This window comes from Moschus berezovskii, chromosome X (assembly GCF_049115385.1).
Source record: "Moschus berezovskii isolate FMDL1 chromosome X, NW_MosBer_1.0, whole genome shotgun sequence".
NCBI classification, from domain to species: Eukaryota; Metazoa; Chordata; class Mammalia; order Artiodactyla; family Moschidae; genus Moschus; species Moschus berezovskii.
In genome coordinates this window covers 1,377,997-1,661,135 of record NC_142488.1, presented here as the reverse complement: position 1 = coordinate 1,661,135, position 283,139 = coordinate 1,377,997, and the positions used below count along the sequence as shown (strand labels likewise).

The window sequence follows — 283,139 nt, the reverse complement described above, 5'->3', positions numbered from 1 at the left end:
AGAAGGGGGCAGAAAGAGTACCCCTCACTAGTGTTAGCAATGGAGTCATCAGTTCAGTTCAGTTCAGTCGCTCAGTCGTGTCCGACTCTCCCCGACCCCATGAATCACAGCACGCCAGGCCTCCCTGTCCATCACCAACTCCCGGAGTTCACTCAAACTCATGTCCACAGAGTCAGTGATGCCATCCAGCCATCTCATTCTCTGTCGTCCCCGTCTCCTCCCGCCCCCAATCCTTCCCAGCATCAGAGTCTTTTTCCAGTGAGTCAACTCGTCGCATGAGGTGGCCAAAGTATTGCAGTTTCAGCTTTAGCATCAGTCCTTCCAATGAACACCCAGGACTGATCTCCCTTAGAATGGACTGGTTGGATCTCCTTGCGGTCCAAGGGACTCTCAAGAGTCTTCTCCAGCACCACAGTTCAAAAGCATCAATTCTTCGGTGATCAGCTTTCTTCACAGCCCAACTCTCACATCCATACATGACCACGGGAAAAACCATTGCCTTGACTAGACGGACCTTGGTTGGCAAAGTAATGTCTCTGCTTTTTAATATGCTATCTAGGTTGGTCATAACTTTCCTTCCAAGGAGTAAGCGTCTTTTAATTTCATGGCTGCAATCAGCATCTGCAGTGATTTTGGATCCCCCCAAAAAAATAAAGTCTGACACTGTTTCCACTCTTTTTCCGTCTATTTCCGATGAAGTGATGGGACCAGATGCCATGATCTTTGTTTTCTGAATGTTGAGCTTCAAGCCAACCTTTTCACTCTCCTCTTTCACTTTCATCAAGAGGCCTTTGTGTTCCTCTTCACTTTCTGCCATAAGGGTGGTGTCATCTGCATATCTGAGGTTATTGATATTTCTCCTGGCAATCTTGATTCCAGCTTGTGCTTCTTCCAGACCAGCGTTCCTCATGATGTACTCTGCATATAAGTAAAATGAGCAAGGTGACAATATACAACCTTGATGTACTCCTTTTCCTATTTGGAACCAGTCTGTTGTTCCATGTCCAGTTCTGACTGTTGCTTCCTGACCTGCATACAGGTTTCTCAAGAGGCAGGTCAGGTGGTCTGGTATTCCCCTCTCTTTCAGAATTTTCCACAGTTTATTGTGATCCACACAGTCAAAGGCTTTGGCATAGTCAATGAAGCAGAAATAGATGTTTTTCTGGAACTCTCTTGCTTTCTCCATGATCCAGCGGATGTTGGCAATTTGATCTCTGGTGCCTCTGCCTTTTCTAAAACCTGCTTGAACATCTGGGAGTTCATGGTTCACATATTGCTGAAGCCTGGCTTGGAGAATTTTGAGCATGACTTTACTAGCGTGTGAGGTGAGTGCAATTGTGCGGTAGTTTGAGCATTCTTTGGCATTGCCTTTCTTTGGGATTGGAATGAAGACTGACCTTTTCCAGTCCTGTGGCCACTGCTGAGTTTTCCAAATTTGCTGGCATATTGAGTGCAGCACTTTCACAGCATCATTTTCAGGATTTGAAATAGCTCAATTGGAATTAGATCACCTCCACTAGCTTTGTTCGTCGTGATGCTCTCTAAGGCCCACTTGACTTCACATTCCAAGATGTCTGGTTCCAGGTGAGTGATCACGCCATCGTGATTATCTTGGTCGTGAAGAACTTTTTTGTACAGTTCTTCTGTGTATTCTTGCCACCTCTTCTTAATATCTTCTGCTTCTGTTAGGTCCATACCAATTCTGTCCTTTATCGAGCCCATCTTTGCATGAAATGTTCCCTTGGAATCTCTAATTTTCTTGAAGAGGTCTCTTGTCTTTCCTGTTCTGTAGTTTTCCTCTATTTCTTTGCATTGATCACTGAGGAAGGCTTTCTTATCTCTCCTTGCTATTCTTTGGAACTCTGCATTCAGATGCTTATATCTTTCCTTTTCTCCTTTGCTTTTCGCTTCTTTTCTTTTCACAGCTATTTGTAAGGCCTCCTCAGACAGCCATTTTGCTCTTTTGCATTTCTTTTCCATGGGGATGATCTTGGTCCCTGTCTCCTGTACAAGGTCACGAACCTCCGTCCAGAGTTCATCAGGCACTCTATCAATCAGATCTAGTCCCTTAAATCTATTTCTCACTTCCACTGTATAATCATAAGGGATTTGATTGAGGTCATATCTGAATGGTCTAGTGGTTTTCCCTACTTTGTTCAATTTAAGTCTGAATTTCGCAATAAGGAGTTCATGATCTGAGCCACAGTCAGCTCCTGGTCTTGTTTTCGCTAACTGTATACAGCTTCTCCATCTTTGTTTGCAAAGAATATAATCAATCTGATTTCGGTGTTGATGTCCATGTGTAGAGTCTTCTCTTGTGTTGTTGGAAGAGGGTGTTTGCTATGACCAGTGCGTTCTCTTGACAAAACTCTATTAGCCTTTGCCCTGCTTCATTCCGTGCTCCAAGGCCAAATTTGCCTGTTACTCCAGCTGTTTCTTGACTTCCTACTTTTGCATTCCAGTCCCCTATAATGAAAAGGACATCTTTTTTGGGTGTTAGTTCTAAAAGGTCTTGTTGGTCTTCATAGAACCGTTCAACTTCGGCTTCTTCAGCATTACTGGTTGGGGCATTGGCCTGGATTACTGTAATATTGAATGGTTTGCCTTGGAAACGAACAGAAATCATTCTGTCATTTTTAAGATTGCATCCAAGTACTGCATTTTGGACTCTTTTGTTGACCATGATGGCTACTCCATTTCTTCTAAGGGATTCCTGCCCACAGTAGTAGATATAATGGTCATCTGAGTTAAATTCACACATTCCAGTCCATTTTAGTTCACTGATTCCTAGAATGTCGACGTTCACTCTTGCCATCCCCTGTTTGACCACTTCCAATTTGCGTTGATTCATGGACCTAACATTCCAGGTTCCTATGCAATATTGCTCTTTACAGCATCGGACCTTGCTTCTATCACCGGTCACATCCACAACTGGGTATTTGTTTCTCTTTGGCTCCATCCCTTCATTCTTTCTGGAGTTATTTCTCCACTGATCTCCAGCAGCATACTGGGCACCTACAGACCTGGGGAATTCCTCTTTCAGTATCCTATCATTTTGTCTTTTGATGCTGTTCATGGGGTTCTCAAGGCAAATATACTGAAGTGGTTTGCCATTCCCTTCTCCAGTGGACCACATTCTGTCAGACCTCTCCACCATGACCCGTCCGTCTTGGGTTGCCCCACACAGCGTGGCTTAGTTTCATTGAGTTAGACAGGGCTGTGGTCCCTATGATCAGATCAACTAGTTTTATGGGATTATGATTTCAGTGTGTCTGCCCTCAAATGCCCCCTTGCAATACCTACCGTCTTATTTGGGTTTCTGTTACCTTGGTCGTGGAATATCTCTTCACAGCTTCTCCAGCAAAGCGCAGCCGCTGTACCTTACCTTGGATGGGGGGTAGCTCCTCTCGGCCACACTTCTGCACGTGGTCGGTTGCGCGGGGCCGGCGTCTCTCACATCTGTGCTGCCGGAGTCATATACTTTTAAATTAGCTGTTACAATGAATCCAAAGAATGTCTGAAGTCTGTAAAGACCTTACTAGATCCACTCCCATAATTTACATTTTAAGATAACAGGATTAGCCAGAAGGTTTTTTTTTTTTCCCCAGAAACTGTCCTCAAGCAGGATGTATTATTATTATTGTTATATAAGCCTAAGCAATGTAGAAGAAAAAGTTTGTCCTTTCCTCCTCCTTGAGAGTTCCAGACCCCTCTCCCCTTGGGGACCCCCAGGCTTCTTATGAACCTGCGTAGGAGTTGACTCTCTCAGTGATATGGTAGATGAGATAGATAAACCGGTGTGTGGATAGACAAGGGGAGAGATGTTTGATAGCTACATGTATAGATATGTATGTATTGATAGATATGATTGATTGATAGGTACACAGTATGTAGATTCCTAGATGGATGATACGTAGAGACACAGATGATACGCAAGATAGATGTGTGGATGGATGGAGGGACAGGTGGACAAACGATTGCTAGATACATAAAGCCGTGCCTACGTGCTAAGTCACTTCATTCATGTCCGGCTCTTTGCGACCCCATGCTCTGTAGCCCACTAGTCTCCTCTGCCCGTGGGGCTTCTCCAGGCAACAATCCTGGTGTGGGTTGCCATGCCCTCCTCCAGGGGAATCTTCCCCGCACCCAGGGACCGAACTCACAGTTCCTGCGGCTCCTGCATTGCAGGCGGGTTCTTTACCAGCTGAGCCACCGGGGAAGCTCGGATACATACACAAACAGTAGGTAGTTGCTGGCTAGCTAGATGATGATAAAAGAGATGACAGAAAATAGGTAGATACGAGAAATTAGATAGCTAAATGCTAGATGAGACAAATCGGTGTGTGGATAGATGAATGGGTAGAAAGACAGGTGATAGATACATAAATATATAGTAGATGACACGCATGATTCATAGACAGTATCTGACATGTAGATCCAGACGTGTGGATGGACGCATGGATGAATTATGGAAATAACTGTGTAGACAGTTGATTGACACATACATATGTAGTAGATCGGTAGATACCAGCTAGCTAACTAGCTAGGTGCTGACGAAAACAGATAGATGGGCATCTGTTGTCAAGGATGGAGGAATGCCTTGTTTTAAGCCCCCCAGTTTGGTGTAATTGGTTGTAGCATTCCTGGAAAAAACTCAACTCTTAAACATTTTTCTAGTAAAGACAAGTCACAGTGAGACGTCCTGAGATACTTCGAAACTGGATCGGCAGATAAAGCATTCGCCTGCAAGGCAGGAGATACAGGAGATGCGGGTTCGATCCCCGGGTCGGGATCAATCCCCTGGAGAAGGGCATGGCAACCCACTCCAGTATTCTCGCCTGGAGAATCGCACGGACAGAGGAGCCTGGTGAGAGCTACAGTTCATGGCATTGCAAAGAGTCAGACATGACTGAATCAACTCACACAATGCACACGCATGCAAGTATGCATTGCTACTTCCAGAATTCTTGCTGTTTCTCCCCTCCAGTTTAAAATGGCTATTGTTTGCACAGCACATTCATGCACTGTATACCACTGAGACCTTCACAGTGTCCTTAGAAGGGCTGACGCTCCTGGCTCCCCAAGCAGGGGGCCGCGGGTTCCATCCCTGGTCAGGGAACTGGGTTCCACATGCTGCCACTAGGAGTTCAAATGCTGCAAGTCAAGATCCCGTGTGCCTCAGCTAAGACCCCGTGCAGCCAGATACACAAATATTTTTAAAAGAAGAGAACGAATAAACTGTATTTTGATTTTTAGAAATTCATGAAGAGATTAGGAGCAGAGATGGCACTGTTAGTGAGAAACCTCATTCAATTTTCCATTATTTAAAAAATAAGCACAAACACACAGCTTTTGGAAGGGAAAAAAAAACAAGGCTATTTTCTCCATTTGGAGAAGGAAATGGCAACCCACTCCAGTTTTCTTGCCTGGAGCATCCCATGGACAGAGGAGCCTGCCAGGCTACGTTCCATGGGGTCGCAAAGAGTCGGACACGACTGAGGGACTAACACATTTTCTCCATTAAGATCTGGCAACGTGATTTTTAAAATAATGATCAAACATATCCAAGAGACTTCCTGTGTACCGTGAAGGTTCCTGCAGTCTCTCTCTATTGCTTTATGGTATATAAGAATCTGCGAAATATATCAGGATAATTCAGTGATACTTTTTCTGGGTCTGGATGAAGGCTGGGAGTTTATAGGCTTCCTCAAGATCTTTCTCTCAATGATTATAAAAATAGATTCTGTGTAAAAGCTTTTTTTTTTTTTCTTTCTGTTTTTCTTCCAGGTCTATTTTAAATTACTAGTTAAAAGAGGAGCTTAAAAGCACAATTTTCAGGGGACAGGATTACTATCCACTGCTGTTTCATTTTATTTTTGTTGATTCTGGAAAGTGAGACTCTTTGTCAAAGCCGGGATTTAAAACTAATAATTAAAAAAAAAAAACTACCGAGATTTTTCCTACAGAAAATACCGCACTGAGTCCATTTCAAAATGGGGGGGAAAGTGATCTTTCTTGACGTCTTTCCAGCAAAAACCAGGAAAGTGCTCACATGGCCACCCACCATGAGGCCAGGTTGCTGGAGAGACTAAAAGAATTAGCCAGAAATGAGAAATCCCACAGACAGAGGAGCCTGGTGGGCTACAGTCCACGGGGTCGCCAAGACTTGGAAAGGACTTAGCAACTAAACAATAATAACAACGAAACCCAGATCTGATCGGGGGTAGGGGGCCTTTTGGGAGGAGAAGACCAAGTTTCTAATGTTTTCACACAGCAAGCTCGTACTCTACTGAGTTTTTGTAAATCCTTATTCTGTAGTATACGTTGCATAAATAACTATTAATAACAAATCTAGGAAAAAATGGAAAGTATAAAACACAGAAATTCACACTGTATTGTGTGTTAGTCGCTCCGTCGTGTCTGACTCTGCAACCCCATGGACTGTAGCCCAGCAGGCTCCTCTGTCCATGGGATTCTCCAGGCAAGAATACTGGAGTGGGTTGCCATGCCCTCGTCCAGGGGATCATCCCAACCCAGGGATCGAACCCGGGTCTCCTGCATTGCAGACAGATTCTTTACCATGTGAGCTACCAGGGACCAAGGCGGGGAAAAAAATACTCTGAACATGCTCAGATTTTGGTAAGTGTATGCAAAAATTATACACACACACACACATTGGAAAAGACGCTGATGCTGGGAAAGATTGAAGGCAGAAGGAGAACAGGGTGGCAGAGGATGAGATGGTTGGATGCTATCACTGACTCAATGGAGACGAATTTGAGTAAGCTCCAGGAGATGGTGAAGGACAGGGAAGCCTGGTATGCTGCAGTCCATGGGGTCACAAAGAGTCAGACATGACTGAGCAATTGAGCAGCAATTATATCATGCACACACACACAGACACACGTATACACATATATGTTCTGTTTATAAACCAAACTATATGGTGTTAGGGCTTCCCGGGTGGCCCTAGGGGTAAAGAACCCGCCTGCCAAGGCAAGAGACGTAAGAGGCCTGGGTTCGATCCCTGGAGCAGGAAGAGCCCTTGGAGAAGGGCATGGCAACCCACTCCAGTATTCTTGCCTGGAGAATCCCATGGACAGAGGAGCCTGGCGGGCTGCAGCCCATGGGGTCGCAGAGAGTTGGACACGACTGCAGTGATTCAGCAAGCACACACATAACAATATGACTTGCGTTTCCCCATGTCTCCAGTCAGACTAAGACCCCTTTCAATGCACGCGCCATTAAGAGGTGAATCCTCTCTTGGTGGTCGTTCATGGTCTTTTCCATGTTTGGCTATCTCTGCAGAGGTTCTCCCATAAATCTCTGAATCCCGAGATGGATCACTGCAGCCCTGAAGGGTGTGAACATTTTTAAGGTTCTTGCCAGGCATTCTGGAACTGCCTCACAAAACCCTACAAGGCTTTCCAATTTCTGTTGCCACTGTACTGGCGTAGAAAGACCTGTTTCCACGCGTTCTGCCCAAGAACTGCTCCCATTTTAAGAACCCCTAATTTCATACTCAAAGATACCCGTGTATTTTCTTTCATGCTTCTTCATTAACAGTCAAAATACATAACTTTTCATTTCATGACGGAATTATTTATGAACTTTTGAGCTGTTTACACTTTGCTGTCTGAGTAATCACAATAATTTACATAACAAGGCATGAGCATGTCCTAAATACCGCAAATACACAACAAGGCATGAATACTTGTTCTAAGTATCACAAATACTTTTTTATATAGTCATCATTTTTTTGCAGTTTTGTTTGTAGAACGGACGGCAGTTTTTGAGATGACAGCATTTTTAAATCATTAGTAGGTTGAGAAATAAGAAGATATCTCTCATTTTTCCCTCTTGCATTCATTTTTATCATTTTTTTAAAAAATTCTTTTGCTATGTTTAGAAAGTGTTTCATTCTGAGAGTAAATATTCTCCTCTGAGCTTTTAAGATATTTTTCACTTTCAAATATCAAAAGTGAGACCATTTGTAACTCACTTAGCTCTAAGGTATGAGATGAAAAATCTAACTTTTTTGACCAATTAAACCAATTTTTCTAACAGCAGGTATTGATGTGTTATTTCCCCACCGACCATAAGTTCTTCTCACATTAAATATGCCTGCAGGTGTCTGCTCTCTGGCTTATCGTAGAGTGTTTTATACCATATTTTAATGACAGTGCAAATCTCATATGTTAATACGGCAGTGCAAGTCTCTTAATATTTTCCATACTGCCATCTGCATTCTTGCCCAGTTTTGCTTGGAGATAAATTTCAAGGACAAAGATCTCACAACAAAAATTCATCAGCATTTCAATTGGAATTTTTTGAAAGCAAAGATTAGTTTTGCAATATTTCTGTCTTTTTTTTTTTTTTGAGGTTGAGTCTTTCTACAGAAGGGCGTGAGTGACATCTCCCATATTTTTTAAAAGCATTTTTAAATTTTTTCAATCTTTTAAGTTTCTTCCTTTATTAAAGAATTAAAAATTCTTTATGAGAGAATCACTGAGGGACTTCCCTGGTGGTGCAGTGGCTAAGGATCCACTTTCCAAACCCAAGGATGCCAGTTCCTGGTTGGGGAACTAAGCTCTCACGTGCTGTGGAACAGCTAAGCCCATGTTCCAAACTAGACAGCATGCTGCAAGGAGAAATACCACATGCCCCAACGAAAACCCGATGCAGTCAAATAAAGAAATATTTAAAAAGAAATCACTGAGCTAATTCAACAATTGAGCGGCTACAAATTTAAGTACAGTGATGTGTTGATGTTACATGTCTTCGATGTTTGGCATCCATAGAAGCAGATAATACGCATCTTCATGTCTACCAGATGGCAACCCACTCCAGTACTCTTGCCTGGAGAATCCCCATGGACAGAGGAGCCTGGCGGGCTACAGTCCATGGAGTCACAGAGAGACGGACGCGATTGAAGCAACTTAGCTCGCACACACTAATGGCTATTCATCCCAAAGTCGTGGCTGAAAACAAAGATTCTGATGGTTAATAGGAGGATAGCACGTCTGGAGGGGCATTACCTACGTGAAGCTCAGAACTCTGCTTCTGCTGCTCATTCTGGCTGATGCTCTAAGGAAAGAAACAAGGACTTTCCTACTCGAGAAAATTTGCATCTGGCCCCACAAAGCAAATGTTAAGAAGAATCTTTCTAGAAATATAAATGGCCGATAAACACAGGAAAAGATGCTCAACTTGGCTAATTATTAGAGAAATGCAAATCAAAACTACAGTAAGAGAGAAAGAAAAAAAAAACTACAGTGAAGCATCACCTCACACCAGTCAGAATGGCCATCATTTTTTAAAAATAGGCTACATATAACAAATGCTGAAGAGGGTGTGGATAGAAGGGACCGCTCTTATACTGTTGGTGGGAATGTTAATTGGTGCAGCCACTTCGGAAAACAGTATGAAAAGTGAAAGTGAAGTCGATCAGTCGTGTCCGACTCTTTGCAAGCCCTTGGACTGTAGCCCACCAGCCTCCTCTGTCCGTGGGATTCTCCAGGCAAGCATACTGGAGTGGGCTGCCATTTCCTTCTCCAGGGGATCTTCCCGAGCCAGGGATCGAACCCAGGTCTTCCTCATTGTAGGCAGATGCTTTACTGTCTGAGCCACCAGGGAAGCCCAGTATGAAGGTTCTGCAAAAAAAAAAAAACGTAAAGATAGAACTATCATATGATTCAGCAATCCTACTCCTGGGTATATATCCAGATAAAACTCTTAATGGAAAAAGATCCATGCACCCTAATACTCATAGCAGCACTATTTGCAATAGCCAAGACGTGGAGACAACCTAAGTGTCCAGCAACGGAAGAATGGATGACGCAGCCCTGGTACATATATGCGATGGAATATTAATCAGCCAGGAAAAAGAATAAAAGTATGTTATCTGCAGCAACTTGGGTGGATCTAGAGATGGTCATACCGAGCAACGTAATTCAAACAGAAAAATGCAAATACCGTATGATATCACTTATATGTGGAATTTAAAATATGACACAAATAAAGTTATCTGTGAAACAGAAACAGACTCACAGAACAGATGTGTGGTTGCCGAGGGGTTGGGAGTTGGAGCATGGCGGGCCTGGGAGTTTGGAATTAGATGGGATCTAAGGGAGCTGTCTCTAAAGACCTGATTTTCCAAGATTTCCCCGAGGATGTGAAACCTCAGCCGTGACCGAGTCACCCACCCAGCACTCTCCACGGACCCCGTGAATATATAAACAGCTGCTTCCTAACTGGAATTCCCTACATCAAATGCAGAGAGACCACTTTTTCTTTAAACAGCTAGCTAGCCACGGTAAACAGAAGCCGCTTCCGGAAGAACAGCCAAGCCTCAGAGTTGAGTAATAAAGATTCACTCGTATGAGAGAAGTCTGAGATGAAAAAGCGCAGGATATATGATTTACAGTGGAATCTACACGAGAGCCTCTGAACCCGCCAATCTCATCAGAAACATTCTCTGGGTCAAAGCTTCCCAGGTTCTGTTTTTGTTTTTTTTTTTCCCTCCAATTCCGGGCCTTTTGGTTTCCAGATTATATTATTGTTCCTGTGTAGCAGAGAACTCCAATGGAAAAGAACTCTTAACGAGTTCCACATGGGTTTGAAAAGAAACCAAGTAATAAAAACAAAAGTTGGAATAAATCATAGCCTCTCACTTCCCACCCAAACCCTGCATGTGTGCATGCGTTTAGGAGCTTGGAAACTTTTCTTTTCTCTCTGACTCTTAATGGCTTGGGCTTATAAACGGTACAAGGTAGCAACAGGTTTTGCTCTTATCGAGCGTGTTTATGTTAGCTTCATGTGATCCGAAGTGCCGTTTTCATTGTGCTACCTGTTATAAAATGCCAGCATGTTTATGAACTGAGTTACAAATTCTTAGCTGTAGAGTTCCACCAGTAGTCCGCTTTGCATGGAGTTCTTAGAGAGACATGAGAATTTCATGCCCTGACATATACATCAGCTTCCTTCATTTGTATCTTCTGATGCTTTGTGAAGATTTACTATTGGTGATCAATTCCCAATGTGGTGGCACGAATGGGAGATATACCAGTGAGCCCAGGGATGAAATAGACCACCATTAACTGTTCATTTAGAGGAGTAGTTGAGTTTTCTTTTTCAAGACTTTATACTGGAGTATAGCCAGTCAATAATGTTTTGATAGTTTCAAATGGACAGCAAAGGGACTCAGGCATACATATACACGGATTGTTTCTCTTGCAAACTCCCCTGAAAGAATTTTGAAACTTTATTTGATTGAAGTATAGTTGATCTGCACAGTTGTCTGCATTTCTGCCCTGCAGCAAGGTGACTCCGTTATACACATATAAGGATCCTCTTTCATATTCTTTTCCATGATGGTTTATCAGAATGTCGGACGGAGTTCCTTGTGCTATACAAGAGGACCTTGGTGTTTATACATGCTGTGTATGTTCAGTTCAGTCACTCAGTCATGTCTGACTCTTTACGACCCCCTGGACTGCAGCACACCAGGCTTCCCTGCCCATCACCAACTCCTGGAGTTTGCTCAAACTCACGTCCATTGAGTTGGTGATGCCATCCAACCGTCTCATCCTCTGTCGTCCCCTTCTCCTCCCGTCTTCAATCTTTCCCAGCATCAGGGTCTTTTCCAGTGAGTCAGTTCTTCGCATCAGGTGGCCAAAAGATTGGAGTTTCAGTTGCAACAAGTTTGCCTCTGCTCAGTTCAGTTCAGTTCAGTCGCTCAGTCGTGTCCGACTCTCCGCGACCCCATGAATCACAGCACGCCAGGCCTCCCTGTCCATCACCAACTCCCGGAGTCCACTCAAACTCATGTCCACAGAGTTGGTGATGCCATCCAGCCATCTCATTCTCCGTCGTCCCCTTCTCCCGCCCCCAACCTTTCCCAGCATCAGAGTCTTTTCCAGTGAGTCAACTCGTCACATGAGGTGGCCAAAGTATTGCAGTTTCAGCTTTAGCATCAGTCCCTCCAATGAACATCCAGGATTGATCTCCTTTAGAATGGACTGGTTGGATCTCCTTGCAGTATAAGGGACTCTCAAGAGTCTTCTCCAGCACCACAGTTCAAAAGCATCGATTCTTCGGCGATCAGCCTTCTTCACAGTCCAACTCTCACATCCATACATGACCACGGGAAAAACCATTGCCTTGACTAGACGGACCTTGCCTCTGCTAGTCCCAGACTAAAAGTCGGAATCAAATTGGGTGAGAAAGGATTCTTAGAGGAAGGGTCAGTCCCAGAGGTTTGTGGTTTGGTCAAGCAGAGATGGGGCTTCCCAGGTGGCTCAGTTTTCTGAATGTTGAACTCAACTTTCAGAAAACAAAGATCATGGCATCTGGTCCCATCACTTCATGGGAAATAGATGGGGAAACAGGGGAAATAGATGGGGAAACAGTGGAAACGGTGTCAGACTTTATTTTTGGGGGCTCCAGAATCACTGCAGATGCTGATTGCAGCCATGAAATTAAAAGACGCTTACTCCTTAGAAGGAAAGTTATGACCAACCTAGATAGCATATTAAAAAGCAGAGACATTACTTTGGCAACCAAGGTCCATCTAGTCAAGGCTATGGTTTTTCCCATGGTCATGTATGGATGTGAGAGTTGGACTGTGAAGAAAGCTGATCGCCGAAGAATTGATGCTTTTGAAGTGTGGTTCTGGAGAAGACTCTTGGGAGTCCCTTGGACTGCAAGGAGATCCAATCAGTCCATTCTAAAGGAAATCAATCCTGGGTATTCATTGGAAGGACTTATGCTAAAGCTGAAACTCCAATACTTTGGCCACCTCATGCGTCGAGTTGACTCACTGGAAGAGTCTGATGCTGGGAAGGACTGGGGGCGGGAGGAAAAGGGGACGACAGAGAATGAGATGGCTGGATGGCATCACCGACTCTGTGGACATGAGTTTGAGTGAACTCCGGGAGTTGGTGATAGACAGGGAGGCCTGGCGTGCTGTGATTCATGGGGTCGCGGAGAGTCGGACACGACTGAGCGACTGAACTGAACTGAACTGAACAAGGTGGCTCAGTGGTAAAGAATCCACCTGCCAACTCAGGAGACACAAGAGACGCAGGTTCAATCACCTGGGAGGTAGGAAGATCCGCTGGAGAAGGAAATGGCAACCCACTCCAGTTTTTTGCCTGGAGAATCCCACGGACAGAGGACCTTGCCTGGCTATAGTCCATGGGGTCACAAAGAATCAGAGTCGCCTGGGCGACTAAACACAAGAAATACAGATGGTGGGCAAACATCCCTGCCAGAACATTATCTTGGGGAAGAGACAGGGTGTGGATCCTGGGTCTCTGAGAAGCGTTGAATGATTCAATTTAGCTGAGAGCTGAGCCTCACAGAGTGTGGGGTGGAAAAGGACTCTGATGGAGCCGTTGTGCTGTGTTCTGGACATGGCACCCCACTCCAGTATTCCTGCCTGGAGGATCCCATGGACAGAGGAGCCTGGCGGGCTACAGTCCAGGGGGTCGTCAAGAGCCAGACAGAACTGAAGTGATTGAGCAGGCATGCAAGTGTCAGTGTTTTATAACTAAAAGTGTTTGGTTTCTGTTTATTTTGGCTGAGATGAGATTGTCATAATCCAAAGATTAATGCAGGTTTGATGGAAGGTGATCTGAGCAAAGAATTGCCCCAATAGGAAGAAGTGCATAGTCAGTATGGAATAGCTGTGGGCTTTTCTGTTCGCTTTAGATTTCACGTCATCAATTATTTGCCTACTAAGAAACTTCAAGGAAATTAATTGAGTAGGGAGGGACATCCCTGGTGGTCCAGTGCTTAAGACTTTGCCTTCCAATGCAGGGGGTGTGGGTTCAATCCCTGGTCAGGGGGCTAAGATCCCACATGCGTCCTGGCCAAAAAAACAAAACAGGAAACAGAAACAGTATTGTAAGAAATTCAATAAAGGCCATTGTAACAAAATTTAATAAATAATTTAAAATGGTCCACATCAGAAAAAAAATCTTTAAAAAAAAAAGAAAGAAAATTAATGTGAACATGACTAATTGGATTGATTCTCATTGGGAAAATTTAATGGGGTTCACGGGTTTGATCCCTGGGTGGGGAAGATTCCCTGGAGGAGGGCATGCCATCCCACTCCAGTATTCCTGCCTGGAGAATCCCATGGACAGAGAAGCATGGCGGGCTACAGTCCATGGGGTTGCAAAAAGACACCACTGAATCCACTTAGCCCGTAGGCACAGGCACGTCCTTTAGTAAGAAGGGGGAAGTTGAAAGATGAAGCCATTATTTCTTTTCCAGATGTTGAACTGAAATCATCTGGCTAATTTTGTTAGAAATGAACTAGATTCCATTCACCATCACCAGATTCAGAAATAATTGCATTTTTTTAAATTTATCTTTTCTGTTATTTCAAAGTTTAACTTTTTTGACTGTTAGATACTTTTCGAAATGATCTGAAAGATCCACTGGAGAAGGGATAGGCTACCCACTCCGGTATTCTTGGGCTTCCTTGGTGGCTCAGCTGGTAAAGAATCCACCTGCAATGAGGGAGACCTGGGTTCGATTTCTGGGTTGGGAAGATCCCCTGGAGAAGGGAAAGGCTACCCACTCCAGGATTCTGGCCTGGAGAATTCCACGGATGGCATAGTCCATGGGGTCACAAAGAGTCGGACACGACTGAGCGACTTTCACTTGAGCTGAAGACCCCAAAAGAATAATGGATACACAGCAAGGCCCTGTTACAGAGCACAGGGAACTATATTTAATACCCTATAAAACATCATCGAAAAGAATACATATATATGAACTGAATCACTTTGCCATACAGTAGAAATGAACAGTGTTACATTTCTACTGTAAAGGAAGCCTGGCATGCTGCAGTCCATGGGGTCGCAAAGAGTCGGACACGACTGAGCGCTTGAACTGAACTGGACTGAAATCAACTATGCTTCACCTTAAAAACGTGCCAGTCACATTCATAGAAAGTCAAACCGTGGTCGCCAGGGGCCGAGGGTAGAGAGGAATGGGGATGGATTGTTTAGTGCACACCAAGTTTCAGCTCGAGAAGATGAAAACGTTCTTGAGATGGATGGTGGTGATGATTTGCAATACGAACATCCTAAATGTTACTGAACTGTGTGCTTTAAAAAAAGTGCTTAAAATGGTAAACTGTATGCTGCATTTTACCACAATAAAAATGTTTTCAAGGCCTTTCCTGGCGGTCCAGTTGTTAAGACTCTGCACTTCAAATGCAGGGGGTGGGGCTGAGGGTCTGAGCCCTGCGTGGGGAACAGGATCCTATATACTTTGCAGTGCAGCCAAAAAAAAAATACTTTCAGTTATAAAATGGATACATGTGTGCATGCTCTGTCACTCAGTCGAGTCTGACTCTTTGCGACCTCATGGACTGTAGCCCTCCAGACTCCTCTGTCCGTGGGATTCTCCAGACAAGAATACTGGAGTGGGTTGCCATTTCATTCTCCAGGGGATCTTCTCCACCCAGGGATCAAACCTGCATCTCCTGCCTTGGCAAGTGGATTCTTTTACCACTTAGCTATCAGGGAAGCTAAAACTGACACATGCCCTGATAAAATAAAATTAAATAAAATAAAAAGGCGTACATTGGGGGGAAAATATTCCAAAAGAAAGATTTTATTTTGAGGGCAAAAATCAAACCATAGCTGGCTCAGTGGGAATTTCAAGCGATTACCAATGCATGCTATGCTGTGTTATGCTCAGTCTGTTAGGTCGTGTCCGACTCTCTGCGACCCCATGGACTGTAGCCCTCCAGGCTCCTCTGTCCATGGGATTCTCCAGGCAAGAAGACTGGAGTGGGTTGCCATGCCCTCCTCCAGGCTGGTTGATACAAAGGCATAAACCGGAGATTCTTATTTTGATTTCAAGATGCTTCGTCACAACCCCAAACACGTGCTGTTTGCAGACTGGGGAAACGTTTATTAGCTTTCTATAAAATCTTTCTCACTTGGCCCGAGCAGAGGCCATAAAGACCCCCACCCAGAAAAACCGTCAGTTGCTACCAAAGCCAGGAACGTCCAGAAGCAAAGTCCTGGCTGGCCTGGAAAGCTATGTGTCTGGACGTGGGGGACCCCGAGGGATGGCTCGCAGAGGTGGCTGCCCGGAAAGACCTTGGCTCTCCAAGGACAGCCAGAGACAGAGCCTACCGCACCCCACCCGGGAGTCAGCAAGAAAGAATCGCAGACGCAGAAAAGGACAAGTCTAGAGCACAGAGAACGGGGCAGTGATTCAGACGATGCCGCTGTTGCTCCTGACCGCAGAAGCCGGCGAGGGGAAACAGGCCCATGGGGAAAGGAAAAAAGGCACAGGTTTCCTTTGCAAAACCAGCTGAAAGAGAAAAGACCCATCTGGTTGTTCAGTCACCCGGTCACGCACGGCTCTTTGTGACCCCATGGACCTCAGGACTCCAGGCCTCCGTGTCCATCACCATCCCGCAGAGTTTACTCAGACTCCTGTCCATTAAGTCGGTGATGCCATCCAACCATCTCATCCTCTGTCGTCCCCTTCTCCTCCTGCCTTCAATCTTTCCCAGCATCAGGATCTTTTCCAAATGAGTCAGCTCTTCTCATCAGGTGGCCAAAGTACTGGAGCTTCAACTTCAGCGTCTGTCCTTCCAATGAATATTCAGGACTGATCTTTCAGATGGACTAGTTGGATCTTCCTTGCAGTCCAAGGGACTCTCCCCAGCACCACAGTTCAAAAGCATCAGTTCTTCGGTGCTCAGCCTTCTTTACGGTCCAACTCTCACATCTGTACACGACTCCTGGAAAGACCCTGTGGGTACACAGAGAAGGCTCTCAAAGCAGAATGTTCAAAGCGACGAATGGAAATCTCATTAGTCTAAACGTTTCAGCGATTTGGATGCCGTCTCCGGGCCAACAAAACCATCGCCGACTGCCAGCCAATTTGCCAGGATAAATAAAGCCGACTGGACCCCTCCTGGCTTGGAGAACCACTTTTCTGCTAAGGGTGGTGCCTAGGAAAGCTTGAGCTTTGACCGGGAGCTCACTGAAGCCGCATGCCTATAGAATGACTCACGCGGAGGCCAGAATCTCGGTAAACGCACAGGCAGAGAGGAACGGGTGTGAGTTGTGTGCGTGGGCCCCAGCAGTGAAGTCTGTTAGGTTTGTAGTTTCTTTTTCACTGGCTGTAACCATGGGAGCCCAAAAGGAAGGGTCAGGCATAGCCGCTAATACTGCCGTCTGTTTCGGGAAACCCTCCGTTATAATTCTGTTTGGTTTTGTTTTACTCTGAGAGTAATGTGTTGCAAAAATAGCAGAAGTCATATACACCAGGGATGCAGAAACATTTAAACCAAGGTCCTGGGACACAGCACGGGGAGATTAAATGCAGGATAAAAGGAAGTCTGTGATTAAAGGGCTATCGAGGGGGGGGGGGGCGTTGGTGGGCTTGGCTAGGAGTCCAGTGGTTAAGACTCTGCCTTCCAATGTGAGGAATGTAGGTTTGATCCCTGGTAAGGAAGCTAAGATCTCATATACCTCCAAGGCAAAAAAAAAAAAACACAAGACATAAAACAGGAGCAATGTGTGCATGCAGGTTCAGGCATGTCAGAGTCTCTGTGACTCCTTGGACTATAGCTTGCAAGGCTCCTCGGTGCAAGGGATTTTCTAGACAAGAAGATTGGAGTGGGTTGCCATTTCGTCCTTCAGGGGAGCTTCCTTACCCAGGGATCGAACCTGGGTCTCCTGCATTGCAGGCAGATTCTTTACCATCGAGCCACCTGGGAAGCCCAAAACACAAACAATATTGTAATAAATTCAAGAAAGACTTCAAAAAACAATTCACATCAAAAAAAAAAAAACATTGGGGAAAAAAGGAATACACTGGCATTCTTCAGACAAAAACTTGCATCAAAACCATACCTATCAAGACTGCAAATATCTTGAGGCTTCCCTTGTAGCTCACTTGGTAAAGAATCTGCTTACCAGTGCAGGAGACCCGGGCTGGATCCCTGGGTTGGGGAAGATCCCCTGGAAAAGGAAATGGCAGCCCACTCCAGTATTGTTGCCTGGAGAATCTCCGTGGACAGAGAGAGGAGCCTGGCGGGCTACAGTCCACGGGGTCGCAGAGTCAGACACGACTAAAGTCACTGAAGCTTTCACTTTATGACGGTGGGTTTCAATTAAGGTAACAAGTATGCGGGGTTGGAAGTGCATGGTGACGTGTGCAAACATATGCACGCGTAGACAACAGAACAAGGGTTTCTGTAGGCACTTGGATGGGGAAGATGTAGTTACCAGCAACTGAGAGAGAGAATGGGAACCAGCAGGCAGTAACATGTGACTGACGCATATGTAGGAAGGAAGCAGAGGAAGTCGCATCTGGGGTGGGGGGACTCGGTAAGGGGTCAGGGGCAAAATGACTTTTGGGAGCTCCGGGGGCTTCTCGCGGAAGTAGTCTGTCATCCAGAGAAGGCAGAGAGGGGGTCAGAGGCGAGAGTGTGGTCAGAGAGAGGCAGGGGATGAGGGGAGAAAGCAAACGGGCCCGGAGGACTCGCAGAAGTGAGACTGGGGGGAAGCCAGCAGGAAACCTGCCACAGCAGACGCAGGTCAGTGACCCTTTCATGCCTTGCTGTTCGAGTTCAGTCGCTCAGTCGTGTCCGACTCTTTGGGACCCCGATGGACCGCAGCACAGCCAGGCCTTCCTGTCCATCACCATCTCCAGGAGCCTGCTCAAACTCATGTCCATCAACCATCCAACCATCTCATCCAACCATCTCATGCCATCCAACCATCTCATCCTCTGTTGTCCCCTTCTCCTCCTTTTGTCTTAAATCTTTCCCAGCACCAGGATCTTTTCCAATGAGTCAGCTCTGCATCAAATGGTCAAAGTGTTGGAGCTTCAATTTAAGCATCAGCACTTCCAATGAACACCCAGGACTGATCTCCTTTAGGATGGACTGGTTGGATCTCCTTGCAGTCCAAGGGACTCTCAAGAGTCTTCCCCAACACCACAGTTCAAAGGCATTGGTTCTTCGGCGCTCAGACTTCTTTATGGTCCAACTCTCACATCCGTACGTGACCACTGGAAAAACCACAGCTTGACTAGACGGACCTTTGTTGGCAAAGTAATGTCTCTGCTTTTTAATATATTATCAAGTTTGGCCATAACTTTCCTTCCAAGGAGCAAGCGTCTTTTAATTTCGTGGCTGCAGTCACCATCTGCAGTGATTTTGGAGCCCCTAAAAATAAAGTCAGCCACTGTTTCCCCTGTTTCCCCATCTGCCATAAAGTGATGGGACCGGACACCACGATCTCTGTTTTTTGAATGTTGAGTTTTAAGCCAGCCTCTTCACTCTCCTCTTTCACCTTCATCAAGAGGCTCTTTAGTTCCTCTTCGCCTTCTGCCATAAGGGTGGTGTCCTCTGCGTATCTGAGGTTATTGATATTTCTGTGATGATGTAGGTAGCGAGATGATGAAAAGAGAGATCAGAGTGCTGTGACTCGGATGATAGAGAGTCATGATAGAAAGATAGGTGATGGATGGACAGATGTCTTTGATTGGCAAACACACAGAGAGATGGCAGATCAACAGAGGAATATAGACAATATAGCCAGAGAGACATGGCTGACAGACAGACAGACAGACAGATGTGATCTCTAATGCTGAGTCAGGATTTCTCAGCCTCCGCACTGCTGACATGTGGGGCCCGGACGCCTCTCTGAAGTGGGGCATCCTGTGTGTTGTGGGGTGTGGAGCAGCGTCCCAGGTCTTCCCCCCCGGGAGCCCCTTCCCACAGCGGTGATGACCAAGAGCGTCCACAGATACTGTCAAAGGTCTCAGGGGCTTGGAGACGCCAGGGAATCCCTCCTGCTTGACTGGTGCTCTCTGAGACGCCAGAGAACTCCTCCGCAGCCGTGGACACGCTCCACCTGAGCCTCTCCATGCTGTTTCTCAGAACTGCAGCCTGCTCCGCTCAACCCCGTGGGCTGCATGGAGCGCTTCAGACAGAGTCCTCACGAGGGTTTCACACGCTCGCCGTCCTAAGGCCGGTACGGGGTGAACTCTCGCCCTTCCTTAAAGTTTTCTGGGTCCCCGATTTTGATTCTGTGTGACCGCAAACGGGGCTTCCCAGGTGGCTCAGTGGTCAAGAATCAGCCTGCCAATGCAGGCGATGCTGGTTTGATCCCTGGGTCAGGAAGATTCCCCTCGGAAGGAGACAAACCCACTCCAGTGTTCTTGTCTGGAGAGTCCCCATGGACAGAGGAGCCTGTTGGGCTACAGTCTAAACAGTCTGCACATCTAAACAGGGCTCACCTTTGCGTGTGTGTCTCTGAGGGGATTAAGATCGCTTTGCTTCACCGCATCGGACAAAGCCCTCAAGCACGACACGGCCATGCAGCGTGATCCAAGTTCCTTAAGATTTTCAGACTCATTATATAGCTCTTCTCTGCCTGCCAGGAGAACAGGCTTTCAGGAGAGCTAAACAAACCCAAGTTCAGATGTTGGCTCAGCCCTGAAACTGAACTCCTTTCTGCCAGGATGAAAGAAACGCATGGGATCTGCCTCAATCCTATGGTTAAACCCAGGGGACAATACCTCTGCCAAAACCCTGAGCCTGCGTACGGACCAACGAGGACACTGGCGAGTCGGCAGTTTTCCATGTAACCCACCCTGGGCCACTGAACTGAATGATTCACCAAACTGAACAGTAAGGCCAGAGTGAATTCCCGCTACAGTTTAACGGCTTGGCTTTTCCTTCCCAAACACCCATGTATATGATCTCCATTTTATGGATCCGAATCTGAGTTTTAATAGCGGTCTGATTATTTTTTCGCTTCTCCTGGTGGCTCAGCTGGTAAAGAAGCCTCCTGCAATGCGGGAGACCTGGGTTCGATCCCTGGGTTGGGAAGATCCCCTGGAGAAGGGAAAGGCTGCCCGCTCCAGTATTCTGGCCTGGAGAATTCCATGGACTGCATAGTCCATAGGGTCACAAAGAGTTGGACACAACCGAGTGACTTTCACAAACAAAGTCTACAATATGGATGCATTGATTATTCACGGGCTCTGGGTGGGAAACAACCCTTCCTCATTATATCTTTACAAATTTAGCTTAAGTGAAGAAGCATCCGTTGAGAATCCACCCAACAGGGAAAGAAATCCTTTTTTTCCCATTGGGTTACTCCAATGCTAGGTAAGCTGATAAAAGCGATCGATCCTCAGAAAACTGCTGTGTTGTTTCTTTAAAAGTCTATGATCCCAGAAGGTCATTATTCCATAAAATAAAATCATTATTTCTACCCCGAATCATGTGACCAGTGCTTTTGCTATGCTTTTCTTTTCTTAATGCAAGAAAAAAAATATACTGTCATATATACACTCAGTAGATAGATATTCAGGCTTCCCTGATAGCTCAGTTGGTAAAGAGTCTGCCTGCAATGCAGGAGACCCTGGTTCGATTTCTGGGTTAGGAAGATCCCCTGGAGAAGGGAAAGGCTACCCACTCTGGTATCCTTGGACTTGCCTTGTGACTAAGCTGGTAAAAGAATCACCTGCAATGCGGGAGACCTGGGTTCGATCCCTGGGTTGGGAAGATCCCCTGGAGAAGGGAAAGGCTCCTCACTCCAGTATATTTAGATAGACAGATAGACAGATATAGATGATTGGTGTGTGTGTGTGTGTGTGTGTGTTAGTTGCTTAGTCGTGTCCGACTCTTTGCAACCCCACAGACTGTAACCCACCAGGCTCCTCTGTCCATGGGATTCTCCAGGCAAGAATACTGGAGTGAGTTGCCATTTCCTTCTCCTATAGATGATTGGTAGAAAGATATGAATCACAGAAATGTAGGTTGCTAGATACAGATAGTAAATAGGAAGGTAGATACAAAGGTAGAAAGATCCAGAAGATACAAAGATAGAAATACATGATAGATCCAAAGATAAATGATAGATATATATACAAAGGTGGGGAGATAGACAGATATAGACAATAGACAGAGGTTATGGAAAGATAGAGATGAACACAGATGACCAATTTGATGGCGTGTCTCAAATTGCAAAAAAAAAAAAAAATCACATCTCTGTGTATTCTCTGTTTTGAAAACCACAATTTGATTTCAATATTTTTTTTTTTTAATGCAGCTTGTATGTTACAAGCTCTTTAGTAGTTAAGGTTGCTAGCTTCAAGAGCTGGAAGCAAGTAACGTGAATCTGCTTTTACGGACAGGAAGTCTCAGGAGGGTTACAGATTCAGCTTCGTCTGAGACAACAACCGAAGCGTGAACTCCAGAGGTGAAGGTGCCCACGGGTCATCCAAAATGCAGCGTGCTCTTCTGTTCGGGGGAAACGTCTCTACGTGGCCCTGAAATATGAACGCTGTTCCCTGAGAAAGCATTGCTTCTCATGTTACAGACACACACTTCTAATATCACAGGTCTAATGTTCAGATCCGTAACATCTGAATGTAACAGATTCAGATACACTAAATCAGTGTATCTGATTTAGTGAAACGCAAGCAAAATAGCTCTCAGGGTCCAAAGGAACGGTGTAAAACAAGAAGGGTGTGCAAAGGTTTTAGGTTCTCGGTGCGTGTCCCAAGGAAGTTTGGCTTCCTCTGGATTATATTTAGCCTGCGACAGGTAATTAAAATATCATCTTGCCTGCATAGTTTCCACCTGAATGGGCTCCTCAGGAATCTAATATGCCCAGCATCGGGACTAGACCATGGACCATCCTGTCTGCTGTCGCCAGGCTAATCTCATGAACAGCATCCTTTGGATTGCCTTCAAGCGGTGATAAACCCTTAATCACCACCCATAGTCAGCAGGAACAGCACCTCCACAGAATCCAACCATTAACCCACACCCACCACCGCGGGGTCGAAATCATCTCTGAAACATCTTCCGTTTCCCCCCAAAGAAAGGTGACCCCAGCAAGGGCTGCTGTGGGACTCTTTTGCGACCCCACGGACTGTAGCCCCACCAGGCTCCTCTGTCCATAGGGATTCTCCAGGCAAGAACACCGGAGTGGGTTTCCGTGTCCTCCTCCAGGGCATCTCAACCCAGGAATTGAAGCCACGGCATCTCCTGCAATGGCAGGCAAATTCTCTACCACTGAGCCACTAGGGACGCCCCCAGCAAATGTTGCCCCCGCCCTGAATAAAACAGAAACGGGCTCTGAAGACCACCAGGTTTGAGCTTCTCACTTTTTTTTTCTCTCCCAGACGAGCTTTCACCACTGTCGTTTCATCACAGTACCTGGGTGAAGGGGAGTCGGGCGTGGGGAAGTCTCCTCTCATTCTACCGCCCTTTTTCCTGCCCCAACACCACTCTCTGTAAAATCCAACGTATTACAGCATACGCCTGGTATTTCTTGAGGACTCTTGTGGGGGCAGCGTATGTAACCGGCGTGTTGGACAAGCATGATTCGGGGGGGTGAAAGCAGAAATCAGTTCCGTTTTGTCTCCTAGCATCCATTTCTGAGCTTCTCAGGTGGCTCAGGGGTAAACAACCTGCCTGCCGATACTGACGAACCGCGTTTGATCCCTGGGTTGGGAAGATCCCCCTGGAGGAGGGAATGGAGACCCACTGCAGGGTTCTTGCCTGGAGCATCCCATGGACAGGGTAGGCTGGCAGGGCTACAGTCCATGCGGTCGCAGAGAGTCTGAGAGGACTTAGGCTGTGCAACAACCACCCTCCCTTTCAAATATATTTGGAGGGTGAGAAGGGGTTTTTTTGGAGACGTCTGGAGGGAGTTGCAGGCGATCTCCTGACTTTTTCTTGACTTTTTTTTTTCTCTTTCATTGTCTTCTTCACCCTAACTCTTTGTACAGTCGAATCGTATCTTCACAAGGTCCCGAAACTAAAGACACAGTCATGCCACACCCAGGCTGTAAGCCCGCTCCTGCATACTGACAACCTCACACACACACACACACACACACGCTGCCGTTCTCATCCGCAAACCAACATACCGCCTGCGACAGCCAAATGCCAGCCGCTTCAGACGTGATTTGTGCTCCAACACACTTGCCCACGGGATCAAGGGGTTTGAGCTGGCTTACCATGAAATCACAGCCCCGCCTTGTCGTTCAACTAAAGACGGGGCAACGCCCAGCAGGTGTGAGACGGGACAGACCCCCTGAGCTTCCCAGGCGCCTGGAGGAATTTGCATCTCAGTCTTTTAAAACCTCTTGAAGGCACACGTCTGAAAGCCTGGGGATTCCTCCCATATCCTTAGAGGCTGTGAAGAGTTTTGTTTTTTCTTTTCCTGCTGGAATCTTGTGTTCTTCATGATGCAACGTATAAAAACGCCCTTAAAACCAATCTGTATGTTTACAAGTGTTCGGTCTCTCTCTATTCTTTTAAATGTTCATTTTGCTTTTTAACTTCTAACTTTGTGTTGAGGTATAGCTGATGAAAAGCCACTTCCCAGGTGTCTCTAGTGGTAAAGAACCTGCCTACCAACACAGGTGTAAGAGACAGTTGTTCGATCTCTGAAGTCGGGAAGATCCTGTGGAGAAGGGAATGGCAACCCACTCCAGTATTCTTGTCTGGAGGATCCCATGGACCGAGGAGTCTGGTGGGCTACAGTCCCAGGGGTCGCAAAGAGTTGAACATGACGGAAGTGACTCAGCACGCACACGTTACACATAGCTGATTAATGTCGCTGTGACAGTTTCAGGTTTGTGGTGAAGGGACTCAACCGGGTGTATGAAACCCTCCCCAGAAGTACAAGCCTGCTCTGTCCACAAACCTCACACAACGCTTCCCAACAGGTAGCAACAAATGCCAGTCTTTGCAGGAAACAGAATGCCAGATCAGCCTTCTGTGTCACAAAAATTTTCAGTGAGTTCATGCCTAAGAATTTCTTCCCTTGGGAATGTTAGGTGTGGGGGAGAAATCCCAGCTTAATCCCTTTCCCGGTAAAAGAGCTCCCAACTGCTAGTCTTATGTCTGTGTTTAAGCATCACCGACTCGATGGACATGAGTTTGAGCAAGCTCCGGGAGTTGGTGATGGACAGGGAAGCCAGGCGAGCTGTGGTCCGTGGGATCACAAAGGGTCGGACGCAACTGAGCAGCCGAACTGAACTGAATTTATTTATATTGAAATATAGTTGATTTGCAATGTTGTGTTAATTTCAAGTATACAGCAAAGTGATTCATTTATGTAGGTATATATGAAAATTGATATTGTTAGTCGCTCAGTCATATCCGACTCTTTGCAGCCCCCATGAACTGTAGCCCGCCAGGCTCCTCTGTCCATGGGATTCTCCAGGCAAGAATGCTAGAGTGGGTTGCCATGCCCTCCTCCAGGGCATCTTCCCGACCCAGGGATCGAACCTGGGTCTCCTGCATTGTAGGTGGATTCTTTACCATCTGAGCCAACATTTATATAGACATATAGTTCCATTGTTGTTTAGTCTCTAAGTCACATCTGACACTTTTTTTCAACCCCATGGACTGTAGCCCACCAGGCTTCTCTGTCCATGGGATTCTCCAGGCAAGAACCCTGGAGTGGGTTTCCATGCCCTCCTCCAGGGGATCTTCCCGACTCACAATCAAACCCCCGTCTCCTTCATTGGCAGTCAGATTCTTTATCACTGAGCCAGCTGGGAAACCGCTATGTCATTTCAGCCGCTCAGTCATGTCCGACTCTCTGCGACCCCATGGACTGCAGCACACCAGGCCTCCCTGTCCATCACCAACTCCCAGAGTTTGCTCAAACTCATGTCCATTGAGTCGGTGATGCCATCCAGCCATCTCATCCTCTGTCGTTCCCTTCTCCTCCCGCCCTCAATTCCAGCATCAGGTTCTTTTCCAATGAATCGGTTCTATATATAAACTCTATATGAGGCCATGTATAGTTTATATATATATATATATATATATGTAATTTGTTGCTGCTGCTGCTAAGTCACTTCAGTCGTGTCCGACTCTGTGTGACCCCATAGACAGCAGCCCACCAAGCTCCCCCGTCCCTGGGATTCTCCAGGCAAGAACACTGGAGTGGGTTGCCATTTCCTTCTCCAATGCAGGAAGGTGAAAAGTGAAAGTGAAGTCGCTCAGTCGTGTCCGACTCTTCGGGACCCCATGGGCTGCAGCCCACCAGGCTCCTCCGTCCATGGGATTTTCCAGGCAAGAGGACTGGAGTGGGCTGCCCTTGGCTTACATGTGACTAATTTTTTAGACTCTTTTGTCACGTAGGTTCTTACCAGATACATAATATGGCTCCCTGTGCCCTACAGTGACACCTTGTTTGTTTGTCTATTTTGTTTCTAGTTGCACGTGTGTCTGCTAATCCCACACTCCTACTTTATCTCCCCTCCTTCCCTTTTCATAACTATCACTCCCTCCGCTGTGTCCCTGAGCCTGTCTCTGTTTCGTAAATAAGCTCATTTGCGTCATTCTTTTTTACTCGCCACACATAAGCGATATCATAGGATGTTTGTCTTTCCTTTTCCCGTCTTGCTTCACTCAGCAGGACCATGTCTATCAAGGATCAGGGTCACCCCTCTCCAGTTACTGAAAGCGCATGTAGAAACGTCCAGGTTAATCATATCCTATCCTTCTATGTTGCTGCTGCTGCTGCTGCTAAGTCACTTCAGTCGTGTCCGACTCTGTGTGACCCCATAGACGGAAGCCCACCAGGCTCCCCCTTCCCTGGGATTCTCCAGGCAAGAACACTGGAGTGGGTTGCCATTTCCTTCTCCAATGTGTGAAAGTGAACAGTGAAAGTGAAGTCGCTCAGTCGTATCCGACCCTTAGCGACCCCACGGACTGCAGCCTACCAGGCTCCTCCATCCATGGGATTTTCCAGGCAAGAGTACTGGAGTGGCTTGCCATTGCCTTCTCCGATCCTTCTATGTTACACAGAACTAAACCCGTTGAAAGAAGGCAAGAGACACGGAGCAGAACTCAGAGGTCAGGAATCTTTGCAGTCAGTCGCCCAGATGTCTTTGAACCGCGTAGTTGCTTTCCTGGCACCCGGACCTGGAAACCTAGCTCGTGCTTATCAGAGTACAGAGGAGACAAGAGAGCCAGCCCGCCTGGCAGCAGACCACAGACTCTGCAAGGCCTCGGCCTGAAGGATGATGCAAAGCGTTTGTTGCTTTCTTTTTTCAATCAGAAATGTTCACAGAACTGCTTTCAACTTCAGCTAGAGAGAGACCACGCAGGAAACAGGCTTTTCAGCTAAGAAGAGAAGAGCTCCTTTGTGGTATGTGAGGTTCCGTCCAAACGCTGGGTGTCTTTTTCAGAAGAAACAAACTTCAAAGGACCTTTTCCTAATGCCGAGGTAAAGCGCTGTTGAGAGGCGACATTTCACAACCAGGGTCTGAGATTTAAAATATAAGATAATGCTAATGGTTAAGTTAAAAAAAAAAAAAAAGATGGTGTCTTGCCTGCCATTTGGAACCAGTCATATGTGTGTAAACATAAAAAAAAAATCAGGATTTTACCAGGAAGAAAACAAAAGGAATGTACAGGAAGCAAAGCATTGTCTCCTTAAGGTTAATTGGTTACATTTGTCCATGATGAGTCGCTGGGTTTAGTACCTAAGTCGAGTGCAAGTCATTGTGATCCCATGGGGTCCTCTGTCCACGGGAGTCTCCAGACAAGAATACTGGGGTGGGTTGCCGTACCCTCCTCCAGGGGATCTTCCAGACCCAGGGATCGAACCCAGGTTTCCCACATTGCAGGTGGATTCGTTACCATCTGAGCCACCAAGGAAGCCCAGTTTCTGCCATAGTCATCTACTTTTCAGGGAAGGCCTGGGTATCTTTTGAGAATCCAGGGGGATATGCTAATGTCCATCCTAAAGGAGATCAGTCCTGGGTGTTCACTGGAAGGACTGATGCTGAAGCTGAAACTGCAATACTTAGGCCACCTAACGGGAAGAGCTGACTCACTGGAAAAGACCCTGATGCTGGGAAAGATTGAAGGCAGGAGGAGAAGGGGACGACAGAGGATGAAATGGTTGGATGGCATCAGAGACTCGATGGGCATGAGTTTGAGTGAACTCCAGGAGTTGGTGATGGACAGGGAGGCCTGGCGTGCGGCAGTCCATGTGGTCGCAGAGTTGGACACGACTGAGCGGCTGAACTGATAAATGGTCTTCCCAGGTGGCTCAGTGGTAAAGAATCTGCCTGCTAATGCAGGAGGCATGGGTTTGATTGTGAGTTGGGAAGATCCCCTGGAGGAGGGCATGGCAACCCACTCCAGTTTCCTTGCCTGGAGAATCCCATGGACAGAGGAGCCTGGCGGGCTACAGTCCATGGGCTTGTAACGAGTTGGACACGGCTGAGCGACTAACATTGATTTACAAGCTGTGCTGCTCTCCGAAGTACAGGACCTCATTCTTGGGCACACGTGTGCCCGGCGGGGACCCTCTCTGCGTCCAGCGAGGCCCTCTGGCTTGCGGATCTCTGTGTCCATGGTTGGGACGCTGGGTTCGGCACCCACAGCACCTCTGAGCCTCTGGTGCCGGCGGCCTTGAGGTGGAGAAGGGTGTCCACTAGACCCCAAGTGAGAGACACAGCCAGTGCCCTGCTGAGGTGTCCTGGCCCCGTGAGAACTCAGAAGAGCCAAGAAAGAAAACTTGAGTCCATCTTTTTGTTGTTTGTTTTTAATTTTATTCATTTTATTTTCATTTGCACTGCGTCTTCATGGCTGCCCCCAGGTTTCAGCGAGCAGGGGGCAACTCTCTGGTGGCGGCAGGAGGGCTTCTCACTGCAGCAGCTTCTTGTATTGTGGCTCCCAGGCTCTAGGACACATGGGCTCAGTAGCTGGGTTGCATGGCTTTGGTGTCCTGTGGCTTGTGGGATCTTCCCGGACTGGGGATCGGACCCACATCCCCTGCATTGGCAGGCGGATTCGTATCCACTAGACTCCCAGGGAAGTCCTCGAGTCCATCTGAAAAGATGCTGAGATAAGTCTGCATGGATAAGTCCATCTCTAACGAAGCATGCTGTTTCTATACACAATGGAATATTACTCAGCTGTTAAAAAGGACGCATTTGAATCCGTTCTAATGAGGTGGATGGAACTGGAGCCTGTTATACAGAGCAAAGTCAGTGAGAAAAACATCAATACAGGATACTAATGCATATATATGGAATTTAGAAAGATGGTAACGATGACCCTGTATACAAGACAGCAAAAGAGACACAGATGTATAGAACAGTCTTTTGGACTCTGTGGGAGAAGGCAAGGGTGAGATGATTAGAAGAGAACAGCATTGAAACATGTATGTTATCATATGTGAAACAGATTGCCAGTCCAGGTTCAATGCACGAGACAGGATGCTCGGGGCTGGTGCACTGGGATGACCCTGAGGGATGGGATGGGGAGGGAGGTGGGAGGGGGGTTCAGGATGGGGAACACATGTCCGCCCATGGCTGATTCATGTCAGTGTATGGCAAAACCACTACAATTATGTATAGTAATTGCCTCCAATTAAAATAAAAAGAAAAAAATAAAAACCACTGAATTTTGAAAAAAAAAGTAAAAAATAAAAAACTATCCTCTCTTCTACGGAACGATTCTTCCTCTTTGTTCCATCTCAGTTCACGCTGTCTCTTCCCAAAGGAGCCCTTGCTTGTTAACTGACCTCTCGGAGAGACCAGAGGGAAGGATTTCAGAATTGGTCTCCCACAAGTTATGCTTGCTTGACCTTCTGCTGTGGGTTGCTGTTTGTTTTTTTTTTTAAACTTATCTGGTTCCAAAATCTGATGACAGATGTCTGAAACACTGAATTTATTTTTATCTGCCCACATTACATATTTGGCAGAACACGGACCTCTGAGCTCCGAGGCAAGAAATGGGGAAGATGTCATCTTCTGAGCTGCCTTGAAGCCAAACGTCAGCTTGCAGCGCTTCACTGTGCATATTTCACTGTAATTCTGCTGTTCTGTTGCTCAGTCGTGTCCGACTCTTTGCGACCCCATGGACCACAGCACACCAGGCTTTCTTGTCCATCACCGACTCCAGGAGCTTGCCCAAACTCGTGTCCATCCAGTCGGTGATGCCATCCTACCTTCTCATCCTCTGTCGTCCCCTTCTCCTCCTGCCTTCAGTCTTTCCCAGCATCAGGGTCTTTTCCAATCAGTTGTGTCTTCACATCAAGTGGCCAAAGCACTGGAGTTTCAGCTTCAGCGTCAGTCCTTCCAGTGAATATTCAGGGTTGATTTCCTTTAGGATGCTCTGGTTTGATGTCCTTGCAGTCCAAGGGACTCTCAAGAGTCTTCTCCAGCACCACAATTTGAAAGTAACAAATTTCACTAGAGTACACTTGATTAATAGAAAAAGATGTTTAATATAAAAATTTTTTAAGAGCAGGGTCAGCCTACGTCCTGAATCTTTTTCATAAGCCTGGGGTCACATGGTAGTGAGAAATGGAATATTTGGATGAAACTGGGGTGAAATTTGTCTTTTCAAAAGTTAAGGAATTCTCTACTTGACAATCCCTGTTGAGGGGTAGAAATAGCCTCTTCAAACATAATAATACAGAAACAGTACTTCACATGATGAAGAAGCCCTTCAGTTAATTCCATCTCTTTTTTTAACCTCTGTTTTTAGCATTTCTTTAAATTTATTTTTATTGGAATATACTTGCTTTACGATATTTATTAGTTTATGCTGTACAGCAAAGTGAATCAGCTATCAGTTCAGTTCAGTCGCTCAGTCGTGTCCGACTCTTTGAGACCCCATGGGCTGCAGCACGCCAGGCCTCCCTGTCCATCACCAACCCCGGAGTCCACCCAAACCCATGTCCATTGAGTTGGTGAGGCCATCCAATCATTTCATCCTCTGTCGTCCCCTTCTCCTCCTGCCATAAATCTTTCCCAGCATCAGGGTCTTTTCCAATGAGTCAATTCTTCGCATCAGGTGGCCAAAGTACTGGAGTTTCAGGTTCAACATCAGTCCTTCTAATGAATATTCAGGACTGATTTCCTTTAGGATGGACTGGATGGATCTCCTTGCATTCCAAGGGACTCTCAAGAGTCTTCTCCAACATCGCAGTTCAAAAGCATCAATTCCTTGGCGCTCAGCTTTCTTTATGGTCCAACTCTCACATCCATACATGACCACTAGGAAAACCATAGCCTTGACTAGACGGTGTTGACAAAGTAATGTCTCTGCTTTTTAATATGCTGTCTGGGTTGGCCCTAACTTTTCTCCCAGGGAGTAAGCGTCTTTTAATTTCATGGCTTCAATCACTATCTGCAGTGATTTTGGAGCCCCCCAAAATAAAGTCAGCCACTGTTTCCACTGTTTCCCCATCTGTTTGCCATGAAGTGATGGGACCGGATGCCATGATCTTAGTTTTCTGAATGTTGAGCTTTAAGGCAAATTTTTCACTATATGAAAAATCAGCTGTATCTTTATATATATCCCCTCTTTTTTTGGATGTACATCTTTATTTGTGTCTTGAGACGTGGAATGAAAGTGAAAGTCTGACTCTCTTCAACCCCATGGACTACACAGTCCATGGAATGCTCCAGGCCAGAATACTGGAGTGGGTAGCCTTTTCCTTCTCCAGTGGATCTTCCTGATCCAGGAATCGAACCAGAGTTTCCTGCACTGCAGGCCGGTTCTTTACCAACTGAGCCATCGGGGAAGCCCAAGAAATGGAATATTTCCTGCCACATTAGTAAAGAAAGGACGTTAGATTCATCAGTGACTGCAATCACGGCAGATGGTGGGCTGGTGAGCCCTGAGGGAACTCAGGAAGGAAAGGGTACCCGCCATCTAGCAGCCATCAGACTGCGAGACTTCCCATGGAGAGCCCTGAGGACACTCAGGATGTGAAAACATAGGATGCTGGCCCCAGAGAGCTGGGATTTATATAAAACAAATGATTTCAGAAAGCCCAGATTCCTGCATCTTCCGCATATATAGGAAAGCATTAAACTCCTTAACTTGGGATACCTGGTTTTCTTTAATTCACAGGAACATTTTGACATTCAGACTACCTGCCCTTTGTTGCAAAACTTCTGTGTAACCTGGCGCTCCCCACTCCCTCGCCTTCTCAAAGCAGTCTCTCTCAGAGCTGTCTGAAACCCTGTCTCCTGGGCTGGGCTCTGCATTTTGCCCCAAATCAAACTTAACTCACAACTCCCACATTGTGCAATTTTTTTTCAACAGTGAAAATAAAATACAGTAGAACAAGACGAGAAATAATTATTGCAGAAATGCACTCTCGCTTTTGTGATGAGCGGGCAATCTAGCATACTCTAGAGACGATGTATTAATAGTTTAATCTAGAGATGATGTATTAGCAGGATATGAAGTAAGAACAGTGGGCTCCGTCCAAAGATTCTGTTCCAGAAAGTGGTGAAACCAGTCCATCCTAAGGGAAATGAACCCTGAATGCTCATTGAAAGGACTGATGTTGAAGCTGAAGCTCCAGTACTTTGGCCACCTGATGCGAAGAGCTGACTCATTGGAAAAGACCCTGATGCTGGGAAAGATTGAAGGTGGGAGGAGAAGGGGACGACAGAGGATGAGATGGTTGGGTGGCATCACCGACTCGATGGACATGAGTTTGGGCAAGATCCTGGAGATGGTGGAGGACAGGGAAGCCTGGCGTGCTGAGGTCCACGGGGTCGCAAAGACCAATAAGAATAACAAGAAAGTGATGAAGTGACCTAAATTGTTAAGTGTCAGAACTTTTCCAAATCGTTTGCTTTCTTTCATTCTCAACCATTCCTATGGTTCAACCCAGTTAGAATACCCTACTTATGTTTATTTAGCAAAGAAATTTGAAAAGGAGGGTAGAAAACCTGTTTGGCACTCCTTGTGTTAAATTAATTTGGATTGGAGCAGAGGTCATTGAAGAAATGCAAATCAAAACTGTAGTAGGACACCAACATCACACCAATCAGAATGGCCATCATCCAAAAACCTACAAACGATAAACGCTGGAGACGGTGCGGAGGAAAGGAAGCACTCCTACACTGTTGATGGGAAGGTAAAATTAGTGAATGTAATAGAGGAATGTAAATTGCTGCAGCCACTATGGAGAAGGGAATGGAGGTTCCTTAAAAAACGAAACACTGAACTCCCACAGGATATCTTTGGCATCCCTAACCGCACACATAGTAAATGCAAGCATCTTGATGTGATGTCCAATCCTTTGGCCACCTTATGCAAAGAGCCAACTCACTGGAAAAGACCCTGATGCTGGGAAAGATTGAAGGCGGGAGGAGAAGGGGACGACAGAGGATGCGATGGTTGGATGGCATCTCCGACTCGATGGACGTGAGTTTGAGCAAGCTCTGGGAGTTGGTGATGGACAGGGAGGCCTGGTGTGCTGTGGTCCATGGGGTCGGACATGACTGAGCGACTGACCTGAATGATGTCTTCGGCGTGAAGTAAGGGGGTGTCTGCTTGCAGGAACGCACAGATGTTCCTTCTCAGTTCTCTGGATGCCTAAAAACACCTTCCACAGGTGCAGCAAAATCCCAGTTACACCAAGTCTCCTGGTACAAGTTCAGTGACTTGCTTTTTCTCAAACCCGACTCATGGGCAAGCTTGGACACCGTGGCCAGTCTCCCCTTTCTCCACCTGCAATAAAGACTCATCTCCCCCATCCCTCCAAAAAAAAACCCTGTTCTGACTCCCCCTGGCTGGGGGGTAAGGGTCCCCATGTCCTGCTTCAAATGAAGCAAAAGCTCTCCAGGACTTCTCTAAAGACAAACCTCACACTCACATGGCTTAAGCCACCAGCCCAGTGACATCCCCTCATACTGCAAGGAAAATTCCAAACGCAGGTTTTCTCTGTCAGGAGAGGCTGTTTGCAACCCACGTCTGCAAAGAAGCAACTCCCGTTCGTGATGACGTGGTGACTTCATCCACGCACAGAGCAGGAACGCCGAGAGATGGGATACAGATTCTGTTTGCAGAGCCTCCTGGAGAATCCAGGCTTTTGAGAAGGTCACCATCCTGACCCACCGGCTTGCTGCCTTGAATAACGGTCCCCAGCATCGAACATCACAAATGGATGACAAATCCGACTAAGAATATAGGTAAAACTCAGATTTGTGTGCACGCATGCTAAGTCGCTTCAATCATGTCTGATTCTTTGCGACCCCATGGGCTGTAGACCACCAGGCTCCTCTGTCCATGGGATTCTCCAGACAAGAATAGTGGAGTGGGTTGCCATGCCCTCCTCCAGGGGATCTTCCCCACCCAGGGATCAAACTGAGGTCTGCTTCATTGCAGGCAGATTCTTTACCATCTGAGCCACCAGGGAAGCACAGTGGTAAAAGAAACCGTCTGCCAATGCAGGAAATATAACAGATGTGGGTTCCATCCTTGGGTCGGGAAGATCCCCTGGAGAAGGGCATGGTGGCCCATTCCAGTATTCTTACCTGGAGAATCCCGTGGACAGAGGAGCCTGGCGGGCTACAGTCCACGGGGTCGCAAAGATACGACTGAAGCTCCTGAGCACACACACACATATGCATACATATGGCTGATTCACTCTGCTTTACAGCAGAAGCTAACACAGCATTGTAAATAAAGCAATGATATGCAAAACAAAAAAAAAATTTTTTTAAAGATTTTGCAAAACTGTGTTCAGAGTTTGTATCCCCACCAGCAACATGCAGGGGTGTCAGTCCCTTTCTAGCTCCCCGGCGTCAGGTCCACTTCTGTCCCTGTGTCCCTCCCTGCGTCTCTGAGTCTGTCTCTCTGCATGTACCCAGATGGACGGCCACGCAAGGACCCAGGGAGAGGATGCCAGCTGCACGCCGGGAAGGACCCTGTCCCCAGAAACCAACCGTGCTGGCACCCTTGACCTCAGGTGGAACAGACTCCGGGAATGGAAAAATCCCCAACGTCTGGTGAATAAGCCGCCCCGTCTGGCTTCTCAGTCCAGCAGCTGGAGCCGCGTCCCGTGCGAGTCTCTAATTGTCTGACACCCACCCTTTCATCTTTCAGCTCAGCTTCATCCTCCTCCACCCCGTCACCAAACCCTGGACAGACGGGCCACAGCCGGTAGACATGCTTCCATCTTTTCCAGGCCAACAGCTGCCAGGAGAGGTTCACGGAGCTCCTGAGATTTTTTTTTTTTTGGTCTTTTAATCTGCAATCCTATGGCACGTTACCCCAGACTCCGCTTAACTCACTCAGACGACTTTGGACGAAAGGCTACTCCTTTAATCAGCCCCAAGTCCCCTGAAGGTTGTTTTTTATTTCTCTTTTGACGTAGCCTTTTGGGCAAGGCGTGCCTCATTTTCCATCTCTCCCTGGAATCCCACCCTCCAACCTCTCCAAGTCTCAGCTGGCTCATGCCTGTCTCTCAGCTGTCCGTCTACAAAGCTGGGGCGTCGTGGAATCTGGGATCTGAGGACACCAGAGATGTTCCGGAGTCTGCGAGAGCCCTGATGACGTGACTTGGCTGGGTACCGGGCTTGACCTCGCTCCCAGAAGCAGCTCGTACTCCAGCGACAGGCGCGTGCTGGTCTGAAAAGGTCTAAGCGCTTCGGTCATTCACTGCCCATCCAGCGCTCTGAGACGCTCTAGACACTTAGGAACTGAGTTTACGTGGTTTGTTTCGATCCCTGGGTCGGGAAGATCTCCTGGAGGAAGCCATGGCAACCCACTCCAGCATTCTTGCCTGGAGAATCCTCATGGACAGAGGAGCCTGGCGGGCTACATTCCATGGGGTCACAAAGAGCCGGACACGACTGAGCATGCACACACGTGGCATGTCTCAGCATTGAGGTTAAACTGTTGGACTCCAATACCAGGGTTATCCTTCTTCTATACATTAAATTATCGTATTAGCGTTGTTTTGATTTTGACACCTTTTGTGGGTTGAATTTGCTATCATTCAGTGGCTAAGTTGTATCTGACTCTTTGTGACCCCAAGGACTGCAGTAAGCTAGGCTTCCTTGTCCATCATTATCTCTCGGAGTTTGCTCAAATTCAGCTCCATTGAGTCTATGATATCATCCAACCATCTCATCCTCTTTTCCCCTTTTGCCTTCAATCTTTCCCAGCATCAGACTCTTTTCCGGAGAGTCGGCTCTTCACATCAGCTGGCCAAAGTATCAGAGCTTCAGCATCAGTTCTTCCCATGAATATTCATTTGTGATTTCCTTTAGGATTGACTGGTTTGATCTCGTTGCTGTCCAAGAGACTCTCAAGAGTCTTCTCCAGCACACTTTGAAGGCATCAATTTTGGGGGGCTCAGCCTTCTTTAAGGTCCAACTCTCACATCCATACATGATTAGTGGAAAAAGCATAGCTTTGACTATACAGACCTTTGCCAGAAATGTGATGTCTCTGCTTTTTAATACACTGTCTAGGTTTGTCATAGCTTTTCTTCTAAGGAGCAAGTCTCTTTTAATTTCATTAAAAAATTTAATTTAATAGACTTTTTAAAAGGGTCCGTGTCAAAAACTAAAAATACAAAACCGCGGTAATAGGACAATGATGAATTTCTGGGTTGTCACTCAGGTATAAAATCTAAAAACAGACAAACATCAACAATAAAACAAAAGCAGGAAACGACGAGGCCGATGACCGGGATGTTTAGCAAGCATGTTCCAACCACGGACGGGGCTTTCCACGTGGCTCAGATGGTAAAGAATCCACTTGCCAGTGCAGGAGATACGGGTTCGATCCCTGAGACGGGAAGATCCCCTGGAGAAGGGAATGGCAACCCACTCCAGTATTCCTGCCTGGAGAACCCCATGGATGGAGGAGCCTGGCGGGCTACAGTCCACGAGGCCCCAGAAGAGATGGACATGACTTAGCTACTGAAACAGCAAACAATAACAAACCACCCTGGGCAACTGGGTTTAATCCCGCTGTGAGCCTCGGAGAGGCTGTGGAAAATGCCCCAGAAGCCTGCCTGCTGTGGGGTGAGGGAGGTGCAGTGTTGACCCCTGAGAGCACTCATTCTTGATGTGGCGGCTGCTTTGAAGGGACCCTCAGTCTGCAGCCCGCTGTGGCCTGTCTCCAGTATGTCCATCCGGCTGCAGCGGTCAGATAAAGACCCCAGAAAAACAGACGCGAGACCTACGGCTGGAAACGGTCGGGTCAGCACATGCTGACTTATCAGGCGGGGAGACATTACTCACCGCTCAGTAAGTGAAGAGGTTTTGATAAAAAGCGCTGGAATCTTTGGCTTTCTATATGGAAAAAAAGATGAAAACCATCTGGATACGCGCGCACACACACACACACACACACACACTCATACACCTTCAGATTGACTAAAGTTAACTTCTGCAAGAAAAAAAATAGTTTTTTCAGTCTTTCTAGTCCAAAGAGATTTTTGTTGAAAAAGAAGACATAAAAATGTGAACCATTAAATACGTTGGCCACCTGATGCGAAGAGCTGAGTCACCAGAAAAGACCCTGATGCTGGGAAAGACTGAGGTGGGAGAAGAACTGGGTGACAGAGGATGAGATGGTCGGATGGCATCAGCGATTGGATAGATATGAGTTTGAATAAGCTCCAGGAGATGGTGATGGGAAGCCAGGCATGCTGCAGCCCACGGGGTCGCAGAGTCAGACGCGACTTAATGACTAAACAGCAACAAAGGAGGATGCATTTGACTTACAGTTCAGTTCAGTTCGGTTCAGTCGCTCAGTCATGTCTGACTTCTTTTTATCCAGTTAAAAAGTGAAAGTGTTAGTCATTCAGTCCTGTCAGACTCTTTGTAACCGCATGGACTGTAGCCCGCCGGGCTCCTCTGTCCGTGGGATTCTCCAGGCAAGAATACTGGAGTGGGTTGTCATTTCCTCCTCCAAGGTGGTATTTCTGACCCAGGGATCAAAACTGCATCTCCTGCATTGCCAGGCAGATGTTTTTTTTCTTTCTTTCCATTTATTATTATTATTTTTTTTTTTTTTACCATCTGAGCCATTAGGGAAGACCATGAAGATGTCTATATTCCTTTAAAAAAAAAATTGGGAAGGATTTTCATGTGTCAACAAGAGGCATCATCTCCAAATTGCTTTTACAAAGATCTGCCAAAAAATCTTGAGTCCATGAACATGACACGTGAGCAGGACACTTGTTCAGGAATCTGGAGTGAGGCGTGACGTGTGCCCGGACACCATCAGTGGCCTATTTATATTCTTAACTGGACTGCGGTGGGACGCACAGAGGAGAGTCCAGCATGGCTGGCCAAGCTTCCTTTCTTCACCTGACGGTACTTTCATCAGGTTTGTCTTCTGTTCCACCCCCCCCAATTTAAACCTTTTATTTTGCCTTGAGATATAACCAATTAGCAGTGTTGTGATGGCTCCTGGTGGACAGTGAAGGGACTCAGCCATCCATACACATGTATCCATTCTCTTCCAAACTCCCCTCCCATCCAGGCTGCCACATGACATTGAGCAGAGTTCCCTGTGCTCCAGCAGGTCCTTGTTGGTTCTCCATGTGAAATCCAGCAGTGTGTCCATGTCCATCCCAGACTCCCTGACTATCCCTTCCCCCATCCTTCCCCCTGGGAACCATCAGGTTATTACAGAGGATTGAGCAGAGTTCCCTGTGCTGTCCAGCAGGTCCTTGCTGGTTCTCCATGTTAAACACGGCAGTGTGTCCATGTCCATCCCAGACTCCCTGACTATCCCTTCCCCCTGGGAACCATCAGGTTATTACAGAGCATTGAGCAGAGTTCCCTGTGCTGTCCAGCAGGTCCTTGCTGGTTCTCCATGTTAAACACAGCAGTGTGTCCGCGTCCATCCCAGACTCCCTGAGTATCCCTTCCCCCTGGGAACCATCAGGTTATTACAGAGGATTGAGCAGAGTTCCCTGTGCTGTCCAGCAGGTCCTTGCTGGTTCTCCGTGTTAAATACAGCAGTGTGTCCGCGTCCATCCCAGACTCCCTGACTATCCCTTCCCCCATCCTTGCCCCTGGGAACCATCAGGTTATTACAGAGGATTGAGCAGAGCTCCCTGTGCTGTCCAGCAGGTCCTTGCTGGTTCTCCATGTTAAACACGGCAGTGTGCCGCATCCATCCCAGACTCCCTGACTATCCCTTCCTCCTGGGAACCATCAGGTTATTACAGAGGATTGAGCAGAGCTCCCTGTGCTGTCCAGCAGGTCCTTGCTGGTTCTCCATGTTAAACACGGCAGTGTGCCGCATCCATCCCAGACTCCCTGACTATCCCTTCCTCCTGGGAACCATCAGGTTATTACAGAGGATTGAGCAGAGTTCCCTGTGCTGTCCAGCAGGTCCTTGCTGGTTCTCCATGGTAAATACAGAAGCGTGTAAATGTCATAATCACAAACTCCCAATCTATCCTCAAGAGCAGAGACACATATTTATTGAACCCAAACTCACAGCAGCCTTACGACAGAAAGGAGAAGGCAGACAGAATGGCGCCCGCTCCAGGGACGAGGCCGCATGGGTTGGTGAGGTAAGCGGACAGTGGACGGCACAGAAACGGTCAGTTTGAGAACAGTTTTTTTCCTGGCCTCAAAGTCCACTCTTCTCTCTGTGCCTGCCCCTGCTTCCTCCTGGTGTAAGTGGGCGAGTCCGGTTAGGAAAATAAGGCCACCATGTTGCTGGAAAGGGCTCAAGGATGAACTGGACCAACACCAGAGATGTCTGGCTCACTCCATGTACATTCTTCCTCTTGAGCTCAAAGGCTCAATGCTTTCATTTCAGATCAAAAAATCAACTTTTTTCCCCTTTTCAGACAGAGGAGAAATCTTGAATGTACCTGTCCTGGCTCTGTAAACCCAACTTTCAGTTCAGGCAGTTCAGTCGCTCAGTTGTGTCTGACTCTTTGCGACCCCATGGACTACAGCACGCCAGGCCTCCCTGTCCATCGGCAACTCCCAGAGCTTGCTCAAACCCATGTCCATTGAGTTGGTGAATGGCCATTCAACCGTCTCATCCTCTGTCGTCCCCTTCTCCTCCTGCCTTCAATCTTTCCCAGCATCAGGGTCTTTTCCAGTGAGTCAGCTCTTCGCATCAGGTGGCCAAAGTATTGGAGCTTCAACTTCAGCATCAGTCCTTCCAATGAACACTCAGGACTGATTTCCTTTAGGATGGACTGGTTGGTAATCATTCAAAGAGACGCATCATTCTGTGAACATTTAGAAAAGAAGCAGAAAATCTCAATCACCCCCTTTATTTCACTTAGGAGGACAGCAGAGAGAATAAAACAACCAGGCAACACCATCTCCGTGATGGAGCTGGCTCTTGCGAGAGCCACATGTGTCCAAGAGATACAACGTGTGAGAAACGGAATATCTCCTGCCACATCAGTAAACAGAGCACGTCACAGTCATTAGCAATTGCAGCCACCACGGAAGGTGAGCTGGTGAGCCCCGAGGGAACTCAGGAAGGAAACAATACTTGCCATCCAGCACCCATCAGGGGGCTTCCCTGGTGGCCCAGCTGGGAAAGAATCCACCTGCCAGTGCAGGAGACGGAGGTTCAATCCCTGGGTTGGGAAGATCCCTTGGAGGAGGGCATGGCAACCCACTCCAGTATTCTTACGTGGAGAATCCCAAGGGCAGAGGAGCCTGGCGGGCTGTAGTCCATGGGGTTGCAAAGAGGCAAACACAAGTGAGCAACAAACACGCTCTGATTCCAAACCACTGTTAACTTTTCAGTTCAGTTCAGTTCAGTCGCTCAGTCGTGTCCGACTCTCCGCGACCCCATGAATCACAGCACGCCAGGCCTCCCTGTCCATCACCAACTCCCGGAGTTCACTCAAACTCATGTCCACAGAGTCGGTGATGCCATCCAGCCATCTCATTCTCTGTCGTCCCCGTCTCCTCCTGCCCCCAATCCCTCCCAGCATCAGAGTCTTTTCCAGTGAGTCAACTCGTCGCATGAGGTGGCCAAAGTATTGGAGTTTCAGCTTTAGCATCAGTCCTTCCAATGAATACCCAGGACTGATCTCCTTTAGAATGGATTGGTTGGATCTCCTTGCAGTCCAGGTGCGCTGTAAAAAAAAAAAAAAAAAAATCCCTTCCAAACGTATTCATGGAAAATTCCACGATCTTTTTGGCGTTAAATGTCAAAACGGGGAGTCGGTGATTTAAACAGGGGCACTGACTGGGTGCCAACATTTAAGCTCTTTCCTCCTCCGATTGAAAGATAAACAGTCGTTTAGAAATGCTTGCTCAGCGTCTATGAACTTGCATATTCCTAGGGAACCACTGTGTTCGGTGAGGTTGGAGGAATTACAGAAACTGCAATAAATTATTCCTTTAGTCACACAGCTGTGAATGGTCTCAAGGGCACGCTTTCAGGCATAATGTACTTTTATAAGTTTGAAATCTCACAAGAGGCCTTTGTTGCAAGGGAAACGCAGAAGCCAGTACAAATATGAAAGTTACATGCTGACTTGGGAATGTGTACACCACCTTTGTGAAGGCAAAGAGTGTCCCATGATTTTTTTTTTTTTAACCGCATCCAATATTTTTTGAAAGCATGTGCATGGCTCAGTCGCTCAGCCATGTCCGACTTTTTGCGACTCCACGGACTGCAGCCGGCCAGGCTCCTCTGTCCATGGGATTCTCCAGGCAAGAATACTTGAATGGGTTGTCCTTTCTTCTCCAGGGGATCTTCCCAACCCAGGATGGAACCCGTGTCTCTTTTATCTCCTGCATTGCAGGCAGATATTTTTATACTCAGGTATAAAAGTATTCATAGAAATGGTCATATCCTAACGTTTTTGAAATCTCCCAGATTGTCTCAATTCGGGAGCAGCACGGCCTCACTCATCTAACAGGTTCCCGTAGGGCAAAATTTCCTGCAGCCTTGGGGAAACTCACCTTTGAGGTAAAACAGATTGTGTTTATAGAGCCTAAAAGTCCTGCCAAGTCAACACTGGTTCTTTTAAAAGATTATGATTGAGCCATAAACGTAGCTTGTCACCTACTCACCATGCACTTCTGAACTATTTGCCTAGGTCCATAAAAGTGGCCGTCTTGGAGTGCATGCTTGCATCTGTCTCTGCTCTGAAAATTGTGTTTGTTCAGTTGATCAGCCGTGTCCGACTCTTTGCGACCCCACGGACTGCAGCATGCCAGGCCTTCCTGTCCATCACCAAATTCTAGAGTTTGCTCAAACTCAGGTCCATCGAGTCAGTAATGCCATGCAACCATCTCATCCTCTGTCATCCCCTTCTCCTCCTGCCCTCAATCTTTCCCAGCATCAGAGTCTTTTGCAATGAGTCTGCTCTTCACATCAGGTGGCTACAGTACTGGAGATTCAGCAGCAGCAAATTCAGCTCTGCAAGTTAGAGTACGCTTCAGATCGCTAAGCTGAAGCTTAACCAGCCACATGGCACGCGGGCTTAGGTGTTCCTGGGAGAACCCATTTCTTGACATCCCAGACCGTGGCGTTCAATCCACAGGCTGCCGCCCTAGTTCACCCACCAAAATCCTGCATCTGCAGAAGTCATCTAGGTTTTCATCCGCTGTTTTTCTTGGAAGGTCGGAGCTATGGCCATACCTTGAACTCATTTCCAATTTCACCAAGTGCAAAGCTAAGTCACACAGAGAGAAAAACAGGTCTGCATGCGGATCCTGCAAAATGGTTTGTTTCCAGTACAAGCAGCGCCTTTGCTTCTAAGCTTCTCAACCGTTCATAAGCGCTTGCCCCGGAATATGGGAAGGGTTTCAGTGGTGAATCCCCTGTCTTTGTAAACCTCCCAGCCAGGACGGGATTGAAGTTGACTTGGAAGTAAATTGGATCTCCCAACTACACACTGGTACTTGCCGTGGGCACTTGCTGTCCACCTTGACAAGGATTCAACCAGGTGCTGCTGCAGCGGCTGAGCTTCAACACCCCGTGAAAGGAGCTCAGGGTGGACAGCAAACCGGAGACATCTGTGCTCTGAGTTCAAAACTGGCAGGACAGGTCTTCAAAGAGATATTTTCAGGAGCTGATTTTATGAGCCCAATTCTTAGATCTCCTCTATCTAGACAAGTATGAAAATGATTCATGCTGACATCTACTTCCCGAGACTAGAAACCTTTTCAAAAAAAAATATGTGCTTGCCTGCATCAACTGCCGGTTCACCAAAATCACATATATCCTGACTGTCCCCCCTCCCCCAGCCCCCCTGACTCTTTGGAGCAGCCTCTCAGAGCTATCTGAGGCTCTGACTCCCAGGCTGCAGCCCTCATTTTGCCGCCAGATAAAATTCAGCTAGCAACTCTCACGCTGTGCATTTTTTTTTAAGTTGACAGATCAATGAAAAAACAAACAATTGCCTTTGGGGGTGCTACCAGCTTGAGAAATTCACATGTGCTTTATAATCAACCGAGGTCAATGTGCAAGCCCTTCCTCATCCCTCCACGAAAAGTTACAGCCATAGCTCATTTTCTTGTGCTTCACCTACTATTTCGTTTTGGTTTTCTTTTTTTAGAAATTGAGGCTTCACGGCAAGTCCGTTGATACCATTTTTTCCAGCAGCCCCTGCTCACTCTGTGTCCCTGGGCCACGTCTTGGTAATTCTTCCAGTATTTCGAGCGTTTTCCATTTTGATCATATGCGTTAAAAAGATCTGCCGTCGGTGAGTTTCGAGGTTTTCCACAACTCGCTACAGACTCAGAGGATGGTTAGCATTTTTTAGTAGTGATATATTTTGCCATGAAGGTATGTACATTGCCTTTTTTTTTTTCTTAGGAAATAATGCTGCTGCATACTGAATAGGCTACATGCAGTGGTAAAGAATCCTCCTGCCAATGCAGGAGATGCAGGTTAGACTCCTGGGTCAGGAGGATCCCCTGGAGGAGGACACGGCACTATTCTTGCCTGGAGAATCCCACGGACAGAGGAGCCTGGCGGGCTACAGTCCATGGGGGTCACAAGAGTTGGACACGACTGAGTGACTATACAGCAAGGTACTTCAGAGAGGATCTGAGGCAGAGCATATGCGGGAGGGATTGTGCCCCTCCCCCAAAGCCCCATGGGATTCCGCTGAATTACACACGAACACTACCTTTCCTCATGTGATAATTCAAGGGCACTTGCGCTCAGGGTAGCAAATACACCTACAATGTACCCAAACCATCCAAAGCGAGTGCTATTAGTAACTCCTCTGCAGAAACAGCCATTTCTTGGCTCCTGAGAGGTAACCCAGCCGTGACCCTGAGTGTGAAGAATTAATTCCCCGCAAAGAATCCTAAAGGGAGCACAGCAGCGTATCTGTCCTTGAACACCCTTCACGGGAAATCCTTCCAGCCAGAAGGGCTCTTCTCTTGGCAAACAGTAACCCCCACGGACATCTCTCTGCCAAACAGAACTCCCATGCACCATGTGTGTTTACTTATTTGTGGGTTTTTTATTTAACAAACTATGAGAAAGCTGATCCTTTTTCCCGTAAGCACGACCTAATATCCTCTAAACAATCATATTTAATTATATACACCAGATTTTGGAAGTATCCCACAAACTCCTCTTTTCAGCCTTCCCTTTTTTAAAAAAAATTTCCTTGGGGATGAAAAGTTTGTTTTGCCTTTTGCCTAGAAGCAAAACTAGTGAAAACTAAAGTATGAAAATAAATATAACTTACAGTGATTTTGTGGTTCAGTGGCTAAGCTGTGTCCAGCTCTTTGCCACTCCGTGAACTGCATACATTAATGGACATTCCAACTTCCTTGGTGGCTCAGATGGTAAAGAATCTGCCTGCAATGCAGGGAGACCCGGGTTCAATCCCTAGGTCAAGAAGATCCCCTCGTGAAGGAAATGGCAACCCACTCCAGTATTTTTGCTTGCAGAATCCCGTGGACGGAGGACCCTGGTGGGCTACAGTCCATGGGATCCCAAGAGTCAGACACGACTTAGCATCTAAACCCCCATTTTAAATTGAGCAAATTTAAAGCTAATATTTCTAGAATTTCTATGCATCCTTTCAACTTTTTCAGTAGTTTTACTAAAAGCTCCTTAGGACATCTAGAGTGAGTCTTAAGGAAAAAAAAATTTTTTTTAATGGATCACGGTTTGTCTTTGGGTCTTACGCGATTTTGCTGGGAAAGTTGAGTCACTGCATTGTTTTCCTGAGTATGGAAAACTTGAGTTACTCCCATAACGATGAGGGTTACTGGCGGATGCTATCTCAAGAACAGCTGGTTGTCATAAGAACTGCCTCAGGCTCCCCGGGAGGACGAGAAAGACAGCAGGTGAGGATGAACAGTCTTTCATTTTTGAAATCACAGCGATGCTTCTTTCATAGGAAGTGAACAGACTCTGGTTAAAAAAAAAAAAATTAATAATAAGAACTCTTAAGTTTACAAAAAAAGAAAAAGAAAAGCACGGTTTTCTTGCCAATTCCATTAGGTTCCTCTGAAATGGGCCGCTGAGTCATCAACCACCAACAAAACCTCCCCAATAACTGACCAGATGAGACCCATAATGATCGGACTGCTGGCTCCAGAGACAAACGGAGGTCAGTCTCCCCCAAAATGGCATTTTCCTTGGATCTATGCAATCCTAGAGATTCAAACCAGAAAGGGGAACCACCCAGCTGGCAACCTTGGAACCCCCACACTCCCTTGCTTAAGACACAAAAGGGAGGAATGTTCAACCCCGGCACTCTTATCACTCAAAAACAAAGTGAAGCTCTCTAAGCAGAATCATGCGGGCCATCTGCTTTCTATCAGCCCTACTGTCACTTTTTGCAAGCACTATTTTTTAATTTTTTGGGGGGGTGGGGGGTGGGGTTAATCCGTTGCAAGACCAGTGCCTCTGTAAAAGGAGCCATGGGGCTGGGGCTTCTCTGGTGGTCCAGTGGTTAAGACGTCTGGGAGGTAAGGTCGTCTCTGAGTTGAGCAAGCCCCTTTCCTTCTTCTGGCTTCACACAGAGGGAAGCAGCTTGCAGCCGGAGGAGTGCAGCCGCCCTGTTGCCACGGAAACAGCGGGGATTGTCCGTTCCCTCCTCACTCCTTAAGGGCATGTGGCATCACACATCAAAGTCCCCCCAACCCCAGGGCCTCTGCCCAGAGATGCCTCTGCAGCTTCTTGAATCCTCCTTGGCTTCCCACGTGTCTCTGATCTCAGGGGCGTTACCTCTCTGCGCGGATTAACCTCGGGCGGTGGTGCTTGCTTTCAAGTCTGCAAAGCAGCTGTCCGGCCTTTGTCAGGGATGGGGTCGGCTTGCTCCGCCCTGTCGGAGGCCACGTGTGGAGTTTGAGGACCCTGGACGGGAAAACCAGCCATGTAAACACACCCAGGCGATAGCAAACTGCAGGGCAACCATAGCGAAGGTCAACAGAGCTGGCCATCGGACAGGGATCCAAGGTCTCGGGGGAAGACCATGCAGGCTGCATAAGGCACACGTGTGTTTCCATACCAGGAGGGCGTGCTTGGTCATGTCCGACTCTGTGCGACCCCATGGGCTGTAGCCCCCACAGGCTCCTCCATCCCTGGGAGTCTCCAGGCAAGGCTACTGCAGTGGGTTGCCATGCCCTCCTCCAGGGCGTCTTCCCGACCCAGGGAAGGAACCCAGGTCTCCTGCATTGCACGAGGTTTCTTTACCACCGAGCTATGGAGGGAACTATAGGAGTCCACCCCACCTCCAAAAAAAAAAAAAAATACAAGCTTGAGCTATTCCCTACTCAACAATTTTCTCAGGAGCACCTTCTGCCAGGAAATCTTGACTCTGTGGGCCAGCAAAGCATTCCTGAGCCAGAGGGTGGAATGGAAAGTCCCGCATTTCAGACTCTGCTTGTAATAAAACGTGGAAGAAGACGATCCCCACCCACCGTCTCGGTCCACGGGACTGTTTCTCCTGGACAGAGGTGAGAGCAGCGATCCATCTCCGTCATTGATTGTGTTCCCTGGACGGGCGGGACCATCACTCAACATCCCTGCCATCGATTATTCTTCCTGGGATCTTAAGGTCTCTGCTCATATATCCGGGTCATAGCTCTATCCCCACTGGTTTTAAATTCAAATAATTTTTATTTTTAATTAATTATTAAACTAATCATTTTAAAAATTGAATAAAATAATTTTAAAAATAATAATAATAGATGAATCATAATTATTCGTGGCTGCATTGGGTCTTCGTGGCTGCAAATGGACTGTCTACTTGCAGACGGCGGGAGATACTCTCTAGCTGTGGTGTGCACGCTTCTCATTGCAGTGGCTTCTCTCGTGGTAGAGCAGGAGCTCTAGGCTGTTCAGGCTCCAGTAGTTGTGGGGCCCAGGATTCGTTGCTCGAGGGCATGTGGAATCTTCCCGGACAAAGGATTGAACCCGTATTTCTTGCCCTGGCAGGCGGATTCCTATCCATCGAGGTACCAGGAAAGCCCCTACTCCCATTATTAATGTTCAGATCATCCCTGATTTGAGAGATACACTACTCAGGAAATGACCCAATAAATACATCAGTTTAGTCGCTCATGGTGTCCGACTCTTTGCGACCCTGTGGACTGCAGCACACCAGGCCTCCCTGTCCATCACCAACTCCTGGAGTTTACTCAAACTCATGTTCATGGAGTTGGTGATGCCATCCAACCATCTCATCCTCTGTCGTCCCCTTCTCCTCCCACCTTCAATCTTTCCCAGGATCAGGGTCTTTTCAAATGAGTGAGCTCTTCGCATCAGGTGGCCAAAGTACTGGCATTTCAGCTTCAGCATCAGTCCCTCCAATGAACACCCAGGACTGATTTCCTTTAGGATGGATTGATTGGATCTTCTTGCAGTCCAAGGGACTTTCAAGAGTCTTCTCCAACACCACAGCTCAAAAGCATCAATTCTTCACTGCTCAGTTTTCTTCACAGTTCAACTCTCACAATGAATACGTACAAAACCTCCTTTCTGTGCAGGAAAGTCTTCTGCAAACCCTTGAACAGGTGGCTGTCATCATTTCAAATCAGACTGAGCATCTGTGAGTTTATTGGCTTTTATTGAAGATGGCCCCATGGGCCAGATGCTTCTTCCCTTGTGGTTTAGGTGGTAGAGAATCTGCCTGCAATGCGGGAGACCCAGGTTTGATCCCTGGGTTGGGAAGGTCCCCTGGAGAAGGAAATGGCAACCCACTCCCGTGTCCTTGCCTGGAGAATCCCATGGACAGAGGAGGCTGGCGGGCCATAGTCCATGGGGTCGGCAAAGAGTTGGACACAACTGAGTGACTAGCACTCCGTGGGCCAGACACACAGGCACTTGAAAATAAAGTATTTGCAAGATGGAAAAATCTCAGAACCGAAAGAGACAGACATCTTTGACTTCAGGAGAGAGGGTGACTCACAGAACAGAACCAAACTTGAAAGCAGGCATTCACGTACCTCAAAAGAGACAGTGAGTCACCCAAGGAATGCGATGAGATAAAACAGAGGAAGATAAATTCACGGAGAACAAGGTGACAAATCACGCGTTACGTGCCTGTGGGAGGTCAGACTGACAGCTGAGGTCAAGCCCACGCCTCTCAGGAGAAGCACCCGTTTTAAAAACAGACGTGAGCTCTCTAATCCTGTTGCATCTCAAGCCAGAAAGCATTTATGTCACTTCAATGGTGTGCCCTGTTTTTCATATGATTATTTACATTAATTTTCAGATTGGAGGATGATGGCTTTGCAGTGTTGTGCCGGTTTCCGCTGTACAGCAAAGTGAGTCGGCTCTAAGTACACATAGATCCCCTCCCTCTTGAGCCTCCCTCCCAGCCCCATCCACCCTCTGGGTCATCACAGAGCTCCGAGCTGAGCTCCCTGTGCTGTACAGCGGCTTCCCACGAGCTGTCTGTTTTACGCAGGGTGCTGTGTATAGAAGTCAGTGATCCTCTTTTAATCCATCCCACTTTGTGCTTCTCCTGGTGGCTCAGCTGGTAAAGAATCTGCCTGCAGTGCGGTTCGATCCTGGGTTCGATCCCTGGGTCGGGAAGATCCCCTGGAGATGGGAATGGCTACCCACTGCAGTATTCTGGCCTGGAGAATTCCCTGGATGGAGGAGCCTGGCGGGCTACAGTCCGTGGGGTCGTGAAGAGCTGGACATGACTGAGTGACTATCAACCCATGGGCCAGACACACATAACACTTGGAAATTAAGTATCTGCAAGATGGAAAAATCTCAGAACCGAAAGAGACAGACATCTTTGACAAGACTCTATTGTCCAGGGGGTCGCAAAGAGTCGGACACGTCTTAGCGACTAAACAACAACAACGTATGCTATTTGTTAAAAGTGTAACTTCTCCAAGAGCCTTGGTGGCATCTTTCATCGACATTGTATATAAAACGGCACCGTGGTTAGGAACAAATCCCAGCTGTAACTCCGTGAAAAATTATTCCCTAAAACAAATAGAACAGACGAGGCTGATTCAAAAAGAATAGGTGGATTCAAAAAGAAAGGAAAATCAAATACGAACACATGAATGGGTGAATTGAAAAAGAAAAGAACATCAGATATGAAAATATAGCTATGATTATTTCCTATGCCTGCCAATGACAGAATCTTTGGCAGGAAATAATCACAGTTATATTTTCATGTTTTCTCTCGATAATCACTTTGAAATGGGGCAATTATAAGTGAATGGGGATAATGCATACTGTCATATTTCTTTGTTTTTAATGTTTCATACTGTCATGTTTCAAGGGAAGAATGAGGTCAGGCTGCAGGGTAACTGAGGTCAAGATACAGTGAGAAGAGTATCAAAACAAACAAAGCACCCATTCCTAAAATATGGAATGTATTACTATCATTCTCATTCCTTTTATTCGTTAGCAATAGAGATCAGTACACGCTTAGGTCAAACCAGCAACTGAGCCGTAATTCTGCCGTATTTATTTATTTATCGCCGGAAGGCTTGATTTCTGGGACTAGGGATCTGTAAGTAACATGAAATTCCTAGCACTTAACACGTCAGTCATTACTGATCATTTACAACATAGCATCTTACCCTTCAAGCAGACTTTCCAGGCGGAATTTCTTCCTTCTCTGAGCAAGCCCCACAGGTAGCATTCAAGGTTACTCCTCTGTCCCCTCTTTTTACATTTAAACTTGTTTCTACCTGGAAGTTCTTGTAGCCTTTTCCTTCTCCAGGGGATCTTCCCGACCCAGGGATCAAACCCAGTTCTCCTACACTGCGGGCCTGCATTGCAGGCGGATTCTTTGCCAGCTGAGCTGTCAGGGAAACCCTGCTACTTGGCTGCTGTTTCTTTTATTGACGCACAGTTGGTTTACAGTGTTGTGTTAATCCCTGCTTTACAGCAAAGTGATTGAGTTACGCACATACCTACATTCTTCCTCATGCTTCTCTCCACTGAGCTTCATCCCAGGATATTGAATCTGGCTCCCTGCGCCCGAGAGTCGACCTGGCGCTCACCCACCCTGCAGACAACAGTTTGCACCTGCGGATCCCAAGCCCTCAGCCCGTCCCTCACCGCCCCCTCCCTCAGCAACCACAGGCGTGTCTTCTACATCTCCGAGTCTCCTGCTGTTTCAGGAATCAACCCTCCATATTCACAGCAAAGACGGATGCTGAAGCTGAAGCTCCGGTACTTTGGCCACCGGATGTGAAGAACAGGCTCATTTGGAAAAGACCCCGATGCTGGGAAAGATGGAAGGCGGGAGGAGAAGGGGACGACAGAGGAGGAGATGGCTGGATGGCGTCACCGACTCGACGGACATGAGTTTGAGTGAACTCCGAGAGTTGGTGATGGACAGGGAGGCCTGGTGTGCTGCAATCCATGGAGTCGCAAAGAGTCAGACACGACTGGGCGACTGAAGAACAGCATATATATAAAATGTGTGTATAAATATATCTGTGTGTATATATATAAATGTGTGTGTATATATAATATGTGTATATACATATGTGTGTATAGTTATAATGTGTGTATATAAAATGTGTGCCTATGTCTGTGTGTGTATATACACATACTGTGTGTGTATATTGTATATATATCCTGTGTAATATATGTGTATATAAAATGTGTGTATAAATATATCTGTGTGTATATATATAAATGTGTGTGTATATATAATATGTGTATATACATATGTGTGTCTATATAGTTATAATGTGTGTGTATAAAATGTGTGCATATGTCTGTGTGTGTCTATTGTATACATATCCTGTGTAATATATGTGTATATATAGTGAGTGTGTATCCTTGCCTGGAAAATCCCATGGATGAAGGAGCCTGGTAGGCTACAGTCCATGGGGTCTCAAAGAGTCGGACACGACTGAATGACTTCGCTTTCACTTGAGTGTGTGTGTGTATATATAGTGTGTGTATATGTGTGTATGTTTATATAATGTCAGCATATATAAATATAATGCATGTCTATATATTTAATGTTTGTGTTCAGTTCAGGCGCTCAGTCCTGTCCGACTCTTTGCGACCCCATGAACCGCAGCACGCCAGGCCTCCCTGTCCATCACCAACTCCTGGAGTTCACTCAAACTCATGTCCATCGAGTCGGTGATGCCATCCAACCATCTAATCCTCTGTCGTCCCCTTCTCCTCCTGCTCTCAATCTTTCCTAGCATCAGGGTCTTTTCAAATGAGTCAGCTCTTCGCATCAGGTGGCCAAAGAATTGGAGTTTCAGCTTCAACATCAGTCCTTCCAATGAATATTCAGGACTGACTTCCTTTAGGATGGACTGGTTGGATCTCCTTGCAGTCCAAAGGACTCTCAAGAGTCTTCTCCAGCACCACAGTTCAAAAGCATCAATTCTTTGGGGCTCAGCTTTCTTCACAGTCCAACTCTCACATCCATACATGACCACGGGAAAAACCATTGCCTTGACTAGACGGACCTTTGTTGGCAAAGTAATGTCTCTGCTTTTTAATATATTATCTAGGTTGGTCATAACTTTCATTCCAAGGAGTAAGCGTCTTTTAAATTCATGGCTGCAGTCACCATCTGCTGCAATTTTGGAGCCCAGAAAAATAAAGTCAGCCACTGTTTCCGCTGTTTCCCCATCTATTTGCCATGAAGTGATGGGACCAGATGCCATGATCTTAGTTTTCTGAATGTTGAGCTTCAAGCCAACCTTTTCACTCTCCTCTTTCACTTTCATCAAGAGGCTTTTGAGTTCCTCTTCACTTTCTGCCATAAGGGTGGTGTCATCTGCATATCTGAGGTTATTGATATTTCTCCCGGCAATCTTGATTCCAGCTTGTGCTTCTTCCAGCCCAGCGTTCCTCATGATGTACTTTGCATATAAGTTAAATAAGCAGGGTGACAATATACAGCCCTGACGTACTCCTTTTCCTATTTGGAACCAGTCTGTTGTTCCAGGTCCAGTTCTGACTGTTGCTTCCTGACCTGCATACAGGTTTCTCAAGAGGCAGGTCAGGTGGTCTGGGATTCCCATCTCTTCCAGAATTTTCCACAGTTTATTGTGACCCACACAGTCAAAGGCTTTGGCATAGTCAATGAAGCAGAAATAGATGTTTTTCTGGAACTCTCTTGCTTTCTCCATGATCCAGCGGATGTTGGCAATTTGATCTCTGGTGCCTCTGCCTTTTCTAAAACCTGCTTGAACATCTGGAAGTTCACAGTTCACGTATTGCTGAAGCCTGGCTTGGAGAATTTTGAGCATGACTTTCCTAGCGTGTGAGATATATCTGTGTGTATGCATATATGTGTATGGGTATATATAACGTGCGTGTATATGTGTTTGTGTATAGGTGTGTACATATGTGCTGTGTGTATATACGTGCGTGTGCATCTGTGTGTATATATAATCTGTGTGTATGTAGATATAATGTGTATATATATTTAATGCGTGTATATGCATGTATATGTGTATATATAACGTGTGTATATATGTGTGTGTCTGTGTGTGTATATGTGTGTGTCTGTGTGTGTATGTGTGTGTGTATATGTGTGTGTTTGTGTGTATATGTGTGTGTCTGTGTGTTTGTGTATATGTGTGTTTGTGTGTGTATGTGTGTGTTTGTGTTTTTGTATATGTGTGTGTCTGTGTGTGTACATGTGTGTGTCTGTGTGTGTTTGTGTGTGTATATGTGTTTGTGTTTTGTACATGTGTGTGTCTGTGTGTATATGTGTGTGTCTGTGTGTGTATGTGTTTGTGTTTGTGTAATGTGTGTGTTTGTGTGTGTATATGTGTGTGTATGTGTGTGTGTTTGTGTGTATATATGTGTGTGTTTCTATGTGTATGTCTGGGTGTATATATGTGTGTGTGTGTGTTTGTCTATATGTTTGTGTCTGTGTGTGTATATGTGTGTGTTTGTGTGTGTGCATGTGTGTGTGCATATATGTGTGTCTGTGTGTGTCTGTGTATGTGTGTGTTTGTGTGTGTATACGTGTGTGTCTGTGTATATCTGTGTGTGTATATGTGTGTTTGTGTTTTTGTATATGTGTGTGTCTGTGTGTATATGTGTGTGTCTGTGTGTATATATGTGTGTCTGTGTGTATATGTGTGTGTGTATGTGTGTGTTTTTGTGTATATATGTGTGTTTGTGTGTGTTTGTGTGTGTGCATATGTGTGTGTCTGTGTATGTGTGTGTTTGTGTATGTATACGTGTGTGTCTGTGCATATCTGTGTGTGTATATGTGTGTTTGTGTTTTTGTATATGTGTATGTCTGTGTGTTTATATGTGTGTCTGTGTGTATATGTGTGTTTTTGTGTGTATATGTGTGTGTATGTGTGTGTGTATGTGTGTGTGTATTTTTGTATATGTGTGTTTGTGTATATGTGTGTGTTTGTGTTTGTGTATGTGTGTGTTTTTGTGTATATATGTGTGTTTGTGTGTGTTTGTGTGTATGTGTTTGTGTGTGTGTAGATGTGTGTGTTTATATGTGTGTGTTTGTGTGTGTGTCTGTGTGTGTATATATGTGTGTGTTTGTGTGTGTGTTTGTGTCTCTCTATATGTGTGTGTGTATATGAGTGTGTTTGTGTGTATATATGTGTGTGTTTGTGTTTGTGTATATGTGTGTGTCTGTGTGTGCATAGATTGTGTCTGTGCTGGCTGACTTTCTTTCATCCAGCATCTCTAGTTAAAGCATGCTCTGCCTACAAACAGTCTCCCACATATCCTTCCCCCCCACGGACAAACACCAGGCCTGGCCCTGTCCTGCAGGCTGTAGGCTTTCCAGGGGGATTAAGCCTGTTTCCCTTCCGCACTCCCTTGCCCAGAGGGCCGCCTCTGAGATCCCGGGAGGTCAGGCAGCTGCAGGAAAGCAGCCCCGAAGCTCTGAGCCTCCCCTGAAGCTCCGTTTGGGCCATTTGGCACTAACCTGCCACGGTTGGGAACAATGCTTTGGGGCCGGTTGACTGAAGTTTGTTTACATGCAGAAATCCTCCCCAGCAGGTTTTTCTGCCCTCCGAGAAGCCAGGTGCGACCCCATGGACTGCAGCATGCCAGGCCTCCCTGTCCTTCACCATCCCCCAGACCTTGCTCAAATTCATGTCCACTGGGTCAGTGATTCCATCCCACCATCTCATCCTCTGTCGTCCCCTTCTCCTCCTGCCTTCCATGTTTTAAGAGGCAGGGTGCCCCTTACTGGGTGTCTCATTCCCTGTTCAGGAAAGCAAACCCACGGTGAATTTTCAAGGCAGGCCCAAACATCTTTCGTCCTTCATATGCGTAATAAAAGGGAAAACATTGCTTGAGAAGAATCACAGCGGGGCTCAAAGAATAAACGGGTGGTGATACCGGGACCAATTCCCAGCCCGAGGGTGGCCTCCTCCAGCTGCTGGCCTTCTCTACAAAACCTCAGTCTCTTCATTTGCAAAATGGGATTAATAACAATGATACCACCCACCCAGGCCTCTGGGGGCTCACACCAGCTGAAGCTTCTAAGGTTTTAACACACAGCCTGCGTTAGGAAGTGAACTGGGGTTGTGTGTGTGCTCCTGCTCAGTCATGTCCAACTCTCTGCGACCCTCCATGGACAGTAGCCCCAGACAGCATATTAAAAAGCAGAGACACTGCTTTGCCAACAAACGTCCGTCCAGTCAAGGCCATGGTTCTTGCAGTAGTCATGTATGGACGTGAGAGTTGGACCATAATGAAAGCTGAGCACCGAAGAATTGATGTTTTTGAGCTGTGGTGTTGGAGAAGACTCTTGAGAGTCCCTTGGACTGTAAGGAGATCCAACCAGTCCATCCTAAAGGAGATCAGTCCTGGGTGTTCATTGGAAGGACTGATGCTGAAGCTCCAATAATTTTGCCCGACTCACCGGAAAAGACCCTGATGCTGGGAAAGATTGAGGGCAGGAGGAGAAGGGGACGACAGGATGAGACGGTTGGATGGCATCACCGACTCAGTGGACATGAGTTTGAGCAGGCTCCGGGAGTTGGTGATGGACAGGGAGGCCTGGCGTGCTGCAGTCCATGGGGTTGCAAAGAGTCGGACATGACTGAGAGACTGAACTGCCTGACTGATGAAAGTTTTATAGTGGTAATATGTAATTAGGAGATATATTATACAAATCTATATTATGGGACACACGTTGTATACATATGTATTATATCTTTTGTATCAACAGTGTCTATACTTTTGTGTATGTGTGTATTTTCTGTGTTAACAGGAGGATTTACTGTAGGTGGCCAAGCACAGTCATTCACACATGATGGATGGACAGACGGCCTGTGTGCTCAGTCATGTCTGACTCTTTGGGACCCCACGGACTGTAGCCCTGCCAGGCTCCTCTGTCTGTGGATTTTCCCAGGCAAAAAACACAGGAGTATGGTAGCCTCACATTTCCTCCTCACATTAACCTCTCCTTATTGAGTCAGTCATCATTTTGTCAAAAAGACAAAATGCCATCCCCTTCTCCTCCTACCTTCAATATTTCCCAGCATCATATATGTATATATCAGACTTCCCAGTTGCCTCCAGTGGTAACAAGCCTGCCTGCCAATGCAGGAGTCATAAGAGACTCGGGTTCGATCCTTGGTGGGGATCCTGGAGAAGGACATGGCAACCCACTCCAGTGTTCTGGCCTGGAGAATCCCATGGACAGAGGAGCCTGGCGGGCTACAGTCCATGGGGTCGCAAAGAGTCAGACACGTCGGAAGCGACTTAGCATTCATAAACGAAAACATATATAATATGTCACACGTTATATTGGCTATATATTTATACATGTTTATGCATCCTATTGGTTACATAGATATAAAGATATACAGACATTCCCCTATTGGTTATGCGTGCACGTAACCATTCCTCTTGGAGACATAAATCCTGTTGGTTTTATGTATATAAATACACATATATGTGGGCTTCCCCGGTGGCTCGGTGGTAAAGAACTCGCCTGCCAAAGCAGGAGACAGGGGTCCAATCCCTGGGTCAGGAAGATCCCCTGGAGGAGGGCATGGCCACCCACTCCAGTATTCCTGCCTGGAGAATCCCAGGGACAGAGGAGCTTGGTGGGCTACACTCCATGGGGTCACAAAGAGTTGGACATGACTGAGAGACTGAGCAGATTGATACACAAATATATATATATATATATATATATAATATGTCACACATTATATTGGTTATATATGTATACATATTTAAGCATCCTATTGCTTATATTCATATTTTATATCACCCTCTATTTGAAATCATCCTTGAGGTTTTTAGCAATTAAATTATGAGAGCGTTTCTCTCTAATAGAACAAGATCATTTTGCAATCTTGGCTGAATATGGCACTTTACCCAAATCTCGTCTCACTTGTATTTTCTTAAGTCATTTATATCTTCTTAATTCACTTTTGAAGCACCAGTATTCACCCCTGGGATATAATGTAAGTGAATGTTTAGAACTCCAGATATTTTCAACTTTGATGTTGGCAATGATAAATCCATGGATTTCTTTGTCCATATTTTTCCTCATTTGTCAAAAAACAAAAAATAAAAGACTTGTGAGAAAACCAAACATTGCATCATTATGTGTTGGAGTTCCTTATTGAAAAATCTTGAGCGGTCATCTCTTGCCCGGCCTCATATCTGGGCTTTATCGCGTGCTGACAAGAAGTAGATGGATTTCTAAGTCATCAGAATTGATTACCCTTGTTGCAGCATTTAAGCATTCATTATGGTATAGAAGACATGACACCATAATTTACGTCGCGTAAGCAAGCCCATTTCTCCCTACTGATTCCTTTTCATGGTCCTTGATATGTCTTGCTCACACGTCCTATATATGCAGTTAAAAAAAAAAAATTACCAAAGGTGCAGAAAGAAAATATTGAAATCTTAAAAAGGAGTTGTATGAGCACAGTGCTCCATGGCGTCCCTTCTCATTTAATTCCTTGTAAGGAAACTATAATACTTCCCTGCTGGCTCAGAGGTTAACGCGTCTGCCTCCAATGCGGGAGACCCGGGTTCGATCCCTGGGTCGGGAAGATCCCCTGGAGAAGGAAATGGTAACCCACTCCAGTATTCTTGCCTGAAGAATCCCATGGATGGAGAAGCCTGGTAGGCTACAGTCCACGGGGTCGCAAAGAGTCGGACATGGCTGAACAGAACAGAACAAGGAAACTATAGTTACTATGGAAACATGATTGACACTTAGGGTCCCGGGGGCATGGACCTCCCCCAGAGGCTCTATTTTTATTCTGCCTCCTTATTCTGAAGTATCTCTACTTTCTTCTTCTTCTTTTTTTTTTTTTGCTGGGGTGTGGGGGTTCTCAGAAAAGCATTTGACTTACAAGCATAAGGATAAGCCTGTGAGTTATATACCTCTTGTTGGTCAGTCCCTCAGTCGTGTCTGACTCTGCGACCCCAGGGACTGCAGCACGCCAGGCCTCCCTGTCCATCGCCAACTCCCGGAGTTCACTCAAACTCATGTCCATCGAGTCGGTGATGCCATCCAACCATCTCATCCTCTGTCGACCCCTTCTCCTCCCACCTTCAATCTTTCCAAGCATCAGGGTCTTTTCAAAAGAGTCAGCTCTTCGCATCAGGTGGCCAAAGGATTGGAGCTTCAGCTTCAGCATTGGCAGTCCCTCCAATGAATCTGGACAATAAGATTCATAGTCCCTCCAATAAATCTTCAGGGTTGATTTTTTTTTTTTAAACATTGACTGGTTTGATCTCCTTGCAGCCCAAGGGACTCTCAAAGAGTCGTCTCCCACACCACGGCTCGAAAGCATCAGTCTCTTTATGTAAACCTATTAGGTTGCGAATCGGCGTTCTCTTTAAGAACCAGCAAACGTTGGGTCATCAATCACAGACACACACACACACACACACACGCACACGCACTCCTAAGTTCCACTGTGGCTCCTGTTTCATCACGGTCAGTTTTTCCTTTTACTGTCCCACGAGTTCATTCACGTTTTCCCTTCCCCCACTTTCCAGGTCTGATCTGTGAGTGGATCGTACACGTAATCTGCACAGGTCGGCCAGCTCTAAACAGGTTCACACGCTGAGTGCGTGTCTCTGTAATTCTCCTGCCTCTCCTAGTCCGTCGCTTCACTTTTGCTCCTTAAAAAACCACGCCTGGCCCTCGAGTTCACACTGCAAGTCTTTGTTCTGAAAGCAACCTGACACTCCTGTTCACCACCAGTTATGAAGGGACAGAAACCTTCCAAAAACACACAGTTTCCAGCCCATAGAATCAAAAACACACACCCTCCCGACATGTGGTTTTCATCGAAAGGCCTGAAATAATTCAAACGGGGTCAGCGTTTAAAAAATTAGTTAGTGCACCGCCTCTTGGTAAAACAGCAGACTGGTCTCTTCTGCAGCAATCTGAGGCTATGCTCTTTTGTCTTTTTTTTCTTCTCCTCTGGTTGCTTTTCGAGCTGAGCGGATGGTTTGTATTAAAAGTGATCCTTGCTACGAAAATGCTGGTCTTTGGGGGAGATTCTCCAAGATGAAAGTTGCAGTCTTAGGTGTGAGTAGGAAGTAACTCAACCCAGCAAGTCACCACCATCTTTAAAAAAATTTTTTTTCCTCTCCTGCCTCTGGGTGACAGCATGTCTGAAGGTCCCCAAGAGACAGGCTTCTGCTGAGTTGCTCAGTTGTATCTGACTCTTTGTGACCCCATGGACTGTAGCCCACCAGGCTCCTCTGTCCATGGGATTTCTCAGGCAAGAATACTGGAGCGGGTTGCCATGCCCTCCTCCAGGGGAACTTCGCGAGCCAGGGATCAAACCCTTGTCTCCTGCAGAGGCAGGTGGCCTCTTTACCGCTGAGCCAGCAGGGAAGTTCTTTTCTGTCTGTATACATGTACTTAAACGTTTGATTTTCTCCTGTTCATCTGTATCAAGCTAACTTAATTTAGATTGCTAGAAGACCCTAGAAGGGAACAGGGGAAATGTCTTTCCCCTCCAGTAATTGCAAGGGCTTCCCTGGTGGCTCAGACAGTAAAGAAGCCACCAGCAGTGTGGGACACCTGACGTACCAAACACACAAAAACACATGCAATCATGTCGTCATGTTTAAAGAGGTCTCACAGCAGATTCACACCTGTTGCTGCGAGCATTATTTGACCACCAATGTGTTCTTAAGGCTTTGATAAAAGAGTAAGGTACATGTGGAAGAGAGAGACTTCCCCCCCCCACAAAGATGATTATTTCCTTTGTCATTTTTCTCCCTCCATCTTAGATAAACAGGTTGATAATGCTTATGGGAAACAAACAAAAAAATAGTCAAATCCACATGCGTGTGGAAAACTTAAAAGAATGCCTCCTTGTGGCTTCGCTGGTGGTCCAGTGGCTAAGATCCTGTGTTCCCAATGCAAGAGGCCCAGGGTTTCATCCTCGGTCATGCAGCTAGATCTCACACGCTGCAACTAAGAGTTTGTTTGCACATAGAAACTAAAGATCCCCTGTGTCGCAAGTAAGACCTGGCACAGGTCTTTTGATACATGAAAAATAAACGTTTTACTTATTTATTTATGAACACGAAGGGCACTCCATAACAGGGACTCTTTGTAACTTGTTTTTTCGACTTGACGATATTTCATAGATTTTTTTTTCAATTTATCACATAAATACCTGCCTGATCCTTTTTACCTGCCATATAATATTCTACGAAATATATTTATTGTCATAGATTTATCAAATCTTCCATCAGTTCAGTTCAGTTCAGTTCAGTCACTCAGTCGTGTCCGACTCTTTGCGACCCCATGAATCACAGCACGCCAGGCCTCCCTGTCTATCACCAACTCCCGGAGTTCACTCAAACTCATGTCCATCGAGTTGGTGATGCCATCCAGCCATCTCATTCTCTGTCGTCCCCTTCTCCTCCTTCCCTCAATCCTTCCCAGCATCAGACTCTTCTCCAGTGAGTCAACTCGTCCCATGAGGTGGCCAAAGTATTGGAGTTTCAGCTTTAGTGTAAGTCCTTCCAATGAACACCCAGGACTGATCTCCTCTAGAATGGACTGGTTGGATCTCCTTGCAGTCCAAGGGACTCTCAAGAGTCTTCTCCAACACCACAGTTCAAAAACATCAATTCTTCGGCGATCAGCTTTCTTCACAGTCCAACTCTCACATCCATACATGACCACGGGAAAAACCATAGCCTTGACTAGACGGACCTTTGTTGGCAAAGTAATGTCTCTGCTTTTTAATATGCTATCTATGTTGGTCATAACTTTCCTTCCAAGGAGTAAGTGTCTTTTAATTTCCTGGCTGCAATCAGCATCCTCAGTGATTTTGGAGCCCAAAAAAATAAAGTCTGACACTGTTTCCACTGTTTCCCCATCTATGTCCCATGAAGTGATGGGACCAGATGCCATGATCTTTGTTTTCTGAATGTTGAGCTTCAAGCCAACCTTTTCACTCTCCTCTTTCACTTTCATCAAGAGGCCTTTGAGTTCCTCTTCACTTTCTGCCATAAGGGTGGTGTCATCTGCATATCTGAGGTTATTGATATTTCTCCCAGAAATCTTGATTCCAGCTTGTGCTTCTTCCAGCCCAGCGTTCCTCATGAAGTACTCTGCATATAAGTTAAATAAGCAGGGTGACAGGACTGGAAAAGGTCAGTCTTCATTCCAATCCCAAAGATAGGGAATGCCAAAGAATACTCAAACTACCGCACAATTGTACTCATCTCACACGCTAGTGAAGTCATGCTCAAAATTCTCCAAGCCAGGCTTCAGCAATATGTGAACCGTGAACTTCCAGATGTTCAAGCAGGTCTTAGAAAAGGCAGAGGAACCAGAGATCAAATTGCAACATCCGCTGGATCATGGAGAAAGCAAGAGAGTTCCAGAAAAACATCTATTTCTGCTTCATTGACTATGCCAAAGCCTTTGACTGTGTGGATCACAATAAACTGTGGAACATTCTGAAAGAGATGGGAATCCCAGACCACCTGACCTGCCTCTTGAGAAACCTGTATGCAGGTCAGGAAGCAACAGTCAGAACTAGACATGGAACAACAGACTGGTTCCAAATAGGAAAAGGAGTACGTCAAGGTTGTATATTGTCACCCTGCTTATTTATCTTCTATGCAAGGTACATCATGGGTAAACATTTATAATACTTCTCTTTCTTACAATCCTATGCACCAGATGGCTCAGACGGTAAAGAACCTGCCTGCAATGCAGGTGACCTGGGTTTGATGATCTCTGGGTGGGGAAGATCCCCTGGAGGAGGAAATGGCAGCCCACCCCAGTATCCTTGCCTGGAGAATCCCATGGACAGAAGAGCCTGGCAGGCTACAGTCTATGGGGTCACAAAGAGTAGGACACGACTGAGCGACTAACACATTTCTGCTTTCCCTGCGTGTGTTGTAAACACACAGATAAATCTTTACCTGTTAAATGAACCACGTGTTTTACAACCTGGGGTCTGCGAGTCACGTCGAAGATTTACCTTCCTAAGACTTTGGATTTGATCCGAAGCTCTGTCACACAAGACTGCCTTTCAGGTTCTTTCAAAGCTGTAAAAATCTCTTCTAGGAACTAGAAGCCCCAGTGTTTTACGAGCAGGTATCAGCCACTTCCTTAAGCATGAAAAAGAAAAGGTCGTTGGCTGCGACTGTGTGTTTGCACAGGAGATGCCCGTTTACGGTTTTCCGTTGATTTCTGCTTCCCAGGGGACACCGGTGGTAGAGAACCCACCTGCCAATGCAGGAGACATGAGAGACAAGGGTTTGACCCTGGGGTGGGGAAGATCCCCTGGAGGAGGGTATGGCAACCCACTGCAGTATTCTTGCCTGGAGAATCCCCATGGACAGAGGAGCCTGGCGGGGCTACAGTCCACGGGGTCACAAAGAGTCAGACACGACTGAAGTGAGTTACCATGCACGTAATTGACAAAACAGCTGCGTTTGGAAAGACTATTGAATAATAATGTCTAACGGTCTACCACTGGATCCTTAGGTCAAACCATCTTTTTAACAAACTTAAGATAAACAAAAGCATCATGCACACAAAACACATGCTTGAACGTTCCGAGCAGGAAGCTTGTTTCTGCAAACGTCCCACCTGTAGAGAGCCCGCCTTCTGGGTGGCTAGAATAGCAAGGCCGCACAGTCAGCGGTTCCTGAAAAACGCGTCCACTGAGAGCTTTCTCCAGGTTTCCCACACGGCTAGCCGGCGTTCAACTCTCAGACTGAAAACCGAGTCCGAGGCGGATGAGCCTGAGAGTGAAGTCAGTGATGAAGAGAAAAACAAACCGTGTATAAAATCTACAAAACGGTACAGACAAACCTAACTGCCGGGCAGGAATAGAGACGCAAGCCATAGGGAATGACCCAGCAGGGATAAGGAGCAGGCAGGATGAATTGAGAGAGTAGCACTCAGGTCTGTACACGACCGTGTGTAAAACAGACAGCTAGTGGCAGCTGCTGTGTAGAGAGGGAGCTCAGCTCAGGGCTCTGTGATGACCCAGAGGGGTGGATGAGGGGGTGGGAGGGAGGCTCAAGAGGGAGGGGATATATGGCTGATTCACGCTGCTGTACAGCAGACACGAACACAACATCGTAAAGCAATTATCCTCCAATTAACAGTTTAAAAATTAATATATAAAACAAGGCCCCCTGTGAGAATTTTAGGAAGGGCAAAATACCTTTGATCACCCCAGGGTGGGTGATCACCTAGCAGACGGATGCGTCTTTCCATCTCCCTCTTTGACGAGACCTCCACGGACGAAAAGAAGACGCGCAGATGTCGACCGACCGGTACATGAGAAGATGGTCAACACAGCTCATGATCAGGGAAACGGAAATCAAAACCGCAATGAGATAACGCTTCCCACCTGTCAGAAAGGCTTCTGTCAAGAAACCAAGAGATTACGTGTGGTGGAAGAAGTGGAGACAAGAGAGCTTTTTCTTTTTTTGGCCAGGAGGCATGTGGGATCTTAGTTCCTTGCCCACCAGGAATCAAACACACATGCTCTTCATTGGAAGGCAAACTCTTAACCACTGGACACCCAAGAAAGTCCCCCCAGCCCACCCTATTCTCTTTGAAGAAAGCTTTAAAGACGGTAAAGCGACTGCCTGCAATGCGGGAGAGCCGGGTTCAATCCTGCGTTGGGAAGAGCCCCTGTAGAAAAAAATGGCAACCCACTGCGGTTCTCTTGCCTGGAAAATCCTATGGACGGAGGAGCCTGGTAGGCTACAGTTCAAGAGGTCGCAAAGAGTCGGACACGACTGAGCGACTTCACTTTCTTTCTTTCTTAAAGACAAAGCGTGTTCCTCCATGACAGATTTACTGAAGGCATCCTAGCGCCAGACACTTAGCACCTCCCAAGGATGACAGCCTCAGAACTTGGATCGAGTGGAATAAGCCGCCAAGCGTCTCTGCAAACAGATGTGTCTGTTATCGTTACCGCCATGGCAGGACTATTGCGTCACGTTCTGATGTTGCAAAGCCTCCCCAGAGGTCAGAAGCAGCGAGACACAGGGGTGAACTGTTGGGAAAAAGTGAGTGGCCAGATGGCATGGACAGGGCTGGGAAGGACACGTGAGTGTCCCTAATCCCCATGAAACTCTTCAGATAACCACTGGCAACGATAAAGACTTGTGGTAGCCTTGATTGATCTGTCTATCCAAATCAATCCTGACTATCTAGCCATCCATCCATCATATCTACCTATCCACCTACCTATCTAGTGATCCATCCATCCATCATATCGATCTGTCTATATCAATCTATCCATTTAGCCATCATCCATCATATCTATCCATCCATCCATCATACCTATCCATCCATCTATCTAGTCATCCATCCATCCATCATATCTATCTTTCCATCCATCATATCTATCTATCCATCCATCATATCTATCTATCTATCCATCCATCCATCATACCTATCCATCCATCTATCTATCTAGTCATCCATCCATCCATCATATTGATCTGTCTATATCAATCTATCCATTTAGCCATCATCCATCATATCTATCCATCCATCCATCATACCTATCCATCCATCTATCTATCTAGTCATCCATCCATCCATCATATCAATCTATCTATATCAATCTATCCATTTAGCCATCATCCATCATATCTATCCATCCATCCATCATACCTATCCATCCATCTATCTATCTAGTCATCCATCCGTCCATCATATCGATCTATCTGTATCAATCTGACTATCCATTTAGCCATCCATCCATCATATCTATCTCTCCATCCATCATATCTATCTATCCATCCATCATATCTATCTATCCATCCATCCATCCGTCATACCTATCCATCCATCTATATACTCATCCATCCATCCATCATATCGATCTATCTATATCAATCTGACTATCCATTTAGCCATCCATCCATCATATCTATCCATCCGTCATATCTATCCATCCATCATATCTATCTATCCATCCATCCATCATACCTATCCATCCATCCATCTATCTAGTCATCCATCCATCCATCATATCGATCTATCTATATCAATCTATCCATTTAGCCATCATCCATCATATCTATCCATCCATCCATCATACCTATCCATCCATCTATCTGTCTAGTCATCCATCCATCCATCATATCGATCTATCTGTATCAATCTGACTATCCATTTAGCCATCCATCCATCATATCTATCTTTCCATCCATCATATCTATCCATCCTTCATATCTATCTATACATCCATCCATCATACCTATCCATCCATCTATCTAGTCATCCATCTATCCATCATATCGATCTATCTATATCAATCCTGACTATCTAGCTATCCATCCATCGTATCTATCTATCCATTCATCCATCATATCCATCTATCCATCTACCTATCTAGTCATCCATCCATCCATCCATCCATCATATCGATCTATCCATCATTAATCCGGAATATCTATCTATCCATCTATCTATCTGGTCATCCATTCATCATGTCTATCTGTCTATCTATCATCAGTCCTGAATACCTATCTATCTATCTAGCCATCCATCCATCTATCTATCATATTTACTGAAAATCTACCTACCCATCTATCTAGTAATCCATCCATCCATCATGTCTATCTAGCCATCCATCCACCCATCCATCCATCATGTCTATCTAGCCATCCATCCACCCACCCATCCGTCATATCTGTCTATCACCGGTTCCGAATATCTATCTATCTAGCCATCCATCTGTCCATCAATCCATCACATCTTTCTATGCATATATCCATCTACAGTGTCCGACAAGACCCTTCCTAAGGCCTGGAAACAAGGCATCATTTTTGTTCAAGTGAAGGAGATTATCTTAGGATTTAACATCATACTTACATAATTTATAAATAATCTTTCTGGTTACTTCTGTCTTTACAGGACTTAGATACACACAAGCTAAAAAAAAAACAGAGTTAAATTTCTCTTTTTTATATGTTTAAAAACATTCTAGATGTCAGTGTTTATGGATGATGTAGCAACACTGTGTTGATTGGATTCAAATGTCAAAGGTTAGATACTAACCCCCCGCACCCGATCCCACCCACCCCCATGGGTGGGCCATGAATCCATTAGTAATGAATATGGAACACTAGCTCTATTTCTTTCACGATGAGCTAATTGAGCTTTCAAAATAGCTCAGAGGCACAAAGCTTAATCGAATCAATCTAATCAGAAAGCTTTTCAAACAAGTCAAGACTGATTTCCACTCTTTGCAGAGGAGCCGCCCCGTTTGCATAACTCAGCATTTGGCGGCGCGCCGGTGGTGGAATCTGAGAGCTCGTGAACAGACTTCTGGTAGCAAAAATCACAGTTCATGCTGGGAAACACATGGATATCACCAATGCACGTTGACACCTTTGTTTTCCGCAAACATCTGAGAGCGAGAGGGTGGGATCGCAAGACAGGTGAGGAGGCTGGCTCCTGTTCATCTTGGCATCGCCCTTTCCAGGATGACAACACAGAGACCTACCTGGTTTCTACGTGTGGAAGCATGATCACCTCCAGGGTGAAAACAGTCTCAGCTTTGTTGTCCTTCTCAGGTGGCGCTAATGGTAAAGAACCTGCCTGCCAATGCAGGAGACAGGAGCTAGATCCCTGGGTCAGAAAGATCCACTGGAGAAGGCAATGGCAACCCATTCCACTACTCTTGCCTGGAGAATCCCATGGACAGAGGGGCCTGGCGGGCTACAGTCTGTGGGGTGGCAAAGAGTCGGACACAACTCAGCAACTTCGCATCTATGCTTTTTTGTTGTTGTTGCCTGTGGCTATTTTAATCTGAAGCCCCTTTTGGAGATCCTGCACACACATTTGTCACCTAGATTTCTTTCTCCTAACCATTGATTCCAGTGGTCATGTATGGATGTGAGAATTGGACTGTGAAGAAAGCTGAGAGCTGAAGAATTGATGCTTTTGAACTGTGGTGCTGGAGAAGACTGTTGAGACTCCCTTGGACTACAAGGAGATCCAACCAGTCCATTCTAGAGGAGATCAATCCTGGGTGTTCATTGGAAGGACTGATGCTGAAGCTGAAACTGCAATACTTTGGCCACCTCATGCGACAAGTTGACTCACTGGAAAAGACTCTGATGCTGGGAGGGATTGGGGGCAGGAGGAGAAGGGGACGACAGAGGATGAGATGGCTAGATGGCATCTCCGACTCGATGGACGTGAGTTTGAGTGAACTCCGGGAGTTGGTGATGGACAGGGAGGCCTGGCGTGCTGTGGTTCATGGGGTCGCAGAGAGTCGGACACGACTGAGCAACTGAACTGAACTGAACCATTGATTATGGGCTTCCCAGGTGGCTCAGTGGTAAAGAACCGGCCTGCAGGAGATGAAGGTTCAATCCCTGGGTCGGGAAAGTCCCCTGGAGGAGGAAATGGCAACCCACTCCAGTTGGTTGGAAGCCCACTCTTGCCTGGGAAATCCCATGGACAGAGCAGTCTGGTGGGCTACATTCCATGGGGTCACAAAGGGTCAGGCACGACTTAGCAAATGAATGAACGTGTTAATGAGAAGGGGCCCCGGAGAACTGAATGGAAGGGTTTCGGAAGAAAGGAGAAACTGAGATTTCCATGAAAATTCACACATCCAGGACAGACCCAACGCGTCCCCCCAGATCCCCTCACAGATTTCTCAATCACGCTACTGTTTAATTTAGGCAGGATATGACAAGACCCATAACGTTGTTGTGTTTTATTTGATGGCCCGAGGAGTGCTGGAGAAGACTCTTGAGAGCTCCTTGCACGGCAAGGAGTTGAAACCATATTAAAAAGCAGAGACGTTACTTTGCCAACCAAGGTCTGTCTAGTCAAGGCTATGGTTCTTCCAGTGGTCATGTATGGATGTGTGAGCTGGACCATAAAGAAAGCTGAGTGCCAAAGAATTGATGCTTTTGAATGGTGGTGTTGGAGAAGATCTCTTGAGAGTCCCTTGGACTGCAAGGAGATCCAACCAGTCCATGCTAAAGGAAATCAGTCCTGGGTGTTCACTGGAAGGACTGATGCTGAAGCTGAAGCTGCAATCATTTGGCCCCCTGATGCGAAGAGCTGCCTCATTGGAAGAGACCCTGATGCTGGGAAAGATTGAAGGCGGGAGGGGAAGGGGATGACAGAGGATGAGATGCTTCGATGGCATCACAGACTCCATGGACATGAGTTTGAGCAAGCTCCAGGAGATGGTGATGGACAGGGAAGCCTGGCGTGCTGCAGTCCATGGGGTCACAAAGAATCAGACACAAGTTAGTAACTGAACAACAACATCAATTTAATGGCCTGAAATTACAGGGTAAAATCCACCTATAGTGTCTAAGGGAGAGGAAAGAATTCTTTACAACAATGCTGAAAAGTGAAAGTCGCTCAGTTGTGACCTACTCTTTGCGACCCCATGGACTGTATAGTCCATGGAATTCTCCAGGCCAGAATACTGGAGTGGGGTAGCCTTTCCCTTCTGCAGGGGAATCTTCCCAACCCAGGGATCGAACCCAGGTCTCCGGCATTGCAGGCGGATTGTTTACCAGCTGAGCTATCAGACCCAATTAAAATGCAAGACATCTCCAGTGTATGCAGAGGGCTGGGCTGAACGTTTAGCTTATTCAATTAATGCCTGTCTCCTCTGATTTCTCCAACTAGGAACTCTGTCTGCATACGGCATTTGTCCAAAGTTATTTCGGTTTTCTACATAGGAAATTCAGTCAGGCAGAAGAGCGGAGACAGGAAAACGTGAACTGTGTACGCAAGCAGCCTTTGTCTTCTTTCTTAAAGAAGATCACTCATGTAAGGGGGACTTCCCTGGTGGTCCACTGGCTAAGAGTTCACCTTCCAGCGCAGGGAATGCTGGTTCAATCCATGGTCAGGAAACTAAGATCCTACGTGCCTCGGGGCAACCAAGCCTGTGAGTGTCAGTGAAGACCCAGTGCAGCCAAATCAATAAGATTAAAAGAAAAGAGATCACTCATGGAAGGACATTTATCTCAGGATATCTCAAGTCTGCATACATTTTAATGTGTCTAAGAGCCCCTGGTTGAGGGGCTTCCCTGGTGGCTCAGAGGTTAAAGCATCTGCCTCCAATGCGGGAGGCCCGGGTTTGATCCCTGGGTCAGGGAGATCCCCTGGAGAAGGAGATGGTAACCCACTCCAGTATTTTTGCTTGGAGAATCCCATGGACGGAGAAGCCTGGTAGGCTACAGTCCATGGGGTCGCAAAGAGTCGGACACGACTGAGCGACTGAACAGAGTGGAAGAGCCCATGGTTGGCTAGAAATAGAGTGGGTATAATTATTGTTGTTGTTTAGTCACTAAATCTTCTCTGACTCTTTTCGACCCCAAGGCTGTAGCCTGCTGGGTTCCTCTGCCCATGGGATTGTCCCAGGCAAGAATACTAGAGTGGGTTGCCATGCTCTCCTCCAGGGGATCTTCCCGACCCAGGGATGGAACCTGCGTCTCCTGCCCGGGCAGGTGGATTCTTTACCCCTGAGCCACCAAGGAAACCCAAATGCAAGGTCACTGGCCCTAAAAGTCAAGAGCAGACTCTGGGGTCTCCTTAAGCCAGGATGAAGCGGATGACAAAGGGTTGTATTTCAAGGCTCTCCTGCACTCACACCCTCCCTGAACTTGGAACCTCTGAGCTACCCGGCAAAACTCGGATGTTATGACCTCATTCAGGAGGTTGTTGGAGTAATTAAATGAGGTCATGTCAATAGCACGTCCAACACATGGCGGCCTTTCAAGCATTGCTTCGATCAAAGAAAAAAAAATCGTTTCCTTTCCAAGGAAGGAATTAGGGGTATTACTTTAAAAACTGATTATCAGCCATGTACTGTAGGATTCCAACTCAATGACATTCTGGGAAAGCCAGAACTATGGAGACAGTAAAAAGATCGGTGCTTGCCAGGGGTTTCGGAGGGAAGATGGAGGAAGAGGTGGACCACAGGGGAATTTTGGGGGACAATGAAAGTACTCCAATCCTGTAGTGTCATTACGCAATGCTCCAAACCCATAGAATATACAGACATTTCACTTACTCTATTTATATATCTCCCAGCACATCTATCATCTGTGTATTATGTTTTCCTCCAACCATCCCAGGCGTCCATGTTTCATCCATTCAAATGTATTTACCAAAATCATCTGTTTAAATAAATGCTGGAGAGGGTGTGGAGAGAAGGGAACCCTCTTACACTGTTCGTGGGAACGCAAACTAGTACAGCCACTATGGACAACAGGGTGGAGATTCCTTAAAAAAACTGGAGATAGAACTGCCATACGACCCAGCAACCCCACTGCTGGGCATTCACACCGAGGAAACCAGAATTGAAAGAGACACGTGTACCCCAACGTTCATCACAGCACTGTTTACAATAGCCAGGACATGGAAGCAACCTAGATGTCCATCTGCAGACGAATGGATAAGAAAGCTGTGGTACATATACACAATGGAGTATTACTCAGCCATTAAAAAGAATACTTTTGAATCAGTTCTAATGAGGTGGATGAAACTGGAGCCTGTTATACAGAGTGAAGTAAGCCAGAAAGAAAAACACCAATACAATATACTAACGCATATATATGGAATTTAGAAAGATGGCAATGATAACCCTGTATACGAGACAGCAAAAGAGACACAGATGTGTAGAACAGTCTTGGGACTCTGTGGGAGAAGGTGAGGGTGGGATGATTTGGGAGAATGGCATTGAAACATGTATATTATCATATGTGAAACAGATCACCAGTCCAGGTTCGATGCACGAGACAGGAGGCTCAGGGCCAGTGGACTGGGATGACCCTGAGGGATGGGATGGGGATGGAGGTGGGAGGGGGATTCAGGATGGGGAACACATGTACACCCATGGCTGATTCATGTCAATGTGTGGCAAAAACCACCACAATATTGTAAAGTCATTAGCTTCCAATTAAAATAAATAAATTAAAAAATCATGTTTATTGTATCATCTATGACCTATGTATTATATTTATCCAACTAATCATCCATCCATCTTTTCATGCATCGATGTATCTGTTCAAATTCATCTATCATCTATCTATGAATCTGTCTATACATCTAGGATGTGTCTATCTATCTGTGTGTCAATCTATTTATGTGTCTCTGTATCTAGCATCTATCTATCTATGTGTCTATGTATATATCTAGCCATTTATATATGTGTCTATCTAGTGTTGGAGAAGACTATTGAGAGTCCTTTGGACTGCAAGGAGATCCAGCCAGTCCATTCTAAAGGAGATCAATCCTGGGTGTTCATTGGAAGGACTGATGCTAAAGCTGAAACTCCAATTCTTTGGCCACCTCATGCGACGAGTTGACTCACTGGAAAAGCTTCTGATGCTGGGAAAGGTTGGGGGCGGGAGGAGAAGGGGACGACAGAGAATGAGACGGCTGGATGGCATCACCGACTCAATGGACATGAGTTTGAGTGTACTCCGGGAGTTGGTGATGGACAGGGAGGCCTGGCATGCTGTGGTTCATGGGGTCGCGGAGAGTCGGACACAACTGAGCGACTGAACTGAGCTGAACTGACCTATGTATCCATCTACCCATCTGTGTTTTTGTTTGCTATCATCCGTCTATCGAAGCTCTTGTGCTTGTCCATTCAGCTGCTATAACTACATGCCGCAGACCGACTGGCTTACAGACTCGAGAAATTTATCTTTCGAATTCCGGAGGCTGGAAGTCCAGAATCCAGGCTCAAGGACACTTCCAGCCTGACGGGCGCTCTCCTCCTGGTTCACAGCCAAGCCCTGCTGGCTGCGACCTCCAGCGGTGGCAGAGAGACCGAGCCGTCTGGGGTCTCTTCTTGCAGAAGAGACTGATCTGGGAGCACGAGGCCTCCAGGGCCGTCGACGAATCACCTCCTAAATGACCTGCCTCCTGATACCATTACCTTGAAGGTGAGGATTTCCGGACGGGAATTCGCGGGAGGGAGGTGGGAGGTACAATGACAGAGAACAGAGCAGGGCCTCACTTACCCATCTCCATACCCATCGTGTGTCTATCTTTTATTTCTGTCTTCTCTATGACTGTCTACTTCTCTGCCTCTCTCTCCACTGATCCACACCCTTCATCCCTCGTATCTATCCATCAATCTATCCTATTAATCATCCGTCCATCCACCCACCTACCCATCAGGTCTATCTACCTACCTTCCATTTATTTCTCCATCTTCCAACTCTCTTTTTGCATACTCAGCCATAGATTCTTCCATCCCACTTATTTACCCACTTATGTCTCCTATCTATCATCTATGTCCATCTGTCTCTCATCTACGTATCTGTACAGTTTTCTCCACTTTTCCAAGACAGCACACAGAACCAACTGAATAGCCACCACATTTCCAAACCCAAATGTGCTGTGTAGGATGTCTTTGCAAAGAGTTCACGTTCCTTTCCCTTCCGGAAGTGATCAGGGCACTTTGGCATGGGAGCCGGAGAAGCTGTCATTCCATTTGGACTCAGGAAACAATGCCATGTAATTCTGCAAAAAAGAAGAAAGAAAAAACAGCCAGTGAGACTAGATTTCACGTACAATGTCACAAGATCTGGGATATGGATTAACTGAAGGCAATGATGTCCATAACGTTCATCTGGTATAAATAAATTTTGCCACAGATCTTTTTTTGTTTTTTTTAAAAATCTAACTGTAGTTTCATCATCAATTTTTAAAACGACTCTCTCCTGCCTTGGGTAAGGCTCAGGGACACCTTACGGTTTATGGTATATCCATCTGATCAGAGTTTTCCCAACATTTTAACAAATTCTGTTAATATTTCAACTCTACAGTGGATGATTAGAGAACTGAAGAGTTTAGTCTCTGAGTTGATTCTGCTCTTTTTTTTTAAAGAAATGCTACTTGGGCACGCACTGTTTGAAGTGGAAGAATTTTCTTTTCATGGGAGCGGAATTTCCACATGGCTTTTGAAAAACTGTTCTGATCCATGACATGAGAGGTAAGATACACATCCTCAAAAAAAAAAAAAAGGAAGTTGGGTGTATACCAAGTGTGTGCAAACTCAGAAATGCATGGCAATCAAGAAGGTGTATTTGATTTTACCAAGAAACTGCCTGGGCAGGCACATTCCTCTGGGTGCTTGCCATGCTGTAATATTTCATACATCAATCAGATGAACACAAGATATAATAGGAATTTCACAGAGCCATTTCAGACACAGCTTCCACTAAGATGGCCCTTTTACATACCCAGCCATCCTTTTTCTGCCAATATCAAACGGTTCGCTCCACACTTTAGAATTCTTTCCTTTACAAAAAAAAAAAGCACTTTGCTCTCTTTTTATCTCTGAACCAAAAAGCTTTGCTTTTAATGAAAGGAAGTCTTAAAAATTACTCTCTTCGTTTTCCCTGCCCTGTGACATTTTCCATTGAGGTAGATGTCTACGTGGCATTCTGCTGTCTCTCTCTCTCGGAAATCATATTTCTTTTGCTGCTTCTGAAGCAGCATGAAAGATGTCTTCTCAGTTGGAAGAAAGCAGTGAGTTTTTTTTAACAACTTTAAACATGCAACTCCTGGTGGCTCAGACAGTAAAGAATCTGCCTGCAATGCAGGAGACCTGGGTTTGATCCCTGGGTGGGGAAGATCCCCTGGAGGAGGACATGGCAACCCATTCCAGTCTTCTTGCCTGGAGAATCCCATGGACAGAGGAGCCTGGCGGGCTACAGTCCATGGGGTCACTAAGACTTAGGTGTGACTGAGTGACTAACGCTTTACTTAACACGTTGAGACAAATCAAACCGGTAACAGTCAGTTCCTTGTTGCTGATTGTTAAGATTCATGAAGCAAATCTAGGGAATTTTTATGTTGCTAAAATATCAAGTGGTCTGTCAAGGATAACAGTTAATTATTGCTTCCTCTTCAACCTTTAAAAACACACAGAAACCACGCTTAATCCACTGGCTGCCAGGCAAATACCCAGTATGGAAACTGTAGTGGTTTCAATCAGTTCGGTTCAGTCGTGTACGACCCTTGGACTGCAGCACGCCAGGCTTCCCTGTCCATCACCAACTCTTGGAACTTGCTCAAACTCATGTCCATCGAGTGCGTGATGCCAATCAACCATCTCATCCTCTGTCATCCCCTGCTCCTGCTGCCTTCAATCTTTCCCAGCATCAGAGTCTTTTTAATAAATCGGCTCTTTGCATCAGGAAGCCAAAGGATTGGAGTTTCAGCTTCAGTATCAGTCCTTCCAATGAAAATTCAGGGCTGATTTCCTTTAGGACTGAATGGTTGGATCTCCTTGCAGTCCAAGGGACTCTCGAGAGTCTTCTCCAACACTGCAGTTCAAAAGCATCCATTAATCGGCACTCAGCTTTCATTACAGTCCAACTCTCACATCCATACATGACTACTGGAGAAACCACAGCTTTGACTAGACGGACTTTTGTTGGCAAAGTAATGTCTCTGCTTTTAAATATGCTGTCTAGGTTGGTGATGGTTTTTTTTCCAGTGGTTTCAATGGTGACTCCTACAAAATAAGTCCAGGTTCTAAGCCCAGAATTTTTGAGTGTAACTTTATTTTGAAGAAAAAGATGTTTGCACATGGAACAAAGTAAAGGATTTTGAAATGAGGTCTTCTAGATGAAGGTGGCCCTAAACCCGATGACAGGGTCTTTAAAAAGACACAGGAGAGACATGGATACAGAACAGAAGCCACATGGAAATGGAGGCAGAGACGGGAGGGAGGCGGCCCCCAGTCCAGGGATGGAGTCCCGGAGCCCCTAGAAGCTGGAAGAGGCGGGAAGGACATCATGACCTCAGATGTTTGTTCTCTAGGACCAGGGGCGGGAGTGAGGGAAGATGAATGTCCACTGATTTAAGCCCGCGGTTTGCGGTCTTTCGATGCAATGGGCCACAGGAAACTCATCATAAGGGCCCTTCCTTCTAAGACTTCAGCAACTCCCGTCCATGTCCTTGGTCCCTTGGTGCAGAAACCACTCCTGCAGAAGAGACGGGCTTTGTGGCTGTTTTGAAGTGGGGCTGTGTGGGTCTGGATTTCCTCTGCAACATGCTGCTGGCTCTCAAGCAGCTTAATCTGGCTTTCCTGACATAATCTGGGGAGAGTGACTGGGGAAGGGGCAGGATAGGTGGAGGGCACTTAGAGGGACCAACGACTGTGTGAAAAATAAATAAGCTACAAGGATATCAAGGATATATTGCCCAGCACAGGGACTGCAGTCTATATTTTATAATAACTATAAATGGAATATAATCTATAAAAAGGTTGAATCACTATGCTGTTCACCTGAAACTAACATAATATGGTAAATCAGCCACATTTCAATTTTTTAGAAAGGTACAAACTTCCAGTTACTGGATAAATAAGTATTAGGGATGTGATCCCGTGGTCATGTATGGATGTGAGAGTTGGACTGTGAAGAAAGCTGATCGCCGAAGAATCGATGCTTTTGAACTGTGGTGTTGGAGAAGACTCTTGAGAGTCCCTTGGACTGCAAGGAGATCCAACCAGTCCATTCTAAAGGAGATCAGTCCTGGGTGTTCATTGGAAGGACTGATGCTAAAGCTGAAACTGCAATACTTTGGCCACTTAATGTGACGAGTTGACTCACTGGAAAAGACTCTGATGCTGGGAAAGGTTGGGGGTGGGAGGAGAAGGGGACGACGGAGAATGAGATGGCTGGATGGCATCACCGACTCTGTGCACATGAGTTTGAGTGAACTCCGGGCGTTGGTGATGGACAGGGAGGCCTGGCGTGCTGTGATTCATGGGGTCGCGGAGAGTCGGACACGACTGAGCGACTGAACTGAACCATGTGATGTACCATGTGATACATTTAATGAACGTTGCTGAGCTTACATATGAAAGTTTAAGAAAATAAATTCTAAAAGTTATCATCACAAGGAACATCATATTTTTTCCACCTTCTTTTTTATCTGTGAGATGACTGTGAAGTTGACTAAAGTTCCTGTGACAATCTTTTCATAAAATATGTAATAGAACGAAAGCTATGACAAACCTAGATGAGGTATTAAAAAGCAGAGACATCATTTTGCTGACAAAGGTCCGTCTAGTCAAAGCTATGGTTTTTCCAATAGTTATGTGAGAGTTGGACCACAAAGAAGCTGAGTGCCAAAGAACTGATGCTTTTGCATCGAGGTGCTGGAGAAGACTCTTGAGAATCCCTTGGACTGCAAGGAGATCCAACCAGTCCATCCTAAAGGAGATCAGTCCTGGGTGTTCATTGGAAGGACTGATGTTGAAGCTGCAGCTCCAATACTTTGGCCGCCTGATGCAAAGAGCTGACTCACTGGGAAAGACCCTGATGCTGGGAGGGATTGGGGGCGGGAGGAGATGGGGACGACAGAGAATGAGATGGCTGGATGGCATCACCGACTCGATGGACATGAGTTTGAGCAAACCCCGGGAGCAGGTGAAGGACAGGGAAGCCTGGTGTGCTGTGATTCATGGGGTCGCAAAGAGTCAGACACCACTGAGCGACTGAATGATGATAAGGATATATGTAAATCACTACACTGTGTACCTTAGACATATCCAGTGCTATATGCAAATTATCCCTTAGTAAAACTGGAAAGAAAAAAGCGATAAGCAGTGAAATCTATAGAAACATCCCCATCAACCACTTTCGTGAACTTCCCTCAAGCCATAAAATCAGTCAGAGACACAGCCAGGACTGGCGTTCACAGTCCCCCAGAGTCCAGTTAGCCGTGTGTTACAGGACACAGTGGCTGCCTTTGACTTAATATTCAGAAAAGAAATATGGTCCAGATTATACTAACCACCTGTCTAAGCCAGGAGTTTTGTTCACATCACCCCAAGGAAATACCCTGTGAAAGGACAACCCCCGTATCTGGGAGCTATTTATTTCTCTGCAGCTTTCCTGGTTGACCACAGACTTCATCTGATCAAATTACTTTCCTACAGCAGCCCCATAAAATACTGAGGCGAGAATTAGCTCCTAACTCTGCCTTGATGTGGTTTCCATTACAACCCTTTATCAACAGACCAAAAGCTCGGAGAAGACCCTTCATGAGAACACAGCTTCTTTGTCAAAGATGGCCCAGAACAAAGAAGAAGGGGAATTATTGAAGACCCTTCATGAAACTGTGACATCTTTGTCAGAGATGGTCTGGAACAAGGAAGAAAGGGAAATATTGAAAATATTAGAGACCCTTCATGACAGTGAATTTGCTGAAATTAAGTCCTCAGAAGACAGGAACCAATCTGAACTATCACAGGACATATTGATATTTTATACTTTCATATTTTCTCTCAATCATTACTTTGGAGTGGAGCAATTAGCAGCGGATGAAGATAACGCTTGCTGTCATACTTCTGTTTTCCTCTCATATTTCAAGTTTTAGGTCAGGTTACAGATAACAGAAGTCAATATACAGTCAGAAAAGTAAAAAAAAAAAAATTCCTAAAATATGGAATGTATCACCACGTTTCTCATTCCTTTTATTTGTCAGTAATTGAGATCGGTACATAGTCAGGTCAAACCAGCCACTGAGCCACAATTCTGCCTTATTTTTTGCCAGAAGGCTTGATTCTGGGGCTGAGAACTCAGAAGTAACACATCCCAACCCACCAAAGTTATTACAGCATGAGGGGCATCTACACATTCTTCTTTAATACACACAGAGCACATGGAAGTGAATTTCTTGATTCAGATCCTTCAAAATTGGAGGTAAAGGACTGAAAAGAGTGTCTGTGCCTTAAGAACTGCTCTTTTCAAAAGGAAGTTTAAATTTGCTTTTCACGATCAGCTGTGTGGCCCCACAAAGCCTGCTGTGGTTCCGGATTCCATATCACAACCCATAAATGGAAAGAAAAAAGAAAACTTGTGCTACTTTTCGGAAAAAGAAAGAAATGCATATGTTTAGAAACTTGTTTCTTCCAGGGTTTTTAATCAGTCATATTCCCAGCAATATGCGTGTGCCCCCTAGTGGATGCATTCATCTGGATTATTATTTATAAGCTACACAGAGGATGAGATGGCTGGATGGCATCACCGACTCGATGGACATGAGTTTGAGTGAAGTCCGGGAGTTGGTGATGGACAGGGAGACCTGGCGTGCTGCGGTCCATGGGGCCACAAAGAGTCGGACACGACTGAGCGGCTGAATTGAACTGAACTGAAGGAACCGAACAAAGGTCTCCAGCATGGCAAGCAGATTGCTTGCACTATGAGCCATATAGTAAAAGTGAAGTCGCTCAGTCGTGTCCGACTCTTTGCGACCCCATGGACTGTAGCCCACCAGACTCTTCCCTCCATGGGATTCTCCAAGCAAGAATACTGGAGTGGGTTGCCATTTCCTTCTCCAGGGGATCTTCCCTACCCAGGGACTGAACCCATGTGTCCCGCATTCCAGGCGGACGCTTTAACCTCTGAGCCACCAGCGAAGCCCATGAGCCATAAGGGAAGCCCAAAAAGTGTTAGTGGCTGAGACGTGTCAAATTTTTGACTAAGAACCCACTAGTTTTTGCCGTACTCCTCTCTGAAAGCCCTACTTTCTCTCGGATTTGACTCAAAACCCCTACCTAACGTCAGAGTTCACCTTAGAACCCTTCAGTTCTGGTGAGATTGTGACCTCAAGACCCTCTTTTGGTGAGATTTGCCTCAGGTCCATCTACTGTAAGATTTTACCTCAGAAGTGTCTTCTTTCTGTCAGATTTTTACCTCAGAAAGACTGTCTTTCTGTCAGATTTCACCTCAGGAGATCCTTCTTTCTGTCAGATTTTGCCTCCAAACCCTCTGGTTTTCTCTCAGATTTTTTTCCTCAGAGCTGCCTGGTTTTTCTCATATCTTGCCTCAGAATCCCCAGGTTTTGCCCAGATTTTGCCTCAGAAACCTCTACTTTCTTTCAGATTTTACCTTTTAATTTAAACTTTGTTTAAAGAGCATAATAAATTTCATGTCTTATAAGAATTTAAGGTGAAAGTACTTGGAGAAAATTCTCTGGAGCTGGTACACTGTTAAATAGGAAATTAAATAGTAAAAAAAAGATCCTATTCAAAATTTATGACTATGTAAGAACATATTCTGATTCCCTTTTTTTTTTTAACATGGATGAGATTGAATTTCACATTACACTCAATTTATTGCAATGAATATGTTTAGAAACACTGGTATAACAGTTTTGTCTGTAAATTTCCATATTTATTATATGATGTGTCATTAAAGGAAATCAGCAGTGAATATTCTTTGGAAGGATGGATGCTGAAGCTCAAATACTTTGGCCACCTGATGGGAAGAGTCAACTCACTGGAAAAGGCCCTGATGCTGGGAAATATTGAGGGCAGGAAGAGAAGACGGCTGTTGAAGATGAGATGGTTAGATAGCATCATGGACTCTTTGGACACGAGTTAGAGCAAGTTCTGGGAGATGGTGAGGGACAGGGAAGCCAGGTGTGCTTTAGTCCATGGATATCGCCAAGAGTCAGACATGACTCAGTGACTGAACAGCAGCAATGCCCTAAACGCCAAGACTTACCTAGTCTTCCAGTAGGATGAAGAAAAGCTAAGGAAAACAGACAAGACTCTGCTATCTGATGCTATCATATACCCAGTGTGTTTTGAAAACAAATACAACTTAAATACTCTTTCCCCATAACATTTATACAATCTCGTGCAATTACTTAAATATGACGCAAATCACTTTCCTCATGTGGAAACAGAGCTGAGACTAGTTGCCTCCTCTAAGTTTTGCAAAGTGTTTCAAAAACACACATCCACACTATCACGGCGTTACTGTAGCTGTGAGTCTTCTCTGCCTATTTTGAGAATTTTCATAGTCTCCGTGATGCAAACCAAGAAGAAACTTGCCAAATTCGTCTAAGCTCAGATCCAAAAACAGTGTCTCTGGGTTTAGGATCTGCATGGAGACATTTCTAACAGCATCGTGAATGTAAAGACAGTGGCATCAAAAGGGCTGCTTCTAATCATTTTCTGTGGAAGGTATCATCGAGATTCTTGTCACTCTGCAGAATGTCCTCTCAATCAGTCTTCTTTCCTGAACAAGGACAGAATCATATGGAAAAAAAAAAAGGTAAAATGAATGCTCCATAGTTTCACGGGTATACGGATCCACTTTTGTTTCACCATGCTCCTGGACATGACTTGAGGAAAGATCTAAAATCTGAGGTTTTTAAAGACAAAATGACAGAGGGACATCGTCTTTGATCCCGAGCGGAATGAATGAGGCAGCTGAGATCTCTGTAGTAACAGCGTGTTGCTGCTTGGTAACAAGCAGCCCCTCTCTGCTCACCACGCTGCAGATACTATGTCATCAGCCTTGTCGCAGCCACAGAAAGGGAAGGTCCCACAGCAGGGCTGCAGCCACGGTTTCCAAAGGGTGTTGAAGACGGAGAGCTGCTGAGGGACTGGTGTGAGGGTCCCACGGTGCTGCCTGACGGCCGCTTCGATCTTCTTAACCACGGAGTCAAACAAGGCTTCGTTGTCGGGGTTGAGAGGTCTCGACTCGGAAGGGTCTCTCGAGATGTCAAAGAGCAGAGGAGGGTCGTGGTAGGTGACATCGCCCGAACACGGACAGACTCCACTCCCGTAGCAGGCGCCTGCTCCCTCCGGGGAGAACTTGGGCGTCACGAAATGCACCTTCCATACGGTTGCACCTGGAAGACAGAGCCCCACTGGGATGCTGTCTTTGTTATTATTTTAGGATTTTTTTTATCATTAAAATATCAATAGCTAGTGGCAAGCTGCTGTATAACACAGGGAGCTCAGCTTGGGGCTCTGTGATGACCTAGTCAAGAAGGAAGGCTTAAGAGGGAGGGGACATGTGTAAACATATGGTGGATTCACTTGTACAGCAGAAACTAACATAAACTTACAAAGCAATTACACTCCAATAAAATTATATATATTTATAGCAACTGCTTTTGCTAACAACTGAAAATCTTCTGCACGGAATTACACAGCAGGGCTGTAGTTCTTCGACTGTAAGAACGATGCACAATTTCACGGGCAACCTGAAAGACTTTTTTATCTCACCCTTAGAGCCTTGGGAGACAACAGTTAACGACCTGAATGGCTGCTTCTGTCATAGAAATGATCATTCAAACTAACTCAGTTCGACTTGGCATGGGGCAAATGCAAACGTTCCTAAGGCTAAACACCACTTGCAGATCTTAAACGGGCAGAAGTTATTTGGTGAAATCAGGCCTTCCTTATTCTTTCTTCTTTCCATCTCCCTTTCTCTCTTATTTCCTTCTTTTTTCCCTCCCCCTCTCCTTCCCTCCCGCTTTCCCCACTCCCTCCTTTCACTTCTTTCTTTCTCTCTCTGTCTTTCATGTCATTGCTTAGCAATTCCATTTCCAGAGGTCGGTTTCAAACAGAAAACACCACCACACCCCAATCTCTGATCAACCCGACGTCTACGGAAGTCCTCTGCTAGGCTCTTGCGGGACAGCTATGCTTTTTTGAATTAAATTAAGACTAAATCCCCTGGCTGAATCCTTCACCCCTTTTGCTGTTGTCTCTACTTCCTGGGTGAAGCGTAAATGTGATGCCTGGAGGAACAGCAGCCATTTTGCAGCCATGGGGTCAGAAACATGAGAATGGAAGCTGACGTGACAGAAGTGGTTTAATGGTCCCTGATAATGGCATTGAACACTGTATCAGCCCTCTGCTCCCAATTTCTAGAATCATTATTAAGAAAAAATGAATCAAATTCTATTTGTTTATCCCTCGCTTGTAAAATCTGGGAGGTTTTTATTCCTCACGGATAGAGGGTTTTTTCTTTTGTTCCCTACCACTGAACTAACTCTAACTGATACGTAGTCTAAAAGGAAGAGATTTTTCCTTGTTTTTATTTTACACGGAAGACTCATCCACACTGACTCAAAGAACAGATCACACCACAAAGGCTGGATCATACGTGTGAACATCGCTATCTTTTCAGCAAATGGCCAAATGCAGTCAAAAATCTGGAACGTCTCCAAAAGAAATCTTTTTTTACAAATGTGAGGAAATCGATGCCGCTGGTCCATTTATATCTGTTTGCGTGAATTTACCAGAGTAAACACGGAACTCGGGCAATGACTCAGAAGGTGGCAGTTCGTGACCGATGTCTGGGTTTGACAAAGACATTAGCTTTTGTTGCTAATGATCTCACTGTCCTCTGTTTCGGGAATTCACTTTCTCTCTGTCTCTGCCTGGCCTTCTTCCTCCCTTTGTCATAATTATGCACAAGAGCTTAGGGACACACACGCACAGACATACCGCTAAAATCCTACTGTGATTTCTACCATAACGAACAGCCGTTTTTAAGTCACTTTCTGCAAGAACAATCACGAGAAGGGGTATTCCCGGCACACAGCGTGCCCTCCCCCAGGAGACAGAGAGACAAGGAGGGGTCCTTGCCGTGTCCCCACGTGTCGGTCACCCTCATACTCACAGTCCTTCTGATACCACCTGGCCGTGTGCAGGGAGACCCCGCAGTAGTGGAAGAGGAACTCGTGCTCCGAGCGGGACACCCTGCCTTCCAAGAGTGGCATGAGGTTGCGGCCGTCAATCACTCTGGGGAGAGAAGGGGAGAGGCAGAGAAAGGTGAGGGAGGCGTGGTCGAGTCTTGGAGGCTACGAAGGGGAGGCAGGAGCGGGGAGGAGCGGACAAGGACGAGGAAAATCCTGTGGAAAGCTCAACACGCACTTTCACTTGTTTCACAATTAATAAAGATGGAGAAGCCGTGTAACTCATTACACAGTTTCTAAGGCCATGGGAGAGCTGAGCAGCTGGAACTAGGACTCTGGTTCCTTGTCAGACACCATGCAGGAGTCCCACGGATTAGACAGTTGAGCTCATTACACTCATAGTCTGAGCTATGGCTTTTCCAGTGGTCATGTATGGATGTGAGAGTTGGACCATAAAGAAGGCTGAGCGCCCAAGAATTAAGGCTTTTGAACGGTGATGCTGGCAAAGGCTCTTGAGAGTCCTTTGGGCTGCAAGGAGAGCCAACCAGTCCATCCTGAAGGAAATCGGTCCTGAATGTTCACTGCAAGGACTGATGCTGAAGCTGAAACTCCAATTCTTTGGCCACCTGATGCAAAGATCCGACTCATTGGAAAAGACCCTGATGCTGGGAAAGATTGAAGGCGGGAGGAGAAGGGGACGACAGAGGATGAGATGGTTGGATGGCATCACTCAACCGACATGAGTTTGAGTGAACTCCAGGAGATGGTGATGGACAGGGAGGCCTGGCGTGCTGCAGTCCACAGGGTCACAAAGAGACGGACACAACTGAACGACTGAACAACACTCATCTGATTCAACAGAAACCCTGCCTCGAATAAACAGACATGTTGTTCAGTTGCTCAGTCGTGTCTCACTGTTTGTGACCCTATGGACTCTGCATCCTGCCAGGCTCCTTGTTCTCCACTATCTCCTAGAATTTGCTCAGATTCACACCCATGCAGTTGATATTTCTACTTCATTTATTCATTTCAAATCCCATAGAGAAATGCAGCAACCTTCATCACATATAGATTGACACGTACCTACTTCTATTTGGGAATTCACGAAGCAAATATTTACTCAATGGTCTAGATGCTGCAGGGCTTCCCCGGTGGCTAACATGGTGAAGAATCCGCCTGCAGTGCAGGAGACCTGGGTTCCATCCCTGGCTCTGGAAGATCCCCTAGAGGAGGGCATGACAACCCACTCCAGGATTCTTGCCCGGAGCATCCCATGGACAGAGGAGCCTGGCGCGGCTACAGTCCATTGGGGTCTCAAAGAGTCGGACAGGACTGAAGTGATTAAGTATCTAGATGTTTCGAGGGATATGAAAATGAAGGAGGCTCAGATCCCACCCCTGAGGGCCGCCAGAGATGAGCCTAAATAAGTATGAGAGAGAAAGTAAGAACATATTCCAAGAGGAAAATGGACAAGCAATTCTACCATGAAATGTGGGGACAAAGAAGTCATCGGGCCATCATGGCAGAATCCTGAGGGTTCAGTAACATGCTTCACACGCACACAAAATTTTCTAGTACATCTGCATAGGCGCCAAATATGTGCTTCCCTGGTGACTCAGATGGGAAAGAATCTGCCTGCAAGGCAGGAGACCCAGGTTCAATCCCTGTGTCAGGAAGATCCCCCTGGAGGAAGAAATGGCAACCCACTCCAGCATTCTTGTCTGGAGAATCCCCACAGACAGAGAAGCCTGATGGCCAAATAGATGTCCCTCCACGAGGGGCAAGCAAGCTCTCGTACCTGCCCGGTGGCGGAATGCCTCCTCCAATATAAGACAGCGTCGGGAAAATGTCCATGAGGCTTGTAGGTTCGTCGATGACCTTCCCCGCCTCCAGGACTGTTGGCCACCGGAAAATTCCGGGCACCCGGATGCCCCCTTCCCATCCAGCCATGCCTCTGCCTCCTGAAATCAAAGATGAAAAACCGAAGGGGAATTCAGCCCCACGGACTCATTCTCTGTGTATCTGAAAATCGCCACTGGCCACGCCAGTGGCAAGCTGGAATCAAGATTGAGGGCAGAAAATATCAATAACCTCAGATATGCAGATGACACCACCCTTATGGCCGAGAGCGAAGAGGAACTAAAGAGCCTCTTGTTGAAAGTCAAAGAGGAGAGTGAAAAAGGCTGGCTTAAAACTGGACATTCAGAAAACGCTTGCGCTCCGTTCCCAAACCCAGTTCAGTTCTGAATCTCAGCATCTCTTCAACGTCCAGTCTCCAGGTTCCGAAATCTCTTTGCTTCTAAGAGAAGCATTCTTCTCTTTTGCGACCCCACGGACGGTAGCCCGCCAGGTTCCTCTGTCCGTGGAAATCTCCAGGCAAGAATACTGCAGTGGGTTGCCACGCCCTTCTCGCAAAGAGTTGGATATGACGTAGCCACTGAACAACAACAAGCCAGTAAAATATATTCGCAGAAAGATACAAAGAACACCGAGGCCAAGTTCTCGCTTTCAAGACTAGAAAACTCCAGCTGCGGACTTCCAGCGTCTACGCCACAAACCCAGTAATGATCATTAAAAAAAGAAGCGCCGTCCTAATGGGAATATTGTGACGTAGAGGGCTAAGAATAAGACTGTCTTCGAGACAGTCACTGCGCCCTTACTCTGAGCAAGCTTTCATGACTCAAGAAATATTTTGTCCTAGACTCTTGGGAATGTCCCCAAACATGCAGTCTTTTCCCATCTAGCGTCCTAAGCGAGTATAATGCACACAAAACTCCCCCAACAATCTTTGCAAATGAGTTAACACAAAGCAAAGCCAGGTGAGGGCTTCCCAGGTGGCTCAGTGGGTCAATAACCCACCTGCCAGTGCAGGAGACTGGAGTTCGATCCCTGGGCCGGGAAGATCCCCTGGAGAAGGGAATGGGCAACTCACTGCAGTGTTCTTCCTGGAGAATCGCATGGACAGAGGAGCGGTGGCAGGCTACCGTTCATGGGGGTCACAAAGAGAAGAAGGCTCCATATATTAAATCTCTTAGAAGCGATGAGATTCAGAGAGTGGGGGACTGGACGTTGCAGAGATGCTGAGACCCAAGGGTCAGAGGTGACGGAAGTGACTGAGCACGCAGGCACAAAGCCAGGTGGGTCCCGCCCCGGTGCCACCCGGGGACCACGCCGCCCTCCACGCGCATCACCTTTGTAGCGCCCGTTCCAGCCGCCCCGCTGCCCGCTGCGGTCCTGCGCCTCCAGGCGGCCCCCGTTGTCCGAGGTGAAGTAGACCAGCGTGTGGTTGGCCAGGTGCTCCCGGTCCAGGGCCTCCAGGACCTTTCCTGGTGGAGGGGGAGAGGCGGAAGCTGTCACGTTTCAGGATGCACCGAGGGTCTTCTGGTGTGTCTCTAGTATTGTGCGTGTAACGCTATGTGCTTGACTGTAACCGTGCAACACGGTTACATGTAATGCTAAAATGGTTATCCTACTTTCTATTGTATAATATGCACTAAATCACCCTTGTAGACACTTGTATATATATATAGGATATATACACTATGTGTTATATAGTAGATCTGCAATGGATACTATTTGTAATATACCAATACCATTATACATGATATACCATATATATATGTAATATACCATTATACGTAATATAACATGTTGCTGCCCCTGCTGCTGCTGTTGCTAAGTCGAGTCAGTCGTGTCCAACTCTGTGTGACCCCATAGATGGCAGCCCACCAGGCTCCCCCGTCCCTGGGATTCTCCAGGCAAGAACACTGGAGTGGGTTGCTATTGCCTTCTCCAACGCATGAAAGTGAAAAGTGAAAGTGAAGTCAAGTCTGACTCCTCACGACCCCATGGACTGCAGCCTACTAGGCTCCTCCGCCCATGGGATTTTCCAGGCAAGAGTATTGGAGTGGGGTGCCATCGCCTTCTCCAAAATATAACGTATATACCATATATATACATAATATACCATATATATGTAATATACCATATATATAATATATATATTCGTTATATACCATATATACGATACAGCATAAGACGATATTTGTATATATGTATAATTATTTTATATTTATGGTATCATATGACACATGTAATGGATTTATGCTAAGCATATATTTAATACAAATATATATAAGAAGATGATATGTAATGTATTATTATATAATAAGTATGGTGGTGGTGGTTTAGTCGCTAAGTCACGTCTGACTCTTTGAGACTCCATGGAGTGTAGCCCACCAGGCTCCTCTGCCCATGGGATTTTCCAGGCAGGAATACTGGAGGGGATTGCCATTTCCTTCTCCGGGACATCTTCCCAACTCAGTCTTCTGCATAGCAGGCAGATTCTTTACCAACTGAGCTACGAGGGAAGCCCTATAATAGTATTAAAGGTCTATATGTTCAGTTCAGTTCAGTTCAGTCGCTCAGTCGTGTCTGACTCTCCGTGACCCCATGAATCACAGCACGCCAGGCCTCCCTGTCCAGCATGTTAAATCATCAATGATAAGTAATATATAATGAAGGCTGTAATATATAAAAATTTAATGTTTATATGTAAATAAATATTCTATACAAATATGTAATGATATTGCATGTATAACTTGTTTATTATATAATAAATATAAGACAGTTTATATTTCATAATGCACTAAATTAATTATTATAATGACTTGTAATATGGAATTCTGCAGGCAAGAATACTGGAGTGGGGAGCCATTTCCTTCTCCAGGGGATCTTCCCGACCCAGGGATCAAGCCTGGATCTCCTGAGTTGCAGGTGGATTCTTTACCATCCAAACCACCAGGGAAGCCCCCAATAAACCATATAGATGGTTTATAATATCTTATTTATGTGTAAATATATTTATATAACTACGCCATATAATTTTGATAATATTCTGAGTATCATATACTATGCTCTATATTATAAATAGGGTTTCCCAGGTGGCTCAGGGGTAAAGAATCCACCTGCCAACTCAGGAGTCTCAGGTTTGATCCCTGGGTCGGGAAGACCCCCTGGAGCAGGGCATGGCAACCCACTCCAGTGTTATTGCCTGGAGAATCCCATGGACAGAGGAGCCTGGCGGGCTGCAGTCCATGGGGTCGCAGAGAATCGGACATGACAGGGTACGAGCAAGAGATATGAGACTATGTAATATGTAAAACAGAAACATTACATAGTTATTCTCAGCATCAAGTTCTCCTCCAGTGAGTCAGCTCTACAGCACAACCTTATTCGTCCCCCGAATGAGTTTTTTTGGGAAAGTGGTTCTCTTTAAACCAGAGAACCTGTATTTCATAAATCGTGGCTCTTTCCTTGGAAAATTTCACTGCACCTAGAGCCAGCTTTTCGTATAATTCAGCCCAACAAATACGCCTCCACTTCCCCAAACACGCAGGGGGTTGTCCCTTATTTGATGGCATTCACGGAGACTCGTTTTCCTCTAGTCTGTGAAAAAGACGCTTCGAAACCAGAGAGTGACCACCTACCCACCATCCAGTCCATCTCTTCCACATTGTCGCCATACAAGCCGAATTTACTGTGCCCGACGAATTTCTCCTTGGTGATCAGGGGCGTGTGGACGTGAAGGAACGAAATGAACAGCAGGAATGGTCCACGCTTATACCTGAGGGGACGACAGAGGAGGAGACGGCTGGATGGCGCCACCGACTCGACGGATGCGCGTTTGAGTGAGCTCCGGGAGTGGGTGATGGCCAGGGAGGCCTGGCGTGCTGCGGTCCGTGGGGTCGCAAAGAGTCGGACACGACTGAGCGACTGAGCTGAACTATATCTAAGGGGGTATACGAAGAAGAAACCGTATCGATTAAAATAGAGTAATTACGTTTTTGGCTTTTCCCCCCAGGGAGCGAAACACATTTCTCTCCCTTTTCAGTATTCAAATTTTGCGGGACATTTCACTGTTGGGCTTCCCTGGTGGCCCAGTGGTATGAAGAAGCGTGAGTCACTCAGTCGTGCCTGACTCTTTGCAACCGCGTGGACTGCAGCCCACCAGGCTCGTCTGTCCGTGGGATTCTCCAGGCAAGAATACTGCAAAGGGTCGCCATGCCCTCCTCCAGGGGATCTTCCCCGTGCAAGGATAGAACTTGGGTCTCTTACCTCGGCAGGCAAGTTCTTCATCACTTAAGCGCCACCTGGGAAGCCTACCCACAGCAACACCGAAAGCCCAGTGCAGCCCAAAGTAAATCAAAACACTTTTTTTTAAATGCATCTATTTTTTTTTTTAAAGAAAGTTAACACTCTTATTTATTTCAAGGAGAGAGTTCAGTGTATCACAAATATCACACACACACACACACAAACACACAAAGCGCCTATCACCAAGCGGTACCCAACTTCTCTGAAAATAAAAAAAACATCGCGAGTCTGACCGGGGTGGGGGTTTGGGACGGTGGGTGGGCATCGAGCCAGAAAGAGACACCTACCTGTCGATGAAGGCCAGCGCCTCCTTGAGCATGAGGGAGCTGAGCCTCTCCAGTCTGACCGGCTGCTGGACGATCTCGTGGTTCCGCATGAGCACGCAGTTCCAGCGGCAGGTAAAGCCGTAGCTGGAGAACCAGCTCACGAAGAACACGAGGGCCAGCACGGCGAAGGCCAGGATCACCGGCCAGGGGACCAGGAACCAGCGCGCGCACGTGGGGATGAGCAGGAGCAGGGGGATGAGGCCCAGCACCACCGTGGACGCCCAGAGCCGGACCCTCACCCGGCGGTGCAGCTCCGGCGTGTGGAACCCCTGGCAGTCGCTCAGCAGCTCGAAGGGCAGCCCGTAGAAGTAGTCAAAGCCGTGGTTGAGTGGGTGGTAGCAGTGGTCATTGCGGGACGCACAGCTCAGGCCCTGGTGCCACTTTCCTGGGAGTGGGGGGACATGGAGATGTTGCCAGGGCAACAACGGCATCCCTCCCTCTCTAGGAGGTGGGTCGCCCTCAGCAGAAAGTTCCAGAGGGCACGTGGATGCCCAGGGCGGATTCATCTCAATGTATGGCAAAACACACTGCAATATTGTAATTAGCCTCCAATGAAAATAAATTAATTTTTTACAAAAGGAAGTTACGGTGGACACCCAGGGCGGATTCATCTCAACATATGGCAAAAACCACTGCAATATTGTAATTAAATTAAATTAAATTAATTAATATTTATTTTATTATCAATTAAATTAATTTAAAAAAAGGAAGTTAAAGCGGACATAGCAATTTCTTGTGCTCTGGACGACCGCAGTCAGCAGTGTCCGAACGACCATGGTCAGCAGTGTCCGATTCGTTGCAACCCCCCTGGACTGTAGCCCCAGCTGGCTCTTCTGTGCGTGGGGATTCTCCAGGCAAGAATCCTGGAGCAGGTTGCCGTTGCCTCCTCCAGGGGATCTTCCCCAACTGAGGAACTGAATCCGAGGCTCCTGCATTGGCAGGCGGGTTCTTTACCCCGGAGCCACCAGGGAAGCTTTTACTACCAGGTAGAAGATTCATCATCTAGATTCATTAATCAGCCTGAGATCTGATTCATTACTTAGTCATGGCAGAGGTGAATTTGAACCGCAGATTTGGAGCTGCCCTAGAGCAACTTCACTTTCACTTTTCACTTTCATGCACTGGAGAAGGAAATGGCAACCCACTCCAGTGTTCTTCCCTGGAGAATCCCAGGGACAGGGGAGCCTGGTGGGCTGCCGTCTATGGGGTCACGCAGAGTCGGACACGACTGAAGTGACTTAGCAGCAGCAGCAGCAGCAGAACGTTTCCTGAAAGGTACTTTAGAAAACTCCATTCGCAGGATACTACCAAGAATTTCACAGGAATGAACTACCTGTTGGTCATTTATGAAGGATTTCATTCTTTTTTTTTTTTCTTTTTGAGAACATCTCCGATGACTTAATAGTCTTGCAATCCACGTTGAGAATCCTAAAACCAGTGGCTATACCAAGCAAGCAGGCTTCGCTGGGGACTCAGACGGTAAAGAATCCGCCTGCAAGGCAGGACACCCGAGTTCGATCCCTGAGTGGGGAAGATCCCCTGGAGAAGGAAATGGCAACCCACTCCAGTATTCTTGCCTGGAGAATCCTAGGGATAAACTTCCTTGGGGGTCATCCTGTCTTACTCATCACACACCCCCTCCCCCCATGAGGTTATAGAATGTCAGGCGACCTAAGTCAACAGACCAAGTATTGCCTGAATTTGATCACCACTGCAGCCTGCAGTTCTCAAGTTCAAGGGGACACCCTTAAACGTTGCTACCCGTGCTATCACAAGACTAGCACCCTTTCTATAAAGTATTCCGTTTCATGAGCAACGAACACGCACCGTACTTACTTTGCCTTCTTGAGATCCTTGGCACACTTGGTTCTCAATACCGAAGGCCCTTAAAATTGTGTCTTAAATTCCTCCCCCCAGCCCTACCATGTATCATGTCAAAGAGAAGTCCACTACCGTGTGCTCATTGAACCTCCCTGGGAAGGATGACCCCAAGGAAAGGGAACCCGAAAGGGCATGTTTTCATGGTCAAGGCCATACCTATGAGTCCCGTGTGGTAACCTCGATGCTGCAGAAGCTTGGCGAAAGTTGTCTCATTGGGGGGCAGACCGCCCGACCCTCCGAGCCAGACCACGTCACGATTCAGGTCGGAGGAGGCTGCCATTCCTACGATCATAGAAGCAGACGGTGGGTGAGGACCGGGGTCTCATCGTGGCGACCCCACGGACTGCAGCCCGCCAGGCTCCTCTGTCCATGCAGATACTCCAGACGAGAATCCTGGGAGCGGGTGGCCATGCCCTCCTCCAGGAGATCCTCCCCACCCAGGGGTCAAACTCGTGTCTTCCGTGTCTCCTGCACTGCCGGGTGGATTCTTTACCCACTGAGCCATCACAGAGGTCCCCCAATTCCAAACTCATGATGCAAAAAAGAAAAATTAAGTCGGGATGATGATCCTCAACCTGCCTAAGTCTACATGTTGAAATTGTGATGGGTAGGGAGGGGAGGACTGTGAGGCAGGGAAAAGTAGACACTCATCAAGAGGAATCCGTCATTTCCTTTCCATTTTCTCTGCCAGACTTTCTTCTCAACTGGTCCTTCTGATGTTCCAGTCTCGTCCCCAGAGGCTGGACACACCTCCTTTCATGAAAACCCCCCCAAAAAAAACCTCTGCTAGCTTTAAGACACAAGGAGCCTCCTGGGGGCTCTTACTACAGATTTCTGGAAAAGGGCATGTTCAAGGTTGCCTGGGAGTTGCTCACCAGGGGATCAAACCATGTCACTATATGCACACCGGTAAGCAGGCTTGGTGGCCCCTGGGCAAGTCACACACCTCTCTCAGATGTCCAGCTATAGCAACAACTCCCGTGTGAATTTAGATTTTTAACATTTCCATGTGACCTCTGGAGCGTTTGCATGAAGAGTTGCAGAAGACTTCCCCCTGGTGGTCCAGTGGCTAAGACTCCATGCTTCCCCCGCCCCGTGCAGGGGGAGTGTCACGGGTTCGACCCCTGGTCAGGGAACTGGAACCCCCAGGACAGAACTAACAGTTCACATGTCGCAATGAAATCCTGCTTGCTACCACTTAGACCTGAAGCAATCCAACGCTAAACAAATAAAGACCATTTTTTTTTTTTTTAAAGAGAGACCTGCAGCTGCCCCTTTGCCGTGCCCCACCTGATCTGATGGGGTAGCGGCCGGTCAGGAAGGCGGCCCTGCTCGGGGTGCACATGGAGGCGGCTGCCAGGTGCTGGGTGAGCCTCACGCCCTCGCTGGCCAGCCGGTCGATGTTCGGCGTGCTGCAGACAGACGGAGAAGCCAGCAGGCGGGTTTGTGAATCCCTCCCCCGCTCAAAGCGAGTGAGACTCAGTGGCAGCCTGCCTGGGGAGTCAACCTGACTCTGTTTCCAGTCCACCTGAAAGACATCCTTGTTTATACATCAACCCACCGATCTACTCCATCCCTGGTTAGACAGATGGGAACCAGAGGGCCAAGCAGCGCATCTCCAGGCAAGATTGATGACAGTCTAACACAGCGCATCGTCAGATATAATCAGATGAAAAGTGAAAGTGTGTTAGCCGCTCAGTCGTGTCTGACTCTTTGCAACCACGTGGACTGTAGCCCGCCAGGCTCCTCTGTCCATAGGATTCTCCAGGAAAGGATACTGGAGTGGGTTGCCATCTCCTCCTGCAAGGGATCTTCCCCAACCAAGGATGGAACCCGTGTCTCCTGCATTGGCAGGTGGGTTCTTTACTGCTGAACCACCCGGGAAGCCCCCACACTAAGCTGCAAAGGAAGCCAAACGCTTTCCTGATGTTTTGCAGCTTTCCTGAGACAAAACCTTCCGCTGTTGTGTTTGAAAATTGCTTCCTGAAGGTCATTCTCCTCCAAGACAAGAGACGTGGCTGGCGGGACACTACCATCCACAGCGACTTTCTTTCTTTTTTCCTTTTTCTGTTCCTTTCATTTATCTATTTAGCTGATGGTTTCTTTACCTCACTGAGTTATTCCCGTAGCAGCATAAATCTCCCACCCCAAGGTCGTCCGCCATGAAGAGGACAATGTTGGGTCTTGAGTTCCTGGTGACGAACATTCCCTGAAGGCTCCCACAGAAGCACCACAGGAACACTGACAGCCAGCAGCGCCTGAAAGGGGGAAGAAAAGAAAACAGAGGAAAAATAAAAGCTCAGACAGAAGCAACTGATGGGGAGGGAGGTGGGACGAGGTTCAGGAGGGGGAACACATGTACACCCATGGCTGATTCATGTCAGTGTATAGCAAAAACCACCACAATATTGTAAAGTAATTAGCCTCCAATTAAAATAAATAAATAAAAAAAAAACAAACACCCAGAAACCATTGGTTCCATTTTGCTTTCTAGGCAACTTAAAACAGGAACTGAGGGGTCCCCAGTAGCTCAGCGGTAGAGAATCCACCCGCAATGCAGGAGACGCTGGAGATGTGGGTTCGATCCCTGGGTTGGGAAGATCCCCCTGGAGGAGGTAATGGCAAGCCACTCCAGTGTTCTGACTGGCTTCCCTGGTGGCTCAGATGGTAAAGAATCTGCCTCCAATGCAAAAGACCAGGTTCAATCCCTGTGTCAAAAAGATCCCCCAGAGAAGTGAATGGCAACCCACTCCAGTGTTCTTGCCTGGAGAATCCCATGGACAGAGGAGCCTGGGGGAGGGGGGGACTACAGTCCATGGGGTTGCAAAGAGTCAAACACGACTGAGCACCCATGCAAACTAGCAACTCATAGGGAGCTCCCTGGTGACATAGTGGTTAAGATTCCAGTTTTTCACCACTATGGCCTGGGTCCAATCCCTGGTTGGGGAACTGAGATCCTGCAAGCCGTACGGTGTGGTCAATAACTAAATAAATAGGAAATAATGGTATTTTGGCAGTGTCCCTGGAGCTGGCTTCCTCAGAAACCACACAAAAACATTTTAGGTCATGATTTATGTTCATCAGATCTGTGTGTGTGCTCAGTCGTGTCTGACTCTTTGCGACCCCATGGACTGTAGCCTGCCAGGCCCCTCTGTCCATGGGATTCTCCAGGCAAGAATACTGGAGTGGGTTGCCATTTCCTTCTCCAAGAGATCTTCCCAACCCAGGGATCGAACTCAAGCCTCACACATCTTCTGCATTGTCGGGGAGATTCTTTACCACTAGCGCCACCTGGGAAGCCCTAAGGTGTTATAGTTTACAAATTAATTTTAAATGTATTGTGACATTAAATTCCTCATAATTTTTCAACTGCGTTAGTGACAGGAGGCCTTTGAAACAAGAACAGAGGTTTAAGAAAAGAGCCTAACAATTTAATTTCTTAGTATAAACAAAATGGAAAATCAGAGGTTAATAGCCAGCTAATCAGGCTTGATTTTCTTTCATGCTCAACTGTATGCTTTAATTCACTTTATAACTTCATAATTTTGCTCTCAGCCACAAAGGTGGGAAAGCAGAGACTGTACTAACTTCTTGGCTCTGAGCCCGGGAAGAAATGATGAAAAACTGGTTTTTCAGGGTGAGCTACATGTGTACACAGAAAGTAATTCTTCCTTTTCCTTCATCAGAAAAATATGTCTGCAAAATAAATCAGGTGGGGGAGCTCAGCTGCCAAAAATAATAATAAATGCTAGGAATTCTTTTGACGTTTGAAAAATGAAATTTAACACATCTATGTCCGGGAGTTGGTGATGGACAGGGAGGCCTGGCGTGCTGTGATTCATGGGGTCACAGAGAGTCGGACACGACTGAGTGACTGAACTGAACTGAACTGATGCACGCTATTAAATTTTGGAGTGTGGAATCATTCATGTGTTAGGTGCTCAGTCGTGTCTGACTCTCTGCGACCCCATGGACTGTACCCCGCTAGGCTTCTGTGTCCATGGGATTCCCCAGGCAAGAATACTGGAGTGGGTTGCCATGCTCTCCTTCAGGGGATCTTCCCGACCCAGGGATCGAAGCTGTGTCTCTTACACCTCCTTCATTGGCAGGCAGGTTGTTTACCATGAGTGCCACCTGGGAAACCCCGGACCACAGACGGCCCTCCTTAAAATTCCTTAAGAGTGGTCCACGACGTTCGTTGCTTTGCTGTTTCCATCTCTAAAGGTCTTGCATTTACTCTGTGAATTCCCAAATATGCTGGCATTCCTAAGTTGGCATGGCAGTGATGGCGGTTTAGTTGCTAAGTTGCATCCAACTCTTTGCGACCCCCATGGACTGTAGCCCACCAGGCTCCTCTGTCCATGGGATTTCTCAGGCAAGAATGCTGGAGCTTCCCAGGTGGCTCAGACAGTAAAGCGTCTACCTGCAGTGCGGGAGACCCAGGTTCGATCCCTGGGTCGGGAAGATTCCCCTGGAGAAGGAAATGGCAACCCACTCCAGTGTTCTTGCCTGGAAAATCCCATGGACAGAGGAGTCTGGCGGGCTACAGTCCATGGGGTCGCAGAGAGTCAGGCACGACTGAGCGACTGCACTTTAATACTGGAGTGGGTTGCCATTCCTTCTCCAGGAGTCAAGCCCACATCTCTGCATTGGCAGGTGGATATTTTACCGATTGAGCCGCCAGGGAAGCCCCTTAGAAAACACTTCTGTTTGACTCCACCAATCCCTACAGCACCCACCACTCTCCCCATTGCAATTATCACGTATAAACAGACGAAACATCCGCAGGATTGAGGAAGAGTTGGACAAAGCACCCTTCCCTCTAGAGACAGACAGTAATGAAGGTTTATAAGTTTTCCTACTTACCAGCCAAAGAATGGCTGTCTCATGGCTTCTTACTGTTACCTAGAAAAGAAACAAATAAACAATGAACTTCTGCAAAGCGGTTATTTTTCTTATAACTGGGTGGTTATGGTCCAAAGTGTGAAAGAGCCTATTTTGTCTTTTTTACAACGACCCACTGAAAAGACCCTGATGCTGGGAAAGATTGAAGGCAGGAGGAGATGGGGACGACAGAGGATGAGATGGCTGGATGGCATCACTGACTCTATGGACATGAGTTTGAGTGAACTCCGGGAGTTGGTGATAGACAGGGAGGCCTGGCATGCTGCAGTCCTTGGGGTCTCAGAGAGTCTCACAGGACTTGATGATGGAAAAAAAAACACCACTGAATTATTTATACTGAATTGCACACAGGCGATGTTTGTTCAGACAGAACACGGCAACGTCATGCACAATCCCTTCATTTGTGGGTCGTTCCGACGGCATAGTTCCCACCCTTTATGTACGTCTGATAACAAAAACCCTTCATTCTGAGGGCACTGAGCAATCAAGGTGAAGGACTACAATAAAATGTCTGACATGCATTTTTAAGGATTGCGTTAATTGTCTTCTAAGTGTCGTGAGATCTTTGACAATGAAAAGCAAAGTTAAATCAGACCACATTCTCCTGGGTTGTTGGAAGAAGGCATTGCTTCCCCTTAGATATCTAACCCAGGAATTTTATTTTTCATGTGGCTGATTTATTCTCGACATTCTAAGCCCTACATCTTTTTCTTTCCAATAAGTAATGATGAAGTAAAGATATACTTTCATTAGAGAACAGTCTACTGTCTATGCAGTTTCCTGAGGAGGGTAGATGAGTTTTTTCTTTTAAAGTAGTCTAACTTCTTTCTGGTTTTCATTTGCAACTCTAAATTATAGGTCTCAGGGCAAGGGGGAGGTCGTGGGCACAGAGATTCAGGTCTAATTTAAATATGTGTGCTCAGTTGCTGTCGTGTCCAACTCTTTGTGACCCCAGTGACTGTAGGCCACCAGCATTCTCTGTCCATGGGATTCTCCAGGCAGGAATACAGGAGTGGGTGGCCATGTCCTTCTCCAGCGGATCTTCCTGACCCAACGATTGAACCCAGGTCTCCCACATTGCAGGCAGATTCTTTACCATCCGAGCCACCAGTTCAGTTCAGTTCAGTTCAGTCACTCAGTCGTGTCCGAGTCTTTGCCACCCCATGAACCCCAGCACGCAAGGCTTCCCTGTCCATCACCAACTCCTGGAGCTTGCTCAAACTCATGTCCATTGAGTCGGTGACGCCATCCAGCCATCTCATCCTCTGTCGTCCCCTTCTCCTCCTGCCTTCAGTCTTTCCCAGCATCAGGGTCTTTTCAAATGAGTCAGTTTTTTTGCATCAGGTGGTCAAAGTATTGGAGTTTCAGCTTCAACATCAGTCCTTCCAATGAACACTCAGGACTGATTTCCTTTAGGATGAACTGGTTGGATCTCCTTGCACTCCAAGGGACTCGCAAGAGTCTTCTCCAACACCACAGCAGGGAAGCCCTCTAACTTAAATCTTCTGTTCCACTCTAAATATTCTTCACCAGTTAGCAGTAACAACTTCCTTCGAGGCTCAGTCACCTTCTGAATGTCACCCAATAAAAAGATGAGAAAGACACCCTGTGGTTCCTAGACAAGAACGTTAATAAAAGCACTTTCTCAAGTAACACCAGCAACAAAACCCTTCAATCTGGAGCCTCTAAAATAAAGGTCACCCACAAGCAGGGAGCCGTCCAGGAAGTGTTTGTGTGAGACGCACTGTTTGCGCCTCTAGGGAGGATGGAAGATGGTTGAGCGTGGCAGACCACCCATGCCTCTCGCCTTGAAAAGTGCAAGGACCAGCAGTGTAGACCTGGGGGTCATGGTGGCCAGACTCAATCCCCACAGACCAGCGTGTGGGGCAGCTGTCATTAGGACCGTTTTATGAGAGTCCCAAGAGTGATACAGCCGGGTATCCCCTTGCCTTGGGATGCTTTAAATTCCCCACATCAATGAGGTTCTGTCAGCTGAGCACCCACCCCACAGACCAAATGACAGGTAGTAAAGATTAATGACTCCACCAAACAGTTTATAGGGTTTTCTGAACCCCAAGGCATCGCTACACACGGCTTCCCACTGGGTCCTCAAAATACCTTACCTGGCTCACCTCGAGGGGTTAATGATAGCTGCTCTGTTTTATGGGAGAGGGACCTGGGGAATCACAGGGTTTAGAAGACTTTTCACGAGGCTGGTAAATTGAAGATCGGCGTGCGGTGTGAGGTGTCTGAGTCAATCCTGTGTGTGTGTGTGTGTCCAATTCCTAGGGCCATCTTGCCATCTTTGACCTCCAGTAAGGATCTCCGAAGGATTGATGGTTTTGAACTGTGGTGTTGGAGAAGACTCTTGAGAGTCCCTTGTACTGCAAGGAGATCCAACCAGTCCATTCTAAAGGAGATCAGTCCTGGGTGTTCATTGGAAGGACTGATGCTGAAGCTGAAACTCCAATCCTTTGGCCACCTGATGCTAAGAGCTGACTTACTGGAAAAGACCCTGATGCTGGGAAAGATTGAGGACAGGAAGAGAAGGGGAAGGCAGAGAATGAGATGGCTGGATGGCATCACTGACTTGATGGAGGTGAGTTTGAGCGAACTCCGGGAGTTGGTGATGGACAGGGAGGCCTGGTGTGCTGCAGTCCATGGGGAAGCAAAGAGTCAGACACGACTGAGCGACTGAACTGAACGGAGTAGCATCAAAGACCCAGTGTATCCAAAAATATATAATTTTTTTAAAAAAAGAATTACAATGGGTGGTCGTAGGCACCACTGCAAAGTCCTTCTGAACAGGCAAGCAACAAAATCTATCTGTTAAATAGACAGGAAGGAAAGTTGTCTTCACGATTTAAGGGAACGCCTATGGCCTCAAAATACTGTGTCTATCAACTCCAGATTTTAAGAAATATCAAGAAGATCCTGTCTACCAAGAAGCTGCTCCAACTAAGCCTATATTCCTCACTCCACCCCACCCCCATAGCCTGCTATTTTGTTCAAATTTTAACATAGAATGTTATTAAAGGTAGGTACATGGGCAAGAAGCAATTGGACTTCAGATCTATAAATGCATGAAGCTGACAAGCTGAAAGTGTCAGTCTCTCAGCCATGTCTGACTCTTTGAGACCCCATGGACTGTAGCCCACCAGGGTCCTCTGTCCATGGGATTCTCCAGGCAAGAATACTGGGTTGCCATGCCCTTCTCCAGGAGATCTTCCCCAGCCCAGGGATGGAACCCAGGTCTCCCGCAGGCAGATTCTTTACCAACTGAGCCACCAAGGAAGCCTCAAGCAGCCTGACACATCACACACAAATACAGTCTTATAAAACCGTCGTTATCTTTCGGCAGTCTTTAAAGAGGTGGCCAAAGTCACCTTCCTTCCTTAAGAGCACCCCTGAAAAAAATTACTAAACACATAAACTCCGCTGCAGAAAAGTAGGATTGGACACCCTGTGTCCACCCACAGGTGAATGTGACTCCATCAAGTCTGGAGAGGCCAGAAATCCTTAGAATACGTAGTACTCAGAGATTATCGTTTATTTATTTATTTATTTTTTAAGGAGCAAAGCATTCAGAGAGATAACAATATTGATGGATTGAAAGATAAATACGCTGGGTGAAAGAAGCCAGAGAAAGTAGTATATACTGATGATCCCATACCTACACACATTTAAAACTGCAGAAAATGTGAAGGGCGGAGCGAGAAAGAGAGACAGAATTTGATGAAATTCACACTCAAGTCTCTCCCCTCTCCCTTGACCAGATAAAGATACGAGCATCCCCCAAGCTGAAGTATCGCAAAGTTAAACTGTTCTACTCACTGGAGACGAGTTGCTCCCCGCAGGCTCCGTGCATTTGTGAATGCCGCTCCTGCAAGTCCAAATTCCCCTCTCGGCCCCGAGCTCCTGTCCTCATGATTATAATTAAACACGTATTAAGTGCCCAGGCTGGGCCTTGCTCAAATCCTCCAATTATTTTCATATCTAAACATGACCTGTCGAGACTGCCGCGCACATAGTTATTTACGGGAGGAATCGGGCATCGTTGACTTTCAAGTGGTGCAGATATTTAGTCCCTTGGTCATGTCCCAATCTTTGCGACCCCACGGACTGTAGCCCGCTGGGGATCCTCTGTCCATAGGGATTTTCCAGGCAAGAATACTCGAGCGGGTTGCCATTTCCTCCTCGAGGGGAATCTTCCTGACCCAGGGATGACCTGTGTCTCTTTCACTGCAGGCGGATTCTTTCCCACTGAGCCACGAGGGAAGCCCTTTGCGTGGTACCAAACACACACACATAAGAAAGGGGAATTCAGAACGTTGAATTTTATTTTTTTTTATAAAACTTAAGCAAGGACCCCAGCCAGATGTTCAAAGCAGGGAAGAGAGGGCAGACGTGTAATAAGGACAGCTTCAGCCTCTTCCGGTCGGCAAGGATCTTATCGACATTTCACAGCTCTGTAAACGCTGAGTGCCATGGGCTGCATACAGAGGTGGTCGTTTCACGGCACCCAGACACCCTTTCTGCTAGATTCAGCCATCCATCCCTATTGTTGGGCATCTCCACTCTTTCTTAAAGTCTAATTATGACTTCCCTGGTGGCTCAGACGGTAAAGCATCTGTCTACAATGCGGGAGACCTGGGTTCGATCCCTGGGTCGGGAAGACTCCCTGGAGAAGGAAATGGCAGCCCACTCCGGTACTCTTGCCTAGAAAATCCCATGGACAGAGGCGCCTGGTGTCCATGGGGTCGCAAAGAGTCGGACACGACTGAGCGACTTCATTCACTTATGTTGATGAGACATGTTGGTGAGACAGAGGATGAGAAGGTTGGATGGCCTCACCAACTCGACGGACACAAGTTTGAGCAAGCTCCGGAAGCTGGTGCTGGACAGGGAGTCCTGGCGTGCTGCGGCCCATGGGGTCTCAAAGAGTCGGACACGACTGAGCGACTGAACTGAACTGATGTTGCTGAGAAGCCAGGGGTTAGGGAAAGAAGACATGCTCATGTGTCGGAAGTCTTGACGCGCTGAATCGCCCCATTTTCCATACAGGGTCTGTTCCTTCACTCTTGTGTATTTCGTAAAAAAAAAAAAAATCTGTTTATTTTTAACGGAAGGATAACCGCTTTACAGTTGCATTGCTTTCTCCCAGACATCCACATGGATCAGCCATAGGGTTACCAATCTAGGTTGCCCCAGAGCCAGGCTCTGAGTTCCCCCGAGTCACACAGCAAAGTCCCATTGGCTGTCTGTGTTCCATATAGTGACGTCTGCTTCCATCTTACTCTCCCCATACCTTCCACCCTCTCCATATATATGCATTAGTTTGTGATACTGTTTTTCTCTTTCTGACTTACTTTACTCCGTATAATAGGCTCTAGGTTCATCCATCTTTCAGTTCAGTTTAGTTCAGCCGCTCAGTCATGTCCGACTCTCCGCGACCCCATGAATCGTAGCACGCCCAGCCTCCCTGTCCATCACTAACTCCCAGAGTTCACTCAAACTCATGTCCATCGCGTTGGTGATGCCATCCAGACATCTCATTCTCTGTCGTCCCCGTCTCCTCCCGCCCCCAATCCCTCCCAGCATCAGAGTCTTTTCCAGTGAGTCAACTTGTCGCATGAGGTGGCCAGAGTATTGGAGCTTCAGATTCAGCATCACTCCTTCCAATGAACACCCAGGACTGATCTCCTCTAGAACGGACTGGTTGGATCTCCTTGCATTCCAAGGGACTCTCAAGAGTCTTCTCCAGCTGCTGCTGCTGCTAAGTCACTTCAGTCGTGCCCGACTCTGTGCGACCCCATAGACGGCAGCCCACCAGGCTCCTCTGTCCATGGGATTCTCCAGGCAAGAACACTGGAGCGGGTTGCCATGCCCTCCTCCAGGGCATTTTCCTGACCCAGGGATTAAACCCAGGTCTCCTGCATTGCAGGCAGATTCTTTAGCATCTGAGTCACCGGGGAAGCCCTATATTTATAAAAGGAAGGGGTCAAATTCAACATCTGTTCTCTCCAGGGAGGTTCAGGTTAAGCACTGCTATGGGTCACACACTGTGCTAGAATTGGAATCTCGGGCAGGTTGCAAACTCTTATTTTTATCTGCTCTAAAATACGTATTTTTATCCTCAGCTTATTTTTTTTTCATTTTTTAATAGTAAAATATACATAACAAAAAACCTCCCAGGGGCTCAGCGGTAAAGAATCTGCCTGCCAGTGCAAGAGACGTGGCTTCGAACCCTGGGTCAGGAAGATCCCCTGGAGATGGACACAGCAACCGACTCCAGGATTCTTGCCTGGAGAAACCCCATGGACAGAGGAACCTGGGGGGGCTGCAGTCCATGGGGTCACAAAGAGTCGGACATGACTGAGCGACCATGGACCACATCACATACTCCACTACATGGATAGATCTGTCCTCTCTCCATGGGATTCGGAGAGTCGGACCCAGCTGAATGACTAACGCTTTCATTTTTACTTTTTAAAAGTATCCACTGTATGGACAGACCTCTAAATTAACCACAAATGGATCAAAGACCTTAAACAGGGGCCTTCAATACACAAAACTCTTACAAGAAAACAGAGGCTTAAATCTTCACAACTTTGGATTTGGTGATTCTTTAGCTATGACATCGGTCCTGAATATTCATTGGAAGGACTGATGCTGAAGCTGAAACTTCAATCCTCTGGCCACCTGCTGCGAAGAATCGACTTGTTGGAAAAGACCCTGACGCTGGGAAAGATTGAAGACGGGAGGAGAAGGGGACGACAGAGGATGGGATGGCTGGATGGCATCACCGACTCGATGGACATGAGTTTGAGTGAAGTCCGGGAGTTGGTGATGGACAGGGAGGCCTGGCGTGCTGTGATTCATGGGGTCGCGGAGAGTCGGACACGACTGAGCGACTGAACTGAACTATCTGTGACTTTGAAAGCGCAAACAACAGAAGAAAGGGAAAATAGGCAAGTTGTAGCTCGTCGGAATTAAACAGTGGTATGTCCACAATCAGCAGAGTGAGAAGACAGCCCACAGCACAGGAGGTTCACTTATGGAATCCTGTGTGTTCCATCTCTGAATGTAACATGCATTTTACTGCACTTGGCAGCCAGGTGGCAGTCACCATCTATTTCTGCCTGAACTCTCTGCCGGCACCTTCCAGAAAGATCAGGAAAAGGGCTAATCCAGGGGTTTGAATGAGCATCTCAGGGCACATCCATTCTTATCATGACTGCACCTTTCCCAGATTGTGGGGTTTTTTTTTTTGGTTCCAGTAACCTGCATCCAACGCGGACCAACCAACTATGACGAATTTCAACCCCCAACCTTCCCAGTTTTCACCAGTTCCGGGGTGTGATAACAGTCACATTGGGCTTCCCAGGTGGCATTCGTGGTAAAGAACCTGCCCGCCAGTGCAGGAGACAGAAGAGAGGCAGGTTCGATCCCTGGGTCAGGAAGATCCCCTGGAGAAGGGAAGGGCAACCCACTCCAGTATTCTTGCCTGGAGAATCCCCATGGACAGAGGAGCCTGGTGGGCTGCAGTCCATGGGGTCGCAAAGAGTTGGACATGCTTGAGTGGCTGAACAACAAAATAACTGATTGACTTTGCTGTACAGCAGAAACTAACCCAGCATTGTAAATCAACTCTACTCCAATAAAAATTAATTAAAAAAAAAAGAAATATATGTTCTGCCACCATATGGAAAAATGTTTCCCCTCGCCAACAGAAAAGAAAAAAAGAAAAGAAAAATGGCATGAAGCTGAAAAGGAGTTTACACAGATGGTCACGTATTGAGAGGGTAACAGTCCACGGGTCTCCAAACACAGGGAAGAGGCTGCACGTGTCAGACATTTTTAATCTTACCCTTAAGCGGCAGGAGGAGGCAAAGTGCAAGTGCCGGATTTTTTTCCCTTCTCCAGTGGGGAATCCCAGGGATGGGGAGATTGGTGGGCTACCGTCTACGGGGTCACACAGAGTCGGACATGACTGAAGTGACTTAGCAGCAGCAGCGTACAAAATTAAAAGGAGGTTTCTCTTAAAATTCTCTGCTGCCATGACGACACCCGGTTCCACCTGAACTTAACTTTTCTCGAACCCTGAGCTAAGCAATGCATTCTTCTTATGGAAATGTTTTCCTTAAGCTACACGAATGAAACTATGTGTTTGCTTTGAGATTTGCCTTTCTTCAAAACGATTCCACCTAAGACTAACTTTTTTTTTTTTTCTTCCTTTTCTCAAACCTTGGGCTGATAATAGCTCCACAAACCAGGATCCGTGTCAATTGTTTTGTGGCTGGGGGATGACACAGCTTGTGCTAAGCTATCTAAAAATGCACATTGTGGGAAAGGGGTCGGTGAGACTCCTCCTCAGCTTCGAGGTGCCTCTCTTATCTGATTAATAGCTTTCCAAGAGACACAGAGGAGGCCTGGCGTGCTGTGATTCATGGGGTCGCAAAGAGTCGGACACGACTGAGCGACTGAACTGAACTGAACTGAAGAGACATCCAATGGCTTGCTGAAAACCAGCAAGGGGTGGGGGGTCACTCTTTCTGCCCCCTTCTGATGTCTGTATCAGCTTTGTCTGTCTCTTGCATACTTGAAGAAACCTTTGTCACACCAGAGCTCTGAGCGATCAAGCCTCATCACTGCCCCTTTCGACCGGAGGCCCAGAATCCTGGCGTGTTTCAGGGCTCAGCAACAGCATTTCCGTTTCAGGTGATCAACCTTTTGTTTGCACACACAGAAGGAGCTAAAGCCTCCTCAGAGTTGCCCTCTGTCTTTCCATTTCGGAAGCAGACGCGAGAGAAGGGGAAAACCACAGACATTTCAGGACTTGTGCAAGGGGGCATTTTCAAGGCAACCGCGTCCCTGCTTTGGGACAGGGCCCAGCAAACGCCCCGTGTGACGTGAGCGATGTGCCGGATGCGGGCCAGCCCTACTTGTGAATGAAAAGGCTCAGTGTTTCCAGCTGTCGGAGATCCCTTGGCAAGCGTTACCATCTTCTCAAGGGGCACAGAAGATCTTCTGTCGACAGGCAAAAAAAAAAAAAGGCTGGACGACAGGCCCTCCCTACAGAAGATCTTCTGCGCTATTTTGCAGAGTGTAAGGCTTGCTGAGTCTGTGCACAACCTAACTTGGTTCAGGCAGGACCGCTGTCACTCCGGAGAGTTAATCAGCCGCACATGCGTGGACCGCAGGGACCTCCCCGGGTCAGAGCCTGAGATCACATCTCCCGCCGCCTGCTGACCTCGGCTGCCCGGCCCCGAGACGGCCCTGCAGGTAACCCGTTTTTCTTGATTTGTTCTCCAAGCAGCAGCCAGCCTGGCTGGTGACCCTCAGCCCACACGTGGCCGCCTGGCACCCCTCTGGGGTCTGGCTGTACTTGGCAGGCAAATTTTCTTAAAAAAAAAAAAAAATAGAAAACAAAGATATCCATGTCAGATGGTGCCTCGGGGTGGGGTTTCTGGAAGGACTGCAGAATTAAACAGCGAAAGAGAGGGCTTCCCTGGTGGCTCTGATGGTAAAGACTTTGTCAGACCTGGGTTCGATCCCTGGGTCAGGAAGATCCCCTGGAGGAGAGCATGGCAACCCACGCCAGTATCGTTGCCTGGAAAATACCACGGTCAGAGGAGCCTGGTGGGCTACAGTCCACTGGGGTCGCACACAGAGGAATGCTCTGCAGAGTTGATCTCTCAGATGCTAAGAGATTTCAGAGCGTGGGGGACTGGGCACTAAAGAGATGCTGACATTCAAAACTGAAGTGGGTTTGGGAACGGAGCCCGGAGCGTAGTGGAGAAGCGAGGCATGCTGCCCCGGGGTCTGGAGGGTGGCCAGAAACCCAGGGGCTTGCAATTCTTTCTTCCCTGGAAGAGCATCAAAGGCTAAATTATAGGTACTACTTCACTGAAGGGCTTTCTTTCTCTTTTCCTGTATCCTATTATTTTTTTTAAATGGAGATATAAATAGCAGATAACATTGTGAGAGTCTGCCCTGTACAAAGGGACAGTTTGATACTCCTATGTGTTGCAATACGGTTGTGTCGATCGCGGGCGCCAACACTGCAGTAGCCTCACAGTTTCCATTGCTTTTTGTGTGTTCAGAACAATTAAGGTGTAGTCTCTTAATAACTTTGACTCTGGTATTATCTCTGGAATGTATTCACCTACACATTGCAAGGTTGCCTCCGTAAACATCGTCGGGTTCCTCCGGGACAGCTCAGCTGGGAGAAGGATGATGACCCCCCAGCTCAGAAGCCCACCCCACCATGGAGGCCACACAAGCCAATCTCTCTTCCACTCTTGAGCAGAGTTCAGGGTCACTGCACAAGCCATGCCACATCAACGGTCAGTAACTCCCCCAAGAGCCATCACTGGGCTTCCCTCATGTCTCTATGGTTCCTCATGGCCACAAAGAGGCTGCCAGGGACCGGCATTTTCACTACACGTAATGTCACCCAGTCAGTCGGTGACATTCCATCTTTACTGGGTATCCAGGGAAAGAGAAGTAGAAGATTAGCCCAAGGAATGACTCTCAGAAAACTCCTGTTGCCACCAGATGGTTTTGTAGACAAACAAATAAACTCCCTTTTCATGGAGTAGGAAGTGGCAACCCACTCCAGTGTTCTTGCCTGGAGAATCCCATGCACAGAGGAATCTTGTGGGCTAACAGTCCAAAGGGTCGCAAAGAGTCAGACATGACTGGGAGACTAACTCAACACTTCCCTTTTCCTATTATTGTTTGGTGCAGTTAGTAGCATACTAAATGCTATCCTGACTCTTTCTCTTTTTTTAAATCTATTTTTTATTGAGGAATGATTGCTTTAAAGAATTTTGCTGTTTTCTGTCAAACCTCAGCATGAATCAGCCATAGGTATACATATGTCCCCTCCCTTTTGAAACTTCTTCCCATCTCCCGCCCCTCTAGATTGATACAGAGCCCCTGTTTGAGTTTCCTGAGCCATGCAGCAAATTACCATTGGCTATCTATGTTACATATAGTAATGTTAGTTTCCATGTTATCTTTTTCATTAAAAAAAAAAAATCCTGGATATACAGGCTTCCCCGGTGGCTCAGCAGTAAAGAATCCACCTGCCAAAGCAGGAGACCCAGGTTTGATCCCTGGGTCTGGAAGATTCCCCTGGAGAAAGAAATGGCAACCCACTCCAGGATCCTTGCCTGGAGAATCCCATGGACAGAGGGGCTTAGCAGGCTACGGCCCCCACGGGGTCGCAAAGAGTTGGACATGACTGAGCGACTCAGCAACAACAAAATACTGCATATATAGATGACATGGTCCATCCACACAACAGAATATCATTTCGCCACGTTGGGGAATTCTGCACAGGGTACAACGTGGGCCAACCTTGCGGACATTTCGCTATGTGAGATTTAACGCCGGCCAGGAAAGGACAGACAGTGTACAGTTCATGGGTATAAGTGGCAGAGACTTATCCGATTCAAGGAGACAGAAAGCAGCAGAGTGGGCTCCGTGGGCTGGGGGAGCAGGGTGGGCAGGAGAGTGTTTAATGGGGACACAGTCTGGATCTGCGGAGATGAACTAGTTCCGAACGTGGGCAGAGGGGACGCTTGTACAACGAATGACGTGACCGTGCTCACTGCTACTGCGCTATGCACGTCAGGATGGAGATGGGAAATTCTGCAATGTCTTGTTTGTTGCTGTTTAGTCGCCACGACCTGTCCGGCTCTTTTGCAACTTCATGGACTGCAGCCCGCCAGGCTCCTGTGTCCATGCGATTCTCCAGGCAAGAATCCTGGACAGGGTTACCATTTCCTCCTCCTGGGGATCATCCCGACCCAGGGATCGAACTCAGGTCTCCTGCGTTGGCAGGCGGGCTCTTTACCACTAGTGGCACCTGGGAAGGAATTTCATATTGATGTGACATGATCTTCCATATAAATCTTTTTTAGTTTTAATTAAGTGTGTTTACCACAATTAAAAGGCAATCAGGGCTTCCCTTATGTCTCAGTTGCTTGCAACTGCCTGCAACATGGGAGACCTGGGTTCGATCCCTGGGTTGGGAAGATCTGCTGGAGAAGGGAAAGGCTACCCACTCCAGTATCCTTGGGCTTCCCTGGTGGCTCAGCTGGTAAATAATCCGCCTGTAATGCGGGAGACCTGGGTTCAATCTCTGGATTGGGAAGAATCCCCTGGAGAAGGGAAAAGCTACCCACTCCAGTATTCTGGCCTGGAGAATTCCATGGACTTATGTATAGTCCACGGGGTCACAAAGAGTCGGACACAACTGAGCGACTGTCATTTTCACCAGAATTAAAAATGAAAAAATATGTATTAGAGATCACGTCATATCGATTTCTTATCACTTCATTTTGCATTTTCCTTTATCCTGCTTCCTTTATGTCGGGGATCAGAAACCTCTGGTGCCTTCCACAAACTCAGCCTGCCTTTGGAAATCCAGTTTTATTGACGGACAAGGTCAGCCGTCTGGATGGTCGGGGGTCACATCCTGCTGCAATGGCAGAAAGAAGTGGCCGCAACAAGACCACCTTGGCAAAAAGTCCAAAATATTTATCGTCTCGTTGTTGATAAACACATGTTCTACTTTCTTTTTTTTTTGTTCCTCTCTTTTTCTTTCTTTTTTTGCTCGCACCTCAAGGCTCGCAGGATCTTTGGTCTCTGACCAGGGATTGAAACTGGACGCAGAATTAGCAGCGTGGAATCCTAAACCAGTGGGCCACCGGGGGCGGGGCGGGCAATCTTAATATTCTTTTTTAAATTTTTGGAAATGTTATTTATTGATTGACTTTGGACTGTGCTGGTTCTTCATTGCTGCTCAAGGAGTTTTCTCTAGTGGCGGCGAGCAGGGGCTCCTCTTGAGCTGTGGTCTGCGGGCTTCTCACTGCAGTGGTTTGTCTTCTCACCGAGCACGGGCTCCAAGCTTCTGCAGCTGCAGCTCGTGGCCTCGAGAGCACCGGCTCAGTCAGCTGCTGCTCCGTGGCACGTGGGATCTTCCCAGACTAGAGGTCGAACCCGTGTCTCCCTCTCCGGCAGGTAGATTCTTTACCACTGGGCCACTGGGAAAGCCCTTACATTTTTCTTTTTTTTAAAGTCACATTAGGACTCAGCCGCTTGCCTGGAGAATCCCAGGGACGGGGGAGCCTGGTGGGCTTCCGTCTATGGGGTCACACAGAGTCAGACACAACTGAAGTGACTTAGCAGCAGCAGCAGGACTCAGACACAAAAGGCAGAAACCCCAAACCAGGTGTTTTTTTTTTTTTTCTTTTCCTGGTCAAGGTGAAAGAGCGTTCCAACGAGGACATACCCACTCCAGCCTACCTCCTGCAGTCTGGCCCCAAGGGCATTGCTTGGACAGGCTTGCCAGGTGGTTCAGTGGTAACCAACCTGCCTGCAGGGCAAGAGACACAAGAGTTGTGGATTCGATCCCTGGGTTGGGAAGATCCCCTGGAAGAGGGCATGGCAACCCAGTGTAGTATTCTTGCCTGGAGAATCCCAGGGACGGAGGAGCCTGGTGGGCTGCAGTCCGTGGGGTCGCAGAGACTCGGGCACGACTGAGCACACACGTGGTTTGCACACTGGCCCCACCTGATCCAAGGACCTACCTCGAGGGCATTCCGGGCCTCATCAAACTGAACGCGCCTCCAGCCTGCCGCTGAACTGGAACATCCGCTTCGTCCCGAGTTTGTGCAAACAGGAGCAGTGAACCACGACCTGGGTGGGGTCCGAGGATTCTAGAACCTTCACAGGAAACATGGGTTTGCTTGCTATTGTCGTTCAGTCTCTGAGTCAGGTCTGACGCTTACGACCTCTTGGACTGTAGCCCCACCAGGCTCCTCCATCCGTGGGATTCTCCAGGCCAGAAGACTGCAGAAGGTTGTCATTTCCTCCTCCAGGGGAGCTTCCTGACCCAGGGATCGAACCTGCGTCTCCTACATTGGCAGGTGGGTTCTTTAACTACTGAGCCACCAGGGAAAACCTTGCTTTCTGGCTCCATATGTGGGACTCAGGGTCCATCTGGACTGAACCAGGCTTCCAGCATCCACGCCTGAATCCAGAACGCCTTGGGAACTTACACACTGCAATGGAGAAAACGTGGTCTGTTTTGGGGCCTCAAAAGCAATCACCCTTTCTGTCCTAAGCTACATCTAACGAAGTCCACGTTCTATGCTCTGGAGACGGTGTTCAGTGTCTGTAAAGCTTCTTCCGTAGGGAAGAGCACTGCTTTGGTTCTTTGTTTTGTTTCCAGATTAATTGATTTACTACTTATGGCTATGCTGTGTCTTCTTTGCCGTATCTGGGCTTTTCCGCACTGGCAGTGGGCGGGGGCAACTCTCTAGTTGGGGTGCAGGGGGCTTCTCATTGTGGGGCTCCTCTTCTAGAAGATCTCGGGCTCTAGAGCTTGCAGACTTAAGTATTTGTGACTCAGGGTCTTCACTGTTCATCGGCAAGAGGGATCTTTCCAACCCAGGGATGGAACCAGCGTCCCCTGCATTGGCAGGTGGATTTGTCACCGCTGAGCCACCAGGGAAGCCCCTGTTCGGTTTTTTTTTGTTGCTGTTGTTTTGGCCACCCTGGCCAGCATGCAGGATGTTAGCTTTTCCTACCAGGAATTGAACCCACTGGAAGCACACAGTCTTAACTACTCGATTACTAGGAAATTTCCAGGAAGAGCCTTCCTTTATGGGTTTTTAGTAATTTTCACAGGCTATTAGCAGAATCAAACTTTTCCCTCTTGTTGTTGAAACTCTTGAGTATACTCAGTGTCCTAAGCTGACTGGCCTCGCAGGATTGCCTGCGTGCTCAGCTGTGTCCGACTCTTTGCGACCCCATGGACTATAGCCCGCCAGGCTCCTCTGTCCATGGGATTCTCCAGGCAAGAAGACTGGAGTGGGTTGCCATTTCCTCCTCCAGGGGATCTTCCCGACCCAGGGACTGAACCCACGTGTCCTTCATTGCAGGCAGATTCTTTATTTTTTTACCACTGAACCGTTACATCACTTACTGCATTATTATGATATGCCTTACTGCATTATCAATATTTGAGCTTCTGCTGCCCATGTGAGTATGCATCTCTTTATTTCTTACAGGAAATACAAGGAAAGAGAGGCCATGTCGCGTCTGGAACACTCTTGGTAAGACAGGGCTGGGTGCAGTCGGTCATCTTCACCATCTGCCTCTGCATCTCTTCCAGTCATCTTCTCAGAATCCACTGACAGTAAAGTGATCTTCTCAGTTAGTCACTGATCAACGCCCCTTGGAGTTCCCTGGGGGCTCACATGGTAAAGAATCTGCCTGCGTTGCAGGAGATCTGGGTTCCATCCCTGGGTCGGGAAGATGCCCTGGAGGAGGGCATGGCAACCCACTCCAGTATTCCTGCCTGGAGAATCCCACGGAGAGAGGAGCCTGGAGGGCTGCAGTCCGTGGGGTCACAAAGAGTCAGACACGACTGAGCAGCTGAGTGCGTGTTGTCGAATGTATGACAATACTGCTTCCGTATTATGTTTTGGGTTTTTGGCCCCCAGGCATGTAGGATCTCAGCTTCCCGACCAGGGATCAAAGCTGTCCTCCCTGCAATGGAAGGTGAAATCTTAACTGCTGGACTGCCTGAAAAAAAAAAAAAAGAAAAACAAAAAATTCAAATGCCTAAGAGATGTATTCAAACTCTTCTGAAATGGGATGGATACTATATATTTTAAAAGTGTGAGTTGCTTTAACTAAAAAAAAAAATCAAATGCCTAAGAAAGTGAAAGTCACTCAGTCGTGTCCAACTCTTTGCAACCACGTGGACGATACAGTCCATGGCATTCTCCAGGCCAGAATCCTGAAGTGGGTAGCCTTTCCCTTCTCCAGGGGATCTTCCCAACCCAGGGATCGAACCCAGGTCTCCCACATTGCAGGCAGATTCTTTACCAGCTGAGCCACCAGGGAATGTATTTGAGCCATAAGAGATGTATTCAAACTCTTCTGAAATGGGATGATAATATATATTTTTAAAGTGTGAGTAGTTACTTTTAACTATCTGAAATCTGAAATGGATTGATAATATTTTTTTTAAAAAGGAGTATGAGTGTTTTTAACCAAAAAAACAAGTCAAATGCCTAAAAGATATATTCAAACTCTTCTGAAATGTGATGATAATATATATGTTAAAAAGTGTGAGTTGTCTTTCACTAAAAAAGAAAAAAATTAAATGCCTAAGAAGTGTACTCAGGCTCTTCTGAAATGAGATCATAATATTAAAAAAATGTGAGTTGTTTTTAACTAAAAAAGGGAAAAAAAAATCAAATGCCTAAAAGATGTATTCAAATCTGAAATGGGATGATAATATATATATAAATTAAGAGCAGAGTTGTTTTTTAACCAAAAAAAAAAAAGGGGGGGGGGAACTCAAATGCCTAAGAGATGTGCTCAAGTTCTTCTGAAATGAGATGATAATATTAAAAAAAGTGTGAGTCATTTTTAACAAAAAAAAATAAGAAAAATGAAATGCTTAAGACATGTATTTAGGCTCTTCTGAAATTCAAACCTAATATTAAAAAAAAAGTATGAGTTGCTTTTAACAAAAAATAAAATGCCTAAGAGATGTATCCAAACTCTTCTGAAATGGGAAGATAATATAATATATATTTAAGGCTTCCCTGGTGGCTCAGTTGGTAAAGAATCTGCCCACAATGCGGGAGACCTAGGTTTGATCCCTGGGTTGGGAAGATCCCCTGGAGAAGGGAAAGGTGACCCACTCCAGTATTCTGGCCTGGAGAATGCCATGGACTGTATCGTCCATGGGGTCTCAAAGAGAAAAAAAAGAAGAAAAATCAAATGCTTAAGACACGTATCCAACCTCTTCTGAAATTCAATGCTAATATCCAAAAAATGTACAAGTTGCCTTTAAGAAAAAGAAAATGCCTAACAGATGTTTTCATCAGAAACAGGATGATAACACATATATATATTATATTTAATATAATATACATTTAACTAAAAAAAGAAGAAAAAATATTGAATGCCTGAGAGATGTATTCAAAGTCTTCTGAAATAGGATGATAATATATGTATTATATTTAACATAGTATAATATATATTTAATTAATATATATTATATCTAATATAATATAACATTTCTAAAAAGAATCAGATGCCAGAGAGATGTATTCAAACTCTTCTGAAATGGGATGATAATAGATATATTATATATAAAAAAACATAATATACATTTAATTAATAGATATTATATTTACGGAGAAGGCAATGGCAAGCCACTCCAGTACTCTTGCCTAGAAAATCCCATGGACAGAGGAGCCTGGTGGGCTACAGTCCAAGGGGTCGCTAAGAGTCGGACACGACTGAGCGACTTCACTTTCACTTTTCACCTTCACGCATTGGAGAAGGAAATGGCAACCCACTCCAGTGTTCTTGCCTGGAGAATCCCAGGGACGGCGGAGCCTGGTGGGCTGCCGTCTGTGGGGTCACACAGAGTTGGACAAGACTGAAGTGAATTAGCAGCAGCAGCAGCAACATACAGGTTTAAGAAGAAGAAAATAGAATCAAATGCCTAAGAGATGTATTCAGACTCTTCTGAAATGGGATGATAATAGATATATATAATATGCATTTAATTAATATGTTATATTTAATGTAATATAACATATATTTTCAAAAAGAAGAAAAGCGAATCAAATGCGTAAGAGATGTATTCGAGCTCTCCTGTACCGGGACGCCCCTATCAGTCCCCGGAACAAGTGCCCCCAGCTTTCAGGTCACAGAAGCTGTGTACTTAGATGGAAGCCCGCACGCAGCCTTGTCTGGCCCTTATCTTTCAGGAGCTGGCTGGCTCTCACCGTCGCTGCGCTTCTGGGTCCGAAACCCTCAGCCTGCGGCCCTCCACCCGGCCCCCGGCCAAACATCCTCCTTCTGATGGCAGACGATCTCGGCATCGGAGATGTCGGTTGCTACGGCAACACCAGCATCAGGCAAGGACCGGGGAGCGGGCTTCTCTGACACCCGGGTGCAGAGGTCCACGACAAGCCGTCTGACCTTTGCTCCAGGCAATTCAAACGTGAACAGAGCTGTGCACACATCCTTTCTTTGTCCTGTATCGGGCTTCTCATGTGGCTTAGTGGTAAGGAGTTTGCATCTCCAGTGCAGGAGATGTGGGTTCCATCCCTGGGTCGGGAAGATCCCCTGAGGGGAGGGCATGGCAACCCACTCCACTCTTCTTGCCTGGAGAATCCCATGGACAGAGGAGCCTGGAGGGGCTACAGACCGTGGGGTGGCAAAGAGTCGGAGGCGACCCAGCCAGTGAAAGCACTTCAGTCTTGCATTGTTTCCAAGTCTGCACTCAGGCCAGCTCAAACGTAGAGTATAACCAAGTCGCTCTACTCTACAGCAGAGATTAATGCAACATTGTGAAATCAATGATGCACCCATATATAAAAAAAAATGTTAAAATAAAAAAGACTGAAAGTCCTAAGTGAGGAGTCACCCTGGACTCTCAACTCTGGATGTTCTATTGAGTCCATCTCAGCCTCAGTAGGACAGTGTGGAAGCGTTTGATAAACAATGCAGTTGGATGGCATTTTCCTGGTGGTCCAGTGGTTAAGACTCCGCCTTCCAACACAAGGGACGCAGGTTCGATTCCCGCTCAGGGAACTGAGATCCTGCATGCAGAGGGGTGTGGTCAGACATTGAAAAACAATTCTGCAGCTGACGCTTCTTTGATGGTTCGGAAGACATTTGAAGTTTTGCTGCTGTTTGTTTGGAGTTTTTTTGTTTTGTTTTGTTATTAATTTTTAATGGAGTATAGTTGCTTTCCGATGTTGTATCAGTTTCTGCTGTACAGCAAAGTGAATCAGCTAGACGTGTACCTGTATCCCCTCTCCTTTTGGATTCTCTTTCCCATTTAGGTCACCATGGAGCATTGAGCAGAGTTCCCCGTGCTGTACTGTAGGTTCTGACTAGTTATCTCTTTTATACGTAGTATCTCGCTAAGTCGCTTCAGTCATTTCTGATTTTATACATAGTATCATGCTAACTTGCCTCAGTCATCTCCAACTCTCTGTGACCCCATGGACTGTAGCCCACCAGGCTCGCCTGTCCACGGGATTCTCCAGGCGGGAATACTGGAGTGGGTTGCCACGCCTTCCTCCAGGAGATCTTCCCGACCCAGGGCTCGAACCCGGGTCTCCTGCATGGGCAGGTGGGCTCTTTACCACTAGCACCACCTAGGAAGCCCATAGTATCAGTAGGGTCTATATGTCAATCCCAAACTCCCCAGTCATCCCACCCCACCGCCCCACCCCTCATTCCCTGCTTGGTATCCACACCATTAGTCTCGACATCTGCGTCTCTATTTCTGCTCTGCAAACAGGTTCGTTGGTACCACATTTCTAGATTCCACGTACATGCGCTCATATACGATATTTTTACGTTTCTGACTCACCTCACTCCGTAGGACAACCTCTAGGTCCATCCTGACCTCTGCAAAGTCATTGCCTTTTGATAAGGCAGTAAAGAATCCACCTGCCACTGTAGGAGACTCAGGTTCGATTCCTGGGTCGGGAAGATCCCCTGGAGTAGATGGAGGCAACCCACTCCAGTATTCCTGCCCGGAGAATCCCATGGACAGAGGAGCCTGGCGGGCTACAGTCCACGGGGTCACAAAGAGTTGGACACGATTGAATGAGCCCGCACAGGAACTTAGGGAGTTATTCACTGGTAAACTGCCAGGTTTTCTATCAAGTAGGATGTCACTCTGCTTTATGGAAAGAAAAACAAACCATGTGTTGGTTTGCTAAGGATTAAGAGAGTTAATGTTTCCTTCCACAGGACTCCAAACATCGACCGCCTTGCAGCGGATGGCGTGAGGCTCACCCAGCATCTGGCCGCTGCCTCTGTGTGCACCCCAAGTAGAGCGGCGTTTTTAACGGGCAGATACCCGCTCCGATCAGGTTGGTCCTTCCATCTAACCACACACTGGACAGGAACACACTCTCTGTAACTAATCAGGCATGAATTGTTCAGTTCAGAGTCTGGAGAATGCTTCAAGTCACCCTGTATTTTTTTTTTTCTGTTTTTGTTTAATTGTGGTCAAAGTCACATAATATACAGCATCCTATCTTAACTGTATTTAACCACACAATTCAAAGGCTTCCCTGGTGGCTCAGATGGTAAAGAATCTGCCCGCAATGCAAGAGACTGCGTTCAATCCCTGGGTTGGGGAGATCCCCTGGAGAAGGGCACGGCTACCCACTCCAGCAATTCTGGCCTGGAGAATCCCATGGACTGTACAGTCCACGGGGTCGCAAAGAGTCAGACACGACTGAGCACCTTTCACCCACAAACTGAAACAGTGTCTCCATTAAAGCCAAAGTCGCCATAACTAGAGAAAAGCCCGCCGTCAGTCACGAAGGGCCCGTGCAGCCAAAAAATAAAATAGACATAAAAAATTTTTTTTTTTAAAGAAAGTACACTGGGTGACGATGCCAGAAAAAAACCCCATGAGGTCAACTCATGTTGGAAGGTTAAATTTTTCATGGCATGTTGAGTCACAGAGATTTCCAGCAAATACTCCGAATTAAATAATAAGAGTAGAGACTTCCCTGGTGGTCCAGTGGCTGACTGTGCACCCAGCGCAGGGGCCCTGAGTTCGATCCTTGCTCACGAAACTAAGACCCCACATCCTGCAACTAAGAGTTCACACACACAGTTAACAGATCCTGTGGGCCCACCTAAGACCCAGCACAGCCAAGTAAATAAAAGGAAGATATTAAGTAGGTGACTCAGACCGTAAAGAATCTGCCTGCAGTGCAGGACACCTAGGTTTGATCCCTGGGATGGGAAAATCCCCTGTGGAAGGGCATGGCAACCCACTCTGGTAATTGTGCTTGGAGAATCCCACAAAGTAGGTGACTCAGACCGTAAAGAATCTGCCTGCAGTGCAGGAGACCCAGGTTCGATCCCTGGGACAGGAAGATCCTCTGGAGAAGGGCATGGCAACCCACTCCAGTATTCTTGCCTGGAGAATCCCGTGGACCGAGGAGCCTGGGGTCTACAGTCCATGGTTTACAAACACTCAGACAGGACTGAGAGACTAACTCTTAACAGCAGCAGTGATGACGCAACTTGATGTCCGATTGTAATGTCTCTCTGAACACCGTTGATCAAAGGTATGGTTTCCAGTGACGGCCTCCGTGTTCTTCAGTGGACAGCGGCCTCTGGAGGACTTCCGCCCAGTGAAATAACTTTTGCAAAAATACTGAAAGCTAAAGGCTATACCACCGGACTCATAGGTATGTACACTTTCTAAGGGTTAAGCACATTACTATCTTTTTCTTCTGAAAACTTTTAGACTGAACTCAGTTTCAGCTCAGTTCAGTTCAGTTCAGTTGCTCAGTCGTGTCCGACTCTCCGCGACCCCATGAATCACAGCATGCCAGGCCTCCCTGTCCATCAGCAGCTCCCGGAGTTCACCCAAACCCACGTCCATCGAGTTGGTGATGCCATCCAGCCATCTCATTCTCTGTCGTCCCCGTCTCCTCCCACCCCCAATCCCTCCCAGCATCAGAGTCTTTTCCAGTGAGTCAACTCGTCGCATGAGGTGGCCAAAGTATTTTAGACGATCCCAATTCTGTTGGCAATATCCAAGGAACTATAGTCAGGAGCCAGTCAAACAGTATTGAGCACATTATGTTTATAGGGACATTTAATTGACATATGGGCTTCCCTGATAGCTCAGTTGTAAGGAATCCACCTGCAATACAGGAGACCCTGCTTCATTCCTGGGTTGGGAAGATCCCCTAGAGAAGGGATAGGCTACCCACTCCAGTATTCTTGGGCTTCCCTGGTGGATCAGCTGGTAAAGAATCTGTCTGTAATGCGGGAGACCTGGGTTTGATCCCTGGGTTGGGAAGATTCCCCTGGAGAAGGGAAAGGCTACCCACTCCAGTATTCTGGCCCGGAGAATTCCATGGACTGGATAGTCCATGCTGCTGCTGCTGCTAAGTCGCTTCAGTCGTGTCTGACTCTGTGCGACCCCATAGACAGCAGCCCACCAGGCTCTCCCATCCCTGGGATTCTCCAGGCAAGAACACTGGAGTGGGTTGCCATTTCCTTCTCCAACGCGTGAAAGTGAAAAGTGAAAGTGAGGTCACTCAGTCGTGTCCAACTGAGTGACCCCATGGACTGCAGCCTACCAGGCTCCTCCATCCATGGGATTTTCTAGGCAAGAGCACTGGAGTGGCTTGCCATTGCCTTCTCCGGGATAGTCCATGGGGAGTTCACAAAGTGTTGGACACGACTGAGCGACTTTCACTTTCAGTTCAACTAAAAAGTTTGCAAATGAGATAGTTGGGAAACGCAGCAGAATTTCTCACTGGACAGAAAGCTCCATGCATGCTGGAATGTTGCTACCCAGGTTGCTCCATGCAAAGTAGATGTGCCAGAAATATCAGCTTAATGAGATATTTGGCATTTCATACAATTTTCTGATGCACTATGATTTAAAAGCTTAGAAATTGGGTGGGGATTAGAGTGGGAGTTTGGGATGGACATGGACACACTGCTGTATTTAACATGGAGAACCAGCAAGGATCTGCTGGACAGCACAGGGAACTCTGCTCAATGCTCTGTAGTAACCTTATGGTCACCAGGGGAGAAGGATGGGGGAAGGGATAGTCAGGGAATTTGGGATGGACATGGACACACTGCTGTATTTAACATGGAGAACCATCAAGGACCTGCTGGACAGCACAGGGAACTCTGCTCAATGCTCTGTAGTAACCTTATGGTCACCAGGGGAAGGATGGGGGAAGGGATAGTCAGGGAGTTTGGGATGGACATGGACACACTGCTGTATTTAACATGGAGAACCAGCAAGGACCTGCTGGACAGCACAGGGAACTCTGCTCAATGCTCTGTAGTAACCTTATGGTCACCAGGGGGAAGGATGGGGGAAGGGATAGTCAGGGAGTCTGGGATGGACATGGACACACTGCTGTATTTAACATGGAGAAGCAGCAAGGACCTGCTGGACAGCACAGGGGACTCCGCTCAATTTTCTGTAATAATCTAACTGAGGAAACCTTTTTAAAAAGAAGATATATGTGCATATGTATCACTGATTCACTTTGCTGTACATCTGAAACTAACAGAACACTGTTAGTCAATAAGACTCCAATATGAAATAAACATTAAAAAAATATAACTGCAAATCATCTACAAGACAGCACTGGAGGCATCACAGGTGTGATGATAACAAATTTTCAGAAGGAAGCAAAGTCTCTCTAAGGTCCCCAGTGCAGCCCACATGGAGTTCTAATCTGTTGGTGATGTTCCATGGCTCAGTTGTATCTGACTCTTTCTGACCCCATGGACGGCAGCACGCCAGGCCTCCGTGTCCTCCACTATCTCCCGGAGCTTGCTCAAACTCATGGCCATTGAGTCGGTGATGCCATCCAACCATCTCCTCCTCTGTTGCCTCCTTCTCCTGCCTTCAATCTTTCCCAGCATCAGGGTCTTTCCAAATGAGTCAGCTGTTTGCATCAGGTGGCCAAGGGATTGGAGTTTCCGCTTCAGCAGCAGTCCTTCCAATGAATATTCGGGACTGATTTCCTTTAGGATGGACTGGTTGGATCTCCTTGCAGTCCAAGGGGCTCTCAAGAGTTTTCTCCAACACCACAGCTCAAAAGCATCCGTTCTTTGATGCTTAGCCTTCTTTATGGTCCAACTCTCACATGCATACATGACGACTGGAAAAACCATAGCCTTGACTGGATGCACTTTTGCTGGCAAAGTGATGGAGTTCTCAACTGAGAAACGAGATGCAGACAGGTGTCTCAAAGGACGATCAGACTCTGAGAAGATGGGAGACGGTGATTAGTTACAACGGGCACCAGAAATGCAGACACACAAGCTCCTCCTTGCCTTGACTGAGCCTGCCCAGGTTCCTGGGGAAATAACAGCAAACACCGTCCCCTGCCCACCTGCCTGAGTCCTGACCTCATCCCATGACCCAGCAGAGAACTGAGGACTCGGCAAGCACGTCATACCCACTCACCGAAGGATAAAAGGACCACTGTCATATCTGCACACTTTTTTTTTTCTTGCCTGTTTTCCAGGAAAATGGCATTTGGGTCTCAGCTGTGCGTCTCCCGACGATCACTGCCACCACCCACTCAACCACGGCTTCGACCATTTCTACGGAATGCCGTTCAGCATGATGGCAGACTGCCAGCGCTGGGGACTATCCGAGAAGCGTGCGGTCCTGGAGCGTCGACTCAGCGTCTGCTCCCAGCTCGTGGCCTTGGCCGCCTTCACGCTCACGATGGGGAAGCTCACCCGCCTGACAATGGCCTCCTGGACTCCAGTCATCTGGTCGACCGTCGTGGGCCTCCTGCTCTTCACCGCCTCCTGTTTGGTGGGCGCCCTGATCGCTCACGCGGACTGCTTTCTGATGCGGAATCACTCCATCTCTGAGCAGCCCATGCGCTCTCAGAGGACGACGCCACTCATGCTCCGGGAGGTCTCAGCCTTCCTCAAAAGGTGAGTGCAGAAAGGCGCTTCAGGGTGAAGATGCAAGCTTCAGGGTGAAGACGCATCTCGAATCTCCTTCTTCCATGATGGGTAGGGTGTTGTTTGGTTGCTCAGTGGTGTCCGACTCCTTGCGACCCCATGAACGGCAGCACACCAGGCTTCACTGTCCATCACCGCCTCCCGGAGCTTACTCAAACTCATGTCCATCCAGTCGGATGAGCTGCCATTCAACCATATCATCCTCTGCTGCCCACTTCTCCTCTTGTTAATAGGTATATAAAAAATAAAAAGTGAAACCATTAGTTGTTGAGTCATGTCTGACTCTTTGTGACCCCATGGACTGTAGCCCACCAGGCTCCTCTGTCCTCGGGATTCTCCAGGCCTGAATACTGGAGTGGGTTGCCATTTCCTCCTCCAAGGGATCTTCCCGACCCAGGGATCGAACCCAGGTCTCCTGTGTTGCAGGCAGACTCTTTACCAACTGAGCCCCCAGGGAAGCCCGCATGGTGAAATCGTTCTGGCTAAAAGACAACTGTGGTAAAATGGATGCTCCTAAACGATGATTCCCTGGAACCCAACTGGGTCCACTGAAGCAAGTGAGCAAGAAATAAAGCCGGGCGTGTTGTATCGATTTTCAGAAACAAGCAAGGACCTTTCCTCCTCTTCGTGTCCTTCCTGCACGTCCACACCCCTCTTGTCACGACTGAGAACTTCCGTGGGAGGAGTCCCCATGGGCTCTACGGGGACAACAGTGAAGAGATGGACTGGATGGTGGGTAAGTAGCTTTGCTTCACTGCTGCGCAGACACTTTAATGCCTGCTTCACAGTCACCTCTGCTCCCTCTCCCTTCTCCCCTATGACCTTCTTTTACCTCACTGTTAAGTGTTTGCCACCTCGTCCTGTCTCATCCACCCTTGTCGCTCTCCTGAAATTGTTTGGAGGATGAATGGGGCATATACAAAGAGATGCATCAATCTTAGATCAAAGATGCTTTCTGGTTGTTCCGTCTCCGAGTCATGTCCGACTCTTTGTGACCCCATGGACTACAGCATGCCATGGACCCATGGCATTTGGGTCTCAGCTGGTAAAATGGCCATTTTACCAGCCATTTGGATCACAGGACACTTCCCTGTCCATCACCGTCTTCCGGAGTTGCACAAACTCATGTCCATGGAGTCGGTGATGCCACCCAACCATCTCATCCTCTGTCGTCCCCTTCTCCTCCTTCCTTCAATCTTTCCCAGCATTGGGGTCTTTTCCAGTCAGTCAGCTCTTCCCATCAGGTGGCCAAAGGAGTTTTAGCATCAGTCCTTCCCATGAATGTTCAGGGTTGGCTTCCTTTAGGATGGACTGGTTTCACCTTGCAGTCCAAAGAACCCTGAGTCTTCTCCAACATCACAGTTCGAAAGCATCAGTTCTTTTGTGCTCAGCTTTCTTTATGGTCCAACTGTCACATCCGTACATGACCACTGGAAAAACCAGAGCTTTGAGTACACCCACTGGAATACCACACTTCTATTACTGGTCACTCAGTACCCTTTCATACTAAAGACTCCTTTTCATGAAGCGTTCCAAAAATTTGGGGAGAGACTGTCTTCTGTTTTGACCAACTCAGACACATCTGTTCTTTGCAGGCCAGATCCTTGATACTTTGGACACAGAAGGGTTGACCAACAGTACCCTCGTTTATTTTACATCGGATCACGGGGGATCCTTAGAGGCTCAGTTTGGAAACAACCAATACGGTGGCTGGAATGGGATATATAAAGGTGAGTGAGGCATTCCCAGATGATGTGTCTACTGTCTTCATCTCTTCCCAATTATTCTCAACCCTTCCTCTGGAATTTGAGTTTACAAAAACAAAGTCACAAAAATCAGAAGAACCCCAGTGATCACTGTGGTGGACAGAATCATGTCCCCAAAGACATCCACGTCCTTTGTAGACATGTGGTTGATAGAATAATGTCCCCAGAGGTGTCCATATACTGACCTCCGAGTGGGCAAAATTGTGCCCCGAGACATTCACATCCTGACCCCAGTATGGTCGAAAACCAACGCCCAGATTAATAAGGAAAATAAAACCTGACCATGTAGGAGCTAATTGTCATCATGTCATTAAACAGAGAGGGACAGAAAGAGTGATTTAAAAGGACCAGAAGAGTTTAGTCACCCAGGGAGGCAACCGCTGATTTTGAATCACATTCTTTCCTGTTGATGTTTAAACACAGGTGGCAAAGGCATGGGCGGCTGGGAAGGCGGGATCCGGGTCCCAGGGATATTCCGGTGGCCTGGGGTCCTGCCGGCCGGCCACGTGATCCACGAGCCCACCAGCCTGATGGACGTCTTCCCCACCGTGGTCCACTTGGCGGGCGGCCAGGTGCCCCAGGACAGGTAAAGACCGGGCCAGAGAAGGCAATTTCGTTTTGCCTAGAGACAACGTGTGTGGCAAACATCACTGTCCCTTTCATTGGGCCTAAAACACCCATGAAATCGGAACCCGGAAAAGCATTGATCATTAGGGGCTCCAATGTCTGCTTTACAGAGTACACAACACGTCCTTCTCCTGAGTTAAAAGCAGAGCCTTTTGAGTATAAGGACGTTGGTCGCTGAAACGCACTGATACTTGACTGAGTTTGTCATGAGAGTTCTTTTCATGTATCCCGGTAGAGACTTTTGATGTTTCCGGTTTTTTTTTTCCCTTTAAAAATTATAGAGACTTCCCTGGAAGCCCGGTGGTTGAGACTCTGTACTTCCAATGCAGGGGTTGTGGGTTCAATCCTTAGTCAAGGACTAAGATCCTACATGCAGCAGAACATGGTACCCCCAAAAATTATAGAAAATTTGGGAGTAAAAGAAAAAAGATAAAATAATTTCTTAAAGTTGCCAACATACAGAGGAATACATAATTAATTTATATGATAACGTGAAAGCATTAGTCGCCCAGTCACATCCGACTCTTTGCAACCCCGTGGACTGTCGCCCGCCAGGCTCTTCTCTCCATGGAATTTTCCAGGCAAGAAGACTAGAGTCGGTACCATGCCCTCCTCCAGGGGATCTTCCTAACCCAGGAATCGAGCCCCAGTCTCCTGCATTGCAGGCAGATTCTTTAGTCTGAGCCACCAGGGAAGCCCCATGTTAAATGATACCTAGATACTATATATATTTAGATATATTTTATATACTTGTATATATATTATATAATTGTATATGTGTGCACGCTAAGTCCCTTCAATTGTGTCTGACTCTTTGCGATGCTGCATACTATAGCCCACCAGGCTCCTCTGTCTGTCTCCAGGCAAGAATACTGGAGTGGGTTGCCATTCCCTTCTCCGGGGGATCTTCCTGACCCAGGGATCGAACCTGCTCCTCCTATATTGGCAGGGAGATTCTTTACCACCTGGGAAGCCCCATATATATCGTGAGTGAAGTGCAAGTCGTTCAGTCGTGTCTGACTCTTTGCAACCCCATGGACAATACAGTCCATGGAATTCTCCAGGCCAGAATGCTGGAGTGGGTAGCCTTTCCCTTCTTCAGGGCATCCTCCCAACCCAGGGATCGAACTCAGGTCTCCCGCATTGCAGGTGGATTCTTTACGAGCTGAGCCACCAGGGAAGCCCCATATATACTGTATATACTCATTTTATTATATATATTTATGGAATGATTCCAGGTCTTGTGGAAGCACAGCACATATTCTGTGATGAGTCAAAGCTCCAATCTGTATAAAACCAAGCAGCTGTTTCCCAGACATTAACCCATCCGTGCATTCAGAATAAGGCTGCGTAGACCTTTGCTTCAGCCCCCTGCAGGGGGGGACCCGCCAGGCTCTTGCAACCAAAGGTTCTGCCTGCAGGTGGATGGTATACCAGCTGCCTGCCCAGGGCTCGCTGAAGGATTTTGCCCACCTCTCAGCGGCCCCGCCCTGAGTCCGCCCCGCCTTGCCCCCGCCTGCAGGGTGGTGGACGGCCGGGACCTGCTGGCCCTGCTCCAGGGGACCGCGCAGCACTCGGACCATGAGTTCCTCATGCATTACTGTGAGAGCTTTCTGCACGCCGCCCGGTGGCACCAACGCGACCGTGAGTCCGCCGCACGCGGAGGCCGGCTTGGCCCCTGCTCTCCTTTGTGCTCCTTGACGCCTTTCATTTATTTCCACGTGATTGTCTTTACTTCCTTCCGTCTTTACTTGGCGGTATTCTTCTTCCGATCCCCGGAGCATCCTTTAGCTGTCAATCACCCTGCCCCGATGAGAAGGGAAGGCTTGCCTATGGTTCCGTGGTTGTTCAGTGGCTAAGTCGTGTCAAACTCTTTGGCAACCCCATGGACTGTGTGTAACCCCCCCCCGCCCCCCCGCCCAGGCTCCTCTGTCCATGGGATTCTCTGGGCAAAAATACTGGAGTGGGTTGCCATGCCCTCCTCCTCCTCCAGTGACTCCTCCGGACCCAGGGGTCTAACATGGGTCTCCTGCATTGCAGGAAGATTCTCTACCATCCGAGCCACCAGGGAAGCCCATGCCTGTCCCATCCACCTCAAACACGCTCAGAAGACTGGCCACTGTCCGTCCTTAACCTTCAATTAAGTCCACTAACTGAATCCAGTAATTCAGCTAAGTTCACTAATTCTCGCCCTTCTTCCAGGAGGCACAGTGTGGAAAGTCCACTTCACGACCCCAGTCTTCCAGCCGGACGGCGCGGGTGCCTGCTACGGGCAGGCGGTGTGCCCCTGCTCCGGGGACGGGGTGGCCCACCACGCCCCACCGCTGCTGTTCGACCTGTCCCGAGACCCTTCCGAGGCCCACGCCCTCACGCCGGACACGGAGCCGTCGTTCCACCGGGTGGTGGAGACCGTGGCCCGGGCCGTGGCGGCCCATCGCCAGACGCTCAGCCCGGTTCCGCTGCAGCTGGACGGGGCGGACAACGTGTGGAAGCCGTGGCTGCAGCCGTGCTGTGGTCGGTTTCCCTTCTGCTGGTGCGATCGGGACGCGGACCCATGATAGGACCCTGCCTGGGATAACCGGCTCACTGGCGTCAAACAAACATAAAACATCGGTGTGAAGTGAAGTCGCCTGCTTGTGTGGGCTTGAATGCTTTCACCTAGAATCCAGGCTGAAGTCAGTGCTGGGCGGTGCGGGCACGGCGGGCCGAGGCCGGGGGGAACAAAGGCTGAGATATATGAAGACGGTAACTTGGAAACTCACATTGCGCTGCTTTGTGCCAGACTCTTTGCGACCCCATGGACTGTAGCCCCACCAGGCTCCTCTGTCCATGGAATTCTCCAGGCAAGAACACAGGAGCAGGTTGCCAAGCCCTCCTCTAGGGGATCTTCCCGACCCAGAGATCCAACCGCACTGCAGGCGGATTCTTTACCAGCTGAGCCACCAGGGAAGCCCGGAAACTTACATGACCATATGTAAATTACATAACCAATGGGAATTTGCTGTATGACTCAGGAAACTCAAACAGGGGCTCGCTGACAACCTAGATGGGATGGGATGGGAAGGCAGATGGGAGGTAGATTCAAGAGGGAGGGGAACATATGTACACCTACGGCTGATTCATGTTGAGGTTTAGCAGAAGCCAGCCAAATTCTGTAAAGCAATTATCCTTCAATTAAAAAGATAAATCAATTTTTAAAAGATAATCCAATATTTGTCTTTCTGTTTTGACTTTGAGAAAGACAAATATCATATATTAATGTACACAGCAGAAGGGGGCGACAGAGGATGAGATGGTTGGATGGCATCACCGACTCGATGGACATGAGTCTGAGCAAGCTCCGGAGTTGGTGATGGACAGGGAGGCCTGGCGAGCTGCAGTCCACGGGGTCACAAAGAGTCGGACGCGACTGAGCGACTGAACTGAACTGAATGCACATACATGGAATCTAGAAAGATGGTCCTGACAATCCTAACTGCAGAGCAGCAAAGAAGGTGAAGTCATAAAGGACAGACGTGCAGACACAGCGGGGGAAGGACGGCGTGGGACGGACGGACAGCGAAGCCTTGAAACATATGTCCTATCCTCTGTAAGGTAGACAGCCAGTTGGGACTTGCTGTACGACGCAAGGAAGCCAAAGCTGGTGCTCTCTGACAAACTATACGGGTGGGACAGGGAGAGACGTTCAAGAGGAAGAGGACATATGCACGCCTACGGCTGATTCATGCTGATGTAAAGCAAAACCAGCACAATATTGGGAAGTAATGACTCTCCAATAAAAAATAAGAAAGCCTTCCTCAGCGATCAATGCAAAGAAATAGAGGAAAACAACAGAATGGGAAAGACAAGAGATCTCTTCAAGAAAAGTAGAGATATCAAGGGAACATTTCATGCAAAGATGGGCTCGATAAAGGACAGAAATTGTATGGACCTAACAGAAGCAGAAGATTTTAAGAAGAGGTGGCAAGAATACACAGAAGAACTGTACAAAAAAGATCTTCATGACCAAGATAATCACGATGGTGTGATCACTCACCTGGAACCAGACATTCTGGAATGTGAAGTCAAGTGGGCCTTAGAAAGCATCACTACGAACAGAGCTAGTGGAGGTGATGGAATTCCAGTTGAGCTATTTCAAATCCTGAAAGATGATGCTGTGAAAGTGCTGCACTCAATATGCCAGCAAATTTGGAAAACTCAGCAGTGGCCAGAGGACTGGAAAAGGTCAGTCTTCATTCCAATCCCAAAGAAAGGCAATGCCAAAGAATGCTCAAACTACCGCACAATTGCACTCATCTCACACGCTAGTAAAGTCATGCTCAAAATTCTCCTAGCCAGGCTTCAGCAATATGTGAACCGTGAACTTCCAGATGTTCAAGCAGGTTTCAGAAAAGGCAGAGGCACCAGAGATCAAATTGCCAACATCTGCTGGATCATGGAGAAAGCAAGAGAGTTCCAGAAAAACATCTATTTCTGCTTCACTGACTATGCCAAAGCTTTTGACTGTGTGGATCACAATAAACTGTGGAACATTCTGAAAGAGATGGGAATACCAGACCACCTGACCTGCCTCTTGAGAAACCTGTATGCAGGTCAGGAAGCAACAGTTAGAACTGGACCTGGAACAACAGACTGGTTCCAAATAGAAAAAGGAGTACGTCAAGGTTGTCTATTGTCACCCTGCTTATTTAACTTATATGCAGAGTACATCATGAGGAACGCTGGGCTGGAAGAAGCACAAGCTGGAATCAAGATTGCTGGGAGAAATATCAATAATCTCAGATATACAGATGACACCACCCTTATGGCAGAAAGTGAAGAGGAACTCAAAGGCCTCTTGATGAAAGTGAAAGAGGAGAGTGAAAAGGTTGGCTTGACGCTCAACATTCAGAAAACAAAGATCAAGGCATCTGGTCCCATCACTTCATGGGAAGTGGATGGGGAAACAGTGGAAGCAGTGTCAGACTTTATTTTTTGGGGCTCCAAAATCACTGCAGATGCTGATTGCAGCCAGGAAATTAAAAGACGCTAACTCCTTGGAAGGAAAGTTATGACCAACCTAGACAGCATATTAAAAACCAGAGACACTACTTTGCCAACCAAGGTCTGTCTAGTCAAAGCTATGGTTTTTCCTGTGGTCATATATGGATGTGAGAGTTGGACTGTGAAGAAGGCTGATAGCCGAAGAATTGATGCTTTTGAACTGTGGTGCTGGAGAAGACTCTTGAGAGTCCCTTGGACTGCAAGGAGATCCAATTAGTCCATTCTGAAGGAGATCAATCCTGGGTGTTCATTGGAGGGACTGAAGCTGAGACTGAAGCTCCAATACTTTGGCCACCTCATGCGACGAGTTGACTCACGGGAAAACAGTCTGATGCTGGGAGGGATTGGGGGGCGGGAGGAGACAGGGACGACAGAGAATGAGATGGCTGGATGGCATCACTGACTCGATGGACATGAGTTTGAGTGAGCTCCAGGAGTTGGTGACGGACAGGGAGGCCTGGCGTGCTGTGATTCATGGGGTCGCAGAGAGTCGGACATGACCGAGCGACTGAACTGAATAAAAAATAAGCCTCCAACGCTAAAATAAACAAATGGACTTATCTATACAACAGAAACCTGGGTTTGATGCCTGGGTCAGGAAGATCCCCCTGGAGGAGGCAATGGCAACCCACTCCAGGATTCTTGCCTGGAGAATCTCATGGACCGAGGAGCCTGGCGGGCTACAGTCCATGGGGTTGCAAAGAGTTGGACACGACTGAGCGATGAACTCACACACCCACACGTACAAACAGAAACAGAGTCACAGATGTACAGAACAAACATGCTGACCAGGGGTAAGGGGCGGGCAGGGTCCACGGGGAGACTGGAACTGACACGCACAGACTACAACGTTTTAAATGGCTTTCCTTTTCTTTTTTGCTATTCAAATATAATAGTATATTTTGAAAAGCAAAAAGAATCTAGGTCTAAATTTTTGGAATTAATATGCACATTTAGAGGAACTGTTGTTAAAAGGCTTTCTATATGGCACTGGTGGTGAAGAACCTGCCCGCCCAGCAGGAGACGTAAGAGACACAGGTTCAGTCCCTGGGTCGGGAAGATCCCCTGGAGAAGGAAGTGGCGAGCTACTCCATCCAGTATTCCTGCCTGGAGAATCCCGTGGACAGAGGAGCCTGGCAGGCTATACAGTCCACGGGGTGGCAAAGTGTCGGACACAATCGAAGCAATTTAGCACACATATATTACACAGATAACCTGTGAGAGCCTACTGTATAGCTCAGGGAACTCTACTCATGGCCCTGTCGTGACCTGGATGGGAAGGAAATACAAAAAAGAGGGGATCTATGTGTATGTATTACTGATTCACTTTGCTGTACCCCTGGAACTAACACAAGATTGTAAATCAACCCTACTCCAATAACAGAAGACTCTTGAGAGTCCCTTGGCCTGCAAGGAGATGCAACCAGTCCATGCTAAAGGAAATCAACCCTGAATATCCACTGGAAGGACTGATGCTGAAGCTGAAGCTCCACTACTCTGGACACCTGAGGCGAAGAGCAGATTCACGATTGTCATGACTACAGCTTGTCCAGCTTGTGGGGTTTTTTTTGTCCTAGAAATCTGCATCCAAAGTGAATGAACCTTTGATTCACTATAACGAATTTCAATCCCCATGCTTCCCACTTTTCACCAGTTTGGGGGTGCGATAACCGTCACATTACTAGAAGGAATGTTGCTGAAGCTGAAGCTCCAATATTCTGGCCACCTGATGAGAAGAGCTGACTCACTGGAAAAGACCCTGATGCTGGGAAAGACTGAGGGTCGGAGGAGAAGGGGATGAGAGAGGATGAGATGGATGGCATCACTGACTCAACGGACATGAATTTGAGCAAACTCCGGGAGCTGCTGATGGACAGGGAGGCCTGGCAGCTCTATGGTCCATGTGGTCGCAGAGAGTCAGACACGACTTAGAAACTGAACAGCAACACCCCCACTTTGGCCCCAGTCACCTGGGAGTGCCTGCCACTAAGAAAGCCACCCAGGAAAACCTGTTTGCGAGCTCAGTTCCCGAGGCCCCAGGACTTGAAGCGGATTAGAGCGGGAGGGGGACCCCACACGCCTGCGCTCGCCGCTCGGTGGGCGGGACACGGAGCGCACGGGGCAAGGTCCGGCGCCCCGGGCCGCGCTCCGCCATGGCGCACACAGCGCGGAGGAGACGCGCCGCGCACGCCGCCAGGTGCGCGGGGCCCTGGGACCCGGCCCTTCCCCGATCCTGGGGCTGGGGGCCTGGAAACAGGGGAATAGAGTGGGCAGGGGCGTCCAGGGTGAGCGTGGACCCCCACCCACCCGGGCAGCCAAAGGCCGGCCTGCGCTGGCGCCTCGGAGTCTCCAAAACGCAGCCGGAGGCCGGCTCGCCCTCTTGGCCGCCGGCAGGACGAGAGAGCTGGGTTGGGGGGCGTCGGGCGGGGGGCACGAGAGGGAGCGGAAGGAAAGGGACCAGAAAGGGGGGAAGGTGGCGGGGAGGAAGCAGGGGGGCAGGCCGGCCACGCCCCGGTAGAGGTGGCGCAGCCCCTGCCCCGCTCTCCAAAGACTTCCTGTCCCGCCCCAGAGGTCCCCGTCCCCAAGCGCATCCGCGTCCCCTCCAGCCACTCACTAGGGCGCGACCCTCCCAGGCTCCCTCTTGGAAAAACCCACGCCCCGGAGCCTCCTGCCAGCCCTCTCTCGCCGCGCGCTATCCATCGCGAGCGCGGCCGTGCCCCCTCCATCCCCAAACTAAGACACACCCCCGCTCTGGACAATGACCTCACCCCCACCCCACAAGCGTGGCCGTGTGCCTGAAACCCACTAGGATGCGACCGGTCTGCCCTACTTTCTTGATTCTTGGCGAGACTAGCCCGCCAGGCTCTTCTGTCCATGGGATTCTCCACGCAAGAACACTGGAGTGGGTTGTCATTTCCTTCTCCAGGGGGTCTTCCCGACCCAGGGATCGAACTCAGGTCTCCAAAGAGCAGGCAGATTGTTACCTTCTCACCCACCAGGCAAGCCCCCAAAAGGGGTGACAGGAGCTTGATTTCTTCCTCTTGCATTGTTTCAGAGAGAGTCCTACCCTGTCAGTAACCCAAAACTGAGTCTGGCAGTTCGGTGGCTCTGGGGGCCTTCTTTCTGACATGTAACTTGAAGGGGAAGGGTGTTGTAAGCGTGAACACCAGGTAGGGGGTGCATTTAGCATAGAGTCCAAGGGGGAAAAAATGTGAACTGTGGCTCCTGCAGAGTTAGGGGGCAGAAAAAGCAAATTTTAGTTACAGACACGCAGAGTTCCGAGCAGTTAAAGTAAAAAACAAACAAACAAAAAAACCCAAAACTAGGAATGATCGGGCCTGCTCACTGTTCACTTTCTCTTTGTTCTCAGGAAAGGGAAAGAAAACCTCATTCCTCTATTTTCCTTTTCAGCACAACAAATTGCTCCAAGGGTAACCCCACTCGCCAAGTCTCGGGCCACGGGCTACAGGTCCGGAAACCCAAGCGCTGCAGGAACGCCGCCCCCAGTTTCCGGACTGCTTGGCGCGTTGGGGCCCAACTCGGGGACGGGGTTGGCACCGGAGGGCCCTGCTGGCGACTCTGGGCTCCGCTGGAGCTTCCAGCCCCCAGGGCCTCAGCTTGCGGGGCGGGGAGAGCCTCGGTGGGTCCACCCCCAGGCCCGCCCAAATCGCTACGCAGTGCACACGCCGGCAAGCCCGCACTCGCTGGCCGCGCGCCTTGCAAATCGGAGCCGTGATTGATCAAAACAGCTGCGCTGTCTAGGGCACTTTTAATCGCGCATTGATCCTTTACAAACGGAAGTCCCCAGGCCACAGGTCCCCAACCCCGAGCACCGCGGAGACGCCGCCCCCGGTCTCGGGACGCGATCCGGGAACGTGGATGGCACCGGGGGCCCTGCTGGGCACTCGGGGATCCGCTGGAGCGTCTAGCCCCCGAGTGCCTCTGGGTTTTGGGGTCGGGGAGAGCCTGCGTAGCTCCACCACCCAGGACCGCCCAAACCTCGGTGGCGCGCGCGCACGCCGGGTGCGCCCCCGACGCTCGCTGACGGCGCGCTTTTCAAATCCGAGCAGTGATCGTTTGATCAAAACAGCTGTGCTGTCTAGGGTACTTTTAATCCCCTATTGATCCTTTAAAAACGTCAGTCCCCTTCTGGTCCGACCTGGCCCCGTTTCCCTCCTGGCGGAGCCTGGCCCCGCTCACCCCGGGCTACCGTCACCCCGGGCTCCCCCCACCCTGGGCAGAAGGCAGCCCTGAGGCCCAGGGAAAGGCGTGCCAGCGGTGCAGTGAGAATTAATTACAAAGTAGTGCAAGGTGGGGGGCCTGGGTGAATTCAGTGAAAGAAACTGAATTTGGGCGGATCACGACTTTCAAAAACAAAAACTGGCGCGTTCAAGTTCTGTACAGCGCGTGGAATGGATTGCTCAAGCCTTTGGGATAAAAGTATACAAGGCCTGCAGGCCTTTGTTAAATCCTCATATAAAGAAAGGGCTTCCCAGGAGGCTCAGTGGTAAAGCATCCCTCTGCCAGTGTAGCAAACACGGGTTCAGTCTCTGGGTGGGGAAGGTCCCCTGCAGAAGGAAATGACAATGCATTCTAGTTGTTCTTGCCTGGAGAATCCTATGGACAGAGGAGCCTGGTGGGCTCCTGTCAGTGGGGTTGCAAAGAGGCAGACTGGACCTACGAAAGCAGCACACGTGCATGGAATGCCAACGCCCGCACCTTCCCCGCGACTTGGTTTGAAAGGCTGACTTTTTCATTCCAAAGGAGACGTTTATTTCTTTTTTGGCTTTTTTCTTTCTTTCTTCTCTCTCTCTAGGGACTCTTTAAATGTGTTGCTCATCATGTGTTTGCTTCTGAGGACTTGCGAATTAAAATCAGCAAATACGTCTAAACCAAATATTCTGCTGATAATGGCCGACGATCTGGGCATTGGGGATCTCGGTTGCTATGGAAATGGCACACTAAGGTACCACTAGCTGGGGATGGTGGCAGGGGGAGGGCAGGGAAGCAGTTCTGGGGGTGTGTATGGGTGTTTGGATGAATGAAACAGACTTCAAATCTGCTCGTAGAAATTAGGAAATTCCTTAAGGCATCAAATTTCCACAGCGAAACACTTATTTTTGGAGCAAAAGAGTTATCAATCTTTCTGAGGAGAGGAAGAGAGTGCAAGGGACTTTGGAGGGAAAGAAGCAGAGCTAGAAGGAAATCTAAGGCTAGTAAGGTGAGAAGAATTCCTAAGATCAGGCGAGTGACGCTGAAGCTCCAGTACTTTGGCCACCTGATGCGAACAGCCGACTCACTGGAAGAGACCCTGATGCTGAGGTAGATTGAAGGCAGGAGGAGAAGGGGGTGACAGAGGATGAGACGTTTGGATGGCATCACTGACTCGATGGCCATGAGTTTGAGCAAGCTCCAGGAGATGGTGGTGGACAGGGAACCTTGGCATACTGCAGTCCATGGGGTCTCCAAGCATCAGACACGACTGAGCATGCACGGAAACCATTTTTGGAGTGCGTGTACCATCAGCTGCCACCTCTGAACAGAAGTTTTAGGAACTGCCTCTGCAGATGTGTGTGTGTGTTAGTCGTTCAGTTGTGTCCGACTGTGACCTCATGCACTGTAGCCCACCAGGCTCCTCTGTCCGTGGGATTTCCCAGGCGAGGATACTGGAGTGGGTTGCCATTTCCTCCCCCAGGGGATCTTCCCTACGCAGGGATTGAACCCGGTTATACCGAATTGCAGGCAGGTTGCTTTACCATCTGAGCCACAGGGAGGTCCTGCAGGGGACAAAATGCAATTACTTCTAAAGCAAAGGAAGTTCTTCAAATAGAGAACTCATCCGTATACTTTTCAGCATGGGAACTGGACCCAGCTCGCTCGACCCATCCTAACGGTGACGTTTATGTGCTTTGCCCAGGACACCGAACATCGACCGGCTTGCGGAGGAAGGGGTGAGGCTCACCCAGCACCTGGCGGCCGCCCCACTCTGCACCCCGAGCAGGGCTGCCTTCCTCACGGGGAGACACGCCTTCAGATCAGGTGGGTGTTGTGGGGGCTGCTGAGGAAAGGGCTGGCCTCGTCCGCCCGTTGACTGTCCTCAAAAATGGAGTGGTGGCCATCTCCCGGAGTTAGCCCAAGTTCATGTCCATTGCATCTGTGAGGAGGCAACCCACTCCAGTACATTTCCCAGTGGGAACCCCATGAACTACTATACAAAAAGACAAGGGGATTTTGATACAAATTTTTAAAAGGCTAACATAAAATACAAACAAAAAGAATTAGGTGGTAGGACTTCCCTAGTGGTCCAGTGGTTGAGACTCCATGCTCTTCCACTGCACGGTGCATAGGTTCAATCCTTGGTCAGGGAACCAGATTCCACATGCCATCACTAAGACCCTGCACAGCCATATATATATTTAAGAATCATGTGGTGGGACTTTCCTGGCAGCCCAGTGGTTGGGACTCTTCTTCCAATGCAGGGAGCATGGGTTCGATCCCCAGTCAAGCAACTAGATCCTACTTAACACTACTCAGATCCTGCATAGCTAAATAAATAAATACATATTGGGGGGGAAAAAAGAATTAGGTAGTGGGACTTCCCTGGTGGTCCAGTGATTGAGACTCTGAGCTTCCAGTGAAGGGGGCATGGGTTTGATCCCTGGTCTGGGAACTAAGATCCCGAAAATAGCCAAAAAAGAAAAAGAAATCAGGTGCCAATGGTTGATAGATGGTTAAAATACAATCTACAAATCCACTTTCCTGGAATTATGTAAATATCGTGCCTTGGTGCTGCCAAGTTGCTCAGTCATCTCCAGACTCTTTGCGACCCCATGGACTGTGGCCTGCCAGGCTCCTCTGTCCATGGGATTCTCCAAACAGGAATACTGGAGTTGGTTGCCATTTCCTTCTCCAGGGGAATCTTCCCAACCCAGGGATCTGAACCCCCGTCTCCTCCACGGCAGGCAGTTTCTTTACCATATGAGCCACCAAGAAAGCCCTGTAATTACTGAGAATTCAGAAAGCTGAAAGTCTTCAAGGTAACTGATCGTATTCCACGTTGTTTGCCCAGAGTCTTTGAGCCAGTCTCGAGGTCAAGTTGCAATTTCAGATGGTTCCTCACAGGGTCATCCGCGGTGGAGAACCTCAATCCACAGCGGAGACCCTCAATGTACTTACTAGAAGTAGGACGTTACCGGAAGTACGGTAGATACCGGAAGTTCGGTTGTTACCGGAAGCACGGTAGATACCGGAAGTTCGGCTGTTACCGGAAGTACGGTAGATACCGGAAGTACAGTACTTCCGGCTGTTTACCGGAAACCAACATTTCCTCTCGGCTCTGCTCTACTCGGCAGGCATGGACGCCACGGATGGCTACCGGGCCCTGCAGTGGAACGCGGGTTCGGGGGGACTCCCGCAGAATGAAACCACGTTTGCGAGGATCCTTCAGCGGCAAGGGTACACCACGGGCCTCATCGGTATGTGGTGACACGTATGTTTTTCTGATTCCTTTGCGTGACGGTGAAGGTCAGGTATCGCAAGGCCCTCTGTTCCTGGAAAACATTGAAATGTCAGAACCCAGATTTAGTTCCTGGTTCCTCTCGTGTCTCTTGAATGGTTCACCATGTCGGAATTGAAGGGTCTTTTTTTTTAACCCAGTAATTTTCTTTTCTTTTAATAATACTCATCCTTATTTTCTTTTTTTTTTCCTAGATTTTTTTGTTTTTGAGGATAGTTGTTTTACAATGGTGTCTTGGTCTCTGCTTTAAAATGAAGTCAGTCAGCCATGAAGAATGCTCCCTCTTGAGCCTCCCGCTCACCTCCCCCCAGGTCATCACAGAGCCCCGCGCTCAGCCCCCTGTGCTATACAGCAGCTTCCCACTAGCTGTCTGTTTTACACATGGTCGTGTATAGATATCACTGCTGCTCTCTCAATTCGTCCCACCCTCTCCTTCCCCTGCAGTGTCCACAAGTCCTTTCTCCACGCCCTAGTCTTTATTCCTGCCCAGTGAATACGTTCATCTTTTTTCCGTCTTTCTAAATTCCATGCTATGCTAAGTCACTTCACTCGTGTCCGCCTCTGTGCGACCCCATAGACGGCAGCCCACCAGGCTCCCTCGTCCCTGGGCATCTCCAGGCAAGAGTACTGGTGTGGGTTGCCATTTCCTTCTCCAGTGCATGAGAGTGAAAATGAAGTCGCTCAGTCGTGTCCGACTCTTAGCGACCCCATGGACTGCAGCCTACCAGGCTCCTCCGCCCATGGGATTTTCCAGGCAAGATTACTGCAGTGGGTTGCCAGTGCCTTCTCTGATACATACGTGTTAACATACAATACTTGTTTTTCTCTATCTGAGTTACTTCACTCTGTATAGCAGGTTCTAGGTTAATCCACCTTCACTACCAGTCATTCAAATTCATTCTTTTTTTACAGCTGAGTAATACTCTGTTGTATATATGTACCACATGTGTATCCATTCATCTGTCAATGGACATTTAGGTTGTTTCTATGTCTTGGCTATTGTAAATAGTGCTGCAGTGAACATTAGAGTATGTGAGTCTTTTACAATTATGGTTTTCTCAGGGAGTCCTTGTAACTTTAAAATATTTCTCCATTAGCCTCTTTGCTGGAGGACTCCATCTTTTTCTCACGGCACTGGTCAGAATCTTCTAGACATTATATTGGTTTAAATGGCCACATCTCATCTCAAAACTCAGTGTTAAAACATCAGATGGTGGAAAGCTTTGGACGTGGGATGCTTCTGTATGGTTTTATTCTCCACAATCCTCACTGCAGCCCCCTGTTTTTGTTTCCTTAAACGTAAAAGGGCAGATTCATGGGTTGGGAACCAGGACAGAGTCTTATAGGTTCTGAAGATAGCTTGTGAGTCGTGGGGAGAAGTGTCACTTCTCCACGTGGAATTTTGGGCAACTGTAGCCTGCCAGGATCCTCTGTCCATGGGATTCTCCAGGAAAGAATACTGGAGTAAGTTGCCTTTTCCTGTTCCAGGAGATTTCCCAAACTCAAGGATTGAACCCGCATCTCTTGTGTCTCCTGCATTGGCAGGCAGCTTCTTTATCACTGAGACACCTAGGAAGCCCCTATTGGTTTTTGGGTATTGTTGTTCAGTCGCTGAGTCATATGGACTGCAGCACATCAGGCTTCCCTGTCCTTCACTGTCTCCGGGACTTTGCTCAAACTCACGACCACTGAGTTGGTGATGAACCTCCAAATTACCCTCAGAAGGTAATTTCAGGCAGAATCCCTTAGACGTATGCTGTGTTTTGTGTGTGTTTTTTTTTTTTTTTCAATGTTCTTGCTTCTGTCTTCAGGAAAATGGCATCAGGGTGTAAACTGTGCCTCACGCACTGACCACTGCCATCACCCTCTGCACCACGGCTTTGACTATTTCTACGGTATGCCCTTCACGCTGGTCAACGATTGCCACCCAGACAGGCCCCCGGAAGTGGACGCGGGCTTGAGGGCCAGGCTGTGGCTTTACACCCAGATCATGGCCCTGGGCGTGTTGACCATCGTGGCCGGCAAAGCCTGCAGGCTGATCTCCGTATCCTGGAAACTAGTCTTGAGTGTGGCCATCCTGGTCCTGCTGTTTTTCACGTCCTGGTATGCCAGCTTTGGCTTTGTCCGTCGCTGGAACTGCATCCTGATGAGAAACCATGAAGTCACCGAGCAGCCCATGGTTTTGGAAAGAGCCATGAGCCTCGTGCTCGAGGAAGCCGTTTCCTTTATTGCCAGGTAATGGCGCCGTCCCCTTGGAAATCAGAGGTGAGTTCTCGGTGCATCTGAGTCTCTTTACCACCGGTGGGAATCTGCCAGCTCTACGAGCAGACGTATGTGTGTGTGTCTTAGTGTTTCAGTCATGTCCAACTCTTTGCAACCCCGTGGACTGTAGCCCACCAGGCTCCTCTGTCCATGGGATTCTCCAGGCAAGAATCCTGGGGTGGGTTGCCATGCCCTCCCCCAGGGGATCTACCCAACCCAAGGATTGACCCTGGGGCTCTTGCACTGGCAGCTGGATTCTTTACCACGGAGCCACTTGGGATGTCTAGAATCCTGCTCAGCAACTTAAAAGACTAAGGGGGCTGTGTGTGCTGATATGGAAATGTAGCTGGCACGACCCTGCGGGGCGTTCCTGGGACAGACCCCCACCCCTGTCCTCTGCTCCAGCTCCTGTCTGAAGTACGCAGATCATAGCATCCGATGCAGACTTCTTCAGTTGTTTTACAGATGCTAAAACCCCCAGCACACGGAAGAGGTTAACTACCTGATGCCCACGAGCCTTCAGTCTCCACTTTGAAGTCCTGGATCATAGAGATGCTCTTGTAGCCGAAGCATGTCTTCTCCTCTTTCAGAAATCAGCGCGGTCCGTTCCTGCTCTTCGTGTCTCTGCTGCATGTCCACGTCCCCCTGGTGGCCACTGAAAGGTTCCTTGGGAAAAGCCAGCACGGCCTGTACGGCGACAGCGTGGAGGAGATGGACTGGCTCGTGGGTAAGTCAGCCCGCGGCCAGGCTTCATTAGTTCCCGGCCTTCTCTTGATGGCGGGGTAACAGGTGGGTGACCCACCCCCCCCCAGGAGCCAGCCTTCAGAAAAGAATCAAAGACAAAGAGGAAGATTCTCCCACATCATCTGCAGGCTCCTTCTGCCTTTCCGAGTTCTTTTGTCTACTTTTGCGGAAAGGTGTCCTTCTAAAGTCTATGATTGAACACCGTCACACCAGGGCTTCCCAGGTGGTCCAGTGGTTACCACTTCACCTTCCAACGCAGGGGGTGTGGGTTCCATCCCTGACTGAGGAGCTGAGATCCCACATGCCTCGTGGCAAAAAAGCCAAACATAAAACAGAAACTGTATTGTAGTACATTGAATAAAGAGTTTAAAAATGAAGTGTTAGTCGCTCAGTCATGTCCGACTCTGCGATCCTGTGGACTGCAGTCTGCCAGGTTCCTCTGTCCATAGGCTTCTCCAGGCAGGAATACTGGAGTGGGTTACTGTGCCCTCTTCCAGGGGGTCTTCCCGACGCAGGGATGGAACCCGAGTCACCTGGGAAACCCTCAGAAAGGAGACCTCATGTTGAACTCTCAGGTGCCGTTTCATTTACATCGCCCTGAAATGCTCCGTCTTCCCCAAAGGGGAGATTCTGAACGCCGTTGAAGAACACGGTCTGAAAAACACGACTGTCACGTACTTCACCTCTGATCACGGGGGACACTTGGAGGCGAGAGATGGACACGTCCAACTGGGCGGGTGGAATGGTATATACAGAGGTAAGGCCCACGGCATTGGGGTTCCAGGGTAGATCTCTTTACATTGGTACTTTTAAATATCTGACATGAGGGACTTCCCTGGTGGTCCACTGGTTAAGACTCTGCACTTCCATTGCGGGGGGCATGGGTTCGATCCCTGGTCAGGGAACTAAGATCCCACATGCCTTTCAGCATGGCCAAAAAAATTTTTAAAATAAAATTTGATGCGGTCCATCTGAATGATTCTGGAGAAGGAAATGGCAACCCACTCCAGCATTCTCGCCTGGAGAATCCCATGGCCAGAGGAGCCTTGTGGGCTACAGTCCACGTGTGATGCTCAGCCACTCCGTTGTCTCTGACTCTTTGCAACCCCACAGACTGTAGCCTTCCAGGCTCCTCTGTCCATGGGATGCTCTAGGCAAGGATACTGGAGTGGCTTGCCTTGCCCTCCTCCAGGGGATCTTCCCAACCCAGGGACCAAACCAACATCTCTTGCACCTTCTGCTTCGGCAGGTGGGTGCTTCACCACTAGTGCCCACGGGCTACAGCAGTGGGGTGGCAAAGAGTCGGACACCACTAAGCAATAAGCGCACACACTGGATACGGACACACACAGGTACATCCGGGTGTGTCTCTAGGCTGGACCATCTCTTGAGAACGCAATGGTGTCGTTCCCTTCCAGGCGGCAAAGGCATGGCCGGCTGGGAAGGCGGGATCCGGGTCCCGGGGATATTCCGATGGCCCGGGGTCCTGCCGGCCGGCCGCGTGACCCACGAGCCCACCAGCCTGATGGACGTCTTCCCCACTGTGGTCCAGCTTGCAGGCGGCCAAGTACCCCAGGACAGGTACACTCCTCCTTGCATCCTGAGAGAGCCCCCTTCCCTCGTCCATATTTTTGGGGAAAACATTCTACAATAGGAGAACGTTTAAGATAGTCTCCCATGTAGGGGACAGGCTGATGTGAAATGACCACACCCAGGAAAACAAGGCTAAATGATTGGGTCCAGTGACTTGTTTTGGTTTTTTTGGGGCAAGATTTTACATTTCGGCATCATAATCCAGAGATCCAGTCGTCAGAATGTGACATCTCCTATTAATCTTCTGAAATGCAATCTTTCCCACATGTTGGTGCTGCTATGAACATTTAAAAAAAATTTTTTAAGTTAATTTATTTTTAGTCTGTGCCACACAGCATGTGGGATCTTAGTTCCCCAATCAGGGATCGAACCTGTGTCCCCCCTGCACTGAAAGTTCAGTCTTAACCTTGCTGGACCACCAGGGAAGTCCTTTGAAAATATGATTTAAAAATGATTATGTACCTCGATACACACCCAAAAAAATCCGTCTCATACATGAGAAAAAATAGAAGTATTTTGATACAAGATTGGATTTTACTTCATTTAGGATAACCAATAAGGGACTTGCGTAGAGCTCCAATGGTTAGAAATCCACTTTTCCACTCACAGGGGGTATGGGTTCATTTCTGCTTGGGGATCGAGGATTCTACCTGTCACCACCCCCCGCCAAAAAAAAAGCCTTAAAAAACAGATTACCAATAAATATTTGTGTGTGATGGATAATAATATAAGGTACTTTATCCTCTAGTTCTTACTGCAAAAAAAAAAGCAAAGCCATCTGATTAATTTTTTAGTTTAGTAGTCTTTGTAGTTCAGCAGGTTTCTCTGGAGAGAGAGAGCCAACAGTACATATGCAGATAAGTGTGTGTGTGTGTGTGTGTTTGTAATAAGGCTTCCACTAGTGGCTCAGATGGTAAGGAGTGCCTGCCTGCAATGCAGGAGACCCAGGTTCGATCTCTGGGTCGGGAAGATCCCCTGGAGGAGGACATGGCAACCCACTCCAGTATTCTTGCCTGGAGAATCCCATGGACAGAGGAGCCTGGCAGGCTATAGTCCATGGGGTCAAAATAAGACATTTATTATAAGGAATTGGCTCACGCAGTGATAAGAGACTGGCAAATTGAAATTTGATGTTGGGAAGGCTGCAAGCCGCAAATTCATGAGTATTTCTGTATCATTGCGTTGGGGGGAGAGTTTTCTCTTCTCCAGCAAACCTCAGATTTGTTCTTGAGAGCCTTCAACTGATCGGACCACGCTCACCCTCCTTACCCAGAGCAATCTGCTTTACTCAAAGCCTTGCTGATTGTAGATGTTAACCTCACCCACTATATATAAAACAGATAACCAACAAGGCCTTACTGTACTGCACAGGGATCTCTGCTCAAGGCTCTGTAATCACCTAAATAGGAAAATAATTTGAAAAAGAATAGATACATGTCTTATGTATCACTGATTCACTTTGCCATATACCTGAAACTATCGCAACATTGTTCATCAACCATACTCCAATAGAAAATAAAAATTCAAAAATATATACATAAAATGAACAATATAAAGGTTTCTGCTGCCCTCGACTTCAACCTAGGGTCACGAGCAGCCCAGCTGGAATTTAAGAAACTTGGTGTTAATATCTGCGGTCGCGTGGTGTGTGTTGTTGTGTCTGGGTGCGTCTGTGTCTTCTATCTGTGACGTGCTCCATGCAGTCTGGGCAGCCTCAGGGAGACAGGGCGTGTCTGATCCACTGTGCGTTATCTGGTGTCCTGGCAGCCTTGGGGTTTCGAAGGTCCCAGGTCCACAGTGCAGCCTGCACAGCCTCACTGTCAGTCCCTCCTGTGCTCTCTTCCCTGAATCAGGGTCATCGACGGCCGGAGCCTGCTGCCCCTGCTGCGGGGAGACGCTGAGCGCTCGGCACACGAGTTCCTGTTTCACTACTGTGGGCAGTATCTCCATGCCGCCCGCTGGCACGAGAAGGACAGTGAGTACACGCCCTCCCCATGCCACGGCGGGTGCTGGTCTTAGTCAGGGTCCTCCAGAGAAATGGAACCCAGAGGATGTGTGGGTGCCCGGGTGGATGGGTGGGTGGATGGATGGATGATGGATGGGTGGATGGATGGATGGATGGGTAGGTGGAGAGATGCATGGATATGTAGGTGATGGATGGATGGATAGATAGATTGATGGGTGGATGGATGCGTGGTTGGCTAGACACATGAGAGGATGGACAGATTAATAGGTGAATGGGTGGATGGATGGATGTGTAGAGGGATGGATACATGGATACACAGATGACGGATGGATGTAGGTGGATGGGTGGATGGATTGATAAGTGGATGGATGGATGGAACGGTGGTGGTAAATAGATATATAACAGGTGGAAAAGATGGCGTGATAGCTGAACAGATAGAGAAACAGATTTACACAGATAATAGATGAACAGGTGGATAATAAATAGTTTAGATACACACAGAGGGGCTTCCCTGGTGGTTCAGCTGGTAAAGAATCTGCCTCAGTGCAGAAGATCTGGGTTCCATCCCTGGGTCAGGAAGATCCCCTGGAGAAGGGCATGGCAACCCACGCCAGTATCCTTGCCTGAAGAATCCCATGGACAGAGGAGCCCGGCGGGCTACAGTCCATGGGGTCACAAAGGGTCAGACACAGCTACATATAGGGGAGGAGAAACGGGTAGATTACAGATGACAGACAGAAGGCAGGAAGGTGAGCCATGAGAGATGCGGGTGCTGACGGGGGACCGACTCCGTTTGCCCCTAGGCGGAAGGCTCTGGAAGGTGCATTACACCACGCCCCGCTTCCACCCCGAGGGCGCGGGGGCCTGCCACGGCCGCGGCGTGTGCCCCTGCTCGGGGGCCGGCGTGACCCACCACGACCCGCCCCTGCTCTTCGACCTGTCCGGGGACCCGTCCGAGGCCCGGCCCCTGTCCCCCGACGCCGGGCCCCTGTACCGCGAGGCGGTGGCCCGTCTGGGCCGGGCCGTCCGGGAGCACCGCCGCTCCGTGAGCCCGGCGCCGGCGCAGCTCTCCTTCCGGCACGTGGCCTGGAAGCCGTGGCTGCAGCCCTGCTGCGGGCCCTTCCCGTTCTGCGCGTGCTCCCGGGACGCGGCGCCCGGGGAGACCTGAGCTCGCTGCTCTGGACGTCACAGCTCAGGGCGGGCCAGGAGGTGGGGAAGACGGGACGCTCGTGTGCTGTCGGGAATGGAGGGCTGCAGCCACCGCTGCGGGCAACGGGGTGGACGCTCCTCCAGCCACCAAAAAATGGAACTACCCTAGGATGCAGCAACGCCAGCCCTGCGTGTGTGTGTGTGTGAGTCGCTCAGTCGTATCCAACTCTATGCGACCCCATGGACTGTAGCCCACCAGGCCCCTCTGTCCATGGGATTCTCCAGGCAAGAAGACTGGAGTGGGTTGCCATGCCCTCCTCCAGGGGATCTTCCCCACCTCGGGAATGAACCCGGGTCTCCTGCATTGGCAGGCATGTTCTTACTGAGCCACCTGTGAAGCGCACACACACACACACACCCCCCTCACACACACACACACACATACCCCCTAGGGATTGAACCCGGGTCTCCTGTGTTGGCAGGCGTGTTCTTTACCAATGAGCCACCTGTAAAGTGCGCACACACACACACACACACACCCTAGGGATTGAACCCGGGTCTCCTGTGTTGGCAGGCGTGTTCTTTACCAATGAGCCACCTGTAAAGTGCGCACACACGCACACACACACCCTAGGGATTGAACCCGGGTCTCCTGCATTGGCAGGCATGTTCTTACTGAGCCACCTGTGAAGTGCACACACACACACTAGAATATTATTTGGCCATAAAAAAGAAATCTTGTCACTTGTAGCAACGGGCTTCCCTGGTGGCTCTGCCTGCAATGTGGGGGTGGGGAAGACCCCCTGGAGGAGGGCATGGCAACCCACTCCAGGATTCTTACCTGGAGAATCCCATGGATGGAGGGGCCTGGTGGGCTACAGCCCACGGGTTCCTAAAGAGTCCAACAGGACTGAGAGACTGAGCAGTCAACCGGTGAACCTTGAGGGCGTTACGCTAAGTGGAACAAGTCAGGCAGAGAAAGACAACTATCTTACGATCTCACGTATGCATGGAAGTGAAAACAATGAAGTTATAGATGCAGAGAGCAGGCTGGTGTGTGTCACAAACTGTGGAGGGGCTGGTGATGGGGAGACACCTCCAGCTATAAGATGGATAAGTACTTCCTTGTTGAAAACCTCCGAACTGTTTGCCACCTATAAAACCGATGATTCGAACGGGAATGCTTCTAATTTAGAGGTTCCACCTGGCTTCGTTGAACATTGTAATTTTTTTTTTTTAAGATTTTTTTAAACATGGACCATTTTTTTAAGGTCTTTATTGAATTTGCTCCAGTACTTTTTCTATTTTATGTTCTGGTTCTTTGGGCCCTGAGGCACGTGAGAATCTTAGCTCCCCAACCCGGGATCTTAACCAGTGAACCACCATGAAGTCCCTGTATTTCTTTAAAAAAAAAAAAACACACAAAGAACTTTTTTTTTTAAGTTTATGCATTTTCACCTTCTTGGGGTCTTTTTCTTCTTTTCCTCCGGTACAAATTTCTGACGCGCTCCTCGTGAATTACATTCGAGTCAGACCTTCCTCGTGAATTACATTCATTTTGAGTCATACCTTTTTTTCCCCCCTCCTCTGCTGAAAAACAGTCTTTCACTCCTGCAGCTTTTAAATGTTACGCATTTCTGTGGTAATCTGCGGTTTCAGATTACCACGCTTGTTAATAAACAAGTATTTTCTCAGCAGATGGGTGCCTGGCGGGAAAGCGGGGAAAGACCCCCGCCAAGAGAAGGGGGCTTCCCTTGCAGATCCCAAGTGCAAAGAAACAGCCTTGAGCCCCGGGAGTGTGGGAAGCGGGGAGGGGTCACCGGGGACTTGGGGCACGGAGCTGATGCACAGCTGAACTGAATAAACTCGGTCTTTCTCTCCCAGGCGCCTGTAAGTCTGGTCTTTAACTCTGGACAAGGGGATTTACTATGATCAGGTCAAAGTTCACGAGTGTCCCTGAGGACCCCAGAGTCTACGGCTTAAGAGTTTCCATGGTTACAACTGGCCCAACCGGTTAGGCAGGCTGTCACAAACAAGTGACTTCGGAGGCTTGGCCGGCTCCCGCCCTCCAGCGTCTGTGTGTGGGTTTGCATCTCCAACGGCAACAGGCATATATCTGTATTCACTGACAGTCCAGTCGCTCAGTCGTGTCCGACTCTTTGCGACCCCATGGACTGAAGCACGCCAGGCCTCCCTGTCCTTCACCATCTCCCAGAGTTTACCCAAACTCATGCCCATCGAGTCGGTGATGCCATCCAACCATCTCACCCTCTGTCGTCCCCTTCTCCTCCCGCCTTCCGTCTTTCCCAGCATCAGGGTCTTTTCCAGTGAGTCAGTTCTTCGCATCAACACACAGCACAAGTGTTCTGAGAGGTCTCTATCAGCAGGTATCTTTCTGCCAGTGGATGTCCACTGGTCTCAGCACTGTTTGTGGAAAAGGCCATCCTTTCTCTGGCCGTGCTTCTGCACTTGGGTGAACCCTTGCCTTCATATATGGGGAACAGTGATGTCGGAGTGGACGGCCTCCCGGTTAGACATTTACGGCTAGCCTCCTGTTTACATTTCATGGGGCCAGAAGACGTGGACTTGAGGCTGGAGACTTGAAACCAGCATCCTGTGCGCATTTCCCGAGATAAGGAGATAGGCCGGGCTCCAGTGGAGGGATGTACAGTCGGCCCCAGAACCAGGGTAACTCGCCAGTGTTTTTGTCCCTTGTAAACATCTCAAGGGAAGAGTCAAGGCACACAGAGGGACAAAACCCTGTGTGACTAGAGGGTTAAGGGATGTCCGTTCGCCCCTCTTTGGGGACAAGTGAAACACTCCACGTGCTCAGGAAGTCTCCTTGGGGGGATCCAAAGTCAGGGAGTCAAGCCAGACCATAATGAGTCTTGCTCCTCCCAGAAGCCTTCACTTCGAGATCCACCTTGCCTGTGGGGTGGGTGCGTACACCGCAGGGGAGGGTCCCGGGGTAGGTCAGGTGTGGGAAGAGAAACCAGATAATTGGCCTGAAGGAAGATAAAGACCCGAAAGAATTGCCTTGTATAAAAATCTTAACTCTGTACTGGGCTCCTCTCTGGGAGGGGGGAATGCCCACACCCTCTGCCTCCCCTTAAGCATCTCTGTCTTGCTTCTGTCGTAACTAAACGAACCATTTCCTTATGTGCTCCCTCGCTTGTTAGGCTGTGTTTCTAATAAAAAATTTTTATACCTGCATTGACAGTTTCTGCCTCCGAGATAAATGCATTTTTCCCTGGGGGCAAAGTTCCAGGGAGAAACAGCTTCTAGCCTCCTAGCCCTTGGGGGTGTGTTGGCTAGGATTCCTGGTTCTCATCCACGATGCCCATCCCTGGGCAGGGAATGAAGATCTCGCTTGCCTTGGGTGAGTGCTCAGTCACTTCAGTCGTGTCTGACTCTGTGTGACCCCATGGACCCGCCAGGCTCCTCTGTCCATGGGGATTCTTCAGGCAAGAATACTGGAGTGGGTTGCCATGCCCTCCTGCAAGGGGTCTTCCTGACCCAGGGATTGAACCTATGTCTCCTCTGGCTCCTGCATTGAAGGCAGATTTTTTTTTACCGCTGACCCCCTGAGGAAACCCACTGCTGCCTTGATGAGATCAGTAGTAGATGCCCACGCCCAGGGTATTGAAAGATTAAATGATCGGGACATCACGCACTTAACCTGCAATACTGGGAGTTTTCTATTCTGGTCTTTGATCACTACTGAAGCCTGGAAAGTCTATAAAAGGTCTCCTGGAGGAGGACATGGTCTTGATGAAAAGCTGAGACCTAGATGAGCTTATAGAGAGTGTGTGTATTGGTTTCCTGGACTGATTACCACAAATGAGCACAAACCAGGGGACTTAAAGCAACAGACATCAATCCTCCCCCAGCCCTGGAGACTAGACGTCTGAGGTCAAGGGTCCCAGGGCTGAGCTCCCTGCAGACTCTCCAGGGGAGGCTCCTTCCTGCCTCTTCCAGCTTCCGGCGGCTCCAGGCCTCCGTCCCTGGGCTGGTGGCCGCCTCCCTCCTATCTCTGCCTCCATCTCTACCTGGCCATCTCCACCTGGCCTCTGTCCGTGTCTCTCTTCTTCTGTCTTATACAAGGCTTTGGAAAACAAAGCAGTACCAGGGTTTCTTCAAAACTTGTTTTCCTACCATTTGCGTTTCTTTTTTCTGTCTCAAGCTGCCATGGTTATATTTTTACAAACGTCTTGCAGAGACTCCTGGTTCCCTGAACAGTAAATAATCAAAAAATAGGTCTTGGATGAATTAGTACATGACTCCTTCCAAGAACTTGAAAGGCCATGGGGGAGGGTAAAAATGTCCTTGAGAAATTGCTCTAAAAGGGCACGTCTTTCAACATTTGTCACAAACCACTCGGCCAGAGAAATATTTGTGTGCGTTTGTTGATACCAAGGAGTGGCCTTCCAGAAATTACTATTTGGTATGACAAGCAGCAGCAGGCTGTCAGAGTTATTAACTAGCCCCACCCGGAAATCTGTGCACGCATGTGGAAGACGAGTTAAACTGTGGTGAGGGACCCACCACACAAAAAGATGTGTGACTTTTTTTCTTTCTTCCCTTAGTTTTATTTCTTTTCTTTTGGCTGTGCCCTGCAACATGGGGGATCTTAATTCCCCAACCAGGGACCGAACCCACGCCTCCCTGCAGTGGCAGAGAGGAGCTTTAACCAATGGACCACCAGGGAAGTTCCTTTCCCCAGATTCAAAGAGGTGTCACGGACATACTCCATGGTGTAAACTTACAGTTGCCACACAAAGATCTCAAATATGTATAAACGGGTGGCGCTGCTGGTAAGGAATCTGCCTGCCCATTCAGGAGACACGGGTTCGATCCCTGGGTCAGAAAGATCCCCTGGAGAAGGGCGTGGCAAACCCACTCCAGTACTCTTGCCTGGAGAATCCCATGTCTGGCATGTCACCAAATGGTCACCAGCAAACGTTAGCTGACACCCCCATCGTATCAGCTACCCTTTCTTTCTGGTGATGAGAAATTGTTAAATCTACTCTCAGCAACTCCTCAGCATGTAATACTCTCTCCTGAGCTTTGACCACCGTGCTATACGTTGGTTCGCCTTGTTCTGTGTTCTGAATGTCCGCCCTCACCCACAGGCTGTATCTACATGACACCGAGTCCCACCTTAGTCTTGACCATTAGCAATTTATTCTTGGGTCAGCCCACTGCTAGGTTTTCTGTTTTTTTTTTTTAAGTTAAAAATTTTTTATTTTTGGTGTTTAGTTGCCTTACAACGTTCTGTTAGTTTCTACCGTACAGCAAAGTGATTCAGCTATATGAGTCCCTTGGGTTGCAGGGAGATCCAACCAGTTCATCCCAAAGGAAATCAACCCTGAACATTCACTGGAAGGACTGATGCTGAAGCTGAAGCTCCAATACTTTGGTCACCTGATTCGAAGAGCTGACTCACTGGAAAAGACCCTGATGGTGGGCAAGATTGAAGGCAGGAGGAGAAGGGGATGACAGAGGATGAGATGGTTGGATGGCATCACCTACTCAATGGACATGAGTTTGAGCAAGCTCCGGGAGACGGTGAAGGACAGGGAGGCCTGGTGGCCTGCGGTCCATGGGGTCACAGAGACTCAGACACGACTGAGTTACGAGTTACAAGTACATGTGCTGCTAAGCTGCTGCTAAGTCACTTCAGTCGTGTCCGACTCTGCGTGACCCCATAGATGGAAGCCCACCAGGTTCCCCTGTCCCTGGGATTCTCCAGGCAAGAACACTGGAGTGGGTTGCCATTTCCTTCTCCAGTGTGTGAAAGTGATCCTGTTTTATTGTATCCCCTGTTTTATTTGGATTTCCTTCCCATTTAGGTTACTGTCAATTCTGAAAAACCCATTTGGTTATTTCAATTGATAATAAGACAAACGAAGCCAGTCACGTTCCTATAAATGGCGTTCTGAAGACTCAGGACACGTCCAAAAATACAAGGAGACCGCATTGCCGTCCTAAGATTTTAATTGCAATGCACTAGCCTTCATCCAGACATGAGGACAGACCTCATAATGCGGGAGAGAGATCCGAGTTGAGTCTGACTTGAAGCCAGTGAGCCATCGGACTCACGTATGGAGGGTCCTCTTCGGAGAAGCTGGACTCAGACGCTCACCATCCAGAGTTCTCTCATGGACATAGAATCCGCCTTTTGTATCTTATAGTCCAACATCAGTTCAGTTCAGTTCAGTTCAGCTGCTCAGTCGTGTCCAACTCTCTGCGACCCCATGAATCACAGCTCACCAGGCCTCCCTGTCCATCACCAACTCCCGGAGTTCACTCAAACTCATGTCCATCGAGTCGGTGACGCCATCCAGCCATCTCATTCTCGGTCGTCCCCTTCTCCTCCCGCCCCCAATCTTTCCCAGCATCAGACTCTTTTCCAGTGAGTCAACTCGTCGCATGAGGTGGCCAAAGTATTGGAGTTTCAGCTTTAGCATCAGTCCTTCCGATGAACACCCAGGATTGATCTCCTCTAGAATGGACTGGTTGGATCTCCTTGCAGTCTAAGGGACTTTCAAGCGTCTACTCCAGCACCACAGTTCAAAAGCATCAATTCTTCGGCGCTCAGCTTTCTTCACAGTCCAACTCTCACATCCATACGTGACCACTGGAAAAACCATAGCCTTGACTAGACGGACCTTGGTTGGCAAAGTAATGTCTCTGCTTTTTACATCATGTTTCCCCAGAACAAACCTAAGGGATTACTCTGATGGCTGGCAAACACCACCACCACCCCCCCACCACCCAACCCACCCAAGGAGTTTGTCCCCACAACTCTTTCCTAGTAGCCCCTGAAGCATCATATGTAGGAAACCAACCAAGACACCAGATCATTCACCCACAGATAAAAAATAAAAGCCGCTCCATAGCACACGCCTCTCACAGCAAACGCTACAACAAACCCCAGAAGTCCACTCGGATCTCACATGGATTTGAACAAAGCTGTCTCAACCTTCTTCCAAACCTATGTCACAATTTTCAATAGTACATGCTCAGCCACTCAGTCGTGTCTGACTCTGTGTGACCCCGTGGACTGCAGCGCCCCCAGGCTCCTCTGTCCATGGGATTCTCCAGGCAAGAACACTGGAGTGGGTTGCCATCTCCTCCTCCAGGGATATTCCCGAGCCAGGGATCAAACCTGAGACCTCCTGCAGATTCTTTACCACTCAGCCACCTGGGGAAGAGATGAATAAACCACTCAGACATTTAAACCCCGCATCTTGTCTTTAGTACAGCGACCCATGTCCAGCTTTAATTATCTTCGTGGGTGGTGGCCAGCATGTCCTCCTCCTTAGGACAGCAGCTGACACCTGGCTTTAATTATCCTTGCGGTGGCCACAAACACTGACCCCATGAGAGGGTCTGACACACTGCGTTCATTCCCAGAACTAGGATGCTTCTGAAGTAAGGCTCTCTCGCGGAACTACAGCGTCCAGTGTCACAAAACCGGAGGATCGTCCCCACGTAGCCGAGTTGCAATGGCTCACCGAGGACCTCGAGTGCAGCTGTGAAGTGAGGGAGTGAAACCCAGCCAAGGGCAGTCCCGTGTCCTTGACCCCGCACGGATTCACCTCCAGAGAAACAGCCTCCCCAGATCCAGTCACCGTGAGCACGTGACCACCAGACACCCTTGGGCGTAAACCCTGGGCGCTTATACCTGCGTGCTCAGTGTCACGTGGCAGCCTGGATGGGAGGGGAGTCTAGGGGAGAATGGATGCTCGTATGTGTCTAGCTGAGTCCCTTCACCATCCACCTGAAACCATCACAACATTGTTGATCGGCTACATCTCAATACAAAATAAAAAGTTCAAAATGAGGAAAAAAAAATACTGGAGTGGGTTGCCATTTCCTTCTCCAGGGGATCTTCCCGACCCAGGGATGGAACTCACATCTCCTGCATTGGCAGGTGGGTTCTTTACCACTAGCGCCACCTGGGATGTCTTCCACACCAGTAGGTAAACCAGTCTGCAAGAGGTCATCTCTCCCAAGCCAGCTAGACTCTCCTTCCAAATATCTCTGATGCGTCCCCACGGGGACTATGTCAAGACACTTTGAAGTCCCCCTGGGTATTTCTGCGGAAGAGAAAGCACAGCCGTGGTGTCTGTCAGCCACTCTTGGCAAAATTCACGCCATAGTCACACTCAAGACATCCGAACGTTGACCCCATCGTCAAGAAAAGGACTTAATCATTCTGGAAGGTTCTCAGGGAGCTCAATGCCTTTCTGAGTGCTATGCGTTTGAAGCTCTGCAGTACTTCAAGCTAATCTACATAGGACAAGGTCTCATCTGTCGAGCAGAAAATTCCAAGCTCCTTCAAGCAAGTCCAGAGACCCAGGCTTCCCTGTCCTTCTCCATCTCCCAGAATTTGTTCAAACTCATGCCTATTGAGTCAATGATGCCATTGAACCATCTCATCCTCTGTCGTCCCCTTCTCCTCCCGCCCTCAATCTTTTCCAGCATCAAGGTCTTTTCCAGTGAGTCAGTTCTTCGCATCAGGTGGCCAAAGTATTGGAGTTTCAGCTTCAGCATCAGTGCTTCCAATGAATATTCAGGACTGATTTCCTTTAGGATGGACTGGTTGGATCTCCTTGCTGTCCGAGGGACTCTCAAGAGTCTTCTCCAACACCACAGTTCAAAAGCATCAATTCTTCGGTGCTCGGCTTTCTTTATACTCCAACTCTCATATCCATATGTGACTACTGGAAAAAAACCATAGCTTTGACTTAGACGGACCTTCGTGGGCAAAGTGATGTCTCTGCTTTTTAATACACTGTCTAGGTTGGTCATAGCTTTTCTTCCAAGGAGCAAGTGTTTTTCAATTTCGTGGCTGCAGTCTCCATCCTCAGTGATTTGCTAACAAGACATAAAGGAGGCAGGACCTCCCCGGGGAAGCCCGAGAGGCGTGGGGAGCTGGGGTCACGCGGGGCTTCGAGCTGGGTTTTGGATGGACCACAGGGTGGACAGAAGGCACTCAGGTGGATCGACGGTAAACTGAGGCACATGGGTGAAGAGCTCCTCCTCCGAAAGGGCTTTGGGATGTTGATGGAACAGGACCGCTCATCAGAACGGCGCGGTCACTGCAGGAAGCGGTCCAGCTTTTCCTGAATGCGGGCGAAGGCGTCCTTCCCCAGGTAATCCATCCGTCCCTCCTCCCACTTCCTCCTCTCCTCCTCGGGACTCAGGACCTTGAGCTTCTCTTCGATGGAGATCTGGGAGATGGAAATGGTCAGGTCCACCTGGGGAAAGACAAGCCCACAGGGAGATGCTTGTGAGCCAGGGAGAGGGGTTCCCACCAGACCCCAGACCTGCTGATGCCTGAAACTTGGACACCCAACCTCCAGAGCTGCGAGAAGTAACATTTTGTGTTATTCGGAAGCCATCCAGACTGTGGTCTTTTTTTTTTATTACAGCGGCCTCCACGGACAAAGGCACGATAAAAAACATCAATACCAATTTTATCCTCCGCCCAGCAGTCAGCTCTTGAGCTAGATTTCCTCCGATTATTATCAACCCTGAATATTCATTGGAAGGACTGATGCTGAAGTTGAAGCTCCAACACTTTGGCCATCTGATGCGAAGAGCCGACTCATTGGAAAACACCCTGATGCTGGGGAAGGTTGAGGGCAGGAGGAGAAGGGGACAACAGAGGACGAGACGGTTGGACGGCATCACCGACTCGACGGACATGAGTTTGAGCAAGCTCTGGGGGATGGTGAAGGACACCCCTGTTCTTCACTGTTGTCACTCCAAGGAAACCCCTGGCGTGCTGCAGTCCGTGGACATAACTTAGCGACTGAACGCCAGCAACAAAAAGTGTTAACAGGAGCTACCAACTTCCTTAAATGCATGATCAGGGAGACTGAAATGTAAGACCAGAGCATCCGCAAGAGGTAGACTTAAGAAGAAAGCATCTTTCATTTCCTTCTGCAAGAAGAAATCAAGGCATGCTCGATTCGGATCAAAACACCCCCCCCCCACCCCTCAAATCTCCCAGGTTGTATGTCTGTGCATCACCTCCCAAGCTCAGGCTGCAGAAAACAAAGCCCAGCCCCTTCAGGTCAATTAAATTCTGCAGAACAGCGTTGCAAGAGAAAGCGGGTGTGATGATCAGAGTTGAGGACAGGAAAGCGGTTGGGCCGACCACCAAGGGCAAAGGCCAGAGAGAAGCCAGCTGAATCTGAGACAGCGGGAGAAGAATGAAGGGTCTCATCTCAACAAGCAAGGCTGAAACCGCGGTAAGGCCCGTGCGTGTACACAGCTGGCCGCTGCAAGAGCCCACAGCGCCCATCACGGGAGCTGGACGAGGTGGAAGGTTGGGACAGGGGACACTACCTCTAGAGCGTCCTGGGGACTGAGGTCCCTGTTGAGATCCGCAGGGGGCTCCCGGCTCGGTTCCAAGGCGTCCTCGGGTGGGCCACCTCCTGCCTTCTCCGCCCGCCGCTGGAAACAGAATCGTTGCATCGTTAGTTTGCAGGGGGCTTCCCAGAACCACAGCCTGAACCAGGATGACAGAGAACTCTTCCTCCTTAGGATCAAACAAATGGTTTGTGAAAAAAAAAAAAAAAAGTAAGCCATTTAGGGGAACCCCCCCAGTGGTCCAGTGGGTGGTATAGCAGTGTTTAATCACTTAGTTGTGTCCGACTCTTTGTGACCCCATGGACTGCAGCCCACCAGGCTCCTCTGCTCATGGAATTCTCCAGGTGAGAATACTGGAGTGGTTGGCCATGCCCTTCTCCAGGGGATCTTCCCGACCCAGGGATCCAACCCAGCTCTCCAGCATTGCAGGAGGATTCATTACCCACTGAGCCCTGGTCTACTGGTTGGAACTCCTCAGTTTCACTGCCGAGGGCCCTAGCTCAGTATCTGATGGGGAAACTGAAATCTCGCAAGCTGCACCGCACAGTCAAAACAATGAACAAACAAACAAAAAACAATTTTTAAGTCATTTGGTGTGATTTACTACTGTGAAGTTTCCCCTGTTACTTTCTGCACAAGACGAGAGGCTGACATTTGTTATGTGATGTAAGGGTTAATTTTTCAAATGAGGAGATTGGGATTGGCATATATACACTATTGATGCTACATATAAAATAGGTAAGTAACAAGGAACCTGCTGGACAGCACAGGGAACTCAGCTCAATCCTCTGTAATAACCTTATGGTTCCCAGGGGCAAGGATGGGGGAAGGGAGAGTCAGGGAGTCTGGGACGGACATGGACACACTGCTGTGTTTACCATGGAGAACCAGCAAGGACCTGCTGGACAGCACAGGGAGCTCTGCTCAGTACTCTGTAATGACCTACCTGGCAAAATAATCTGAAAAAGAATACATACATGTATATGTCCGGGCTTCCCTGGTGGCTCAGGGGTAAAGAATCTGCCTGCCAACGCAGGAGACATAAAAGACTCGGGTTCCATCCCTGGGTCGGGAAGATCCCCTGGAGGAGGGCATGGCAACCCACGCCAGTGTTGTTGACTGGAGAATCCCATGGACAGAAGAGCCTGGTGGGCTGCGGTCCAAGGGGTTACAAAGAGTCAGGGGCATGACTGAACGTCTAACACTTGTCTATTTCTTCCTAAAGCAAGATAGAAGAGAACGTCAGGGATTTAGGCTTGCAAAAAGCCAGGTGTCTTATCCACCTGGAAAGCAAAGCGATCCATGAACAACACCAGGGGGGAAAGCCATTCAGAAATGTCCCAGGATAGAGGAGAAGCACACGGGGTGTCTCCTTTGGCCGCCGACCCACACAGGCACACAGAGAAACAGGCGCCGTTTAACAAGTCCGCCGCTGCAGGCGGTGTGGGTTCCATCCCTGCTGAGGGAACTCAGATCCTCTGTGTTCCATGGTGCAGCCATTTTAAAAAAAAAAAAAAGGAAGTAGCAGTGAGTTATACCGAACTGGTTTGGATCTCTGTGAGGTCTGCAAACTGGGGGGAGGGTGTTGACAACGGGTCAGGTGGCACTTCAGCACGAGTCTCTATTTCCCGCCAACCTATCCTCTAAAAAAAAAAGTGAAAGCAAAGTTAGGACAACGCTTCAGGCAGATAACTAAAAACGCCTCATCTGTGTTCGTCTGCCTCCACGGGTGCAAATATAGCTGGAGTAGAAGCAGATCAAGGAGGTTCAAACCGATCCCTCGTAAAGGAGATCAGTCCTGGGTGTTCATTGCAAACACTGATGCTGAAGCTGAAGCTCCAATCCTAACCTGATGCGAAGAGCTGACTCACTGGAAAAGACCCTGATGCTGGGAAAAGTTGAGCGCGGGAGGAGAAGGGGACGACAGAAGATGAGATGGTCGGATGGTATCACCCGCTCAGATTGTGTGGTCAGGTGGCAGACAGTTTTCCTCCCCCGGGTCACCGCAGGTCCAGTGAAGATCCCGTTCCATGAGGACCCCTTCTGATTTCAGCTGGAATGCCACAGGAAGACGAAACCCCACAGAAAACCAGGCAAGCGGCTCTTCTCGACTCTTCCCGGAATGGCACATGGCGAAGACCATCCCAGTGGGCAGGAGACAACTTAATGCATCACGGGCATCGTATTCGGGTGGCTTCAGTGTGGAAGCCAAAACTGTTTCTCAAGGAGCCGCCTTGGAAGGGGATGGAGCAGAGGAGTGGCAGGAACGCTGGGTCATTAGATGACTGCGTAGGGCAGAGCAGGCCTCTCTGCCCCTCGGCTGCGCGTGACGCAGACCAGAAGCTGACCTGCGTGTCCTGCGGCTGGGACTTTCACGGGGGTCAACGGTAAAGAATCTGCCAGGAATGCCTCAGCTGCAGGAGACCTGGCTTCCATCCCTGGGTGAGGAAAGTCCCCTGGAGGAGGGCATGGGCATCCACTCCGGTATTCTTAGGCTTCCCCGGTGGCTCAGACTGTAAAGAATCCCCCTGCAATGCAGGCCATGTGGCTTTGATCCCTGGGGCGGGAAGATCCCCTGGAGGAGGGCATGGCGACGCATTACAGTATTCTGGCCTGCAGAATCCCACGGACAGAGGAGCCTGGCGGGCTACAGTCCACGGGGTCACAGAGAATCGGACATACAAAGGCTGCTGTTTGAAATAAGCATTCCAGATCTGTCTCTTGCGTATTTACAGGCTTTATGCGAATAATCTCTCTCTGTCTCTTTTTTTGGGGGGGCTGGATTCCAAATTCCCCAAATAAAGAACCCAGCGTGGGTCATTCTCTAGATGGTCAGTAGGTGGCAGCAACGCAGAACAATTAATTCCAAAGATGTCTGCCGTGTTGTTGTTTGGTTGCTAAGTTGTGTCTGACTCTTTGTGACCCCCATGGACTGTAGCCCGCCTTGCTCCTCTGTCCGTGGGATTCTCCAGGCAAGAATACTGGAGTGGGTTGCTATTCCCTTCTCCAGAAAGATAACCTTGGAGTGTAAAATAATGAAATCTACTCACAGACACTGTAAAAAGGACCCCTTCCTTAAAGCTCAACTGGTAAAGAACCCGCCTGCAATGCAGGAGACCTACGTTCGCTCCCTGGGTTGGGAAGGTTCCCCTGGAGGAGGGAAAGGCTACCCACTCCAGTATTCTGGCCTGGAGAATTCCACGGACTGTATAGTCCATGGGGTCGCAAAGAGTCGGGACTTCCACATTCACTGGCATGTCCTTTTTGGACCTAAATGATGACTTAGGTTTTCTGCCCACTTCTTACCCCAAGTTTATTTTTTAGACATATTTATTTTATTTACTTTTGGGCTCGACTGAGTGACTTTCACGTGTAGAAGGGCCATGACTTTCTCAATTTTAGACACACATGCTCATTGGAACATGGTCAATAGAGTCTTTCTTCTGTGTTTGTGTGTGTGTGTGTGTGTGTGTGTGTTTTCTGGCCAAGCCTCACAACATGCAGGATCTTAGTTCCCCAACCAGGGATTGAAACCAGGGCCCCCTGCATTGGAAGCAGGAAGTCCTAACCACTAGACCATCAGGGAAGTCCTGATAGACACTTCCTTAAATGCTAATCTCTTCCAGAAACACACCCCGAAGTAATGGTTCACCAGCTATCTGCACACCCGTTACTCTGCTCAACTTGACTCATGAAACTAACCATCGCAGTTGGAAAGGTTTTTTATTAGTTTATTAATTTTAATTTTATGTATTTACATTAATATATTAATATAACATATTCATATTAATTTCTATTTAATCTATTTTAATAAAATGATTTCTATTTTTATTTATATTTATTTATCATAGTATTGCTGTGATTCATGGGGTCGCAGAGAGTCGGACCCGACTGAGCGACTGAACTGAACTGATAATAGTATATCAGTAGAACTACATTATTAATATGTTTTATAATTAATATATTGTTTAATTACATTAATCAATTGTACTATATTATTTATATAAATTATATAGATTGATTTGTTAATCATATTAATATATTGATTAATATAATTATATTGAATTACAATATAATATATTATTATCTATATTTATATTTACATTATATTTTATTTGTTTATTTATAAATATAAAATTATGTTTTATTTATATTTATTTATGTTAAAATATTAATACAATACATTTATATAGATAAATTTATATTGATTATTTAAATTATATAATCATTTATATAATTATTTCCTTTTGTTTATTTATTTCTGAGAGATTCCCCACAGAGTCTGACTGTCAAACATTTAACGCGAATGCCGACTCTTCTCAAAAATCTGAATGAAAAGGACCTACTGTATCTGTTCTGTTCAGTCACTCAGTCGTGTCCGACTCTTTGCGACCCCATGGACTGTAGCCTACCAGGCTTCTCCGTCCATGGGATTCTCCAGGCAAGAATACTGGAGTGGGTTACCATCTCCTTCTCCAGGGGATCTTCCCAACCCAGGGATCAAACCCGGGTCTCCCGCATTGGAGGCAGACGCTTTAACCTCTGAGCCACCAGGGAAGCCCCACCTACTGTATAGCAGAGTGATATTCACTACCTTGTAATATAACCTGTCATGGAAAACAATCTGAGAAAAAAAATAATAACTGAAGCACTCTGCTGGACACGTGAGACTTAACCCAGTATGGTAAATCAAGTATACTTCATTTTTTTTAAAATTCCCATTGTGGGTGTGGCTCCTGCTGGCAGAGCAGGGAGGCGGGTCTATAGGAATGTAAGAACTTAATCCACAGAGTGTTCACATTCCTGCGAGGCAGACGCTTTTTGCTTAACCCACAGAAGCCATTTCCTGGGGCCAGAGGCAGGTGCTGGGAAAACTTCAGGGTACAGCAGAAGGAATGAAAAAAAAAAAAAATTAGGAATCAGCTCACTTCCCAGCCACCTCCATGCTCCAAACCTGGGTCTTTGTTTTTTGTCAATTTGTTTGGTTGGCTATGAATTCACAAGTCAAAAATTGCTAATGCACGGAAGTTGCCTGCACATCACCGATCCCATATTAAAGTGTAGAAGAGAAACGTCCCGTAGAAACGTCGGCTAAAGTCAACATGTCCATTGTCTTACCGTCATCAAGAAACAGCCCCCGGAAAGCTATTCGCGAGATAACGGGAAAGGACAACACGTCTTCCACGGGGCCCCCAAATCCCACCCCCATCAGAGAAGTCATGCTAAGTCTTTTGAGAGACAGAGGGGCTTGAGAATGCCTGTTATGTGGCAGCCTGGCTGGGAGGGGAGTTTGGGGGAGAATGGATGCGTCTATGTGAATGTCTGAGTCCCCACCCTCTGCACCTGAAAGTATGGCTGCACTGTTACTCGGCTACACGCCAGTACAGGGCTTCCCAGGTGGCTGTCGCGGTAAAGAACCCGTCTGCCAGTGCAGGAGACTTAAGACAGGCAGGTTCGATCCCTGCGTCGGCAAGATGCCCTGGAGGAGGGCATGGCCACCCACTCCCGTCTCCTTGCCTGGAGAATCCCACGGACAGAGGAGCCTGGCGGGCTACCGTCCATAGGGGTCGCAGAGAGCCGGACACGACGGAGCGGCTGGACAACAGCCTCACCACCCTTTTGTGAGACATTATTATCATCATCCGTGTCTCAGAGGAGCTGACAGAGGCGCCCCGAGAGGTTGGCACAGCTTGCCTTGGGTCACACAGCTCGGGCTGGAGGAGCCAGACTCTAATCTCATGCTTTGGGCCTGAGGCCAGAGATGAATCACAACCGGCTTCAAGTACCTCCTGCATAGACAAGCTAGAGGCACTCCTTGGATGTGACTGACGCTTTCACACTGATGCCAGAGCAACCTGAAGACAGGTTCTGCCCCCCCTCTCCCCCATCCCCGGGGGTCCAGGGAGCATCCCCCGTCTCCTTGGTCACCAGTGAGCCTGAGCCTCCATCGCCCCTGTGCAGAGCAAACGTACTGACCTCTTCCGAAGGGCATGCTGCCAGAGTAGGGGGGTTTTCCTCCACCCCCACAGCCCTCTCCGAGCCGTGAGCAGAGCGATCCTGCCCGGGCCTCTCTGCTGGATTCGCACACGACCCCTCCGCCGCCGCCGCTGCACTGGAACACAGCACCCCAACGCCTCCGAGGCGAGCCTGCGTAAAAACGTTCACACTCAGCAAATGTCCCGTGTTGTGCAGTCGCTCAGTCGTGTCCCACTCTCTGCGACCCCATGGACCGCAGCACGCCAGGCCTCCCTGTCCACCGCCAACTCCCGGAGCTCGCTCAAACTCATGTCGGTGATGCCATCCAGCCATCTCATCCTCTGTCGTCCCCTTCTCCTCCCGCCCCCAACCTTTCCCAGCCTCAGAGTCTTTTCAAATCAGTTGTCTCTTCACATCAAGGGGCCAAAGGATTGGAGTTTCAGCTTCAACATCAGTCCTTCCAATGAGTATCCAGGACCGATCTCCTTTAGGAGGGAACAGTTGGATCTCCTTGCTGCCCAAGGGACTCCTGACCTCTCTGCAAATCTCACTAACATCTACATTGACATTATTGCTCCAGATTAGAAGGACCCCACAGGCTCCCTACATGGCTCTCAACACTTAATTTCTTAAAACCACTTGAATCTGCTTTATCTTTCTTCATATACAGTACCCAGCAGTAAAGAACTCGTCTGCAACGCAGGAGATGTGGGTTCCATCCCTGGATTGGGAAGATCCCTTGGAGAAGGGAATAGCAACCCACTCCAGTCTTCTTGCCTGGAGAATCCCATGGACAGAGGAGCCTGGTGGGCTACAGTCCATGGGGTCTCAAAGAGTCTGACACAACTGAGTGACTCCATTAAAAAAAAAAAAGACAGCCTAAGCAGACTGCTTGGCAGAAAGGAACAGCAACTTTCTATCAGAGGCAAGAATCTGAATAAAATCCTATTTGATTGTCTCCAATGGTCAGAGAAAGTTTTTTTTTTCTTCTCCTCAATCTTTCAGCCACAATGCACAGCATGGGGAGTCTTTAGTTCCCTGACCAGGGATTGAACCCTTGCCCTCTGTATTTGAAGGTGAAGTCTTAACCACTGGACTACCAGAGAAGTCGCAAGAAAGCTTTGGTTCTGACTGCAAAGTTGTACCCAGCTCCACCAAACAAAAACCGCAGTAAAAGCACTAAAAATTGTATTCTTTTCAAGGTCCCAATGCATGTATTTGCAGACACTGGACTCCACTGTTTAAACACGCCTGTTAAAAATAGATCGAGAAATAAAATTTCCTGGGACCTTACCTTAAAAGGTCTTTTGCCTGCCTGTTGAAATTCACTGCAGAAACTCAGCACGGAGAGTGTGCAGCGTTACAGTTTTTTTAAAAAATCAAATGGGTGCCCATTCCAGAACTTGAGAAGCCCTCTTCAGACACCGCCTTCAACGGCCTCTTCAATCAAGGACAGAAAGTGGAAAATGCCCCCTCCAATGACATCTATAATCAGTCATTTCCAGCCACTCAATCAATGAGTGGCTCTTTCCCTGAGGAAGCTGGCTAATTTAAATGATTATTTCTGCGTCAGTTCGGTAAACGGCAGCCGCAGTTCTGCTCATGAAACATTCACGATTTTGCACCAAAAAAAGAAAAAAAGTTGCTTGCCTTTTTCACCATCTTCCTACATGAAATACAGGACAAGCTTACAGATGAAAAGTGGCACAAGTTCCAAAGCTGTGGCGGGTCCTTAACCTCCAGCTACGGTCTTTATTTCTTTGTGGTGAAATAACGTATCTTTCCTCGTCTAATTCCTTTCTGGTGTGTGTCAGCATTATTTAACTTCTTCTCATTCCCTCATTTTTAAATAAACGTGTCTATAAATGGTGAACCATTCCTGAACTTCCCTGGGGGTGCAGTGGCTAAGACTCTGGGCTTCCCAAGAGCGGGGACTCGGGTTCGAGTCCTGGTCAAAGACCTAGATACCACATGCCTCAACGAAGACCTGGTGCAACCAAATAAATAAATATTTTTTTAAAATTGAATTTTAAAAAATCTTATTTCTTCCATTACTGCAGTCCTTGACAGATATTTTTGTTCTCTTCTAAAGGGAAAGGTTTTTTATTTTTCTTCCTTTTTTCCCCCCCAAACTGTCTTGAGATATGATTAACATATAATATTGTATACATTTTAGGTATATAGCATGTTGATTTGATACAATTATATTGTGCAAAATGGTTACCACTTGATTTGGGGGGGATGTAATTTATCAGAATGGAGAACTCTCAAAAAGCCAACATCCTAATTTTACTGAAAATTTGTGAGGTCGTAAAACTGTGTTATAATTTGAAGTCCAACTTCTTCTCAGAAAGAAGATCATAGTTAAAATAAGAAAATAAGTATTTGGATATTAGAAAGAAAAATGCATTTACGACTGTCAAATTTTTAATGGACTTGATCGGCACAAAAGTGGCCGACAGGTTAAAAACACAACATCCTTCAAGTACCACTTTGAAAGTGACTTTCTTGGAAATAAAAATGTAGTGTATTATAAAAAACAAAATTTTACATAGAAAATCTGCCTCTGAAACATTGACACTTTTTTTTTTTTTAAATATAACTTGGTAATTGCTTATAGTATCCTATATCTTGGAGAAAGAAATGGCAACCCACTGCAGTATCCTTGCCTGGAAAATCCCATGGACGGAGGAGCCTGGCGGGCTACAGTCCATGGGATCGCAAAGGGTTGGACACAACTGATCGACTCACACACATCCTATATCTGTCTTTAAAAAATAAAAATAAAAAATGAGAAGAGATTCGACACAAGAACATGGGGGAATCTGCCTTTGAAGAAAATGCCCAATTGTAGATCACAGAGAACCAATCCCCGGTTTCAACTCCAGGGTTTCAGGACCTTACCGTGTGACCTGGGGGCACCTGGTCGTCCTTGGTCCGGATATTTTCGCAAAGGGGCAAGATGCTACGGTGGTAAATTCCCCACCACTGGTTAAGGAAGGACGTCTGATGCTGGTCGGCCCGCCCGGAGCCCTCCTCCAAAACGGAGCCCGTCTGGGGATTGTACTTGTAGTTCCAAGGCTTCGAGGACCCCAGAAAGTGGACCACCTTCGCACTGGAGCCAAATCTGAGCAGGAGACACAGACAAAACTCAATACAGTTTTTTAAAAAAAGAAAGCCAGTGACCACCGCAGGACTCGTCACAAACAGCGAGACACAAACGTGCACATCGACGGCTCAGGGATGATCCTCTCGTGACAGCCACTTAGACTGGCGTTAAAAAAAAAAAAATTGTTTATAGTCAGTCCGCGTTGGCAGTCTTTCATATTTCTGTAGACCAAGAAACATAATCAGAACCCACTGGGATGCGCCCCACAACAGAAAGAATAAATCAGGAGTCTTAGAAAGGTGGGTGGTTTCGTAGCCCAAATCATCTCACCCTGAAAACGATGACAGCTTTTTTTAAAAATAGATTTTATAGCAGAGAAAGAAAGCTGCAGACCAGAAAACTGGCTTCTTGGGCAAGATGGAAACTTTTCCTCTCTTCATTTTTGTCTTTTTTATAGTTATTGCCACTAGCACCAACCTCAGAGCTTTGAAAACTTTTTTTTTCTTAATTCATTGCTTTCTTATGAAATTTTGATATCATATTCTCCCCAGAGATCTATGTTCCATGTGACCCACTGTGCCCACTCTGGGACTTCCCTGATGGTCCAGGAATTAGGATTTTGCCTTCTAATGCAGGAAGTGTGGGTACCATCCCTGGCTGTTTAGTGTCCAACTCTTTACGACCCCATGGACTGCAGCCCGCCAGGCTCCTCTGTCCATGGGATTCTCCAGGCAAGGAGACTGGAGTGGGTTGCCATTCCCTTCTCCAGGGGCTCTTCCCAAACCAGGGGTCGAAGCTGCATCTCCTGCATTGGCAGACAGACGCTTTAGCATGTGAGTCACCAGGGATATCATACTCATATTATGAGTATGATCATTATCACCAGGAATTATCATACTCATAATTCATGTTGAGGCTTGACAGAAAACAACAAAAATCTGAAAACAGTTATCCTTCAATTAAAAAATTAATACAAAATATATATACTCTATATAACTACATTTTCAAAAAATCTATACCTTTCATATTTTCTCAGAAAATCTAACTGACACTGTATATAAAACCCTATTATTTTTAAATTGTGTAGAAAGGGACACATCTCTGACATTTTTCCACAAGCTATATTTACAACACTCACTGTTTGAAAGCAGGACTATAGGTGTACATGGTGTTGCTGCTCAAGTTATAGATGAAGGGCAGGTGCTTCCGGATGTCGGCGGTGGACCAGTTACTGAAGAAACTGTTCAGCAAGCCTTGGTCTGCCCCTAGAGAGTTACAGCACAGCCAAAGAAGTTCATAACGAGTGGTGTAGTTTTCACCCCCTGCATTGGGAGCTTGGTGTCTTAGCCACCGAATCACCAGGAAAGTCCCTGGATCCCCATCTTTAACTTGCTATTCACAGATTTGAGGTGGCGGGGAGGAAGGGCTGGTGGGTCAAAGGGAACGCCACAGCCCCACTCCGGTCCAGAAACGTCCAGCTGCCCCTCAGCGTACCGTCAAAGCTGCCGTGGTCGGTGGCGTGCTGTAGCAAGAGGCTGTGCGTCTCCAGCGAGGGTTGGAAAACAAACACCCCGCTGTTGAAGCAGTCCGGCCATCCGGGATCCGGGGCTGCAGAAAACTCCCTCCTGTCGAACAGCTCATCGATGTTGGACAGCACCTGGGGAGGCAGAGCGTGGGGCACCCCGTACAACGTGATGGGAGAGAACCGGTCTGACTCCATATTGAATCTGTGTCTGTGACTTGACCTTCTATACTCAACTGCTTCTGCTACAAGTTCATCACTAAAGGGATGAGGCAGATGGCTTCCCAGGTGGCTCAGGGGTAAAGAACTGACCTGCCAGTGCAGGAGACACAAGAGACGTGGGTTCGATCCCCTGCGCCGGGAAGATCCCCTAGAGAAAGGGAATGGCAACCTGCTTTAGTAGTCTTGCCTGGAGAATCCCGTGGACAGAGGAGCCCGGGGGGCTTGTGGTTGCTGAGTCACTAACTCGTGTCCAACTCTTTGTGACCCCATGGACTGTAGCCTGCCAGGCTCCTCTGTCCATGGGATTCTCCAGGCAGGAATACTGGAGTGGGCTGCTATGCCCTTCTCCAGGGGATCTTCCCTACCCACAGATCGAACCACGTCTTTTGTTACCGGAACATTCCTGATGGAAGTGTTTCAGTATTCACTTACATAATGAATCACCATCTGCAGGCGTTACTTTCTGCAAAAATTCCCCAGTCAGTAGTGTGTTAACACAGAAGTGAGAAGTGCGACAGGAACTTCATGATGAACCAGACAATGGTCCATGATGGGACATTGATACCCAATTTTTTGAGTGACCCTCTTCTTTGAGGCTTATATTCCAAAGAGAAGAATGTGTGTATAAGATTGCTCCCTGGTTTCATTTCAAGGGACACCACTGAAGCAACACCATCTATGAAACAAAACGATCATCTCCAGGCTCTTAAGATCCTCTGTGGAACACGTAAACACTTAATTAACTGCATTTATTCTCTTTCATCTAGCAAACGTAAGCAGTAAGCCTGGAAATCCATGAACATAGTGGTTTGCAAGTCCATACACGGAGGGGTTAGTCGCTCTGTCATGCCAGACTCTTTGCAACCCCACGGACTGTAGCCCACCAGGCTCCTCTGTCCGTGCGATTCTCCAGGCAACAAGACTGGAGTGGGTTGCCATTTCCCTTCTCCAGAGGATCTTCCCAACCCAGAGATCGAACCTGGGTCTCCTGCACTGCAGGAACATTCTTTATTGTCTGAGTCACCAGGGAAGCCTGCAATATACTGATGATATGATCTTAATTGTATTTATTCTCTTCCATCCAGCAAATGTGACCTATGAGACTGAAAATCCACAAACATGGAGGTTTGCGAGTCAGTATGATATCATCCACTGCCTCCGAGAGCTTGACCACTCACAGCGCTCCTCTCCGACACACCTATTGGCTTTACAAATTGTGCTCTGTTTGGGAAACAAAATATTACTGTGATTGTCCCTCTGTTTGATTTTCCTGTTCACCCTTCCATCTTCCTACACCGCTTTTGCACAGCCAAGACAACCCGGAATGGGATCTCCACCACTCCAACCTCATTTCACATTTCGACGTTCCAAAGGCTGTTTCTGAAAGTACCTGACCTGGGCTCTTACACCGAGAGTCAGTAACCCAAATGACTACAGTGGAGGTGCTATCGCTTAAGAAGCCAGGTTTCCAGCCCCACCGGGACTGTATAATTCACGGTACGATCAAACGAGAGTATTTTTCCAATATTTTATTTTGTGCGGGGAGCCGGCCTGAACAAGGCCCCAAATGTTGGCCCTGGGAATGCCTTGTAAGTGCTGTTCCCTGTCCCGCCACCCCTTAAGAGAGTCATTAAACGTTTACCAGGCCTTATTTGTTCTTCCTTGAGAAAAACAGAGCAAATAATCCTTTGCTAGGTTTCTTGTTTATTCCCCCAAATTTATGTAGGTATGTTTTCCTTATCTCTTAAAGTAGATTAAGAATGTACCCCCTAATCTTTATAGCCTGCGGACTAGTTTTTCTTATCTTGTGCGCATTAGTCTAAATGCCAAGCTTGTCTTAGAAAGCAAACAAGCCTTTGTAATCGTCTATAGATGCAATAACTAACCTGGTAAATGACTTGGTATTTTTATGTACCCTGTTCCCGGTCTCACTTTGTATAAAAACCCTGGCCCTTTTCAATAAAGTCGCTGGTTTGCCTCACGAGCATTCAGTCCTCTCGACCCCATTCTTTACTCCTTAATTCTTTTCTCAGGCTTCTACGTCGTTGCGGTCCGGACCTGTTCTCTTTGCCGGCTGGCACCGGCAATTTTGTGGAGATGACATAATGAAATAACTCATCCTAGGGAAGGAACAGGCCTTCACGTAACCCAGTGTTCTCAGCAACACTACCGGGCGTCTTCTACCCGATGTTGAGTGACTAAATGATGTTGCGGGTAGAGATGGGCAGTACCTGGTGGGGATCCGCCAGCACGGGCTCGCAGCCCGCTAAAGGAGAGAAGGCCATGATCTTTGAGTGGGCAGCTCCTCATCAAGCAGAAGGTCTGGACCTCTCCCTCCTCCATACTCACCAGTGTGTCCGCGTCCAGGAAGACGCATTTGCTGTAATGGGTGAGGGTCCAGCAGTGAAGCTTGGTGAGGGTGACTCCGAGGTCCGGTCTCTTCAGAAAGGCCAGGTGGACGTAATCTGCGCTGTCTGTGAGCTTCACCTCGATGACCTCATCGAACACTCTTGAGAGGATAACCCTGGAAAAACATAGGCCGAATTCCAGGAGGCCGGGAAACCGTGTAACGCAAGATATTCTGTCCCGGGCTGCTCACATTTCATTTTGTTGGGGCAGATGCTAAAGTGTTTTTCTCTAAAAGGTGCTGGAGGGATAAAAATCTTTGAATGTGTTCAGTTGTCTCCATCTCTTTGCGACCCCATGGACTGCAGCCCACCAGGCTCCACTGTCCATGGGATTCTCCAGGCAGATAATGGAATGGGCTGTCATCTTCTCCTCCAGGGGATTTTCCAAACCCAGGGATCGAACCTGCATCGCTTATGTCTCCTCCAATGGCAGGCAGGTTCTTTACAACTAATGCCAACCAGGAAGTTGGGGGGAAAAGAACAAGAATTTTTTCTGATTTTTTTCCTGCAAACATTTTACCTCAGAAAGACTGTCTTTCTGTCAGATTTTACCTCAGAACCCCCTAGTTTCTGTCAGATTTTACCTTCCAATGTTCATCTTTCTGTCAGATCTCACCCCAGAAGGTTCATCTTTCTGTCAGATTTTACCCCGGAACCCCCTATGTCCTGTCAGATTTTACCTCAGAACCGCCTAGTTTCTGTCAGATTTTACCTTCCAATGTTCATCTTTCTGTCAGATCTCACCCCAGAAGGTTCATCTTTCTGTCAGATTTTACCCGGAACCCCCTATGTCCTGTCAGATTTTACCTCAGAACCCCCTAGTTTCTGTCAGATTTTACCTTCCAATGTTCATCTTTCTGTCAGATCTCACCCCAGAAGGTTCATCTTTCTGTCAGATTTTACCCGGAACCCCCTATGTCCTGTCAGATTTTACCTCAGAACCCCCTAGTTTCTGTCAGATTTCACCTTCCAGTGTTCACCTTTCTGTCACAGAATACCTCAGGAATGCGCCCCACCCCGCCCCAGTCTGTCAGATTTTGTCTCAGTCTATCAGCTATATTTCAATAAAAGTGTTAAGAAAAATAAAAATGCTTTAACTTAGCTCACAATGTGGGCTTCCCGGGTGTCTCAGTGGTAAAGAACCCACCTGCTTATGCAGAAGACACTGGTTTGATCCCGAGGTTGGGAAGATCCCCTGGAGGAGGGAACGGCTGCCCACTCCAGTCTCCTTGCCTGGAGAATCCCTCGGACAGAGGAGCCTGGCGGGCTACAGCCCGTGGGGTGGCAGAGCTTGTAACACTCCCTAAAGAGTGTGCGTGCATGTGGATAGCATGAGGGCTGCTTCTCAAAGCTCCCACTCCCCCCAACCCCGAATCAATGACGCTGATTTCCATATTTGAGGCAAGGAGCTACTCTCCACACACGTGGCGTTTCCGGTCAGGATTCTGAAGTCGGCCCCGCACCCAGCAGAGCCCCTTCCTCCAATGACAACCGCGAGCCCCTCTGCAAGTGTCCGAGGCCGCCCGTGTGAGCGCCGGCCCGAGCTCACGGGCCGCGGCCTGGAACCGCCTCCAGCTTCCTCGTCAGAAGAACCGGGGGTGTGTGTGTGAGTCTCACCTGAGCGGGTTGGACACCTGCGGCGTGGCCAGCACCACCAGCCTCCTGGTGGCCCTGTGCTCCCGGAGGGACTGCCCCAGCACCAAGGCCCCCTGGCAGTAGACGTCGTTGGTGGCCAGCGTCACAAATGCCTGGTCGGACACTGTGGACGGGGACAAAAGCAACCGTGTTCTGTTCCCGCCTGCTCTCAGGGGTCAGGGGTCAGCGGTGGGGCTGAGCGTCACCTCTGACTCCCTCAAGCTTCACGACGTGGACTGAACAAGAGTTTCACGGGTGACGCCAGTGGTGAAGAACCTGCCTGCCCATTCAGGAGACGTGAGAGACGCGGGTTCGATCCCTGGGTGGGGAAGATCCCCTGGAGGAGGGCACGGCCACCCACTCCAGTGTTCTTGCCTGGAGAATCCCATGGACGAGGAGCCTGGCGGGCTACGGTCCATGGGGTCGTGAAGAGTCAGACACGACTGAGGTGATTTAGCACGCATGCATGCGTATTTTAAAATACGCTTCAGGGACATTTCACCTGCATTCTTTAAAAATTTAAAAAAAAAAATCAAAAGAAAAAAACCCACATGCATGCAGGAAACATAACAGGAAACCCTAAATATGACACAGAGTCAAGCAGAGTATGATTAAAATTTCCTGGTGCTGATGAACAACTATAAGTTTATATACAGTATCTGTTTATATATACCAGGAAACTTTAATCATATACTCTGTTTATATACAGATACTGTATATAAAATAAACAAACAACAAGGATCTACTGTATAGCACAGCAAACTCTATATCTTCTAATAACCTATGAAGCAAAATAATTAAAGAAAAAAAAAAGAATACGGAGGGACTTCCCTAGTGGTCCAGCAGTTAAGACTATGTTCTTTGCTTTGCAGGGGACATGGGTTTAATCCCTGGTCTGGGATCTAAGATCTCACATGCCATGCCCCTATCTCCAAAATTAAAAAAAAAATACACAGATATATATATAAATTAAAATATATGAATATATACATATATGTATAAAGACATATATAACCAAGTATATCTAGATATAGATATATACATGAATATATGCTCAACCATGTCCGATTCTTGCGACCCCATGGACTGTAGCCCACCAGGCTCCTCTGTCCCTGGGATTCTCCAGGCAAGGAGACCGGAGTGGGTTGCCATTTCCTTCTCTAGGGGATCTTCCTGACTCAGGAATTGAACCTGGGTCTCCTACACTGGCAGGCAGATTCTTTACCACTAGCACCACATGGAAAACCCAACAAGAATTCTCAATTTTCATGCATATTTATAACTGAATCACTTTGCTGAAAACCACACAACATTGTGAATCAACCATCCTTCAGTTGAAAAAGTAAAATTTCCTTTTGCTGCAGCGCGACACATGTGCCTAGCTCAGACCGCTTATTTGATTCTCCATTCAAGTCTGAAAAACTCACCCAAAACTTTTAGGTCTCAGGTGAACACAAATCCAAAGGTACAAAAAACACTCGGATTGATCTGAGTTACCACGAGGATTCCCGCCCACCTCGCCAAAAGAACCGGGCTCTCAAAAGAGAACGGCCAGACCCATTAATTAAATCGCACAGGCCCCAGTCATTGGCATGACTTCAACTCAAGGGTGTATGAAGCCAAGGAGACGGGCTTCAGAAGGGAAAGGAAGGCTGTTTCATTCACCAGAAACGCCGTTTCCCCACTGTCTCCGCAGCAGGGACAGAAACTCCCACAGCTGATGAGATTGTCGGCAGTTCCAAACGCGAAGAACGCGTGATGTGGACATTCACAGGGAATTTTAAACCGCTTGATTCTGAGGTCCCCTGGCCGCCAGGACAAAACCAAGGGGATCAGGAGATCCGGGCCTTGGCTCCCGAGCTCGAGACAGAAATTAACATTCGCAGCATTTGGTCTCGGGCTGGAGCACACACAGCTCAGTTCTCAAAAGGCCAGATGGCGCTCCCCTGTGGCCCCCGCGCCCTCCCCGCCTCCAAAGACAAAGTCACCCCGGAAAGAATAGCAGGACCCAAAGTTTCAGGGCATGTTTTCCTGTCTTAACCTTGGCGTTCTGCTGGGGTGAGTGCCCGTCTACCCCTGGCTGGGGTTCTTCTTGGATTAAGGAGCAGATGAGGATTCCTGGTGTCTTGGCCGTGAGTTATTACCGACAGGGAAAACTCAGAATTTAAGTCTGCAGCTCCAAAGATGGCTGTCTATCTGTTCATCTACCTAGCTATCATCATTTATTAACTTTAATAACATCTGTCTCGGAAATGGCAACCCACTGCAGTATTCTTGCCTGGAGAAATCCCATGGACGGAGGAGCCTGGTGGGCTATGGTCCATGGGGTCGCAAGGCGTCGAACACGACTGAGCGACTTCACTTTCTTCCCCTTGCTTCGTCCATCTGTTTATCTACTTACTTACCTGTCTGGATACCCACGTACCCTCTATGCACCTTAACTATCATCTGTCATTATTAATATTGCATCTCTCTATCCATCTCTTTATCATCCACTTACCTATCACCTGTATTTATGTAGCCTCTATGCATCTATCATGATCTATTAATATCAACAACATCTGTCTGTCCATCTATTTAGGGCTTCCCAGGTGGCGCTGGTGGTAAAGAACCCGCCTGCCAATGCAGGAGACACAAGAGACGTGGGTTCAATCCCCGGGTGGGGAAGATCCCCTGGAGGAGGGCATGGCCGCCCACTCCAGGATTCTTGCCTGGAAAAATCCCACGGACGGAGGAGCCTGGCGGGCTACAGTCCGTGGTGTGGCAAAGAGTTGGACACGACTGAGCCACCAAGCACGTTCGCACCCACGCTGAAAGGCCGAGTTTCCACTCGACAGGGTGTTAGGGTGGGGACGTCTGGCGTGGAACACAAACAGGACTGGTGGCTGTCCTCCAATTCCACGTTGAAAAAAGAAAAAAAAAAAATACATCTCCCAAAGTCTACTTCACCCTGCAGACAGCGGCAGCTGTCGGTTTTATGAGGGGTCGGGAAGAAATGTTTACTCCAATACCTCGCCTCCCTCCCCTTCCACCCACTGAACAGCCACTCCCCCAAAATAACACCCCTGGCTTCCTCGGGGGCCCCTCCGCTTTCACTCAAAGGTGCGTTTTGTTCCCGGCAGAACGCTGAATCCCCAGTGGGGTCTCTCCAGCACACTGCCCAGCCCAACGGCAGTGTGTCCGAACAGCCCTCCTGAATGCTACCATTTATGCAGACCCTCGCCAGTTTCCAGAAAATGCGTATTTTTTTTTTTTTTTTTGGAGTGCTCCAAGCCACCACTCCCTGGAACACACATCAACAGAACCTTGTAGCATACAGCAGGAAATCGGCCCAAACAACTTTGCCTCTCTAAGGCACAGAGGTGGAAAACAGTTGGGAAGCCGCCTGGTGACGTATTACCAAATCGCTCCTCTGAATAAAAAGCAACCTGAATTTTTTTAATGCTCTCGTGAATGATCAGGCCTGACTTGGTGCAAGTAGAGATTGTCTTCATGATAAAAAGAAGAAAAAAAAAAAAAAAAACAGGAATGGGCGGGAATTACCCACCAGGCAAGTGGTTAGGTGTGGCTTCCCAGGTGGCTCAGTGGTAAGGAATCCGTCTGCCAATGCAGGAGACGGGGGTTCGATCCCTTGTCTGGGAAGATCCCCTGGAAAAGGGAATGGCAACCCACTCTGGTATTCTTGCCTGGAGAATCCCCATGGACAGAGGAGCCTGGTGGGGCTACGGTCCATGGAGGCCAAGAGTCGGACACCACTGAGACACTTAGCATGTATGCAAGGAAGCGGTTAGGATGCCAAGCTGTCCCTGCTGGGAGCCCAGATTCCACCCGTGGTCAGCAAGGCAAAATCCCACAAGCCGGGTGAAGTGGCCAAACCAGCCCTCTTCCCCACAAAACAAAGCAACAGAACAGGACAGACATCTTTCCCATGGGTGAAGGTTACATTTTATCATCCCATTTCTAAGCCTCTGAGGTCCACTGCCCCAGTCGGATGTCCCCGCCAAACCCGAGGGCAGGCAGAGAGGACGCAATTGAAGCCCTTGGGAGTCAGGGCTTGCCACAGTCCCAGCCAACCCACCAAAGTCAGGCTGCTGCCCTGCAGTGGGGATTAACCCCTGATCTTTACACGGGAATAAGCAACTCTGTCTCTGGTCTGATCTCTTTCTTCCCAGAGTTTAACCACGACGAACTTCCCATGATTCTGCACGTCCATAAGCCTCTCACACAGTTCCATGCCTGCCAAGAAACTGGTCCATCCAACCTCCAAGGGCTAAGCATCCACAGAGGGAAAATTAACAAATCTCAGTGCCCCTGACCATCTTTTTTGAGGGCAGGAGAAGGGGGCGACCCAGGACGAGCCCCTTGGATGGCATCACGGACTCAATGGACATGAGTTTGAGCAAACTCGGGGAGTTGGTGATGGACAGGGAGGCCTGGCGTGCTGCAGTCCATGGGGTCGCAAAGAGTCAGACACGACTGAGCGACTGAACAGCTGCCACCAATGTCCCTTGACGACACTAAACCTCAGCCCCTCCCAGCCGCTGAGGCCCACTGTCATCGCCAGTGGCACCAAAGGACACCAAGCTCTCCAGCCCCTGTGGTGAGCGAGGGGCTGGGCGGATACAGCACGGTGGGCGCTGAGGAGTTTGGGGGCCACGTTGGGCAGGCAGAGCGGGGAGGTGGGGGGCGGAGGTGGGGGTTCCCCCACTCCCAGCGCAGTCCATCTCACCCGGGCTAGGAGAGCGCGGAGGCTGGGCGCGAGGAGGGTTCTCAGCTTACCGGGCATGGTGTGGGCGCAGCGCGCGCGCGGTGGGCACCACGCGGCCGAGGGCGCCCGGGCGCGGCGGGCGGCCTCCCTCCCGGGGCTCCAGCCGCCGAGCCGAGCGGAGGCGTCGTCTGCGTCTCCGGGGGCCCCACCCGCTCCGAGTTCGAGGCCTGCGGAGACAGCTGGGCGTTCCGGACACCCACACCGCCCTACGCCCCGGCCCCTCCCGGGTCAGCGCACGTCTCCGCCGCGCGCAGGGGCAGCCGCCGGCCCTCCCGCCGCCTGGGCGCCCCCGGGTGTCCTCAGGGCGCCCGCGCCGCGTCCGGCACTGGCTCCGGGCGCCTCCGACACACACACACCCCCATCCACGGCCGGGACTTCAGCGGCCTGGCTGCGCCCCGACCTTGATCACTCCTTTCACCGCGTGTCCAGCCGTGCGCCCCGCCCCTCTCTGAGCCTCTCTGCTCCAGCCGCCCCAGTGCGCCCCCAATCCGCCCCCGGATCCCCCCTCCCCGAGCGCCCAGGCTGCCACCACGCCTCCGGAAGCTTCCTCCGCTCCCCGCCCCAGCCTTCCACACCCCCGCGGGCCGCTCCTCCTCCGAGCTCCGGGAGCAGCGGAACTCCGCCGCGCCCAGGCCGCTCCCACGTGGTGCGCCGGGGCAGCCCCGGCGCAGGCCTGCGCTCCCCCTCTCCGGCCCCCAGATCGCCGGCGGCGCCCCCCACCTTCGCCGCGCTCCCGCAGACGCCGGCCCGGGGTGGGCGGGACGGCGCGCGGCCGGGAGGTGGGAGGCTCTCCGGAAGATCAGCTCCGCCCCCGGGCGGGGGTCTCCCGCACGGCCGGCCCCAGCCTCGCGCCCCGCCCGGCGCCCAGGCTCGGAGGGACCCCCCACCCCGGAAGGGAGAGCCTGGAGGCGGGCGCCCCCGCTTCCGCGCCCCGCTCCCTCGGTCCCCTGCCCGCGGGATCCAGGCGTCTGGGGCGTCCTGGCTCTAAAGCCTCTAACCTTTAGCCCGCCGGCCCCAAAGTCAATGTTTGCACTGGCCTCACCGGCCGGGCCCCAAGCCAGCGCGCGGCCGGGCGCAGAGGCCACGCTGGAGTAGTGATCGTATGGAGGGAACGTGTGGTGAGCCGAGCAGGCGCGCGCCCTGGGCGTGGACAGTAGCGGGTGCGACCTGGACGGTGCGTGGGCGCAGGAGCGAGGGACCGATCTGAGCCAGTGACGGAGAGAAGCGAAACAAGGGCTGAAGAAACGGATAGAGACAGGAGAGAACACAGTTATGATTGAATGCCTGCCTGCCTTCCTGAATGAATGAATGAGCGCCCGTGTCCCTGAGTGAATGAATGAATGAGTCCCCATGTGCCTGAGTGAATGAATGAATGAGCCCCGTGTGCCTGAGTGAATGTATGAATGAGCCCCCGTGTGCCTGAGTGAATGAAGGAATGAGCCCCCGTGTGCCTGAGTGAATGAATGAATGAGCGCCCGTGTGCCTGAGTGAATGAATGAATGATTCCCCGTGTGCCTGAGTGAATGAATGAATGAGCCCCCGTGTGCTGAGTGAATGAATGAATGAGCGCCCGTGTGCCTGAGTGAATGAAGGAATGAGACCCCGTGTGCTGAGTGACTGAAGGAATGAGCCCCGTGTTCCTGAGTGACTGAATGAATGAGTCACCGTGTGCTGAGTGAATGAATGAATGAGCGCCCGTGTGCCTGAGTGAATGAATGAATGAGCGCCCATGTGCTGAGTGAATGAATGAATGATTCCCCGTGTGCCTGAGTGAATGAAGGAATGAGCCCCCGTGTTCCTGAGTGAATGAATGAATGAGCCCCCGTGTTCCTGAGTGACTGAATGAATGAGTCACCGTGTGCTGCGTGAATGAATGAATGAGCGCCCGTGTGCCTGAGTGAATGAATTAATGAGGCCCCGTGAGCTGAGTGAATGAATGAATGAGCCCCCGTGTGCTGAGTGACTGAATGAATGAGTCACCGTGTGCTGCGTGAATGAATGAATGAGCGCCCGTGTGCCTGAGTGAATGAATTAATGAGGCCCCGTGTGCTGAGTGAATGAAGGAATGAGCCCCGTGTGCTGAGTGAATGAATGAATGAGCGCCCGTGTGCCTGAGTGAATGAATTAATGAGCCCCCGTGTGCTGAGAGAATGAAGGAATGAGCGCCCGTGTGCCTGAGTGAATGAATGAATGAGCGCCCGTGTGCTGAGTGAATGAATGAATGAGCCCCCGTGTGCTGAGTGAATGAATGAATGAGCCCCGTGTGCTGAGTGAATGAATGAATGAGCCCCCGTGTGCTGAGTGAATGAATGAATGAGCCCCGTGTGCTGAGTGAATGAATGAATGAGCCCCCGTGTGCTGAGTGAATGAATGAATGAGCGCCCGTGTGCCTGAGTGAATGAAGGAATGAGACCCCGTGTGCCTGAGTGAATGAAGGAATGAGCGCCCGTGTGCTGAGTGACTGAAGGTATGAGCCCCCGTGTGCCTGCGTGAATGAATGAATGAGCCCCCGTGCCTGAGTGAATGAATGAATGAGCGCCCGTGTGCCTGAGTGAATGAATGAATGAGCCCCCGTGCCTGAGTGAATGGATGAATGAGCCCCGTGTGCTGAGTGAATGAAGGAATGATTCCCCGTGTGCCTGAGTGAATGAAGGAACGAGCCCCCGTGTTCCTGAGTGAATGAATGAATGAGCCCCCGTGTTCCTGAGTGACTGAATGAATGAGTCACCGTGTGCTGCGTGAATGAATGAATGAGCGCCCGTGTGCCTGAGTGAATGAATTAATGAGGCCCCGTGTGCTGAGTGAATGAATGAATGAGCCCCGTGTGCCTGAGTGAATGAATGAATGAGCCCCCGTGCCTGAGTGAATGAATGAATGAGTCCCCGTGTGCCTGAGTGAATGGATGAATGAGCCCCGTGTGCCTGAGTGAATGAATGAATGAGCCCCCGTGTGCTGAGTGAATGAATGAATGATTCCCCGTGTGCCTGAGTGAATGAATTAATGAGGCCCCGTGTGCTGAGTGAATGAATGAATGAGCCCCGTGTGCTGAATGAATGAATGAATGAGCGCCCGTGTGCCTGAGTGAATGAATTAATGAGCCCCCGTGTGCTGAGAGAATGAAGGAATGAGCCCCCGTGTGCTGAGTGAATGAATGAATGAGCACCCGTGTGCTGAGTGAATGAATGAATGAGCGCCCGTGTGCCTGAGTGAATGAAGGAATGAGCCCCGTGTGCTGAGTGAATGAATGAATGATTCCCCGTGTGCCTGAGTGAATGAATGAATGAGCCCCGTGTGCCTGAGTGAATGAAGGAATGATCTCCGTGTGCTGAGTGAATGAAGGAATGAGCGCCCGTGTGCCTGAGTGAATGAAGGAATGATCTCCGTGTGCTGAGTGAATGAAGGAATGATCTCCCGTGTGCCTGAGTGAATGAGTGAATGATCTCCCGTGTGCCTGCGTGAATGAATGAATTAGCGCCCGTGTGCACGCCTGCCTGCTTGAGTGAGTGTATGCCTGCAAGAAGGGGTGAGTGCGTGAATTCCTGAATGAGCGCTCGTGTGCTCGAGTGGGTGTTTGAGTGAATTAATAATTCACAGATGCCTGAGTGCTTCCGTTAACTAAGCACACACAGGAAGGAGGAAGCAGTTTGCTTTGCCCGGAGGGAAAGAGAGGGTTAAAGAAGCCACATTCCAGGCCAGGGAAGGGGTCGGGGCTGGTTCCCTGCACGTTCTTGCTGCCTTGGGGGAGAAAATGAGACCCTTCCAGGCCAGGAGCAAACGCAGTCCTGGAGAGGACAGATTCCTTCCCGCCTCATCCCTGAACCCACCCTTTCCTTACCGCTCATAAAGCATCCTAGGAATTCCACGCTCTACCCAACCCTCCGGAGGTCCAGGAAACACCACGAGGCGGGTTGCTAGGTTTGGAGGAAGCAGAGATCAGTCCGCTCCCACCCATGGGAGCCGGACACCCTAACCTGCGCTTCGCTCCGAGCCCCCCTCCCCGAGCTTTTGCTTCCACGGGTCACAGCATCTTCTGGGACGTTCTGACAGACAGACCCAGGTTTCGTTACACCCCTCGCCTCAGGAAACCGCATGTTGGGGCCGTCCCCTCTGTTAACAAGCTTCCCTCCCCTTGGTGGGTTCTGATGGCTGACTTGTGGGCTTGGGATGGCTGGAGGACCTTGTGGCTCGAGAGCGGCGGGTGTAGGTGGGAGCCGGAGACAGCAGCTGAGGGGAACTGCAGAGATGTCTGCGTCTGTTCTTTTATCCAGTTCTCATGTTTATTTCATATTGCCTGCCAGTGTACTGAGTGGCTTCAGTCATGTCTGACTCTCTGCAACCCCGTGGACCGCAGCCCTCCAGGCTCCTCTGTCCATGGGCTTCTCCAGGCAAGAACAGTGGAGTGGATCCGACCCAGGGATGGAACCCCAGTCTCCCGCACTGGCAGGCAGATTCTTTATCACCAGTGCCCTGTGGGAAGCCCTCATTTCATATGAAGTAACTTCAAAAAAAATTTACATCTCTGTTAGAGTATAACCCATGAAGGGCTTCCCTGATGGTTCAGTGATGAAGTATCTGCCTGCCAATGCAGGAAACGACGCAGGTTCGATCCCTGTGTTGGGAAGATCCCCTGGAGGAAGGCATGGCAACCCGCTACAGTGTTCCTGCCTGGAGCATCCTATGGACAGAGGAGCCCGTCCATGGGGTCTCAGAAGAGGGAGAAACGGCTTAGCATACAAACAAGAGCAACAACGTGTTCTTTCGGGTGAACAGCAAAGGGATTCAGTCACACATACAAATGTATCTATTTTGTTCATGGCTTCTCATTAGTCACCTATTTTGTACATGCTGTAACAGCGTATATGTGAAGTGAAGTGAAAGTCACTCAGTCGTGTCTGACTCTCTGCAACCCCATGGACTGTAGCCCACCAGGCTCCTCTGTCCATGGGATGCTCCAGGCAGGAACACTGGAGTGGGTTGCCGTTTCCTCCTCCAGGGGACCTTCCTGACCCAGGGATCGAACCCCCGTTTCCTCCATGGCAGGCAGATGGTTTAGTGTCTAAACCAGCAGAGAAGCCCAGGGTGTATGTATCAATCTCAATTTCACGTTTTAGCCCACTCTCCATTTCTCCTCTGAAAATACATTCATCAGTTGGACTGTGAAGAAAGCTGAGCGCCGAAGAATAGATGCTTTTGAACCGTGGTGCTGGAGAAGACTCTTGAGAGTCCCTTGGACTGCGAGGAGATCCAACCAGTCCATTCTAAAGGAGATCAATCCTGGGTGTTCATTGCAAGGACTGATGCTAAAGCTGAAACTCCAATACTCTGGCTACCTCATGCGACGAGTTGACTCACTGGAAAAGACTCTGATAGTGGGAGGGGTTGGGGGCAGGAGGAGAAGGGGACGACAGAGAATAAGAGGGCTGGATGCCATCACCGACTCGATGGACGTGAGTTTGAGTGAACTCCGGGAGTTGGTGATGGACAGGGAGGTCTGGCGTGCTGTGATTCATGGGGTCGCAGAGAGTCGGACAAGACTGAGCTACTGAACAGCAACAGCAAGCGGAGCAGAAGGCGCTCAGCCACAGGCAATCCTCCCGGATCTCCGGGCAAAAGCTAGGTCCATTTTTAAACCCAGAGCAGACATCCTGCCATGGGCGTGGCTGGGTTCCTTTCTGGGGGGGTGGGCGCTATCCAGGAAGCCAGGTAACCTGTGGGCGCTGCGAGCCCAAGGCGGTCTCTGCTCGCGGGTGCCTCACAAAGGATGTTTGTCTCTTGCAAAACTGAGCCTGCATTCTCCCAAGATGTTGTTTGGAGAAAACGAGTCTTTGGTTGTTACATCAGATGCAATGTTGTTGGCAAGTTACAGGGCCCTTTGCGAGACATAGTTCAAGCCCTGAAGCTAGAAAAGTGTGCAAACCGGCTGGATTGCTTGCCGCATTTTTGTGATGAAAGCCTTGTGAGTAACCTCAAAAGGCAAGCAAGAAAATGAGAACAAATTCTGCATATATATATATATAAATGCTTCCTTCTGTGTGTGCACCATGATTGCAATTTTGTATCCATATTTTAGGGCTTCCCCTGTGGGTCAGTAGTAAAGAATCCACCCGCAATGCAGACTGAGGAGATGCAGATTCGATCCCTGGGTCAGGAAGATCCCCTGGAGGAGGGCATGGCAACACTCCAGTGTTCTTGCCTGGAGAATCCCATGGACAGAGGAGCCCGGCGGGCTACAGTCCGTGGGGGTCACAGAGATTCAGACGCGTCTGAGCGACTTTCACTTCACTGCTGTTTGCCACTCATGGTTCTAGGAGTTAGGGACACATCCATGCTTTTCCAGATGTATGTTCTAGTTGGGGAGGTGGGGAGAAGCCAGGCAATAAACAACCGAAAGCCAAACTTTATAAGGTGTTGGGAGTGGATGCGGGAGACAGAGAGAGAACGAAAATTTGAGCAGAGGAGGCTGGCGAGAAAGTGCCCTTGACTGCGATTGCAGTAGTCTCATCTCTCTAATTAATGCCCCTTTGGTTCACAGCCAAAGGTGAGAGAGCCTTTGGTGCCCCAACCTTCCACTCCAGTGGCAAAATGTCCCCTGGTTGTCAGTCCAAGTTGTTGTTGCTGTCCAGTGACTCAGTTGTGTCCGACTCTTTGCGACCCCATGGACTGCAGCACGCCAGGCCTCCCTGTCCATCACCGACTCCCGGAGCTTGCTCAAACTCATGCCCATGGAGGCGGTGACGCCATCCAACTGTCTCAGCCTCTGTCATCCCCTTCTCCTCCCACCCCCAATCTTTCCCAGCATCAGGGTCTTTTCCAGTGAGTCAGCTCTTCTCATGAGGTGGCCAAAGGATTGGAGTTTCAGCTTCAGCATCAGTCCTTCCAGTGAATATTCAGGATTGATCTCTTTTAGAATGGACTGGTTGGATCTCCCTGCAGTCCAAGGGACTCTCAAGGGTCTGCTCCAGCACCACAGTTCCAAAACATCACATCCAAGCACTGCTTTGATTTTCAGTTGAGGGGAGTTTGGGACATCTGTCCATCCACAGGACATTTATGGAGCCCCAGCTATTTGTGGACAGGCAGCTCGCTTTGCAGCACACGAGTTCTAGGAGGGTGGGGAGGGAGGTGGCCAGGATAGAGGAGAGATGGCCGCAAAGCACAGATGTGCTCATAGCTGTGCTGGATTCCGGGGAACAGGCTGCATTTATATTTGGAACTCCAGGGGACAAGCCTCCGTTAGGAAGACGGGGCCTGGGCGGACGCCAGCCCACACCCACTGAAGCCTGTCAACACCCAGGCCCAGAATAGTACCCGCGATGTGAAATCAGACAAGCTAATTCTGTTATTCCCTCTGGAGTCTCACCTGCAAATAAGCGCTCACGGGATGCGACTGGCTCTTGGACACCTTGATCCTGTTTTCACTTTTCGCTGCATTGTGTCTGTTTGCTAGGAAATCTCAGGAGACTTCTCACCAGTGAGAATGGGCTTCTTGTGGCTCAGACAGAACTTGCGTTTGAGCACATTGTGACTCCAAGGAAAGCCAAAGGGTTGCCCAGTGGTTAGCGATCTCTAATGGAGAGGATGCAGGTTCGATCCCTGGTCAGGGAACGAAGATGCTACATGATGCCATGGAACAACTCGACGGCCCGAGTGCCACAGCTAGAGAAAGGCTCAGCACTGCAACAAAGACTCACAGCAGCCAAAAGTTGAAAAAAAAATTTTTTTTCTTATTTCAAAGAAAGAAAGCAGAAAAGGCACTGGATTACCCCACTGAGACTATCGCTTATTCTAAAACCACATGGCAGATGGTGACTGTTTCCAGATGTATGGGCTTCCCAGGTGGCTCAGCGGTAAAGAATTTGCCTGCAGTGTAGGAGACACAGGTTTGATCCCTGGGTCAGGGAGATCCCCTGGAGGAGGGCATGGCAACCTACTCTGGTATTCTTGCCTGGAGAATCCCATGGACAGAGGAGCCTGGTGGGGCTACAGTCCATGGGGTCGCAAAGAGTCGAACACGACTGAGTGGCTAATACTTTCACTTTCAAAGGAGTTTTTATAAGAAGCCAGACGGTTAATGCTGTTTGCAGTGAAGTGGATGGACCTAGAGACTGTCATGCTGAGGGGTCGTGAGTCAGAGAAGCAGAAATATCATATGGCATCCCTTACAGGTGGAATCTAAAAAGATATGATACAAATGAACTTACTTAGAAAACAGAAACAGACTCAGAGACTTAGAGAATGAACTTATGGTTGAGGGGTGGGAAGGCTGGGGGAAGGGATAGTCAGGGAGTCTGGGATGGACATGGACACACTGCTGGATTTAACATGGAGAACCAGCAAGGACCTGCTGGACAGCACAGGGGACTCTGCTCAATCGTCTGTAATAACCTTATGGTTCCCAGGGGGAAGGATGGGGGAAGGGACAGTCAGGGAGTCTGGGATGGACATGGACACACTGCTGGATTTAACATGGAGAACCAGCAAGGACCTGCTGTCCAGCACAGGGAGATCTGCTCAATTTCGTGTGACAGCCTGGAAGGGAGGGGAGTTTGGGGGAGAATGGATACATGTATATGTGTGGCTGAGTCTCTTTGCTGTCTACCTGAAACTATCACAACGTTGTTTGTTAATTGGCTATACTCTAATACAAAAGTTGTTTGTTTTTTTTTTAAATAATGAAGCTGATGTTTTGGGGGGAAAAAAATAAGCTAGAGGGTACAAAGGAAGAGAGAATTGAACAAAATGTTAGGAAACATCTGCTGAAAGTAGAGATCATTCTGCTACACATGGTGGCTCCTTCAACTTGAAATACCAGAGATGCTGGAAATCTTCTTGAATGTGGATCACAAGAGGTTTCAAGGAAACTGATTTCTGAGCACAGATAAAGGAGTCCTCCAAACCTACACCAGAAAAAGCCACCAAATCTACAGCAAATTACCCGAAAGAAGATGGGAAAAAAACCAGATGTGCACACATAGCCTATGAAACTTGTCCTCAAAATGAACAAGACTCGCGGCAGTCAGAAGAAAACACAATCTGAAAGTCAGATTCTATCACGTCAGCAGAAGCATATCGTCATGAAGAGAGCTGTTCTCTCCCAGATATATACGTGTGTATACAATGTGCTGTCGCAGAATATTAAATGTCTAGTGAATTTCCCATGGAAAGAAAGAGGGAAATCTCGCCAGAGCCACTGTAAAGATCATCTGTGCTCGTAGAACGCCACACGCCTACAGAATCCAAGCAAAAATACACGCAGAAAAAATTCAGAAGGAACTCTTTTCCCCCAGCTTTATTGAGATATAATCGACATGTAACATTGTAGAAGGTTAAGGTGTACGTTGGGACGATGATACATTTCAGTGGGATGATGAAACGTTTCAGTGGGATGACCACTGCAGGTACATTTCAGTGGGATGACCATCGCAGCTATGTTTCAGTGGGATGACCATGGCAGCTACTTTTCAGTGGGATGATCACCGTAAGCTTGTCTGACGTCTCTACCCTGTGACATAATTCTTTCTTTCTGAGGTGAGACTATGTAAAATCTTTCAAAATATAGGATACAGTTCCTTGGTGACTCCAGGGGTAAAGAATCTGCCTGCCCATGCAGGACACTGCAGTTCAATCCCTGGTTTGGGAAGATCCCCTGGAGAAGGAGATGGCAACCCACTCCAGTATTCTTGCCTGGAAATTTCCATGGACTGGGGCGCCTGGAGGGCTACAACCCACGGGGCTGCAAAGAGTTCACACGACTTAGCAGCTGAACGACCACAGCCTCACCACTGTTTTGGAAGACAGATGCCATCATTATTAACACCCATTTTTCAGATGAGATGACTGATGCCCAGAGAGGTTGCACAACTTGCCTAGGGTCACACAGCTTGACTTGGAGAAGCCAGACTGTGATCTCACACTTTGGGCCTGAGTCCAGAGTTTAATCATGCCTGGCTTCCTGTACCACCTGTATAGACAAGCTAGATGCATTCCCCATTCTCGCGTATAAATTAGAAAAAGAAAAACAATCTCCCAACTATGTACCCCAAATATATTCATCTCTGTATGACTTTTTAAGGATGTCTAACAGAATCCCAAAAAACTGGGCAGATGAAACAAGAAATATGTATCTTCTCCCAGTTTCAGAGTCTGGAGGTCCAAGACCGAGGGGTGGGCAGGTGGGCACACCCTCTGAAGGTCATTCGGGGCTCTGTCCCGGCTTGCGATAGCTCTTTGCCTTGTGGCTGGCCCGCTCCAAGCCACTCAGGCTCTTCTCCTGATGTCCCTCTGTGTGTCTCTGAATTTCCCCTCTTATACAGACACAACTCATATTGCTTTAAAAGCCATCCTCCTGTTCTGACTCATCATCTTAACTGATCACAACTGTCCCCAGTCTTTTGACACACAAGGTTCCACTCTGAGATCCCAAGGGTCAGGCCACCAGTGCATGAATTTTGAGACTCTGTGTGTGTGTGTGTGTGTGTCTATGACAGAGAGGTTTGCTCTTCCAACATTGAGAGTTGGAGGTGGGTCAGCACCCTTGCATCCAGCGGTTTATACTTGAAGAAAGGGTGTTCTCTTTTCTTTTTTTGTTTAACTGTAGTCAGCTCACAATGTTGTGTTAGTTTCAGGTATAATCTTCCCTGGTGGCTCAGAGACCCAGGTTCCATCACTGATCAGAAAGATCCCCTGGAGGAGGGCACGGCAACCCACTCCAGACTTCCTGCCTGGGGAATCCCATAAACAGAGGAGCCTGGTGGGCTACAGTTCACGGGGTCACAAAGAGTCCGATATGACTGAGCAGCTAACACATAAGGCAATTTCAGTTATTCAGAGAGACATACGTATACTCTTTTCCAGGTTCTTTTCCATTATCATTTATTACCAGATTTTGAGTAGAGATCCCTGTGCTATACAGTAAGACCTTGCTGTTTATCTGTTTTATGTATAGTATAGTGTATCTCTTCATCCCAGACTCCTAATTCATGCCTCTCTGCTTTCCCCTTTGGTCACCAGACGTTCGTTTCATATGTCTATGAGTCTATTTCTGTTTTGTAAATAAGTTCATTTGTATCCATTTTCTTAGACTTCACACATAAGCGATGTCATGTGCTATTTGTGTTCTGAAGACGTACTTCACTTACTGTAATGCTGTCCAGGTCCACCCACGTTGCTGCAAACGGCACGGGTTCGTTCTTTTTCAAGGCTGAGTAATATTCCACTTGTTTACAGGTAGCACAGCTTCCTGAGCCATTCCTCCATCGATGGACTCTTAGGTGGCTTCCATGTCTTGGCTGCTGTGGATAGTGCTGCAGTAAACACTGGGGTGCAGGTATCTAAGGGGGAGCACCCACACGTGAATATCCAGGATTTCCATGCATCAGCTTTGTGTGTTCCAGTCCCCAGTGACCATCTTCCCCTTTGGTTCTGATACTCAAACCCTAAACGTTCTATCAGCATTCATCTCAGTCCATCAGACTACACGAGTCTGCCCAAACCAACCATTCTCTCCTCTCCCCTAAAGAACGACTAAAACCCAAGCGAGCAGCTGGTCTACTTTTTAGATGCGGAGGGTAGACAGTTAGTCCAGGAAAAAGAAAAATATATGCCAAGGAAAGCGCTGACGTTGTGTTAAGAACTGGTACCCACAGAGGATCCAAGACCAATAACAATACAAGAAAGGTCTCCACACCTCAAAATCTCTATCCCACGTTCTGAGAAAAAAAGTAGAAACCAAACAATTTCATAGCAAAAACAAAAACACCCCGAGATCGCTTCCCCAAGCAGGTTTCCACATCATGGGCCTTGCACTTAAATTTCCCCAAATCCAGCCTCATCCTCTGCAGGTCATAGTACTTTTGTGAGCTTTGAAATAAAGTTCAAATGCTGCCCTTAGGGTAGAAACACATTCGTTCCTGATTCGCAGGCGGTGGTGAATGGGTCCGGATTCCTGACGTAACTGAAGGTGGTTTAGTTTCCCTGGTGGCTCAAATGGTAAAGCAATGTGCTTGCAGTGTGGGAGACCCAGGTTCAACCCCTGGGTCAGCAAAGATGCCCTGGAGGAGGGAATGGCAACCCACTCCAGTATTCTTGCCTGGAGAATTCCCATGGACAGAGGAGCCTGGTGGGCTACAGTCCGGGGGTGGGGGGAGTCGCAGAAAGTCAGTTGCCACTGAGCGATTAACACTTTCACTTTTTCAAGGAGCCTGTAGCATCAGTTAAGCTAGCTTGCTAGAAACCCAAGCAGCAGCTTCCATCCTTTGGAAGTCCTCCACAGCAGCCCCACCTGAGACCCCCCCAGCTATTCTCTGAACACGTTGGTGGCCCGAGGTCCCAGCAGGACATAGTCCAGAGCTCAGACCAGAGTCGGAACCTCTCAGCCCATGTGGCCGATGGAGCCCACAGATCAAGCAATCTCTTTCCAACCCAATATCCAGCGGTCCACCATGTTCCCATCAGTGTATCTGAGGAATTAGGGACCCCCTTCTTTGTGTGGCAGGGCGTCTATTGCAAACAGAAGAGGAGATCCTCCAGGGCAGTGGGTGAAGCCAAGAATGAAAGGGATGTTCCACAGGATCGACAGGGCCGTCATCTGAACGGGAGGCTTTCTCGGAGCAGTGGGTGGATTTTGAAGACCTCAGACGGTCCGTGGTTCTGCAAGGAAAGATCGAAAGCAAGACGTCACAGTTAGGGGGAGAAAAAACAAAACCTCAGTGGGTTGAACTTAAGGCACGGTTATTTTTTTCACTGTAGGGGTGACACAGGGCATCACAGACTCAACGGACATGAGTTTGAGGAAACTCCAGGAGGTGCTGATGGACAGGGAGGCCTGGCGTGCTGCCGTCCACGGGGTCGCAGAGACTCGGACACGACTGAGTGACCCAACATCAACAGCAATGATGAGGTATGTGGTCCAGAATGTAAGCGGTTTTATTCTTGTCATAAACTCTGCTTCCCCCACAAACTTTCAGGCTGGGGTGTTGTACAGACCCAGGCAGTTCCTTGCCACGGCGTAAGTCAATACCAGCCCACCACCAGCAGAGGGGGCCAGAGGGCAGCTGTTGAGATTTTGAAGTTGCCCAACTCAGGGAGGCCCGGCGTGCTGTGATTCGTGGGGTCGCAACGAGTCGGACACGACTGAGCGACTGAACTGAACTGAACTGAAATCCAAAACAAACATAACAACACTATTGGAATAGACTTCTGTTTCACAGCTTCCCTCACCGGCGGTGGAAACCTCACCCTGGCAAAACCCAGATAGGTGCCGACATGAGTGATCTCGGGACCAAAGATTGAGAGCATCCACATTAACTAATTTGTTGTTGCTTCTTCTGCAGGAAAGCATCTCTCCCCGACCACCTCTTTAGCGACGTCTCTAGGAATTTCCTGGGTCAGCAGGCAGAATCTCTGCTCCCAAAGGCAGCTCCCTGGGCTTGTAATTCTGCAAACCCAGGAGCTTGGGCCCAACGTTGAAGCAGAAGCCCTACCCCCCTGCCGCCCCCTGCCCCCTCCACAAACTCATTTCCCTGGAGGTGTGTGTGTGCTGGGTCGTTCAGTCGTGTCCAACTCTTTGCGACCCCGTGGACTGTAGCCTGCAAGGTTCCTCTGTCCATGGGATTCTCCAGGCAAGAAGACTGGAGTGGGTTGCCATTTCCTCCTCCAGGGGATATTCCCGACCTAGGGATCGAACCTGTGTCTCCTGCATTGGCAGGTGGACTCTTTAAGACTGAGCCCACCAGGGAAGTCTCATGTACAGCAAAGCGATTCCACATTTGTATACATTGTACGACACTCAAAGTTTAGAGGAGGAAACGGCAACCCGCTCCAATATTCCTGCCTGGAGAATCCCATGGACAGAGGAGCCTGGCGGGCTATAGTCCATGGGGGTTGCAAAGAGTCACACACAGTGCAACTGACTTAGCACGCATTTAAAAATCTTTATGAAATATTGGCTCTATTGTAGCCGGGGGTGTTGCAAGCCATATATCCTGTAGCTTATTTACTTTGTACATGAAGTATTAGTTGCTCAGTTGTGTCTGATTCTTTGCGACCCCATGGACGGCAGCCCACCAGGCTCCTCTGTCCATGAGGTTTTCCAGGCGAGGAGAGTGGAGTGGGTTGCCAACAGTTTTGTACAGAAGATATATATATGTATATTATTTAAAAGCTGGTTCCTTTTAATCCCCTCCCGAGCATCTAACCCCTGCCCCATCTCCGTACCTGAGAGTCTGCCTCTTTTTCATTCCCTCATCCATCTCTCTATATTTTTTTACATCGGGCTTTACCAGCTAAGGCAGACACAACGGGGGGCGGGGTGGGGGAGACTCACCATTTGTCCTGAGGCAGTTTCTCCTCCGGTTATAGTAGCTGGCTGCCGCCCCGATCAGCGCCACCACCACCACGGAGACAATCGGAGATGCAATTTTCGCTACGGTGTTGCCTGCGGGAATCCAGGGGAACAAGACGGGCTCAGGAAAAGCAGCGCCAGCGGGGACCCCGTGCATCGCCAGCGACTCCCCACTCCCCCCCACCCCCGCCCTCCTGTTCACGGGAAGAGGATGAAATTCATCGAAGAAGCCCAAGGGACGCATCCTGCTTTATCTAAAGGGGCGCTTACTAACCACGTCTGATCAGTCTGGGGCATCCAACGGTTTTGTACAGAAGATACAAATATATATATTTTATTTAATGGGTGTGTTTGGATGAATCTGTATCTTTGGAAATAGAAAATATGTACTCATGTTCTTCAGCCGCTGAGTCGTGTCTGACTCTTTGCGACCCCATGGACTGCAGCACGCCAGGCCTCCCTGTCCTTCACTATCTCCCGGAGCTTGCTCAAACTCATGTCCATCGAGTCGGTGATGCCATCCAACCATCTCATCCTCTGTCGTCCCCTTCTCCTCCTGCCCTCAATCTTTCCCAACATCAGGGTCTTTTTCAATGAGTCAGCTCTTCGCATCAAGTGGCCGAAGTCTGGGAGTTTCAGCTTCAACATCAGTCCTTCCAACGAATATTCAGGACTGCTTTCCTTTAGGATGGACTCGTTGGGTCTCCTTGCGGTCCAAGGGAACGCGTGTACAAAGTGCAGAGCAGCCCAGAGGTCACCCGGCCAGTTACCCCTGTAGCCCTGCATCTATCACATTCCATACTGTGGCCCCACAGATAATACAGTTCCTGGGGGTCCATTCAGTCAAAGCTAGCCCAACACGTCTGTCTCCTGTCCTGCCCGACTCCCACACATCTGTAGACCGCGCCTCGGAGATGTGCCATCCAGGAGCAGTCATTCTGTCTTCCAGCCCACCCCAATCCTGGGTGAGTCCTCTGTCCTGGAGAAAGTGAAAAAGTCAGCTGCTTCATTTGTGTCCAACTCTTTGTGACCCCCGGACTGTAGCCCCACCACACTTCCTCTGTCCATGGGATTCTCCAGGCGAGAATACTGGAGTGCCATTCCCTTCTCCAAGGGGTCTTCCCAGCAAAGGAATTGAACCAGGGTCTCCCGCATTACAGGTGGATTCTTTACCGGTTGAGCCACCAGGGAAGCCCAAAAATACTGGAGTGGGTAGCCCATCCCTTCTCCAGGGGATCTTCCCAAGTCAGGAATCGAACCGGGGTCTCCTGCATTGCAGGTGGATTCTTTACCATCTCAGCTCTCAGGGAAGCTCCTGTCTAGACACAGATGCCATGAATCCGTGTGTCAGACCTGATTCTTGTCTGGGGAGCACCTGTCCTCCCCTAACCTCCAGTTCATGAGAAGGAAAGCACCCGTGGCCTTCGCAAACGTCCCGCAAACGGCAAGACTGCCCCGCCCGGGTCCTGGGCCTGAAGGCTTAGAAAGACAGCTCTGTCGCTTTCTTCTCCCCCAAAGCCTTGGCGTCGGCCGGGCAGGTCCACCGTTGCCCTGCACTGGTGTCAGCCTCCAGATCCCCGAGAGGCTGGCCTCCGCCGTCCCAGCGACACACAAACGACGCCCGCTGGCCACACTCCAAGCCTCCCCTGCGGGCCCGGTGACAGGGCTGGCAGGGCCCCACTGGGGGCTTCTCTGGGGGTGAAGGCTGTGGTCTCTCTGCTGCTCTCCTTCGAGACTTGGGGTCAGCCGTGATCAATGAAAGGGGAGCCAGCGGTGGGCAGCAGGAGCTCCAAGCACCGCAGCCACACTCACAGAGCCCCAGGCGTCTTGCAGCTCCGAGTCAGTCCCCAGAGCCCCAGGCGTCTTTCAGCTCCGAGTCAGTCCCCAGAGCCCCAGGCATCTTGCAGCTCTTCCCACTTCTCCTTCTCTGACCCCCGTGGGATGGACCCCGCCCAGAAGGAGCTTCTGAACGCCCACACAGAGAGAGAAGGTGGTCTCTGAACACCCTCCGTGGAAACAATACCACGCCAGCCCCGGCCCCTCCAAAGCCATGTGGGGAGCCCACCCTCGGAAGGCCGGGCGCCCCGCCCCCAGGCCGTACCTTGCGGGTTGCCGTGTGTGGAGTAGCCGTCTCCACCTGCAAGGGGACAAGCACACGGTCACGCATATTCGGAAGAGCTGGTTGCGGGCTGCCTGCTGCTGGGAGCCGGGCGTTACACATCCAAGCCAGGGAGGGGTGGGGCTGGAGACCGAGGGGGTGAGGCTGTCTCCTCAGGGCGTAGGGATACACACAAAGGCGTGCACAAGAAGCACGCACACACACCCATTTACACATATGCACACACACATCACACACACACATATACACACATGCACACACACATTTCACACACATACACACACACCCATATACACACTTGCACACACACACATCACACAGACACACACACCCATATACACACACATGCACACACACATTTCACACACATGCACACACACCCATATACACACATGCACACACACACCACATCCCACACAGACACATACACCCATATACACACAGGCACACACACATTTCACACACATACACACACACCCATATACACACTTGCACACACACATCACACAGACACACACACCCATATACACACATGCACACACACACCACATCCCACACAGACACATACACCCATATACACACAGGCACACACACATTTCACACACATACACACACACCCATATACACACTTGCACACACACATCACACAGACACACACACCCATATACACACATGCACACACACACCACATCCCACACAGACACATACACCCATATACACACAGGCACACACACATTTCACACACATACACACACACCCATATACACACTTGCACACACACATCACACAGACACACACACCCATATACACACATGCACACACACACCACATCCCACACAGACACATACACCCATATACACACAGGCACACACACATTTCACACACATGCACACACACCCATATACACACTTGCACACACACATCACACAGACACACACACCCATATACACACATGCACACACACACCACATCCCACACAGACACATACACCCATATACACACAGGCACACACACATTTCACACACATACACACACACCCATATACACACTTGCACACACACATCACACAGACACACACACCCATATACACACATGCACACACACATCACACACACACACCCATATACACACATGCACACACACACCACATCCCACACAGACACATACACCCATATACACACAGGCACACATACATTTCACACACAGACACACACACCCATATACACACATGCACACACATCACACACACACACCCATATACACACATGCACACACATCACACACACCCCACACACAACACACAACCCATATGCACGCATGTACATACACGTAACTCATGCACACCCGCATATACACACATGCGCACACGTACAACACGAGCACATGTCCACACACACCCAGCGGCACAGCCACGCGCACACGGGCAGGCCTGCACACAGCATCACAGGCGCTGTGCCCGTGTGGACATGACCGTGGACACACGCGTGCACGTCTCCACATGTGTGTGCACAGGACATGCCCACACACGTACACAGGAACACACAAGAGCTACACCTATATCCACGTGCACACATCCGCCCTGACCCGCGCACCCACAGCGCAAACACACATGCACGTGTGTTTCAAATTCATACGCACGCATGCACAGACACACAGCGCAAAGACACATGTGAACAGATGCCACCTGTATAAACGCAAGCGCCCTCCCAGCCACACGCACACACACACATGTGCAGGGACACACACATGCTCACACGCGTGTGCAGAGGCAGTAATACGCATGAGCAAGCCTTCATTTCTGGGAAGGATGGCGACCCGCGTCCCACGCACACCCCTCCCCAGCTTCAGAGCGCAGTGAGGACGCCCATCAGAGACCCAGGCAGTAAGGCAGCGTCCATGCGGGGGTTAGCTCCTCAGCAGGAGAACTTCTCCTGGTTTGGCTTTTACGAAAGACCTCCTTTACCATAATTAGTGCCAGGGGAGCCGGGTCTGTAGCGCCCTCCTCGTCCTGCAGGACAGAAAGGCCACGTGAAGAGGAAGGTATCGCTCGGAAATGCCGGAGACCTCCCCAAAGGAAGCTTCGAGAAAGACAGGACCCCGAAGCAGAAGCTATGACATCTGAGGAAAGGCCCCACCCTGATTCTCCCCAAAGGAAGCTTCGAGAAAGACAGGACCCCGAAGCAGAGGCTATGACATCTGAGGAAAGGCCCCACCCTGATTCTCCCCGAGCCAGAGGAACAGACACGCGCACCCCGGGACATTCCCTGGCCGCACCGAGTTGCGCTGAGCTCTCCTTGCAAGTTCAGCAGGTCTGCTAATACCAGGGGCATGCTGACCCCCAGCCACAGAGAGAGGGGGCTTGTCTGAGCTCAAAACCCCACTTCTCAGGGCGTCCAGGGAAAAGTCCAGTCTCCAAGGCCAGGAAGCGTGCCCCACAGGCCAGAAACAGTCATCTCAGTGACTGAGAAATAAAGGAGCTTTCTCCACACCTTCTTATGTCCAGAGGGCAATTTTATTTTATTTTTTTTCTGTTTTGACTGCATGCAGTCCCCTAACCAGGCACTGATCTCAGGTCCTGCCACTGAAAGCCCACAGTCTTAACAACTGCACCACCAGGGAAGTCCCCAGGGAGAAATTTTTAAAAAGAGATTCCCTGGGGGCTCACCATGGTGAAGAATCTGCCTGCAATGCAGGAGACCGGGGTTCGATCCCTGGGTTAGGAAGATTCCCCTGGAGGAGGGCATGGCAACCCACTCCAGTATCCTTGCCTGGAGAATCCCAAGGACAAAGAAGCCTGGGGGGCTACAGTCCATGGGGTCGCAGAGTCAGACAGGACTTGGCAGCTAAACAGCACCAACAACTATATTTACAAAGTATCACGTGTCTACTTTGTACACGCGAAGCTAAGGGAATGTTTCGTGTGGATTCTATCTCAGTTTAGAAACACGAATCCAGTGCATTTTGCTTTTCTGGCTCAGTTTTCTCCCAAGGTCACTTTACAGCACCAGGGACGCTCTGGAGATTTCAAGATCCACCCCTCGCTTTGAGGAAAGCTCGGTATAGACTAAGAATGGAGTTTATTTCTCCCAGGGTAAATTCCTTTCCTTCTTGGCATGATGCACTATCCACATAAAGAATCCGCAATTCCTGGGCTGTTCTCTGCCTAATGAGGCTTGCAGCCCGGGACTGTGTGTCTTGTTACCTGGACAGAGGGGTGTGAGGTCAGCCCCTGGATACCTGGAGGGCTGGACAAAGCCAAGCTGAGGGTCAGCAGTGAAGTGGCCGACACCCAAGACCCAGGAGGGTGCGCTAACGGGAGCCCCGGAAAAGCCCATTCAGCCCCGCCATCCCCAGGGCCCCAGCGCTGAGTGTAGCGGGCATGTTACCGTAGCTGTCGTGACCCGGCTGGTAGCCACCTCCACCGCCTCCTGCAGGAGAGAAGAGGGATGTGATGGCCATTCGGAGCGTGGACCTTGGGGTCCAGCAGGGGTCCGCCCGGCTGGCCCCAAAGCCGGACCCAACAGTCACCCCCAAAAGAGTGCTTGTTGTTGTCCAGTGGCTCAGTCGTGTCCGACTCTTTGCGACATCATGGACCGCAGCACCTCAGGCTTCCCTGTCCATCACCAACTCCCGGAGCTTGCTCAGACTCATGTGCTTCGAGTCAGTGATGCCTTCCAAGCGTCTCATCCTCTGTCGTCCCCTTCTCCTCCCGCCCTCAGTCTTTCCCAGCATCAGGGTCTTTTCCACTGAGTAGTCTGGAGCCGTATGTGGTGGAAAAGCTCAGGACCTTCCAGAAGATGCTATAGGGAGTCCCTCCCCTGAAGTCATGGCTTCTGGATGGAAAAAGTCGTGCCACAGAGAGCCGTTCAGAAAGCTTTGTGTGTTTCAAAGATTACACATACACCCCACTAAAATCTATGGCTTCAAAGTAACACAGGCTTGTCCCCCACCTCTATGGACCCACTTCTATCAAGCTATACATCAACGGTATCACACTAAAAATACATTTCTGGGGGAAAGATCCACAGAGACACATCTGCAAAGGTTTGTATAGACACAATATCTGTGTAAAGAGAGGTGTGTGGGTGTGTGTTCAGGCATTCATCCGTGTCCGACTCTCTGTGACCCCATGGAGTGAAGCCCGCCAGGCTCCTCTGTCCATGGGAGTCTCTGGGCAAGAATATAGGAGTGGGTTGCCATGCCCTCCTCCAGGGGATCTTCCCCACCCAGGGATGGAAGTCAGCTCTCCTGAATTGCAGGTGGATTCTCCACTAATGACCCACCTGGGAAGCCCAAAGATAGCAACTTAGGAGTATAACTAGATACAGATATAGCTAAAGGTACAAGTGCAGATGGGGGCAGAGGGGCAGACAGACACGGACACACAAGTAGGGGAGGGGACAGGTACAGATGGGGCAGAGGGGCAGACAGACACGGACACACAAGTAGGAGAGGGGACAGGGACACATGGAACAGAGGGGCAGACAGACACGGACACACATTAGGTATTGATATAGATATATAGGTGGGCTTCCCTGGTAGCTCAGTTCATAAAGAATCCACCTGCGATGCAGCAGACCCCGGTTCCATTCCTGGGTCAGGAAGATCTGCTGGAGAAGGGACAGGCTTACCACTCCACTATTGTTGGGCTTCCCTGGTGGCTCAGATGGTGAACAATATGCCTGCAATTCAGGACACCTGGGTTCGATCCCTGGGTTGGGAAGATCCCCTGGAGGAGGGGATGGCAACGCACTCCAGTATTCTGGCCTGGGCAAGAATCCTTGCCTGGGATACTCTGTCGAGTATGAAATGGACAGAGGAGCCTGGTGGGCTGGAGTCCATGGGGTCGCAAAGAGTTGGACCCGACTGACCGACTGAGCACAGCATAGCTATAACTATAGATAGATAGATATCCATCTGCGTATAAATGAACATAAGTAGAGATACATATACAGATACACATGGATAATGGTATAGATCAGACGGAGATAGATACACATATAGACGCAGATATAGGCACACATGTAGGTATGTGTGTATAGACATACACGTGTGTGCAGACATGCATATAAATACACGTGTCAGTGGAGGTATGTATACGGGTACACACACGCGCACAACACATTTACATGCAGACGACCCCCATTTCCAAGCGGCATCGGCCCCACGGCCGGTTGCAGCCACCTTGCAGAGCGCAGGAGCGCACGGCTTCAGGGACGCGCCTCCCTCCTGCCCAGTTGAGGCTGGAGCGGAGAGTCCGCAGCCGGCCACCGGCCACCGGCCACGTGGGTTCTGGGCCGGGCTCCGGGGTGGGCTCACAGAAGCCCGCACGCACCTGCGGGCGGCCTGGGCGGGTAGCGGCCGCCGTCGCTGAGGTCCGAGTCGCTCAGGAAGCCTGTGGACAGAGCAGATGGCCGTCAGCACCCACGGTCCGGGGAGCCCCCTGCACACCCTAGCCCGCGCATCAGGGGCGCACGGACAGCTTACGGAGAGGGGGCTCCACAACTGGACAATCCGTGCACCCCACGAAAGATCCACGGGCTGAAACTAACACCCGATACAGCCAACATGAATATAAATATAGGGCTCTTTAAAAAGAACTGCTTAAAAAAAAAAGAGCTCCTTCATATTTTAAATGCAACGCGTCTTTCACCATCGAGGACCGAATTCTCCAAAACATCTTCCGGAAGGCGTCTTAGTACTTCCAAAGAGGCGAGCTGGAAGGCGTCTTAGTCCTGAGGACTCACCTCCACTGTTCCCAGGCTGCGGGCGCGGAGGTGGCGGCTTCGGCCTTGGGTAGATATCTGTCGGAAAACATGTGATTTTAGAAAAAGAGGGACACCTTCCAGCGATGAACCAGTCACACAATGCAAAAGGCCGGTATAGAAAATGACGCTCCGGCTTATTTAGGTTTTCGGTTTATCGCTTCCACGGAAACAGTGGTGCGCAGAATCCCCAAGCTTAAAGCGGTTTTTAAACAATAGTTTTTATCGGAGTATGGTTGTTTCCCTGGTGGCTCAGATGGTAAAGCACATTTCTGCAATGCAGGACACCCAAGTTTGATCCCTGGGTTGGGAAGATTCCCTTGGAGGAGGGCATGGCAATCCACTCCAGTATTCTTTTCTGTTTTTTTTTTTTCACTCCAGTATTCTTTCCTGGAGAATCCCATGGACAGAGAAGCCTGGTGGGCTACAGTCCATGGGGTCACAGAGAGTCGGACACGACTGAGCGACTTACACACACACAGTTACTATGTGTATGTGGTACGTTGCTTCAGTCACGTCCAACTCTTTGCAAGACCGTGGACTGTAGCCCGCCACTTTCCCTGGCCATGGGATTCTCCAAGCAAGAATACTGGAGTGGGTTGCCATTTCCTCCTCCAGGGAATCTTCCCAACCCAGGCATCGAACCCACGTCTCCTAAGTCTCCTGCGTTGGCTGGTGGCTTCTTTACCACCAGCGCCACCTGGGAAGCCCACATAACTCACAGCAAATATAAATTCATTACTCAGGGCCACCACCACTATTTTAAAGGCACTAGATTCTAGAAGGCTTTAAAAACAAAAGCCGGAAAGCAACCTTCCTCTGTTCTGAAATGCATCAGCCCCTGGAGTTCTGAGTCACACACCGTCCCCTCCCAAGCCTAAGGCTGGCCCCACACACTGCCGGGTGGATGAGTCTCCCAGGACCTGAGCAGTGACTCATCTTACAGGATGGCCAGCATCTAAGATTCTCTGGGGCCCACAGGACGGAAGCCCATGGAAATATGTTCAACCCACATTTCCCAAAAAGACTGTAGCAAGAAACACCCCCCATTAGACAAGCAGAGATATCACTTTGCCCACAAAGGTCTGTATACGAAAAGCTCTGGTTTTTCTAATGGTCATGTATGGATGTGAGAGTTGGACCATAGAGAAGGCTGAGCACCAAAGAATTGATGCTTTTGAACTGTGCTGTTGGAGAAGACCCTTGAGAGTCCCTTGGATTGCAAGGAGATCCAACCAGTCCATCCTAAAGGAGATCAGTCCAGAATAGACATTGGAAGGACTGATATTGAAGCTGAAGCTCCAATACTTTGGCCAGCTGATGAGAAGAGCCGACTCATTGGAAAAGACCCCGATGCTGGGAAAGATTGAAGGCGGGAGGAGAAGGGGACGACAAAGGAAGAGATGGTTGGATGTCATCATGGAGTCGATGGATATGACTTTGAACAAACTGCGGGAGACGGTGAAGGACCTTCCCTGAGTTCCAATGGGCAGCTTCAAAGCTGTTTTGAAATGAATGAACATTCTTACTTCCACCGTTGTCGGGATTTCCAGGCTGTGGGTGGTACGGGGGCCTCGGCTTAGGGTAGATATCTGTGGGAAAACGACATTGCATGATTAGAAGAGAAAAATGTCCTTCCGTCAGAAGCAGCTTATAAAATGCGAATATACACGTGAATGGAGATTTTATGTTTTATTTACAGTTAGTGCTCATAAAGAATAGGTCACCATCAATAGGGTAAAAATTACTTAGCCACTAGATGTAGAACCTCATAATTTAGAGCTTGAAAAAACTATATACACATAGTCACTAAACTAAATGTTTAGGGCCTGTATTGTATGTATTTTCTTGGGCCCCAAAATCACTGCAGATGGTGACTGCAGCCATGAAATTAAGATGCTTGCTCCTTGGAAGAAAAGCTATGACAAACCTAGACGGTGTGTTAAAAAGCAGAGACATTACTTTGCTGACAAAGGTCCGTCTAGTCAAAGCTATGGTTTTCCCAGTAGTCATGTATGAATGTGAGAGTTGGACCCGAAAGAAAGCTGAGCACTGGAGAAGTGATGTTTTCAAATTATGGTGCTGGAGAAGACTCTTGAGAGTCCCTTGGACTGCAAAGAGAGCCAGCCAGTTAATCCTAAAGGAAATCGGTCCTGAATATTCATTGGAAGGACTGATGCTGAAGCTTAAGCTCCAACATTTTGGCCACCTTGATGTGAAGAACTGACTCATTGGAAAAGACCCTGATGCTGGGAAAGAGTGAAGGCAGGAGGAGAAGGGGACAGCAGAGGATGAGATGGTTGGATGGCATCACCGACTCGATGGACGTGAGTCTGAGCAAACTTTGGGAGATAGGGAAGGCAGGGACACCTGGCATGCTGCAGTCCACGGGGTCACAAAGAGTCGGACACGACTGAGCGGCTGAACAATGAGAAAGGCTTCTCTCAGCCCCCATGACCTTCCCTGAGTTCCAGTGGGCAGCTTCAAAGCTGTTTTGAAGTGAGTGAACGTACTTACTTCCACTGTTGTCGGGATTTCCAGGCTGTGGGTGGTACGGGGGCCTCGGGTTGGGGTAGATACCTGTGGGGAAAAACGACATCGCATGATTAGAAGAGAAAAATGTCCTTCCGTCAGAAGCAGCTCATGAACCAAGACTATAAGCTTGACAATAGATTTTATATTTGATTCACAGTTGGTGCTTACGAAATATAGATGATCATCCATCAGCTTAAAACTACTAAGACACTAGAAGCAGAATCTCAAAATTTAGAACTTGAAAAAACTACATACACACACTTACAAAACTGTTTAGCATTTATAATGTATGTAAGAAGCAAACAAAAACCGTTTATTCCTTGAAGGCTTGGGTTTGATCTCTGGGTCGGGAAGATGCCCTGGAGGAGGGCACGGCAACCCACTGTGGTATTCTTACCTGAAGAATCCCATGGACGGAGGAGCCTGGTGGGCTACAGTCCATGGGGTTGCAAAGAGTAGGACATGACTGAGCGATTAACACACACACACACACACACAGGGAAATTCTATGTGCAGCTTTCTGAGGAAATGTGGGACTGTTTTCTGTGAAGGCTGCACAATTTTCTACCCCCATTGGGAACACATAGAAGTTCCAAAGTCTCTACACTCCCGCCAACACTTGTTATCATCCGTATTTCGATTGTAGCCATCCTAGTGGGAATAGCATCTCACTGTGATTTTGCGATCCGTTTCGTGAAGGACTTGGGCTTGCTTTAAACATCTGTCCATCAGTCACACCCTCCGCGACCCTAGAGTCGCTCAGTCCAACCCTTTGCAACACTATAGACCGTAGCCCGCCAGGCTCCTCCGTCCATGGGATTCTCCAGCCCAGAATACTGGAGTGGGTTGCCATGCCCTCCTCCAGGGCATCTTCCCGACCCCGGGGGGGTGGATCTTACATCTCCTGTACTGGCAGGTGGATTCTTCACCCCGGAGCATCCTGGGAAGACCCGATAAAACTCCTTCAAAAACCTCAGCTTGCAGTGGGGCAGCCTCGTTTCTGCCCACTCACCTGAGTCAGGCAGTCACTCACCTGAGCTTGGCTTCTTGGTGGGCTCTGTGGACAGAGAACATAAGTGGGATAAGCTCCGAAGGGTTTTTGTGTGGCTCAAAGAAACGATCATTAAAGTCCTAATTAAAAAATAAAAATGAAAATCTCAAGGCACTAACAAAGATAACGATCAGTTCGGTTCAGTGGCTCAGTCATGTCCGACTCTGCGACCCCGTGGACTGCAGCGCGCCAGGTACCAACATAAATTCCACTCCGTGTTCGAGGGGGCGGGGGACTCAAAGGACAAAAGGGTTCTTCATACACAAGCCTACCAGTGTTCCCTGGAGCTGTGTGGAGGTTGAGGGGTGGAGTAAACCTTCTCGTTTTCTTGTTAGGAAGGAATCGCGGCCCCACCCAACCCGGAGCAGTGGAGTAGCTGACACGGGCTGCCAGACGCACTTACCGGGGTCGTCAAGAGCATCAGCCAAATCAAAGTCACCATTCTCACCTGCGAGAACACACAGGGTGTCAGTCACGGCGGGATGGAACCGGCCAGCCAGCTTTCCTTTGCCCTAGCTGCCCAGATATCTCCCCTCCAAATCCCACTCCCACCACCCCAAGCTCAGCAGAGGAGAAGGTGTGTCTGTCCAACCAACCTCTTACTCCTAGCTTTCCCGGCAGGCTCTGCCCACAGTCAAAGAGACCCATGAAGGAAGATAATTGCACACTCATCTTTTTTTAAATCGAACTATTAAAAGATGCTTACTCCTCGGAAGGAAAGTTATGACCAACATAGATAGCATATTAAAAAGCAAAGACATTACTTTGCCAACAAAGGTCCGTCTAGTCAAGGCTATGGCTTTTCCCGTGGTCATGTATGGATGTGAGAGTTGGACTGTGAAGAAAGCTGACCGCCGAAGAATTGATGCTTCTGAACTGTGGTGCTGGAGAAGACTCTTGAGCGTCCCTTGGACTGCAAGGAGATCCAACCAGTCAATTCTAAAGGAGATCAATCCTGGGTGTTCATTGGAAGGACTGATGCTAAAGCTGAAACTGCAATACTTTGGCCACCTCATGCAACGAGTTGACTCATTGGAAAAGACTCTGATGCTGGGAGGGATTGGGGGTGGGAGGAGACGGGGATGACAGAGAATGAGATGGCTGGATGGCATCAACGACTCAATGGACATGAGTTTGAGTGAACTCTGGGAGTTGATGATGGACAGGGAGGCCTGGCGTGCTGTGATTCATGGGGTCGCAAAGAGTCAGACACAACTGAGTGACTGGACTGAACTGAACTGAACTGATAGTTGATTTCTGGGCTTCTCTGGTAGCTCAGCTGGTAAAGAATCTGCTTGTGATGAAGGAGACCCCGGTTCTCCCCCTGGTTCCGGAAGATCCCCCCGGAGAAGGAAATGACAACTCACTCCAGTATTCTAGCCTGGAGAACCCCATGGACACAGGAGCCTGGTGGGCTACAGTCCACGGGGTCGCAAAGAGTTGGACACGACTGTGGAGAAGGGGCCGACAGAGGGTGAGATGGTTGGATGGCATCAATGACTTGATGAACATGCGTTTGAGTAAACTCTGGGAGTTGGTGATGGACAGGGCAGCCTGATGTGCTGCAGTCCATGGGGTCACAAAGAGTTGGATCCAATTGAGTGACTGAAGTGACCCGAACTGAACCGAGTGACGAACACTTTCACAGCTGATTTGCAGTCTTGCGTTAGTTTTGGTGTGCATAAAATTGATTCAGTTCCACATATATGTAAATCACTTTTCTATACATATACATGCATCTATGCTTTTTTCACACACTGTTCGATTATAGGCTATTGAAGTGAGAGTGTTAGTCCCTCAGTCGTGTCAGACTCTTTGCAGCCCCATGGACTGTAGCCTGCCAGGCTCCTCTGTCCATGGGGATTCTCCACACAAGAACACTGCAGTGGGTGGTCGTTTCCTTTCCCTAGGGGTATCTTCCATACCCAAGGATCGAACCTGGGTTTCCTGCCTCTCAGGCAGACTCTTTACCATCTGAGCCACCAGGGAAGCCCATGCAATCAGCTCCTGACAGCTTACAAGCGTCTCTCACCAGGCTTGTCCCTGGAGCTCCAGGCAAACCCCTCAACAATCTTCTCAAACCGGACCATCCAGCCACTCCCTGTTCTGAGCCTCTGCTACTTATCTCGTCCCGGTCTCTCCCTAATCCATTTCTCAATAGACTGGGCAGCACCTGGGTGTTTTCCAAAAAGGGCATCTGGCTGCCTGTGGGGACTAGAAGCCTCCAGAGCCAGGCTGCTGGCAGTAAAGCCAGGGTGCACTCCCTCTCCTGCTGACTCTGGAAACAAACCAACTGCCCCCACCCCATTCTGCGTCCACTTCTCATTCCTGTGACCTCCTTCCGTTTTCAGATGCTTCTCATGATAAACAACGCTGAGCGCCAAAGAACGGATGCTTCTGGACTGTGGTGTTGGAGAAGACTCCTGAGAGTCCCTTGGACAGCAAGGAGATCCAACCAGTCCACCCTAAAGGATATCAGTCCTGGGTGTTCATTGGAAGGACTGATGCTGAAGCTGAAGCTCCAATACTTTGGCCACCTGTTGCGAATAACTGACTCATTGGAAAAGACCCCGATGCTGGGAACGATTGAAGGCAGGAAGAGAAGGGGACGACAGAGGATGAGATGGTTGGATGGCATCACCGACTCTATGGACATGAGTTTGAGTAAACGCTGGGAGTTGGTGATGGACAAGGAGGCCTGGTGTGCTGCACCTCATGGGGATCGCAGAGAGTCGGACATGACTGAGAAAATGAATAACAGCATCTGACGATGATTCAAGGTCACGGGGTAAGCGGGCTCTGGTTGTCATGGGTGTGGCGATCTTTGCAGAGCCCTGAGCGTGACTCACAGACCAGGCGGATTCCACCCAGGGGCCCCCCGCCCTCTTGGCGTGGAGCCCATCGTGTCCTGCAGGCCTGGCTGGAGTCTACCAGCCTCCCTCTGGCCTCCAGAGGGGCTGCAGCCAACAACCTACCTCCCCCGCCCGCTGCCGCGTGCATCACGGTCTAGCCACGCCCCTCCACACTATAGCCACGCCCCCACTATGGTCTTGCTCATCCCCACCACGTGCTAGTCCCGCCCCATCATGATCTAGCCCCGCCCCATCACAGTCTAGCCACGCCCCATCACGGTCTAGCCACGCCCCTGAAACATTATAGCCACGCCCCCACTACGGTCTTGCTCCAGCCCCACCACGTGCTAGTCCCGCCCCATCATGATCTAGCCCCGCCCCATCACAGTCTAGCCCCGCCTCCCTCATGGTGTAGCCCCGCCCCATCACGGTCTAGCCACGCCCCCGCCACACTATAGCCACGCCCTCACTATGGTCTCGCTCCATCCCCACCACGTGCTAGTCCCTCTAGCCCCACCCCAGCCATGGTGTAGCCCCTCCTCCTCCACTTTCTAGCCCCGCCCGGTACGTCCTAGCCCCGCCCCTGCCACCTTCTAGCCCCGCCCCATCACGGTCTGTCCACCGTCTAGCCCCGCCCCCGCCACTTTCAGCCCCGCCCATCACTGTCTAGCCCCGCCTCCCGAGGTTCCCATCACTCCGAAGATACGGATTCAAGGCCTCAATGTCAGGAGGGATGGGGTGTGGGAGACGCAGCTCCCCTGGAGCAGTTATTTCCACCAGCTTTGTTTTTCCCCCTCAGAGCCTAAGGACGGGGCTTGGAACACAAGATCTGTTTCCCATCTGCTTCCTTTAGCAGGCCAGGCAGTTTCTAATCAACCCCACATGTGCTCTGGGCTCACCACACGGGTCCCCATGGCTGACCTCCTGGGATCCTGGGTTTAAAAGGACTCGGGCTGGTGGGTGGGAGGTCTTAGCATCAAACCCCAAACCCCCTTACCCTCCGAAAAGAGCTATTTAGGACGGTTTTTTTTTTTAATATATGTATATATTTTTATTTATGGCTGTGCCAGGTAGTTAGCACATGGGATCTAGTTCTTTGGCCAGGGATTGGACTGGGCCCCCTTGCATTGGGAGCTTAGAGTCTTAGCCACTGGACCGCCAGGGAAGTCCCAGAGGGATTTTCAAGACGCAACGTGCCTGGGTTGGGGAAAATCCCCTGGGAAAAGGGGATGGCTCCCCACTTCAGTATTTTTGCCTGGAGAACCACATTGACAGAGGAGTCTGGCCGGCTACAGTCTATAGCCTATAGTCTCAAAGAGTGTCATAAAGTCTCAAAGAGTCAGGCACAACGGACAGACTGAGCATGCAACAGATGGATAGACAATCAATGACAATCAGATCCATGGATCACAGGGAATAGATGACAATTAGAAAGGCAGATGAGAGATACAGTTAGATGTTAGAAAAATAGGTATAGGATTGAAAATGATTATATGCAGAAATAGAAGATAGGACATGTGAAAACAGATGATACATCTATCAATTGATAGATACACCGATCAACTGTCAAATGCACTGACAGACACACTGATAGACACGACAGGTACACAGGTAGACGGCGTCTCTAGTGCTCAGGCAGGATTTCTCAACCTCAGCAGTGCTGACATTTGAACCTGGATGACAGACATCCTGCTCCATGGGGCGTCCTGTGCATTAGAAAACGTTGAGCTGCATCCCTGGAAAAGTGAAAGTCGCTCAGTTGTGTCCGACTCTTTGCGACCCGTGGACTATAGCAGTCCATAGAGTTCTCCAGGCCAGTATACTGAAGTGGGTAGCCTTTCCCTTCTCCAGGGGATGTTCCCAACCCACGGATTGAACCCAGGTCTGCCCACATTGCAGGCAGATTCTTTACTGCCTGAGCCACCAGGGAAGCCCAAGAATACTGGAGTGGGTAGCCTATCCCTTCTCCAGCAGATCTTTCCAACCCAGGAACTGAACCCGGGTCTCCCGCATTGCAGGCGGATTCTTTACCAACTGAGCTATGGGGGAAGCCCAAGGCCCAGGCCTTGAAGCCCCAGGCCCCAGTGGTGACAACCACTGACTCCAGAAATGACTGACTCCAGACAGTGCCAAGTGTGCCCCAGGGGGCAACGTCACCCTTGGTTGAGCATGGCTGGCTGCATGAAGTGACACATGGAGGTGTGATGTCACCTCCTGGGTGAGACATGTGTGAATACTACGGGAACCACAGGGCAGACACTCCCCCTGTGGCAGAGATCCACAGAGGCTCAACCTAATGGTTGACCAGATGGCCAGGGGGCTCAGACATCACCTCTCAAAGGGAATCCTGACTCCATGAGCGTTGCCAGGATGTTTCCCAAAATGCAGCTGCCCTGTCATGGCTCTTCCAGTAGCCACGTACGGATGTGAAAGTTGGACCATAAAGAAAGCTGAGCACCGATGAACGGATGCTTTCGAACTGTGGTGCTGGAGAAGACTCTTGAGAGTCCCTTGGACAGCAAGGAGATCCAACCAGTCCATCCCAAAGGAAATAAACCCTGAATATTCATGGGAAGGATTGATGCTCACATTGAAACTCCAATACTTTGGCCACCTGATGTAAAGAACTGACTCACTGGAAAAGACCCTGATGTTGGGAAAGATTGAAGGTGGGAGGAGACGGGGACGACAGAGGATGAGATGGTTGGATGGCATCACCGACTCGATGGACATGGGTTTGGGTGGACTCCAGGAGCTGGTGATGGACAGGGAAGCCTGGCGTGCCGCAGTTCACAGACTCTCAAAGAGTCGGCGGACACGACTGAACAAGAAAAACAGTCATTCCAGCACCTCACCCACCTACCTAGTGAAGCTCTTGAACAGCTGCGATTGGAGTGGTGCCTTCATTTATTTGTCTTTGGCTACTCCGAAGAGCTGTAAGATCTCAGTTCCCTGACCAGAGACTGAACCCTGGGCCGTGTCAGTGAAAGCCTGGAATTCTAACCCCCGAGCCACACGATGAGCTGAAGGCATCCGCCATCCAGTAACTCCCGAAGGATCAGAACGACTGGGCCTGGTGGGAGGCTGAGTCGCCTGTAGCAGCAGGTGAGCCCAGAGTTCTGCGTCACTGCTGAGGGAATAAATGCTCAGACAGGTTTTGCCGGCTCCGCTGCTGGGCGGGACTGCGCAAACACAGAGCTTGGCCTCAGTGAGCTTCCTTTAGCCCTGATGGCAGTTTACAGAGAACTCACATCTCCCCGCAGACAGAAGCTCCTGACCACATTTCTGCATGTCCCGTGTGCAGAAAGACGCTCACACCATGTGGATTTGTGGAAGGGTCTCCAGGAGGACCCCGGGCTCTGGGTGCCGGGATGGCTCTCACAAAACCACACCTGTTCCTAAATACCCATCCTCAAACAGGTCAAACAGGACGTGCCCCAAGAGTGACATCCAAACAAAATCTTTTCAGTCCTAACCTAGTCATGTACGCATGTGAGAGTCGGACCATAAAGAAGGCTGAGCGCCTAAGAATTGATGCTTTTGAACTGTGGTGTTGGAGAAGACTCTCGAGAGTCCCTTGGACTGCAAGGAGATCCAACCAGTCCATCCTAAAGGAGATAAGTCCTGAATATTCATTGCAAGGACTGATGCTGAAGCTGAAACTCCAATCCTTTGGCCACCTGATGCGAAGAACCAACTCATTGGAGAAGACCCTGATGCTGGGAAAGATTGAAGGTGGGAGGAGAAGGGGACGACAGAGGATGAGATGGTTGGATGGCATCACCGATTCGATGGACACGAGTCTGAGCAAACTCTAGGAGTTGGTGATGGACAGGGAGGCCTGGCGTGCTGCAGTCCAAGGGGTCATAAAAGACTCAGACACCACTGAGCAACCGAACAGCAACGAGTGACAGTGAAAGAAAAAATTTTAATTCCTAACCTACAACACTACTCACTGTTAAGCCCCTCCCAATCCTCAGTGCCTTAGAATTTGAATATCCAAAGGACCAAATCTGTGTCTCCAGTTGCTATTAAATCCTGCCCTTCGTGGGTTAATTATAGCTTCCTGAGCGAGGCCCCTCCCTGCCTCCGTCCCCAACACGCCAAGATGGGGAAGAGCCCGTATTGGAGTTTCGGGCATAAACAGCTCACATGCTTTTAATTTGCCAACTGGAGGGCTGACATCGAGGGAAAAAAATATCTAAAAAAACGTGAACCAAGGCTGTCCTTCCTGCAAAACCCCATCTCCAGCAACAGTGACTCGTCCCACTGAACCCAGCCACATCTCGTCGCCCTACAGGACTACACAAGCCACCCAGACTGTTGATAGAAAGCGAGGAAGTAAAAAAATCTCAACCCGCCCCAGGGACATGGATCACTTTTTCCATGAGTGCCACACCCAGAGATCAAAACCCAAGAACCAAAAAACAACCACAGCTGGCTGCTAAGTGTGTCCCCAGCCCTACAGATCTGGGTCCATTTCCCCAGACACCCCCCAGCGTGGTACCGGGTCCCCTTGCTCGCTGCTCACCGCCATCAGACTGGGATCTGTTTTTCTTTTCTACACTCTGGCAGTTTACAGCCGTTTCCTGAGAGGAAGTGGTTTGGGACGGAGTGTTTATTTTGTCAGCAAGCAGACAGAAACGCACACCCAATCACCTCTTTCTCCAGGAGCCAGCCCTCCCTTACCTCGGACATGCAGGAGGAAACAGAGTAAGGTGAGATAGAAGGGACCCCGCCATGCCTCCATCCTTGGTCTCCGGCAGCCGGGCTGGTGGGCTGGGCGATCCGGCCACCCCACCCTCGACGGGCGACGCCGTGCTGACTCCTGCCGTCCCGCGTCGAGAGGGAAACAGGAAAGAAAAAAAAAAAAAGATGAACCAGTCTACAGCCTCTCTGCTGGCGAGTGATGAGCAGGGCGGTGCTGAACTGTGCCTGGAGCCCGCCTGTGGGGACCAGCTCCTACACGCCCGCTGCAGGGAAGGCACCTCCCTCAGCTACGCAGGGTCAACCACCCCCGGGAAGGTGGGGAAACAGGCGACCACGCGGTGCCAATGGGCGTCCTGGGTTGTAGGGAAGCTGGCACACCTGCTTGGCAGCTCTGCGCCCTGCAGGCGTGGGAAGAGCCCCAGGATCAAAGGTGCCAAGCTCAGGCGTAAGCAAGAGCTGCCTCGCCCCGGGGGGGCAGGGTCATTCCCAAGACCCTCGTGCAGGGGGATGCCACACCCAGAGCCCAGAGCAGCACAGAGAGTGAGACGTGTGTCTCAGTATTAGTCGCTCAGCTGTGTCCGACGGTAGCCCGCCAGGCTCCTCTGTCCGTGGGGATTGTCTCCAGGCAAGAATACGGGAGTGGGTCACCATGCCCTCCTCCAGGGGATCTTCCCAATCTGGGAATCGAACCCAGGTCTCCCGCACTGCAGGCAGATTCTTTACCGTCTGAGCCACGGGGGAAGCCCCTGTTTAATCTCTGCCCTTTTTTTTTTTTGCAACTTGCAGACCCTGTGCCTTTAACGAGTCACACTGCGCCCCTGAATCTCAGTTATCATGGTAGGTGGCGGGGCGGTGAGGGTCAGCAGGGGGATGGTGGGGGGGCCAGACAACCCAATTTCCCTTGGTCCACCTGCTCTGTCACCTGATCCGTGGTAAAGAACGTGCCTGCCAATGCACGACACATGTTCAATCCCTGGGTCAGGAAGATCCCCTGGAGAAGGAAATGGCAACCCACTCCAGTATTCTTGCCTGGAGCATCCTCCGGAAGAAATTCCTTAGAACCAGACAGAGGCCCTGCTTGCACGACACTGCGAAAGCCATCAGACGGGAGACCGACAGGCCCGCTCTGGCTTCAAGGTTGGGCCTGGCCACTACACCACGTGGCAGGGAGGACCCCCCACCCCGCCACGCTCCCACCCACCACCGTCCCACCCCGAGGATGTCTGGGGAGGACCCACAGCCACCGGGGGATGCGCAGAGCAGCTGCAACCTCTCTCCAGGCTGATGCAGAGGAAGTCTTCCCATCTTTTCAGATGGGAAAGATATGCTGGGTTAAGGGAGAAGGTGCTGTGTATGCCAGGAGGTTCGGGGACTTCCTGATGTGCTAGCACCCCCGAGACCTGTACTCGGAAGCCCGCTGGTGGAGACGGGGTGCGTTAGGGAGCTCCCAGGAGCCGCCAGGGTGTGACGTGGGCAGGGGGAACACCCCAGATTAACTTGCTGCAACTAGAGCTCAGGGTGTGCCCAGAAGAAGGTGGGTCGCAAGGAAGGACATGGGCCTAGGGTGACATTTGACAAGAGCAGGAGACTCAGCAGCAGGTGGCCCTTGGCCCCCGAGAGGGCCTGCCTAAGCCCAGAGCTGAGCCGGACCATGAGTGCACAAGGCTGTGTCCGGCCGTTCTGGGGAATCTCGCAAGCAAGAGAATGTTGGATGCAGGGACTGGTCCTCAGGTGTGGGCAGTGGGAGAGGAAAGCGTTGAGCTGAGACGGGACTCCTCGGAAATTCTCGCGGATGGAAGTGTGAGTGGCTTAGTCGTGTGTGACTCTATGCGACCCCATGGACCGTAGCCCGCCAGGCTCCTCTGTCCATGGGATGCTCCAGGCAAGGATACTGGAGTGGGTTGCCATGCCCTCCGCCAGGGGATCTTCCTGACCCAGGGATCCAACCCGGGTCTTCTGCACTGCAGGTGGCTTCTTTAGAATCTAAGCTGGTGGCTTTCCTGGATGGAAAACCAGTACAAAAATAGCCGCTACTGGTTCCACCATGCCCGACTCCCTCCAAGGCACAGTTAGAGCTATTTTATGTATTCACGTGGGTATTACCAACCTTTTTTCGTAAAGGATCCGAGAGGAGAGAAAGAAACAACAACAACAAAAATCATTCCTTCCCTGCAACGTCCAGGAATTTAGTGGATGATGTAAATTGCATTTCAGCTCCATGGGGGAAAACATGGATTATTCAATAAATGGTTTGGGAATAGTGGGATTATCCCAAGTTGGCTTAAAAAAAAAAAAACTACATATCAAAGAATCTCTTCCTCATCACCTTGATAAAAATGCATTCCTAGGGGATAAAACAGTCTACTCAAAATATATTTTAATTAAAAAAATGTAAAGCTTTTAGAAGACAACATGAAGGGATTTTTTGTTTTGTTTTGTAAATAATATCGGTACGCGAGCATGTTAAGTCACTCCACTCATGTCCAACTTTTTGTGACCCTGTGGACCCTATGGACTGTAGCCCTCCAGGCTCCTCTGCCCATGGGATTCTCCAGGCAAGAATACTGGAGTGGGTTGCCATTTCCTCCTCCAGGGGATCTTCCCAACCCCAGGATTGAACCCAGGGCTCTTATGTCTCCTGCATTGGCAAGTGGGTTCTTTACCACTAGCGCCACCTGGGAAGCCCTAATATCAGTATGGTGGATGCTTTTCTAGGTAGGACAACAAGCCCAGAAACCGTTAACTAAGTTCACTACACAAAAATAATAAATGTGAGTGGGGAAAAATATCACTTCCGAGTTAAAAGGTGACGCATAACGTGAAGAAGCACATTTGCTACTTATGTCAAGTCATATCTTTAATATGTAAAGAGTTCCTACAGATCAACAAGAAAAGGACCACTAACACATACAAGCAAACAGTATGTTCATTTCCTTCATAAACAGAATGTCAATGGGTCTCCCACACACAGATTCTCAATCTCACTTGTGTTAAGGCAAATGCAACACAGACACAATTGATGGGATATCATTCTTCAACTGAGAGATTGGCACCGACGGGAAAGCTTGCTCAGCAGTGAGGAAACAAATCTGACATCATTGGGGTGCATCGTGAATCTGTACAACCTCTATAAGGGGTGTTTGGGCAATGTCCATAAAAATTAAATATACACTGCAGCATCTCACAGCAAACACTTGACCACAGTTTACATGGGTTGATCAAATCCGTTATGACCAAGACTTGTTACAAACCCTCTGCTGGTATTTTCTCACTTACATAAAATCTTGACATCGATTTCAAAACCTGTTGGACTGCGATTTCCTTATACAGGAGTTCCAAAATGATTTTTTTAAAAAAGCAATCATTATGCCAAGCATTTGATCATCAAACCACCCACTTTAAACTCAATTTTTCAAAAGGCCCCACCTTTGATAAAGTCCTATTTAATGTCAACGAGAAATTGAGCTGAGTCTAAAACCACGTACATACACCGTCCGTAATAAAAGCCTAGTTGACTTCTTTCTTACATGTATAGGTTCAGGAATGAGTCACAATTTCCTCCGCTTAACCCCTTCACTAGTCTTTTATTTAAAGATGACTGTGATGCTTATAAAAATGTCGCCATTATTCACAGAGTTACAAAAAGACTTTACACATTTTTTCTTCTCATAAAGCAGGTCAGAGCACAGACTTTGATGACTGACTCATCGCGGGTGAATGTGGACCTTCTGTGCTCCCTTTGTAACCGGGTGACCTGAGCTAGTTAGCAAAAAGACCCGAGCATATTGAGTAATCCAGCCCTCAGCTCTTGACAACTGGTCGACCCCTTCCATTGACTGAAGACATTTATTTGTGTTCTGTCCTGTAGAACCCAGATGTCACGTCTGTACACACCCGGGCCACAGGTATTCGTCATATGAAGCGATGAATGGATATGATAAATACTCAATCTTCATTTTTTAAAATCAATTCATATATGCAAACATTATCATAGTGTCCAAGACAGAGCAAGTTCAACAGACAGGTGGCGGGCTCCAGTAATCCCTGGAGAAGGAAACTCCTGATGCTTTTCAGCAATGACGGGAGGAGGAGTCGTGGAGACAGGGGGGTTAAGCCTTCAATAGCAGGGACATGGTTCAGTTGCAAACCACCCCACAAAACAACGACAAATGACTTTCTGAGCTTCCAAGCAGGAAAGTCCCAGGATTCATGACCGATATGGGGTTGGCCAAAAAGTCCATTCTGAGCTTTTCGTGAGATGTTTCAGAAAAACCCAAAGGAACTTTTTGATGGAGAAGGAAATGGCAACCCACTCCAGGATTCTTGCCTGGAGAATCCCAGGGGCTTAGGAAGCTGGTGGGGCTACAGTCCGTGGGGTCGCAGAGAGTCGGACACGACGGAGTGACCAGGCAATGGTGCTGACACCATCCCTCTGAATCCATGGGAGGCACACAACGGTTCTTCACACCATCATCAGCAACTTAAGCAGAGATTAAGTCTTCACTCGGGTAAATGCTGCTACCTTGGATAACTACCCTAAGAGCTTTATGCAAGCAGACCTGCGCTAAGAGAAAATTAGGGAAACCACCTCACATTTCTGGAGGGGGAAGTCTATGGGTGGGGTCCAGCCCATCTGCAACACCAAGGCTTCCACGCTTTCCGAGATAAACACAAAAACCCAAGTGAAGCCCTTGAATGGGGTTGGCCAAAAGGTTCGCTCAACGAACACAGCTGTAGATGAAAACGAACGTGTCTTTTATTTTTACTTAAAACCAAACGCATGTTTTGGCCAACTCAGCACATAAAAAGGCTACATTTTCGAAGCCGTGCGGCGTGTGCATTTTCGTGAGTGGAGGAACTGCTTTCAAAGGTGGAGAAGTCATTGCTGATAGCCAAGAGAAAAGCCAGCATTCAGTCCACAATCTAAGATGTTAGAAAATATAGGAGACTGTCTCTCATAAAACAGTGTGGCCCCACAGTTAAACCAAGCTCTCCCGTGCAGGCTGATAAATGTGTTATTAAGATGATAAAAAAACAAATTCCTGGCATTTACCTACATGACAGATGCAGGAAAGAATCTGATACGGGGGAGAAGGGCTGCTAACAAATATTTTCCCCACAATGTCATCAACTGGAGAAGGAAATGGCAACCCACTCTGGTATTCTTGCCTGCAAAATCCCATGGACAGGGGAGCCCGGCGGGCTACAGTCCATGCGGTCACAAAGAGTCGGACAAGACTTAGCAAGTAAAGCACTGCCACCATTGTCAGCAAAGAACGGAAGGAACAGACAAAAGCAAATGCCAGAAAGAAGAGCTAGTGCTTAGGGTGATGTCCATTTTACAGAAAAAGGCAACTGGAAATCCACCCTAACTAGTTTCACTAAGTTTCCAATAGCCTTCTTTAAAAGGCACCTCCCGGCAAGACATTTATGTAAGTAGGACTTGATTTCTAAATTTCTTTTTATTAGTCTGGTGTGGGAAAAAAAAAATTCACGAGAAATGAAAGAACTTTTGAAGAAACTCGCTTGAGGCTTAACGCCCACTGCGTTAAAGAGTCAATGGTCAGGAGAGGGTTCAGACGCATTCCATTTACAGGCAGCTTGTTAACGGTCCAGAGTTTCTGCTCGGGGAACCTCGGTGGTGTTCAGCTGGGCACTTGGCGACTTGGTTGGGGCTTGGCGATCGGTCGGTTGGACGTTCCCTGCACTCACAGGAAACCCCTCAGGGTCGTGGAGAAGGCGAGTGTGATTTTTCCCCTCCGTGGATGGAAAACTCACCGCAAGTCAAGCTTCCCCCGCCCAGCACGGTGGAGGGGGACGTGGTGGAGAGGACGAGTGGGGAATAAAGCATCCCCGCGTTAAAACGAGGAATCCAACTTGAGCGAAGGCACGCACAAGCCGGGACGAGGTCCCAGTGGGTCGTCTCTGCTCCTCCCGCCCGTCTCTGGAGAGGCTCGGCAGGCAAGCTTGCGATCCCGCTGCGAGTTACTAGGCTGCCAAACCTCTTCATTTCTCCAGAAGAGTCTGTTGAGCTGCAGAGGACAGAGGCACAGGAAGAGATGTTTCTTTTTTCCTTTTCAAGGCCTCTGCAGGCCCCGCCAACACCCTCTGAGTGGGAGGGGAGGGCAGCGGTTGGAAGAGGTGAAATAGCCGTGGTGGGGATGCAGGTGGGGGGTGAGCGTTGGCAATGATGGGGTGGCGCCGCTCCCACCCTGTCTCACCTGCTGGCTCAGCGCTGGTGCGATGATTGTCCATGTTCACCTCGCCTTCTTCGGCTGAAAGCAAGAACAAAACGCGCCGGAGTCGGGGGGCGGGAGTGGATACAAAGACAACAGGCCCCGTCATCATTCTCAGGGCGAATGGGCATCGCCCCACTCAGCTTCCGACCCAGCCCCTCCCGGAGAGCAGAGGCACCACCCCGGTCATCAGGGTGTGAAGGGCCCCTCGTTGGGGTCCTGCCTGTTTGCCCCTAAGCTTTCCTGAGTCCGTCTTTCTATTTTCAAATTTATCTTCCTCGATTTGTCAAACACACATCGACGCCAAGAGGATCAACACACCGCCACCAGCCCCCAGCCGTTCCCCAGGAAGGATCTGCGAGCATAGGATCCTTGGCTCAGCATTCAAGTGTGAGGAGACAGAATTCAAAACGCAGGAGAGGGAGAATGGGGTGGAGAAGGGACAGCCTGGGAGTTTGAGGTCAGCAGATGCCAACTCTTATATACAGCATGAATGAGCAAGGTCTTACTATAGAGCCCAGGGAGTGTCTACTGAATACCGTGGGATAACGCAGCACCAAAAACTAAAATATAACAGAGAAACGGACAGATGACCGACTCACTTTGCTGTACAGCAGGAACCAACACAAAACGATACATCAATGACACGTCAACAAAATGCAAAGAAGACAAAAAAAAATGATATTCCCAGTCAAAACGCATTTATTTGCATCTGCGTCAGTTCAAATGAGGTGGATGAACCTGCCACACACAGTGAAGTAAGCCACAGAGAGAAAGGTAACTATCGTATATTAACGCATAGAGTGTTAGCCGCTCAGTCGAGTCTGACTCTCTGCGACCCCATGGACTGTAGTCCTGCCAGGCTCCTCTGCCCCTGGGATTCTCCGGGCACGAATACTGGAGTGGGTTGCCATGTCCTTCTCCAGGGGGATCGTCCCCACCCAGGGATCGGACCCGGGTCTCCTGTATTGCAGGCAGATTCTTTACCATCTGAGCCACCAGGGAAGGCCTTGCTGATGTACAGCAAAGAGCAGCACAATATTGTAAGGCAGTTACCCTCCAACTAAAAATAAATTACTTAAAAAAATTAAGGTGGTAGAATGTGAATTAAAATAATAAAGCTTGTTTACGTGCAATGCAGCAGATGTGGGTTTGATCCCTGGGTCAGGAAGATTCCCTGGAGGAAGAAATGGCAACCTACGCCAGTACTCTCGCCTGGAGAATCCATGGACAGAGCAGCCTGGTGTGTTACAGTTCACGGGGTCACAAAGAGTTGGAACAATAGAGCATGCACGCCTGCTAAGCACCCAAGCTAATTAGGACGCAGGCTTCACTTCATCAAAACGGAGAATATGCTCTTCAAAGACACAGATGGCCGCGGAAGTGACCAGAGTCAAGGCCATCAGGGTGACCGGTGGAGGGTGACCACGAGAAGAGCATTGAAAGACCCCCCACCTTGCGGGGTTCTCAAGCCACCTCCCGATACTAACCCCAAATCCTGCGACTCAGCCTCCAGACCAGTACTGGCTGTATCACTGTGGGAAAGGACAGGACCCTGACCCTCAGCACGAGGTTGGAAAAAGAAAACTTGTATTTACACGCAAGAAGGAGACGGTCTGATGCAAAAAAGGCAAAGAAAGATCCGGCACTGACTTCCGTGTTTATGGAGAGATGTGAGAATCCACGGATTCCAGGCGGTCACAGACCCCGTCTGCCGTTGACTTCTGCACTGACATTTCAGAAATTGTAAGTCGGGGGTTGGGAAGGAGGTGAAGGGGAGGGTATGAGGGAGGCTCAAGAGGGAGGCCATGTATGTATACATACGGCTGATTCACGCTGCTGTACAGCAGACACTAACATCACGGTGTAAAGCGATTATCTTCCACTTAAAAATAATTTTCTTAAAAAAAGCAATTGAAGATGGTGAGATTTTCAGGTGATTCTTAAACATGTAGGTTCTCCTTTTTTCGCTGAGAACTGCGAAATTCACGTAATTGGCAAAAAGCAGTTATAGAAAGAGTGTGGAAAAAAACAAAAACAAAAAGCACTTCATGGAAATGGGCTGTAAAAATCCAGGGGCTATGGAGTCAGATGGAGAAGGCAGTGGCAACCAACTCCAGTACTCTTGGCCTGGAAAATCCCATGGACGGAGGAGCCTGGTAGGCTGCAGTCCGTGGGGTCGCTACGAGTCGGACACGACTGAGCGACTTCACTTTCACTTTTCACTTGCATGCATTGGAGAAGGAAACGGCCACCCACTCCAGTGTGCTTGCCTGGAGAATCCCAGGGATGGTGGAGCCTGGTGGGCTGCCGTCTATGGGGTCGCACAGAGTTGTACACGACTGACGTGATTTAGCAGCAGCAGCATGGAGTCAGAAGGTTACAAATGTCATCATTAGTGTGAAAGGCCATATCCCATGGCTTAGGGCTGGCTTTGCCCCGGGAAGGGGAGGGGGTCTCCACAGACAGGATGGCCCACCCAATGGGCAAGGATGGAAGGTGACTGACAAAGCTGTCTTTGTTCACGGAAGCCCCCAGCCCCGTTTGTGTGTGTCGGATCCCACTTTCAAGGGACACGTGTGCACCTGTCTTCACTTCTCTGAAGGCAAACCGCGCCTTCGAATATAGCATCCCAAGCTTGTGTGCTTCGACAAGGCAGAAAGCATAAAGAGAATTCACAGTACAGCCTGCAGGGTCAGGGAACAACGTCCCTGGGGAAACGTCTTAGTACCAACGACAAAAAAAACACAAAAAGGGACAGACAACAAAGTTTGCTTTTCGAGACACATGCAGATCAGAAAGGATCATCTCCGCGCCCCTGCCCAGGGCTCTCCACGCGTCCCCTAGATCTTCGGCGCATCTGCAAAGGAAGGGCGGAAAAGGACTGTGAAAAGAACAGAAAAAGAAAACCAAAATCAACCAGAAATGAACATCTCAGAGCTTTGGCTTTGGATGCACGAGCCCGCGGGTGCAGGCAGCAGCAAGCTGTTACGAGATACGCCCGTCTGCTGGGCTCAGAAGTTAAGGAGACGGGTTGACACCACAGGAGTGGATGCTGCGGGGGCGTTAAAGGGGAGGGTGACAGGAAGGAAGGAAGAGAACGAAGGATGGATCGGGAGGCAGAGAGACGAAGGCTGCAAGAAGGAGGCCAGGAAAACAGGGGAGAGGGGAAGGGCACATGCTCATGGCTCACTGTCACCCAAGCCTCCAGAATCCCCTGCCACCAGGGGCACCAAGGGAGCCGCCAGGAGACGTGCCGTGAGCAAACGAGCCGTCAGCCAGCCACCCGGTCCAGCGACAGAACAGCCACGGGCCGGGGCCCGCCGTGGTGGCCACGTCCTTCCGAAAGCGAAACTCCACAGACTCACAGCTCCACGTGGGTTCTGCACGTCTCACAAGGAACACCCCAGAAAAGACAACTCTCATAGAACGGCCCCGTGTGCAGAGGACGCCGAAAAGAGCGTCCCCTGGGCTCTCCCCACGCCCGATGGACCGGGTTTCGACGTCTCCATACCATCTCCGTTCATCAAAACACGCAACTTGACAACAGACACTGAACTCGTTTTGTAAGGCCTGTCTTCAAAGCGGAGCGTCTTACCCACTGAATCAGAAACGTGCTCACCGCTCTGTGTTTGACTCACACACATTCCGGGTTTTTTCAGAAAATCCTGGGGCTGGTACCCCCAGTGCTCATTTTCCCGATCCAGCGCCTTCCTGGTGTCCTGGCTTGAGTCTGAGCATGTTTCAGATAATGTAATTGAAAGAGAAACACTGGGACGTCCCTGGTGGTCCCGTGGCCAAGAGTCTGCCCTCCCAATGCAGGGCGCCTGGCTTCAATCCCTGACCAGGGAATTAGATCCCTCGTGCCAAACTAAGACCTCGTACAGCCAAATAAAATAAATAAGGAAAAGGAAACGCTGATTCGCTTCCTTCGAAGCTCTTTTTGCTAGCTCTAGGAGAAATAAAAGCAAAAGAAAATAAATATACGTATATTGGCTTCTGCTCCCCTCTAGCCTCACCTAGATTCTAATTGTAGATCTTTTACGAGTATCTCCTGGAACTCGGTCTTCTGTCCATTTGGGCATTGCTGGATGCTCACCCTTCTGAGACTTAGCACACCTTCCTGAGAGCAGCCAGATGGAAGGCACCCACTCCCACATGGGAAATAAGATGCCATCAGGCAACCCTTACCCTCTTCTGGCAAACAGAGGGCTATAAAAAGAGCCGCTTATTTCAGATTTCCGCATCCAAACGCCCGTGTCGGACTGTCAACCGCGGGCTACAAACCGTGTCTGCGGGCCTGAAACGCTGGAAAGCTGGAAGAGGGAGGGTCAAACTCCAGCCCTCGGGGGCGACTCTGCCTCCGTCAGCATCAACTCAAGTCTCCTTGGGAGATTCCCAAGATCCCTCAGGAAGCAGGCCCTGAGGCAGACAACATCAGCCGGCAGACGGCACAGGAAAGACCCATGATCTTACAGAGGATGAGACGTTCCAATACCTCAAGTCCCCTCCCAGGAAGAGGGGCAGCCACGGCCCACGGGGCCCCCCACAAGCCGCATCACAACCTGCTCCTCTAGTGGTCCTGACAGCGAGAGCTAGACAAGAGCCTTCCAGAGACGGACGAAGGTTACCTGCGTTTATAGCAGAGTTCGCTGACATCAACACAAATCCCAAGTTAACAGGACTTCAGGACGAGGGCCAAAATGCCCAGTGACGGAGTTCTGGTCACCACATTGCTGCCTGTTGCATTCTCCACATTCCCCCTACAAACTGTCTGGGCCATCCAACTGTTCTGAGTACCTCCTGGTACCAGGTTCCAGCAAAAAGGGAACCACTGGCCTGGTGTTTCCACTGTAATTCCCTTGGCTTGAGAAGACAATATGCCGGCCCCATGCCCATGGCTGTTGTCCTAAAGATGACAAGGTGTGTGAGTTGCTCAGTTGTGTCTGATTCTCTGTGACACCATGGACTGTGGCCCGCCGGGCATCCTCTGTCCATGGGATTCTCCAGGCAAGAATACTGGAGTGGGTTGCTGTGCCCTCCTCCAGGGGATCTTCCCAACACAGGGATCGAACCCAGGTCTCCAGCATTGCAGGTGGATTCTTAACCCCTGAGCCACCAGGTGGGGGCTAGAAGGTGGATAAGGGTGGCTGCAAATGTAACAGGGAATGCATCGTAAGAGATAAGGTTCCTTCTGCACTCTCTGCCAAGCAGCCCGTCCAGACTCTCACACACAACCTCACTGACCGTCACCAAAAGCCTAAAGCACAGACCATCGCCTCTCCTCGTTACATAAAAACCTTCCAAAGTGGCATGCGTTAGTAACTTGAACAAGCTCGCATGGCTAGACGCAGGAAGCGCCCAAATTGAAGCGGCAAAGTCAGAACCTGATTTTCCAGCCATGTTAGGAGCCCTCAGCCACCGTCTCTGTGTTTCGTGCAAACCGGAGCTCCGCTTCTCTTTTAGCTTTTTTTAACATACGGTACCCAGACCCCCTGGAAAAAAGGTGGTGCTAAGTACCCTCACCGTTCTCTTTGAAGCACAGCTTCTTCTTCTGGTAGGCGATGAAGCTGGAGATGGCTCCTCCCAAGGCCACCACGACGGCACCCACGATCCCGGGGATCACGCCTGGTGATTCGGCTGTGGGGAGAAGCACAGGGCGCCGTGATGGGCAGGAGGCAGCACTCACAGGGGAGACCACAGAGTCTGGGGTCAGGGGGGGCAGGCTGGTGGCCCCGCCCGGAGGAAGACAACAGGGCTGAGGCCCGAGAGGCGGGGACCACAGGGGAGCCACAGAGGGAACCCCGAATCCAGAGCCTTTGCCTGAAATTCACTCCTGGAACCAGAATTCATTTCACCACGCGCACCACTGCCAATGGGTCAAGTGGCTCCCCAGTGGGACGCCAAACGCCACCTCGTCCCATCCCCAGGACCAGCGCAGGGGACCTCCCAGCTTAGTGCGGAGGCTCCTGGGTGAGGATACAAATACACAGCAGAGGGGACCCAGTGGGGACCACTCAGAGGCTGTGGGACCTCACCCAACCAAACTCCCGGGCCTTCAGTTCAGCTCAGGCGCCCAGTAGAGTCCGACTCTCTGCGACCCCATGAATCACAGCACGCCAGGCCTCCCTGTCCATCACCAACTCCCGGAGTTCACTCAGACTCATATGCATTGAGTCGGTGATGCCATCCAACCATCTCATCCTCTGTCGTCCCCGTCTCCTCCCGCCTTCAATCTTTCCCAGCATCAGCAAAGAGACATTTGGGGGACGGTAGCAAGGAAATGGCAACCCACTCCAGTGTTCTTGCCTGGAGAATCCCAGGGACGGGGGAGCCTGGTGGGCTTCCGCCTATGGGGTCACACAGAGTCGGACATGACTGAAGTGACTTAGCAGCAGCAATTCTTGCTGCTCTGGAGTATTATAAATTAATACCTATTAAAAACAGACGCTGATTGCAGCCATGAAATTAAAAGACGCTTACTCCTTGGAAGGAAAGTTATGACCAACCTAGACGGCATATTAAAAAGCAGAGACATTACTTTGCCAACAAAGGTCCGTCTAGTCAAGGCTATGGTTTTTCCAGTGGTCATGTATGGACGCCAGAGTTGGAGTATAAAAAGCTGAGTGCTGAAGAATTGATGCTTTCAAACTGGTGCTGGAGAAGACTCTTGAGAGTCCCATGGACTGCAAGAAGAGCCAACCAGTCCATCCTAAAGGAGATCAGTTCTGAATATTCATTAGAAGGACTGATGCTGAAGCTGAAACTCCAATACTCTGGCCACCTGGTGCGAAGAACTGACTCATTTGAAAAGCCCCTGCTGCTGGGAAAGATTGAGGGCAGGAGGAGAAGGGGACGGCAGAGGATGACATGGTTGGATGGCATCGCCGACTTGACGGACATGGGTTTGGGTGGGCTCCAGGAGCTGGTGATGGACAGGGAGGCCTGGCCTGCTGCAGTCCATGGGGTCACAAAGAGTCACACACGACTGAGTCACTCAACAACAACAATCTGATCCATGATGTTTGCTGTTATTTCTTGAAGGCTCACAAGATGGTGAGCATTTTAAATACTAATTTTATAAATTCAGGTGTGAACGCGGTTTTTAGAGACATAATGCTACTGCACACTAAACGTGTGCTAAGTTGCTTCAGTCATGTCCAGCTTTCTGTGGCACCATGGCCTGTAGCCCCCCCAGGCTCCTCTGTCCGTGGGATTCTGCAGGCAAGAATCCTGGAGTGGGATGCCATGCCCTCTTCCAGGGGATCTTTCCGACTCAGGCATCAAACACTGGCAGGTGGGTTCTTTATACCACTACCGCCACCCAGAAAGTCCAAAATGAAAGTAAGCATACGGATAAAAGACAGTCAACAACGACAAACAATACACCTATTCCTTAGGCTTTCCTAGTAAAAACTAATTCGACTTCCTTAAGAGACAAGCCTCTCTGAAATGATAAATAAGCAAGTCAGACACATGGGACACGTAAGACTAACCACTTCCTGTTTCCTGCATCATCAGCAGCATCTTTTAAATCAAACTCGTCATTCCATAAAGGAGAAAAACACTCAACACTGAAATTCTAGGTGAAATGAAGAGCAGAAATGGCTTTCCATACAAATGCTACAGAAGATTAGTCTGGCCAAACTCAAGAAAGTGAAAGTGAAAGTCGCTCAGTCGTGTCCAGCTGTTTGCGACCCCATGGACTATACAGTCCGTGGAATTCTCCAGGCCGGAATACTGGACTGGGTAGCTGTTCCCTTCTCCGGGGGATCTTTCTGACCCAAGGGTTGAACCCAGGTCTCTCACAATGCAGGCAGATTCTTTACCAGCTGAGCCACTAGGGAAGCCCAAGAATACTGGAGTGGGTAGCTGTTCCCTTCTCCAGGGCATCTTCCCGATCCAGGGATCAAATCCAGGTCTCCCGCATTGCAGGCGGATTCTTTTTCAGCTGAGCCACCAGAGAAGCCCAAAGACTCAAGAGAAACACCAAATCCTGACTGTTTCCAGCTCACTCTCCTCCTCAAGGAAAAGAATAAAGCCAAACCCAAATAATGAAAGTAATTTATAAATCAATTAGGCCCCAAGGACTGAGCCAGAACGTCAGCTTCAGCCTGCAGGCCACTCTTTGCCTCTGACCATCCGACGTATAACCATCCTCTACCAAGCTGCCGACAATTTCCGCGATATGGATGTTACCAACCCCGTTGTGCTGGACAGAAATGACGTGACCACTGCTGATGGTTTCAGAGGCTGCCTTCTTCGTTTTAAGGACGTTTTTTCAAGTTCCAGCAACAGCTAGCAGAGATTGCGATGCATCCACCCAACCCGGCTATCGGGAGTCCCTACTGGGAAACATTGTTGCTGACCCAGGGATCCCTGGACCTTACAAATTCCACAGCTGGATTTATCCAGCGTCCTCTGGGCAAGCTGCCCAAAGCACAGGGATTCCAGGACTGGGCAACGCCCAGTTTCTGGGGAAGCGGAAAATAGGGAAAGAACACGTGGAGAAGGCTCTCTGGAAGGCTGCCACCAACAGCAACAGACTTGGTTGTCACACGCAGGATTTTCCAGCTGATAGGTGTGTGCGTGTACGGATATGCGTGTGTACATGTGTGTGCGTATATTCGTGTGCATGGATGCTGCCACTGCCCACAGGTACCTGAGTGCACACACGTTCACACGCGTGAGTGCACGCGTGGTGCGGGCACATGCTCACGGGTGCACACGTGTGTGTCTGCGTGCACGAATATGTACTGAACAAGAGCTGTGTGTGTGCGTGGGCGTGAGTGCCTTGTATCTGAGCCTGAGTGGGTGTGAGCACTGTCTGTCTGTCTGCTTTGCAGCACTGTGCCCAGGTACCTCCCCAGCCTGGTTGCTTCTCCCCCATCACCTGGGCTCTTCGGCAGTGCTGAGCTCCCCCCACCCCACCCCACCCTCCCAAGAGGCCGCCTCCCACCCCCATGCTGACCCCCTGGAACCCACATTCCAAACTATCATAAACTAACAGACCCGACATTCTAAACCGTCAGAAGACACAAACCATCTTCAGAATGAGGTATTAGGCATGATTGTATCTAACTGCCAAGAAAATTCACACGATTCAAACTCGTAAATAACTTCAGAAAATGCTTCTGGAATACTAGGTAGCAAAAAGCTTGACGTTATGGAAGGAAGGCTGTGGCAAACCTAAACAGCCTATTAAAAAGCAAACACAGATACAGATCTCTGCCGACAAAGATCTGTATATTTAAAGCCGCGGTTATTCCAGGAGTCACGTACGGCTGTGAGAGTTTGACTATAAAGAAAGCTGATCACCGAAGAATGGATGCTTCTGAACTGTGGTGCTGGAGAAGACTCTTGAGAGTCCCTTGGAATGCAAGGAGATCCAACCAGTCCATCCGAAAGGAGATCAGTCCTGAGTGTTCATTGGAAGGACTGATGCTGAAGCTGAAACTCCAATCCTTTGGCCACCTGGTGCAAAGAGCTGACTCACTGGAAAAGACCCTGATGCTGGGAAAGATTGAAGGTGGGAGGAGAAGGGGACGACAGAGGATGAGATGGTTGGATGGCATCACTGACTCGATGGACATGAAGTTGGGCAAACTCCGGGAGTTGGTGATGGACAGGGAGGCCTGGCGTGCTGCAGTCCATGGGGTCGCAGAGAATCAGACACGACTTGGAGACTCAACAACAACATTATGACAAAGTATGAATAACATATTGACAGTTTTACTTAACATTGGTTGCGTTTAAACTGATATAAAATACTAAAGAGAATGATCACCTTCACTGTGTTAGAAGATGGACACTATTCCTATCTTGCCATGTTAAATATTAAAGAAATAAATCCGTTCAGCCAGTCACTCCATCTTGACCGACTCTCTGCGACCCCATGGACGGCAGCACGCCAGGCCTCCCTGTCCATCACCATTTCCCAGAGTTTGCTCAGACTCACATCCGTTGAGTTGGTGATGCCATCAAACAAACACATAAATGTACAAAAATATACAGACAAATAATATATACCAATGAACAGAAAAGTCCACTCAAAATGGCAAGTTTCAACAGCTATTCAACTCAGAAAATTGATGGCGGTCAAATGACTCTAAGAACAGGATGATGAGTGAGAAAAAGCAAACAGCATCAAGAAAGAACAAGAGCTTTTGCCCAAGGTCCTATGTTTCTCCAGGCTGATTCTCTAGATTAAAAATCACATCGAATACTTCTGAGCTTTCATTAAAACCTGGTCAGTAAAGTCAGCAAAATAAACATCAAATGCAAAACAAAAAAATGATCTTTTTGAAGACTGCTTTCCAGGACTGGAAAATTGGCATTCCCTTGCACAGAGATTTCACTGTAGGGTCACGCTAACTCTGGAAGGACCTCCTTTCAGCTGACACAGAGGTCACCGAACCCTGAAACACACACAAGGAACCATAGGAGCCCCAGGGTCTCACCATTAGAGTCAGGCTGTTTGGGGTCCGGCTGAGGTTTTGCCTTCGGGGAGTCCGGTGACCCTCCGCCATCTGTGAAAGAAGACAGTTGCCCTTATGAGCACTTTGAGGTCAAGAAAGCAAAGCATGCGTTTGCCTGTGTGGGTGCTGAGTCCCTCAGGCGTGTCCAACTCTTCTGAGACCCCGTGGACTGGAGCCGGCCAGGCTCCTCTGTCCAGGGGATTCTCCAGGCAAGAAGACTGGAGTTGGCTCCCATGCCCTTCTCCAGGGGATCTTCCCGACCCGGGGATCAAAGCCACATCTCATGTCTGCGGCCTTGTCAGGCAGGTTTGTTTTTTTTTTTTTTAACCAGTAGCACCACCTGGGAAGCACGTGCATACAGCTGGCTAACTGGACGGTGGGAAATGGAAATGGGCCCTTTGTCACGGCAGGGGACACCTTGCCCTTCGGCATCCAGCTATAATACGTCACTTCGTGTACCTCCCATAGAAAATTAAGCAGATGGCTGGGCCAGCTGCAGAACTTGTGGGGTCCAGCGCCAAGTGAAAGTGCATTTTGCATGTCCTCGCTCCAAACTGTGCCAGGCATTTCAATACGGCGGCCACACCCCACCGTGAGAAACGCAAGTTTCTGCCCTCTGTTTTGGAAGCCCTTGTGAGTGTGGGATCCTGTGTGTTCCCACGTGCCCGGGAGGCCCAGCCCTACCGATGGCATTCAAAGTGCCTTGTACACCCCAAAGACTGTAGGGGTTCCAAAACAAAGGTCGGCGTACAGATAAAAGCCAAAAACTCATCAACTACCCAAACCGTATACCTACTCCTCAGGGTTTCCTGGCGAAAACTAATTCGAGGTCTTTAAGAGAGACACCCTCCTTTGAAATGATAAATAATCAAGTCAGACACGAAGGAGATTTAAGACAGCCTACTTACCACTTCCTCCACCATCAAGGGCATCGTTTAAATCCCACTTATCATTCCCTAAAGGAGAAAGATAGTGAATTCTGAAGTTCTGCGTGAAATGAAGACCAGAAATGGCTTTCTACAGAGACAGACCGTGAGTATCCGTCTCACCAAAGACTCAACAGGAAAACCAAACTCCTGACTGTTTTCACAGTATTCTTCTCTTCAAGAAGAAGAGGAATGTGAGGTCAAGAAGAAAAATAAAAGGAAAAACTAAATCAAAATAACGAAAGTAACTTATAAATCAGTTATGCCCCGTGGGCCGAGTTGGAATTCCAAATTCTGCCTGCACACAATTCTTTCCCATTGAGTGTCCACCCTATAACCAACCCTCCCAAGTTTCCAATGACTTCCACAATACAGATATTACAATGTAAGAACAGATATCTGTGGCCAAATCTGGGCTAGTGCCCATTGAAAGAGGGATTCAACTGACCCAGCTGTGCTCCATGAAACGATGCTTTATGTCCATAAAATGAAGGACTCGTGATGGTTTCAGATGTTGCCTTCTTAAAGACTCTTTTTCAAGTCCCAGAGACATCTGGGAGAGCTTGTCTATCCACCGAACACGACTTACCGAGTTATCATGAGATGCTACTGGGAAACAGTGTTCCCGCCCCAGGGAGCCCGTGGTGATACAAATTCCATTGTTCAATTTATCCACCATCCTCTGGGCAAGCTGTCCGAAACAGAGGGTGGTTTCCAGGACTGGACCATGCAGTTTCAGTGGGAAAACGTGAATATGGAAAGAACACGTGGAGAAGGCTCTTTGGAATGCTGCCACCAACAGCAATAGACTTGACTGTCTTTCGATCTATGTGAGTGCATGCTCATGAGTGTGTCTGTGTGTGTGTGTGTGTATGGATATGTGGCTCCTCCATCCATGGGATTCTCCAGGCAAGAAGACTGGAGTGGGTTGCCATGCCCTCCTCCAGGGGATCTTCCCCACCCAGGGACGGAACCCAGATCTCCCTCATTACAGGCAGATTCTTCACTGTCTGAGCCACCAGGGAAGCCCAACAGTACTGGAGGTGGATAGCCTGTCCCTTCTCCAGGGGATCTTCAAGATCCAGTCATCGAACTGGGGTCTCTTGCCTTGCAGACAGATTCTTTACCAGGGAAAGTAAAGCTTTCCTGGAAGTCCATGTTTTCCCATATTGATTCTCTATATTTAAAATCTTACACTGTTTTTTATTATTATTATTATTTCCATTGCAATCTTGGAAGTAAAATCAGCAAACGAAACATCAAATCCAAAAAAAAATAATATTTTTGAAGACTGCTTTCCAGGACTTGAAAATTGGCATTCCCTTGCACAGAGATTTCACTGTAGGGTCACGCTAACTCTGGAAAGACCTCCTTTCAGCTGACACAGAGGTCACCAAACCCTGAAACACACACAAGGAGCCCCAGGAGCCCCAGGGTCTTACCAGAAGTGCCAGGCTGCTTGGGGTTTGGCTGAGGTTTTGGCTTCGGTGGGTTGGGTGACCCTCCGCCATCTGTAAAAGAGGACAGTTCCCCTTATGAGCACTTTGAGGTCAAGAAAGCAGAACATACATTTGCCTGTGTGGGTGCTGAGTCACTTCAGTCGTGTCTGACTCTCTGCAACCCCCTGGACTGTAGCCCGCCAGGCTCCTCTGTCCAGGGGATTCTCCAGGCAAGAAGACTGGAGTGGGTTGCCATGCCCTCCTCCAGGGGATCTTCCAGACCTGGGGATCAAACTCACATCTCTATGTCTGCTGCCTTGGTGAGCAGGTTTTTTTTTTTACCACGAGCACCCTGGGAAGCATTTGCATACAGCTGGCCAACTGGAGAGCGGGAAATGGAAATGGACCCATTGTCACGGCCGGGGACACCTTGTCGTGGCGGGGATACACGTACACGCAGCCACCTGTGGATTTCTGTCCGTCGGCACCCAGCTATAACACTTCACTTCCAACGGCAAATAAAGCAGATGGCTGGGCCCGCTACAGAATCTGTAGGGTCCAGTGCACAGTGAGAATGCATTTTGCCTGTCCCTGCTCAGACTGTACGAGCATTTCCAATATGGTGGCCACACAGCATTCGTTCAACCAAGGATGGAAGACCTACTGGGAGTGACCCCACGGAGCCACGAGCCCAGCCCTGCCAAGGGTGTTTTCATTTTGTCTCATATCACCTCGGACACCGTAAGAGTTCTAAATCCAAAGAAGACACGCAGATAAAAGCCAAAAGGTCAAAACCAAGAAACAACAACACCCGTTCCTTAGGCTTTTCCAGGTGCAATCTCATTTGATTTAGTTAAAAGAGAAAAAGCCTCTTTGAAAGGATAAAATAACCAGGTCAGACCCAGAGGAGATTTGAGACAAGACTACTTACCGTTTCCTCCACCCCCAATGGCATCGCTTAAATCGAAGTCATCGTTCCCTAAAGGAGAAAAAAACAGTGAATACTGAAGTCCTGCGTGAAACGGAGACCAGAAATGGCTTTCGGTGCAGATGGTACAGAGCATCATCTCTATCAACCGCAATACCAAACTCCTGACTGCTTTCACGCCCTTCTCTTCAAGGAAAAGAACAAAAGGAAAAATCAAAATCATGAACGGTATCTATGAATCAATTATGGCCCCCATGGACCAGGCTGGAGTTCCGAATTCTGCCTGCAGACAATGCTTTCCCTGTTGACCGTCCACCCTGAAACCAACTCTCCCGACTTGCCCGTGACTTCGGCAACGTAGATGTTATAATACAAGAACAGAACCCCGTGCCCTGATTCGGGTTCACACCCAGTGAAAAAGTGATTCGGCTGACCCAGGCGTGCTGGATAGAATGACGTGACGTTTTAGAGGGTTGGAGATTTTAGAGGTGGCCTTCTCTGCTTTGAGGACTCAAGTCCCAGTGACACCCAGGAGAGCTTCTGAACCCACCCAACACAAGGTTCTGAGCCGTCGTGAGTCATAAGTAGGAAACAGCATCAACGTTCCAGGAGGCTCACGAGGGTACACATTTCCGCTGTTCAACAGTGACTCAGCCAGCTTGCTCTGCACGCGCGCGTGGGTCAAACTCACAGTTATATGAGCAACACTACCCTTTCCTCACAACGCTTTCCTAGTAGCTCAGACAGTAAAGAAATGACCTGCCATGCAAAAGTCCCGGGGTCGATCCCTGGGTGGGGAAGATCCCCTGGAAAAGGCAATGGCAACCCACTCCAGCATTCTTGCCTGGAGAGTCCCACGGACAGAGAAGCCTGGCGGGCTACACAGTTCACGGGGTTGCAGGGAGTCGGACACAACTGAGCAACTAACCCTTTCTCACTTTTTAGATGAGAAATCCAGTAATTAAACTGAGCTCTTATATATACATATATATATTAAAATAAGTGATAAGAGCTTGGTAACTTTGGGCATTGATTGCACGCTGGGTGGCTAACACGCAGTGAATCTGTGTGTGCGTGAGTGTGTGTGTGTGTGTGTGCACGCTAAGTCACTTCAGTCGTGTCCAACTCCCTGCGACCCCATGGACTGTACCCTACCAGGCTCCTCTGTCCATGGGATTCTCCAGGCAAGAATACTGGACTGGAGTGGGTGGCCATGCCCTCCACCAGGGGATCTTCCTGACCCAGGGCTCGAACCTGCGTGTCTTACGTCTCCTGAATTGGCAGGCGGGTTCTTTACTACCAGCTCCACTTGGCAAGCCGCCCCCACACCCCAATGAATCTGATCCTTAGACAATTCTGTCATTGGTCTCTGAATCTTGAGATTTTTCCAGAAAGGGTGAGTGACATCAGGTATGGTCCTTGTAGACAGAGATCTGACGGTTCACGAGGGTCCCAGCTTCTAAAATTGCTACTCCCAAGAGAGGAGTATTGAAATCCAGTAACAGAGACTCGGCGTAAAGAGACGCTTCCCACGGGACCCCCAGAGCACCTCGCCAAAGTGTCAGCATCTGCCCTCTTACGGCCACTGCTGGACGTGACACATCACAGCATCGTTCAAATATTAACCAGGCTGTATCCACTGCGGGTATCTAGCCGTCTGCATCTACCCCAGCTCGTGGGGAAAGTGGGGTGGACGACAGCTTCTGTGCTGTGTTTTTGGACGCTGAGCACCTCTGCTTCTTACCGGGCGCTGGTTTTGGTGGAGGAAGAGTGGGTTTCTTGTCATCTGTGAAAAAGAAAAGACATTTCAGCCAGGAAATCTGGAGGCTGGGAAACACAGTCAACCCTCCACATGCTCCTGTTTCCTTAAAAAGAGTCAGAGAGGGGGGTCTTCCCTTGGTGGTTCCAGGGGTTAAGGATCCCCCTGCTAATGCAGCAGACACGGATTCAAGCCTGATCTGGGAAGATCCTACAAGGCAAGTAAGCCCACGCTCCCACAACTCTTAAATCAATTCAAGATCCAACTCTTGAATCCCGTGTGGCCTAGAGCCCCTGCTCTGCCACAAGCGGAGCCCCCACAACGAGAAGCCCGTGGACCCCAATCAGGGAGTAACCCCCGCTCGCCAAAACTAGACAAAGTCCACGCTCACCCGCAAAGACCCAGCAGAGCCAAATAAATACATTTAAGAGAGGGGAAAAAAAAAGAGCCAGAGAATGTTTGAAGCATCACGTTCTCCAGGCAGCTCAGCCAGTGGCCAAGGAGTGAATGATGAAGCCCGGGGAACAGATGTTTAGCACAAGGACAGGGGGCAGAGCTCAGGGGCTCTGCAGGAGCGGGGCAGTGGGGGGACCCTTGGCGAAAAGGCTATTCGGGTTTCTTAGGCAGAGCACCCTTTTGGCCATGTGGGACTCCCACCGAGGCTGACCCTCTGGGCAGCAAGGCAGAGTCGAGCTGAGATCATCTGGACCACAGACACCTCCAGGGCACCCTTTCCCAGCAGCCAAGCAGAAGAAGGCTTCTACCGTCAAGAATAAGACTATCCGCCCCACCGCCCCTGTTGGCTTTTGGGAACACTGCTGCTCTTGTGGGTTTCACTGATGCCTCTGCATTGGACCCCAGGAGTTAAAGAAAGATGTCCTGGGATGGATCGTGGGCCCCCAAATTCAACGGGAGTCTCAGAATCTGACCTTCTTTACAAAGAGGGTCTTTGCAAGTAACGCTGGTAGGGAGGGGGTCACAGACCCTTATAGATGAGGGCCCTTACGAGCAGCCCACGGGAGACCAACACACAGGAACGAGCCCATGGGAGATCAGTCCACAGGGAACCAGCCCATGAGAGATCAGTCCACAGGGAACCAGCCCATGAGAGATCAGTCCACAGGGAATCAGCCCATGAGCTCAGTCCACAGGGAACCAGCCCACGGGAGATCAGTCCACAGGGAACCAGCCCACGGGAGATCAGTCCACAGGGAACCAGCCCACGAGAGCTCAGTCCACAGGGAATCAGCCCATGAAGAGCTCAGTCCACAGGGAACCAGCCCACGGGAGCTCAGTCCACAGGGAACCAGCCCACGGGAGCTCAGTCCACAGGGAATCAGCCCACAGGAGCTCAGTCCACAGGGAACCAGCCCACGGGAGCTCGGTCCACAGGGAACCAGCCCACAGGAGATCCAGCCCACGGGAGCTCAGTCCACAGGGAACCAGCCCACGGGAGATCAGTCCACAGGGAACCAGCCCACGGGAGATCAGTCCACAGGGAACCAGCCCATGAAGAGCTCAGTCCACAGGGAACCAGCCCACGAGAGCTCAGTCCACAGGGAATCAGCCCATGAAGAGCTCAGTCCACAGGGAACCAGCCCACGGGAGATCAGTCCACAGGGAACCAGCCCATGAAGAGCTCAGTCCACAGGGAACCAGCCCACGAGAGCTCAGTCCACAGGGAATCAGCCCATGAAGAGCTCAGTCCACAGGGAACCAGCCCACGGGAGATCAGTCCACAGGGAACCAGCCCACAGGAGCTCAGTCCACAGGGAACCAGCCCACGGGAGCTCAGTCCACAGGGAACCAGCCCACGGGAGATCAGTCCACAGGGAACCAGCCCACGGGAGCTCAGTCCACAGGGAACTAGCCCACGGGAGATCAGTCCACAGGGAACCAGCTCACCGAGGACCAGCCCACGGGGGACCACCCACTTCTCCAAGCGCCTGCAATCCTGTGTGGCCTCCTGACTGCCACAGAGTACGGAAGCTATTCCACCAAAAAAAAAAAAGGATGAACGTATCCCGACGAGAGCATCTCGATTTTCCTCAACAAATGTGAGTCTGGTGATCGCCGCTGAGACGTGTTTCAGAAGATTTACTATATTCCAAGTCTCTAAGATGCTTGCAATATTACTTACCATCAAGGGCGAGCGATAAGTCGAAATCATCTGGAAAAAAAATAAGAATCCAGTTAGTTACTCAAAATTAAATTCGAAGGGAAGAAAACAATAAAATAGGGGGCATGGTTGTGGAAGGTGGATCACGTGTTGAGTTCTCTTTTGCAATATTCACTCGCAAGCCTAAAAGTAAGAACATGTCAGCTTATGTTTTAAACTGTCGACGGTCTCAGGGTTTAACAGCAATTAAACTAGCAGGAAACCAGGATAATTCTGCACGTGACTTATTCTAAAAAAAGCAGGTCTTTCGAAATCGGCAGGGAACAACTTCCAGCACTGGGGTGGGCAGCCATTCCCTTCTCCAGGGGATTCTTCACGCCCCAGGGATCCAACCCCTGTCTCCTGCATTGGCAGGTGGATTCTTCGCCGCCTGAGTTACCAGCGAAGCCCAATTTCCAACACCCGATGGAGAAAATATGGAGAGGCAAACCCTTGGAATAGCAACCTGTCTATAACTAAACATCCAAAAAGTACTTCCTGAAGAAATACCAGACGATCCAGAAGAGGGTAGTTTTTCCTTATTTTTTCTTAACTGCTGTTGAGAAGGGGGAAACTACCTTTACTCCGCTGTTCTTCTATCCGGTTGCTGACTGCTTTACTGAAACGATGTCAACACCATTTCTATTTCTAGCCCATTAATGACGAATTGAAGAAAAGCAAAGGGAATTGTGCTGAGTGGACGTCCGGTCAGCAGAAAGGAGAATGGTGCCCCACTGAAGGACCCCTGTGCAGTTCAGTGCAGTCGCTCAGTCGTGTCCGACTCTTTGCGACTCCACGGACCGCAGCACGCCAGGCCTCCCCGTCCATCACCAACTCCCGGAGCTTGCTCAAACTCACGTCCATCGAGTCGGTGATGCCATCCCACCATCTCATCCTCTGTCGCCCCCTTCCCCTCCCGCCTTCAATCTTTCCCAGCCTCAGGGTCTTTGCAAATGTGCAGAAGTCAAAGATGACACGCACCCCCCCACCTCAGGGAGTGCCGGGCATCTCACAGGCTGCCTTCATCCCCGGGAAGCTCCAGGCGGTCACGATATGTTCTGTCCTGTGGAATGTCACACGGACAGACGGGAACTCCCACCCTCTGCCGTCCTCTCTTGTGTGTATATGTACGGGCGTGCAGCTGTGTGTGTTGAGTGACCGTGTGTGTGTGTGTGTCTGTGCCCACTTACAAGAGTGGCTTGGGCTTCCCTGGTGGCTCAGACGGTAAAGAATTGGCCTGCCTCCAGATCCCCTGGAGGAGGGCATGGCAACCCACTCCAGTATCCTTGCCTGGAGAATCCCATGGACAGAGGAGCCTGGCGGGCCACAGTCCATGGGGTCCGAAGAGTCAGACACGACTGAGCGACTTTCACTCACTTGGGATCCACGGGGGTTGGAGTGCAGCTGTGTGGCTGGGGTTGTTTGCATGCGTGTATCTGTACAGATATGTGTGCTTGCTTTGAGCGTGTGCCCAAGTGTGTGTCTCAGTGAGGTGTGGATTTCTGGTGTGTGTACACGCGGGGATTCCTACGCCCATGTGTGTAGTTTGGGTGTGTGCCCACGTGTAAGTGTAGAGTTTGGGGCAGTGTATCTCTATGTGTGATTTTTTTCCCATGTGTGTATTCAGAACAGGCAGGCAGATGCTATTTTAAAACTAGAACTCAGTAACGCCACTTGCGGCAACAGGGGTGGACCTGCAGACAATTATGCTCAGTGGAGTCAGTCAGACAGAGAAAGCCAGATATCATATATCACCGACGGCTACAATGTAACAAAATATTATACCACTGACGCTGTTCATAAAACCAAAACAGGTTCGCAGACACAGAGAACAAACGTGTGCTTCCCAAAAGGCAGAAGCGGTGGTGGAGCGGTGCGTGAGACTCAGACGCACACACGCCTGCATCGGGGGCTTCCCGGGCAGCTCGGCCGGTAAAGCACCCGCCCGCCAGCGCAGCAGATGCAGGCTGGGTCCCTGGGTCAGGGAGATCCCCCGGGCGAGGGCACGGCGACCCGCTCCAGTGTCCCTGCCTGCAGAATACCTCGGACAGAGGGGCCCGGCGGGGCTGCAGTCCACGGGGTCGCAGACAGCAGGACACGACTGAGTGACGAGCCCTTTCACCCGAGGGCATGTGTATGTGCTGCAGGGCACGCGCGTGTGTGTGTGAATCCATATTGAACAAGTGCCATGGGTGTGTGCGCGTGAATACGTATTGAACAAGTGCACGCGCCTGGTGTCTGAGCGTGAGCGGGTGTGCACACATGTGTCTGCCTGCCTCCCTGCTCAGCGGAACTCGGTGCAGACTCCCGTACCTGCCCAGCCGCGATGGCTCTCTACCCATCACCTGGGCAGCGTCTCCATACCGACCAGGCCCCTGCTCTCCCCGGAGGCTGCGTCCTGTCTCCCCAACCCGACTTCGAGAAGCTGACGGCTCCCCTGAGTGCCTCCCACCTCGGCGGGGAGTTGGGGGGGGAGGCCCACACACAGACCCCCACCCCCAGCCCCACCCCAGTGATCATGGAGGCAGAGTGGACTGTCCCCACGGCCAGAAGCTGAGTGCCCGGTGCAGACCTCACAGGCAGAACCCTTCAAGGCGGTCCGCTCGCTGCAGAGCTTGGCAGGACCCCAGCCCACGGCCCGGAAGCCTGCAGTGCATCTGTGGTTTGCAGGCAGTGCCCCCTCAAGCCTCCAGATGGGCTGGAGGAGGGGGTGGGGGGGGCACCCCGTGACTCAGATGGGGCAAGGCGGGCCTGGAGGGGACACCGGGCCCTGATTCATCACCCAGCATCCTCCCCATCCCGCTCGGCCTGCTGGACTCCTTCCATCCGTCATCCCATCCTCCCGAGACCCCGGGCGTCCCCAAGGCCTGCACGCTGGGCTCCTTGTAGGGGGTACCGTCTGGGGCTTCACCTGCCGCAGAAACCACGAGTCTGTGTCCCTAATAACCACTGAGCTTCCGGGAGCCCTGCACCCAGCTTGAGGCCACGGTCCAGCTTCCCTGGAGTCCCGCCAGGGTGACACTTGGACACACCCCGATGGCAGGATGGGCAGACCACGAACAGCAAGTGACAGCAACGATCAGTCACCCGTGGGCGCAGGACACCGAACCACGTCCACGGCGGCCTCTCCCGGCTGTCCGAGGGACCCCTCTCAAACAGCCCTTCTCCAGCGCCACCGTGGGCAAGCATCCCTTCTGCGGCGCTCAGCCCTCTTTCGACACGGTGTAGACGCCGCGGGCGTGATTACAATGGATTAGAACCATCAGCAGTTACAGACGCGAAGCATACGCCAGAGAGAGGTTTTGGGAGGCGGGGTGGGATCTCGGGGGAGCCAGCATCAGCCTTCGCAGAGGCAGACAGGGAAGTTTCTTTCCTGCAGCTGGACAGAATGCATAGTCCACACCCCAGCCGACACTCACCTTCTTCCCCAGCCCTGGGTCCCCTTATCTTGTAGGAATGCAGAGAAGACAAGCCACAGCCTGGTGATAAGCTTACAAGGAGTCTAGCTGGTCTATTCACCTTATCTATAATTTATGTACCATTTATCTGTGATCACTCACGTAAGACCTATCCCCTGCAGAAGGGAAAGGCTACCCACTCCCAGGATTCCGACCTGGAGAATTCCCTGGACTGTATAGTCCATGGGGGTCGCAAAGAGGCAGACACGACTGAGCGACTTTCACTTTCAAGATCTCAGTTCATTTACTTTCAAGATCTCAGTTCAGTTCAGTTCAGTGGCTGAGTTCTGTCCAACTCTTGGCAACCCCATGGACCACAGCACACCAGGCCTCCCTGTCCACCACCAACTCCTGGAGTTCACTCAAACTCATGTCCATTGGGTCAGTGATGCCATCCAACCATCTCATCCTCTGTCGTCCCCTTCTCCTCCCACCTTCGATTTTTCCCAGCATCGGGGTCTTTTCCAATGAGTCGGTTCTTCGCATCAGGTGGCCCAAGTATTGGAGTTTCAGCTTTAGCATCAGTCCTTCCAATGAACACCCAGGATTGATCTCCTTTAGAATGGACTGGTTGGATCTCCTTGCAGTCCAAGGGACTCTCAAGAGTCTTCTCCAGCACCACAGTTCAAAAGCATCAATTCTTCGGCGATCAGCTTTCTTCACAGTCCAACTCTCACATCCATACATGACTACTGGAAAACTTCAAGATCTATCTGTCTATATTCACCCATCCATCTAACTGTGCAATCATGACATCTATTCGCCTTATCTATTATCTACCATGTATCTAGGTAGGCATGTATCCTGTCCATCATCTATAAATCTATGTCCCATCATCCATCCATCAATCATCAATCCCACCTACCAAGGGCTGCCTCAGTCCAGCCGAGCCCTGCGTGCCGTGCTAACTCGCTTCAGTCATGTCTGACTCTGTGTGACCCCATGGACCCGCCAGGCTCCTCCGTCCATGGGATTCTCCAGGCAAGAATACTGGAGTGGGTTGCCATGCCCTCCTCCAGGGGATCTTCCTGACCCAGGGGTCAAACCTGGGTCTCCTGCACTGCAGGCAGATTCTTTACCAGCTGAGCCACCAGGGAAGCCCCAGTCAGGCCAGCGGTCCTTAAGTCAGTCCCACACCACAGTGCTGGCGGGGTGGGGGCTGCCCTCATGGGTCAGGCAAGCACCCCATCCCCGTGACCTCACCCCCCATGACCCCCAGCCCGCTCTAAGACCCACCCAGGCCCTTTCGCTTCCTCCTACACGGCGCGAGCCCTCACTGAAGCACTGAAGAATTCACCTCCCTGGCTCCCTTTGTCCAGCAAGGCTGCATTCCGTGCCCAAGATGGGGGCATCTCGATCCTCCATGGAGCACTTTCCCAATGGAGCCCTTTCCCAAGACAAGATAGCCGGCCACAGCAGACGGTGATGGGCAACACTTGCATGCTCACCCTGCAGAGAGAAATCTGCACGCCTCCTCGCCCACCCCAGAGGCAGCATCACCTCCCTGTCTATCCCTAAAGCGGTCCACCGCGCCCTTGCGGTCACACCACCGCAGCGCTGCTGGGCAACCGGTTTGCAAACAGGCAGAACGTGATCAGATAAGGCTGGGGGTGGGGTGGGTGGGAGAACCGGAGGGATGCTGAGAAACAGCGGTCACAAAGTTCTGGCTACACGGTCTGGGGATGACTAATACCTTCCCAGCTCTGGAATGCAACCCTCCTGACTTTAGCCGCGTGCTCAAGGAAGGGCGGTGAACCAGCGGGAATTCACCCTAACTCTCCGCAGACACTGGAAAATCAATGACTGACATATGTATGTTCCTCCTGGTGGATTCTTCACCGTTCTGGGTTGGCTTTTTGGGTAGGCCTTTCCTTCCTCCCGTGGGTACTGCCCTGCGGAAGTCCCTTTAGTATTTGCTGGAAAGCTGGTTGGCTGGTGTGAAACTCTCTTTAATGCTTGCTTATCTGTAAACCTTTTGATTTCCCCTTCAACGTTGAATGAGATCCTTGCCAGGTAATCTTGGTTGTAGATTACTTTTTTTTTTTTTTATCTTTCGGTACTTTAAAGATATCCTGCCATTCCCTTCTGGCCTGCAGAGTTTCTGCTGAAAGATTAGCTGTTAGACAAACGCGGAGGTGGGATTCAAGAGTCAGGGGACATATATGTGTGTGCTAAGTTGTGTCCGACTCTTTGCGACCCCACTGGACTGTAGCCCGCCAGGCTCCTCTGTCCATGGGATTCTCCAGGCTAGGATACTGGAGTGGGTTGCCATGCCCTCCTCCAGGGGATCTTCCCCACCCAGGTACTGAACCCAGGTCTCTTAACGTTTGGCAGGTGGGTTTTTTTTAACCACTAGCATGACCTGGGGAATCCCAGACATATGTACGCTTATGGGGACGACAGAGGATGAGATGGCTGGATGGCATCACCCACTCAATAGACATGAGTTTGAGCAAGCTCCGGGAGTTGGTGATGGACAGGGAGGCCTGGCGTGCTGAAGTCCAGGGGGTCGCAAAGAGTCAGACACAAACAAGCAACTGAACTGAACTGAAGTAATGGTTAATTCATGTTGCTACATGACAGAAATCAAGCTAATATTGTAAGGCAATCATCAATTAAAAATATTTATTTTTAAAGTAATCCTTTTTTTTTTTTTTTCCTTCTCAAAAGCACCCTAAGGAGTCATTACTCAGCTCTTTGAAAAGTCGCTGATGTCTGGACCGGCTCTTCTGGAATATAAAGAGATTCTACCAAAAACTTTCACAGGCAGAACGCAGAGCAAAAAGAAAAGAGGCTTCAGACTTGCAAAGTGAAAGTGAAGTTGCTCAGTCCTGTCCGACTCTCTGCCACCCCATGGACTGTGGCCCACCAGGCTCCCCTGTCCATGGGATGCTCCTGGCAAGGATACTGGAGTGGGTGGCCGTGCCCTCCTCCAGGGGAATCTTCCTGACCCAGGGATCGAACCCAGGTCTCCCGCATCGCAGGCAGAATCTTTAACCTCTGAGCCACCAGGCATGTCAAACTCCCCAGCCTGCGACCCTCAGGAACAGAGGTTTCACGTCCAAGCCAGATCCACCCAGAGGCACGAACCGGCATGAAACCACACCGTTGCTCACTTAGCAAAGTGTGGGTAGAAGCAAGCTGGTGTTTGCTCCTCTGACCTGTTCAATGGTTTTCTTCTTCGAATGCACTAAACTCACAGCACGTCAGAAGTCTGGAAACCCTGACCATCTCCCCCCATGGAGAAACACCGGGAAATTAAAAAAAAAAAGGAACTTTTTGGTCTCCTGTTTACAGGACTTTTTAAAAAACAATCTGAGTTAGCCAAACAGTGGGCACACCGAGTCATTCTAAGACAAAGCTGAAACTAATACCCCCAAACGCCAACTCCCAAAACTGCTACAAGAACTCGGCAAAGAATACCAACAGGAAATTTAAAAATAAACAAAAGGAACTGCTGTTTCCCTACATGAAGAGATACAGCTGCAGCTGTGAAAGACGTGGGCAGACCTGGTTTTACTGTGTTTTCCTTTACAGTTATTTATTTAGCAAATGAAGGGTTTGGGGCAATCCCGATCCAACGCCGCCAAATTTACAGGCGCTATTTTCACGATGATGTGGGCTCAGTCCGTATGCCATATTTTGGAGGTTCTTGCGACCTTTCAAACCTTTTCATTATGATTATATGTGCAGTCATGTCACCTGGTCCCAACCCTTCATGGAAAATAGATGGGGAAACAATGGAAACAGTGGCTGACTTTATTTTTCTGGGCTCCAAAATCACTGCAGATGGTGACTGCAGCCATGAAATTAAAAGACGCTTGCTTCTTGGAAGGAAAGCTATGACCCACCTAGACAGCATATTAAAAAGCAGAGACATTACTTTGCCAACAAAGGTCCATCTAGTCAACGCTGTGGTTTTTCCAGTGGTCATGTATGGATGTGAGAGTTGGACCATAAAGAAAGCTGATCGCCAAAGAATTGATGCTTTTGAACTTCTGTGGTGTTGGAGAAGACTCTTTGAGAGTTCCTTGGACTGCAAGGAGATCCAACCAGTTCATCCTAAAGGAGATCAGTCCTGAGTGGTCATTGGAAGGACTGATGCTGAAGCTGAAACTCCAATGCTTTGGCCACCTCATGCAAAGAGCTGACTCATTTGAAAAGACCCTGATGCTGGGAAGGATTGAGGGCAGGAGCAGAAGGGGACGACAGAGGATGAGATGGTTCGATGGCATCGCCGACTAGATGGACAGGAGTTTGAGCAAGCTCTGGGAGTTGGCAATAGACAGGGAGGCCTGAGGTGCCGCGGTCCATGGGGTAGCACTGAGTCGGACACAACACACCATTTGCGTGTCCCATACAACCAGGCCGTTCTCCCAGGAGGACACGAGCATATGAAAATACAACTGCTGAGCGTGGTAGGGGTGTGTGTGTGTGGTTTGTGTCTTTGTTTCATATGGTTGTAAGGGTGATTATAAATTAGGACTGGGGCTTCCTTGGTGGTCCAGTGGTTAAGAATCCACCTGCCAACGCAGGAGAACACAGGTTCGATCCCCCAGTCCGAGAAGATCCCAAGTCCAGACACTGCAGCCACTGAGCCTGGACTCCAGAGTCCAGGAGCCGCAGTGACGGAAGCCCCACGCCCAGACCTGGCGCTGTGCAACCGGAGCGCAACCCACACTCGCCACAGCAAGAGACAGACCCTCTCTGTGCGTGCTCAGTCCTGTCTGACTCTCTGCGACCCTGTGGACTGCAGCCCACCAGGCTCCTCTGTCCATGGGATTCTCCAGGCAAGAAGACTGGAGTGGGTTGCCATGCCCTCTTCCAGGGGATCTTCCCGACCCAGGGATCGAACCCAGGTGTCTTGCGTCTCTTGTAATGGCAGGTAGATTCTTTACAGCTGAGCCATCTGAAAACTCTTAACAAAGACGCAGTGCAGCCAAAAATAAAAATTATTTAAAAAATCCACAAAAGCTCTGTTGGAAACAGGTATAGACTTCTCTTCCCTCACCTTTTTTACTATGATTATACACGCAGTCATGTCATCCGGTCCCAACCCTTCATAGCAAATAGATGGAGAAAAACGGAAAAAGTGACAGACTTCATTTTCTTGGGCTCCAAAATCACTGCGGATGGTGACTGCAGCCATGAAATTAAAATTCACTTGCTCCTTGGAAGAAAAGCTATCACCAGCCTAGACAGCATACTGAAAAGCAGAGACATTACTTTGCCAACAAAGGTCTGTCTAGTCAAGGCCAAAGTCCTTTCTCTGCCCTTTTCAAAGGTGGGTAAATATTTTGCATGGCTAAAGGGACCTGTTTTGACAACCTGTATGGAAGGGGTGACATTTACTTAGCTGTTTTTACTTTTATATATATATATTTTTTATTTGGCTACACCAGGGGCTATTTGGGGCTTCCCCGGTGACTCAGACGGTAAAGACTTTGCCTGCAGTTCAGGAGACCCAGGTTTGATCCCTGGGTCTTCTTTGCAGCATTTGGAAATAATTCCCTGACTAGGAATTGAAACCGTGCCCCCTGTACTGGCAGCTCAAAGTCTTAGCCACTGGGCCACCAGGGAAGTCCATGAAGGGTTAGTTGCTCAGTCGTGTCCAACTGTTCTGTGACCCCGTGGACTGTAGCCCACCAGGCTCCTGTGTCCACGGGATGCTCCAGGCAAGAATACTGGAGTGGGTTGCCATGTCCTCCTCCAGGGGATCTATCTGGCCCAGGAATTGAACCCGGGTCTCCTGCATTGGCAGGCAGATGGATTCTTTACCATCTGAGCCACCAGGGAAGCCCGTTATAGATCCACAAAAGGACTTCTGAAGATCCATAAACACACAATGCCTTATTAACCATAAGAACTGGTGCAGGAAAAGACTTGCCTGGCCATCCGGGGGTTAAGACTCTAGGCTTCCGTGTACGAGCGAATGGTAGAGACGCACCTCTCTGCGGGGCAGGAACAGAGAGGCAGATGCAGAGGATGGATTCGGCGGACAGAACAGGGAAGGGGAAGGTGGGATGAGCGAGCCGAGCAGCTCAGACACGCGGATACCACCACGTGTAGGAGGGAGAGAGAGGGGCAGCTGCCGTCTGCGGGGCTTCCCCGGGGGCTCACTGCATGCAGCCTCATGGGGGCCAGAAGAAGCCTCCTGAGCAGGTGTGACTCTCACACAGCAAGAGACAAACACCACCAAGGCACTCTCATCAAGAACTTTTTACTGGAGCAAGCCAGACAGGGTTTAAGGCAGGAAAGAGAGAAACAGGAAACCCGATCCGGGCCCTCCGCACCAAGCTATGAAGTATTCCAACAAGTCCCCATGGATCAGGCTGAATGTCTTCTAAAGCCTCCCCCCAAAAAAAACCCCCAAAACGCACACGTTCTTGAACGTGTTTTCAACTGAAAGCCGCTTTTGCGACCACCGCCCCCACTCCTGGCTCTGGACTGTAGCCCACCAGGCCCCCCGCCCCCCGCCGTCCCTGGGATTCTCCAGGCCAGAATACCGGAGTGGGTTGCCACACGCCCTTCTCCAGGGGATTCTTCCAGACCCAGGGATCCAAACGGGGTCTCCTGCATGGCAGGCAGATTCTTTAGCAGTTGACCCATCAGCACAGTTTAAAAGTTCACACAATAATTAGCAAACCCTCCCTAAGACAAACAGCAGGCAGGAGCCAGGGCTTAAAAAATGCAACCTTCATAGCGCTGAGCTGGAAATTTCCAGATAAACATTTTTTTAGGTTCTCAGGGTCCTGCAGTCTGGTTTCTAAAACGTGCCTACCACCGATCCAACCAGTCCTGAAGACTGGACACAGCTGCAGTCGCTGTCTCCTTAAAAAATAACCATATATAAAGGAGAGACAGCAACCGTTAATTGGAGAAACCGGTTTTTTTTTTTTTTTTTAAAGCCACACCCAGCAACTTTCCTTTTAAAAGGCCAGAGAAGACTGGAAACCAGGCTCTCAACTTCTGTTTTAAAAGAAGAAAGAAAAACGCAGGCAACAGACAGGCAGGCTGGGTGTGGAGGGTGGCCAGCCTGGGCGTCCTTTATTTTATTTTTTTTCCAGGGTTTTTCGGAGAAGGCAATGGTAACCCACTCCAGTACTCTTGCCTGGAAAATCCCATGGACAGAGGAGCCTGGTGGGCTGCAGTCCATGGGGTCGCTAAGAGTCAGACAGGACTGAGAGTCTTCACTTTCACTTTTCACTTGCATGCATTGGAGAAAGAAATGGCAACCCACTCCAGTGTTCTGGCCTGGAGAATCCCAGGGACGGGGGAGCCTGGTGGGCTGCCGTCTATGGGGTCGCACAGAGTCGGACACGACTGAAGCGACTTAGCAGCAGGGTTTTTCCCAATTATCTCCTGGGCCGCATGGATGATCATTACGCGTCTTTTGGATGCGGAGCCCAGCACCGGAGCAGCGCGCTCATCAAGTCCCCGCGGCACTAAGACACACACACACACACACAACGCTTGATAGTTTCCAGGCCTCCGAGTTTTCCCTGCCTCCCTCCCCCTCTCCCGGGTTTCAGGCTCCCGGGCCGAGTCCAAATTTAGGCCGGGGCCGTAGGGCGTGGCTCCGGGGAGGCGGCCGTCACCAGGCCTGGCCCGCGCGCAGCCGGGCCCCGGGGCGCCCCGGAACGAAAGGGGAACCCGGAGGGGGCTGAAGGTGGGGTCTCGGAGACAGGGGGTCTGAGGCCGCCCCCGATGCCCATTGGGTGCCTGCAACTTGAAGACTGGATTTGAAAACAAACAAACAACAGTTTGAGAGGGTCCGCCTCCAAAGGCGCCCGGGGAGAAAGCGGGCGGAAAGCGGGAGCCCGCCTCCTTGGGGCGTCGGCCAGCGGCTGGCACGGCGGATCCTGGTCGTGGGGAGGAGAACCCTGGGGGTCCCCGGGGCCGGCCCGCCCCGCGCGCCCCGGCTGCAGCCAAAGTAAGCCTCCCACCGAGGCGCGTCTCCCGGCACCGTGCGCCCCCACCAGGCAGGTGAGCCCCGACACCGTCCGCCCCCAGGTAACCCTCCCCAAGTGCGCCCCCCAAAAGTGCGTACCAAACGATGTCCACCCCCGCCACGGACCGCCTCTTAAGGTTCGCCGCCGCCCCCGCCCTTTCCTGGGGTCCCAGCGCGGGTCGCCAAGTCCGATCCGCGCGGCCCCCCGGTCGCGGTCGGGTGGCGGGGAGGTGCCCACCGGCCGGCGGCGCTCACTCACCCTGGGTGGACACCAGGCTTCCAAGCAGGCCGAACAGGAGCAGGGTCAGGGCGGCCCGACGCGCCATGGTGCGCCCCTCGCCGCTCAGGGAGCGTCCCGGGACTGGCGCGCGCGCGCGGGCGGCGGCGGGTGGGCAGGACAGCCCCACCCAGCACCCCCGGGCGGGCGGAACCGGGCAGGGCGCGGCGCGATCGCCCCGCCCCGGCCTGAACTCTCCCCGCCCGCGGCCGCCTCCCCAACCCCTGGGCCCCCGGGGAGCGAGCCGCCGGGGAGGGGCGCGCGGGCTGGAACCCAGCCCTCTCCGGCTCCGGCAGCTCTGTTAAGTGGGCTCCCCTCTGCGTTGGACGCCGCAGCCCGCGGGCCCGAGTCCAGCCTGGACCAGCACACCGCAGAGCGTGGGTGAGGCTTTTAAGGGCGCAAGGCGGACGCCCCTGGAGCTTCCCAGGTGGCCTTAGCGGTAAAGAACCCGCCTGCCGCTGCCGGAGACGTGGGTTCTATCCTTCGGTCGGGAAGATCCCCTGGAGGAGGGCATGCAACCCACTCCAGTGTTTTTGCCTGGAGAATCCCGTGGAGAGAGGAGCCTGGTGGGGCTACAGTCCATGGGGTCACACAGAGTCGGACGCGACTTGATCCTTACTTCCCAGACTGGCCTCAAGAACCTTTGCTGGTTCTTTGCACTCCCTAAGCGTCTTTCCCCCAAAGGCAGGAATGCGGAGGTGCAGGCCACCGGGGCTTCTCACCCATTTGAGGCAGCTGGCGCCCAGGTTGGGGGTGGGGAGCGGCCTTTTTGGGGACAGTCGCCAGCACGGCTGCCGCGTGGCCCTTTGGCTCTGTCTTAGGTGGGTGCTAAGTAGCTTCAGTCGTGTCCGACTTTCTGCCACACCATGGACTGTGGCCCGCCAAGCTCCTCTGTCCATGGGATGCTCCTGGCAAGGAGAGTGGAGTGGGTGGCCATGGCCTCCTCCAGGGGAATCTTCCCAACCCAGGGATCGAACCCACGTCTCCTGCATTGGTAGGTTCTTTACCACTGGCGCCACCTGGGGAAGTGACGCTCTGAGCTTAACTGAAGCTCTGCCTGCCTTCAGGGCCCTGGAACAGCGGGTTATGACCCTGAGTCACCGTTCCATCATTCCACCCTGCCCCCTGGCTCAAACCCTCCCCATCACACGCCTTTCCACTCAGGATGACTCAGAGTGCTCCTCCCATTCCGCCCCACCCCCTACACTCACACACACACACACACACACACACACACACACACACACGACTCAGAGTCCTCCTCCCATTCCGCCTCACCCCCTACACACACACACACACACACACACACACACACACACACACCCCTGGCTCAGACCCTCCCCATCACACGCCTTTCCACTCAGGATGACTCAGAGTGCTCCTCCCATTCCGCCCCACCCCCTACACTCACACACACACACACACACACACACACACGACTCAGAGTCCTCCTCCCATTCCGCCTCACCCCCTACACACACACGCACACACGCACACACACACACACACACACACACACCGCTGTCCTGCCACTACCTTCTGCCCATACACACAGTGGACACGTGTTCCCCTGGGTGGGACACACACATGGCTGGATGCAATGACCCACACACACCCCAGGGCTCCTCGACAGCTGAGCAAACACACTTTGGAGGCGGGGAGAACGGTGGTTCTTTTTTCTTGGTCAATGGAAACCCCAACACAGGCAAGATTGCAGTTACATAATGTAATCATGTCGGGGGGAGGGGAGGGGACAGAAAAACGGCCTGTGAAGGTGTTACTTTTTTATAGTTACTGTGGATTGATTTCTCAGTCAGGGAGCCCCACCCCCCTGCCCACAATGCATGCATGCTAGGTCCCTTCAGTCGTGTCTGACTCTTTGCAACCCCCAGGGACTGTAGCCCGCCAGACTTTTCTGTCCTTGGCATTTTCCAGGCAAGAATACTGGAGTGGGTTGCCATGCCCTCAAACCTGCGTCTCCTACGTTGGCAAGCGAGTTCTTTACCACTGAGCCACCAGGGAAGCCCAGAGAGAGCCACACCTCCTTGCAAACGTCTCCCTGCATCTTGTTCTGCCTCTCACTTTGCGGGCTTTTCACTCTGCCTTATCGCAGTCTTGAGGCCAGGAGAGGGTGTGGACCTTGGGAGGTTGTAAACAAGAGGACTTCTGGGACCCTTCTTAGGGAGGAAAGGGATGCTGGAGCTACTGCAGCCATTTTGGCCCCTTGAGGTAAATCAGCCTGTCAATGAAGAAACCATGTGCCTCTTGCCAAATTCCAAAGACCCTTCCCTGGGAACTTTCCACTTCATCCCAAGTACCTTCAAAAGAAAGACCCTACCAGGCAAATGTCCAGCCTCTGACAACTGCACTGCACCGTGGCTGACACTTTTCTCTTTTTAGAAGCTTCTGGAAGCTGGGTGCATTTGATCACTGAGAGACTGAGTCCCCATCATCAGCCATCATCTTTGGCACCATTGCTTGCTGAATGGCAGGCTTGGAAGTTTTTTTTTTCTTTATGTCTCTCCAGAGAGAGATTCTGAAGACTTCTCTGATTCATTATGATGACTTTGCTGCTTTTTTTTTTCCAGTGCTGCTTTCCTTGGTTCAAAACAACAACAAAAAAATTCCATAACATCATGCAGATGCTTTGGCTCCAAGAGGCTCTAACTTACAGAATGAAAGTTAAGTTAGTTGAAAAATCTTCCTGCCTTGTATCCAAACAGCACGTAACAGGAGTGAAGTTTGTCAGCCAGACCAGGAGTGGGAGTGAGCACGTTTGGAAACAGGCAAGCAACGGGGCTCATCAGGTCAATGCGTCCAGCTAACGTTGCTGTTGTTCAGTTGCTAAGTCTTTGACTACATGTATTGTTTGAAGCTTCAGCTTCAGCAGCAGTCCTTGCAATGAATATTCAGGACTGATCTCCTGTAGGACGGACTGGTTGGATCTCCTTGCAGTCCAAGGGGCTCTCAAGAGGCTTCTCCAACACCACAGTTCAGAAGCATCTGTTCTTCATCGCTCAGCCGTCTTTATCATCCAACTCTTGTGAGTCAGCACTTTGTCTGCTGCAGATCTCAGCACTGTGGTGTTTGCTTTGCTGATCGTGTTCGGCCTCTAAGTCGTGTTCAATTCTTTGCGACCTCATGGACTATAGCCTGTGAGGGACATCTGTCCTTCACTTTCTCCCAGAGTTTGCTCCGATTCATGCCCGCTGAGTGGGTGATGCCATCCCACCGTCTCATCCTCTGTCGTCCCCTTCTCCTCCCGCCTTCAGTGTTTCCCAGCATCTGGCTTTTTTTCCGAGTCGGCTCTTTGCATCAGGTGCCCAAAATGTTGGCGCTTCGGCTTCAGTCCTTACAGTGAGTATTCAGGGTTGATTTCCTTTAGGATCGACTGCTTGCTGGGAGTCAAGCAAATGAACCTACTCCGGTAACAGCTTCAATATGTACATACTGGTTGAACCACAGGACGTGACCAAGGTTGGACCATTTTTGATGGATGCAAAAGGCAATTCTGCGTTTTAATGTTACCCTGGGTGTCTCCCAGTCTTATTCTGGGACCTAATCTATTTCTTCACTTTTTAACGGCAGGCTCATCTGACCTTGGTCCATTCGTGATATGCTCTCCAAGCCAGACTTTTGTGTATAAGTATGCGTGTTAAGTGACTTCAGTCGTGTCCGACTCTTTGAGACCCCATGGAATATAACCCGCCAGGCTCCTCTGTCCATGGGATTCTCCAGGCAAGAAGAGTGGGTTGCGATGCCGTCCTCCATGGGATCTTTGCAACCCAGGGATGAAACCTGAGTTTCTTTTGTCTCCTGCATTGGCAGGCAGGTTCTTTACCACTAGCGTCACCTGGGAAGCCCATATGTATATATAAACTGTAAAACAGACGTGTGCACACAGTTTAAACAGCAGACCCTTATTCCCACAGTCCTGGAGGCTGGGACCCTGAGATCCCGCGGTGGGCAGATTCTGTGTCTGCTGGGGCCAGCTTCCTGGCTGGCGGGTGACCACCTTCCCTCCGTGTCTTCACCTGTTGGAGAGACAGCTCTGGTGTCTCTTCCTTTTCGGATCAGTTCAGTTCAGTCGCTCAGTCGTGTCCGACTCTTTGCAACCCCGTGGACTGCAGCACGCCAGGCCTCCCTGTCCATCACCAACTCCCGGAGTTCACTCAAACTCACGTCCATCGAGTCGGTGATGGCATCCAGCCATCTCATTCTCTGTCATCCCCGTCTCCTCCCACCCCCAATCCTTCCCAGCATCAGACTTTTCCAGTGAGTCAGCTCGTCGCATGTGGTGGCCAAAGTATTGGAGCTTCAGCTTTAGCATCAGTCCTTCCAATGAACACCCAGGGGTAAGCGTCTTTTAATTTCACGGCTGCAGTCACCATCTTCAGTGATTTTGGAGCCCAAGAAAATAAAGCCTGACACTGTTTCCACTGTTTCCCCATCTATTTGCCATGAAGTGATGGAACCAGATGCCATGATCTTAGTTTTCTGAATGTTGAGCTTCAAGCCAACCTTTCCACTCTCCTCTTTCACTTTCATCAAGAGGCTTTTGAGTTCCTCTTCACTTTCTGCCATAAGGGTGGTGTCATCTGCATATCTGAGGTTATTGATATTTCTCCCGGCAATCTTGATTCCAGCTTGTGCTTCTTCCAGCCCAGCGTTCCTCATGATGTACTCTGCATATAAGTTAAATAAGCAGGGTGACAATATACAGCCTTGACGTACTCCTTTGCCTATTTGGAACCAGTCTGTTGTTCCATGTCCAGTTCTAACTGTTGCTTCCTGACCTGCATACAGGTTTCTCAAGAGGCAGGTCAGGTGGTCTGGTATTCCCATCTCTTTCAGAATGTTCCACCGTTTGTTGTGATCCAACACAGTCAAAGGCCACTCTTCCTCTTATAAAGACATTAATCCTGTCCCTGGACCGACCTATAATCTCCTAAAACCCCGCCTCCTGGTCTAACCACACCTCCTAATAAGGTCACCTTTGGAATGTCAGGGCTTCCATATGTGAATTCTGGGAAAGACACACATTCATTCACTCCGTGGCAGCCTCCATCTATCAAGTGTATTCTTTACAACAGCAGAATAGTAAAAAGAAACAAACAGACACACACACACACAAAGCAGCTATCGGAACTGCAGGAAATCAGTCTGTACTTGGAAGCTGCAGCCGTTTGAAAGCTTCTCAGAAGATCGTTGAATGGTTTGCAAATACTCGTAAATCCTAAAGGCACAGCCTAAGCCAATGCATATTCTACAGAAACTCTCCTGAGAGGGCGGACAGAAAATAGCAGGCACACAAAAATCTTTCCTTGATTAGTTTGTATATGCTGAGGAAGGTTTTGGCATCTGTTTTCTAGATTTTCTGCACTGTATTATTTTTGAACAGGAGGTAAGCATGTTATGGGCTTCCCTCATAGCTCAGTAGGCAAAGAATCTGCCTGCAAATGCAGGAGACCTGGGTTTGATCCTTAGGTCGGGAAGATTCCCCGGAGGAGGAAATGGCAACCCAGTTCAGTATTGTTGCCCGGAGAATCCCATAGACAGAGGAGCCTGGTGGGCTAGAGTCCATGGGGTCCCGGAGCCTCGGACACGACTTAGGGACCAAACAACAACAATAGAATAAAATAGAATTAAATGAAATAAACTACAGCATTAGTAGAACAACAGAATAGAATAGAATTAAATAAAATAGAATAAAATACAGCATAAATAGAAGAGAAACATTAAAAATTAGAAGCATAAAGTGTATAAAATAGGTTCCTTATTTCCCAGGACAAAGAGAATCTGATCTGTCAGTGTTTGCAGCAGACAGCTGGCTGGGAAGCGTTCCTTAATAGTCACACATGGAGATCTCTCTCCTTATTTGCCCCGAAATTCCCTTTCCCAACTCAAGACGCCCTGGCCTGAGAACAATCCGGAGGCTCCCACACATCTTTGGAGGGTCCCCAAGTTGCAACCAACTGGTGACTTAAGAAAGCAAACCCCACAGAAATGAGAATGACACCCATAGACTTCTTCATTTCCCAAGGGATGGATTAGATTTAAAAGAAAGACATCTGGAAGACATTTGGAGTCACCAGTCATGTCAAAATCACGAGTCCTTCATCCCCAGCAGCTGGTCTGTCTGCTCTGATCAGGATGTCCCTGGGCCGTGACACCCCTGAGAAAAAAACAAAAAAACACCGGGCAAGTCAAGGACTTGGGTGGACAGGGCTGGGGGAGTTTGAGATTTAATTTATGCTCGGTGAGGGCAGAGGTAGAGAAGGACGTGGCAACGCATTGCAGCGTTCTCGCCAGGAGACTCCCCCGGACAGAGGAGCCTGGAGGGTCACAGGCCACAGGGTCACAAAGAGTCGGACACGACCGAGTGACTGAACTGAACAGTAACGCAGTAACTGCTCAGTCAGAAGCTCTGGCATCCGGAGTTGCGCTGAGATCAGAAGTTAGGGGGACTGTCTTGCAGGACCCAGCCAACCATCAGCTTGGCTCCTGCAGCTCTCCTGGGCTCCCTGCCACATTTTCGGCTCCGTCGTCCCGCTGTCTGGGTGCCCCACTTAGGAGAGACTGGCGACTGCTCCCAGAGGCTGGCGTTGCTGGAACGCTGTGTCCCTTTGGGCAGTCAGCTGGGCAGGCCTGGATGCCCTGTAACTTGCTGCCAGCTCGGCGGCCATGGGCGTGTCTGGTGACCTCCCCAGGAGGGACTCATCGCCCAGAGGTCCCCGCCGGCCAATCCTGACCCCACAGGGAGTCCTCCCTGGAGACCAAGCCTCAGTATCTGCTTCTGGGGGGTTTCTGACCCCACACACCCCCGTCTTCCTCGCTTGGAGAGCCCTGATTTTTTCTTCTACATTAATGCAAATATTTATTGACAGCTCAGATGGTATGTATTAGGTACGATATTTGTTTTCACTAGTTTTTTTTTAAGTTTTAGTTTTAACTGGAGTCTAATTGCTTTACAGGATCCTGCTGGCTTCTGCTGTTGTGGCTGAGTTGTGTCCGGCTCTTTGCGATCCCATGGACTGTAGCCCGCCAGGCTCCTCTCTCCGTGGGATTCTTCAGGCAAGAATACCGGAGTGGGTTGCCATTCCTTTCTCCAGGGAATCTTCCTGACTCGGGGATGGAACCCGGGTCTCCCGCATTGCAGGCAGAGTCTTTACCGTCTGAGCCACCAGGGAAGGTATGAAAGTGAAAGTCGTGTCCGACTCTCTGCGACCCCATCGACCACACAGTCCCTGGAATTCTCCAGACCAGAACGCTGGAGTGGGTAGCCTTTCCCTCCAAGGGAGCTTCCCAACCCAACGATCGAAGCGAGGTCTCCTGCATTGCAGGCAGATTCTTTACCAGCTGAGCCACTAGGGAAGCCTGTCCTTCACTATGTATAGAAAATAGTCAACAAGGAGCTACTGTGGGCTTTCCAGGTGGTACTAGCGACAAAGAACCCACTTGCCAGTTGAGGAGACGTAAGAGACTCAGGGAGGCCTGGCGTGCTGTGATTCATGGGGTCCCAAAAAGTCGGACACGACTGAAAGACTAAACTGAACTGAACTGAAAGAGACTCAGGTTTGATCCCTGGGTGGGGAAGATCCCCTGGAGGAGGGCATGGCAACCCACTCCAGTATTCTTGCCCGGAGAATCCCCTGGACAGAGGAGCCTGGCGGGCTACAGACCATGGGGTTGCAGAGAGTCAGACACGACTAAAGCAATTGAGCATGCATGCAAGGACCTACTGTATATCATTGGGACATCTAGTCAATGATCTGTAATAAGCTACATGGTAAAAGAATTAAAAAAAAAAGATTCACATATATGTATAACTGAGTCACTCTGTTGTACAGCAGAAACAAACACAGCATTGTCAATCAACTACACTCCAACATGCTATAAAAACTTTCTTTAAGAAAAGTTTTCAACCATAAATTAAGTCAGTGTGTCTCAGGGGAAAATGCTAGTTTCATCACTCCGATCCTGGTGTGAAAATAACATATTTATTGCTCTAAGAGGAACACCCTTCTCTTAGGGTTGGGACAAAGGAAAGTATATAGTGCCAGGCTTTTTGCTTCAGGACCAAGTGGAAAGCAAAACAGAGCTTACAAAAGCAGCAGAGAAACAAACAAGAAGAAAAAAAAACACACACACACACGCCCAGCGGCATCCCCACCGCCCCCACCCAGGCAGACACCCCGACTCCGTGTGACTCGGCGCTGACTCCGCCAGGTTCTGCTGTTTTTGTTTGCGCCTTCTCCATGGAGACTTCCTGCGGCCCTAAATCTGGCTTTTCTGTAACCGCAAAGAACAAAGTCTTGAAGATCAGCGAGATTTCCTGCACTGCGGCAGGTTTTGTAAGTGAGGGGATGGCACTCAAACAGCTTAGATCGGGTAGCAGATTCGTGTTGTGAAAGCTACCCGTCATTGCCATGGATATTTTGAAGAAAAAACAAAACAAAACATGACACACACACTCTGGAGATGAAAAAGTAGTGTGTGTGCTCCCCCCACCGTATGGCATTTCTGTCTGTATCCATCATCCCTCTGCCCACCGCAGAGACACATATTTGTAGCTACAGGTTTCCTAAATGGATGAGATGTTGTTCACTGGCTCAGTCGTGTCCGACTCTTTGTGACCCCATGGAGCACAGCACGTCAGGCCTCCCTGTCCATCACCAACTCCCAGACTTCACCCAAACTCATGTCCATTGAGTGGGTGATGCCATTCAACCATCTCATCCTCTGTCGTCCCCTTTTCCTCCTGCCCCCAATCTTTCCCAGCATCAGGGTCTTTTCCAAGGAGTCAGGTCTTTGCATGAGGTGGCCAAAGTATTGCAGTTTCAGCTTTAGCATCAGTCCTTCCAATGAACACCCAGGACCGATTTCCTTTAGCATGGACTGGTTGGATCTCCTTGCAGTCCAAGGGACTCTCTTAAGAGTCTCCTCCCAACACCACAGTTCAAAAGCATCACTTCTTCGGCGCTCAGCTTTCTTCATGGTCCAGCTCTCGCATCCGTACGTGACCACGGGAAAAATGGGATCTTTGAGTCTACAGACCTTGGTCGGCCAAGTGACGTCTCTGCTTTTGAATCTGCTGTCTTACCTCAGTCATATCTCCTTGCAAGGAGCAAACAATCTCTGATTAAAATTGCTGACCTATCGACAAGCAAACCCAATCGTGCTGTGTTCTGTGGCTTGTGTCTCTAAGTTAATGGACACCATGGGAAAAAAAAAGAATACACACACGTGTCCGAAACAGTGGGTCCCCTGGCCGGTGGACTGTCTCTCTTAGTTCGTGGTGGGGTGAGACTCTGGGGACCGACTAGAAGCCAACACACCCCTGTGTCCACTGGATGATGGACAAAAAGAGCTGAGATGCTCCAGAACTAGGGCATGAAAATGCACTTTCCTGGGGCAGGGGCAATGCCATCCCAGCCCCTCCCATTCCCAACTCTCCCAGAGCCTCCTGGCGTCACTGACCCGTTCAGCTGCCCTGCCAGCCAGGGGGCAGACTCAGCCGGCGTGGCTCCGAATGCCCGCCTTCTAGGAGACACCAAACTCTTTGAGCCCTCTTTCTGGGAGAGTTAGAGCATGTCTGCGGGCACCCTGTGGGCAGCATAGACAACCAGCTCCCCCCCACAACACCTGCCCCAGTTCTGTAATCAAAGGGCAAGAAGTCGTGCCCGGTGGCTGGGTTGGGGTGGGGAAGCAAATGTACAAGTGTGTGTTTGCAGACAGGAATGTAAACGCTCAGGAATTTGAGTGACTCGTGCAAAAATGTCATGCCGTGGGCTGAGCCTGGCGGGGTAAGGGGGGGTGGGGGAACCCCACGCAGGAGACACTGCCTCGTCAGCAAGACGAGGGTCCTGTGTCTCAGGAAGTGGCTGCAGCCGGCAGGGGTGACTCACTGGCAGGAAGAAGAGAATGCAATGGGTGATGACCCGGGGGGCATTTGCGTGGTGGTTCAGCTTGCCTGGTGGCTCAGCTGGTTAAGAATCCACCTGCAATGCAGGAGACCAGGGTTCCATTCCTGGGTCGGGAAGATCCCCCTGGAGAAGGAATAGGCTACCCATTCCAGTGTTCTTGGGCTTCCCTGGAGGCTCAACTGATAAAATGTCTGCCTGCAATGTGGGAGACTTGGGTTCCATTCCTGGGTCGGGAAGATCTGCTGGAGAAGGGAAAGGTATTCTCGGGCTTCCCTGGTGGCTCAGCTATTAAAGCATCTGCCTGCAATGTGGGAGACCTGGGTTTGATCCCTGGGTTGGAGGAGGAAATGGCAAACCACTCCTGTATTCTTGCCTGGAGAATCCCATGGACAGAGGAGCCTGGCGGGCTGCAGTCCACGGGGTCGCAAAGTCAGAGATGACTGATTGGCTAACAGTTCCACCTCCGATTCTTCGACGGACCTTTTAATTTGCGTGTGTGTGGCGGGGGAGCTCCCACAAACAGGCCTGACAGAGGAACCTGACCCCATTCTGGAGTTTTCCGGTGTTACCCAAAGAGGCAGAGTGGGGCCGTGGGCAGGAAGGGGATCCCAGGGAGGCTCAGGCTGTCCTAGGGGACGCCGGCGGGACCCCACAAGCTGCCGGTTGATAAACGAGGGACGGAACGGAGAACTGGGACCGTTCACGGATCTGGAGAAGGTCACCCTGCAGAAGAGACCACTGTGCTCAGCGCCCAGGGCTGCTTTCCATCAGCGTTAGGTTTTCTCTGGACACACCGGGGACCTCGAAATCCTGTGGAAGAGACGGCAGAGGACCATATCTTCAGCAGAATATAAGGCGTCTCTGCATGGTGAGCTTTCTTTGCAGTCCAACTCTCACATTTTTACGTGACTCCCGGAAAAGCCATAGCTTTGACCAGAAGGACCTTTGTCGGTAAGTGATGTCACTGCTTTTTAATATGCTGTCTAGGTTGGTCATAGCTTTTCTTCTAAGGAGCAAGTGAAAGCAGAACTGATGTGACGGACACTTGTTGAGGTCTCGGGGGCTCTGTGTGTTTCCTGGGGGCTCCGGCGGGGGCCCAGGTGGTGATCCGAGGTGTTCCCCAGAGGGGAAGTGAGGGTTTGCATTGACCATTGAAGAGGAAGCAGGATTCACGGCTCAGAGGGGATGCGTGTGTGTTAGCTGATCGGTCGTGTCTGACTCTGTGACCCCATGGACTGTAGTCCCCCAGGCTGCTCTGTTCACGGGATTCTCCAGGCCAGGATACTGGAGTCTGTCGCCATTTCCTCCTCCAGGGGATCTTCCTGACCCAGAGACGGAACCCAGGTCTCCTGCGTCGCAGGCAGATTCTTTACCAGCTGAGCTGCCAGGGAAGCCCTCAGGAGGATGCTGTGGGCGATGCTGTGTGTTGTGACCGGCTCAGGGGGCAGAAAAAGGGAAGTGAGGTCTTGGGTGGGGCCCGGCGAGCAGAGTGAGCTCACTGACCGTCCCTGGTCCTGAAAACAGCCCTGGGGTGTCCCCAGGCGTCACACTCCTGTTCTCATCTCCTGGCGACCCCCTCAGAGGCCTGCTTCCCGAGACATCCCCCTCCTGCCCCGGGATTGCCGCCGCCCTGGGCTTGCACTCTTTCAATAAAAGGTTATTTTCAGCTGGACGGCGTCTTGGTCGCTGCAAGCAGGCGTCCTCGCGTTGTGGCGGGCGGGGGCCGCTCTGCAGCCGTGGTCTGTGGGCTGGGGCTCAGCTGTTGGCGTGCTCATGGTTACTGACTCCGCGGCCTGCGGGATTTCCCCGGACCTGGGATCGAACCCAGGTGCCCTGCACTGGCAGGCCCACTCTTGTTTTGTTTAATAAAGCTGCTCATTTTTAACCAGAGGGTAGTTCCTTTACAACTTTTTAAAAATAACATTGTTTATTTTTATTCAGAGGATAGTTCCTTTGCAATTCTATTTTAAATATAAATCTGTTTATTTTTAATCATAGGATAGTTCCTTTACAATTTTTTTTATAAATCTGTTTATTTGTAATCACAGGATAGTTCCTTTACAATATTTTTTTAAATAAAATTGTTTATTTTTATTCAGAGGCTAGTTCCTGGACATTTTTGTTTAATAAATCTGTTTATTTTTAATCAGAGGATAGTTCCTTTACAATGTTGTTTTTACAAATCTGTTTATTTGTAATTAGAACATAGTTCTTTTACAATATTGTTTTTAAATGAAATTGTTTATTTGTGATCAGAGGATAGTTCCTTTACAATATTGTTCTTTTTTTAAATAAAACTGTTTATTTGCAATCAGAGGATAGTTCCTTTGCAATATATTTTTTTATAAATCTTTATTTTTAATCAGAGAAGAGTTCCTTTACAATATTGTTTTTTTATAAATCTTCTTATTTGCAATCAGAGGATAGGTCCTTTACTACAATACTGCTTTTTAAAAAAATAAAATTGTTTATTTTTAATGAGAGGATAGGTCATTTACAATATTGTTATTTTTAATAAAATTATCTATTTGTAATCAGAGCATAGTTTCTTTACAATATTTTCTGTTAATAAAATTGTTTATTTGTAATCAGAGGATAGTTCCTTTGCAATGTTTTTTTTTAGCATAAATCTGTTTATTTTTAATCATAGGATAGTTCCTTTAGAATATTTTTTTTTATAAATCTGTTTATTTTCATTCAGAGGCTAGTTCCTTTACAATATATTTTTTTATAAATCTGTTTATTTTTAATCAGAGACTAGTTCCTTTACAATATTGTTTCTTATAAATCTGTTTATTTGTAATCAGAAGATAGGTCCTTTACAATATTTTTTTAATAAAATTATTTATTTGTAATCGGAGAATAGTTCCTTTACAATATTTGTTTTTATAAATGTTTATTTTTAATCAGAAGACAGTTCCTTAACAGTATTGCTTTTTAAAAAGAAATTTGTTTATTTTTAATGAGAGGATAGTTCCTTTATAATATATATATATTTTTTAATACATGTGTTTGTTTGTAATGAGAGGAGAGGTCCTTTGCCCTGCTGTGTTGGCTCCCACCATACCCCCACATAAACGGGCCACAGGAATACACCTGTTCCCTCCCTCCCTCCTCCCATCTAACCCCCAGGCTGTGGCAACGCGATGCAATCACTCGATCAGTCCTCTCCGACTCTCTGCAAACCCACTGTGTAGCCCGCCAGGCTCCTCTGTGCGTGGGATTCTCCAGGCAAGAATACTGGAGTGGGTTGCCATTCGCTTCTCCAGGGGAATTTTCCCTATGCAAGGATCGAACCTGGGTCTCCCGCACTGCGGGCAGGTTCTTTTCCGCCTGAGCCGCCAGGGAAGCCCAGCCAGGTTGTGGCAGGCGGTTTCTCACCCTCTGGACCACAGGGAAAGTGCCCAGCCTTTGCTCTTAAGATGCTTCTATTGGGGTCACCTTGCTAACAGCCTTTCTGCAGGCATCAGAGTGCACAGGTCTTTTCTCCATCTTAAGAGCAGTTTGCTCATTACAACCAGGAAAACTTTAACAATACACTAAGAGGAAACGAAAACACAGTTGGCCTTGAAGGAAGGCAGAGGTCTTTCTTGCAGTCATCTTCTTGAGCCTACACTTCTGCATGCGCGCAGATCGCTTGGATAAGACCCTCTTGTCATCACGAGATTTGCATAGAATGTCTTGGCTGGAGCGCACTTGCTGGATAGTTTGTCGTTCCTTGGGCTTCCCTGGTGGCGCAGATGGTAAAGAATCTGCCTGCAATGCAGAAGACCTGGGTTCCATCCCTGGGTCGGGAAGCTCCCCTGGAGGAGGAAACGGCGACCCGCTCCAGGATTCTTGCCTGGAGAATCCCACGGACAGAGGAGCCTGGCGGGCTGCAGTCTGTGGGGTCTCAGAGAGTCGGACACGACTGAGCACGCAGGCCGTCCTGGGAGGCCAGGGCACTGAGTATAGCTAAGAGTTTCAGCTCCAAGTTTCACACATCCCAGCCCCGAGCTTGCGATGGAGAGGCTGTTGCAGTGAAAAGGAGAAAGAAAAAAATACGAATGAGTTTTTGTTTTGTTTTTTTTCTTTCCGTTTCGTAAGAACAAAGAAGTTACAGAAAACAGTGAGCAGGCCTGGACATTTCTAGTATCTTGGGGTTTTTTTTTTTGTAGTTGTTACTTAGCTGTTCCTAAGTCTGCACGTGTGTTGCTAAGCTTCCTTGTATGCCCTCTGAGTCTGCAGCAGCTACCCCTCACATACAGGTTTCCTTTGACTCTGTGCTAAATACTTCCGGCATCTGGGAATTACCCTTAAAACACCCTTCCGCTTGCAGTTACATATCAGAAAGGAGGCGGCAGGGTCAGGGCACTGCCAGACTCAGGGGTTCACTGACGCCAGCGTAGGACTGTCTTGGCAAAAATGCAAGAGGAAAAATGGAGATCATATCACCTTTGTTCCCCATCACGGACTCCTGACTGCAAGCCCTCATCTTGTATAAGCCCCTAGGCACCTCATCTGTCCTAAAGGAGATCAGTCGGGGTTCATTGGAGGGACTGATGTTGAAGCTGAAACTCCAACGCTTTGGCCACCTGATGCGAAGAGCTGACTCACTGGAAAAGACCCCGATGCTGGGAGGGATTGAAGGCGGGAGGAGAAGGGGACGACAGAGGATGAGACGGTTGGATGGCATTACCGACTCGATGGACGTGAGTTTGAGCAAACTGCGGGAGTTGGTGATGGACAGGGAGGCCTGGCGTGCTGCACCCATGGGGTCGCAAAGAATCAAGGCAGGACAGGGACTAAACGACAGATTCCCCACTGAGAGGCGGGGAACAGTCCTCGAGGCACGATTTTACTGGTTCCCCTCTTCACCAGCTGAGAATAAAGCCCCCCTTTCTATTTCCTCCAACTTCTGTCTCCTTATTTTTCGTTTGCCTTCAGTGGGCAGAGAAAGTGAAGATTCTGGCCAGCAGTGAGGCTTGTCCAAAAGCCCCCGATACATCAGAATTTCGGGGCAGGAGGAGACCTCTGACTTTGGCGTTTTGTTTTGTTTTCAGATCCCCGGATCACGCAGGCAGGGCTGGAAGCCACCACGGCCAGGGTGAGTCCTCAAAATCACTCTCAGATTTGCAAGATGAATGGAAGCGGGCGGAGCGTTCAGCTGTGCCTTCCAAACGCGCCCTGGGCCTTCCCCGATCTTCCAGTTTCGTTGGGAACTATCTGACAATTCAGTCACTGCAGACTGTGTGTCCATGTCCATCCCAGACTCCCTGACTGTCCCTTCCCCCGGTGACCATAAGGTTATTACAGAGGATTGAGCAGAGTCCCCTGTGCTGTCCAGCAGGTCCTTGCTGGTTCCCCATGTTAAATACAGCAGTGTGTCCATGTCCATCCCAGACTCCCTGACTATCCCTTCCCCCATCCTTCCCCCGGTGACCATAAGGTTATTACAGAGGATTGAGCAGAGTTCCCTGTGCTGTCCAGCAGGTCCTTGCTGCTTCTCCATGTTAAATACAGCAGTGTGTCCATGTCCATCCCAGACTCCCTGAATATCTGCTTTCCCCAGAAACTCTAAATTCCTTCTCTAAGTCTGCCAGTCTCTTTGTGTCTTGCAAGTCAGTTCATTTGTATCATTTATTTTTACATTCCACATATAAAGGAAAAGTGGAAGCAAAAGTTGCTCAGTCGTGTCAGGCTCTTTGTGACCCCAGGGACTGTAGCCCGCCAGGCTCCTCTGTCCATGGGATTCTCCAGGCAGGAATGCTGGAGTGGGTTGCCATGCCCTCCTCCAGGGGATCTTCCCCACCCAGGGATCGAACCCACAACTGCTGCACTTCAGGGGAATTCTTCACCGTTTAAGCCATCAGGGAACCCCAGATTCCACATATAAGCAATGTTCTCAATATTTTTCTTAGCAGAGCATTTTTAAAGCCCTTCAATGACTGTGAGGTCTTGTACCCAGCGCTCTCTGCAAACTTGAAGCGTCCGTGTCAAAATGTAATTGTACGTTAAGGGAACAAGAAAGCTCTCTGAGGTCTCTTTGGGTTTTCAGCTACTCCTGGCTAGAGAGGTGCCCTATTTCAATTGCATATTTCACTGGTAAGAGAACACTTTTCTGAAACACTTCAGCGCCCCTGAAGTCACTGCGGAATCTGAGTCTTAGAGCTTAGTTAAAAGTAGGATCTGAAGAATTAAGGAATACAGTGAGATCAATAGCCAGCCATCCTGACCGCAGGTAAGCTAAGCCTTCTCTGTCTCCCTCTGCTCCCCGACAATCAGGATGTCTTCCAAGTTTGCATTTTTCATATCACAGAAATCACCGTGATATTTTCAAGGGGCTAGTGAGAAGTCATTATGTATGACATTATGTATGGATGACACTATGTATGGATGTGAGAGTTGGACTGTGAAGAAAGCTGAGTGCCGAAGAATTGATGCTTCTGAACTGTGGTGCTGGAGAAGACTCTTGAGAGTCCCTTGGACTGCAAGGAGATCCAACCAGTCCATTCTAAAGGAGATCAATCCTGGGTGTTCATTGGAAGGACTGATGCTAAAGCTGAAACTCCAATACTTTGGCCACCTCATGCGACGAGTTGACAGGAAAAGACCGTGATGCTGGGAGGGATTGGGGGCGGGAGGAGAAGGGGACGACAGAGAATGAGATGGCTGGATGGCATCACCAACTCGATGGACATGAGTTTGAGTGAACTCCGGGAGTTGGTGATGGACAGGGAAGCCTGGCGTGATGTGATCCATGGGGTCGCGGAGAGTCGGACACGACTGAGCAACTGAACTGAACTGAGGTTCTTTATATGTTTAATATAAAAGAGAGCTTTGTCTGCCTCCCCCAGGAACATAATTAGCAGGAACACGGGCGAATTGAAGAGTCACGTTTCCTTTCCATTTTCCTTTGGATTCTCCTGTTTGTGTGGAGCACTGACTGATTAAAATATTTAAAGCCCTGGTCATGGAGAGATTCAGCTTCATGGAAAAAAAAAATTGTGGAAAAGCTAAATGATAAACGGAGGACAACGGCTGCTACCGGGCACTTTTGCAGAGAATAAGGACTTTCCTGGTGGTCCAGGGGCTAAGACTCTGAGCTGCGAACTCCTGGCTTCCGTCTCTGGTAGGGAACTGGTTCGCATGGGCCGTAACTGACATCTGCTGTGGGGCAACGAACATGTACATATTCAAGAGCACACGAGCATAAACGTTCTGAGAGTCTGCCAGCCTCTTCTGGGACCCAGTGGCTGATTTACACGGCTCTCCAAAGCCCAGCTCTTCAAAGCATCTTAGAGAAAAGGTAGCTGCTCAGACCTGCCCAACTCTCTGCAACCCCCTAGACTGTAGCCCGCCAGGCCCTTCTGTCCATGGGATGCTCCAGGAAGGAATACCGGCGTGGATTGCCGTGCCCTCCTCCAGGGGATCTTCCCGACCCCAGGGATCAAACCGGGGTCTCCCGCACGGCAGGTAGATTCTTTACCGCTTGAGCCCCTAACGCCCATAAAGTCACCGCCTCTGTGGTCATAACGTTCCGTATCAATTAGTTTCATCTCCCACGACCACACGCTAAATGCCACCCTTGGTTCCGGAGCACCAAGTCTCACCCCAGTGAGTGATCTTTCCAACACCACCAGTTGAGTGTGTGTTTCTCCCCCGTGGAAACGCTTCTTGAAAAGTAAACGAGCAGTTGTTTGAAACTCATCAAGAGAGCGGCCGCGCTTTGAAAACATCCTTTCCCGCCCCCACCTCCTCCCCTCCACCCCGACTGGGCTAGAGCTGAGCTAGGGCCAGTGTGGCCATCGATGGCTTTCTACCATTTTGCTGTAATTGACAGCGAGCCTGATTTTCCTAGTTGACGGGCATGCACAACTTGGACGATGCTGACTCTTTGTGACCCCAGGGATTGTAGCCTCCCAGGCTCCTCTGTCCATGGGATTCTCCAGGCAACAATACTGGAGTGGGTTGCCGTTTCCTTCTCCAGGGGATCTTCCCCACCCAGGGATGGAACCCAGGTCTCCTGCGTTGCAGGCAGATTCTTTACCATCTGACCCACCAGGGAAGCCTGCGTTTGGGAGGTGGGGGGAGCTCACTCTCAAAAACACGTGCTGGATCCTCAGTGATCCTAGACGGATCCAGGCAACAGCCAGCATGGTCGAAGACATTCCGGGTTTTGATAGGGGCACCGTTTCCCTCCCTGGGGCCCTAGGAATAAAGAGACTCTTCACCTTGCAGTTGGAGGTAGGCAAAGGACAAGGTGCAGGACTAAAGTGGTCCTGTTGACAGAGCTCCACCACATTCTTGTCACAGTGAGCTCACTTGCAGCCACTGCTGCTGTTATTCAGGCACTAAGTCGTGAGTGTCTGCTCTTTGCAAACCCGTCCCTTCACCCATCCATCCATCCACACACTCTTCCATCCATCTACCCACCCAGACATTCAACCATCCATCCATCATCCATCCATCATCCATCATCCATCCATCCATGGACACTTAGGTTGTCTCCACATATACAATGGTTGTCCACAGTGCTGCTATAAACACCAACCATACCAGTGCACACATCTTCACATGGACACTTTTTTGTGGCTCCTGCGTGTCTGCAGTTACGAGAGCCATTGCCGGGTCACATGGTAAGCCTAGCTGAATCTTCTGAGGAGCCGCCAAGCTGCTGCATATCGGCCCCCCTTTCGCTTCAACTTAAGTGCCCTTAAATCCCACTCCTAGACTCGGCCACCCTGGCACATGTAACCCCACCAATTACCGTGGTGCCCTCGCTCCCGGGAAGCTCACCAGAATGTGGGTCACGCTCTGCGTTCAGACGACTTGAAAAGTGGGCCGTCCGAGCTTGCCCTCCGAGCGTCACCCTCCCCCGTCCCCTCCACACGCTGCCAGCATCCCTGGTGACGTGCGTGGGATGCTGGAAATCTGTGCCAAGACCTGGAACCAGGGAAACCCAGAGGCCAGTCTCCCCAGATGTGTGCTGGGACATGGGCACTGGGGGCCTTCCGAGGTGGCGCTAGTGGTGAAAACCCGCTTCCCAATGCAGGGGACATCAACGACGCAGGTTCGATCCCTGGGTTGGGAAGATCCCCTGGAAAAGGGAATGGCTACCCACTCCAGTATCCTTGCCTGGAGAATCCCATGGGCAGAGGAGCCTGGAGGGCTACAGTCCGTGGGGTCGTAAAGAGTTCGACACGACTGAGCTGCTAAACAGCAAAATGAGATGAGCAATCTCAAAACCCCCAACAGAATGGGCACATCCTGCACTTCAGGCTCCCAGGGCTCCCAGGACAGCAGGTGCCCAGCATCCCAGGGCCACGTCGTCCTGGGGACCCAGGGCTGGACCGGGCTTTGGGAAAGTGTGTGGAAACGGACCAGGAGGGCAGTGCAATGCCCACAAGTGACCACTAGGTGGCCCCATAAGCCTGTGTCATTGCTATCCAGTCGCCGTGACTGGCTCGGTGACCCCTTGGACTGCAGCACGCCAGGCCTCCCTGTCCATCACCAACTCCCCAGCTTGCTCAAAACCATGTCCATCGAGTTGGTGACGCCGTCCAACCGTCTCATCCTCTGTCGTCCCCTTCTCCTCCCGCCTTCGATCTTTCCCAGCATCAGAGTCTTTCCCCGTGAGTCAGTTCTTTGCATCAAGTGGCCAAAGTATTGCAGCTTCAGCCTCAGCCCTTCAGTGAATCTTCAGGCCTGCTCTCCTTTAGGAGGGACTGGTTGGATCTCCTTGCAGTCCAAGGGACTCTCAAGAGTCTTCTCCCCAACCAGGACCACCGCTGTCCCCGGAGGCAGGGTTGTCACAAGCCAGCCGCAGCCAAACCCTGGAAGGCGGGCGTCCCACAAGGTCACAGGGTGTTTAAAGAATAATAATAAAAAAAAAATCTAACATAGACTCACAGACATGGAAAACAGGAAAATGAAGGAGGGATAAAAAAAATATCTAACATAGACTCACAGACATGGAAAACAGGAAAATGAAGGCGGGATAAATTAAGAGTTTGAGATTAACAGATACACGCTACCAGTGGCTTGGTGGTAAAGAGTCCACCGGCCAATGCAGGAGACCTGGGTTCGATCCCTGGGTGGGGAAGATCTACTGGAGAAAGGAATGGCAACCCACTCCAGTCTTCTTGCCTGCAGAATCCCCATGGACAGAGGAGCCTGGCGGGTTACAGTCCATGGGGTTGCAGAGAGTCAGACATGACTGAGCAACTAAGCAATAGTAAAATGAGATGAGCAATCTCGAAACCCCCAACAGAACAGGCACGTCCTGTGCTGCAGTCTCCCAGGGTTCCCAGGACGGCAACTGCCGAGCATCCCAGGGCTGGACCAGGCTTTGGGAGACTGTGGGTGGAAACTGCCAGGAGAACAGTGCAATGCCCACACGTGACCACTAGGTGGTGCCATAAGACTGTCGCTGATGTGGTTCAGGCCTAGGTCGTGCCCAACTCTGCGACCCCATGGACCGCTGCACGCCAGGCCTCCCTGTCCATCACCAACTCCCGAAGCTTACTCAAACTCATGTCCATTGAGTGATGCCATCCAACCATCTCATCCTCTGTCATCCCCTTTTCCTCCTGCCTTCAATCTTTCCCAGCATCGGGGTCTCTTCCAGTGAGTCAGCTCTTCCCGTTAGGTGGCCAAAGCATTGGAGTTTCAGCTTCAGCATCCGTCCTTCCAGTGGATATTCAGGACCGACTTCCTGTAAGATTCATAATCTGACACAACCATCCTCCCAGGATCATTGCTGTCCCCTAAGGAAATGTAGCCACGCTGTCAAAGCCAGCCTGAGCCACAGCCTGGGAGGCGGGTGTCCCACAAGGTCAGAGGGGGATTAAACAATAAAATATCTGAACTAGACTCCAGACAGGGAAAGTGGCAAAGTGGAGGAGATTTCCATTAAGAGTTTGGGATTGACGTGTATATGCAACTGGTAGCGCAGTGGTAAAGAATTCGTCTGCAACGCAAGAGATGCAGGAGACATGGATTCGATCCCTGGGTCAGGAAGATCCCATGGAGGAGGGCATGGCAACCCACTCCAGTATTCTTGCCTGGAGAATCCCATGGACAGAAGAGCCTGGCGGGGTACAGTCCATGGGGTCACAGAGAGTCGGACTGAGCCACCAGGGTCCCCCCGTGTGTGTGCTCAGACCATCTCTGAGCCAAGTTGATTTTACCAAAGAGGCCTGTGTGTATCCTGGGATTAATTTTGCATCACTCCCTGTTGACCTCCAAGAAGCCTTTTCTGTGCCTGGCCATGAAATTAAAAGACGCTTACTCCTTGGAAGGAAAGTGATGACCAACCTAGATAGCATATTAAAAAGCAGAGACATTACTTTGCCAACTCAGGTCTGTCTAGTCAGGGCTATGGTTTTTCCCGTGGTCATGTATGGATGTGAGAGTTGGACCGTGAAGAAGGCTGATCGCCGAAGAATTGATGCCTTTGAACTGTGGTGCTGGAGAAGACTCTTGAGAGTCCCTTGGACTGCAAGGAGATCCAACCAGTCCATCCTAGAGGAGATCAATCCTGGGTGTTCATTGGAAGGACTGACGCTAAAGCTGAAACTCTAATCCTTTGGCTACCTCATTCAACAAGTTGACTCACTGGAAAAGACTCTGATGCTGGGAGGGATTGGGGGCGGGAGGAGAAGGGGACGACAGAGAATGAGATGGCTGGATGGCATCACAGACTCTGTGGACATGAGTTTGCGTGAGCTCCGGGAGTTGGTGATGGACAGGGAGGCCTGGTGTGCTGTGATTCATGGGGTCGCAGAGAGTCGGACACGACTGAGCGACTGAACTGAACTGTTCATCTGGGACCCACGCACCCCCCAGGTCCTCCCAAGACACACAGAGATTTCGTCACTTCCTCCCCCAACTGATAAACAGATCCTCATGTATTTTTTAAAGTTTTTTTTCTTTTGAGGTGGATTTTTTTTTAAAGTCTTTATTGAATTTCCTACTATATCACTTCTGTTTGACGTTTTCATTTCTTGGACTGCAAAGCGAAACTGCCAGACCAGGGATTGAACTTGTGCGCCCTGCATCAGAGGATGAAGTCTTAACCACTGGATGGTCAGGAAAGTACCGAGACCATCCGTTTTCATCAAGCCCCACCGGGCAGGGAGCAAGGACTTCTGCCTCCACACAAAGGACATGAGTACAGATTGAACTCGGTGCTCAGCGTCTGCTAGCTGAGGAGGGTTTCAAACATTAACTGGAAGCTTCAGGTCTGCAAGCCACTTACCAGAGTCCACATTTCATCAACAGTCCCCTGATGCAGGAATTAGGTGGCATTTTTCATCCACCTGATCAACATTTTTTTTTTTAAATAGAGACTTATAAATTCAAACATTCAAAAATACAATGTTCCTTTTCTTGCGCTTCGTGTAGTCTGGTCACCCGCTGAGAGTTGCTAAAACAAAGTTTTTTGAAAGTGCAAAATTCTCAACTCCTCCTGAGAGCCGTGTTTGTTACTTTATTGCATCTTTCCAAAGCGCTGAGGTGAACGCGTCTGTCTTTTGGAAGAAAGGAGTTATCCCAGGAATGTCAGCAATGTTTCCTTGTAAAGCGACCCCCTTCTAAGAGGCAGGCAGACCACAGCTTCTGACCTTTCCATGCAAGTCTTTTAGCATTAGTGCTTCTGTTCACAGACAGAAATGCAGTGTGCCGAGTGCTTGGTCTCTCAGGAGTGTCTGAATTTCTGTGACCCCGTGGACTGTAGCCTGTCAGGCTCCTCTGTCCCTGGGGATTCTCCAGGCAAGAAGACTGGAGTGGGTTGCCATGCCCTCCTCCAGGGGATCTTCCAGACCCAGGTCTCCTGCATTGCAGGGGGATAAATGACCGCCTGAGCCAGCAGGCAAGCCCAGAAATTCAGTACATCTGAAATATTAGTTTAAATTTACTAGGATCATCCCCAGGGAAACCTTACCCATTTTCCACTGAGGTTACCCATATGAAACTTTGAAAGGATCTGGATAAATTAGAAAAAGTCACACCCTAAAGATAAGAACCAGGCAATCCTAGAGGAAATCAACCCTGAATATTCATTGGAAGGACCGAAGCTGGAACTCTGATGCTTGGGCCACCTGATGCGAAGAGCTGACTCACTGGAAAAGACCCTGATGCTGGGAAAGATTGAGGGCAGGAGGAGAAGGGGACGACAGAGGATGAGATGGTTGGATGGCATCACCGACTCGATGGACATGAAACTGAGCAAACTCCGGGAGATGGTGATGGACAGGGAGGCCTGGCGTGCCGCGGTCCACAGGGTCGAAAGGGTCAGACAGGACTGAGCGACTCAACAGCCTCAACAATAAGCAAGCTGAGACAGCAAAGCAGGAAACCACGCGCTGAAAAGACGAAATGCCAGCCCGGTCCTGACGTGACATCACGCTGCTCTGGAAACTCCCCATTTGAGTTCATTGGCTCTTTTCTGTTTTGATCATTTGCTTTATCTTTTTTTTTTGGCCCCCCAAATGAGCAATTCTGTTTGCGCATAGACCAACATGTAGGCTCAACCTATAATCAGAGGAACCTATCAACATCCCCCAAAGACACAAACGCACTGAAAAACACACGCGACCAGCAGCCACAGACGCAGGCAGCCAACGTCCGGTTTCTCAGATCGCCTTTCCTGAGCAAGAATTCCGGGATCCAGGAATGGGACCCCTGAGCAAGCGTCAGGGCTGTTGAACACTGGTGACGCCACGAGCAATTCCGGGAGACGGGGCCCCGAGATCCATCATCGTCTCCCGGAGACAGACATGGTCGGGGGGAGATGGGGGCACGTTCCGGCGAGCCCCCTAAGATAAAAATGCACTTTCGGGCATTCAACGTGATGACGAAGCGGAGGCAGTAAGTGTTGAGATCATTCAGGCAACTCAGTCAAGCCAGACAAAGACAGCATCCAAAAACTCCCAAGAAGGATGCTCTGTCTTGAGTTATGAAACACTGGCCGGCTTCCAGCTTGCTCAAGGATTACCGCCCCCCTCCACCCCCGAAGATGTGCAGCCCGTTTAGAAAGGCACACACACCTGTTCCACAAGCCCACATAGACGCAGAGAGCCTTGCCAGGGTCTCCACAGCATCTCGGGTTGGACCACAGCCAAATGCTGTGCTCACACACGTGAAGCCAGGCGACCAGGAAGCAGAAACTTGGATGCGTGATTCTGCTAGCCACCTGGGAGCCCTGGATCACGGGGTGGGGGGACCCTTCCTGTTCTCGGCCGCCTGCCCCAAGCCCCTGGGGGTGTCCTAACCCCTGACTTCCCAAATGCTACCGCCAGCTCCAGTGAGAACCCACCCAGGGGATGCACCTGTCACTTGCAGGATGCCCACTTATCACTTTGCTTGTCAAGAACCTTTGGAGGGATGTAGTGGGGATTTGCGGTTCGCACATGCCAACTAGTAATACGCACGCGTGCTAAATCGCTTCAGTCGTGTCCAACTCTTTGCGACCCCATGGACTGCAGCCCGCCAGGCTCCTCTGTCTGTGGGATTCTCCAGGCAACAATACTGGGGTGGGTTGCCATCCCCTCCTCCAGGGGATCGTTCCAACCCAGGGATGGAACCCACATCTCTTACACACCCTGCATTGGCAGGCGGGTTCTCCACTAGTAGAAGCTCCAAGTAATAAATTTAGGATGCATCAACAAGGTTCTACTGCAGAGGAAAGGAAACTGCATTCAGTACCCTGTGGTCGACCATCATGGGAGGGAATACGAAAAACTACACAGATGGATAACTGCATCATTTTTCCCAACCGCAGAAATGAACACGATATTGTAAATCAACTATAGTTCAATAACAGTAAAAAATAAAATTTTTTTTTCTTAATTTTGCATGTAAACTCCTCAGCTAGTCGCTTCAACATCTTTCAACGCCTCCACCCAGGGGGAAAAAGTGAACGTGTTAGTGGGTCAGTCGTGCCTGACTCTTTGCGACCCCATAGACTGCAGCCCGCCTGGCTCCTCTGTCCATGGGATTCTCCAGGCAAGAATATTGGGGTGGGTTGCCATTCCCTCCTCCAGGGGATCTTCCCCACCCAGGGATCTTCCCCACCCAGGGATCGAACCCCAGTCTCCTGCACTGCCAGGCGGATTCTTTACCATGTGAGCCTGTAGCCCCTTCGACATGCAATCTGCTTCACCAGCCAGCATGTGTGCACACGCACGCACACACACACACACACACACCAGACTTTCCTCACAAGGTTGCTGCTCACTGCAGGCGGCGCCTTCTGCCGTATTACAGCCCACCAGCTTTCTTAAAGATGCCCATCGCATCCACCCAATCAAACTCAGGACCGTGTCAGCAGTGGCGCCTTGCAGTTTGAAAAACATCGCACCAAAGCCAGGAGGAAGGCATGTCCGTCCACCCACGATTTCCTTCTAAACTTCACGATTCCCCCCCAGGGAGGCTCTGGCCAGGATTTCCAGACTGGTTTTTACACTCGGGGGCAAGGAAAGGTGTTAGGCAAACGTACACAGGTGGAGATGGCTGGATGGCATCACCGACTCGATGGACGTGAGTCTGAGCAAGCTCCGGGAGTTGGTAATGGACAGGGAGGCCTGGCGTGCTGCAGTCCGTGGGGTCGCAGAGAGTCGGACAGGACTGAGCGACAACAAATTCCTGCTCACCAGATCCTTCCTGGGGGCGACTGTGTGTACAGATTCTCAGCATTCCTCCCTCCAGGTGAGCTTGAGACGTCCCCGTACTTGCAAATTGCGCCCGTCCAGGGGCCTTCAGCCCTACTTCCTGCACAGACCGCAGACCCATCCTGGCCGCCCGGAGCCGGTGCCCAGGGCTCCGTCTCTGGCTCCAGCGGGCACCCCCTGCCCCACCTTATACCATCCTGATGGGGAGACTGCAGTGGCAGAGGCGGGGCTTCAGCAAGGGGTCCAGGGTCTCTCTGCAATCCACAGCTGAGTCTTTCCTGCCCTGGGTTCACACCAGACCAGAGCCTCGCACTACAGTCACCGCACACATCCTGCCTGCATGCCCACTCAGTTCTCATCACAGGCGATGCCGCTCATGGAGAGGTCAGGTCCTGCGTCCTGCCCGCCAGCCTCTGGAGGCCACGGCTGCCCTGTCGCTTCACTCACGTCTGACTCTTTGAGACTCTGTGGACTGCAGCACGTCAGGCCTCCCAGTCCATCGCCAGCTCCCAGAGTTTACCCAAACTCTGTCCATCGAGTCAGTGATGCCATCCAACCATCTCATCCTCTGTCGTCCCCTTCTCCTCCCGCCTTAGCGAATTCCTTCTCCTTTCCCTGGGCCTGACCCTTGTGGCCTAAAGAAAGGGGTGTGTGTGTGTGTTCGGGGAGAGGAGGGTGGGAGACACACGTCTATGGAGGGAGCTTTCCTGCCGGGCAGCGCAAAACCCACCTGGCTATTCCAAGAGCTGCAGCCGCTGCGGGGCGCGCCCCACCCCACTCCCCTTTATGTAAGGACGCTCTGGTTGAACCCAAAGCCCCCCCGCCCCCCGACCCCAGTTCAACCACAGGCAGGCAAAGAGTAGGAAGGGGCTGTCTTTCTCCATCAGCTGACCCCCGCCCCCCCAATCCCACATTCCTGTGTCATTACAGCTCAGGGCACCAGCTGTGGGCGTCGGATGGGGCAGGGGGCCCGGTGGAGAGTCAGTTTAGGGGTTTGGGACAGAGAGGATTAAGGAGGGAGGGGTCACGCGGAGAGGTGGGGACGCGGGAAAGACAATGAAAGACGGGATGGGGGGCGGGGGGAGGCCACGCGGAGACTCAAGATGGGGAGACCGCCAAGGCTGAGACAGCGCGCGAGAAGACCAGGGCGCACGGGCGCCAGGGGCGCGCGGGGGCGCGTGTGCGGGGGGTGGGCGAGATTAGGGAGACGCGGCCCCCCATCTCCGGGTCTGCGGCCGGCGCTCCCCCCGCAAGCACGTCACCCCAGCCCGCGGAGAGGCAGGCAGCGGGAGGTCGCCAAGGCTGAGACCGCGAGCGCGAGGTGACCGGGGCGCACAGGCGCCAGGGGCTCGCGGGCGCGCGCGCGCGCGGGGGCGCGGGGCGAGGGACGCGGCTGGCGTCGCCCCCGAACCGCACCCGACCACCCCCACCCCGCTCCGCAGCCCCTCCCGCGCGCGCGCCCCCGCGCGCCCCGCACGCCCGCGCGCTGCGCCCCGCGAGGGGCCGGGCTTGCATCCACCTGTCCGTGCGCGCCCGCCGCCGCCGCCGCCGCCGCCGCCGCCCAACTTTGCGGGGACTTGCCGGGGCGCGCCGCCTCCTCGCGGTCGTCCGCGTCCTCGCCCATGGCCGCGGCCCCCGCCCGCCCGCCGCCCGCGCAGCCCCGGGGCCGCCGGGCGCGGTGAGCGCAGCGCCGAGCCCGGGGTGGGCGCTGGGGGGCGTGGGGGGGTCTCCCCGCGCGCAGCCGCCCCGGGAGCAGCCGCGGCCGAGCGGCGGGGGCCGTGCCTCGCTGCCGCCGGCCGCCCCCCCACCCCGGAGCCCCGGCACGGAGCATTGCGGATGCGGCGCGGGGCCGGCGCGGGGCTCCGGGCGCGCTCGGGGGTCGTGAGCGCCGCGCCCCGCGCGCCCCCCGCCCGCGCGCCCCGCCGGGGCCATGCAGTCCTTCATCTCGCCCGTGACCAAGGCCATCCTGGTGGCGCTCTTCATCTTCGCCATCCTGCTCATCCTCTACGTGATCCTCTGGTACATCTGCCGCGATGTGGACTGCGACCACGGCATCTGAGCGCCGCCCGCCCCGCGCCCCGCCGCGCTGAAGGGCGCCCGGGCGCCGGGCATGGGGGCCGCGGGGCCGGCCGGCGCGCCCCCCGACCCCGGCCCCGGCCCCCGCCGCGCGGCGCCCGCCGCCCGCGGCCCCTGCCCGTGACCTTCACGACGGACCGGACGGAGCGGGTGAGCGCGCTCGGGCGGCCGCCCTGCGGGGCCAGCCGGGGGCGGCGGGTGGCGGCGGCGGAGGTGTCGGGGGGCATACGGAGAGGAGCCACAACTTCGCGCAGGGCGCGGGAGCCCGGCGCGGGACCGTCCCCGGTGGGGCGCTGCGCCCCGGGACGCGCCTGCCGGCGGGAGGCGCTAGAGGGGGAACGCGCTGGGGCGCCTTGGGTGCTTCCGAGAGGCTGGGCGCTCCCAACCATCGGTCACCCCCTGCTCAGCGGCCCGGGTCCGAGCGGGACCGAGCGCCCGGGGTCCCCCCCACCCCAGCCCGTGGCTCGCGGGAAAAGCAGTCGAAAGCCCGCGGTGCGCCCTCCTTGCGTTCCCGGGCACTCCCAAGGCGGGGGTGCCAACCCGCTGGCACGGGGCTTCCTCCCGCGTCCACCCCCCCACCCCCACCCCAGAGGAGACGGAAAGAAGGGAAACCTTTGCCCCACACCAGGGCTCCAGCAGCAAGTTTGTGACTTACATAAAGATCTTGTTAGCAAGAACATTACCAGCAACAACAAAAAAATAGCATCCCTCCGGAGCGTTCCTCTACAAAAAGAATGTGTGAGCAAAAACACCCAGCTGAAATAGACTGCCAATTTATGCGTCCGCAGATAGCTAGGTCGCCTTCCTGGGGTAATCAGGGCAGGAATGGGGGCGGGGGCGGGGGAGATGTTTTGGGTCCTGGCGGTCAGGTGCGCGATGCCCCAACCCTCAACCAGCTCTGCTCTGTGGAATTCGCGCTCCGGTGTGTTTCTCTCCCACTAAGCCGTTTCCAGCGTCCCCCACCCCCAAGGGTTAAGGAGACCGAAAAGGCAGACACTGTCTCCTGCTCCCTAGGAATGGTGGGACCAAGCCCCCGAGGGGAGCGACAGCGTCTGGTTTGGGGCGATCCGCGTAGTGTTGCGCGTTGTCTCCTGGGTCTTGTGGGTTTTCTCTTGTGGTTAAGATCGGTGTCACCCCAGTTCACTGACTGGCGCTCTGCGGCTTTTCACGCTGTGTATCCGCCTGGATCCAGTGTCTGGGCCCCAGGAGGGAGAGGAAGGGAGACCCATTTTTAAGTTAACAAAAGCACTGTTGGTTTTGGGAGGGGATCAAGAAAGATCCCAGGAAACCCAGCCTCCCCTCCCCAAACACACACACACACACACACACACACACCTTGTAACGGCGTCCTAAGGCGTTCCATGGAGCTGGTTGGGGGAAGCTGTCTCCTAAGATGCCACTGTGTCTCCTACACCCCTAGAGGGCCTGTCCCAGCTTCCCAGGACGCCTAGCCCCTTCCCCTGCCTGTCCCCCACCACCTCCCCAGCTCAGGAACCAAAGCCTAGGGCTGACTCTGAACAGACCAGGCTAACGCTTGTGAATTTCTGAAGCAGCATGTCAATTTCTGAAGCAGCATGTCAGTTTCTGAAGCAGCATGTCAATTTCTGAAGCTCCCAATGCTCTAAGTATCAGGTGACATGAGCTGGGCAGAAACAGGATGAAAAGGTGTCCGGATACCTTGAAAAACTATTCCTCCCCCTCCCCATCATCAGAGAAAGGACCTCACAGGTCCGAGTCTCACACACGGCACGCGGCTCAAGTGATAACCAACACACGCTCTGCGGGAGGGCACAGTGGGGACAAGCAGAGACACTCCAATATCTAAACGTCGTTCAGATGCCTAAATTCTAAAATCTAAATCTAAGGAAAAAAAAAAAAAAAAAGATTTAAATACCCAAATCTGAGAGGAGCCTGGAGAAGGATGCTGGGATCGAGGGGCATCACTCTTGGGATCCCGCCCTTCTGGGAGGAAAACAGTCGATGGGGGGTAAAAAGCCCAAATTATGTAACCATGACCCTCCTCGGGGGGTTTTCCTGCCGGTGGAGGGTCGGTCCCCACGGCCACGCACGCACCCCAGAGCCCCGGGGGCCCCATTCCCATCTGGCTGGTACACTGTTGGCCTCCCTGTGGGTTCTTTCCCTCTCGGGCCATTTCAATCCCAGCAGATGGCTGCCCCTTCCGTTTCCCTGAGAAGCCTTCCCGTCCACCTGCATGTCATCTCCACGACCCGGGAGACGTGTCTCCTGCATCGCCGGTCCCAAGTGTCTGCAGAGCGGGGGCATGGCAAAAATCAGGGCGGAAACACAGCATTTAGACAGGTTGGGGGGTATAAAGGCTGCTGCCCGGTGGTGGCTTGGGGGGTGAAAGGGACATCAGAGAGAAAGGGGTGTCTGCAAAGGTGCAGAGCTCGTTGCTTTTGTGGCGCCGCAGAAACTGGCACGCCACCCCCGATAAAATAAACGCTTTTGCTGCCAGACAGGAGCTGTCACACTGTATAGACACCTCTCCCTTCCAAATTAAAAAAAAAAAAAAAAATAGACCAGGGTAAAAGCACAGCACTTTAGACAAAATGAAACCTCGGCCCTCGTGTTCGCAGTGGCCTCTGTGATCTACAGAAGACCTTCCCAAATGGGCTTCAGGATCGCTGCCAAGAGCCCCATTTCAGGTACAGAGAGCAAGGTGGTTTGCTGCCCAAGGTCACAGGGCCGGGAAGTTCTGAGTTCCTGGTGAAGGCCAGAGTCACCCTGGCTGGAGAGGGGTTCCACTCGGGAGACCCGTCCCCTGCTGGGTCCATCCGTATATCTGTCTGCCCTCTGTACCTTCTCTACAGGAGCCCTGAGACCTGGGGGTGGTGCTTTGGGGCCCCTGTGGCTGTCATCTGTCTAAAGAAAACGTGGCCTCTGCCAAGGATCGCTCTCTGGTGTCCAGACAGACGAATCACAAGCCCACCCAGGTCGCTGGTCCGCAAGGAGAGAGTGTGACACGGTGCCCTATCACCTTCTGAACTTTCTACGGGGGTGGGGGGGCAAGGAATGCAGAGTGCTTGCCAGAAAAGAAAGAAGAAAAAAAGAATGTGGATTCCTATAAATAACACTTGCATCTAATAGTCCCCGAGAGCGTGTTACAAAGTTCCAGACAGTGAAAAAGAATTATTATTTACATCGCGTTTTATGCTCCTGACAGCAACATGAGTCCAATGATTATCTCAATTATACAGAACAGAAGGGAAAAAAAGAAAAAACAGGCTAAAAAGAAAATGGTTACGTAACTTTCCTAAGATCACAAGGAAAACAAGATCAGTCGCCAACAGCCTCCAAGCTCTTATCCCTGCGGACCTGCGTGCGTGCTCACCTGTGTTTGTAAACAAAAGCTGTGTCCGTCCTGAGAGAAGGAAGTCAGACAGAGAAGGACAAACATCCTGTGACATCCCTTAAATGTGGAATCTGAAAAGAAATGATGCACACAAACTTATTTGCAAAACAGAGACTCACAGACTTAGAGAAGGAAATTAGGGTTACTGGGGTGGAAGGGATAGTCAGGGAGTCTGGGATGGACATGGACACACTGCTGTGTTTAACATGGAGAACCAGCAAGGATCTGCTGGACAGCACAGGGGACTCTGCTCAATACTCTGTAATAACCTGATGGTTCCCAGGGGAAGGATGGGGGAAGGGATAGTCAGGGAGTCTGGGATGCACATGGACACACTGCTGTATTTCACATGGAGAACCAGCAAGGACCTGCTGGACAGTACAGGGTGCTCTGCTCAATGTCACGTGGTAGCCTGGATGGGAGGGGAGTTTGGGGGGACATGGTTACATGTGTATGTGTGGCTGAGTCCCTTCACTGTCCACCAGAAACTGTCACATCATTGTTAATCAGCTCTTCCCCAGTACAAAATGTTTTTCTTCTTTAAAAAAAGCCAAAACCCACATCGGTTGCATCTCCATTCAAAACGGTTCTAAACTGTGTGTCTATCTTAAGCTATTCCTTACGGTTTAAGAATAATATCGTTCTGTGAAGGTTTTTGTGGATACATTACAAATTAACTGCTTAATGTGTATTTCTAGGTGCTGTTGTTTAGTTGATAAGTTGTGTCCAACTCTCTGCGACCCCATGGACTGCAACCCGCCAGGCTCCTCTGTCCGTGGGATTCTCCAGGCAAAAATACCAGAGTGGGTTGCCATTTTGTCCTACAGGGGATCTTCCCGACCCAGGGATCGAACCCAGCTTTCCCGGAGGGCAGACAATATTTTTAATGGTTTTGATCCACCAGAGATTGTGTAACGACAGCTCCAGACCCACCTGCAGCTTCTCCTATCCATGCCTCAAACTGGAGGGTCTCCACAGAGGCAAAGAGAAATCTCAGCTTTTTTCACAGATCAGTTAGTTGATGGAAGTGAGCTCCTTGATGGAAGTGAGCTCCTTGAGTCTGCAGAGAAGCGTCACAGAAAACAGAGAAGCAGAGCCTGCAGGGCCTAGAAGCAGGGAACGCCGATGACACGCATAAGGAGGCTCTTTGTCAATCAGAGAAGAAAGAACTTTCTGGGGCTTCCCTGCAGGCTCAGACCGTGGTTCGATCCCTGGGTCGGGAAGATCCCCTGGAGGAGGGCATGGCAACCCACTCCAGTCTTCTTGCCTGGAGAATCCCACGGACAGAGGAGCCTGGCGGGCTACGGTCCATGGAGTCGCAAAGGGTCAGACACGACTGACCTACTAACACATTCCTGGGAATTCCCTGGGGATCCAGAGGTAAAGAATCGGCCCGCCAAGGCAGGGGACACAAGTTCAATCCCCGGTCTGGTCAGGGAACTAAGATCCCATATGCCACAGGACTGTCACGCTGCCAACTATAAAAATAAATTTTCTATAAGAAAAAGGAAGAGCTTCCTAACACTTAAACTTGAGCAGTACGGGAGCACACAGGCCCAGAAGTGGCTAGAGGTGTTTGTTTTATTGTTGGCGTTCACTCCCTAAGTTGTACGCAAATCTTTCAGTGTTGTTTTTTTTTTTTTTCTTTTTCTGGACAACTGTCTTTGCTTAGGGTGCGGTGCGGAGGGTGGGGGGCTCAGCTAAAAAAGTTGGGTCCAGGGGTTTCACACCTTGTGAGCTGGTCTACACACCAGCCTCCCTCCCACGCCATGCCGGGTCCCTGAAAAGCGAGAGTCTGTGGGAGAAGCAAACATGTCACAATTCCAGATAAGTGACTTTGGGGCAGGAAAGAATCGGGTACGGAATCTGATTCTCGCTCCTCAAGCTATTTTCAGCTTTTTTTTTTTTTTTTTAAATAAGGAGGCAGAGAATGTTTGTCAAACCATCACGATGCCTTGTACCACAGCTATGGTTCCCATTTTTGCTTCACTTCACAGATGTTCAGCCTTACAGTGGTCTGAGTTCCAGATGCTTCCAAAAGACGTGGGCACGGAGATGTAATATTTGGCAGGTAATGAAGATCCTGAGTCCTAAAGGAAATCAGTCCTGAATATTCATGGGAAGGACTGATGCTGAGGCTGAAGCGCCAAGCCTTTGGCCCCCTGATGCAAAGAGCTGACTCCTTGGGAAAGACCCTGTTGCTGGGAAAGATTGAAGGCGGGAGGAGGAGGGGACGACCGAGGATGAGATGGTTGGATGGAATCACTGCGTCAATGGAAGAGTCTGAGTGAACTCTGGGAGTTGGTGATAGACAGGGAGGCCTGGCGTGCAGCAGTCCATGGGGTCGCAAACAGTTGGACATGACTGACAACAACAAATGAAGCTCGAGCATCTCACCCGTAAGTTTCAAGACGCCGTATTCCCTGCGTGTCAGGCTACATCGCGACCGCAGAGTGAAATGCATCCGAACCTGGAAGGGGCAGGGGAGAGTCCTAAGTTCTCGTCAGGGGCGGTGGGCCATGTGGCTGGTGGGACCCCGAGTCAGTGTCTGAAGCCCGCAGTCCAGGCTGGGATCCTGGGCTGTGCACACAGGGATAAGACTTTTCCTTCGAAGAGGTAAACAACCCCGTGGAATGTCCCGGGACTCTCCTAGTGGCTCAGATGGTAAACAATTCACCTGCGACGCGGGAAACCCGGGTTCGATCCCTGGGTCTGGAAGATCCCCTGGAGGAGGGCATGGCAACCCACTCCAGTATCCTTGCCTGGAGAATCCCATGGACAGAGGACCCAGGCGGGGCTACAGTCCATGGAGTCACACAGAGTCGAACACGACTGAACTAATTTAGCATGCAAGGAATGTTCTAGACCCCTTCTGTACCTTTGGAGTCAATTTGTCTCTAAAAGGCTGTGTTGTCATAAGTCACAGACCCCCCACCTCCAACGCCAACACAGGCTGAGTCCGTGCACCCCAAATGGAATCTAAAACTTCACCTTCTGGCCGCGTGGGGTCCACACCCCTTCCCCGTTTCTCGCTGGGAGGGGTGTCTTTTCCCCGAAACCCACGTCCCCACCCTGATTCGACAGATGTGGACCAGCCTCTGTTCTTTCCAGCAACACCCAGCCTGCCCTCGACTCCCCCCACACGACTGGGACTTTTGGAGAAAAGCTCAGCTTTCTTCCGGAGCCAATCCAGGGAAATGACTCTGGAAGCCAATTTTGCAAATGTGGCTTTTAGCTCAAAATAGCGAGAGCAGAAGGTGACGGCTGGATGGGCCCCTTGGAGGCAATTCCATAAGCATGCCCAAAATAGTGCAAAGCAGACGGGAGCCTTCTCCGCTGGTGGGGTTGGGGTCAGACATATGTGCGTGGAGAAGTCCTGTACACTGGTTGTTCTCAATGCTGCATGCACACCTCCCTTTCCCAGTTGGATTTTTTTGTCTTTTTAATTAAACTAGTTGCTTGTTTCTGGCTGCACCGGAGGTCTTTGTTGAGCCCACGTTTGGTCTAATTGCAGCGATCGGGGGCTACTCTCTTGAGTTGGAATGTTTGGACTTGGCATTGTGGTGGCTTCTCTGGCTGGGGTTCCTGGAGTCCAGAACGCAGGCCCAGCAGTTGCGGAGCATGGCCTCAGTTGGTCCAGGGCCTATGGGCTCTCAGGGGAGACAGAGGATGAGACGGTTGGATGGCATCACCGACTCCATGGACCTGAGTTTGAGCAAGCTCCAGGAGTTGGCGATGGACTGGGAGGCCTGGCCTGCTGTGGTCCGCAGGGTTGCAGAGAGCCAGACACGACTGAGGGAGTGAACTGAACTGAAGGTGGGATCTCCCCGGACCAGGGATGGAACCCACGGCGTCTGCACTCGCACTCTTATTCTTAACCACTTAGGACCACCTGGGCAGTACCTCCCCACCACCGGTTGGCTTTTTCGGGGCTGAGAGCAGGGAGCACAATTCATTAAGCATCTCCTGTACGTTTCAGGTTGGTTCACGTGTTCCTTACAAATCCCTGGGAGGTGCTGTTGGGTTTTCCTCCACGTGGTGGAAACGTGAGTCCAGGTCTGTGGTCTGCGGGAATCTGAAGGGCAGCCTGCCAGGGTCAGCAGTGGCTGAGCAAGGCCACCTGGGTCTCAGCCTCCGTGGGACCAGACGAAACCCCGTCCCGCCCCTCACTCGCCTCCCAGTGGTTCCTTAGACGCCTAAGCACGCCCGCAGGTGCTGGCGTTTGCGTGAATGTGATGAGGGGTGAAGTCCTAGGTTGACCAGTCGCCCGGGGTGTCCATGGCCGGGGTATGGTGACAACATTTATAAAAGATCAGATGCACCCTGGACTCTACCGGTTCAGCACAGTCTGACCGGCTTGACCTGTCACATCTTATGCTTTCCTACAATTTTTGCTGAAATATAGTTTGTTCACAATGTTATAGTACTTTCAGGCATACGGCTGAATGAGTCAGTTATAAATGTCTGCATGCTAAGCCGCTGCGGTCGTGTCCGACTCTTTGCGACCCCATGGATTGTAGCCCGCCAGGCTTCTCTGTCCCTGGCGTTTCCCAGGCGAGAATTCCATTCTTCTCTCTCTCTCTCTTTTGTCATCCTTGTTTTTTGATGTGTGCTTGACAAAGCCCTCAAGTGTTACCACTTGAGGTAACTTGATCATCGCGCAATCCCCTGAAATCCTTTGATTTTTATCAGCACTGTGATTTGCCCAGCACCGCGATTTTGAGAGACGTGTGTCGCCTCATCGAAGAACCGACTGTCCTTAAATTAAGCCTTCCTTGTTTTTTTGGTTTTATTAACTTAAAAAAAAACAAAACAAAAAACTGTGGTCACATTGTAAGGCACGTGGGCTCTTTCTTTCCTGACCAGGGATCAAATCCACATACCCTGCCCTGGAAGACAAGGTCCTAACCACTGCACCACCAGGGAAATCCCTTGATTGACTTACTTTGAAATTTCCTGTGACTTCCTGAGGCAGGTTGGGAAGAGTCTGGGATCCGTCTGTTCATGAAAAGTAAAATTTCCCGGTTTTTTCTTTTCTTTTAAAAAAAAAGGAACAAGCATCCTAAAGTTTTAGTCTGTCTGAAGTTTATTTTGCTGTTTGTCATCTTTATCTTTTTTTCCTTCAAATGTTTCTAGAGTGAAAGTCTCTGAGTCCTGTCCAACTCTTTGCAACCCCAGGGACCGCAGCCCACCAGGCTTCTCTGTCCATGGGATTCTCCAGGCAAGAGTACTGGAGGGGGCTGTCATTCCCTTGTCCAGGGGATCTTCCCAATCCAGGGATCGAACCCGGGTCTCCTGCGTTGGCAGGCAGATTCTTTACTGAGTCACCAGGGAAGACCCGTTTCTTTCTTTCTTTCTTTCTTTTTTTTTTTTAAAAAAAAAACAACCAAAGGAATTCTATTTAGGAAATAATTATTCGTCTCCTGGAATGAAAAACCTCCCCTCTGTCTCTTTTTCAACGCTCAAGGCTTTATTTAGTCCGCTCAGCTATAAAGAGAGGCCACTTGCTGCCAGAGCTGGGTGACCTGTTTCAGGGCCTATATTTGCCCGTCCTGTTTGGCGTGCCCAGCCATCCCCCTCCTTGTAAGAGAATTAGGTGAAAGCAGGTGAGGCCCAGCGTTGGCCTGGAAACCAGAATGTCAGCTTCCATCACTAGCGCAAAGTCCCAGAACGACGGCTTCTGAATTGCTGTTGTTCAGTCGCTCAGTCGTGTCCGCCTCTTTGCGACCCCATGGACTGCAGCATGCCAGGCTTCCCTGTCCATCACCAACTCCCGGAGTTTACACAAACTCATGTGCATCGAGTCATGATGCCATCCAACCATCTCATCCCCTGTCGTCCCCTTCTCCTCCCGCCTTCAATCTTTCCCAGCATCAGGGGCTTTTCCAATGTGTCAACTCTTCGCATCAGGTGGCCAAAGGATTGGAGTTTCAGCGTCAGCCCTTGCAGTGAATGTGTGTGGTTGCTTAATCATGTCTGACTCTTTGTGACCCCATGGACTGCAGCCCACCAGGCTCCTCCGTCCATGGGATTCTCCAGGCAAGAGCACTGCAGTGGGTTGCCATGCCCTCCTCCAGGGGATCTTCCCAACCCAGGGATCGAACCCACGTCTCTTGCCCTGCAGGCAGATTGTTTACCGTCAGAGCCACCTGGGAAGCTGGACTTACAGGGTTGTGTTGTCAGTGGGGGAGTCTCTGGTTGGGACTGATGGGTGAGCCTCCTTGCAAAAGCGGAATTAAGTAGTCCTGCGTCTGGGGCAGCGGGGGAGCTGAAAACCTCAGAAGTGTATCCCTCCTGCAGTCTGGGAGGCAGGCCGCTCCCTGGGCGTCTTCTGGCAGTGAGATGAAGGCGCTGGTGGGAGCGCTGATAACGGCTCCTTCCCGGCCTGCTCGCCGGGTGCCCGCGTGGCTCTCCAGCCTCGGTGTTCAGTGGCCCTGTTGCTGCCTCTGCAGGGCCTGCAGCCCCGCCTCCTTCGTGGGACGAGCTTTGCGATGCCTCCCACGCGACCCGGTGCCCCCGCGTGGTCCCCAGGCTGAAGACCCTTCACTGCCTCCCGTCTCAGAGGTCCCTTCTGGAGGCAGCGTCCCAAGAGTCGGGACCTGACACCCTCCCGTGGGCCTGGGACCCGGCCGACTGCAGCCTCCAGGTTCCCCGAGGCTCGTGTTCACGCTGGAGAGCGGGCGGACGCCACCGCCGCAGAGCTGAGTCGAGTCCAGGGGTTGCTGGCCCTGGGACGCGCTCACTGTCTGACTGTCTCTCTCCTCTCCCCCGATTTCTCTCTCTGACTTCATCTGCTCCCTCAATGCATTTTCACCAGCTCCTTCCATGACCGTGGTTCTGGCAAGGCGGCAGATTCCAAACCAGTCCATCCTAAGGAGATCAGTCCTGAACGTTCATTGGAAGGACTGATGCTGAGGTGAAACTCCAATCCTCTGGGCACCTGGTGCAAAGGACTGACTCTCTGGGAAAGACCCTGATGCTGGGAAAGATTGCAGGTGGGAGGAGAAGGGGACGACAGAGGAGGCGATGGCTGGATGGCATCACCAACTCGAAGGACGTGCGTTTGAGTGGACTCCGGGAGTTGGTGATGGAACAGGGAGGCGTGCTGCAGTCCATGGGGTCGCAGAGTCGGATACGGCTGAGAGAGCAATGACATTCTGAAGGCTGGAGTCTGAGACCCAGGTGTGGTCAGGGCCGTTTCCTCCTGAGGCCTCTCTCCTGGGCGTGCATACGGCCGCCTCCTCCCTCAGCCCTCACGTGGCAGTCCCTGTTTGTGCGTCCCTGTCCCAATCTCCTCTTCTCATGAGGACCCCAGTCCTTCGGGACCAGGGCCCAGCCTAGTGACCCCATTTCCCCTTCATTCTCTCTTTAAGGACCGTCTCCAAGCACAGCCCCATCCTGAGGTCCTTGGGTGACGGTTTCAACATCTGAATTTTGGGGAAGACTTGGTTCAGCCCAAGCTTTCCAGGTGGAAACAGACGGTAAAGCATCCATCTGCAATGCAGGAGACGCAGGTTTGATCCCTGGGTCGGGACGATCCCGTGGAGAAAGAAATGGCAACCCACACCCGTCTTCTTGCCTGGAGCATCCCCATGGACAGAGAGGAGGCTGGCGGGCTATAGTCCATAGGGTCGCAAAGAGTGAGACGTCCTCAAGCATGCATGCAAACTGACAGTTCAGCCCCTAGCGCTCAGCAAAGACAATTTCCCCGAGCTCCCTCACGACCCCCAGGGACTGCAGTCTTTGCCAGCCGTGGCTGGTACCGGCTCGGAGTGTGAAGCCTTGGCTGGGGAGATGGCAAGGTGATTGGATGAAGAGACCGTCTGATCCAGCACGGATCAGACGTCTGGGCACAGAGCCAGGGAACACATGATGGACAGGCTCCACCCGCTGTGTGCTGAGGACACACGGACACACACATAGGGAGGCGTGTGAGACTGCTGGGTGGGGCTGGGGCGCCTTCTCGGGGACCCTTAGCCCGAGGTCTCAAGGAGAAAGAGGGGTTCTTCAGAGACGGCTGGGGAGACAGTACACACACACACATGCACAGAATTGCTGGGGTGCCTGGCATCCGTTTCTGCATTTTTTCCCTGGAAACCCCATATTTACAGAACCAGAACAGGGCTGTCCAGAGGAAACACAAATACGAGTTGTCAAAGTCGTTTGCAATCTTCTGGCAGCCGGCGAGGTACAAACTTCCAGCTGAAAAATAAATCAGTTGAAAATAAAAAGTTGAAACATAATTGAGTACGAAGGATTTTATGCAAGCATGATAAAGATTATAATATGACATGCACGAAGGCTGTTAAGAGGAAATCCTCAGAGTTCTCTTCCCAAGAAAGACATTTGATTCTTTAATTTTGCGTCTATAACGAGGTGATGGATGTTGACTGAACGTGTGGTTGTTTCATGATGTATGTAAATCAGATCTTTATTCTGCACATCTTACACCGTCCTGCGTCCTGTGAGCCAATTGTATCAATAAATGTGGAAGACAAACATTGGTGTGCTAAGAGAAATATTTGTCTGGTAGTCGCATGGAAAAGAAACTAAAATGGTAATGACGACGTCAATTGAAATAAAGTTTTGACCTGATCTCTATATTGAAATAGTATATTTTCAACATATATATATATATAATATATACACGCATGTGTGTGTAGGTATACAAAAATGAACATGTCAATTTACATAGTAATAGAGGTATGTCTTTCCATTTTTTAATGCACATTTATAGAGACTTATGAAAGCATCTATATTCTTTGGGTTCCCCAGGTGGCACGGTGATAAAGAACTCGCCTGCCAAGGCAGGAGACCAAGGAGACGTGGGTTCGATCCCTGGGTCAGGAAGATCCCCCTGGAGAAGGAGATGGCAGCCCACTCCAGTATTCTTGCCTGGAGAATCCCACGGACAGAGGAGCCTGGTGGGCTACAGTCCGTGGGGTCTCACAGAGTCAGACACACACGTAGACTTTATGAAGTATCAATTTTATAGAGATATACCTACCTTCCATGTAATGTACATAGATATGTAATTTCCTAAAGCTATATTTTAAAATTCTGTAGTTATCTTCATGCACTTACAATTGTCTAACCATCATGTATATAATATCCGTGTATATACAAGTAATATCCAGACATATGTGATTTACTAGAGTTATATTTTGAAATTCCTTAGTTACATACAGGCACTTAGAATTCTCCACCCAACGATCAGTAAGAAGCTGAGCATCCTGTTTTCTTCCTTCTTTTTTATCATTACCAAAAAAAATGTTATCTGGCTGTGTCAGATATTAGTTGGGGCATGTGTTAGATGTTAGTTTGATCACCCCGGGATCAAACCCGCGTCTCCTGCATCGGGAGGCAATGTCTTTACTGTGGAGCCACCAGGGAAGCCCTCGCCTTACGCTTTTTCGGAAGATCCCCTGGAGAAGGAACTGGCAAGCCACTCCGGTACTCTTGCCTGGAAAATCTCATGGACGGAGGAGAAGCCTGGTGGGCTACCGTCCATGGGGTTGCAAAGAGTCAGAGACGACTGAGCGACTTCACTTTCTTTTCTTTCTTTTCTCTTCACAACCTCTTTAGGGCCCCCGAAGGGATGGAGAAACCCTGGTCACCCTGGACTGTTGCGTTCCTCCTGTCTTCCAAGCAGAAGAAAAGATGCGGTGAGCAGATTCCCGGGCATGGACCACAGGCGTGGCCGCGACTCTGATGTGGCTGGAAGCAAGATCCAATGCCTGAGGGTCCCTCGATGGGCCCTCCTCTGCGAAACCGGCATGCCATCCCAGCTCACCGTAGGGGGTGCAGGGTCGGGGGGGAGACCCCCTGTGAGGATCCAGCCCATCTCCCCATCGCCCGTCTTGCAAAGCCATCACGAGGCGGTCAGGGCCCATGAGCCGGTGTCAGCCTTCCCCAGGGGCGGCGGCCGTGGGGGCCATGCTGGCATCCATGACTTCCATCCGTCCCCCCAGGGCTGGGGGCATCCTCATCCCAGCCGCGCCCACCTGGCCCCATGCCTCGTGAGTTTCCATCCGCCTGGCCCTCGGGCACACTAGCTCACAGGGCAGCGGGGACCCTGTCGCCCAGTGGGGCGGCCCCCGGGAAGGCTGTCCGCTTCTTCCCGGCTTCCGACGACAAGCAGCTTCAGATCGCACCATCATTGCGAAGGCAGGCGCCGCTGCGGCCCGACCCTCTTCACGTCTCAGATGCAGCCCCATTTGTCTTGACCTGCGCGCCCGGAGCTCTTCGGCCTCCTCCCGTTTGTGCAGGAGAAAGATGCCCAAGGGATCCCAGCTGCTCTCCTTGCCGAGGCTCCCCGCTCCGAGGGGTTTTTAACCCGTCTGCTGCGACAAGACACCCGGATGGGGAAGAAGAGAGAGTGCCCCTAGAAAATGCAAAACGCTGGAGACTTTGCACCAGGGACAAGGGGGTTCTGGGACCTCCCCCAAAACGTACCGGGCAGCGTCGGTTC

General features: G+C 49.6%; 6 protein-coding genes and 1 long non-coding RNA gene across 14 annotated transcripts; 3 read left to right on the top strand and 4 right to left on the bottom strand.

Annotated features, from left to right (window-relative positions):
• Positions 1-79,959: 79,959 nt before the first annotated feature.
• Positions 79,960-95,379, bottom strand: LOC129564480 (arylsulfatase H). Its single transcript, XM_055438496.2, has 10 exons — positions 95,357-95,379; positions 92,599-92,748; positions 91,781-91,902; positions 90,647-90,772; positions 88,571-88,994; positions 87,617-87,753; positions 85,319-85,453; positions 83,926-84,088; positions 82,112-82,233; positions 79,960-80,327 (listed from the first exon to the last, which is right to left on the bottom strand). Exons 1-10 carry the CDS (start codon positions 95,377-95,379, stop codon positions 79,960-79,962), a joined length of 1,770 nt encoding a protein of 589 aa, XP_055294471.2.
• A 9,081-nt stretch (positions 95,380-104,460) lies between these two features.
• Positions 104,461-125,510, top strand: LOC148773196 (arylsulfatase L-like). 2 transcript variants are annotated; one of them, XM_088833950.1, is made up of 11 exons: positions 104,461-104,680; positions 110,485-110,529; positions 113,215-113,364; positions 115,220-115,341; positions 116,560-116,682; positions 119,509-119,932; positions 120,562-120,698; positions 121,558-121,692; positions 122,152-122,314; positions 123,878-123,999; positions 124,558-125,510. In XM_088833950.1, the coding sequence occupies exons 2-11, from the start codon at positions 110,507-110,509 to the stop codon at positions 124,911-124,913; spliced, it is 1,755 nt and encodes a 584-aa protein (XP_088690076.1). In that variant the 5' UTR covers positions 104,461-104,680; positions 110,485-110,506; the 3' UTR covers positions 124,914-125,510. The 2 variants fall into 2 exon arrangements, with proteins under 2 accessions (XP_088690076.1, XP_088690075.1); XM_088833949.1 differs by lacking the exon at positions 104,461-104,680 and adding an exon at positions 109,133-109,338.
• Positions 125,511-129,459: 3,949 nt separating this feature from the next.
• LOC148773195 (arylsulfatase D-like) lies at positions 129,460-145,835 on the top strand. The gene is made up of 10 exons (XM_088833948.1): positions 129,460-129,595; positions 132,215-132,364; positions 133,316-133,437; positions 134,751-134,873; positions 136,726-137,149; positions 137,767-137,903; positions 138,543-138,677; positions 139,339-139,501; positions 141,367-141,488; positions 142,283-145,835. Exons 1-10 carry the CDS (start codon positions 129,552-129,554, stop codon positions 142,645-142,647), a joined length of 1,785 nt encoding a protein of 594 aa, XP_088690074.1. The 5' UTR covers positions 129,460-129,551; the 3' UTR covers positions 142,648-145,835.
• Positions 145,836-149,412: 3,577 nt separating this feature from the next.
• Positions 149,413-173,504, bottom strand: LOC129564535 (glycogenin-2). 4 transcript variants are annotated; one of them, XM_088833953.1, is made up of 11 exons: positions 173,378-173,504; positions 172,669-172,824; positions 167,872-168,013; positions 166,196-166,370; positions 163,597-163,759; positions 163,241-163,367; positions 161,898-162,120; positions 158,994-159,164; positions 154,556-154,660; positions 152,994-153,101; positions 149,413-151,897 (listed from the first exon to the last, which is right to left on the bottom strand). In XM_088833953.1, the coding sequence occupies exons 2-11, from the start codon at positions 172,673-172,675 to the stop codon at positions 151,736-151,738; spliced, it is 1,383 nt and encodes a 460-aa protein (XP_088690079.1). In that variant the 5' UTR covers positions 172,676-172,824; positions 173,378-173,504; the 3' UTR covers positions 149,413-151,735. The 4 variants fall into 4 exon arrangements, with proteins under 4 accessions (XP_088690079.1, XP_088690077.1, XP_088690078.1 ...); XM_088833951.1 differs by lacking the exon at positions 173,378-173,504 and adding an exon at positions 173,014-173,169; XM_088833952.1 differs by lacking the exon at positions 173,378-173,504 and adding an exon at positions 173,058-173,120.
• An 8,426-nt stretch (positions 173,505-181,930) lies between these two features.
• LOC129535248 (glycoprotein Xg) lies at positions 181,931-206,282 on the bottom strand. 3 transcript variants are annotated; one of them, XM_055393928.2, is made up of 12 exons: positions 206,010-206,273; positions 198,872-198,916; positions 198,451-198,474; positions 197,400-197,462; positions 196,412-196,474; positions 194,865-194,921; positions 194,453-194,512; positions 192,504-192,545; positions 191,081-191,125; positions 189,100-189,135; positions 186,981-187,091; positions 181,931-185,305 (listed from the first exon to the last, which is right to left on the bottom strand). In XM_055393928.2, exons 1-12 carry the CDS (start codon positions 206,068-206,070, stop codon positions 185,289-185,291), a joined length of 624 nt encoding a protein of 207 aa, XP_055249903.2. In that variant the 5' UTR covers positions 206,071-206,273; the 3' UTR covers positions 181,931-185,288. The 3 variants fall into 3 exon arrangements, with proteins under 3 accessions (XP_055249903.2, XP_055249904.2, XP_088690081.1); XM_055393929.2 differs by lacking the exon at positions 191,081-191,125 and having other exon boundaries at positions 206,010-206,275; XM_088833955.1 differs by lacking the exons at positions 181,931-185,305; positions 186,981-187,091; positions 189,100-189,135; positions 191,081-191,125 and adding an exon at positions 191,503-192,319 and having other exon boundaries at positions 206,010-206,282.
• A 2,587-nt stretch (positions 206,283-208,869) lies between these two features.
• Positions 208,870-241,780, bottom strand: LOC129535250 (uncharacterized). Of its 2 annotated transcripts, XM_055393930.2 has the most exons (10): positions 241,623-241,778; positions 229,937-229,966; positions 227,782-227,823; positions 226,041-226,088; positions 225,113-225,181; positions 223,653-223,700; positions 222,727-222,795; positions 217,793-217,906; positions 212,252-212,305; positions 208,870-212,062 (listed from the first exon to the last, which is right to left on the bottom strand). In XM_055393930.2, exons 1-10 carry the CDS (start codon positions 241,687-241,689, stop codon positions 212,037-212,039), a joined length of 567 nt encoding a protein of 188 aa, XP_055249905.2. In that variant the 5' UTR covers positions 241,690-241,778; the 3' UTR covers positions 208,870-212,036. The 2 variants fall into 2 exon arrangements, with proteins under 2 accessions (XP_055249905.2, XP_088690309.1); XM_088834183.1 differs by lacking the exons at positions 208,870-212,062; positions 212,252-212,305 and adding an exon at positions 212,312-215,126 and having other exon boundaries at positions 241,623-241,780.
• Positions 241,781-241,898: 118 nt separating this feature from the next.
• LOC148773194 (uncharacterized) lies at positions 241,899-250,816 on the top strand. The gene is made up of 2 exons (XR_016036965.1): positions 241,899-242,021; positions 248,615-250,816. It is a non-coding gene; the product is annotated as an uncharacterized LOC148773194 (long non-coding RNA).
• The last annotated feature ends 32,323 nt before the right edge of the window (positions 250,817-283,139 follow it).

Bases quoted from the DNA above. Each gene is read 5' to 3' on its own strand.
- LOC148773195 (XM_088833948.1), top strand. From the start codon at position 129,552: ATGGCGCACACAGCGCGGAGGAGACGCGCCGCGCACGCCGCCAG. The intron at 134,874-136,725 runs GTATGTGGTGAC...TTCTGTCTTCAG, and splicing joins GTACACCACGGGCCTCATCG to GAAAATGGCATCAGGGTGTA. The intron at 141,489-142,282 runs GTGAGTACACGC...GTTTGCCCCTAG, and splicing joins CCGCTGGCACGAGAAGGACA to GCGGAAGGCTCTGGAAGGTG.
- LOC129564480 (XM_055438496.2), bottom strand. From the start codon at position 95,379: ATGAGACAGCCATTCTTTGGCTG. The intron at 90,773-91,780 runs GTGGGGCACGGC...CTATGATCGTAG, and splicing joins CCGCTACCCCATCAGATCAG to GAATGGCAGCCTCCTCCGAC. The intron at 88,995-90,646 runs GTATGGCCTTGA...CCCCACTCCCAG, and splicing joins TTACCACACGGGACTCATAG to GAAAGTGGCACCAGGGCCTG.
- LOC129564535 (XM_088833953.1), bottom strand. The intron at 163,760-166,195 runs GTGAGTATGGAG...CTGCCTCCCCAG, and splicing joins TCCTGGACGCGGACACACTG to GTGCTGTCCAACATCGATGA. The intron at 163,368-163,596 runs GTACGCTGAGGG...GTAACTCTCTAG, and splicing joins CGACCACGGCAGCTTTGACG to GGGCAGACCAAGGCTTGCTG.
- LOC148773196 (XM_088833950.1), top strand. From the start codon at position 110,507: ATGTCGCGTCTGGAACACTCTTG. The intron at 121,693-122,151 runs GTGAGTGAGGCA...GTTTAAACACAG, and splicing joins CTGGAATGGGATATATAAAG to GTGGCAAAGGCATGGGCGGC. The intron at 124,000-124,557 runs GTGAGTCCGCCG...CCCTTCTTCCAG, and splicing joins CCGGTGGCACCAACGCGACC to GAGGCACAGTGTGGAAAGTC.
- LOC129535250 (XM_055393930.2), bottom strand. From the start codon at position 241,689: ATGGCGCGTCGGGCCGCCCTGACCCTGCTCCTGTTCGGCCTGCTTGGA. The intron at 226,089-227,781 runs GTAAGAAGCAGA...TTTCTCCTTTAG, and splicing joins TCCACCAAAACCAGCGCCCG to GGAACGATGACTTCGATTTA. The intron at 212,306-217,792 runs GTGAGGGTACTT...TCTTGCTTTCAG, and splicing joins GCTGTGCTTCAAAGAGAACG to CCGAAGAAGGCGAGGTGAAC.
- LOC129535248 (XM_055393928.2), bottom strand. From the start codon at position 206,070: ATGGAGGCATGGCGGGGTCCCTTCTATCTCACCTTACTCTGTTTCCTC. The intron at 196,475-197,399 runs GTAAGTACGTTC...GTTTTCCCACAG, and splicing joins AAATCCCGACAACAGTGGAA to ATATCTACCCTAAGCCGAGG. The intron at 191,126-192,503 runs GTAACATGCCCG...TCTGTCCTGCAG, and splicing joins GCCGGGTCACGACAGCTACG to GACGAGGAGGGCGCTACAGA.